This window comes from Mercurialis annua, linkage group LG5 (assembly GCF_937616625.2).
Source record: "Mercurialis annua linkage group LG5, ddMerAnnu1.2, whole genome shotgun sequence".
Lineage (NCBI taxonomy): Eukaryota > Viridiplantae > Streptophyta > Magnoliopsida > Malpighiales > Euphorbiaceae > Mercurialis > Mercurialis annua.
In genome coordinates, this window is record NC_065574.1 from 7999624 (window position 1) to 8258964 (window position 259341).

A 259341-nucleotide genomic window follows, 5' to 3' on the forward strand; every position below is an offset into this window, starting at 1 on the left:
TTAAGTATAGCCATGTAAGGTACTTATTTAAAGAAGCCATAATAAAATAAGATGGAAATGATTCAGTTTTGATTTTGATTGAAATACGAAAATAACAATAAATAATTGCTAAACATAATATGTTACAAAATAATTAAAATGTTAGTTTATATACATACAAATTAAGTGTCAAATGCATTGTATAATTTGACACATTATAGGTTAAATGTCAAATATAAATGTGTCAAAAATGGAAGTATTTTTAACAAATTATGCATTAAGTTTCATGCAATTAAACTACAAGTTGACATATATTTATAGTCCAATTAAATTAATATAAATTAATATTATATGAATTAATTTTATCCATTGATCTAGTTATGTGATAAACATATCGGATTGAATATATATATATATATATATATATATATATATATATATATATATATATATATATATATTGTCCTCCCAAGTAAATACATATTCTAAATTCGTCTAAAGAAAGTGATTAAGAAATTAAGAATTAAGGAAAAAAATAATTTTTTTCATCAATGGCTTCAAGAGGTAATTCTCTTAAAAATTCAAATAAAATTTCTATCAATATTTATTTATTTTATCATGAAATTCTTTAATTTTAAAGATCTTTAAAATTTATGATAATGATATCTTGTTAATGTAAACTAATAAAAGTATTAGAGCATGATCGATTGTCTTCACATAAAAAAATGTTAATTGATAGTTTTATGTTTTAAACGTTAATTAATAAGCTTATATTTTTATTCATATATAAAACATAAAGTTAATTAATTAATTAATTAATTTAACTATTAGTTTAAGATGAACGATAATATTATGATTTACATGTGTTTTATATTTTATATAAACATTTAAAATTTATTTTTACTAAACGAATAAAAAAAATAAACAAAATCGGTGTGTTGAGTCTGTTGTCCGTGTGGGATTGATATTTGGTCTTCCAAATTATATTACTTATGTGATACCGTCACTTTTGGTTTTTGCTAACATGAATCTTTTTTTTAAATTCTTTGTTCATAAAGGTCCCATTTACCATTATCATTTCTTCCAAAAAATAGTTTGACGTTACGATTCGTGAAAAACAAAAATTTGGCAATTGATTTTACCAACTTTAAATTTATTATAGTAATTACAGAATACGCTAAAATTATTTTTATTTTTTGCATGTACCTCTTATTATTATTATTATTATTATTATTATTATATATCTAGAGAAGACAAAGCATATACCGATAAGATTATCTATATTGGTGATAAAAGAAATAGAATTGAATTAAGTGGGTTGTTAAGCAAGATTAACGTATAAAATTGAGAATTATACGCACTATTTTGACATGAATTATGCGATCTAGCTAGTCTAATATGCAATCATACTGTCCTCCACACATCCTCATATGATTGAGTGTCCCCTTCGCATCTTTCTTGCTTTCAAGGAATCCAATTACCCACTGCTCACATCTATACGTACACTTTTATTAGTTTCATCCATAAATTTGTATAACTTAGTCAAATAGATCCAATTTCATAATTAAGATCAAATTAAAAAAAGTTTGATCTAAAATTGTAATTTAAAGTTATTTTTTTTTATAATTAGGGAGGGGAGCGCTTGTGGGAAAAGTGAACCTACAACCTGATAGTGTGATGTCCAACGTTTATACCATTTAAAGTATAGCTCGTACTTTTATTTAAATTTATTGATTGAAAGGATACGTCTCAAGTATACTTTCTTTGACTTGTTTTTATAGAGGAATATATATTATATATGTGGATTGTTTTCTTTCCATGGCGTAGCAATGAACATTTGCCGGAGGAAGTGAAACGAATCAAAATAACATCGTTTTACTCTTTTGAAAAATCAGTTATTTTTTTCTTGAGAATTCTAGTACGAATACATGAATTCTAATACTATTAAATTTTAATGTATATTCTCTAATCGACGATCTCTTCATATCAATCTATCTATAATCTATAACTATACTATATGTGTGAAGAGGGGGGGGGGGGACAGGCAAAATTACAATAATAGACTTCATTAAAGTTATAATAATATGTATTCATAAAATTAAACGAAATTGAATAGGAGTTTGATTACTACCAAAACACAAATTTAATAGTAGTGAATTAGTTAAAGTTTACCTCATACAGTATATATTAAAAAGGCAAATCAAACGAAATTGAATAAGCAAACACATAACAGAAATCGGCTTCTTCTAAATATGGTCATTGATTTGCTTTCTTAGTGCTTTTTATTTTTTTCAAGCTGCACATTTGAAGTTTGATCAAAGTTGGTGGCTAATTAGCTTTTGAAATATTAAAATTAGTTTATAGAATCAGATTCGGATAACGTAGCTTATGTTATATTATGTGATGAGATCTTCATAATAGCCAGAAAATTTACTATAGTAAATCACCATTAGATCAGCTGGAAAAATTGACGGCTCTAAGAAAAGGTGTGTATTTAATTTGATTTTCTTGCATTTTTAATTTTTAATTTAAAATTGATCAATTTTTTAGATGGTGATAATTTTAATCTTTCATATGTATCGTGAATAAGTATTTAAAAATTCATTTATTTAACATTTTTTTAGAATTATCAATTTTGATTACATTGTGAGCATTATAATATAAAAAACCGGGTCATATAAATAAAAAAAAATATAATAATTAATTAAAAATATTTATTATATTTAATAAATTTATATACGTAACGGGTCATATGAATATCGCTCAATATAAAAAAACGGGTCATATAAATAAAAAATAATATATAATAATCAATTAAAAATATTTATTATATTTAATAAATTTATATATATAACGGGTCATATTAATATCGCTCACGTGCGTAGCACGTGGCGAAAAACTAGTACTATATATAAAAGCACGGATGGGGGGGGGGACAGGCAAATTTACTGAATAATCCTTTTCAGTTTATTATTAAATAAAGGTTTTATAGTCATTAACTAATTAGTTATTTAATTAATCACTATTGTAATTAAAATTCTAGCTAAATTATCTCCGATAAAAGCAAATTAACGTACAATTACCCTATATTATAGTAACAATAGTTTAAGTAGGAATTAGCTAAATTAGACAATATAGCTATTTGTAATTTATCATAAAACTATATTATAGTGATCAAGATATACGTGTAGAGCCGACTAAATTTGAAGCAAGGTATTAGACTTAGATATTGATTCTTTTTGTTGAATTTATGTTTTTAATCATTAAGTAAAAATTGAAAAACAAAATTGTTAGTGTTACTTTTGATTTTAAATTTATTAAACGTAAAAACAAATCAACCTATAATTACCCTATATTATAGTAATAGTAGTTTAAGTAGGAGTTATCTAAATTAGACAATACAGCTATTTTTAATTTATCATAAAATTATATTATAGTAGTAGTTAATAACCGAATATATTATATTTATTTTTATAAAAATTTTTAACTAATCTAATATTAATCATAAATAAAAAATTAATATAATTATAATAAATTTACTAATATGTACATTGACGAGTTACGTTACGAGCCACGTGCATAGCACGTAATGCGAAACTAGTTAATGAAAAAATTAGAACCGAGATCGACTTCCACTCTGAAGAAAATTGTGCCTTCGACCTAGACGAAAGCCGGCCCGGCTCCCGGTGACTGTAGATTGCCACTGTTTTTAGTTTTTCTCATTTTTTTGATCCATAATTTGGCATTGGTCGGTCGTCAACAATATCAATATATCTTGCTAGCTAGGTTGACTATCTTAATTGTTTGTGGAATGTGAAGAGTGACGATAATGCTATCTGGCTTATTTCATTAATTTACGCTGTGAAATTTTACTGAATTAAGTACATAATTAGCTATCTTCAAAATGTTTCATTGACTTAATCAGTAAAATTTTACTAAGTACATCTATGTAATTTTTGAAGATTAAGTATATGCTAGTATTAGTTTACACTTATAAAATGACATTTAAAATTCAAATTTCTTCTTATTATAACCCAATAATAAAAACATTGAATATAAATAATCTTTTTAGAATTATCTTTTCATAATACTCCCTCCGTCCCGATAGAGTTGTCCATTTTGCTTTTATCACACAGTTTAAGAAAATCAATTATTGTTCATGGGTTTTATAAAAATTTCCTTACTTTTCTTTTCATACCCCCATTTAATATAGGGTCCACTTTCAATTTACTTATTAGTGGATTTTAAATAGGGGTGATATAGAAAAATTAAATGTAAAAGTTAGTTACTTTTTAAAAATGGACAAGTATTTTGGGACAATTTTTTTTCTTAAAGTGGACAACTCTATTGGGACGGAGGGAGTATAAATTTTGAGTTACTTTACCGACTAATTGAAATTGAGCCGGATAGGATCTATTTGGACAATAAATCTTTTCCGGAGTTTGAAACTAAAATGTATAATAAAGAGTGATATTATAATATGCTGGAATATGCCTAGAATTCTAAATTCTATTTGTATTAGGACTCTATTAATGAAGTGTTTGGGAGAAGGATAAATTTGTTATCATTGGCTAACTAGGAAGTATAAATCCAATTAGGATTAATATTCCTAATGCCATATAGATTATTACTCACTATATATAGCCTACCTTATTCACCTTTTAGAAAACACCAAAAACCGAACATACAATGTAGACATTGATGTGAATAAGGGGAAAAAGGGGTGTGTGTGATGTGAGGAATATAAGTTAATTCTTACCCTTTTAGGTACTTCTTGTAGAGAGAGAAACACTTTGTGGGTTTTTCTAAGGGCATATTTACTAGAGATGTTCTCTATTTGGTGATTCTCCACCAATTTTGTACTCCTTTTGATGATTAGTGGATGGCTCAAATCTTTCGCCCGTGGATGTACGCTTTAATGCAGAACCACGTAAATCTCTTGTGTTATTTATTATTTTGTTATATTATTGTTTGTTGATCAAATCCATAATTAAATACCTACCAATGGTTTCGATTCCGCTGCGCATACCAATCCGGTCACGACAATTGGTACCAAAGATTCAACATCGGTATCAATGTTTCAACAATTGGTATCAGAGCCAATTTGGTTTTTCAGATTTAATTTTGGATTATGATTATTATGGCAAAGTATTATTTGAAGGATTTTGCTAGGCGGAATTACTTGACACAAAGAAGATTATTTGGAGATAGAGAAGCCACCAAATTTGGAAGTGCCGAAAGTCGTCAATTGAAGACAGACTTGGGTATTAAAATTCTTAAGGAGATGTTTGTGATGGAGATCAATATGCTACTTTAAACTACAAAGAAAAAAAAAGTATGACTTTTCTAAACACACAACTATTTGGGGATTTTATAGAGCCTTTGTAAGATGAATGATTGGGGTAATCTCTTTATACTCTCATAAAATTCTATTAGTAATATAAAAATTGCTTTTAAGAGTTTGTTGAATGAAGAGTTCGTTTGGGCATAATCAGATTTTGATAAAATCATGATATTGCAAAAGAGATTTTGTTTTGAATAAGTAGTAATTTTAGACACAAGATGGATTACAACGTTTGTAATTTGGAATGGCGTCACTATTGGATCACTCATAAGTCAATTTGTTTGGAGATAGGCAGAATATTTTTTATCCAAAATTTATGCATATTCAGGTTGTTCATATCACATATGTGCCAATTTCGATTGGTTTTCCGTCTACAACTGAGTTGATAGTGGAGTGTAGTTATGAGTAACAGTCAATACATGCAGAATTTTGGGATATTGGTTCAGTCAAGGGCAAGATGCATAATGAGACGGTTAGAGAAATAATGAATGTTCAACATGATTTCCATATGCACATGTCTGGTATCTCAATATATAAAACTACGAGTTTTATGGGTTATTTGGCGATGAAGTGAGATTGGATGCAGCACTTGTGAAGTATGCTCATTGGGTTGGTCGACTTATGAAGATTAAGGGATATGCTACGACCTCAACATTTGTTTTTTGATTTTAATCATTATAGGCTACTAATGACGTTTGTTTCTGGTATCAATTTTAAGACCAACAAAATTCGAAGCTTCGTGAAATTTTGATTGATACACCCGAAGATAGTAAATCTTCAAGTCATTTTGGTTTCAGCAAGTTCAAGACGTTCTTGAACCTTGTATGGTCCTCCTCAAAGAACCTCTTTTGGAATAAGTTCAGTTTGGACTTAAATGGAGAAGGTGGAGCACAACAGTAATCACAGTTTATTGGAGAATTCAAGTCAAGGTGGAGATTGTTGGAATATGCCTAGAATTCTAATTTCTATTTGTATTAGGACTCTATTAATGAAGTGTTTGGGAGAAGGATAAATTTGTTATCATTGGCTAACTAGGAAGTATAAATCCAATTAGGATTAATATTCCTAATGCCATATAGATTATTACTCACTATATATAGCCTACCTTATTCACCTTTTAGAAAACACCAAAAACCGAACACACAATGTAGACATTGATGTGAATAAGGGAAAAAGGAAAAGGGGGTGTGTGTGATGTGAGGAATATAAGTTAATTCTTACCATTTTGGGTACTTCTTGTAGAGAGAGAAACACTTTGTGGGTTTTTCTTCTAAGGGCATATTTACTAGAAATGTTCTCTATTTGGTGATTTTCCACCAATTTTGTACTCCTTTTGATGATTAGTGGATGACTCAAATCTTTCGCCCGTGGATGTACGCTTTAATGCAGAACCACGTAAATCTCTTGTGTTATTTATTATTTTGTTATATTATTGTTTGTTGATCAAATCCATAATTAAATACCTACCAATGGTTTCGATTCCGCTGCGCATACCAATCCGGTCACGACAATTGGTACCAAAGATTCAACATCGGTATCAATGTTTCAACAATTGGTATCAGAGCCAATTTGGTTTTTCAGATTTAATTTTGGATTATGATTATTATGGCAAAGTATTATTTGAAGGATTTTGCTAGGCGGAATTACTTGACACAAAGAAGATTATTTGAAGATAGAGAAGCCACCAAATTTGGAAGTGCCGAAAGTCGTCAATTGAAGACAGACTTGGGTATTAAAATTCTTAAGGAGATGTTTGTGATGGAGATCAATATGCTACTTTAAACTACAAAGAAAAAAAAAGTGTGACTTTTCTAAACACACAACTATTTGAGGATTTTATAGAGCCTTTGTAAGATGAATGATTGGGGTAATCTCTTTATACTCTCATAAAATTCTATTAGTAATATAAAAATTGCTTTTAAGAGTTTGTTGAATGAAGAGTTCGTTTGGGCATAATCAGATTTTGATAAAATCATGATATTGCAAAAGAGATTTTGTTTTGAATAAGTAGTAATTTTAGACACAAGATGGATTACAATGTTTGTAATTTGGAATGACGTCACTATTGGATCACTCATAAGTCAATTTGTTTGGAGATGGGCAAAATATTTTTTATCCAAAATTTATGCATATTCAGGTTGTTCATATCACATATGTGCCAATTTCGATTGGTTTTCCGTCTACAACTGAGTTGATAGTGGAGAGTAGTTATGAGTAACGGTCAATACATGCAGAATTTTTTTAACCATTTTCACCCTCTTCCTCATTTAAATATTAATAATTAAATAATATTTAAAATTGAAATATTTTTTAAAACAATCTAAACTCAATTAAACAATTCGAAACCTAATTAAATACTTCGACATCCAATTAAACAAATTGAAATTCAATTAAACCAATCGAAATTCAATTTAAATCTAAAAAAATATATTAGATTGTCAAAAGGCTTACTTTATCTTCTGAGGTCAGACCAATTATTAAAAAAAAAATTAAGTTGTCAAAATTGAAAATGTGTTAAAATTACCAAACATGCTAAAATTTGTGATTTTAAAGCGATTTAACTTAAATTTAATAATAAAAGAGAGTAAAACAAAAAAAAATCTAATTAAAAATAAGTATAAGTGAGAATTGTCAATTAGAATGAAGCATCTAAAAAATGAAAATTTAGAGAATTAAAATATGACGAAGAGAGTAGAGTATTTATTATTTTTATTTTAACGTGTTTATTTTTCAATGCTACAACATACTAGTACTATTCCATGTAATGCAAGCAGAATGAGTGTTATCCCACACAACGGATGAGTCACGTCATTTTTACAACAAGCCAATAATCATTTGCACATGACTACCGCCTTATTAGTTTGTTATATGAATGATGTGGCGCAACCGTTGCGTTGTATAATTATTCAAGCAGAACAGTGAAGAGGAAAGGAAGGAAAACAAAATAAAATAAAACGATCCAAGCAAAGCAAAGAAATAGATTAGATTTGATGAATAAAGGAGAGGAGTAAAGCAAAGAAACGACACAGAGCCAACAAAAAAAGTGCACTCTAATTGTCAAATTTGGAGACTCGTTCACGCAAAGGAAGGAAAAAAAAGCAAGAAAAAGGTAAGAAAATTGAGCAAAATACAAAAACAGGAAAAAAATGAAGATAACAGATTCTTCACAAGGCATGGCAGAGCGTCAGAACAATGGTGGTGGTGGCTGCTAGCTGCCCACTGTTACTGCTATACTGCTGCTGCATGCTCTGCATGTCAACTGTAAAGTCTTCTCGTTTCTTGTTTCTATGCCACAGCCCGCATTCATTGCCACCTCATTTTTCATATTTTATCCGAAAATTTATAGAAAAATTGATTTTGAATTTGTATATTATTATATCCCGTGTTTTAAATGAGCGAATCGCCACGTATCGAATGTACCAATTTTATCAACTAATATTAGTGTGAATGTTAAAACAGTGTACGTTTCGATGCTCAAGTCTGTATTGATAATTTGTCTTTGACGGTAGTATCAAAATTTAAAGTTTATACTATAATAATAAATCATACTATTAAGTTTGTGATTTTGAATAAGAATAATTGAGGGCTTATTTATCCTCCGACATAAAAATTCAAAGAATTCTTGATGCAATTATTGCTTTACTCATAGCTTGTCAATTACTACTTCCACACCAATTTTGGCCTGTGTTCTGATGAATTGCTTTTGTCCGGGTCCTTATTATTATTGCACCACATAGTCAACTTCTATGATTTCCTTTCTATTTTTCTTGCTTTCTTTAGTGCCGTGTTTGGACTTTGAAAATCTGGCTTATAAATGCATCAACACCATTTCTCCTTCTTTTTCAAATTCACACTATTAAAAAGTAGTCTTCTAACAAAATAAACAATTTAGTTAACACCATTTTTAATTAAGACGTAGCTAGATACATAACTTCTAAGCCACTTAATATTCAACTTTCTCATGTATATATCCGTTAAAATTTAGGATTAGAGTAGTGATAAAATCAATAACAAATGGAGCCGTAATGCATTTCAATTTTAAACTCCGTTTAATTAGTATGGAAAAAATCATTGATTATATATAGTTTCTTTTTTTTTTATTTGCTTCCCCATTAAATTTTGACTGACACTAGATTAAAATTTACCTCTCACAAAAGATTTATCCTGTTCAAATTAATTTAAATGTAAAATACTTAAAGATATCATCTAACAATCTTATTTTCCATGTAATAAAAGAAAAAAAAAATATTTGCATATAAATTTTTAAGTTTTTGCATTTCTAGCGATGTAGCATAACACTTAAAACTTGTCAAATATAAAGTCAAACCTTTTATTTTTTTTGACATTTTATAATTCAAAGTCATTATCGATATCGTTTTAGTCTTTAAAACTATCAAAATGACATCGTCGGTGAAGAAAAAAAATGCTTTGAAGTTAGATTACGTCAAAAAATAGAAAAATTAGACTTTATTTACCAAATTTTAAAAATTATATTTAAATCGCTATAAATACAAATAATTAAAATTTTATATGTAAATAACCCAAATAAAATACTAGTCAAGTTTCTTGTACTTCATTACCAAGTTAAAATTATAAGCATAACAATGATTGATCAATTAGATTTTTGCTTAGAATACTTGACCTTAGTTAGTAGTGGGACCACTCCATATCTAAAGCAAAGCGTGTACTCAAATCACTATAACAGAAAAACTTAATTTCAAACAAGAAATCAAAATTAAAATCCATAATTCTCCATATAAAACCAACACTACTAATAGCAAAACTATAGTGGAAACATAACAAAGCTTTTCTCATTTCCAAACTATATTTTCTAGTAGTATATATATATACGATCCATCAATCCATCTTCTTCCGTCAATTTAACCCCCACACTCACAAATTGACATAATAAAATCTCAGAATTCCAAATCAAGAAAAACTCCATTTTTTCATGCTTATACCACACTCTCATGGCTTCTGCTTCTCATAACCAATATGGATCTGACCCAACTTCACCGAACACCACCTTTGTTCAGGCAGACCCTTCAACGTTCCGAACCATAGTTCAGAAACTAACCGGAGCACCCGACGACTCATCAACTCAGAAGCTTCCGTTAACTCACCCGAACCGACCAACCGCCATTCCTGGTCCGAAAAGACCGGCATTTAAGCTTCAAGAAAGAAGACAAAGCGCCAAGAATCTCCAAATAAACCTCAACAACAACACTAACTACACCTTCGAGCAGCATCATAATCTTGTCCAGTTCAGACAGCCGCAGCAACGAGGTTTCTTAGTTTCGCCTGTGTCCACGTTGGATTTCTTTGGTTCTCGGGTGAGCCCTAGATCTCCATGTGAAGAGTATTTTGGAGCTGAAGATGAAGAAAAATGTATTGCTGAGAAAGGGTTTTATTTGCATCCGAGTCCTTTGAATACTCCGAGAGGAGCCGAGCCTCCTGAATTGTTGCCTTTGTTTCCGTTGTGTTCTCCCCGTGAGGTTAAAGTTGAGCGTGATGATCATGAAGATTATAATGATTGTAATTCTTGTTCTTGAATTAGGGTTTTTATTTTATTAATTAATTTTGGTTAGGAGGCTAATTTTAATTCTAATTTGTCATAATGTTGCTTGTTAATCATCTTATTAATGGTAATTAACTGTTTATTAATTTATAGTATTGTTTCAGGGGATAGTGAAACTGTTTGGTTGGTGGAAATGGAATGAATGTGTACTTTACTTGTTTCTATATCTCTCTCTTCATTACTTGTTTTAATAATTTTATTCTTTTTGTTTAAACTAGATTGATATTAATTTAATGTATGGTTAGCTTTACTTTACTAAGAAGAGTTAATTTCCTTTGTGATAAAATGTCAAATTTTTAAATTTTTAATTTTAATTCTAACTTTTTATTTAAATTAGAAAAAAGCTTTATTATTTCTCGTAAAATCCAAGTTTATATGAGTTTGGATTTTGTTGCTTACTTTTATTTTTAAAATCAAAAAAAATAAAATCACCATATAAAATTTAGATTGATTGCAAAATTGGATCAAATCGGAACTAAATCTTAAAATTACTGCACAAGTTCAACCTAAAGTGAACATAACAAATGAGTAATCAACGTAATGAACTGATTTATTGAAAAATTATTTTGTATTTATCTGATTTTTAGAACCTATTCCGAAAACCGTCGGCCTTTTTGTGGTTTATTAATAAATTTATATATTGAGTTTATTTTTTGAATTTTATTCTAATAAATAAATTTGTGATTGTACGTTGAGGCATTAAAGGGGCGCGTATAAATTAGAGATTCAAAAGCAGAGATTGGTACTCCGTGTAGAAGGAAACGGCGCCTTTATCTGACGAAGCAACGGCTAGGATTGGTGTATTTATTGTGAAAATTGTTCATTGGACAGCACTGACTGTTAACATAAATGCCAATCACTGCTACATTTCTTACACTTCCACAGTTGACACTACTCCCTGCATGCATGTAACCTTCTTTTATTTTATTTTTCTTTATTTTACTAAAATAAAAGGTACAAAAAAAACTCTCGTAATTTTCATAAAAGTACAAATCAGTCCTTTAACTTTTTTTGAGATATAATTAAATTCTCTTTGTTTTCAAATAGAACAAATAACCTTTTTCATCAAACATCATTAGAAACACTCGTTAACGGCTGACATGTCTCTCATAATCATATAGAAAAAAAGTTCAAAAAAAAAAATTTAATATGTAAAATATTTACCAAAAATTTAAGAGTATAAGTGTCCCAAAAGTAAAGTAAAAGGGTTTATTTGTTCGATTTTAAAATAATAAGGGTTTAACTGTTCAATTTTAAAAATATGGAAGCTTAACTGTACCCAGATAAAGTAAAATAGTTGATCTATATTTTTGAAAAAAACTCGAAGGCTTTTTATACCTTCTGCCAAAAAAAAAGAGATCGATCTCATCCCTACATAATTATAAGACATAAGGTACCAAAAAACCCTCGAGGTTTTTTTAAAAATACAGTTCAACCCTTTTTGATTTCTTGGACACAATTCCGCCCTTACCGGTTTTTTATCGAACAAAAAAACCCTTCCGTTCATATTGCTGTTAACTGATGATGTGGCCTTAGAAAAAAAAGTTTGAAAAGATGTTGAATGTTTTAAAATATTTACCAACTTTATATTTATAAAATAAATTAACATATTTTCACCCATTCTTTTTAATTAACACTAATTAATTAACATTCTTATTGAAATCAATTAAAATATAATTAAATCAATCTAAACCCAATTAAACCATATAAAATACAATTAAATCTAATTAAATCAATCTAAATCCAATTAATAAAAACTGAATTACACTATAATCAAGATGCGATTAAACCAATAACCTATTAAACCAAATAAATCAAATTTAATTAGAACCTATTCTGAAAACCGTCGGCCTTTTTCAAAAATTACTGTCAATCCCAAAACCACCACAGCCTCGAAATCATCCCCGATCCAAAAACTACCGCCGCCACACGCCGTCACGGGCAGTGTTTTAAAAACCGGACCGGACCGACCGGTTCGACCGGTTCAACCGGGAACCGGCCACCAGTCCGGTTTTTTACATCCACAGAACCGGAAATTCCGGTCCAACCGTTTTGGACCGGACAAAACCGGCTGAACCGGACAAAATCATTGAACCGGAACCGGATAAAACCGGCCGGTTCAACCATCAATATATATTTAATACATATTTTTAAAAAATATCTAAATTAATTTTTAATATTCTTACTTTTTTTAATTATTTGTTTCTTTATTTAATGTTTCCATACCAAAATTAATAAAATCAATTAAATAATCTATTACTTATTTGAATCATTCCACATTTGGTAAAAAAATATGATTGATGATTTTAATTATTAATTGAATTAAAAATGGAAATTTTGCAATAATTAAACCAAATCAATTGTTTGTTTTCATGTTAATTAGATTTATATTTAAGTCATATATAAGTTGGAGTAATGTAGTTTTGGAAATAAGTTGACTATAATTATATTCAATTCATAATTTCATATATCATAGATTGAGCAATATAATTTTAGAAAGATAATATATTTGGTAGTTTTTCATTAACTAATAGTAGCAAGTTGCCTTTTATGATTTTAATTTACAATTAATGGCCAATACATTTGTTTATTAAGAAAATCATATATTCCATTTACTAATTTAGCCAATCAAATTAAGAATACTTTTAAAATAAAACAATATTAGATTCGTTGGAAATAAAATATAACATGGGGTTTTTTTATAATTTAATAAATTAAAATATTAAATATTCCTTAGTATTTATAATTAAATCATAATAAATAATATTAATGGCTAATTGAGATTAAAGGAGTAAATTTTTAATATCTATATTTAATAGGTTGTGTGTTTCCATGTTTGTTAGAATCAAATAATTAAAATTTTATTTAAGAAATGAAATTATATGAGGATTTTAAAATGGTAAGTTAAAAACTTGAATAGCATACCTAAATAAAATTTTACTAATTAAATAATTCTAACACAAAACTTTTTTATTCTAATTTAGTATTATTTTTAAATAAATATTAATTTTTATACAAAATCATGTTTACCGGTTCGACCGGTGGTTGAACCGGTCGAACCGGTTGAACCGTTAACCGGTGGCCACACCGGTTCGGCCACCGGTTCGGTTTTTAAAACACTGGTCACGGGTCTGTTCTCAGGTGAGAACAAACGGCTGTTCTCATCCCTGGAGAACAGATGGGTCTGTTCTCAGGTCTGAGAACTATCATTCAAGTCTTTAATTTTTTTTCAATATAAGTCCTTTGAAGAATTAAATTGAAATATATTATAAATATTAAGGATATTTTTGAATCTTTTCCTTAAAGACATTTAACACCGTTAAATTCCATTTTTAACGGAAGGGTTTATTTGTTCAAAAAAATTAATATTTTTTTTGTTCGATAAAAAAACGGTAAGGGCTGAATTATACCCAAGAAATAAAGGCTGAACTGTACTTTTAAAAAAACCTTGATGTTTTTTTTACCTTATGCCTAATTATAAGGAAAGATTTGAACCTATGGTGTTTGTACTTCGTACTTTTCTAACTTTAATTATCCATTTACATATTACAAAAGAGGATTTAGTGGTTGGGACTTGGGGTAAATTGATCAGAACTCGACTCAAGATTATTCTTAGTCCAAATGAATTGAACTCGAAATTGATGTTGATCAACTAACGAGCTAAGTCGTTCATATTAATGTTTTTTTGGTGACGAGGACTCATTTTGATGAGTAGAAACTCAATATCACTAGTCATAAGACTGCACATTTATGTAGAAATAAATTAAAAATTAATCTATAATGTTTAAATAATACCTCCTCCGTCCATTTTTAGTTGTCGCTTTAGGCTAAATTGCTAAAATTAAGAAAATACTTCTTTTGTTTTAAATTATAAACATAAAAACTATTATAACCCTATTTATAAACTCCACTATTGAAAAATTTAATTTTGAAAATAGAGTTACTAATCCATTATTGGATGATTTATTTTTGAAAATTGAACTACCATTAATATTCCAGCAATAAATTTAGTATTCCAGCAGTAAATTTTCCAGCAATAAATTTTTAAAGTATTGGTTTTGTCATACATTTTTTACATTATTTTTATTTATTTCTTGTATCAAAGTTTAGTCTTTTCCTGTTATGGAATTCTCTAATAAAATGTGAATTGGGTATTATGATTTTTATTTTATTATCTTCATCAAATATGTTTGTGTGATATCGCTTTTATAGTTGTTAATAAAATTGACATATTTTTTTATTATAAAATATATGCTCAATAACTATGCATACAAAATTGCATATTTATTTATATCTATGAGCTATTTTTTCTAGTATCACATTATGTTGAGTTTTTTTAATATTACATTTCAATTTATAAAGAAATTCCAAATATAAATAAATAGTTTATTATGCCATGGTACATGCATTATAATTTTTATGTAAATTTATTTTAGAGTTGAAGATGTTTCTCAATTTTAATACTTTATTTTAAAAGAAAAATAATATTTTAATTTTTCAAAATCTAATAAATTTTAATAGCTAATTTAACTTTGTATGTTTACGAAAAATTATTTTTATTGATATCATTGCAAATTTTTCATAAATTAATAATATATATATATATATATTTAAATTTAATATGAAAATATACAAATAATTAATGAAAAACATATAAAATATTGATTGAAAGCAAAGCAGAATGTAGAATCAAAATATTTCATAAATAAATAATATATATTAAAATTTAATATAAAAATATAAAAATAATTAATGAAAAACAAATAGTAAGACTTAGTGGATGATCATTAAGAAGCTCAATTGTAATTTTTTAAAAAGTACCCAACTTTAATATGTTGCAACTTTAAATGAAACAAAAAATCCTAGCAAGTTTCTAATAGCATGTACGTGCTGTAGTTTAGCTTGCATAATTATAATCACAAAAACCTAACTAGAAAACAGGAATCCTTGGCAATTGCTTTTGGAGAAATTAACTAAAAGAAATTACAATTTAGTAGCACCCGAAATCTGAGATAAGAAGTTAACAATATTGTTTTATATTATCGCATGTTTCCATAAATTATATTGGATAGTGGAAATAAATAAAAACAATTCATTTAAATTGATTATAAATCAATATTGATATGGATAAAAAGAGTCCATTTTATATGAATTACCAAATCCATGTATGATATATATTAAAAGCTGTAAAGTGTAGAAATTGAAAGTTAATATAAATTAAATCACTATAATATGTAGAGATTGGAAGTTAATATAGATAAAATAAATATAATTTAAAAAAAGTGGGAACTAATGAAAATGCTCTATTTTGTGAGAATTAATGAGAAAATTCTATTTGATGAGAATTAATGAGAAAATTTTATCTGGTGAGAATCAATGAGAGATTTTCGTTGGTCCTCTCAATTTTATAAGTATATAAATTGTCAAATTCGGGATGTGGACCGTCCGCAAGTCCACATGCCAGGTTTCATATTAAGAAAGGGCGTAGCCGGGATTCGAACCTACAATTTTTGACGTCCAGATGGTTGAGTTTTAGATCATTAGACTAAATCTGTGCGGGCCGTTCATATTAATGTTGATTATGAGTTCGCGAGTTGATTCTTATATAAATTCAATTATTAGTTCATGAGTTTAGATTTTTTACTAAAATATTTTAATTTAATGTAAAAAAACTATTTGAAAAATCCTAATTATTTATGTAATAGAAAAGATAAATCATTTAATAAAGTTTGATATGAAATAGATTTGAACGTTTCAAAAAGTTTTAGAAAAATACTTATCTCTTCTAGTGTAAAATAAGAATAAAATAATTTGGTCCCTAAATTTATAGAAGTGGACCAAATAATCAAAATTTTATTAACTAAACTTAAAAAAAATCAACAATCAAAAAAATAAAATAAAAATAAAAAATAATGTAAAATTATAGTATTCACAATGACAGGACCAAGGTAGGGCCAGATAGTGTCTGGGCTCTACCTCATTTTTTTAAATTATCTATAAAATAATTAATTAATAAATAAATCATATAAATATGCCCTACCAATAATTATATTTCAAAAAAAATTCACTAAATTATGTCATACCTGAAATTATAGTATGACTTCGTCATTGAGTATTCACATAATAAAAATTAAAAGTAAAATTATGTTTTTATATAATTTAATTGAATACATAAATTTGAGACATTTGATTATCCTATATTTAAAAAATAAATTAATAAGTATGCAAATAATTATTTTGATTTAATAATAAAAAACAATATAATTTTTATAAAATATTTCACATATGTGAAATTGGTAAAAATGGTGATAAAAAATTATAAAATTTCATAAATTTGTGAATTGATTATTGATTTTTTTAAAATAGCTAGTTGACATCCAAGCTAATTAATATCAACTATTTTTTCTTTACTTTATTCGCATTTGTATGTCCTCATAATCATTATTAAAAAAATCAGACCAGTTTGACGAATTGATTAATCATATTTTTCATATTTGTATTTGTTTCTTCGTAAAAATTTAACCTAATTTTATTTATGTAAGTACTAGTTTATATACTTAATTAATAAATATAAGAAAAAACTTAATTTTTTAATAATATTAAAAAAATAAAATCAAAAATAATAATATAGCTAATCTTGTTTTTAATATCTTTTATATACAATCAGTTGGTCAATTTATTAAATCCCATACATCTTTATTCTCATCTTTATTAATTTCACGTACTTTGAATTTTTAAAAGTAATCATATTGATTTTTTTCATAGCTATATAACAATAGTCATATGTATATTTGTTGAATTATTTTTTTATATATGTATGATAAAAATCCAATGCCTCAAACTTTCTTTTGTTGATAAGTAAGTACCCAATGCCTCATACTTGTGTATTTAGCTTAATTATAAAATGAAAATATAAAAAAACATATATTATTTTAGATTTTTTCAAAAATATGTAATAAATTTTTAAGTCATTGAATTTTAAAATAAAGAAATTGGATTAATTTATTAAAATAATAAAAAGGTTAAATTATTTATTCAACTTTTATATATTCAAAAAACAATTTGGTCCTTCTTTTACTTATATATTTAACACATTAATGATGGAGCATTTGTTTTGAGTTTTTTTGAAAGGTTAAAATTTATTTTGTACCAAACTTTACCATAGGATTTAACTTGTCTAAAATATAAGATTGGGTTTTTAGTAGTTTCCTCTAATATAAATTATTTATTAAACATTTTCAATTATGTAAATTTTGTGAATAATATTTAATTAATTTAATTGAAATTAAATATTTTTTTAAAATAAAAAATTAATAATTAATAATTATATTTATTTTTAATTTTAATTTAATTTAAATTATTTATATAATTAACTTTATTAAATTTTTTTAGTAGGCTTAGATAATTTTGACTAAAACTTACCTCTTTTAAATAATTCCAATTATGTAGTTTTGACCGAAATTATTGAAATTCGGATTTCCATGCAATACAATTACACAACATAGCATCTAAAGACTTACCTACACCAACTGAACATCCGGCACTATTTTTGTAAGAATATTAATGTTCTCTTAATTTTCATTTTATATCATTACTTAATCTTAATGATTTTTTTTATAGAGATGCAATGCAATCGTAGAGTATTTATCCCATGAAACCACAAATCAATGAGTATTTACGATAATAATTTTTTATTATATATTGCTTTTTTTAACCATTAAATATTAGCACGTAGCTAACGTCTCATAAGTTGATGTGGCAATAACGTTGTGTTGTATAATTATATGTAATCGTAAATACATTATTTGGTGTGGGCAAAAGGTACCAAAAAAACTATTGAACTTTTTTGAATGGTACATATACCACTCTAAATAAAGAATTGGACAACTATCACCTTATGGTCACAATCACAAATTCTAGGACATTTAAACCCAATCATTTAACTCTGTTAACATTTCTGTTAAAAATAGAATGCATCCATTCGCAAATGAATAATAAAATGACTTCTAGCATTATATTAGTAAATAGTAATAGCGTAATAAATTACATAAAAGACACTAAGTAGAATTAGTCAAATCATACTACATTAATACTCAAAATTCACTAAGTTTTTATAATAAATGATTGAATTTATATACTAATTTCATTATTAGAAAAAAAAAGATTTTAAAATTTAACATCTATATTTAATAAAATAATATTAAAATCTAATTTTAAATTCTCTATGTTTAACGGCTTAAAAAAATAAAGTTACAAGTAATCAGTCAAATAATGCAAATAGGTATTTGATTGAAAGGAAAAAAAATTGTAACTAGATGGTCATATTAGAATGGATTAATGTCACAAAAATTCAACAATTTTACACGTTTTTCCATTTTAAACACGCCGTTTAAAAATTGTCATTTTCATGTACCAACTGCCAATTTTTCCCAAATCTATACACTGTTCAAAAATTTAGTGAAAATTCTTGAGTTGACAACCGGAAAGTGACATGCCATAACGAACCAAATAGTGACACGTCAGCAATTTTCATCAGATTTTTGAACGGTGTATGGTTTTGGGAAAAATTATTAGTTGGTGTATAAAAATGACAATTTTTATGTGATTAAAATAAAAAAACGTGTAAAGTTGATGAGTTTTATGACATTACCCCAATTAGAATAGTATTTTAAAGTTATTTGATTTAAATTGCAAACAAATGTAAAAGCATAGATTTCTTTTTCACAACTAAACCTATTAGTTATATATAAACTTAAACCTAATTAATATAGCTAATTAAAAATTAATAAATAATACAATGTGTAGTATATTGAAAGAAAGAAAAAAAAATCGTATCTACTCCTTGCATCAACATGGCTTCTAGATCGTTGATCCTGGCTCAACCACAAAACTAACATAAAAGTAGGTTATTCGTGATCGGTATATAATTTACTCGTTGGTCAAATTAATCACCGGGGCAGTTGAGTTGATTAAATCACATAACGCGTACTTAGCTTAAACTAATGTCAATCTTTAGAAATTACTAAATTCCTATTTGTGACTTATGTATATATTTTAATTCAGAATTAGATAATGCATTCCTCATGCTACGTACTTCTATCTCAAGTACATTATGTGATGGCCAATCGTCCTTAGTTTGAATTAGGTTCCATTCTCATCTACTCATAATTTATTACCTTAATTTTTTTAAGAGTTAATTACAAATTAAATTACGAACTTTAACGATGTTTGTAATTGCAACACGAATTTTAAAATTTGACAATATTAGTAACTAACTTTCATTTTTTTAGCAAATTAGTACACCGACCATCATGCAACAACACGTGGTTGTATATTACAATGTTCATTTTAATTTTTTTTTTTAACTCGGTGTACCAATTTACCAAAAAATGAAAGTAGATTATTGTCGTTGCAAATTGTAAAAGTCGTGTTGTAATTGCAAATCAGGATAAAATTCGTAATTTAATTACAATTAACCTTTTTTCTAATCACCCTTTATCTGATATATAAACCGGATATATTATATAGATGATAAATGTTTAGGTTATTTGTGTGCAAAATTTATTGACTTTTTGGGTTTGTAGCGATTTAAGTATAATATTTAAAGTTATCATTTAAAAGCTTAACTTTTTATTTTATTTTTATATTTTATAATACCAAGGTTTTTTTTATCAAACAATGTTGTTTTGACGGTTTTTAAGACTTAAACAACACCGTATATTGACTTTGGGCTGTTAACTGGTTAAAAATGAAAGGTTTGATTTTTTTTTAAGTTTAATTTTAGACATTGCGTTTAAGTCGTCACAAACGCAAAAGATTAAATATGCAAATAATTTAAAAAAATTCCCTATCATGTTTTAATTAATATAGTTTTTTTAGGCTTTGATGACTCAAGGTTCATATTAGAGAAAGGAGAATGAGGAGAAGACGAGGCAGTTTTCGGTCCGTTCTTCCAATTCGCTGACTTATAAATCGAATTAAAAATTTATATTTTTATTAATTGATCTGCGTGTACAGCAGTCTTATTAATTATAGTTTTGTAACAAGTAGTAGATTATAAGAGCCAGTAGATTATATAGTAGTGATAATTTAATCTTGAATATTCGAAAAAAAAACAATAGATCTCATGAGCTAAATATTCTTCCTAATCCTATTGCAGTTTTCAACGACATAATGAATATAAAAAAAAATCAAATTACATTATTTATGCTCACAGACTATAAAATTGGAAGTATTAATAAGTAGTCAACTGTCTGTTTATTGATTAAAGGCCAAATGCACATTTGTACCCCTGAACTTTAATCAGTTAGTCGCTTAAACACCCATATAAAGGTGATAATCATTTTCACACCTAAACTAACCTTTTCCTTTACTTTTAGGAAAATTATATACCGAGACCCTTGTACTTTACCAATTTTATTCAGAAAGCTCTTACTGCAAATTTATTCACGTTCAGGTCCCTCTATTTGTCCAATTTCGATTTGCACACCTTTTTTATTTGGGACTAGAAAAAAAAATTATAAGTACATGGACTGGAAGAAAATAAAAAAGAGCACTAAAATAAAAAATTAGATAAATAGATGGACTGAAAAAAAATATTTGTATTGTAAGAACTTACTAAACAAAAGTGGTAAATTGGGATGAGTTTAGCCTCAATTTTACACACTTAGAACATAAGAGAATGTGCGATATACAGTAAATGATAGAGTGTTTATTACATACAACGATTGTTTTACGTCATTTTGCAACAAGTCAATAAGTGTTTACAGTATTGAAATTCATGTTTTTTTTTTATCATGAATTTAAGTATATTAAACTACCATGAGAAGTGACCAAAACGACATGAAACTGCAGCAGTTGTAACTTGCAGAATTCATTCTGCCGTAACCTCCGTCTCTATCTCCAATCGAGAAGTTTTACTTGACAGGCTGAAACTTACTTCTGATTTGAAAGACTGAATAGTCTCGGATATACTTGCAAATAACATGACATAACGGTTGCGTTATATAATTATTTTAAATGGTGGCAAAAAGAAAAGAAGAATCTTTTTTTTCGGAAATTATTCAGTTCTGTATACATTTTCAGCTGACTAGGATAGAAATTGTGTAAAACTAAAGGAATATATAAGTTCAGGTATGAAAATGTTTCTCACTTTAGTAAGGGTGTGTAAGTGACTAAAGGCTCAAAGTTCAGGTGCATAAATATGCATTTAGCCTTGATTAAACTAAATTATTTTCATATACATATAGCTATCCACCAACTCATATTGCATCCTTCATATCTATTTGGTACTTCCGTACTATTTTTCTCTACAAGCATAATAATTTTCTTGTGCCTCTGTAGTTAATACAAAATGAAGTGTAATAATTCTGTTTCTCTTGTCCTAATTCTCCTTTGCTCTGTCGGCTTACAGTGTCTGAAAGTTGATGTTGTGTCGGAAAATGACAACACAGATAGACTTGCTTTGCTGAAGTTCAAAGAAGGAATCTCCGGTGATCCGAATCAAGTCTTGAATTCATGGAATGATTCTCTTCCTTTTTGCAGTTGGTTCGGAATCGCCTGCAGTTTCCGGCATCAGAGAGTCGTATCCTTGGTTTTAGAAGGCCAGAATTTAGTCGGATCAATTTCGCCATACACTGGAAATTTAAGTTTTCTCAGGGTCATTAACCTCCAGAACAATAGTTTACAAGGTGAAGTTCCGCAAGAAGTTGGCAGGTTATTTCGACTCGAGGAGTTTCTTCTCAATAATAACATCTTACAAGGTGAAATTCCGATCAACCTGACAGGTTGCTCTCGTCTCAGGATGATTGGTTTACAAGGCAATAATCTATCAGGAAAAATTCCAGCGCAACTTGGTTCTTTGTTTAAGCTTGAGGTGCTTTCGCTTAGCAGCAATCATCTGAGAGGAGAAATCCCAGCTGCGTTGGGAAATCTTTCGTTCCTGAAAACATTTCGCGTAACATACAATCGTCTTGTTGGAATTATTCCTGATGATATCGGAAGAAGATTAACAAAATTGGAGATTTTCCATGTTGGAGCCAATCAGCTATCTGGTATAATCCCTCCAACTATTTTTAATATTTCATCTCTGAATGTGCTAGTCTTTACGCAGAATCGGTTCAACGGGAGTCTGCCAGAGAGTATAGACCTTCCGAATCTGACTTTCTTTGGAATTGGTGATAACTATTTATCCGGGCCAATTCCAAATTCATTATTCAATTGCTCTAAGCTGGAAATAATCGATCTTGGTTGGAATTACTTTGCAGGACAAGTTCCAACAATTGTAGGAAATTTGAAGAACTTGTGGAGAATTAGGCTTCATGGAAATGATCTAGGTAGTAATTCAAGTAATGACCTAGCTTTTGTTACCTCTCTGAATAACTGTACCAAGCTGAAGATTTTGGATTTTGGTAGAAATAATTTTGGTGGTGTTTTACCCAATTCTGTTGCTAATTTGTCGACTGAACTAACTCTGTTTTATTTTGGGGGCAACGAAATCGGCGGTGTAATTCCTGACGGGTTAGAAAATCTAATCAACTTGGTAGGACTTGTGATGAACTATAACCTGATCACAGGTATTGTTCCTTCATATTTTGGCAAGTTTCAGAAATTACAGATTTTAGATTTCTTCGGAAATAGATTGTCGGGTCAGATTCCAACCTCCTTGTCGAACCTAACAAGATTAACTATGCTCTACTTATCAAGAAACCTATTTGAAGGAACCATCCCTTCCGGTATCGGAAATTTGGAAAACCTAATTGTTTTAGCTATTGCCCACAATAACCTTATTGGAACCATACCCCATGAAATCCTAGGCCTTACTTCTTTATCACAGGCAATAGATTTATCTCACAACTCGTTAACAGGCAACCTACCACCGGAGATAGGAAAGCTAATTAGCCTGACAGCATTTTTTGTCTCTGGAAACAATCTTTCAGGTGAAATTCCTAGAGAGATTGGAAATTGCTTGAGCCTGGAATTTCTTGAAATGCAAGATAATGCATTCCAAGGAACCCTTCCGTCCTCATTGACGTCCTTGAAAAGTCTTCAATATCTAGATCTTTCAGGAAATAACTTGACTGGACGAATCCCTGAAGGTCTGCAGGACATGGAATACTTAATTCATCTGAATCTTTCTTACAATAATCTCGAGGGCGAACTACCAACCGAAGGAATCTTCAGAAATGCGAGTGCGATATTGTTAACTGGAAACAATAAACTCTGTGGTGGTATTCCAGAGCTCAACTTGTCAAAATGTCCGAAAAAGGTGTTGAAAAAAGGGAAGTCTCTCAATCTTAAGCTAGCAATCATAATTCCATGTGTATCTATATGTGTAATTTTTATCTTAGCCTTTTTTCTTATGCACCGTAAAAGAAAATTCGATAAGGATTCATCTTCTTCATCCTTAATGATGAATCACATTCTTCCAAAGATATCTTACAGAGACCTGTATAAGGCCACAAATGGGTTCTCCTCTGATAATTTAATTGGGTCTGGCGGTTTCGGCTATGTGTACAAAGGATTGCTAGATGAAGTTGAAGGACCAGTTGCTGTTAAAGTCCTTAAGCTTGAACAAAAGGGTGCTTCCAAGAGCTTTATTGCTGAATGCAAAGTGTTGTTAAATATCAGGCACAGGAATCTTGTCAAAATGTTGACATTTTGCTCTAGCATCGACGAAAAACTTAACGAATTCAAAGCCTTAGTATTTGAATTCATGGTAAATGGGAGCTTAGAGATGTGGTTGCATTCTGACAGCAGCAGAGGTAATCAAGCAAGCTTTCTTCAGAGACTAGATATTGCAATTGATATTGCATCTGCATTGCACTATCTTCATGACCTTTGCGAAAGACCAATCATTCATTGTGACTTGAAGCCGAGCAATGTTCTTCTAGATGATCATATGGTTGCTCATGTATGCGATTTCGGTCAAGCAACGTTTCTATCACCTTCCAACGAATCATCTCAAAGTCGATCCGTGACAACTGGAATCAAAGGAACAGTCGGTTATGCTGCGCCAGGTATCAATTTATTCCTTTTTGTCTATTAGGCCATTCTATCTATATTGATCGGATACTCGTCAAAGTCTTAAATTTTAGCTTTTTATTTCCGTATCTGAAAATACTTTTGAGATTTAAAACTTTATATTGATAAGGTTTTTTATCCATCAACACGGTCCGATTGGCTTGGAATCAGGGGTGGACCGGTTCTGGGCCAGTTCCACATTTTCTAAAACCGCAAACTGCAGATTCCAAACTGGGCAGTTTTAAAAAACTAAATAGTATGCTTATCACAATCGGATATTTGTAAAACTAAAATGTATAAGCATCATTTCGAACCGGCTATAACCAGAATAGTGAACTAAAACCGGCACGAAACTGTCCCCTTCCACTTATGTTGGAACTGTGAACCGGTGGTTCCCAAACATAACCACCAGTTCACGAAACGTGGCAAGGGCTAACCTAATTCTTGTAAAGAAAATGTATATCAGTTGTTTCCCATTTCCCAATTAGTGTTTCTGTTTCAGGGCAACATAAATTGCTGTTATTGATCTAACACAATGATATGTTCATTTATATAAATTGCAGAGTATGGAATGGGATGTCCAGCGTCCAAAGAAGGGGATGTATATAGCTATGGAATTCTCCTTCTAGAGTTGTTTTCCAGAAGAAGACCAACCGATGAAATGTTCGAAGATGGTTTCGACTTGAGAGAATTCGTGAAGGCGGCATTGCCTCAACAACTAATGCAAAATGTAGATCATAGACTACTTGCATTAGAAATGGATCAAAGTAATGCAGTAACATCAACTGATCAGAATATAATTGGGGAATGTGAATATACAAAAATAGAAAATTTTGTACTTTCAATTCTCGTAATTGGTCTTAACTGTTCATCAAGATCACCCAGAGACAGAATGAGCGCAAAAGATGTCATTGGACAATTACATTTGATCAAGAATGCTTTTCTTGATGGAAGTCCAGCATAAATGAGCCGTAATTGGTGAACTGTTGAGGAAAATATTTGGTGTTAATTTTGGAAATTGCCAATTAGCTTTTTATTAATCAAACAAAATCTCTAAACAAGAGAAAATTGAGATTTTTACAGCGATTATTAGATTGTAGCAAGTTGCACCTTAAACGAATAAAATAATTACAGATTATGATCAGAACTACACATCTTCCCATCATTTCTGTTCTGTTAAACTTACAAGGTGACATGAAGAGCTTTCGTCAGACTTGCAAAATAACTGCGTAATAATGACTGCTCCTTTCCGATGATTCTGTTTTCGGTCTCTGATATTCTCTGTTCTTAGCTAACTGAAGCACATATTGACTGTTGATTGTACAGCTTACTTACCCCATTCGAGAACTGCTTGTTTCTTCTCCGCCTTGTCACAACAGTAAATCCTTCACCATCACCGTTATTCTTGCTATTTACATCTAATGTTTTTGATTCTTCATCACCATCAACCTGAGTAGCAGGGTTTGTTTTTCCTTCATTCCCATAGAGGATTTTAATAATCGCACTGTCATTTGCAATTGCATCTGAAGAACTTCCGGAACTGACACGCTTCTTCTCATTGGGTACAGGCTCACTTCCAGCATCAACATTATTCTTAACTGAGTTCACAATGAAGCTCAGAAGTATCTGCCTAGCAAGTTCTGCCTTCTCCGACTCGGAGCTCGTCTTTCTCGAGCTACTGACTTTGACTTCGTGGTTATTTTCCTTATCCAATTTCTCCTCTTCTGACTTGCTTGCTTCCGACGAATCGTTTGATTCATAAGAAATATCTGTACCTCTACTTCCAAAATTTGCTTGCCAAGCTTTCCGAGGTACAAATTCTGGTGCGTGTGGATTCATGCTTCTAGGAGGCATTGTCATGGGAGTTGTGTACTTGAGCAAACCTTGTTTCATGCGGTATGATCTTGTTGTTCTATAATACAGTGGAGATCTTGGTCCACAAGGAACTCTAGCGGCAAGCGGAGGTGCCACTGTCTCTGAAAGCATACCTTGACTAGCTCTAACATCATAAATGCTCATGGCAGCTGAATTTACTGGGCGAACCAAGGATAGTGCTCCTGGATTGAATGGTTCAGCTGAAGCAGAGAGCTTGCTGCCATTTTTTTCACTGAAGTTTTCCTGATGAGAAGAACTAGAAGTCTCATCAATTTCAGAGCTTGAATTCTCTGATTGCGTCCCACCATCATAATTTCCATCTGTGTCGGCATCATCCTGTATGTTATCAATAACTGAAATTATTTTGGTTTCCTCTTCATTCACCATCTCATGCTGGATGCTGCATGTCTGGGCTTCGGGTTTTTTCTGGTTTGACTCATCTACCATGTCCAATAATGGTTTCAAAATGGTACCTGGTGGCGCCACAGCTACTTCTTTATAAGATATTGATTTAGAAGCCATAGCAGTGAGATTTGCTGGAGAAGATGACGGTTTAGGCACACAAGCTTTCTGCTGTAACTTATTTGAATCCTCCCCGACGCTTGGACCATGTGTTTTCGGTTGCTTTGATGGTATCAACTGGGTAGTAGAGGTTCTGGGAATTGCTTTTTTTGCTGATGAAATGATTTCCCTTCTATAGTTGCTTTCTCTGGAATTTGAGTACTCAGATCGATTTACATTTAACTTCTCAAGAGCTGGTCGCCTACGACCAGATTTCCTGCCGCCAGTGTTCCCCAATCGCCCTCTTGGATTTGCTTCTTGCCATCCTTCTTCTGTTGTTGATTCTTCAACTACTTCACTAGTAACTTTAGCACTGTATGCAGGAACATTAACTTTTTTCTCTGATTCTTCAAGTTGAACTACATCCAAGACCTTTTTCTCTGATTCTTCAAGTTGAACTGTATCTAACTTTGCTTCTTCAGCATTGCCTCCGGCCAAAGACATTGCATTTTCTGACCCATTGAGGACCGTGGTATCTTCCACTATTTCATCCTGATGCCCTTTTTCACTATTTTGCAGCACCTGTCAAAATATTAAAGATGGTAAGTGGCTGTTTGCTTTCTTCAAGGAGATATATTAAATCAATGTCAGCAAGAAGAGAATGCTAATTCAGTGGATAGACTGTTTAAACAACAAAATTCTGGACTTATCCAAGATGCATTTCTAATATTCAAAAAAGCACAAAGTTCATGACTTCCAGTTCCAGAAAATAAACTGATTAATGGAACTGTAATCGAATGACAAATAAAAAATGCCAATCTGATTATTTTCCCTCCTTTTTTCCTTCATAGGCAAAGCAAGATGAAGCTGATGTTACTAGGAAATACCTTGTATAGAAAGCTAATTGCAAACAAGTCTTGATGAAAAAGCTGAACTTAACTAGCCCATCATGAATTAGCAGGATAAAAGATTAGAAACAATCCCCAGATATTGACCTTAAATTCCAAGCTAGCCTTAGCTAGCAAAAATTTATGTCTTGGACAGTTAGACTGATGTATCACAGGCAATAAAGGCTACCTTCGCACGCCGCTGTTTCCTTTGTGCATCACTTCCTCTTGAATCTTGATCAGGATTAATGTAATCCAATAGATCGGACACACTGCAACAAAGGGTCAATGATTTTGATCATCCAAGCTATAGTTGTAGGTCTAAGGAAAAGTAATGTGAGAATACCATATCAATACCTAAGGTGGCCTTTGCTTGCTATGGATGCATCTGGCTTTGGAGTTCCATTTCTCGCTGCTTCTTGCTGCTCCAGGGCTTTTGATTCAAAATATTCAAGCCAAGCAGCAGCATCCTGCGTTATAAATTGAAACACCTCAATCAGTAGTAAATACCAATTTCTTCAACGCATAGACAGCCTACAATCTCAAGTAGACATTACTGCCTTACAGTCACACAAAAAAGGTCAGACATACCATCAACTGTGATTTTTTGGGAAAAGATAAAAGTAGAGATGCTGGACGTTCCAACATGATGGTGAATCTCATGAAGTTTAAGACTCTTTTAAACATGAAAAGCAATGGCCAACAAATCAAAATCATATATTTTCTGGTTACCTGCGTACGAAGATCTTCTGGTCCAAGCTTCACTTGGAGTATTTTGAGAGTAGTTTGCTCATGTTGAACACTAAGGGAATACGCTTCCATCAGTGACAGAGCAATAGCTATTGCGTGATAACTTGCAGCTGTCTGTCAGACAAAAAAAATTATTCAGCATGCCTACCTGATTTAAGAGCGAGCTAGAACTAAAATGCAACTTTTTGGGAAGAGGCGAGAGAAAAGTGACCTGTATGTGATCAACTCCTAATAATCTCTGGTTGCATTTCAGAGCTTCATGCAGATATCTGAGAGCAATGTGAACATTTCCCATACCCTCTTCCATCATAGCCACGTTGATGTATGTTGCAGCCGTATTAGGATGAAACAGTCCACAGGTGAAATGAAGGAGGAATAGAGCACGGTTTACATATCTACAAGTAAAGTGCAAAGAACAAACAACACAAATTTACAAGAAGAAAATGAAAATTATTAAATATAAACACATTGAGAGAGAACCAATTAAATTAAAAACTTAGCATTTATTAGTTCAGTTTCCGAGTAAATGCTTAATAACAACAATGTGGTGAAGGAAAAGATCTGGTATACTACGTATAAACAAAACAAATGTGAATAGAGAATTGTCAAATGGACCAAAAATATGTTTTTTTATTTACCTCAAAGCCAACTCAATGTGTTGAAGACGATAATAAAACACTGAAAGATCTCCATAGCTTTTCATTGTATCCGGATGGTCAAGCCCAAGTTCCCTCTCATTAATATCTAGAGCCTTTTGTTGATAGATAGTTGCCTGGTAAGAAATAGAAACAAAATAAGATAATCCCACTAAAATTTATATCGTCAATTGGTAGATAGATAATACCTAATTTTGGAATTTAAGTGCACATAAACATGCTCTCAATATCTTGTTCTTTTGCATCACTGCTTTAACTGATATGTATTTTTGTTTTTTTGAATTGAGAACTGATAGGCATTAAGAGATAACATACTCCAATAACTTTTTAAATAAATTTTTGATTCTTGAACTCATTTACTAAATGAAGCTAAGAGCTTCAAAAATATATTTTATGTACTATTCCCCCCACTGTCGCCATACCCTTGCAATATCCAAGAGCACTTTGCGCAAAAAGTGATTCCTTTTCATACAATCCTAGCACTTTACTGCACCATCTTATCCTTAGCTTTTAAAGATTGTTCTAGTCTAATGATAAAGACTAGTTCCTGGGGTTATATAGAACCTAAAATCAAAAAAAAAAAACAAATTTCTAAAATCATAGCTAGTATTGAAGATAAGGTACCATTACCTGATTAAAATCTCCAGTGTGGTAAAGAACTACAGCAAGAAGGCTGTAAGCACTTGCAGTCGTTCGATGATAGGGACCGCATACAGCTATCATCTTTGCTAGCGCCTTCAACGCAAATACATCAAATTATGAGACTAATGAACAACTAAACAGATAAAGGAACTAATGCAGTTTTCATTTATATTTAGTGAACGAGTTTACACCTTTGTTCCATAATTAACAGCATCCTCTAGCTTTCCTTTATCAAGAGCAATCTTGGATGACTCTAGTAAAGTCCGTCCATCTGCTGAAGAGCATCCAACATGCTGTGCAGCATAGCACAAACATCTATTATATTGAGTTAATATTAACTACACTAAAATTCAGATCAACAGAAGACAGGCTCCAACCTTACACACAGGAAAAATGCTGATAATGTCAGACTTTCTAAATGGATTTGGGCATTCCATATCATAATCTCTTGAAACCAACTCCAGTCCAACCTAGTACAAAATTATTCATAAGAACCATGCTTCAAATATGTCTTAGCAGCCAAAATACATTTTAAAGGAGGTTACCTTATGACAAAGTCCTCTAAGGATTGAAAACTTTCTCAATTGCAGAAACTCGTCTTTTAATGTCCAATTATATCTTCTGGAAAGAAATGCTTGCAACCAATGCGATTTTAGAATATGATCATCCTTCATATTTCGGTCATCATCCTCCATGCCATATGTTCCAAGTAAGAAGTTCAGAGAAGAAGCTATGGCTGCCGATATGTCTGCTACATTGTCCACAGATGCAATAACTGCTTTGACTATGTGCTTGAAAGCTCTAGTAATCATCTCATGGATGCAAAGTGATTGTATGTGAGGAAGTTTTTCTGCCAGTTCAACCTGATTCCAGAAAGACCAGGACAAAATAAATGGAATAGTATTATTATTAAAACATAAGAAGTCTAGAATTTTTAAATGACAAGTTTTCACCAGAGTAGTTTTACATTTTTGTTACAGAACAAGGATTTTATAACTACAAACAGATGGATTCAAAAGATGCAAGATTTACAAGTATCACGAGTTTCATCCACCAATATGCTTAAAGAAGAAGAAAATTTTATAACTTGTACATATAGATGGACAGGCAGCCAGAAAACCACGCAGAATGACACATACCACTTTACCCAAAGAGCGAATCTGCAGTCCCCTTAAATGCATGAAGTCAGTCAGTGTACGGCCATCCACAGGGGAAAGTTCAAGCGAGCCAAAGTCCGTTACCTGATGAAACATGAAATCTATAAAATATAAACAAAACCAAGTCAAATTTCCTTGTCTAGCACGATCTATTATAGAAAAAGAGTATACCAGCTTTGGCAAAGCAATTTCATCATAGTATTTGTATGCCATTTCGATAAGCTCATCTCCTGACTGTTGCAATAGGGAAACTAATAACAGTTAGCCCAAAAGACAAGCAGATAAAGCAACACTTCTACATAAAGAACTACAGTACAACCTTTAAATGAAGGCCAGTTCCCGTTTCTTTCAAATGCAAGAATGCTTCTTCAGATATCATTTCCTTCAGTTCATTCTCACAATTGGGCTCCCCATTGCTATGTTGTCCCACATCAGTTCCTACATTCAGTCTGCAAGGGCCAGTGTCATTTTCTTCCTTCTCAAGGCTACTATCTTCACCAGTTATTTTTCCCCTCTTCTTCAAAAATTTAAATTCCTTTCCTAGACCTTTCACAGCGTGTTCAGTCTTAATCTGCTGCACCTCAGAGTGTTTAGAATCAGTATCGGTTAGACTTTCCTGCTTTTGCAGATGTTGCAACCAACATGAACCCAGTTCCCATCTAATGGGTCTTTCAGATGCAATTGGTGTCGTGTCCAGTTTGGTCAAACTTTCTTTAACTATTTGCCGAACAAGAGATCTAGGTGCTTCTATATCATCAAAGATGGAGTGAGATGGCTGACCTCCAGATGTTTCCAGAAAGCAAGAATTATGCAGCAGAACCCTTAAGCTGCAAAAGATTTTGTGACCTATGAGTTCAGACATTTATCAAAGCGCATACATTCATCAATAATATATTTCCCTGGTAAGAATTGTTATACTCTCAATAAACACTTAAAAAGATTGACCTGTCCCAGATAATTGCACCATAATAACCTTGTGTTTCCGATCTTAACTTTTTCTAATGGAAACAAAATGTTTCGATTGGGTTTAATCATCAGCTGGGAACAAAAAATACAATCCAAGGATGCTTCTCAGTAATACTTCCCTTATGGTTCATAAAGTTTCAAATAGCATTCCATCACATTATTGTATAAGGTTCTCAAAAATTATGCAATCAGAATGAGATTCTCCTTTCAGTAAGGATCCCAACACAAGCTCATGAATGTCTTTCTCCAAAAGAATTGACAGAAACTGTACTAAATCATTACTTCACATATGATGTACACAAACAAGTCTCATACAAGAGCCACAAGCTAATATCTACTTGAAATACTCTTGTTTGTGATTGGTATGGGAAGTATCCCCAAAAACATTCTATCAACATACCAGCTGAACCATGGGTATCACTTACCATTGATTTCTGTCTGCAACATATTCTAGCATAAATACTATATCAACTTATTTTGGCAGGTCAGAAAATACTTCTGATGAAAACAGAACTGGATCGAAGTTCAGACCTGTTAATGTTAAGAGAATTAGACCCTCCATCTGGTTGATCAGGTATTTCAATATCTTGAGCCTTGCCGTTTCTCTTCTTTACTTCACCGACAACTCTTACTGTGGCAGTGTATCCACAGTGTCTCACAATGACCATACCCAGTGAAGAAGTATCCTATAAAAAATGATGATGTCATTTCAGCATTTGTGGCTCATAAGAAATATTTGAAAGTCTAATCATCCACATAAGCTTAGCATTCTACCATTTAAATGATCTTCACATTCAACAAGTTGAGAGGGTTTGGCCATGCAACGTATATTAATAAAAGGCTGCACGAGAGAGGGGTTTAAAAGTTTCAATGTGAAGAGGCTATGAGGAGAAGACCAAAGAATATAGGGATGTTAGCAGTAAGAATGATACTACCACAATTCTACAGAGAACGAGGTCTTGACAAGTAGCCTGGAAAAATGAGATTGACAAAGTTAATGCGGAAGAAGTTAAGAATTAAGTCAAATCCCCTTTCTTTTCTTTTGTTTTGTTATTGTTTATCTTTTTCTTCAGAGGGAAGAACTAACTGGATTTAGATAGGTTTATTCCTTAAGATTGTTAATATGTGTTTCATATTAGCTCCTGCAACACACAAAATAAAGACTTAAATACAATGTATGCAGTGGATGAGGGGATGTGTGTGTTTGTATGAATGACCAAATGAGTGAGCAGGAAAAGGAAAGCTGTTGGAGGTACGAAAGAAGATAGGATGAGGTAATAAAGGCCATAGCTGGAGAGACATAAGATAAGAAACTTAATGGAACACATTAACAAATACAATTTTAAATGATCTATATAATCTTACTCAAACCATGGGCATACATACTTCATGTGTGCAAGCTAGTGTCTACCTTATTTAAAAAGAGGATGATGTACTTACATGAACAACTACACTTTCATCTGCAGTAACCCCTTTAAGCAAGTTCCTTTGAGCAACTTCCCTAGCAGAGGTACCGGAAAATTGATTGCCATCAACTTTTTCACTAGAGTTCATGCTTGCATCTGCCGCATCACGTTTTACAACAATGGACAAGTCTCCAACACGCTCTTCAAAAGAAGTTGAACCCGAGTGAAAATTTACTTCTCTTGCATGCGAGCTGTGATTGAGGAGTTGGCTTATTACTCCAACAGCTTTGAAAATTGCAACATCAACAAATTGGCTGTGAAGCAAAAAGGCCTTCCTGTCTCGTATCACTCTTTCCTCCTCAGTCTTGCATGGTAGGCCAGCCAATATTGCAAAATCCGTAGCCCATGGTCGAAGATCATATTCACCATTTCTACCCTGCCCTCCACCATTGCCACCCCAACTTTCATCTTCTGTAGGTTGCGGTGGGAAGTTTGATGGTGACTCTGCAACAAGTGGGGGAACTAGCCATGTATTTGCACGAAATCCATAAGGAAGATTTCCAAACTGCAAAGAGAAGGTGCATGAGAATTACTACCACATCACAACTACAAAGAAATTAGTCAAATCTGTAGCAAGCAACATCAAGTGAGTGAGTGTAGAAACATCACCTTATTATGCTCTATAAAAGCTTTCATAAGGGAATCATACGCCTGCAGTAACACAACACCGTATCTCTAAATTAAGAACCAAACCAATAAAAATTTGATTCAAATCAAAACTAATAAAATATCTAAAGTACCAACATTAGCAAAAGCTCGGCTGAGATTTTGTAAGAGATCCACAAGGGAGTGGCTTTGAGAAAACTTCTTTCCCAAAGTATAGAACCCCTTTGCTGATGCCACAACATGTATAAGCTTCCCATTACAGATTTTAATCTGCATACAAATGCATACATAGTCAAATTGCAGCTTCAAGACTGTTATTTGCTAACTTTGTACTTCACTCTTAAATTCATCTCATATAACCAAGGCAGCATGAAACTAGAATTAGTCAAATATTCTCCTACCATTGACTAAAAATAAAAATAAAACAAAATAAAATAGCCTGAATTTCAAAATTCAACATGAAAATAAATTGACTGTATAAATTAAACTGAATACAATTCAATTTTAGCATTATTAAATATACCTGAATTTCAAAATAATCGCCGTCGCGCCTCTGTTCTGAATCCTTACTGTTACACCTCTTCAAATCTGCAATAACACAATGTTTTACACAATTAATAACAACAATAATAATGATATTAATAGCTAAAACTGAAAAAAAAAATGACGCTTACTGAGGATTGGAGGAGAGAGGTGAGAGAATGAGAAGAATTCATAAAAATCTGACAGTTTCGGCGTCGGATGAATCGCCGCCATGTCCATATTCTCCGGCGCAGCCAATGTTGTCGATGCGAGGGTTCCATTGGCATCGGATGGTGCACTAGGTCCAGTGGTGAGTGTAGTGTTAGATTTTCTTAGCTTGGATTCTGTTGACGGCGGCGTGGACGGTGATGGCGGTGGTCGCTTCGGCTTGGAGAATCTTGTGGTGCAAGCTACGATGTCTAGGAACCTCCTAACGTGAGCTACAGCTTGTGCTTCCTCTGTGTAGTCCTCTGTTTGCAAATGCAAGAGACAGTGGCACTTTTGTGAATAACTCCGAAATGTTGGGTAAAGTTAGAAAATTGCACACGTGTTTGTTTTGGTAGATTAAAATGCAATAATGTTTCAAGTTTCAACAAAAGAGATTTTTGAATATTTAATTTAATGTTGCTATCGTAAGATTTTATTCATCTTTGGGTTGTTAAATAAGTATTATTTTCTCACAATTAGTCCCACTAAAAAAATAAAAAAATAAATTTACTCTGAATTTATTTATATTGTACAGTTTTATTTTTAATTAATTTAATTATTTTTAAAATGACTAAAAATGAATTATCTATTTTTCAGTTATAAATTTAAAAATTACATTGACTATTTGTTCAAAGTTCAAACTTATTTTAAAAAGAATAAGAATTAACTAAAAGTAGAGGACTCAATCTTGAAAAATACACAATAATAATAATAATAATAATAATAATAATAATAATTTTGACGAAATAGTAATTATAATTTAAAAGGTATCTATGTGTTCAAATGCAGAATGCAATAACGACACCCAGGAAAAGATGACTAACTTTTACTATTAAAATTTAGGCGACACTATATAAAATTAAAGTGTCAGTAAAAGTAATAATAAAAAATAAAAATGATTTAGCCTTGGAAAAAAAAAGTTGACATAGATTTTGGCAGAAATTTTGTCAGCACTCTTTGCATGGGGTCCTCACTCTCCGCCTCACATCACGTGTCATGCACGCATATCCTGAGGCGGCGGAGCAACTTCAGTCTTGGCTGGCTGCTCTTGACCATTAATTAATGACACTTTGCCGTTCAAGTTAAATTTACATTACTTTTTATATGTGACGTAATAGTTTGTTATTATTATTAAAATTAATTTAAATTATAAACAGAGAAGAGAATATTCATCATGAAATATAAAGATCCAATGTGAGAGTCAGACCAAATGTTTATAAATTAAGCTTGTGATTGCAAAGATTTATTAATATTTAAATCTAGATTTTTAAAATCATTCCAACAAGAATGTCAAATTAATATTTAATTCATGTAGATCCTACTATATAGTCATGATGCTTGTAACAATTTTCTAATATGTTAATTCCTTAAATAACAAAATGTCAATCTTTAAAATTGTTTTCTTGGGAATCTTTGGCAAAAAAGAATTTTTTTTAAATTCTGGTAATTTCAGCCACCAACTTTTAGAAGAACAAGAGTTAAACTTGTCTCCATGTAATAATTAATTAAAAAATTTACCCTTAAATAAATATAAATTGCAAAACAGGCCCTAATATAAAAATAAATATCATATAGTAAAAACAAAAAATTAGAGCCACACATAAGTTGTTGAAATGCTGAATTTCTGGTAAAATTGGCTTCACCTACCTTCAACCATTTTAAGCACACAAGGCTTTAAGGTAACAATCTCCACTTTATCATTCAATCTCTGACCCTTAACCTGATAAAACATTAAAAACAATTATTGAAAAGTTTATAATTTATGTAAAAAAATTCAGTTGAATATTAAAATTATATGTATAATATTAGTAAAATAATTAAAATGGTGCAGACCTCATGAGAAAAAGAACAGTTGGTAAGATGACAAGTTTGTACATTGACAGCCAATAATTTCTTCACATCCAGTATCTTGTCAGTAGAGATACCCTTCAAGAAAATCAAAATAATAAATTAATTATTATCCAACTAATTGCCATTCATTAACATTATTAATCAAAATATAGTAATGCTTAATTTAAACAAATAATAAGTTAATATACCTTGAGGACAACATGAGTATCATATGGGGTAATGACAGTGATATCAACAAGACTAGGCACCACAACTGCAAAAAAAAAATATACAAGAAAAACATCAAAGGCTAATTTCACTCCTTCAAATTAGCAACAAATATAAAAATGGTCCAAATTAATACTTTTTGATTAAAAAATCACATTTTGTCAATTTTGGAGTGGCGAAAATAACCCAAAATTGATAAAGAATGGAACTTTTTGCGATGAAATTACCTCTATCTTCTTTCCTTTTCTTATCAGACTTGGCTTTATTGGACTTGCCTCTGCCTGATCTTGGAGCCATTTTGTGAACTTAAAAAAGCTCAAAAATATGAAAGTTTTATATGTTTGTATATATTAAAAATAGAAGAAAAAGAAAGAGTTTCAAAAACCCATTTCGATGAAATCAAGAATTAAATAAATTAAAGTGAAAAAAAAGGTAATGAAAAAAGAGAATGAGAGGAGAAAGAAGAGGAAAAAGAGTGAGGTAGGAGTGAAATAGATGGAGGATTAGGGATAGGATAAGGGTTTTGGTTGGGTTTTGAGGATAGATATGTGAGAAATGGTAGCCTCTCCTTCTTGCTAAAACTTTGATTGCCCCTACCCCCTTTCTCTCTCTATCTCTATCCCAAATCATGCATATATAGTTAGTGAATTAGTGTATTATTATGTATTCATAATTTATTCTCAATTTTAGGCAAAATTGCACTATTGGTGTCTCAACTTTTCAGTTTTCTTAAGGCCAAGAAAAAACTACTAAACCGTATCTTTAGCTTTTTCGTAATATATTATTTTAGATTTTAAATTTTAATTCTTTTAAATTAGTAGTTCATTTTTTAAAAGTATATTAGATGAGAATTTTAGTTTTTTTATCGCTGAATTGCAGAAAGACTAATAACATTTTTCAAATTTATTGCTATGGTTCATCGTTTTAATTTCAAATATATAAGTGTATTAATTATAAATAAAAATAAGTGTATTTATTATATAATGATATAAACGTTTGATAGCAGTTTATCAGGTTGTGTGTTCGATTTTTTTTTCAAGAATTCCCTCTTTAATTATCAAAAAACGAGACTTATATTTATTTTTTAGCATATCAGTGATGAAAATAGATTAAATATTTATTTGTTATATTTTAGAAATTTTAAAATGCTAACATAAAAGATAAAAAATTATATATTGAAAACTTTCAAATAGTTTTTCTTTATTTGATAATTAAAAAAAATGTTTATATAAAAATTTAAATTTAATAATTTATTATTCAATGTTTATAATATTTGAACTATAATTTATTTGTTCGAAAGTTCACACATCTATTGATGTCATATTTCCTAAATTCTATATATGCAATAGAGACCAAGAACAACCCACGCAATCTTTTTAGGACAAAAACAAAACGTACGTGGACCCACGAAAGATGACCGTTGAGATTTCGACACGTGTCCAATGCTGGTGGGTTATAAGTGGTGAGATAATAAAACACATATATTAGCCGAGATGTTTTGTTTTATTTAATGTTCTGGCCTTCGGTTTTGCCTACCAAAAACTGTATAAATAGTGATTTTATCAAAAAAATTAAATTCCAATTAGGAATGCTAATTTGGCTGCATAAGAAATAGGTTAGGTTTCATTCCTTGAGAGAATCTGCCGGGTAGGAATAAAACTCGAATTTTTATTTATTAATTTTGCTAGCCGTTCATAGCTAATTAGCAATGTATTCATCGATCAGTTTAGCTACCATCTTTTTATTTACTAATTAATCAGCTGTTTACAGAGTATATGTTAGATAATCTAGCTAGTTAAAATAGATTAACTATAGAAGAAAATATATAATTAAACATGGGGAAATAGCTATTGTCAAGTTTGATGTAGATTAAGTATATAAAGGTTCAATGGTTTATGAATAAATGTTCATTTTGTCCTTTAAAATTAAAATAAAAAAATTAAATTAAAATAAACAGTATCTTTATATAAAAAAACATCATCAAAATAGACAATTTCGATAATAAAAAAACACATAGTTAAAATGAACATTTTGTCTAGATTTACCCTTTCAGTTTTAAATTGTCATATAATTCCAGCAGCTCTAATTTATATATAATGCTCCAATAATTTTCTGTCACGTCAACTGAAGTAAAATGAGTCAAATTAACTATTTACGAGTGTTTTTTTTCAAAATAATAAATTTATCCTTATTGATAGTATGTACTCCCTCCGGTCCATAATATTTGTCGCATTTAAGAATTTCTTTTGGTCCATAATATTTGTCACATTAGAGTTTCAAAAAAGCATTAATTACTATTTTTTCAAAATTATCCCTAGCAATAAATACTTTATAAGGTTAAAAGAATTAGTCAAATATAAAACAAGTGGTAATTAATATGGACAATTTAGTAAAACTATACACAAATCAAGACATATTTATTATTTTCTTAATCTATATGAAATGGTCAAATGCGACAAATATTATGTACCGGAGGGAGTACTAAATGAAGAAGATAAAATGAAATTTTATTGAATAATATATTCAGAAAATTAATGCATAAAATTAGTGTGGAAATTATCATTTTACAATATAAAACTTGGCGGTCCAAGGCCAATACTAACATAAAAATAATCAGTCCTTTTACATTCACATATTTAGTGTGCTTGCTCTCCTATCCTACGTGTGAAATTCAAATGATGCATGAGTCGTCATTAAAATTACACTCAAAATATATTCAGTTAACCTTGTACTAAAAAACAATTTGCCCTGTCAAAGCACCACTAAAATAAACGAAGTTAACAAAGGGCCTATTAATTTAATCAGTGAAATGAAATTTGACTTTTAAAAATAATTCTTTGAATTTAAGTCCTATAATAAATGAAATAGTACATGTTGAAAATATTTTGTTCTTATTATAGGTTCAATAAACTTGACTTGATTCTATATTAGTGGATTTTATTAGTAGAGGAAGGGGGCGGCTTCTGTAAATTAATTCTTACAAAATAAAAAAAATTAAACTTTAGCTTAAAAAAAATGTCAAAAACTTTCTAAATTTTTAAAAATAATAATAATAATAATAATAATATGTTAATGTAAAATTCATGGTTCAATGAAGACGGCATGTTTTATAATGCTAAGCAGTCCAAATCATAAAATTTTCAGTCAATTAATTACTACTATACTCCCGTGACTTAGGAAATACAGTTTTGAATGGCTTGAATAAATTGTCCCATTTGCTTAAAGCCAACATAATAATACTCCTTCACATTGAATTTAGATACCATCAACTTCTCTCTAAAACAAACTCTTCCTCCACTCTTACTCCTTATAAAAACAAACACATATTTTATAAATTAGAGGCATAAATTTGATCCTTTTTAGCTGAAAATTACCTATATATATGATATCTAATTATTAATTAACAAATATTTAAATTATCAGAGTTTCTTCTTTTTTTTTATCTATTTATTGGTGTATATAGAAAATTTGTGAGTCGATCGAAAAAAATTATACAACGCAACAGTTGCGTCACATTATTCGTGCAACAAACTAATGAGGCGTTTGCCAAGTGTGAACATTTAATGATAAAAAAATAAACAATAAATAAAGATTTTCTATCGCAAATGTTTATTGACTTGTTGTAAAAATGAGATGGCACATCCGTTGTGTGGGATAAACACTCCTCGATCGAAGTCTGTTGAATTTGCATATGAATGATTCTATGGCTTGATCAAGTTCTTTCTCAAGAATTTTCGGAATCAAAATATTTTTGATTTGACCAAGACTATCAAATTAATCGACAGATAAATATTATTTTGATATTTAAATAAAAGTATCGTTGTTATTTTGTTTCTGAAAATTTACTAATGATTTATTCAGGTAAATATGAAGGTACAATGAATCAAGTTTGTCATAAATATTCTAACTTTTGCGTTTTTTATTTAAGCACAATTTAAAGAACATGTCACCATATATCCCGACCTTTCATTTTGGATATATAGTTTAAGAGTCTTATACGATATTGTTTTGATCATTCAAACAGACAACGAAAAATAACACATAAAACGGCAACTGAACTATAAGATGAAAAGTTTAAAAAGGTTAGAATCCAAAGTGCAACATCAATGGCGTAGCCACACTGTGAATTAAAGGAGCATTTGCCCCTTTTTTTTTGAAAGTATAAATTTTCTAAGTAATTTTTTAAAATTTATCATGTTATTTAGACAATTACCATATCTTGACCCCCTTCATTTTTATAAATTTTATATTTTATATATTGTATGAAAAAAGTCTATTTTATTTCCATTAATTTCAATTTCTGACTATGCATCTTAACAATAGCTTCATATAAAATTATATTTAATTTAAAATAAATAAATAATCATGAAAGTTATTTTTAATTTTTACAATATGACATGGTTTGTAGCGACGAATGTCTTATTTTTTTGTTTTTTCAGAAATGAAAAGAGTCAGTATTATTCCTGACTTTAATCTTGTAAATGCGAGCTTTTTTGTATGTATAATTAAATGTGAGGGAGAAAAACACCAAAAGAAATAACTGTCATTTGCCATTAGTTGTTAGCATATCTAGGAACCACTCGTATTTCTCTAAAACAATGAGGCGTTACTTTGTACAAATGTAACCCAACATGTGGCATGTGCTATACAACTATGCTAAACAAGCTTCCATTTGTAAACTTCATAAAAAATATATTTAAATGTAAATATAAAAATTAAAATGTAACATATGATCTTTCAAACTGGTATAATTTAATAAAACATTATAAAACTACATAATAATAATAATAATAATGGAAGTAATTGGAACGGAAAAAAACAAATTGTGAATTTTCACTATAGTCTTATTTTCGGATTACAATTAAAATTTTAAATACGGAAATTTTGATCATAACTTCTTTTGATTAGATTGTGAAAACACTTGATTCATAATAGTTTTATATTCATAGGCTAGTAATCTATAAATGAAATATCCATATGATTGAAACTTTATCAAGAAATCAGAATTAATATTGTTAAATTGACTAAATAGACAAAATAAATTGTATGATGATATATTCACCAACATAAACATAAAAACCTTAAAATTTAAAAGAAAAGAATATATATATATAAGAATTCATTTGAGACATTAATTATATAAATAAGAAATTTCCCTGAAACTATTCGGAAAACAAATTAGAAAAGTATTGAAAAAAATCGAAGTATTGGACAAATTTTTTATAAAAATATCTGTAGAAATACACCAAAAAATATTAAAACATATATATAAAATAAATATAAAAAATAACACAAAGATAGCCATTTAAACACTAAAACATAAAAATACATTAAAAACACGGAAATATAAAAAATCATTTATAAAAAACTAGTCAACAGTTGATAATTTAAAAAAGACTCATTTATAAAAAAATCAACAAAAATCAACATACACTAGTCAACAGTTGATATCATCATACATTATTAATCATGTGTTGAATGCACCGTTCACCGGAAATATTTCCGGCCAAATTAAAAAACTGCAATAATGCAAAAGTGAAACAACCACTGAACAAATTGACAGGCGCATTAACAAGACCCGAGGATCTTAGGTAGCTAGCAACTTCAACTGGAGACACGTTTTTCATATAATATAGTAATATGAAGACAAACAAGTCAAAATGTTGTTTGTTTAATTCAAATTATTTGATGACATTTCTCTTCTATTTATTCATTAATTTTCTTCCACTCTGCACAACGTAACTCACAACTTTGTTGGTTTGTAATGACCTTGCATAGATAACAACAAAGGGTTTTATGAACGTTATCATATTATTTAACTCTACGTCCATCAATTTATATGCATCTCACCACCAAAATATTCACCAATCCCACTCCATATGTAACATCCTTAATATATTTATCTCATATACTGTTTTAAATTTAATTGTTTCATATTAATAAAAAAATTATAATAAACCAGTTGAAATGGTATTAAACTTTATTGTTCATTATATTTAAAATAATTTTAATTTTAACATTTTAAAAAATTAGTAAAAAGTATAGATACGTCTCTCAATTTTTATGAAAACATATTTTAAATGTTTAAATTTTAACTAGGTGTAAATCAACTCTTTAGGCTAATTGTGTTTATTTTTTCATCCAAGATATCTGTTTACACTGATTTATAAATTAAAAGATCGAGTTACACCGAATTAAAATTTAAGAGTATAAATATTTTTTCATAAAAGATTTAAAGGTTTGTTTGCATATTTTTACTAAAATAAAAACTTTTCAAATTAATCTTTATTGGGGACATAAAGGTTTCTAATTCAAAGAATTCAAAATTTTAACTCATAAAATAAGGGAGGCAATGATTAGGGATATACAAAATCGAAACTAATTCAATCAACTTAATAAATTCACTTAATACATATTGATTTTCATTTATAAAAAGAATTTAAATTTTCAGTTTGATCATGACAATAAAGCAATGTCATTTTATTTTTTAATGCATACGAACAGAAAAACCAACTAAAATTGAAAAATCAAATAAATCTAACCTGTTTATTTTAAAAAAAATATATTATTTAATCCACTATTTTGTATCACATTTTTTAACCCATTTTACGTGGCAATATTTAATTCGTCCAATTTCTCTTCAAAAATATATATCTCAAAAAACAACTTTAAATGCACCCACTATTTAATTGCCACGTCAGGTGGGTTAAGTAAGGTAGATTAAAAAGGAGGATTATGCAGCATTTTATTTTAATTTGATTTAACCCTAGCTGAGACCCCTCTCGTTTTCTTAGCTCCCTCTTACTACTTGAGTTAGACTTGAAGTGTTAGTATAAAATGTTATTTTTGTTATTATTTTTTGGCTTAATCATCAAAAAAAATTGTCACATTTTAGCATTTTTTTTAGTCTCATTCCGATGTAATTTTGTCCAATTCTCCCATATTCGCATCTTTAGATTTCAATTCCATCCTCAAGTATTAAATTGAATCTCTTCTCCATTCGATAAAAAGTTCAAATTAGTCATTTATTTTTAACTTTTTTATGTGGAAAAGAGTTCAAATGAGTATTTTATAAGGATTTTAATGAATTTTTTTCGAATGAAAAAAAATCCTATTTAATTTTGAGGATGGAATTGGAAACCAAAGGTGCGAATTTGAGTGAATTGGACAAAATTACAACGTCGAGAAGCAGTTGAAAAGGAGCCGAAAGGTGGAGGATTTGTTGGTAATTAAACCTTATTTTTTAAAAGAAAAAGTATGCACTCTTCACTTTTCCTTCCAATAACATAAGCAAAATAAATTGATTGTGGCAACATTAATTTAGAGATTTATGTGGAAGTCTCTTTCTTGGTCAATTTGTGGTTATCCATAATTGTGTCCCCATGATCTCGGCCATTTTTGGTATGGAGCTCTCTAGCTATATATGCCTAATTATATAAAGTAGGATGCTACACATATCCGAAGTCCATTCGTACTAGAGACTAGAAAGCTTTTCACTTATGTACATTTAGCAAAATTGCCAAATGTAATAGAAAAGTTTTTCCATTTCTAGTTCTTTCTGCCATGTTTAAGGTTATAAATGAAAGTTTGTTAGGATTATGGTTAAATTTTTTAACAGACTGAATTTAGTTGAATTTTCATCACCAGCAATACAACGCGTATTTGATCAAAACTACGATGAACTAGAAGACCACCATGGCCGTGGTGGAAGCAGCGCTGAACCGTGGCCGTGGTGGAAACTGTAGTAATTAAATAGAAGAAAACTATGAGAAGCATCAGGACCTTGGTGCAATCCAGGATGATGCATGACATATATAATTGTATCTTTGAGAGTCTGAGACTAATTTGATTTCTATGAATATTCATACTTAGATATGTAGAAACTTGTTTTTGGCATTAAAAAATGCAGATAACTAAAATAATGTAAAGTTCAATAATAATTTTAGATAAATATATGAACTAAATTGACTCTCTGAAACAAAATATATGAACTAAATTGACAAGATAATTAGTCGATCATTTGAAAAAATATATGAACTAAATTGAAATTCTAAAATAAACTTGCAGATTGAATCTCAATCATCACAAAAAGAACTTATAGAATTTCAAAAAATATGAGTCGAAATTCAAATAATTGAACTTATCTTAAGAGTTTAAAAGTTTAGGGTTAATTGCAAATTAAATCACGAACTTTACCCTAATTTACTATTATAACACGAACTTTGTTACTGGGAATGTCAGTAACCAACTTTCATTTTTTGACAAATTGATACACCGACTAATCATGCAACGACACGTGGCGGTACATTACAATGTCCACGTCAGTGTTTTTTTAGATCGTTGTACTTGCCAAAAAATGCAAAATTGGTTACTAACATTGTCAAATTTTAAAGTTCATGTTGTAATTGCAAATTAGGATAAAGTTTGTGATTTAATTTGCAATTGACCTAAAAGTTTATGAGTAAATTAGCTGCATAATTTAAAAAGATTGAATGTAAAAAGCTTCATTGAATGAATTTGATGACTAAATCTCCATTTAACATATCCAACGACTATAAAGTCATTTAACTATCTAATCCGCTCATGCACTTAACATGTATAATTAAAAAATCAATTAAATAAAAATAATCTAATTATTGATAAAGGAGAAGGACAATTTTTAATTTGGAGGAATGTGCTGGAGTTTGTCTTAGAGTATTTTTTCCACACAACAGATGTGTCACGTCATTTTTACAACAAGTCAATAAAACACAAGAGAGATAAAAATTAATTTTAAAAAAATTACAAAAATAATGTAAATTGTAAACAAACAAAGACACAAAATTTCAACACCTTTAAGAATACATATCAAACCAAAAAAACACTCAAAAATCGAGCAAAGCCATTGAATTTGCAAGTTCATCGCATAAACTTAATCACGAATTGGAATCTTCATCCGGTTCAACATCAAAAGAATCAAGGCAACCAAACGTTGCTTCAAAGGACTATAAACAATATTTGCGTAAAACACATACGCTGTCAATTTTATTTTGAATAAAGGATCAATTCACCCCCTCAACTTGGCACGAAATATCAAATGAGTCATTTTGGACGTTTTTATTTCAAACAGACCCGCAACTTGCGTTTTTCGCTCAAATCAGCCCCTCTGACACAAAAACACCCTAAAAAGAGAGTGAGATTGCTAATTAAGCTAATTAAGCTAATTAATTCTAATTAATCACAATTATAACCTTAATTAAACACAATTAAATTCCTAATTAAACCTAATTAGTCTAATTATTTTATTTAACCACCTAGATCTAAACCATCGGAAAAAGCCGCCGGAAACCACCCGACCCACTCCGTCACAGCCTGTCCCCCTCCGTCGCAAACCGACCCCTTCCATCAAAAACCGCTCCTCAGGCGAGGAGCCGCTACTCCTCGTCTTTGAGGAGCAGCGAGGAGCAGAGCTCCTCGCCTGAGACGAACGCTCGTCTCAGGCGAGGAGCTCTGCTCCTCGCATAAACGCAGATCTGCTCTTACGAGCAAATCTGCTGCTCCTCAGGCGAGGAGCAGCAGCTCCTCTCCTGAGGAGATGGTGGGGACTGAGGTAGTGGGGCACGGAGGCGACGGCGACGGACGGCGGCGGTCGGAATAAAGAGAAAGAAGAAGAAGGAAAGAAGAAGAAGAAGAAGAAAGGTGGGAGAAGAAGAAGAAGGGAAAAAATACAAAAAAATTCTTTATTTTTGATTAAGAATTAAATTAGTTATTGAATTTTTAACTATTAAAAGTTGTAATTGAAAATTAAAATTATTAAGTATTAATTTAAGAGATAACTAAAATATTGAGGGTTTTTTTTAAACTTTTTCATTTTTTTCGGGAGAGTGTAACACACTTGCTTAGCTGAGAGTGGGGGGGGGGGGAGGGTTTTTTGACCGAAAAACGCAAGTTGCGGGTTTGTTTGATCCAAAAATGTCCAAAATGAATTTTTTGATATTTCGTGCCAAATTGAGGGGGTGAATTGATCCTTTATTCATTTTATTTTTATTATTTTAACTCAGTTTATTTTAATTATTTATGTGTTTTTATACGTAATCACCTAGATTGCATGCTAAGCTTTTATGGATTAAAATACTATTATGATATTTATTTTAATATTTCACAACTTTGATTTGTAAGGTTTGCCAAATTCAGCTCCACTTTTTTTCACTATAGTTTTCTATTTCTATAGTTGGAAGATATGAAACTTCATTAAAAGGATAACTTCTTATAAAAATCTCGATTTCAGCCACATCATTTGTTTATAATTTTCTATATAGTCCATAAGACTCTACAATATTTATACATTAAACTGATTATTAAATTGGAAACTTCTTATAAATGTTTTTGCGAGCAAACCGTGAATGAAATTTGTAAGTCTCTCATGTGCATGTAGTGACTAAAGTAATTAGTTTTTAACTTCATTAATGGGTTACTTGAAAAGATTAAAATAACAAATCATCATAGGCAGTAAAATATGTTTTATTCAAGACTGAAAGTACATATAATTTTTTCTTTCTGTTATAGAAAAATAATATAAAGATAAAAAGACTGAGAGGCTTGTCCATTTTCATGCATTCCCCCAATCAATATTACAGTGTGTAATATAAAGTAATTAGAATGATAGACTAATGTTACAAAAATTCACAAACTTTACACGTTTTTTTAATTTAATCACGTTTTTTAAAATTTCTCATAAAAATACATCAACTTTCATTTTTTTTTCCAAATTCATACACGGTGCTGACGTGACACACATTCATTGGTGCAATTTGTTGAGGTGTAAGTCATTGTTAACCAATGAATGAGTGACATGTCAGCACCGTGTATGAATTTGAAAAAAAAAAAGTTGGCATATTTTTATGAAAAGTTTTTAAAAACGCGATTAAATTGAGAAAACATGTAAAATTGACGAATTTTTATGACATTAACCTTAAAATGATTTATCACTAAAAAGTCGAGAGATGGTAAAATTGGACATGCTACACTACTTTTAATAGCTAAGACCCCTGATTGAAAGAAAACAAACTTAATATAGCACATTATGAAAAATAGATAACTTCAGAAGCTATTTATGTACTTTTCCTTAATATGATACTTCCGACTTCTGAGTCAGAGAGTCGTTGCACTCTCCAAACCCACACACCTGCGATTTCCCATTCTAAAACCTCGCGCCAAAAAAAACCCACCGCCGATAACACTCACCGGCGACGAAAATGCCGGAGTTACCGGAGGTAGAGGCGGCGAGAAAAGCAATAGAAGAGAATTGCTTAGGAAAGAAGATCATAAAGGCCGTTATAGCGAATGACACCAAAGTCATAGACGGCGTTTCTCCGTCTGATTTCGAGGCGGCTCTTCTAGGCAAAACCCTGATTTCCGCTCATCGTAAAGGGAAGAATCTCTGGATCCAGCTCGATTCCCCTCCTTTTCCTTCATTTCAGTTTGGTACTTATTTCAATTTTTCCATGCAAATCATTATTTTTAGGATCGGCATTTTGGAGATTTTGACGGCTTTTTCTGTTAGGGTTTCAGGAATGGCTGGTGCTGTGTATATTAAGGGAGTTGCTGTTACTAAATATAAAAGGTGAGATTTTTTATTGTCTTTGTTAATTAAGTTTCATATTTGGTTACTGCTAATTTAATGAAAGAATATTGCAATTATTTTAATTTTTTTATGAAAACTGACAGTTTATGCATAAAATTTAGGTAACACTTTTTCTTGTGTTGATTTATCATACTGATATTTATATAAAATTTATTAGCAATTTCATAGTCGTATTAGATAGTGTAATAGAGTATTTCTTACAGGTCTGCGGTGAACGACAATGATGAATGGCCATCCAAATATTCAAAGCTGTTTGTGGAAGTAAGAATAAGCTCAATTTTATGAGTTTGAATATTTTGCATTTTGGGTACACATGCGTTGGTTGGATATAAGTAGTATTTTTTTTATATACTTATATCAAACTGCGAATTCTATGCTTAAGGTAGTGAACGTTTTTGGTCCAATGGTGCATATTATGGTTTGATGTAAAATAATTCAACGGGGTTTTCTTTGATATGGGACAGGGTGTATTATGATCATGTGCTTCGCATTTTGTTATAGTACAAGTATATTCACTCTACACTTATGCGTTTTCTTCTGTCTTTAAGGTATATTAGATTATTTAGAGTGTTTTGGAGATAACAGAATAAAGCCTTACTTTTTTGGGTTGGCTTAAAAAAAGTATGCCTTAAACAACCTATATAGATAGATTAAATGAGGTCTATGTGATGTTCTTTAGTATGAAATGCTGAAAATTGTTACTTATACTTGATGTTAACTTTTATGGATGCATGTAAACATGAGTTATGGTCCTAGACATGGTGAGGAAGCATGCATCTATCATCTTTTAGTATTTAACCCTCAATTTACCAGCAAAGTATGTGATACAGCTAGATGATGGTCTGGAGCTGTCTTTCACGGATAAAAGGCGATTTGCAAAAGTTCGCTTGCTCAAAGATGTAATTATCTTTATTTTTCTATTTAAATTATCTGTGATTGTCCAACTTCTTTGACATAATTTAACTTTTTTTTACTAATTTCTTTGTTATCTTGTGTATTTTCTTGGTGTAGCCTGCGTCTGCGCCTCCAATATCCGAGCTTGGCCCTGATGCTCTACTGGACTTAATGACAATTGATGAATTTCACGAATCCTTGCGCAAGAAGAAAATGCCTATCAAGGCTCTGTTACTTAATCAGGTTGGGAAATTTTGTTTATTCTGTCTACATATTTCCAAGACAAAACAGACTTTGGAGAAATTTGTTTATTCGTGCAGCTATTATAGAATTTTGTTTATTCTGTCTACATATTTCCAAGACAATACAGGCTTTGGAGAAATTTGTTTATTTGTGCAGCTATTATAGTATTATTGCAAGTATACTTTAGAGTACTGACTCTAGCCTATGCATGTCACTGCAGAGTTTTATATCTGGTATTGGCAACTGGATTGCAGATGAAGTGCTATACCAAGTAAGACCACTTCCACACTGATGCTAAGTTGGTTTTTCTAATAAAATTGGAACTCCAGATATGCTCAATGTTTCCACCTATACTATGGCTGGCAGTTTGAAGCTCATATATGTTTCTTTCAATTATTTTTGGCTAAACGTAGGCTTAAGAACTCATTCTCCTGCTCTTCTAGCTTTACTTCTGAAATATTCAGAACAACGTGAAATGATTATTCTCTTGTGTGAAACTTAGGAATTTCTAATTGACATATATATCTCAGAAATCTCAGGAGTTTAAGGGAAAACTTGTTTGCATAAGTTTATGCAACTTAATGGAGTCATTGGAATGGATAAATAACAAATTCCTGTGCCAGCAACTTAAATTAAATCCTTTAAAATTTGGAAGAGTTAGAAATGCATTCAAATATAGGGAGAAATGAGTAAATTTTATCCAGACATTATTCATGATTACAAAAGACAAAGATTATTGGAACACAAGCAATTAGCAAGGAGTTTTTGGTCAGTCTTTATATGAAGGCTGAAACAGTGGGGGAGAAGGAATATTGTTGGTATAATGCAATAAATACCACAACTTTATGGGGTTTGAGTTTTATGGTTCTCATCTCATTCCTCTTGCCTTAAGTCGGAGTTCACTGATTATGTTTTTACGCTGTATCAGGCCAGAATTCATCCAGAGCAAAGTGCTTCCAGCTTTTCCAGGGAAAATTGTGCAACTTTACTCGAGTGCATCAAGGAGGTAGGAGAGATCATGCTGCTTTACAGTAGGAGTCTTATTGTTCATTCTATTTGTAAAACATGCATTTTTCATGGAAAAGTAGAAGATAATATATGTAGGTTATTCAATATGCGGTTCAAGTTGATGCTGCATCCAGTCGCTTTCCTCTTGATTGGTTATTTCATTTTCGATGGGGCAAAAAGCCTGGAAATGTTAACGGTAAGTTACCTTTGACGAAATAATTATTTTACAGGTAATTGAAAAAGCAGTAGAAGTTGGGGCAGATAGTAGCGAATTTCCCCATAACTGGATTTTTCATTCCCGAGAAAAGAAGCCTGGGAAAGCATTTGTTGATGGTTTGGCTGCTGAACTACCTGATATATCACATTATTTTCCATTTAACCCATTGTTTACCTTCCTATCAATACTGGTTTCTCTTTTTCTCTTCATACGTTTATTCCCATTTTAAGAGTTGAAAGAACGTTTTCTATTAATTTGATATTGTGGTTTGATTCGACTCGCCAGTATCTGTTTGTTCATTTATCAAGATTGGATCACATGCTAGTATTTATCAAATTTTTGGTTATGGCAGGGAAGAAAATCAATTTTATTACCTCCGGTGGTAGGGTAAGTAGTTGATTTTTTGGTCTGACCATATCTACCTAACTGGCAAACAACATGGTTCATATTTGACTTCTATTTCTGGTTTCAGACAACAGCCTATGTACCAGAATTACAAAAGCTGAGTGGAGACCAAACTAAAAAAAGAAAAAAGGGCGAGAAGGATGATGAAGAAGTTGAAGGCGAGGATGTCGATGATAATAACGCTTCAAGCTTGGAACCTGAAGCTCCTAAAACAGCTAAATCAAAGAGAGAATTGAAGCCTAGAGGTCGTGGTAAGAGGCTTTCAGCAAAGCAAAAGTCTAAGGGAAGTGATGATGAGGAAGATAACAACGGTGCTACTAATAATGCTAATGATGAGGATGATGAAGACGAAGAAAGTCAGAAGAAGAAACCAGAGAGCATCAGCACTGATGAATACGCCAACGCGAAGACCGTATCCAACGAGACCGCAACCAATGGCAACATTAAGAAGCTAAAGAAGAAAGCCAAGTAGAGTATTTTGAAGACATCAGAAATTGCTGTGCCATGGAAAGGTGAGCAGTTTTTGCAAGTTTTGATGGACAGTTTTTGGGATGGCTTATGCAAAGATTGTCCGTTTAGTGATACTTTTGGATGAACACTCGATGAGGTCATGTAAATTTACAAATTTGATCTCATTGTGCTTTTTAAAATTAATTGCAGCTAGTTTTGTGGTCAAGTGATCATATTTTTGGCCTAAAAACAAGTGAAACTTTCTATTTAAGTCAACTCTTTTGGTAAATTTGCAAAGAATAGTTTGCGTTTATGGTATCATAGAGACAGGCAATAGCCAGTTTTTTTCTTCCGCAAACGATTTGACATAGGTAATTTATATAATCCACTAAGCATTGAAATAAGGGAACATTGACATTCATCAAACTAGTAAGAAATATTTCTAAAACGATCAGTCTATTTCTATTATTAATTTAAACTTGGAACAAAAAGAGACCAATTTTTTTACATATGTATTTGAAATAATGCAACATAAAATAATCTTGTCCAAGGCTGGAAGTAGAATGCACTCCATACTTGATTACTAACTGCATTTGGATTTGCTATTTTTCGGAGTCCGGTATGGTCATCAAGAGTACGGAGGGTTGTGCGTTACAATTTGTTGACAGAGTCCGTACATCAATCCTTCATAGCCGTTACAGTACCTTTTGACATAGCCGCTGTAATAAAAGCTATTGAACCCGATGGCATAGACATCCATCAATGTCATGAAACATTGTAGAGTTAACAAGCTGTCAGATCCTGCTTGATGGCTCTTCCCAACAACTCGACAAACATTCAGTAAATTTGCAATCTTTTCTAATCCACCGTATAATCCGTTGAAATAGCTCATGAGTTTCAAATCATAAATCCTATATCCCAAATAATATCTTACTAACCCTAAAAACGACCCTATGTCATCAGGCAACTTTTTCTTACTTAAAAGTTTGACTAAAAACCCCAAATCATAACAGCCGTGAAAAGTGATCCAAATCAAGTTCGAATATCTGTTCATAACCAATCCAGTACTTACTAGTAACCTTATGAATTCTGAAGAATGAATGCCCTTTTCTCTAAGCATTTTAAAATCCATTCCTTGTTTCTCAAGGAACTTAATAGATTCCTCATCGTTTAAATCACGCTCAAGATCGAAATCACTAAAGTTGAATTGCCACATATAGTAAAATCCCGTACCGAAGCTTGGTAGAGTTCCATTAGCATCACTAAGAGTCAATCCAAACTGAAGAACTTTTAGTTCATCGACGTTCCTTTTCATTATAGAATAAATATCCTGAGGTGAGGCTTGTGACAAAAACTCCTTTTTAATGGTGGACTTGTAAACTGATCCGGGATATTCCGTGTCTAGCGAAACGACGCAGAAATAGGGCAAGCAACTCTTTATGAGTGAGAACTCATACTTTAAATTATTCTTCCAAACTTGTCGGAGAAGGACAGATTTTTGCAGCATTGTATCTAACTGAGGTTTTTCTTAAAATCTGATAATATTGGGCAGAGGTTTTTGAAAGCAAAGAAATTAAACTGAACATGAAGTAGAAAAAAGTTAGAATGTGTGGTATTTATAGGGAAACTTTTGAGCCTGGAATGGATTTCCATATCCGATCAGAATCAGGAGATTAGTAGTGTTCATAATCCTCTTACGAAGAGGAAAAAGCTAGCAAAGTTTGATCCGAATATAAATGTAATTTGGAAAGCCATCTACAAGAAAATTTCATCTCCAAATCGGAAAATCTAAGAATTTCTCAATAAAATAATATATAACTTATCGTTGGTGTTATTAATTGTAATAAAAATATGCATTATGTCACTTTCGGCTAATTCCATTGGATGGATTAATTATTGAGAGATTTAAGAATTTACCTAAAAATAAAAATAATAGAATTTTATACCTCAATAAGAAAAAGTTAGTATAAATACCTCACTGTTTTAACATTTTTATGATTTTACTCTCCTTATTTGATTGTTTATAATTTTACTCTGACACATATCACACATTGCACATGCTCTCTATCTCTCTCCACGTGGTCCCCTTTTCTTTCTTTTTCTTTTTCTCTCTCCACGTGGTCCCCTTTCTCTTTTTTTTCTTTTTTTCTCTCTCCACGTGGTCACCCCTCCTCTCTCTCTCTCTCTCTCTTTTTCTCTCTCGTATGACGTGACATACCTTATTTATACCCATTACAAATTATTCACAGGTTTAAACTTCCTTTTGTTTATTTCTTTTTTGTGATTCATTTCTTTTTCTTTTTTCTTTTTTCTTCATTGATTAAATTAATAAAATTGCAGATTACACATTATTAAATAAATTAAAAAAAAAATTTCATTTATTTCAGTATCAAATATTTTCTAATTTAAAAATATATGCTAATATTTAAATATTTTATTATATTAATAGCATATTCAAAAACTATATGAACTAAATAAAAAATCACAGTATCACATTATCATATGATTATCACAGCTTCATCTTAGCATGTAATTATCAGTTTGTGATATTGCATTGTCATCTTATTATCATGTCATTATTCAAAATTGTATATAACTGATCATTATATGATAATGTGATGATACTGCTGCATAATGTAAGACAAAATCACATTATCACTTTATCATATGATTATCACTGTATCACATTATCATATGATTATCACATTTTCATCTTAGCATGTAATTATCAGTCTATCATATTGCATTGCATCTTATTATCATGTCATTATCAGTACAATATGTAGCAGATTATTATATGATAATGTGATGAAACTGCTGGATAATATTAGACAAAATCAGAGTATCATATTATCATATGATTATCAAAGTATTACATTATCATATGAGTATCACTGTATTATCATGTTGTTATCATAACACTGTATAAAGAAAGATTTTCAAAAAAAAATTGATTATCATGTTGTTATCACTGTATAATCATGTTGTTATCATAATATAATCATATGATACCGAGATGATAATGTATTATTGTACCTAAATAATAATGTTATGACAACGACATAATAATAAAATTATGATAACAGTATGATAATATGATACCTATATGAAAATAATTACATAAAAATTATGATAACGAGATGATAATGTGAAGAAAATAGTATGGTAATGAAGTATAATAAGGTCATATTATCATACTATAATCTTCACTTTATCATCTTATTATCATAATTTTTTTGTAATTGTTTTTTTCATGCATGTATCATATAATTATACTATTATCTTCACATTATCATCTCGTTATCGTAATTTTTTTGTAATTTTTTTTTTCATACAGGTATCATTTATCTTTACATTATCATCTCATTATCATAATTTTCTATAAATTTTTTTACATATTATCATAATTTTATTATTTTATTATCATCTGGTTATGATACTGGTGTCATGAATCTTTTTGTAATTCTATTTTCACGTACGTTATCATCCAGTTATCATAACATTATCATAATTCATTATCATACTCCAGTGTTATGATAACGACATGATAATCAGACACTATTTTATCATACATTATCATATATATCATCATATATGTACCATAAATATTATCATCTCGTTATCATATGACACTATTTCTGTAAAATATTTTTCATGTAAATATCATATTATCATACTGTTATAAGCTTATAATTATATTATCATAAAAACATTATCATACTATTATCATTATCGTACATTTGTATTATCATAATCTTATCATAATCATATAATTAATGTCATGCGACATGATAATAACATGATAATCATACGCTGTTTTTTAATAAAAAAATTGATTTTTTCTGCAGTGTTATGATACTTGCATGATAATGCAGTGATGATACTCATATGATAATCAGAAGCAGTTTTTTTCCAGAAAATCATTTTTTGTGTATAAAAACGTCTTTAATGCAGATTTTTAGATCTAAAATTGAAAAAATTCAAGATTAATTATTTAGATCTGAAAGTTAAACAAATCGTATTATTCACCACGAGTCAAGAAAAAATGCTAAAATTGAATATGAAAAACGGCTTAGCAGCGGCAGAATGATGGCGGAGCGACGACGGAATGATGATGAAGAAGAAACAAAAATGAAGAAGGAATGAAGAAGAAGAAGAAAATGAAGAAAAACAATGGCGGAAAAAAGAACAGAGAAGGACAACAAAATGAATGGAGAAGAAAGAGAAAAGGAGAGAGAAAAAAAAAATGAATGACAATTGTCAAATATGGTTAGAGTAAAATAATAATAAAAGGTAGGTATAATTATAATATAAATAGGTGTTAGAGTAAAAAAATAAAAACATTAAAATGGTGAGGTATTTTCTCTATCCTTTTTTTGTTGAGGTAGGAAATCATATTATTTTCAAAAAGAGAGTATTTTTTTCTAATTTTCTCTTAATTATTTAATTGATTAATAAGTTAAAAAAACAATTGATTAATAAAGTTCTTTTTCTTCTGATAGAACATATTCGATTATCAAATAGACTAACCGTTAATTTGGATTTAAAAAATTCATTTCATTTAAATTTGAAAAATATTATATGAGACATTACTATAAGTTTTCATCTTATTAATAATATGGATTATTTTGCTACATGTCATTTAGAAAAGAAATTTATATAAAATTTGAAAAAAAAGGTAAATAAATTTTACATAATCTATAAAACCTAATTAAAAAAAGGGGTAATGTCATAAAAATTCACGAACTTTACACGTTTTCTCATTCTAATCATGTACTTTAAATTTTCTTACTTTCATGCACGAACTATCACTTTTTCTCAAATTCATGCACGGTGCTGAGGTATCACGGCTCCAATGGAGTAATTAGCTGAGGTGGATGTCATTTTACACCAATGAATGAGTGCCACCTCATCACGGTGTATGAATTTGGGAAAAAGTGGTAGTTCGTGTATGAAAATGAGAAAATTTAAACTTCGTGATTAAAATGAGAAAACGTATAAAGTTCGTGATTTTTTTTAACATTAACCCTTAAAAAAATTATTCTATTTGATTTTGACTTGAATTAATTTTAAGAATTCATATTTTTTTAAAAATAATATTAATGTCTTCAATCTAATATTGAATAACTGCAATATATTTTTTGCAGTTTACTCTTTTAGAAATTTCTTATGTTAAATTTTTGGATTTATCTTTTCAATGATCTTTTTATATTTCCTCGCAAATTTGCTTCTAAATTTATCTTGTTATAAGTGTGGATCAAGTACCATGGTTGTCACTTGTCAATACTTTACGATATTAGTCAACTTTTCAAGTTTCAACCGAGGATTGGATAAAATTATTGATATTCTTAAACGAAGGATCAGATTACCGAAATTATTTATTTGAATAATATAAAAGAAATAATGAAAAGAGCCAAAAATATCCTAAACTACAATATCCATGGGTTCAATTCATCTTACGAGAACTCCTCCTTCCCCATTTATATATAAAAAAAGTACTTAGTTAAACGTATAAATACTTTAATGAAAAAAAGTACTACAATATCCGTGGGTTCAATTCATCTTACGAGAACTCGTGATTTTTTTAGGAATTAACCCTATTTTTAATGACGTATTGTAATGTGTTTTTTTTTCTATGGATGAAGTGATCTAAAAATTTCTGGTTCATCATACATGTTTGGCATGAGTAGGCTAAGAAGTTTTCAGTTTGAGCATGTATTGAATAAATAAAAGGATGAATATGCATAATCATAAGCTTAAATGCCTTCCCTGATTTACATATAATTAAGAAAGAAAATTCTGATGTGATGGTACAATGTACATTCTCTTTTGTTTTCTACTTTTCATGTCTTCTCTGCTCTGCTCAAAATCTGCAGGACATATGGAGAGTGCAATTGAACATCTTGGAGTTATTAGCTCATGTGGTACTATATGGTTGCCTCTAGCATCAATTTGATAGCGCCGGAACTTCAATTATATTAAAGTGATACCGTAAATTTAATTTACATTTCAAGCGAGGGTCCTTGAACAAATTCCGGGAAATGTAAGCTGGCGCTATAAGTTGAATTCAGAAGAACACTCTCAAGGCATCCACAACTTTCTCAGGCCTGTCAGAATCAGGTAAAAGTTCGGTATGATGATGGGAAAAAAGGTACTAGAACAGAATATGTTTGTATAGAGATTTAGGCAGCAGATTTTACCAGTCCTCTTGTGGCATATGGCCAGCTCCTTCTATCAACTTGAGCTTTACATTATCAGGATTTGCTTTCTGAAATTCTTCTGCAATGGATTGAGGCAAATATTTATCCGACATTCCCCATGCAAGAAGTACAGGTTTATCCCATCTGAAGAATTTTATGATGCACAAACACAAAAGTGAGGAAGTGTGATCAAAGTTTTCGACATTTTAAGACTCGGAAAAAGCAGTATGAAACCATTATTACCTTCCTGAGGCAAAGCCATCAGCTATTTGGCTTAGAATATCTCTAAATTTAATCTTCTTTGCAGCCTCAAGAAGAGCTTAATCAGCAAAAGTAAAAACATATGAATAGATTAGTTCCTTAGCTAATGGATATGTAGCATGGACACAGATACGAGAAAACTGGACTGTTGGACACAAACACCTCGAAACGGTGTTATTTTAAGATTTCCAATGTTAAAAATGAAGTTCCACATCTGAAACGCCATGTTTCCAACACGTTTGTGAAACAGAAAACATTGATTGAATAAAGTGTCTGTGCTACTTGCATAGACATGATAAAATTTTGCAATGCATAGCGATGAACACTTTTCTTTCAGCTGCCAATGAAACTATAATGTAGTGTCAAATCTTACTAAATGCATAAAGAATAAGAAAAGAATTACACACCAAATCCTGGTCCGCTGCTGGACAAATAAGGTAATCGATAAACATCAGCCTTTTCCAGCTTCAGGACATATCTGCAGAAATGATTCTGGGTTTGTATGAGGACAATATCTATTACAGGTAGGTAGTAATAACATCAGCTACTTAGACAATGAAAATTAATCATTTTATCCTGCAACAACAAATTCTGACTTCAAAATATCAACCGAGTTTCATATTCATGTCGCTGCCCCATGTTACACGGAAACAGAAATGATGAAACAAAAAAAAACAGAAATGATGCAATGTTTTGGAATTTTAGAAGCATTTTCGGAAATGAAAACTAAAATCTGAAATGTAGGACTCGATAAGTTTCCGTGCAACATAACTGCTGCCTCATAGCATTGTTCACTTGTTTTTGGGAACTATGCAAGGAAACTACAGAGGCTGAAAGAAGCCATAGGAAACTGTATCCACTTATAAAGTAATCAAGTTACTGAGAGCTCTATTGAAATGCAGGATGTTCAATTTGAAGTTGGAAGATTTCAGAATTGAGTTATTATTTGGATACATACGGGCTACCTCCTTCGATAAAGCGTTCAGCCTCAATAGCATTTTGACATGTAAATTCACCCAAGAGGGGAATCCTGGACGGTTGGGCAAAACAAATAGTTAGACATTAAAATACAACAGAAAATGTTATTATGCTTGAATAAGTATGAAAGAGTAAGATATAAAATACGATAAGATGTTCATACGATCAAGTAATCTTGAGAATGATAGAATACCTTAGCTTTTGTAATAGTCCAGGAACAGGAGATGAAACTGTTACTGGACTATTTAGAATGGCAATCTTTGATATCTTACTGTTGTTTTTCAGTGCCCAAGTCAATCCATATGAACCTACAAGAAACCCCTTTTGGGGAGAATATCATAAGCACAAATTAGGCACATAGTTCTGCTTGAGCTTAGCATTGAAAATTTCATGATGACTTATGGAAAAACAGATGGTCAGTACCTGAACAACAAGAAAGAAAGGAGATTGAATTTCCAGCACTTCTAACAATTTGTCCAATGCTTCATGATACTCTTCCTCTGCGCACCACGATTATGCAAATGTGAGGTGCAACATACAAGAATGATGCTACCGTGTTATAAAACAATGTTGCACGGAAACTTCTCCAGGGTTACGTTTTGGCGTTTCGTTTACATTTCTGAAAACGCTTTTTGAAACTCCGTAATTGGGTTATCACAGTCTCTAAACTCGTTAATTAACTTAACTATAGGGAGTATTTATTCATATTCAATTAAGATGACTAAGTATAAGTTAATTGATACTAACGCACAAGATCAAAGACCGGGATGTCTTCACCCTTTGCTCATAAAGTAAAGGACTCGAGTGCTTAACACAAAAGCAAAACCTGTGTAATTGAAACCATATCCTGGCTGAGGCTTGTCGCTAAAACCAAAACCAATCCAGTCAGGTGCAAAGCAGTGAAACCCAGCATCGGACATCTATGCAACAAAGCAGAAAAACACCAAAAATAGTTGAAGAAAATGAACAGATAAGCTTGAATCGAATAAGAAAAGCAACTCCATTTCACCTATTCAAATATCTATATCACAGCTATTCAAAGGAAGTACAAAAACTAACCTGAGACATCACAACCCGGTAGCTAAAAGATTGAGTAGGAGCACCATGAAGGAACACAATCGTTCCTCGACGGCTCATAGACGATCCTGCATAAGCCAACAAACCATTTTTCTAAAACTATAAAATGAAAGAATCAAATTAAAAAACGTTTCCAAAACAAGAAGATATACCAGTTTCTCTAACAAACCAGGTAAACTTTCCGGATTTAACGTAAGAACCATACTCCTTGCCCTTGTCTTCTATCCTCTACAATCAAAAAGTATTATTCCATGTTCAAAACAAATCTTTTACTTGAAGTTATGTATGTGCAAGTAAAAACAGGAGCTTACATAAAGCATTTGACCAACATTGCCATCCTCGGCCGGGGATTCAGGGAGCTGGATGGCGCTACGGCTAGATGGATTATCAGTCACAAACCCGAAAGGATTAAAGGCTTGCGGATCATCTGACTCTTTGTTTTTGCTGCTTTCATTGTTGGAGGCATTTACAGTCACTCTTCTTTTAATGGCCAATGTGTTTCTGTGGGTTTTGATGTTTAAGACAGAAGTGTTGATGGATATAGAAGGTGGTAATGGAGAGAGCAGAGTCCTGGTCATTTGGTCTGTTGCTCTGCTTGTGTTTCTGTACAGCCTAGAGGAACACCTCTTGATTTTTTCTAACCAACAAATGTACACCACTCTTTGGACTGTCTAGTTTCTGTGGCTGCATATGTTTGCTGACTTGTAAATTGTAATATATGCTGACTTGGATTTTCATAGCCTCACGAGTTTTCTTATTGGATCAAATTGATTCTGCACAGATTTTAAATTTAAATTTTATGTTCATTTTATTAAACGAACGGAGCGTAAATATAATGTTGGTCGGCTATTTACGTTCACCATCATCTTAAATATGGACTCGTGTAATAGTCCGTGAATAATCTTTTAATAGTCTATTACGAACTTGTTTATGTTCATGAACTCCTTTAATAGTCTATGAACAGACTTGTTTATAAAGTCCATTAATAATTTGTGGACAGATTCATTAGAAGCTCAATTAAGAATTTGGTGAACTAACTCATAAAAATTCAATAAAGGTTTCGCAAACTAATTCCTATCTGAGCTCGGTTATACATTCACAAATTATGAACTCGTATATAAGCTCTTAGCATCTAAATGAACAAAACATAAAATGAATAAGCATTATATAAAACCGAACATGGACACCTCTATCAACTTCTAACCTAATGCCAAACTGCTTAAAAGAGAAAACTCAAGCACTTAATACTTTGTGGTTTCAGTTAAAAAAAAAAAATTGACTATATACCACCCAGCAGTTAGTCGAACATAAAATTCTTTTAGGAAATATGCATCAAAGATACAGTCGTTTCCTTGTTTTCTAACTAATCAGCAACTTCCCACATTACTAGAAACAGAAACAGAAACATCACCATTCATCAACGCTAGCATATCAACAGATAACTCCATAGAGATCAAGCATAGACCGACGGCTCAAAAGAAAATAGTGCAAGTCAAGCAAACTTTATTACATTGCAAATGCCCGCATAACGGGGACTCCAAAAGTTCTGAAAAACATAACAGAAATAGCAAATTTGAAAGAGTTTGAAACTTATTAACATCAATAAAAGACAGCATTAAGGACCGACAATCAGTGAACACTTAAGATAATTCAGAAGCCACCACGAAGGCGGAGGACGAGGTGCAGGGTAGACTCCTTCTGGATGTTGTAATCAGCAAGGGTCCTCCCATCCTCGAGCTGCTTCCCAGCAAAAATCAACCTCTGCTGGTCCGGTGGGATACCTTCCTTGTCCTGGATTTTAGCTTTCACATTGTCAATTGTGTCTGAACTCTCCACCTCCAAGGTAATGGTCTTCCCTGTAAGAGTCTTCACAAAAATCTGCATGCCACCACGTAGGCGGAGAACCAAATGAAGTGTGGACTCCTTCTGAATGTTGTAGTCAGCAAGGGTGCGACCATCCTCGAGCTGCTTCCCTGCAAAAATTAACCTCTGCTGGTCTGGTGGGATTCCCTCCTTATCCTGAATCTTGGCCTTCACATTGTCAATAGTGTCAGAACTCTCGACTTCCAAGGTTATTGTCTTGCCAGTAAGGGTCTTCACAAAGATCTGCATGCCACCACGAAGACGAAGCACCAAATGCAGTGTGGATTCCTTCTGGATATTGTAGTCTGCAAGGGTGCGGCCATCCTCAAGCTGCTTTCCTGCAAAGATCAGCCTCTGCTGGTCTGGAGGGATCCCTTCCTTGTCCTGAATCTTAGTCTTGACGTTGTCAATGGTATCTGAGCTCTCAACCTCAAGGGTGATTGTTTTGCCAGTAAGAGTTTTCACAAAAATTTGCATGCCACCACGGAGACGAAGCACCAAATGTAGGGTGGACTCCTTTTGAATGTTGTAATCAGCGAGGGTGCGACCATCCTCCAGTTGCTTACCAGCAAAAATCAGCCTCTGCTGGTCTGGTGGGATCCCTTCCTTATCCTGGATCTTTGCCTTGACGTTGTCAATGGTATCAGAGCTCTCAACTTCCAATGTGATAGTCTTGCCAGTGAGGGTTTTTACAAAGATTTGCATGCCACCACGAAGGCGAAGAACCAAGTGAAGGGTGGACTCCTTCTGAATATTGTAGTCAGCAAGTGTGCGACCATCCTCCAGCTGCTTACCAGCGAAAATCAGCCTCTGTTGGTCTGGTGGGATTCCTTCTTTGTCCTGAATCTTAGCCTTAACATTGTCAATGGTGTCTGAGCTCTCAACCTCCAGAGTGATGGTTTTTCCAGTGAGAGTTTTCACAAAAATTTGCATTCCACCACGAAGACGGAGCACCAAGTGAAGGGTGGACTCCTTCTGAATATTGTAATCAGCAAGCGTGCGGCCATCTTCTAGCTGCTTGCCAGCAAAGATCAGCCTTTGTTGGTCTGGAGGAATACCCTCTTTGTCTTGGATCTTAGCCTTGACATTGTCAATGGTATCCGAGCTTTCCACCTCAAGGGTGATTGTCTTGCCAGTCAGAGTTTTCACAAAAATCTGCATCTGAAAGATATAAATTATTAGCCTCAGCCATCAATTAACATTAAACAACTAAAGTTCCACTGGTACAGCAAAGTGTACTCAAACAACCAAATAACCACTTATTATACAAATTTAAAAACCAAATAGATTCTCTAATTTCTCAAAAATAATAATAATTAGATTCTTTAAAAAGCACCGACTTATCATTAAATCATATCCAGTTCAATATGATTCAAAACAACAAACTTGATAAAAAAACATTGGCAAAGATTGTTTTTCCGAACAAAAATCATATTATACAGGAACATAAAACAAAATAGATTCTCTAAAAAGCACCCTGACGTATCATTAAATTATATGTGCTTCAATATGCATCACAATAACAAATTGCATCAGATTTTATGCTCCCTCAACCCAATCATATAAGTTTTTAAATATTTTTGATCCAATACATAAGAACTTAAAAACAGCAAATTGAAAATAATTATACACAAAAAATCAGGTTAATTTACACACCACAACCAAAGAAGCCTAACAATCCGAGATCAATAACCGTTCAAGATCAAACCCTAATTATTTTAAAATAACACCTAATTCAATCAAACTCTATAAACCAGAAATACATCAATCCAAATCACGCGTAGCAAATTACATAGACAGCTCTAGCAAAAAATAGAACCCAAATTAACAGAAGACGCATAAATTTATGAGATCTAAACATAAAATCAAAATCAAAAGCTTCAAAATCATCAATACATAAAATCCAAAATCATCCAGATAATATTAATTAACTAACTGAAAACGTAAAATAAAAAATAAAAATAAAAAATAAGGCAATTAAGAAGAGGAACTTACTTTGTTGGAGTCTTGAAATTGATGTTTACGTTTAACTTTTTTTCGATTTCTTTTGGTGTGAAAAATTTGGGGAAGGAGGAGCTGAATTTATAGGAGGAATTGCCTTTACTAAATGACCAAACTGTCCTTAGTCAATTATTGGAGGAGTCTGAGGTGGCTTCCCTTCGTCCACACGTCACTGTTCAGAATTAGGATTGGAGATTACTTGGCTAAATCTTTTTTTAGTTTCGTTAGTTTCCTTTAAATTTCTACTAATCTTATCAATTAATCTATTTTAGGAAAATATGGTGAGATATGGTTCCTGGTATGTATCGGTTAGTTCGTCATTAAAATTGATTTTTTTTTCTATTATATAATTGAAATTTATGCAATTAAATTGAAACCAAATCTTTTTTTTTTTATTTTGTGCCATAAGATTTAATCTAGATCAGTTGTTTGTGGAGTTTTTTTAATTAACTACTGTTTATATCATTATTAGTGTTTATTTTATTTTTTAAAATAAGGCGAAACTACAGCCTATGAAATATCGAAATTGAACTCTCGATTTCATGTATACAAATTGACTTAGTCATTAGATTAAGCCCTCAAATACAAATTGCAACCAAATCAAAATAGCTTTTTCATTCAAACTATTAATTTTATTAATTAAATAATTAAATTTTATTAGTGTAAACTATTTAAAAATTAAAATTTAAAGTTAATCTCTTGTTCTTTTTTTAACCGGAAAAGTTACTTGCTCATCACATATGAGACAAATAACATCTAAATCATATAAATAATTATAAAAAAAATTTGTAATTCTGGAAAATTATAAATTAACATGTATAGTTGTTTTTTTTATACCATTTGATATAATTATATATTGCAAGTGAGTTGTGGCCTAGTTGGCACACTCATGTTTACACTTTGCATAAGGATAGAGGTTCGACCCTCCCTTTGCCAGCCAGTGGGCTGAAAAATAAATTTTTAAGATTAACACTAAAAAAAATGATATAGTTATATATTTTTATATGAATGTTTTTAAAAATGGTTTTTTTTATCTTTCGTACCAAGTTGAAGGCTGGATCGATCCTTTAAGCCATGTAAAAATTATAAAATAAATAATTATTTTGGGAATTAAAATAATGTAGTACTATACAATAATGCGAGTGAGAGGTAAATTGAGATGGATAGAAACGAGGTAAATTGGGATAAACTTAAAGTTGGTATAATTTCTGTAACTTCACCTCTCAATCACAACCAATAATTAAATTTCATTCACGGCGGCGGATTCCGGTAATTAAAATGGGATACCTCAGGAAGCTCTAATTAAACGGGAAGATAGCGGTGGAGGATGGCGATGATCGAGGTCTGTATTGTCAATTATACTCCTTTATTTGCTCTCTTCTTAATGATTCTGCAAGTGGGTTTCAAATTTTGCTTTTAAAGCTAAGCTTTGCTCTTTAGTTCGTCCAGTGGATCTCAAATTTTAGTGTGCTAACAGAGATTTTGGTGGCTAATTGAGTTAAAATTAGTGCATTAGAGTAAGTTATTTTGGTGGTTAATTGAGTTAATAATAGTGCATTAGGGTGAGAGATTTGAGTTATTTCTGTTTAACTTGGAAATCAAGAACATTTTTTCTAGCATTGTTCTTGATTTTGAAACAGAAGCTTTAAAACACCATTTGGTTTAAATGAATTCTATCAAATTTTGTGAAATTCATGACTTCAGTTCTAGGAATTTAACATAGTTCTAGGAATTTAACATGACTAACTCAAAACTCAATCAAAATTGATAGAATTTGCAAATGAATTCCACAAAAGCTATGTAAGCAAAATTTATTGATCAAACTACTCTTATTAAAAACTTATTTGCTGTCTTCTCTTTTCCTTTGCCATTATTTTCTTCTCCTTTCCACCATTTCTTCTTTTCTCGTCTTCTCATTTCGTACTTTCACCTATTCCTCAACAATCAAGGCACTCATTTATCATATTTGTTACTAATCTCACATCTTAAGAAGGTTAGTTTTCTTTAATTAAAAAGTGTATCTTGTTTTGATATTAGAATACAAAATGGAATGAATAAAGTGAAAAGAAATTTGCAAGTTATTATTTGGTCTTCCTTGCTAACTTCATTTATGTTGTCTCTTTTGTGCAATTCAGATGGAAGAAGGTTCACAAAACAGTGAGCAATTGCTTGAGGATGAAGGTGATGATCTTGAATTTGATAGTAACAGTCTAGAGATCGAGGGAAATGGTATTGAGATTGACAAAAATGGCCTTGAGAATGAGGGGAATGGCTTTGACATTGAAGATAACGACCTTGGCATTGACAGCCAGGATCTTGAAACTGAGGGCAATGAGGTTGAGAGTAATTGTGGCCATATGCCTGATATTGAAAACCATGTTCAGGATAACAATCTGGATGATACCGTTTTTGTAGATGTTCGAAATGGTGAATCTCAAAGAAACGAGTATCCTCCACCTGTAGTAGGAATGGAGTTTGAATCATATGATGATGCTTACAATTATTATAATTGTTATGCGAAGGAGTTGGGATTTGCCGTGAGGGTGAAATCTTCATGGACAAAACGTAACAGCAAGGAGAAACGTGGGGCAGTGCTTTGTTGCAACTGCGAGGGTTTTAAAACAATGAAAGAAGCAAATAGTCGGAGAAAGGAAACAAGAACCGGTTGTCTAGCAATGGTAAGGTTGAGGTTGGTGGAATCTAATAGATGGAGGGTTGATGAAGTTAAGCTTGAGCACAATCACTCATTTGATCCTGAAAGAGCACAAAATTCCAAGTCACACAAGAAAATGGATTATGGGTCTAAAAGAAAAGTAGAACCAGCAGTTGATGTTGAGGTACGGACAATCAAGTTATATCGGACAGCTGCTGCTGATCCACTTGGCTATGGAAGCTCAAACTCAAATGAAGGGGAGAGCAGCCACCGTGTTGAAAGGTCCAAGCGTTTGAAGCTTAAAAAAGGAGATGCACAGATTATTTATGATTATTTTTCTCGTGTTCAGCTAACAAATCCAAACTTTTTCTACTTGATGGATCTTACTGATGAGGGCTTTCTGAAAAATGTTTTCTGGATTGATTCTAGGTCAAGGGCTGCATATGCTCACTTTGGAGATGTGGTTATATTTGACACAACATGTTTATCAAACAAATATGAAATTCCGCTTTTTGCATTTGTTGGAATAAATCACCATTGTCAGCTTGTTCTTCTTGGCTGTGGTTTGCTTGCAGATGAGTCCTTTGAGACATATACCTGGTTATTCAGGGCGTGGCTTACCTGCATGTTAGGTCGTCCTCCACAAACTATCATTACCGACCAATGCAAGCTCATGCAAAGTGCAATTGCGGAGGTGTTTCCAAGGTCTAATCATCGTCTTTGTTTGTCACGTGTTGTACAAAGGATTCTTGAGAATTCGGGAGCATCGCGGGACTATGAAGCCTTTCAGACAGCGCTGAATACGATAGTCTACGACTCCCTAAAGGTGGATGAATTTGAAATGGCTTGGGAAAGCATGATCCAGCGTTTTGGAATTGCAGATGATGAGCTGCTTCCAGCTTTTTATGAAGATCGCGAACGGTGGGCACCAGCTTACTCCAGGGACATTTTTTTTGCTGGCATGTCCAGTTTCCAAAGAGGTGAGGTTATGGTCCCATTTTTCGATGGTTATGTGCATCATCAAACTTCTTTGAGAGAGTTTTTTGACATATACGAATCAGTATTACAAAAGAAACATCAGAAGGAAGCCCTCGACGACGTTGAATCGAGAGATTCAAGTCCAGAATTGAGAACAAGCAGTTTTTATGAGTTACAGCTCTCTAAACTATACACAAATGAAATTCTTAGGAAATTTCAAGATGAGGCGGTGCTGATGTCCGCTTGTTGTGGCATCACACAGGTTCCGTCCACCGCGTCAGTAGTTACTTATATGATCAAAGAAGGTCATGGTGAAGAAAATACAAACGATAATCGGAATTTCGAAGTGCAGTACGACAAGGCAGGAGGAGAAGTTCGGTGCATTTGTGGTTGTTTCAACTTTAAAGGTTATCTGTGCCGACACGCACTATGTATTCTGCACTACAACGGGGTGGAGGAAATTCCTTACCAGTATATTCTGGCACGGTGGAGGAAGGATTTTAAACGTTTTTATATACCGGATCTCGGATCTAACAATGTTGACATTGCGAACCCGGTTCAGTGGTTTGATCATTTATACAAACGAGCAATGCAAGTTGTTGAGGAAGGGATGATCTCTCAAGATCATTATATGGTTGCTTGGCAAGCTTTTAAAGAATCTTTAAATAAGGTTCGTCTTGTTGCAGACAAGCATGTATAGATTTTAGGCCTAATGTCTTAAAAAACCCCGACCTTTTAGCCCCTTTTCAATCATACCCTGACGTTGCAAATTTGTCAATTTTACCCTATTTTGCATTTTTGTGTTTCAATTGTACCCTGAAAAATTAAATTAACGTATTTTGCGTTTGGAAATTTGATTAAAACATTCTACATGTCTCGCATATATTAATTGTATATTTTTAAAATTTATTTAAATTTAGTTAAATTAATTAAAAATTTAAATTAGTGTTAATTTGATTATGGTTTTTAGTTAGTTTTTAAAAATAAAGGACTTATTTGTACTTTTTTGAATAAAAAAGAATTTAATTTCATGTTTAGACTTAATTAATTGAATGATTTCATCATTTAAGTAAAAAAATTAACAAAAATTAAAATATTGGGGTACAATTGAAAACGGAAAATTCAAAAGTGGGTAAAATTGACAAATTTTCAACGTCGGGGTAGAATTGAAAAAAAGTTTAAAGGTGAGGGGTTTTTGAGTGATTAGGCCTAGATTTTATTATAAATTGTGCAGCAAATTAAATAATTAATCATTCTTTTTAGTATGAATGTATTCTTTTGCTGCTTTCTGTGGGTGTCTCTCATTTCATAAATTTGTTCATATAGGAATTAAATTTTCTAGTTTCTGAAAATGTGTTATCAATATATATCATAGTTGGATCTTTGATTGATATTTTTATGCGTATTTTATAATTAATTAACGAAAGACTAAAAATGTCCCATAACTTCAAAAAAATTAAAATTTGTTGTGTTGAGGGGGGTATAGTATTCGGTTAAAACCAAATTGACCAATTGAATTAAAATAGAATAAATCAAAATTGGCGTCTTTTTTAATAAAATCAATTTGTTATGTTTAATTTGGAAATATTTTTTTTTTCAAATTATAAATCGGTTTTGAAATGCGTCGTCAAACTCTCACCGGAGATAACTAAATTTACCTTTATTACAAAAAAACATTAAGGATGAGCAAGAAATTGAGTCATTTAAAAAGACTAGTTCTACTTTACGTGCTTTGCATGTAGCCTGTAAGGTGACATGTTAACAATTGTGTAATTTAATTAATAATTAAATTAAAAACATCAAATAATAATAGTTTTTAAGAATATTTATATTTATATTATTGTATACATTTAAAGTAATACGTTTATAGTGTAATGTTTAATTAATAATCAAATTAAAGAAACATTAAACACATTAAAGTAGTAGTAATAGTTTATTTTTCTTATTTAATATTTGTAGTCTAATTTTAACGATATAATAATGTTAGAATATAATTTATAATTAGCTAAAATTATAATTTTATTTAGTAGTAGTTTACATAAAACATAATCACAAATTAAGAAGAAATAAACTTATCAAGATTTTAAAATCCAAAAAAATGTATGCATTAATTCATATATTTATAACCAACGAGCTGTAGCTCAAATGGTATAAGTTCTGGGCAGCAAATGCTAAGGTCGTGGGTTCAAATCCTTCCACAAGCGCTCCCCCTCCCCAATTTATCAAAAAAAAAATTCATATATTTATAAATAATAAGAATACAAATTCTTAAAATTATACCAGTCGAATATGATCGGCACAAAAGCAATACTACTCTAGTCCTCATGAGAAAGGCTAAAGAGTGAGGGTAATAGCATAAGTAAGATGTTTTTTTCTTTAGAGGACTTTTTTTTAATATTGAAGCATAAACCTTCTTTTTTAGAAATAAAATTTATTTTATATTATTTATTTGATATTATAAAAAGATAAATTGATATCAACTCTTGTTATGTTAAATTATATTTTTAGAAACTATAGAAATCATATTTAAATTTGTGTGAATATGTTTTTCCTTGATTTGTGATTCTTAATCGATTCAATTTTTTTCTCTAAACAGTATTGATGGATACCGAATCCTACTGTAAGTATAATGGAGCCGAGTTGCAGGAGATCCACTCTCAGGCGACACCGGACTCCCCCTGAAGACGGAAAGATATGAAGGAGATACCGAATCTCTAAGATTCGGTAATACACTAATAAAGACCGAATCCCACATGATCCGCCAAGAGCGCGTCAGGTCCGGGATTCGGATAAACGACTAAATATGGAAACCTTGTCCTATTTGGACACAAACACTACATATGGAAGGATAAGCTCTACTTTAGGAAGATAAGACTATTTAGGAAGACGTTCCTAAATAGGACTCTTATCAGATTAAGGTAGATCTCGACAAATCAGGAGAATCCTTAAGATACGGCCGAATCCCTACAAAGTAGGATTCACCTACCTAATACAACTCTACTAGGTATATTCGACTACTATAAAAGGAGCACGAGGTATGCCTAGAATCACAATTACATTCATATACTCAAAACGCTGCTCAAAGCTCTAAACTGACTTTAGCATCGGAGAGTTAATCGGACAACCACCGTCCGGTTAGCTTCTACCCTGTTTTGCAGGTTCGCTCACCGGTTCAGAAGGCAGACTCCATCAATTGGCGCCGTCTGTGGGAAAAGCTTAACTAAACTTCAAAAGAAGGAGCTTTTCTGAACTCAAAAACAAATCTCATTGAAGAAGATGACTTCTGAAAGAGTAAACCTGAAGGACAAGCAACCAATGGACCCAAAAAGCACTCCGGAGATAATCAACGTGACGGAAGACGGGCTTCTCAACTCCGGGGAAAAAAGCAACACCGGAGGGCTCTCTTTCTCAACACCCCAGTACCAAACTAATCCAATAAGAGGAAGCATCCCAATTGCTTTCAACCTAAGCACTGAAGAACAAGCACCGAATGCAGCGGCACAAGATCCACACAGCGAAATGCTGAAAAAGATACTAGAATCTGTACAGGCAAATCTTGACAGATTGGCCAATGAGGCCAAAAGAACAAACGACAGGCACGAAGAAACTATGAAAATGCTTAGGGAAAACTTCAGCCCTACAGCTCCCAGAAGAAGAGAAAGAACAGAAAAAGCAAACCCAGGCCGACGAGAGACAAGGGCAGAAAACAACAAAAGCAAAGAACCTCGGACCAGAGGAAACGAAGAAAGGAACGAAGCAAGAAACCAGCGAGAAAAGGAAACCAGCGACGAGGAAAGTCCTGACAGAGAAAAATCTAACGAGGAATCACCGGAGGCACCCAGAAATGAGCACAACCAGGAGGACGCCCGAAGCGGTCTGAATACGAAAAGAGACGAACGAAGGGAGAAGGAAAAAGAAGACGCCCCACCAAGGAGTAAGCGACAAGAAAGGGATGCAGGGAAAGAACAAAATAAGAAAAAACACCAAGAAGGAGAGGGCGAATCGTCAGAGACACCCCAAAAAAGCAAAGCCACATATGTGGTGGAAGAAGATTTAGAAGAGAAGATCGCCAAAGCGCTCAAGAAACTAAAATCTGAAGAATTAGACATAGAGGACCTCAGGTTGAAAGGATCACCCCTCTCGCCCGAGATCATGGAGGAAACCATCCCGTACAGCATGAAGCTGCCGACCTTGCCAATTTTCAATGGGGAGGGAGACCCCCGAGACCATACCTCTAGGTTCACAGCGACCATGGGGCTACTCAGCGTATCAGACGCCATCCTCTGCAGGGTTTTCCCTACCACGCTCACGGGCACAGCCCAGAGATGGTATAACAAATTAAAACCAGGCTCGATCAAAAGCTTCGCTTCGCTTTCAACAGAATTCCTCAACAGATACCTCACAAACATCCCAGCTAAAACCACTACCAGTATCCTAAGAGCCTGTATCCAAGAAGAAGGAGAAACCCTGCGAAGCTACATCGAACGATTCAACAAGCAAGCTATGAAGATAGACAACCTGAACGTCGACATGGCGACAGAAGCATTGCGAGACGGGACGCGATTCGGAAAGCTGGTGGACAAGCTGCTAGTCAATAAACCCACAACTTTCTCGAACTTAATGGGCATAGCTCAGAAATACTTCGAGTTAGACGAAGGGCGAAGGGCGATTCGCGGAAAGGAAGCAAAAGGAAAAGAATCAAAAGAGAGATCCAGAGAAAAAACCAAGTCCAAACCTGATGACAGGAGAGGAAGACCCGAAGAAAGCAGACGATTCGCCCCCCAGACAAGATATGAATCGAGATACGATCCCAGAGATGATGAGAATAACTTCACTCCACTAAACACCAGCCGAACTAATGTCCTCATGTGGATCAAAGAAAACATCAAAAACGTGGTATGGCCACCCAAAATGAAAGCAGAAGCAAGAGACACCAGAAAGTACTGCAAATTTCACGACGATTACGGACACGAAACGGATAGCTGCAGAGACTTAAAGGTCGAGATCGAAAGAATGATCGACACAGGCGAACTGAGGAAATTTGTGGCCCGAAAGGAGAAGAGCAATGACAAGGGAGAAAAAAGAAACAGAGAAGACAAGCCAAAAGAAAAGGAAGACGAGCGCCCATCCAAAATTCTGGGAACCATACACATGATTAATGGTGGAGGGCATAGTAGCTCCACGATCAGGAGGAAGCAGAGGAAGGAAGTAATGAACATACGAGAAACTCACATGCCGCCAGTGATCTTCGATGTAGAAGACTATGAACACGTCAAAGCACCTCACAACGATGCTTTGGTAGTGACTACTATCATTGAAAATTGGAACATGGAGCGGATCCTTATCGACGAAGGAAGTGCAGTAAACCTCATGACGAATGCAGCATACAAAATGTTGGGAGGAACAGCGTCAAGGTTACGCCGAGTCCCAATTCCGCTATCAGGACTCGGTGGACCCTCCATCACCCCGCTGGGAGCAGTCACCTTGGAAGTAATAATCGGCCCAGAAAGAGGAATGAACAAGAAAATCATGTCACTATTTAACATAGTGGACATGGAATTGACATATAATGCCATCCTAGGAAGACCTTTCCTCCATGACTCGGCAGCGGTAACCAGCATCAGAGCACTGGCAATGAAGGTACCGACTGAAAAGGGAGTAGTGACGCTGAGAGGAGACCAAGGAATAGCCAAGAAGTGCTATGATGAGTCAGTGGTGGATCTCCAAGAAAACAAGACCGAAAAGAAGGAAGAATAGGAATGAAAAACGACCCATCATCGGTAACGACTCTCCGTCTTACCAGATGGCGTCAAATCTATCTTTAATGCTTTGTATGCCATCTTTTTATCAATAAAAATTCAATTTCGCTACCATCTGATTAGCCAGACGAACCAATAAAGAAATAAAAATCAAGAACAGCCACGAATGATTAAATCAAAGACGAAGGAAGAAAAAATAAATTAAAGATCAAACTCAAGAAAAGCTAAGAGCCAAGAAAATGAGTTTAAATTAACTCAAAGCAAAATAGCCGAACCAGGCAGATCGCCACGAAAGGCTAAAAATGAGTTTAGATTAACTCAGAAAAGGCGAATCGCCAAAAAAGAGTTTAGATTAACTCGAAACAAAAACAAAAATAAAAAGAGTTTAGATTAACTCTACAAAAAACAACGCCAAGAACAGGGTTTAGAATAACCCTCGAGGCAAGACAAGTACATAAAGATAAAGCAAAAGCACATTTCGAAGAAAAACGAAGAAAATATATTCATAAATTGCGAATTACAAAAAGCAAAATTAATACATCAGCAAATACAATCAAAAGAAAACTACTAAACACGGTCTTTAGAAATCTTGACGAGGAGATCACGGGCGATGGCCTGGGGATCCAACCCGTTGACCCCAGAAAGATCAATATTGGGATTCTGCTCCAGAAGCTTCTTCCCAATCGCAAGGCGATACTCGCTTATCAGGGCAGAGTAAAAAGCCTTCGTATCTAGCAGACGGATGTGAAGACCTTCAACCTCCGATCTAAGACTATCCCTCTCCCCACCAACAAGGGAATTGATCCGAATGAGCTCCTCGATCTCTTGAGTCAAGTCATCGGTCTTTTTCTCAATCACTTTCACTTGGCGATCATTAATCGCATCCTGCGCCTTGAGCTGCGCCAGAAGGGAATCATGCTCTTCCAAAGAGGCCTTCAATTTCGCCCTTTCAGACTCGGAAGTCGCCAAAAGAGCAGACAGACGCTCGACCTCCTCCTCGGCACACTGTCGGCGGTCGTTCAATACCAGAACAGATTGAAGGGCCTACACACCAGAAATAAACAAATAAGAAAGCAACTGAATACAAAAAACATATTATACTCAAGAAAGAAAGCACTTACAGAGAAACCATGAAAACAAGCCAGATCGGAAAGCTCCTGACCCGGCCTACCACAGAACCACGTGACATCATCAGGAATCGCCAAAGTCCGGATATATTCCGCTAGCACTCTCGGATTCAGCAAACTGGCAGGATCCTGACCTTCGACCCATTGAACCAAGTCTGGAGCAGAAGAAGAGCTTCCAGGAAAACTCTCCCTCGTAGGAGAATCATCGACAACTCGACGTCTTTTTCTAGACGGAGAATCCGGGTCTCGACCTAGAGAAATCTCCCCCGAATCAGCAACAACAGGCCCCTCTAAGGCCACACCCCCAACTCCCCCCGAAACGATAGATGATGCTAGAGGGGGAAGTAGTGACGGAATCGCCTCGTCGCCGACCGGAACAGCCAAGTCATCACCATCATCATCATTTATAACAATAACCTCAGGCAACGCTACCTCGGCGGAAGCTAGGGGGATATCAACAGGAGCTCCATCCACGACAATGTCGCCAGGAATAACGTTGGCGACAGGAACGTCAGGACCACCCATCGGAACGTCCAAATCTACTTGAAATCCGGAAAGGAAATCGTCAGAAGAAGAAGACATCCTACAAAAGAAACATTAAAAAGAACTTAAGCAAATTAATATACCTTGAACAAAAGAGTAGCAAAGATCCGCCAAGCCTCGAGGAGGATCCTCCAAAGGAAACCATCGACTCCGAAGATGACTATTAACCAAGACATCTAAAATGGGACGAGACACAATACTACAAGAAGATATGTCAAAAGCAAGTTTTGACTCGGATAAACTTAAAGAAGAAGAACAGCTCCGAACTGGATGAGAAGAAAAACCATCCGAAAAATGAAGAAAAGCAAATTTATGATAGACAATAAAGAAACGCCTTCGCCAGCGACTGGTTAGGCAAGGAAGATAAATACGAGATCGCCCTTCTCTACCAAGGGCGAAAACGAAGCAGCCATCACACTTCCTAAAATCTACAAAATGATATAACACTTTGAGAGAAGGGGCACAGCCCCGGAGCCTACATGCCTCCGAAAAGGCGAGCACTACTCTAATCGCACCAGGGTAAAGTTGCCCTAGAGCAACCTTTAAATCCCTACACACTTCTACTAAAAATGGATCCAAAGGAAACCTAAGACCAGCAGCAAATTGCTCTTCAAAAAGAACCGCCCTACAAGAAGATCCGGGAGAATCAGACGCAGCCATATCGGCACCGGGTAATATTACCCTATAATCAAAAGGAAAACTATACTTAAAATAGATATCTAAGACTTCATCCCTACGAAGCTTCGATCGGGTAAAAGCCATAGCAGCGCAAGCATCTTCTACTCGACTAAGAGGCATCCTAGAACAGGAAATCACAAACATAAACACAAAATAAGGATCAAACAAAAAATATATTGAAGAACACGTTGAAGAACACATCAAAGAACAACAAGTACAGAAGAAATTTCCAGAATATAAAGCGTGGAGAATATACAAAGAAGAAAGCCATATTAACATCCAAACGACGAAAGAAAACATACCTGAAAAATCTGGAGAAAACAAGTCACGAAGAATCAAATAATCAAACGAAGAACGAAAAGGAAATAGCTACAAGAAATGAGAGTAAATTCGAAAAGCAAAGTAAGAGGGAAAAGAAGAAATGCGAAGAGATTAAATACAAAACGCTTTTGAATCATTAACCGTTTAAATCATTAAAAGCCGACACGTGGCAACACAGAATCTTACTAAAGAGGAAACGTCACCCACAAACATATGAAACGACTCGCCCGGAATACAAAGCGACTCGCCCGTATAAGAGAACTCAGCTCCAAAAGAGCTAAAATCCACTAAGGCATAAATGCCAAACTACTTCAGCTCACTTGCGGGGGGGCTAATGATGGATACCGAATCCTACTGTAAGTATAATGGAGCCGAGTTGCAGGAGATCCACTCTCAGGCGACACCGGACTCCCCCTGAAGACGGAAAGATATGAAGGAGATACCGAATCTCTAAGATTCGGTAATACACTAATAAAGACCGAATCCCACATGATCCGCCAAGAGCGCGTCAGGTCCGGGATTCGGATAAACGACTAAATATGGAAACCTTGTCCTATTTGGACACAAACACTACATATGGAAGGATAAGCTCTACTTTAGGAAGATAAGACTATTTAGGAAGACGTTCCTAAATAGGACTCTTATCAGATTAAGGTAGATCTCGACAAATCAGGAGAATCCTTAAGATACGGCCGAATCCCTACAAAGTAGGATTCACCTACCTAATACAACTCTACTAGGTATATTCGACTACTATAAAAGGAGCACGAGGTATGCCTAGAATCACAATTACATTCATATACTCAAAACGCTGCTCAAAGCTCTAAACTGACTTTAGCATCGGAGAGTTAATCGGACAACCACCGTCCGGTTAGCTTCTACCCTGTTTTGCAGGTTCGCTCACCGGTTCAGAAGGCAGACTCCATCAATTGGCGCCGTCTGTGGGAAAAGCTTAACTAAACTTCAAAAGAAGGAGCTTTTCTGAACTCAAAAACAAATCTCATTGAAGAAGATGACTTCTGAAAGAGTAAACCTGAAGGACAAGCAACCAATGGACCCAAAAAGCACTCCGGAGATAATCAACGTGACGGAAGACGGGCTTCTCAACTCCGGGGAAAAAAGCAACACCGGAGGGCTCTCTTTCTCAACACCCCAGTACCAAACTAATCCAATAAGAGGAAGCATCCCAATTGCTTTCAACCTAAGCACTGAAGAACAAGCACCGAATGCAGCGGCACAAGATCCACACAGCGAAATGCTGAAAAAGATACTAGAATCTGTACAGGCAAATCTTGACAGATTGGCCAATGAGGCCAAAAGAACAAACGACAGGCACGAAGAAACTATGAAAATGCTTAGGGAAAACTTCAGCCCTACAGCTCCCAGAAGAAGAGAAAGAACAGAAAAAGCAAACCCAGGCCGACGAGAGACAAGGGCAGAAAACAACAAAAGCAAAGAACCTCGGACCAGAGGAAACGAAGAAAGGAACGAAGCAAGAAACCAGCGAGAAAAGGAAACCAGCGACGAGGAAAGTCCTGACAGAGAAAAATCTAACGAGGAATCACCGGAGGCACCCAGAAATGAGCACAACCAGGAGGACGCCCGAAGCGGTCTGAATACGAAAAGAGACGAACGAAGGGAGAAGGAAAAAGAAGACGCCCCACCAAGGAGTAAGCGACAAGAAAGGGATGCAGGGAAAGAACAAAATAAGAAAAAACACCAAGAAGGAGAGGGCGAATCGTCAGAGACACCCCAAAAAAGCAAAGCCACATATGTGGTGGAAGAAGATTTAGAAGAGAAGATCGCCAAAGCGCTCAAGAAACTAAAATCTGAAGAATTAGACATAGAGGACCTCAGGTTGAAAGGATCACCCCTCTCGCCCGAGATCATGGAGGAAACCATCCCGTACAGCATGAAGCTGCCGACCTTGCCAATTTTCAATGGGGAGGGAGACCCCCGAGACCATACCTCTAGGTTCACAGCGACCATGGGGCTACTCAGCGTATCAGACGCCATCCTCTGCAGGGTTTTCCCTACCACGCTCACGGGCACAGCCCAGAGATGGTATAACAAATTAAAACCAGGCTCGATCAAAAGCTTCGCTTCGCTTTCAACAGAATTCCTCAACAGATACCTCACAAACATCCCAGCTAAAACCACTACCAGTATCCTAAGAGCCTGTATCCAAGAAGAAGGAGAAACCCTGCGAAGCTACATCGAACGATTCAACAAGCAAGCTATGAAGATAGACAACCTGAACGTCGACATGGCGACAGAAGCATTGCGAGACGGGACGCGATTCGGAAAGCTGGTGGACAAGCTGCTAGTCAATAAACCCACAACTTTCTCGAACTTAATGGGCATAGCTCAGAAATACTTCGAGTTAGACGAAGGGCGAAGGGCGATTCGCGGAAAGGAAGCAAAAGGAAAAGAATCAAAAGAGAGATCCAGAGAAAAAACCAAGTCCAAACCTGATGACAGGAGAGGAAGACCCGAAGAAAGCAGACGATTCGCCCCCCAGACAAGATATGAATCGAGATACGATCCCAGAGATGATGAGAATAACTTCACTCCACTAAACACCAGCCGAACTAATGTCCTCATGTGGATCAAAGAAAACATCAAAAACGTGGTATGGCCACCCAAAATGAAAGCAGAAGCAAGAGACACCAGAAAGTACTGCAAATTTCACGACGATTACGGACACGAAACGGATAGCTGCAGAGACTTAAAGGTCGAGATCGAAAGAATGATCGACACAGGCGAACTGAGGAAATTTGTGGCCCGAAAGGAGAAGAGCAATGACAAGGGAGAAAAAAGAAACAGAGAAGACAAGCCAAAAGAAAAGGAAGACGAGCGCCCATCCAAAATTCTGGGAACCATACACATGATTAATGGTGGAGGGCATAGTAGCTCCACGATCAGGAGGAAGCAGAGGAAGGAAGTAATGAACATACGAGAAACTCACATGCCGCCAGTGATCTTCGATGTAGAAGACTATGAACACGTCAAAGCACCTCACAACGATGCTTTGGTAGTGACTACTATCATTGAAAATTGGAACATGGAGCGGATCCTTATCGACGAAGGAAGTGCAGTAAACCTCATGACGAATGCAGCATACAAAATGTTGGGAGGAACAGCGTCAAGGTTACGCCGAGTCCCAATTCCGCTATCAGGACTCGGTGGACCCTCCATCACCCCGCTGGGAGCAGTCACCTTGGAAGTAATAATCGGCCCAGAAAGAGGAATGAACAAGAAAATCATGTCACTATTTAACATAGTGGACATGGAATTGACATATAATGCCATCCTAGGAAGACCTTTCCTCCATGACTCGGCAGCGGTAACCAGCATCAGAGCACTGGCAATGAAGGTACCGACTGAAAAGGGAGTAGTGACGCTGAGAGGAGACCAAGGAATAGCCAAGAAGTGCTATGATGAGTCAGTGGTGGATCTCCAAGAAAACAAGACCGAAAAGAAGGAAGAATAGGAATGAAAAACGACCCATCATCGGTAACGACTCTCCGTCTTACCAGATGGCGTCAAATCTATCTTTAATGCTTTGTATGCCATCTTTTTATCAATAAAAATTCAATTTCGCTACCATCTGATTAGCCAGACGAACCAATAAAGAAATAAAAATCAAGAACAGCCACGAATGATTAAATCAAAGACGAAGGAAGAAAAAATAAATTAAAGATCAAACTCAAGAAAAGCTAAGAGCTAAGAAAATGAGTTTAAATTAACTCAAAGCAAAATAGCCGAACCAGGCAGATCGCCACGAAAGGCTAAAAATGAGTTTAGATTAACTCAGAAAAGGCGAATCGCCAAAAAAGAGTTTAGATTAACTCGAAACAAAAACAAAAATAAAAAGAGTTTAGATTAACTCTACAAAAAACAACGCCAAGAACAGGGTTTAGAATAACCCTCGAGGCAAGACAAGTACATAAAGATAAAGCAAAAGCACATTTCGAAGAAAAACGAAGAAAATATATTCATAAATTGCGAATTACAAAAAGCAAAATTAATACATCAGCAAATACAATCAAAAGAAAACTACTAAACACGGTCTTTAGAAATCTTGACGAGGAGATCACGGGCGATGGCCTGGGGATCCAACCCGTTGACCCCAGAAAGATCAATATTGGGATTCTGCTCCAGAAGCTTCTTCCCAATCGCAAGGCGATACTCGCTTATCAGGGCAGAGTAAAAAGCCTTCGTATCTAGCAGACGGATGTGAAGACCTTCAACCTCCGATCTAAGACTATCCCTCTCCCCACCAACAAGGGAATTGATCCGAATGAGCTCCTCGATCTCTTGAGTCAAGTCATCGGTCTTTTTCTCAATCACTTTCACTTGGCGATCATTAATCGCATCCTGCGCCTTGAGCTGCGCCAGAAGGGAATCATGCTCTTCCAAAGAGGCCTTCAATTTCGCCCTTTCAGACTCGGAAGTCGCCAAAAGAGCAGACAGACGCTCGACCTCCTCCTCGGCACACTGTCGGCGGTCGTTCAATACCAGAACAGATTGAAGGGCCTACACACCAGAAATAAACAAATAAGAAAGCAACTGAATACAAAAAACATATTATACTCAAGAAAGAAAGCACTTACAGAGAAACCATGAAAACAAGCCAGATCGGAAAGCTCCTGACCCGGCCTACCACAGAACCACGTGACATCATCAGGAATCGCCAAAGTCCGGATATATTCCGCTAGCACTCTCGGATTCAGCAAACTGGCAGGATCCTGACCTTCGACCCATTGAACCAAGTCTGGAGCAGAAGAAGAGCTTCCAGGAAAACTCTCCCTCGTAGGAGAATCATCGACAACTCGACGTCTTTTTCTAGACGGAGAATCCGGGTCTCGACCTAGAGAAATCTCCCCCGAATCAGCAACAACAGGCCCCTCTAAGGCCACACCCCCAACTCCCCCCGAAACGATAGATGATGCTAGAGGGGGAAGTAGTGACGGAATCGCCTCGTCGCCGACCGGAACAGCCAAGTCATCACCATCATCATCATTTATAACAATAACCTCAGGCAACGCTACCTCGGCGGAAGCTAGGGGGATATCAACAGGAGCTCCATCCACGACAATGTCGCCAGGAATAACGTTGGCGACAGGAACGTCAGGACCACCCATCGGAACGTCCAAATCTACTTCAAATCCGGAAAGGAAATCGTCAGAAGAAGAAGACATCCTACAAAAGAAACATTAAAAAGAACTTAAGCAAATTAATATACCTTGAACAAAAGAGTAGCAAAGATCCGCCAAGCCTCGAGGAGGATCCTCCAAAGGAAACCATCGACTCCGAAGATGACTATTAACCAAGACATCTAAAATGGGACGAGACACAATACTACAAGAAGATATGTCAAAAGCAAGTTTTGACTCGGATAAACTTAAAGAAGAAGAACAGCTCCGAACTGGATGAGAAGAAAAACCATCCGAAAAATGAAGAAAAGCAAATTTATGATAGACAATAAAGAAACGCCTTCGCCAGCGACTGGTTAGGCAAGGAAGATAAATACGAGATCGCCCTTCTCTACCAAGGGCGAAAACGAAGCAGCCATCACACTTCCTAAAATCTACAAAATGATATAACACTTTGAGAGAAGGGGCACAGCCCCGGAGCCTACATGCCTCCGAAAAGGCGAGCACTACTCTAATCGCACCAGGGTAAAGTTGCCCTAGAGCAACCTTTAAATCCCTACACACTTCTACTAAAAATGGATCCAAAGGAAACCTAAGACCAGCAGCAAATTGCTCTTCAAAAAGAACCGCCCTACAAGAAGATCCGGGAGAATCAGACGCAGCCATATCGGCACCGGGTAATATTACCCTATAATCAAAAGGAAAACTATACTTAAAATAGATATCTAAGACTTCATCCCTACGAAGCTTCGATCGGGTAAAAGCCATAGCAGCGCAAGCATCTTCTACTCGACTAAGAGGCATCCTAGAACAGGAAATCACAAACATAAACACAAAATAAGGATCAAACAAAAAATATATTGAAGAACACGTTGAAGAACACATCAAAGAACAACAAGTACAGAAGAAATTTCCAGAATATAAAGCGTGGAGAATATACAAAGAAGAAAGCCATATTAACATCCAAACGACGAAAGAAAACATACCTGAAAAATCTGGAGAAAACAAGTCACGAAGAATCAAATAATCAAACGAAGAACGAAAAGGAAATAGCTACAAGAAATGAGAGTAAATTCGAAAAGCAAAGTAAGAGGGAAAAGAAGAAATGCGAAGAGATTAAATACAAAACGCTTTTGAATCATTAACCGTTTAAATCATTAAAAGCCGACACGTGGCAACACAGAATCTTACTAAAGAGGAAACGTCACCCACAAACATATGAAACGACTCGCCCGGAATACAAAGCGACTCGCCCGTATAAGAGAACTCAGCTCCAAAAGAGCTAAAATCCACTAAGGCCTAAATGCCAAACTACTTCAGCTCACTTGCGGGGGGGCTAATGATGGATACCGAATCCTACTGTAAGTATAATGGAGCCGAGTTGCAGGAGATCCACTCTCAGGCGACACCGGACTCCCCCTGAAGACGGAAAGATATGAAGGAGATACCGAATCTCTAAGATTCGGTAATACACTAATAAAGACCGAATCCCACATGATCCGCCAAGAGCGCGTCAGGTCCGGGATTCGGATAAACGACTAAATATGGAAAACAGGGTAGAATATCCAGAGAAAAAACCAAGTCCAAACCTGATGACAGGAGAGGAAGACCCGAAGAAAGCAGACGATTCGCCCCCCAGACAAGATATGAATCGAGATACGATCCCAGAGATGATGAGAATAACTTCACTCCACTAAACACCAGCCGAACTAATGTCCTCATGTGGATCAAAGAAAACATCAAAAACGTGGTATGGCCACCCAAAATGAAAGCAGAAGCAAGAGACACCAGAAAGTACTGCAAATTTCACGACGATTACGGACACGAAACGGATAGCTGCAGAGACTTAAAGGTCGAGATCGAAAGAATGATCGACACAGGCGAACTGAGGAAATTTGTGGCCCGAAAGGAGAAGAGCAATGACAAGGGAGAAAAAAGAAACAGAGAAGACAAGCCAAAAGAAAAGGAAGACGAGCGCCCATCCAAAATTCTGGGAACCATACACATGATTAATGGTGGAGGGCATAGTAGCTCCACGATCAGGAGGAAGCAGAGGAAGGAAGTAATGAACATACGAGAAACTCACATGCCGCCAGTGATCTTCGATGTAGAAGACTATGAACACGTCAAAGCACCTCACAACGATGCTTTGGTAGTGACTACTATCGTGGAGCTTCTACATCGAAGGAAAACTTCTCCTTTCGGGCGAATGCCAAATCGTGTTGAAGATAATGTTTTGCAGGTTCGCTCACCGGTTAGCTTCTACCCTGTTTCATATCGTGTTGAAATTATATTAATGATTATAATTATTATTATTATTATTATTATTATTTTCATTTCAAAAAATATAGTAATTTATCTAATTTAGATTATTTTAATTTGATGTATAAATCATTACTACAGTTTAGGGGTTGAATCATCTCAAATTAGACAAACCATGGATTTAATTGTCAGAATACATTTAAAATAATTGTTTTGTGCTTTTCATCTAAGTTGAAGGATGAATTAATATGTTTTCCTTATCACAGCCAAGGAAACACTAACCTCACCCGTCGAGCTCTCTCGCTTTAAACAAAGCAAATTACGTCAAGGTAAAAAAAAAGATCGCCGTCGAAATACTATCCGGTAGCCAGATCCTCGCCGCCGGTTGCAGGTGCCCAGAAACAGAAATAACCTGAAGTACGCATCTTTACGCTTTACTTATCTTTTTTCATTTGTTTTAGTCTCAATTTCGGAAATCAATTTTTTTTTCTTTTAGCTTATGATTTTGATGAATTTTGTTGCATATTATTATGTTTAATAATGCTAATTTTTTTAGGCTCTGGTTGATTGCAATTCAATTTTAACCAAAAGATAGAAATTAAAGGTAGCTGATGTTGTTTTTTAGTGTATCTTGTGATTGAGTCTTGATTAAATTATTAGTAGTTTAGATGTTAGATTATTTTTTTATATTTTATGTGTGATCACAAGTGGTATTTCAATTAAAGTTTTGATACAATGCTAAAAAAATTTGATTCCCATTGTACAGGTTAATTTTTTTGTCTCTATGAGTGGATTGGAAGCAAGTTATTTTTTCAATTGATAGCTCCGGGATTCGGATAAGTTGAAGAACTATTTCATGATTTAGACCTTACCTTCAGCATCCCTTGCGATTGAGCGCTTGTGAGTTTCGGAGATAGGTTAGTTGGATAATATTTCGTTTCTTTTTAATAATTCCTAAATTTTCACTTTGTGTGTACCTGTTTTTAGGGGTTGTAATCGTGTTGAAATTTTCATTTCGATCTTTTCAGTTTGATCTTAATTGAGTATTTGGAACTTGAGGAAATTGAAAATATTGTATGTATGGTTGTTGATTGTGATTGATGTAGAGAATTAGAGATTTCGAATATCAGTGACGGTTTTCCTCTAGGCCTTAAACGATCATCATCATCTTTATTTGTATGGGAGACAGTCGTTAGGAGCTAGTTAGTGACATTCATAGACCATTTGATTTCGTGCTAGATTTGCAACATTCATGGCGTTTTTTTATATTTTTAAATGTTTCATCTCTTGATTTATTTGATATTTTGACCTTGTAGGCCACCATACTTATAGGGGGGATTGATGTTGTTTGACAGATGACGGAAGCCCCCTGCAGCAGTGAGCAACTACCCGATGGCGATATGAACGATAGCAGGGAAGAAAAGGATGGTGATAGAGCAGAGTTGCATTTTGAAAATGGTGTGCCCGAGGGAAGGAAGGAATTTGTTCCGCCTGCTGTTGGAATGGAGTTTGAGTCTTATGATGACGCTTACAATTATTACAATTGCTATGCTAAAGAAGTTGGTTTTCGTGTTAGAGTCAAGAATTCATGGTTCAAGCGAAACAGTCGAGAGAAGTACGGTGCAGTACTTTGTTGTAGTAGCCAGGGTTTTAAGAGAGTTAAGGATGTAAATCGCTTAAGAAAAGAAACGAGAACTGGTTGTCCTGCCATGATAAGGATGAGGTTGGTGGACTCTAAGAGATGGAGGGTGCTAGAAATCGCACTTGAACATAACCACCTATTAGGTGCTAAGGTATACAAATCCATTAAGAAGATGGGAACAGGAATCAAAAGGAAGTCAGTTTCAAGTTCAGATGCTGAAGTACGAACCATCAAATTGTACCGAGCACTTGTCATCGATACAGGGGGTAATGAGCACTCGAGTGCAAATGGTAGAGAACTTAGGACTTATTCTGAAGCTCCTAATCAACTGAATCTTAAAAAGGGTGATGCCCAAGCTATCTACCATTATCTTTGCCGTATGCAGTTGACGAACCCAAATTTCTTTTATTTGATGGATCTCAACGATGAAGGGCATTTGAAAAATGTGTTCTGGATTGATGCTAGGTCACGAGCAGCATGCGGTTACTTTGGTGATGTCGTCTATATTGACAACACATATTTGTCGGGAAAATATGAGATACCACTTGTGGCATTTGTTGGGATAAACCATCATGGCCAGTCTGTTTTATTAGGTTGTGGCTTGCTTGCAGGTGAGACAGTAGAGTCTTATAGCTGGTTGTGTAAAACATGGCTAACATGTCTGTCGGGAATCATGCCACAAACAGTCATTACGGACAGGTGTAAGTCTTTGCAGAGTGCAATTGCGCAGGCGTTTCCAAGATCTCATCATCGATTTGGTTTGTCACTCATCATGAAAAGAGTTCCAGAAAAACTGGGAGGATTAAGCAACTATGATGCAATAAGAAAGGCTTTAAATAAAGTAGTTTATGAAACTTTAAAAGTCAATGAATTTGAAGCAGCATGGGGATTCATGGTCAATCGATTTGGCGTTGTTGATCATGAGTGGCTTCGATTACTATACGAAGATCGATTACAATGGGCTCCGGTTTACTTAAAAGAGACACTTTTTGTTGGAATTTCTGCTGCTCGGCCAGGTGAGGCATTAAGTCCATTTTTCGATAGATACATTCACAAACAAACACCATTGAAGGAATTTCTCGACAAGTATGAACTAGCCCTACAAAAGAAACACAAGGAAGAAACACTAGCCGATATTGAATCCAGAAGCTCCAGCCCCATGTTAAAAACTCGATGTTCATTTGAGTTGCAGCTATCAAAATTGTACACTAGGGAAATATTGAAGAAGTTCCAATTCGAGGTGGAAGAAATGTATTCTTGCTTTAGCACGACTCAGATACACATCGACGGGCCAATTATAATATTTTTGGTCAAGGAGCGTGTTATGAGCGAAGGGAATAGGAGGGAAATTCGAGATTACGAAGTTTTGTATAATAGAAGTGCAGGAGAAGTTCGATGCATTTGCAGCTGCTTCAACTTCTATGGGTACCTATGCCGACACGCGCTATGTGTACTCAACTTTAACGGTGTAGAAGAAATCCCTTCGAAATACATTTTACTGCGGTGGAAAAAGGATTACAAACGCTTGTATATTCCAGATCACGGCTTGAACCAAACCGACGGTAGTGATCGTGTACAATGGTTCAGTCAGCTATATAGAAGTGCATTACAAGTTGTGGAGGAAGGGGTGATTTCGTTAGACCATTACAGTGTTGCATTACAAGCATTCGAAGAGTCTTTGAATAGGATTCATGAGGTAGAAGAAAAGCAAGCATAGATGATAGATCTCATTATAAATTATTAATGTAAAGATGCTAGATTTTTTGTAAATATGATTGCAGTTTGGTCCATTTTAAAAGCCAAAAAATGGAATTTACAGTGTCAAAGAATATTGTTAGATTACAGTGTTTGTACTATTTGTGAATTGTGTATTAGATAAATATTTTTTTGAAGGGCATTTTTATTTCCCCAGATATTATGGAGAGGATACCGTCTTACTTTGTCATCTTTAAGTGTAAATTATTATCAATTTGCATATTTGATATTTCTGATAGTAATAAACAAATTTTTAATCAATTTTTAAATCCATTCCGAAATTCCTATATTTTACCATTTTTGTTCAAAAAGTTTTTATAGGAGAATTGTTTTTTGTTTTCTAGCCTCTTTATCTACCTAATTTTTAATTTTCACACTCTTTATTTAGATTGAAAGAAACTATTTCTATAAATAGAAGGACTAGAAGAAAATAAATAAGGGTATGAAAATCAAAAATTAAGTAAATAGAGAGATTGAAAAAAAATTACAGTAGGATCTTTCTAAATAAAAGTTACTTCCTCCGTCCCGTTTAAGAAGTCCCATATTCCATTTTGAGATGTCCCATTTAAAATGTCCCATTACTATTTTTAGAATGTTTTTTCAATGAATACCCTATTTTACCCTTCTTTTAGTTATCTTAAAAGAGCTCTATGGGAAATTCAACTATCATTAATAGGGGCAAAACATGAAAAAACATAAAAAGACAAGGATAATTAATGTTTTCTTAATCTGTGTGTAAAGTCAAATGGGACTTCTAAAATGGGACTGAGGGAGTATAAAATATATGGACTATGAAATAGATTTTGCCATCAATTTATTCATAAAATGAAATAAATCTGATTTTTTGTGGAAACATATTTCATAAAATGGGGAAAAGTGTCATTTATGCTTATAAAGTTTGATTTTGGGATCAAGTAAGTTTTCAACTTCCGAAAAAATTCACTTATACCCCTAACGTCTTAAAAAATGAACAATTAAATTCCAATTAAGGGCCCCTTATAAATATGAGTTTTATTGGCCTAAGCCTAAGACCGGGTCTGACAGTAGTAATCGGCTTAGGTCCTCATAACAAACATATTTTTAAATGAGTCTTCTCAATCATGAGTAGTTGTTCACTTTTTAATACTTTAAGAGTGTATTTTAATTTTTATGGACGTCGGAGGCTTACTTGATCATGGAGCTAAATCTTAGGGGGTATAAATGATCTTTTTTCCTATAAAATGAGGTTATTTATCCTAAAAATATGCAGAAGGGTGCCAATGTAAAATTTACTAAAACAACTGGAGCTAATTTCAAAACCAAGGAGATGTTCAATCCCAAATTAAAGACAGTCTCAACAAAGCCCAGATTCAGTCACTGTCTGTTCTTTTACCAAGAACATCAGTAATGTCCTTCTCTTGATTCAACTGATTTCTTATTATCAATAATAACTAGTTCAAGGTAAGTTAGTTTGCTCCACCGTTAGAAACCCACTAAAACTCTCACTTACATATTCTTTTTCTTCTCTGCAATTATCTAGTTTGATTTGATTGTAATGTTTAAATTTCAGTCTTTAGATTTTTAAGCGATGAATTATCTTTTATTTTCGAAAGGGTATTTTTCAATGGCTCGGTTTTTTTTTTTTACTGATTTTGGATAATTTAGAACACCAATTTCTAGTTGTAGCTTACCCAAAAATGCTAGCTTTTTTGTTCTTGAAGCTGTGATGAATTGATTTATCTTTTGGGTTGGTTTGAAAATTGATATTGTTGATTAAAGCTTGCAACTTTGGCATTGATGCCAATGGTACCATTGATGCTCTTGAATATCTAGTCTCTTTACATAGGTAGACGTAGAGGTAGGTAGGACGGATACTTCATTCAATCAACATGTTCCTTTTTGGAAACGTTTCAGATATTTGACGTTTTAGATACAAAACTTCATTTTTTACATAGGAAACCTTAAAATAACACCATTTCGCCGTGTCCCTATCCAAGTGTCCCGTTTTTCTGTAAATGCTACCTAGGTGAACATTAAAAATTAGGTTTTCCCATTGAAGTGGCATTTTTCTCTAAGCAACACGACCGGTCTTAGTGATTTTGTTAAATTCAGTTTATCTTGTGCAATTTTAGATGGATGAAGCGTCTCTCAATACTGAGCCGATAGGAGATGATGATGCCGATGGATTCGAGATTGAAGGAGATTGTTCGATGGCGGATGATGCTGGTTCAATCCAGGGAGAAAATCCTTTGCCTCCTGCTGTAGGTATGGAGTTTGAGTCCTACGAGGACGTGTATTACTTTTATAATTGCCATGCCAAGGATCAGGGATTTGGGGTTAGAGTAAGTAATACTTGGTATCGAAAGAGTAAAGAAAGATATAGAGGAAAACTTAGCTGTAGTAGTGCAGGTTTCAAGAAGAGAAGCGAGGCAAACCGGCCTAGACCTGAAACTAGAACGGGTTGCCCTGCAATGATAAAGTTCAGGTTGATGGAAAACAAAAGGTGGCGAATTATAGAAGTTGAGCTTGAGCATAATCACTTAATTAGCTCGGGTAGTGGAAAGTTCTATAAATCGCATAAGCTCGTAGGTTGTGGAACTAAAAGGACATTACAATTAGATAACCCTGATGAAGTTCAGAAAGTTAGGCTCTATCGTACTGTGATTGTAGACTCTGAGGGTAATGGAGGTGTAGACAACGATGATAATGAAGGAAGATTCACGAATCTTCTTCACTCTAATCAGTTGAAGCTTAAAGAAGGAGATGCGCAAGCTGTTCAAAATTTCTTTTGCCGCGTGCAATTGATGGATTCTGATTTCTTTTATGTGCTTGATCTCAATGAGAAAGGATTTATGAGGAATTTGTTCTGGGCTGATTCTAGGTCTAGGGTTGCATATAGTTATTTTGGTGATGTCCTTGCAATCGACACTACATGCTTGAGAGACAAATTTGAAGTACCATTAGTTTCATTTACTGGTGTAAATCACCATGGACAATCCATATTATTAGGCTGTGGTTTACTTGCGTGTGAAGCTACGGAGTCGTACATCTGGTTATTAAGAGCATGGCTGACATGTATGTTAGGACGCCCTCCTCAAGCTATCATTACCGATCCATGCACAGATTTGCAAACTGCTGTCAGTGATGTCTTCCCGAGAGCTTCACACTGTCTTGATTTGTCGCGTATCTTGCAAAGTGTTCCGGAGAATTTGGAGGAAATCAAAGTAGCTTTGAGCAGAACAGTTTGCTGCTCTCTACGGCCTGAGGATTTTGAATCAGCTTGGGATGAGATGGTTCATCAACATGGAATCAAGGATAATAAATGGATACAGAGTTTATATGAAGACAGGAAAAAATGGATTCCAGCATATGTGAAAGAAACGTTTTTAGCAGGATTGTTTCCATTTCCTCAAAATGAGATTGTAACTTTAGTTTTTGAAGGATACCTAAATAAACATACTTCTCTGAAAGATTTTTTCGACAACTATGATCAAGCTTTACAGAGAAATCATCAGCTTGAAGCCTTAGCGGATATGGATTCAAAGAATTCAATTTCCGAACTAAATTCTAGTAGCTATTTTGAGCTGCAACTCTCAAAACTGTATTCGAACGAAATAGTACGGAGATTCAAAAAGGAAATGGAGGGCATGTACGGATGTTTCAGCACGAGACAGGTCAGTCTCGAGGGACCAGTAGTAACATTCATAGTCAAAGAACAAATTGAAAGTGAGCTGAGAGATTTTGAAGTTATGTTCAATAAAACCGACATGGAAATTCTGTGTGTGTGTGGTTTGTTTAGCTTTAGAGGACACTTATGCAGGCATGCGTTAAGTGTACTGAACCAAAACGGCGTGAAGGAGATACCACCTCAGTACATTCTTACCCGGTGGAGAAAAGACGTAAAACGATCATATGTTATTGATCACAGTTCAAGTGGTATCGATGTAAATAACCCAGTTCATAGATATGATCATTTGTACAGAAGTATCGTGCGAGTTGTAGAAGAAGGAAGGAAATCGGAAGATCGGTATGAGGTTACTCTGCAATCTCTGGAAGAGATACTGAATAAACTTCATCTTGTACAAGACTAGGTAGCCATCTAATTGAATATACAAGTCTGTAAATTGTGCTGTTGTTATGGATGTGCCATTTTTGTGTCTTAAAAAGCTAGCAAAAAAGGCTTTAATAGGCAGATTTTAAAACTCCATAATAGTTTGTGTATTGTGCTAAAGGATATAATGCACACAAAACATTTATAATTGCAGCATATATTTTTCTTTCTTTGTTAGAGGAAGTTTACACATAACTTTGATCTTGAATTACCACAAAGGTTATCAAAATATATAAAAGTAAGAAAAAAAACTCTATAATTTCTATAAATTAACAACATTAATCTTACTATTTAAAGATTAAATTGTTTAAAATATCTCCAATTTATACAACACTTGATCCCTTAAAATTCACATCATTAATACTTAAGTCCTTCAACTTTAATTGTAAAGAATGTTAAATTTCTTAATTGACTATTAAAAACATGTTATTCAAAGCTTAATTATCAAAAGATACCTCACCTTTTTGAATTTTTTTTTCGTTTATAGCCCCACCTTTCAAGATCCTCAATTTCAGCCCAATTTTCAATTTGAAATTTCAATTATAGCCATTTTTTTAAATTGGAGTGAAGAGAAGTTCAAATATAGCCTTCATATTATTTCATGTTTGAAATGTTTTATGATAAAAGCGCAAATTGTAACAGTATGAAAAAAAAAAGACATGTTTGAACTTTTTTCCATTTCAGTTTAACAGATAGATCTAATTGGCTAAAATTGAAGATTTAAAACACAAATGCTCACAAGTGTCTCAGAGAACAAATTTCAGGGACCTTATTGCAATTACTCTTATTTTTCACACAATATTTTCCTTGCAATTTCTCCATTTTCCCTCTCTTTTTTCCACAGCTCAGTGGCGCCATCTTTCAAAATCCTAAATCACCCAATTTTTCCGTTTGTTTCTCGAGAGAGCGAGAGAAAAAGAAGGAAAATACTGTATGATCTGAATCTAACGAATATATATACCTGGTGATTTTGTAAGTAATTGCATTTTACTTGAATCTAATGTGTATTTATTATTTCTTCCATCAAAATATGTGATTTCTGTTTTTTAATTGTGTCTTGGTGTGGTGGATTAACTAGAAATTTGTGATATGAAAATAAATATCTTGCTTCATTCGAACTGTTTCAGTATTTAGATAGAAAATGAAATTAGGGATTAAATTTTGCTATTTAATGGTGTAAAAACCCTAGGCTACGCAGCTATAATTATTAATTTTTGATTCTGTAGTTTCCTAGCTCTATAAAACTCCAGATTTTAATGCACTTTATGATAAGTTTTTTAGGCAGCAAAACCCGATTTTCACATGTATTTTTAAGCAAAAACCGATTGTCACGTATGCATTTTTGGCCTGAAAATCTTCCGCTGAAATGAAATTAATGTTTGATAACCAAAATGAAACAAATCAAAATTTGGTTTTAACCGAAATGAAATAAGGCGATAGTTTAGTAACTTTGAAATCATTGATCCACTGTAACAATAATGAACTAGGGAAAGAAAATTTATGTTAATGAAGTTGAATCACATAAGGTTTATAAAGAAAGAAGCTGGCTTTGTAACATCTTTGAGATTTGTCTATTCTTCATTTTGCTTTCTTCACATTTAATAATTGTGATGTTGCAACTTATCAAACTATCGGCTTTCGTTTCATCCTGCAGATTTCTGTCTCGCAGATGTGTAGGTGAAGTATCTTTTGCTGTTTCTAGAATATTTATAACAACTAGAGAGGTGAGAGGATGAAGTTCAAGGCATTTCTCACGGAGAATGGTGTTACTTTGTTAGAAAAGAGGTTCCTACCCGCCTTAGATAAAATGGGGAAGGTATGCCACCTTTTTCTTACAAGGGACCACGTTATCTTCCTTCACAACCTTCTCTGCGGAGATGGAGTTCAATCCATTGCTCAGTTTCGCAAAGAGGCTCTCTTTGATGATTATCGCATTTCTAGCCAGAATGAGGACCGAATTGCCTTTTCCATCGATATTTCTCTTCTCCAACGTGCTGTTCGAAGCAGTGTAAGTATTTGCAGTGAACTTGGAGCTGGTGGACCTACTGCAAATCGTCTCCAGATTAAATTGGTTAAGAAGCTGCCACCTAATTGTACTCAGCCAACGCCTTTTCTTACCTTTGAAACTAAGGGTTATAAATCTGCAGTTATTCAGGATGTGCCAATATCCAAACCATTATCTAGAGCTCACGTCCTGGAACTTCAAACTGCACTTGATGGTGCGCAGGATCTGCCTCAGACTTTGGTACAAGTTCCGGACTTCAATCAGCTGCTGAACTATGTGGACAGGATGAAACACATTGGTGATTTGCTAAATGTCTTCATAAGCAAATATGGGGATCTCCACATGCAAATTTCAACTACCTTAATTACACTTGGGGCCGAATTCTGCAAATTGTTGGTGATCGGAGACAAAGCACAAGCTCCACCTGAGGATCAAGATGAAAGTGCTAAGACAAGGTCAGAGAGGGCAGTCTTGAGGGGTGATGCGCAGTCTGTGCAAGTGAGTGTTAAGCACTTCTCTAAGAGTCTTCAATGTCATCTTGCCAAACCAGACTGTGCTTTTTATGGTATTGTCGGTCAGGGTGCTTGCTTGACAGTGATTTTTCAGTTCTTCATTCCTGGAACGCGTCAAATGGATAAATCAATCAGTCTTCATTGCAGGCTCCCTGTGCTTGACCCAGGATCGAACTGAAGGAAGGTTTGATTAACCGCATAGGAATTTAGTATGCATAATATATAGTACTCCCTCCATTTCATATTAGATGACGTTTTAGGGGTGATTTCTTGTTTGGAAATACTTGACGTTTTATGCTTTCAATGCATTTTTAGACTTTACATTCCATGTTTGCCCTGAAACAACAATCTAATCTAAGGGTCCATACGCCTAGTCCACTATAATATACTGTCATTATGATTTAGAGATTGTTAGCATATGGGTCAAATTAGTCATTTGGATATGCATTTAAGAGATATTAACTGATTTCTTAATATGTGAGCCAACTCCAAACACGTCAACTAATACCAAATGGAGGGAGTATATACTATTACATTTCAAAAAATTGTTTCTAGAATATTTAGTTCTTCAAATATGATATTACTTCTTCCTTGCGATGCTGAAGCAAAGAAGGGTTGATCACAAAATGACTATTTGGAAAAGATCTCATGTTTATATTAAAGTATCTGATTTCAGAAAAATGCTATGTTTCTCATCAGGCAAATTGAGGACAAGATGTATGAGATCATTTTAGCTATAATAAATTGGTCAAAATTGAGTACAAGATGTTCTACAAATTTCAATCCTACTCGCTGAACCTGCAAAACTTAAATTCAAAACCTAATCTAATTTCTGACATCAGATACTCTGAAGAATTATTTGATTCATAAGTTACAATCTTCCGTCTAATTTAACTCACCAATAATCTTTACACGAACATGAACCGTTCCTGAAATGATGGAAACGAGTTCGATCTCTTACGATAACTTCTCTATCATACACTTTTGACACCAACTTTGCCGTTCTGTGACAATCTACGCACATTCTAAGGTTCTTCACGATTCTAATCGTCGTCTGAGGTTCTGAAGCGATGAGCCCAAATGCCATAGCTAACTTCTCACTGTGCTGGAAAACTGCACTTTCTTTATCTTCTTCCCCTATATCAAGAAACACCTCAGAAATATCAGGAGAGTACCCTGCAAGTTTCAAATCACTTGTCATTTCTTTCAACTTCAGATATATATCTTCAGTTTGCCGATGAGATTGGTCTCCAGCAACAAATTCATGAACAACTCCATTCATTTCGATCAGACTGCAACCGGGTATTTTCTTAATTCCTTTATCCATCATTTCCTTTCTCAACTCACGCAACTTGTCCCATTTATTACAAGCTGCATATATATTGCATAGGATAACATAAACTGCCCCATTATCTGGCTCTATCTCGAGCATTCGTTTAACAGCAAATTCGGCCATTTCTGCGTCTTTATGAATTCTACAACCACCAAGAAGAGCTCCCCAAATTATGGAGTTTGGTTTCATTGGCATATTCTTTATTAGTTCATGAGCTTCTTTTAGATGCCCAAATCGTCCGAGAAGATCTACCATGCATCCATAATGAGTCACATTTGGCTCAATTCCGTGTTTGATGGTCATGGTAGCAAAAAACCTTCTTCCTTCATTTACCATGCCAGTGTGAGTACAAGCACTAAGAACACCAATGTAAGTTACCTCATCCGGAGTAACTGAAGAATTCAGCATACGGTGGAACATATCAAGAGCCTCTTCACCAAATCCATTAATGGCAAGGCCCACAATCATTGCAGTCCATGTAAATTTGTCTCGCTGAGGCATACCGTTAAATATGCTTTTCGCTTTTTCAACATGCCCACATTTGAAATACATGTCTATCAAAGCATTCCCCACATATGCATCATTCTTGACTTTGTTTTTGTCAATGTAAGTCCTTACCCATTCTCCTAGCTCTAGTGCCCCAAGTTGTGCACAAGCAGTAAGTACGCTAACCATTGTGAACTCATCTGGTTTTACATTCAATGTTTGCATCTCGCGGAAGAGAATCAAAGCCTCTTTGAAACAATTCACTCGGAGATATCCATTGAGCATTGCAGTCCATGAGACATAGTCTCTTTCGGGCATCTCATCAAAATACTTTCTAGCAATATCAAGTTGTCCGACATTTGCATATCCCGCTACAATTCCAGTCCAAGAAATTACATCTCTACTCTTCATATTCTCAAAAATACCAAGTGCAACACCAATTTCACCACAGGCAGCATACATATCAATCAGAGCATTTTCTACAATCAAATTAGACTCGACAACACCGTCACAAACATACTTATGAATTCTACGGCCGCACTCCAAATCCTTCAACTTAGAGCAAGCCGATAATACCGAAACAAGAGTAATCGAAGAAGGCAGCACTCTTTTTGTCTCCATCTCGAGAAAAAGCTTCTTACTTTCATCATATCGCTTCATTCTATTATAACCCGAAATCATAGCATTCCAAGTGACAGCATCAGTTTGACAACTCATATCGAAAACCCCACGAGCCATATCAACTAAACCACACGAAGCATACATATTTATCAACGCATTCTGAGCAAACACGTTACAGTCCAATCCATATTTCACCACATGGCAATGCAACTTTTTCCCATACTCAACCGCAACATCTTTCTTAAAACCCTTGATCAAGAAAGGAAAAGTGTAACAATCAGGCAAAACACCACACTTCAACATGGCTAAGTACATAGAAACTCCAAGTCTAGGACAATCAATCCTCGAATACCCTTTCAACATTGTGTTCCAATGAAAAACTGTTGGTTCAGGCATTCTGTCGAACAGCTTCCGTGCATAATCCATTTCTCCAAATTCTTCAGTACAACACAAGGAAAGGATCTTGTTTTGGACAACGGGTTTGATTATGGTGCCTGTTTTGATGGTTTGGGAGTGGATTTGCTTGAGTTGGTCCATTGATTTACAGTTTTGGAAGAGGGAAAAAGATGGGGTTTCATGGGAGGGATCATGAGTTGGTGTGAATAAGTGGGGAGTTGAGATTGATGTCATGGCAATCATTTTCTTGAAAATTAAGGATTGAAGGTTTGTAATGGAGGGGAAGTGGGTTTGATAATGTAATGAAATTGGCAGCATAAAATACTCTGCTATACTAAAGTTTTGCCTGAGCTAGCTGGTAAGATTGCCATTGTAAAGACACTAATTTCAAACTGTTTTTGATAACAAAGTAAGTTGCATTTCATAAAATAATTGAAGCTACATGACAATATTTAAGACCCATAGGAACTAAAAATTAGGGTTGTATTTTGGTTATTAAAATATAATTTGTTTCATTTGATTTCTAAATATTAATTTTATATTAAATGAGATTTTTCCGGCTAAGTGTATGTATAGCAGCCGGATTTTCATACGCAACAATTACATTTACTAATTTTATTTTGAAAATTTTATGTGTTTTTTTATATATGCCTCTATGAAGTTATGTTTGAATTTAGTGGCTGTCTACGTCCCAATAGAATTGTCCAAATTCATGATTAAATTAGATGAAGTTTAAAGTTAAAACTCAAAGGAGAAAGTAAGGCTCATAAAACTACATTAAAAGAGCGTATTAAGCTCAGAAAAAAAATTGCGGTTAAGAAAAGAAACATGCTGGAATTTCATGCAGCCAAGAGGAATAACATATGCACATGTAGGAAACATGGACATCAGCTTGATGTCTGTAAGAAACTGCTTGAGGTTTGTCTAGACAACAAGAGCGCCAATAATACCATAAATACTCAAGCTTACTCCATTTTTTATAATTTTTTTGTTATTTGTAATTGTAATTTGTAAAGACATGTACAAAAGTTGACTTCAATTTCTTTTTATATTTTTGGTAAAATATTGAAGTATTCATAGTGAGATTAACTAAATTTACAATCAGACATGCCTTAGTGAAATGGAGAAAAAACAGTAAGAGTAATTCCAAAATTAACATTGAGCAAATTTCTAAGTCTCTATCATAGGCCAAGGACAAGCCACTTGAGTTCACCAATTGGGACTCCATAAGAGACTTGGAGTAAAATCTATGTCGAGCTAAATAAGAAGAGGAAATGTATTGAGCACATAAATTTCGACAGGACTGGCTTCGAAGTGGAGACAAAAACACAAAGTTTTTTCATGCAAAAACAAAGCAGAGACAAAGGAGAAATACTATTCATGACATTAGAGACACTGATGGGAATCGGTGCTCTAAGAAGGAGGAGATTAATACAATCATTTGCTCTTACTTCAGGGACTTGTTTTCAACTAGCCACCCTAGTGGGATTGAGGACTGCTTCAAGACTTTGATAAAAAAGTATCTGACCACATGAACTCAGAGCTAACATGCAACATCAGGCTTGATGAAGTTCGTAGTGCAGTTTTTTATATCCATCCATCAAAAGCACCAGGCCTAGATGGATTCACAGGGGTTTTTTTATCACCATTATTGGCATATTATAGGGGAAGAGATCACAGAATCTATTATTGCGTTCTTTAATGGGGGTTGTTTCTTGAAGACCCTTAATCATATGATCATATTCCTCATCTCCAAAGAACAAGTTCCAACTACTGTGAAGGATTTCAGACCGATTAGTTTGTGTTCGGTGTACAACAAGATTATCTTAAAAATCCTAACGCCAGACTACAAAAAAGTGCTACCAAAGATCATAGATGGGTCTCAAAATGCATTCGTCAAAGGAAGAGCCATACCAGATAATATCCTAATTGCACATGAGGTTCCGCACTACCTCAAAACCAAAACAGCAGAGAAAACAAACTACCTTGCGATTAAATTGGACATAAACAAAACTTATGACTGTGTGGAATGGCATTATCTAAGACATATTTTAACAGCTTAGGGATTTGCTGAGCAATTTATAGATTTGATAATGGAATGTGTTACCTCCGTCTCATATTATGTCCTCATCAATGGAGAACACAAAGATTTCTTCAAACCAGTAAGAGGATTACGTTAAGGTGATCCACTTTCACCTATGCTTTTTGTTCTCTGTGCTGAGGGATTCTCACATTTAATAAAGAAAGAAATAGCAAGAAGCCAGCTAACTGGAATCAGACTTAATCACCATTGCCCGGTCATAAGCCACCTCTTTTTTGCGGATGATTCTCTGATCTTCGCCTAAATAACTAACACAACCTCTGCAGCCATAAGAAGAATTATAAGCATGTATGGAAATGCAAGTGGACAGATTATAAATTTATCCAAGTCTTCAGTGTACTTCAGCCGAAATACAAATGAGGCAGTGAGTCAACATATGATGTCCACCCTTAACATCTCTCTGATGCAAGCAGAGGATAAATATTTGGGACTTCTTGCACAGTTCTATCGATAAAAAAACATTACTTTTGCAGGGCTTCTAAGGACTCTCCAGAATAAACTCAGTGGATGGAAAGAAAAATTCTTGTCCCAAGAAGGCAAGGAAATTCTCATCAAATCAGTTCTTATGGCAATTCCGATATACGCCATGATGTGCTTCATGCTTCCTAAGTCCCTATGCTCCCGTATCAACAGCCTCATTTCCCAGTTTTGGTGGGGCAATAAGGGAGATGAAAGACGAATGGAATGTGTGGCTTGGGACAAAATGAGGAAAAGCAAATGGGAATTCCAAAATCTTTGAAGCAAGGAATTTCATCACGATTAAAAAGCAAGGAATTCCAAAATCTTTCAAGCTCTCCCATGAACTATTGAAGAGACCGTCTTGCATGCAGCCCAATTCAGGAAAAAATTTAAAGATGCTCAGGCTGTGGAGCTAGTCAAGGTCAAGAATATAGAGCAAAAAAGAATCACTAGAATAGAATTTGCCTTTCTCAAGTCCCTAATTGTTTATTTTTTTGTTCATTAGGTCTTTAAATGGATCTTCATTTAAGGACCTGATGAACCAAAAAACAAAAATTTAAGAACCTAAAAAAGTTAAATGGAAGTTGAGGAACCTGATGAACCAAAAAATAAAAGTTTAAAGATTTGAGAAAGCCAAATAAAAGTTGAAGGACTTGATGAATCAAAAAAGAAAAGTTTAAGGATCTTATAATAGGTTTAGCCTAAATTTTTTATGATAAAATAAATTTATCATAGTTGTCTAATTATAATTAATTAATTTTAATATAAATATTATAGTGACACAAAGAATTATATCACGATTAAATTTGTGAGAAATAGTTTTCGTCAAAAAAATAATAAATTTTGTCACTAAAAAATAAGTATATATTGTGACAAATTAACATCAATTATGAACCAACGAGCTGTAGCTCAAATGGTATAAGCATTGGGCAGCAAATGCCAAGATTGTGGGTTCAAATCCTCCCACAAGCGCTCCCCCCCCCCAATTATCAAAAAAAAAACATCAATTATGAAAAACAATTATTAATTGTGATTTAATTAATTGTCATAATACATATTTATAGTGACAAATAATTTTGTCATAATGATAAAATTTATGATGACAAATTAGTATTTTGTCATAATAACATTATTGAGATAAAATTATTTTGATAAGTTTATTGATAAAAAAAATTGTCATTATAAAATAATTGCGGTAAATTTGAGGTCTATGTGATGAAATTTTTTCATCACAATAGGTTAAATTTTAATAATATAATTAAATTATTTTTAAAATTTTAATTATACGAATTCGTTCATAAATGATGGAGTCTGCCTTCTGAACCGGTGAGTAAGACCTGCAAAACAGGGTAGAAGCTAACCGGACGGTGGTTGTCCGATTAACTCTCCGATGCTAAAGTCAGTTTAGAGCTTTGAGAAGCGTTTTGAGTATATGAATGTAATTCTGATTCTAGGCATACCTCGTGCTCCTTTTATAGTAGTCGAATATACCTAGTAGAGTTGTATTAGGCAGGTGAATCCTACTTTATATGGATTCGACAATATCGTAGAGATTCCCCTGATTTGTCGGGATCTACCTTAATATGATAAGAGTCCTATTTAGGAACGTCTTCCTAAATAGTCTTATCTTCCTAAAGTAGAGCTTATCCTTCCATATGTAGTGTTTGTGTCCGAATAGGACAATATTTCCATACTTAGTTGATTACCCGAATCCCGGACCCGACGCGCTGTCGGCGGATCATGTGGGATTCGGTCTTTATGTCGCCGGATCTTAAGAGATTCGGCGTCTTCTTCATATCTTCGGATCTTCAGGGGGAGTCCGGTATCACCTGAGAGTGGATCTCCTACAACTCGGCTCCATTATACTTGCAATAGGATTCGGTATCCATCATTAGCCCCCCCGCAAGTGAGCTGAAGTAGTTTGGCATTTATGCCTTAGTGGATTTTAGCTCTTTTGGAGCTGAGTTCTCTTATACGGGCGAGTCGTTTTATATTCCGGGCGAGTCGTTTCATATGTTTGTGGGCGACGTTTCATCTTTAGTAAGATTCTGCGTTGCCACGTGTTGTCTATCAGTAGAGGGTTATGACTGGATGAAGGACAAGTGTCTTCGTGCGCTATTAGTTGGTCCTTATTTGTAATTATGGGATTTCGTCTTTTCAGTTTCTTTGGTTCAGGCTATATAATTGTTCATTTTTTTTCATTTTCCTTCTTCTTCAACCTTTGCTTTCTCTGCAACTGCTAAATTTTCGATTTCTTCAAGCTTTCTGTGGGTTTCTTTCTTCTGCTGTCAAGATTCCTCGTTTTCAAGTTGCTCCTTATCTTTCTTTCGATCCTGCGTATTTGCTTGCGAGGTATTTTACCTTTTCGCTAATTTAATTTCTTGGTAGTTTTCAGTTTTGATTTTATTCCTCTTGTTCTTCTTGTTCTTCGTCTTTTCCTTTCTTTTGATCTTTTAGAATTTTAATTTCATCATCACTCCGTGTTTCCCCCCCCATTTTAAATTTTTTTAAAATGTCAGAAGTAACTGAGGGGGCGAAGGGTGCTCGTGACGAGCTAGAATATACCCGGAGCTCCTTGTCGAGAGAGCAGATACTTGGTTATGCCGAGGAATTTAACTTTCCTGAGTCGTATGTTATTCTGAGACCGGCAAAGTTATATCGGGCGAATCATAGCACCGATTCGCCTTCTAAGATAGTAATTTTTCATGAACAGCTTTTAGCGGGTCTTAGGTTTCCCTTAAAGTCTTTAATTGTAGAGGTCTGTCATAATTTAGGTGTTCCTTTGGGTCAACTGCATCCGAACGCGATTCGCCTTCTTTGTTCTTTTATGGAATCGTGTAGGGTTCGGATGCAGGAGCCTTCGCTTGCTCTTTTTAATTATTTTTATGTTTTCTCCTGCCGAAAGGGTGAGGAATTTATTTTTGCTGGTGGTCGACCGAACCGATCTCTTTTTAGTCTTCCGTCTTCTTTGAAGGGTTGGACCCCTAAGTTTTTCTTGGTTCAGCATTCTTCTTTTTCCTCTTTTTCGCGGAGTTTTACTTCTAGTAAGGTTTCGCTTACTGATGTACCTGATCTGGCTGATGGGGAGAAGGACTTCGCCTTGTCTTTGTTGTCGGATTGTCGTTTTGATAGGCCCAAGTACAGCGTTCTTTTAGAACAATATTTGAGTCGCCGTGAAATACTTTTTGCGGGTCTTCCTTTAGAAGGTATTTTTCTAATCTTTTGTTGTTATGTTTTTGTTTTGTAGGATGTCGACTTCTCTTGAACATTTGCTTGACAATTTTCATGTCGATATGACTGTAGATATGGGCGAGGTCACTAGTGGCGTTCCTAATCCATCTACGATCGCCGTGCCGAATCCGACGCCTGATTCGGTGGATCTTGATCCTGCTTCTGGCGATCAAGTTCCTGCTGCGACTTCTGAGTCGCCTTTGCTTCCTTCGAAGGAATCAGTTCCTTCTCTGAAGGGGTTGCCTACCGCCGGCCAGAAGCGTCCTGCTGAGGACCAGGCTGGAGCTTCTGCCAAGCGTCCCAAGAAGAAGAAATCTTCTGGGGTGTCTATCGAGGAGGCACCTCGGTTTGCAGCTTGGGCGGACGCACAGAATCCGCCTCGACTTTCAAACGTCGCCATTCTTCATGCTTGCATGGAGAATATTATGATAAAAGAGGACATCGAGTCCATTGATCGCGAGCATGGCGATAGTTTGGCCGAGTTCGCCTGTCTCGGCGGTTTTTCGGTATGTCTGTCTTCTTTTGCTTTATATTATGATTTGTTTTTATATTTTTCTTATTTGTTGCTTTCTTTTGTAGGTGGTCCAGTCCATCGCTGTTTTGGAGCGCCGCCGAAGGGATGCGGTGGATCAGCTGAAGAAGCTTCAGGAGGATTCGGAGTCTTGGCTCTCCGAAAAACAAAAAATGGAGGATGAAGCTGGCGAGGCGACTGGTCTGATCCAACAGCTGAGGTCCTCCGTATCTGCCAAGACTCGGGAGATTTCCGCCTTAGAGGCTCGGGTTCAAACTTTGTCCGATGAAGTCGAGTCTCTAAAGTCTTCTTCAGATGCTCTCACTAAAGAGAGGGATGATCTGAAGAAAGAAGAGGGGCGTCTCCGCCGGCGTTTGGGTGACTCTGGGAGTTTTTATTCCCAAGTCATGACTCAATACCGGTTGGCGATCGGGGCAAAGCTGCGGGAGCAGAATCCTGGCGTCGATCTTTCTGGAGTCAATCAGCTGGATCCTGCTTCTTTGGCGAAGGAGGTGAAGGCGAAGCTTGATAAGCAGAAGCAAGATGCTCTGAAGAAGGCTTAATTTTTATTTTCTTCTTTTTGTATTTTTTGCTTTTTTGTATTTTTTGCTTTTGTTTATTTTTTGCTTTCGCCTTATTTTTGTATTGGATCGTAGGCGGATCCTTTGTAATTTTGCTTCTGTGAATATAATGATCTTTTGACCATTACTTTTCTTTAGTTGTAGAGTTAATCTAAACTCGTTTGTTATTTTGAGAAGTTAATCTAAACTTCTGCTGGTGTAATTTATTTGTAGGTCCGAACGGATCCTTTTATTTATTTGACTCCGACGAGTCTAAATTATTTTTTAACTAAGATTCAAACGACTCTTGTTAAATTGTATGTATTAGGTCTCGAGCGAGCCTATAAGATTTGCTTCTTGTCGCCAAATCGCCTTTTTATTTCAAAAATGGAAATAAGTACATGTCATGAATTAATCTATTGATAATACTTTCTCAGGTGCTCTATATTCCAATATCTGGGTACCATGGACCCAGTTATTGTCTTTAGTTTATATGCGCCTTTGCCAGTAGTTTCCTCTATAATGAAGGGGCCTTCCCAATTAGCCTGCATTTTCTTTACTCCTGCGTTTCCTCTGCCAACTTCCGCGTTTCGTAAGACCAGATCGCCTCTTTGGAATTCTCTAAAATTCATTCTTTTGTTATGGTATCTTGCAGCTTGCTTCTTGTATGTAGCGGCTCGGGCTGCCGCTTCATCCCTTCTTTCCTCTAGTAGGTCTAGACATAGCCTTGTTCTAGCCTCGTTAGTTCCTTCTTCTAGATAGTTTACCCTGATACTGGGTATGCCAATTTCTACTGGAATTACTGCTTCTGTGCCATAGGCGAGCCTGAAAGGTGTTTCGCCAGTTCCTTTTCGAGGAGTTGTTCTGTATGCCCATAGAACGCTGTATAATTCTTCTGCCCAGTTCTCCTTATACTGAGAAAGCCTCTTTTTTATTCCTTGTGCTATGGTTCGGTTGGTGACTTCTGTCATTCCGTTCGTCTGAGGGTGCGCCACCGAAGTAAATTTCAAATTGATCATCAGTCCTTTGCAAAATGCCTTGAACCGCTTGCAATTGAATTGTTTGCCGTTGTCTGCTATTACAGTGTGGGGTATGCCGAATCGGCATATTACTTCGTTCTTGAAGAATTCCTCTACTTTGGCTGCAGTGATGGTTGCGACAAGCGCTACCTCTACCCATTTTGTGAAGTGCTCTATTGCGACGATTAGGAATTTCACTTGATGTTTTCCCGTTTCAAACGGTCCAACTATGTCAATCCCCCATGTGGCGAACGGCCACGGGCTCTCCATTGATCCTTGAGGTACTGCTGGTACACGACTGATGTTGTCGTGTCTTTGGCATTTATCACATTTCTTGACTAATGTTTTCGCGTCTTCTTTGATGGTCGGTCAGTAGTATCCTTGGAGTATTGTTTTTCTTGCTATGGTGACTGCTCCTTCGTGCGCGCCGCATATTCCTTCGTGGATTTCCCTTAAGATGGATTCTCCTGTCTGAGGCGAGACGCACCTAGACCATGGATGAGTCAAGGAGGTTCGGTAGAGAACTCCGTTGTGAAAAGAGTAGTTGGCAGATTTTCTGATGGTGCGAATGGCTTCGACTTTGTCTGTTGGTAACTCGCCGCGGTCTAGATATTTGATCAATGGAGTCATCCAGGAGTCGGTCTCCTCGATTGCCATGACTTCTGTTTTTCTGGTGCTTGGTGATTCGAGAATTTCCTTTAACTGCATTTTAGCGAATAGATCTCCGAGTTCTGATGCTGATTTGGCGATGGCGTCGGCTTCGGTGTTTTCCTCTCTCGGGATTTGAATGATTTCCATTGTCCTCCTTGTGCTTCCAGCTGTTGGAGCTGTGTTTTGACTTGTCCCAGGTATTCGATCATCCCTGTTTCTTTGGCTTGATATTCTCCCTTGACCTGATTTACCACCAGTTGGGAGTCGCTATAGATCTTTAGGACTTCCGTTCTTATTTCTAATGCGAGGCCGAGGCCTGTGATTAGGGCTTCGTACTCAGCTACATTGTTGCTGGCGGTGAATTGGATGTTCACTCCATATTCGATTCTGATTTTTTCGGGTCCTCTGAGGATTGCTCCTGCTCCAGCTCCTTTTTCGTTCGACGCTCCATCTGGAGTTCCCATACCAAGGCTGGTTTGGGTTGACCAGTCTCGGTTGGAGTTATTTCTGCTACAAAGTCCGCCAAAGCTTGTGCTTTTAGAGTTGGACGAGGTTCGTATCTTATGTCGTGTTCGCTGAGTTGGATGGACCAGTGGACTAATCTTCCGGAAGTTTCTGGTCGTTGGATCGCCTTTCGCAATGGTTGATTTGTTCTTACCACAACGTTGTGACTTTGGAAGTAGTATCTCAGTTTTTTAGCTGTGGTTAATACGGCCAGTGCCATTTTTTCGATCTCGGGGTATCGCGTCTCCGCGCCTTTCAGGACTCGACTAATGTAGTAGATTGGCTTCATCTCGTTATCTTCTTCCCTTACCAGCACTGTCCCGATAGTCTCGTGTGTGGTGCTGATGTATAGATATAGCGTCTCCCCTTTCAGCGGTCTGCTGAGCAATGGAGGGGTGACGAGGAACTTCTTTATTTCTTCGAAAGCGTTCTCGCAGTCTTCATTCCATTCAAATTTTTGTGTTCCTTTGAGGGCTTTGAAGAAAGGCAAGCATCTTTTTGCTGAGCAGGACATGAATCTACCGAGTGCTGTGATTCGCCCGTTGAGTTTTTGAACTTCATTTATGTTTCTTGGTGCCTTCATGTTCATAATTGCTTTGATCTTCTCGGGGTTCGCCTCTATTCCTCTTTGAGATATCATAAATCCCAGGAATTTCCCGCCTTGTACACCGAACGTGCATTTGTCAGGGTTCAGCTTCATTCCAAACTTATTTAGTATGTTGAATGTTTCTTCAAGATCTTTTGCATGGGTTTCTTCTTTCTCGCTCTTGATGATTAGGTCGTCTACATACACCTGGACTCGTTTTCCTATCTCGTCTTTGAACATGAAATTCATAAGCCTTTGGTATGTCGCTCCAGCGTTTTTCAAACCGAAAGGCATTGCCGTGTAGCAGTAAGTTCCTCCCTCCGTGATGAATGAAGTTTTTTCCTGGTCTTGCTCCTTCATCTGAATTTGGTGGTAGCCTTGAGCTGCGTCGGCTAGGCTATACATTGCGTGTCCAGCAGTAGAGTCCACGAGTTGATCGATGTCTGGGAGAGGGTAGCTATCTTTAGGACACGCTTTGTTTAGATCGGTGTAATCTACACACATTCTATTTTTTCCGTTGGCTTTCTTTACGATAACTACGTTAGCTACCCACTCGGGGTAGTGGACTTCTCGTATGAATCCTGCTTTCTCCAGTTTTTCTACTTCTTCAGCGATTATTTTCTGTTTTTCTTCCGAGAACTTCCTTTTCTTTTGCTTCACCGGGTTCGCCGCTTCTGCTACATTTAGATCATGAGTAATGACTTGGGGGTCTATTCCGACTATTTCTGACGCGTTAGCAGCGAAGGTTTTGACGTTGTTTTTCAGCATGGCCGTGATTTCGCTTTCGATCTTTGGGTTCATGTTTGCGCCGAGATTTACTCTTTTCTCCTTGTCGAGTTGGAGTTTCTTTGTTTCGCCTTCGGGTGCTGTTTCTTTTTCTTCGATGTCGTGATTAAGGATTTCTTCTATTGCCATTGTTTCGCCTGATTCTTTTATTGCTTGTTCGTAGCACTTTTTCGCCTCGGCTCGGTTTCCTTGTATCGTGATAATTCCTTGTTTCGTCGGTATCTTCATGGTTAGTGCCTTTATGCTCGTCACGGCGGCTGAGTCGTGGAGGAAGGGTCTCCCCAGTATCGCGTTGTATGGTAGGTCGATTTCTACGACACTAAACCGTGTAGGTAATTCCTCGCTTTTCCTTGTCCTTCCTAGCTTGACATCGAGTGTAATTGTTCCGTTGGGCTTAATTGGCAAGCCCCCAAATCCTACCATAGGCGTGGCATTTCTTTTTAGTTCCGCTAGGTCTCTTCCTAGGCTTTCGTAGGCCTTTTTTGTTATTAGGTTTATTGCGCTTCCTTCATCGATCAGGATTCTCTCAACGTTCCAGTGTTCGATGATCATGGCCACCACCAGAGCTTCGTTGTGCTCTTCAGCTATTCTCCCGAAGTCTTCCCCATCAAAAGTTACTGGAGGAGGAGTTGAGAGTTCTGTTGCTTTTCGTTTTCTCTGTGACGTTTGATTCTTCAGGTTTACTCTTTCAGAAGTCATCTTCTTCAATGAGATTTGTTTTTGAGTTCAGAAAAGCTCCTTCTTTTGAAGTTTAGTTAAGCTTTTTCCACAGACGGCGCCAATTGATGGAGTCTGCCTTCTGAACCGGTGAGTAAGACCTGCAAAACAGGGTAGAAGCTAACCGGACGGTGGTTGTCCGATTAACTCTCCGATGCTAAAGTCAGTTTAGAGCTTTGAGCAGCGTTTTGAGTATATGAATGTAATTCTGATTCTAGGCATACCTCGTGCTCCTTTTATAGTAGTCGAATATACCTAGTAGAGTTGTATTAGGCAGGTGAATCCTACTTTATATGGATTCGGCAATATCGTAGAGATTCCCCTGATTTGTCGGGATCTACCTTAATATGATAAGAGTCCTATTTAGGAACGTCTTCCTAAATAGTCTTATCTTCCTAAAGTAGAGCTTATCCTTCCATATGTAGTGTTTGTGTCCGAATAGGACAATATTTCCATACTTAGTTGATTACCCGAATCCCGGACCCGACGCGCTGTCGGCGGATCATGTGGGATTCGGTCTTTATGTCGCCGGATCTTAAGAGATTCGGCGTCTTCTTCATATCTTCGGATCTTCAGGGGGAGTCCGGTATCACCTGAGAGTGGATCTCCTGCAACTCGGCTCCATTATACTTGCAATAGGATTCGGTATCCATCAATAAACAATTAAACGAACTTATCAATGAGTTGTTCATCTATACTATATATAAAAACACGGATGGGGGGGGGACAGGCAAATTTACTGAATAATCCTTTTCAATTCGCTACTAAATAAAAGTTTTATAGTCATTAACTAATTAGTTATTTAATTAATCACTATTGTAATTAAAGTCCTAATTAGAATCAGTAGCTAAATTATCTCCAATTTAGTTTTTAGTATGTAAACTAAATTGTCTCCAAATTAGTAGGATACCTATCTTTTAGTTTGATTGGACTACAAAATTAAAATATTGTATTTCGTCAATATATTATCATTTAAATTTCTATCTTATTATTTTTAAAGATATTATTAATAAAATTAAGTTAATTATTTAATTATGGTTATTATAAAACCAAACGAAGAATAAATTCAGTATGAAAAAATTTTAATAACCGAATATATTATATTTACTTTTATAAAAATTCTTAACTAATTAAATATTAATTATAAATAAAAAATTGATATAATTATAATAAATTTATTAATATGTTCATTGACAAGTTACGTTACGAGCCACGTGCATAGCACGTAATCGAAACTAGTAAACATAAATGAGCCGAACAATTTTATGCTCACATTCAACACATTTAAATAAATAAATATTAAATCAAACTCTCAAAATCGATTTGTTTAGCTTACAAACGAATATGAACTGAATTCTTCTCGAGTCGAATACCGAACTGTTTAGTTCCGTTACAACCCTATCAACATCCAACTGGCAGTGGGAAGGCTCAAACGCTATGGTCCATGGATTATGGCCGTTAGCATAGAATACGCAATTCGCACCTTATGGATTTATTCTTTCTAAGTTCACAACACTAACTTCTCTTTTTCTTTTATAATGGACTACCCTCAACCACCGAAATGAGAAATACTATTCCCTCCATTTCAATAGGTTGTCCACTTTAAAAAAAAAAATTGTCCCAAATTTTTTATCTATTTTCAAAAAATAATAATTTTTACAATCAATTTTTCTATATTACTCATATTTAAAATCTACTAATGTGTAAATTGCAAGTGAACGCTATATTAAATAAAGACATTGACAAAAAAAGTGAAGAAAAAATTACAAAATCTATAAACAATGATTGTTTTTCTTAAACTGTGTGATAAAGACAAATTGGACAACTCTTTGTGACGGAGAGTAGTATTTTTTATAAAATATAATTTTAAAATCTTAAAAATATTCCTAAGAATATAAATGAAATGCAGAAATGAAATATTTGGAAGGTCTGAGTTATTAATAAATTTCGAAGAAATAATTAAGATTTTTATATTTTTAAAAGAATCAATTTTTTGTTGTGTTTGATCAAATTTACTTCTACTTTCATTTGCCATTTGTTCAAAATCTAATTTGATATTCTAATATATTTTTCTTTAATGAAAGTGTTTAATTAAAACTATAAAAACTAAAAAAAATTGTAGTTTATTTACGATGTGATTATTTTATTGTATCGGAAAATTCTTTAATTATAAGATAATTATTATCATTATTATTAAAGAAGTTTAATAATACTATTTTCTTAATGTATAATAAAAAATCAATGTAAACCAATGATCTATAATTTAAATGATATAATTGTTGGGTAATAATTATCCAATGTCGTGGATTTTATTCCTCCTACAGCTCACTCTTTTCAATTATGAAAAAATATAAAAATATAAATAAATAAATGTATTATTATAATTAAAAATATATGATTAATATAATTAATTATTTAATAAATATTTATAACCTATTCTCAAAATGTATTTAAATTTTGTAATTTTTTAAATTCATTGAAAGAAAAATAAATTCTAAAATCAGAGCAAACTTTTTTTGTTTGTAATGAAATGACATAGTGAACTGACATATTTTTTCTATTCAATTTTATAATTTTTTTTGTTTTTTTTAGTTAAGAAGAATTTAATTATATTAACCAAATTTTTGTGCTTTTTTTAATAATTAACCCCAGTATCTTTACCAATCCACATGCATATTTTTGTTAACGCTTTTTAACTAAACCTCAGCATGGAATAATTTGTTTTTGCCGTCCTATAATTCATACTTTTAATCTCCTTTTCCTTTTCTTTGAACAAATTCTATTTGGTAAAATTATCATTAATTCCCCACACGTATACGATTCTCATATCAAAAGAAAGCTAGTAAAGTTGCATTTGACAAATTTCTAATTCTGACGATTTTATCGCCTTTTTTGTTCATGACGGTGTCACCTACTAATTATTCTGTTTCTTTGTCGATTATTTATAATATTATTTAATGCTAAAAATAGTTTCCTATCGTTTTATTATCAAATGTTTTCCGAATTATGTACATAATTTAAAAATAATAATACACAAAGAATTTCAAAGTAATAAGCATGTCTTATTGATAATTTAGACTTTTTTTATTTTTTAGGCGCGCGGTAATTTTTTTATAGAAAATAAATAAAATGAGAAAATAAATTCTTCTATCTGAAACGCATTGAACAGAAATAGATCAAGACTTTATAAAAAAGATAAACCCAATGTCAACAAGTCAAACATTTTAATTATTTATAAATGTATCTATAAGTTTGAAAATTTGCAAATCTATCTCAATTTGATATTTTTTTTTAAGAATTTATTAAAAAATTTCAATTAATTTAATTATGTCAGACTGTTAATCTTTCATTTTAGTACAATATTTATTTGCCTTTTATTTATTTGAAGCTTTAAATTTGTTATTTTTTATTTCAACCATTAAAAGCTAGAAAATTTGGTTTTACTATTATTAAATAAAATTGAATTAAGATCTAAATTTTATAATTCTAGCTAAATAAGAAATTAGTTTAGAAATTCAATTGAATTTTCAATAACTAAATTGATTGGAAAAAATTAGATAGATTTACGATAAATTTTTTAAATTGAAATAGACTTACAAATTTTAAAAGTTTTGAATATACTTATAAAGAGATGAAAACAATTTAGCATTTGTTAACCATTAAATCGAAAAATAAAATATTTTATTTTGAGTGAGCAATATATAAATTATTTTTGTTTATTACTTTTGGATATATTTCTCAAAATAATAATTTACTAGTGAAGTGATCAAAGTAATTATCTTATTTTCATTATCATTATTTTTTTTAAAAGTGATTAAATAAGACAAATATTATTACCTATACTTTATAAAGAAAAATTGCATATCATTCGTGCAACAAACTAATGATGCGTTAGCCGTGTGGAAAAATGATAATAAAAAAATTAAGTAACAGTAAAAAAATTCTTTATCGCAACTGCTTATTAACTTGTTGTAAATATAACATGACACAACCAATACATGAGATAAACACTCCTTTATAAAACAAATTCTTGATCCACCATACATTTTACAGGGTTTTTGATATTTGAGGACCCAAATTTCCAGTTCTGTGCCTCTTCTGGAATTAATTTCAAAAGAGTGCCTGGGACCACCAGTTCCGCATTCTAGGAATGCGGAACAGGAGGTGTTCCGCATTCCTAGAATGCGGAACACCTTAAGCAGCTGATTAATTGTTAATCAGCTGCGTTCCGCATTCAAGGAATGCGGAACGTGCTTCCCCAATGATTGGGAAGACAGTTTTGTCTCCCCAATCATTGGGGCAGCAATGATTGGGCACTAAAATGCCCAATCATTGCTGATTGTTAATTTTTTAAAAACAAAAAATTATTTAAATAATTATAAACTAAAAATAATATAAAATAATTTTATTAAACGATATATTAAAAAACGATTTAAATATTTTTTTAACTACTGAATTTAACAAACGCTTATAAATAAACGACAAAATTTAACAGACGATATAAATATTTATTTTATTTAACTAATAATTTTAACAGACACTGATAAAAAAATTACAATTATAACACACGAATATAATATACATAATATAGTAAACATACAACATATACTAAAATACAAAAATTGATAAATAAAGAAAAATATGAAATCTAATCCTCATATCTACGAGTCCTCGGTCTCTGTATCCTCAAACCGTGAGTCTCTCGTCGGTGCCGCGAGCTGTCTGTGATCGAGTGAAACTGTCTGGGTACCGGAGGGCTCTCGCCGCTGTCGTGGGCGTCCTTGTCCTGAGCTGAATGCTGAACGTCTGCTGTTGGTGGTGCAGTACCGGTCTCCTCCTGTGTGGGCGGTAGGAGTCTAAAAGATGGAGGTGTGAGATCCGGTCGTGATAAAAGCTCCTCGTACGCCTCTGAACCGATCTCCGGACCGAATAACCATGACTCTGACAGTGTAAAATGTAGCTGTGATGGATCCTGGGCCTGGTGAGAAGAAGATGGCCGCGAATGTGACGTCGACGGCTGATCATCTGAAGGCATCGTGGGACGGTAACACTGATCGAAAGACGTGAACGGTTGAGCATCTGTATATGGCGCTGGACGGTAATACTGATCTTATGCAGCAAACGGCGGTGGTGTGGTCTGCTGAAACGAAGACGCCGGTGGTGTGGCCTGCCGGAACTGAGACGTCGGTGATGTGGCCTGCTGGAACTGAGACGCCGGTGGTGTGCCCTGGTGGAACTGAGACGGCGGCGTGACCAAAGGAGTAGGTGAATAATTTTTGTGTAGGTGAATAATTTTTGGTTTCTTGAAAAAAATGGATTTTCAACCCATTTTATAGGCAACGTTGGGAGACCAGCTCCCAACGGTCATTAAATGCGTTCAGCATTTGAGAAATGCGGAACGCATTTAATTTACCGTTGGGAGCTGGTCTCCCAACGGTAATATGTCAGTGTTCCGCATTCTAGGAATGCGGAACACTGCTAATCAGATTAATTAATCTGATTAGCATGTTCCGCATTCCTTGAATGCGGAACTCCACATGTTTCGCATTCCTAGAATGCGGAACATGTGGGTCCTGGCACTCTTCTGGAATTAATTCCAGAAAAGGCACAGAACTGGATTTTTGGGTACTTTTGAGGCACCCAAATATCAAAAACCCCATTTTACACTCAAATGTTAGCCGAGTGACACACACTAATAAAAAGTAGCCATTTAGCGACGAATTTTTCCGTTGCTATATATTTGGTCGCAAACAAAATTTGAGACGGATTTTAAAAAAATTTAGTGCCAGATTTAGCGACGGATTTAAATCCGTCACTAATTTTTAAAAACAAAATTTTTTAAATTAAAATCGTAAAATGAAATATTATTTAAATGGTCACCTACCGTCAGTAACCCACCCGCGATAGACCACACACTGTCACCCACTCGCAATTTTTACAAACTTTCCAACTTCCCAGTAAGTCACTCATCCTCCCATTACTCCACCCATATCTCTTTAATCATATAGTTCCCCCGCGCGAAGCTCCATTTTACCCAACTCATATTTTTGTTACATATCTATGTGTTTTATATTTGAATATAACTAAAAAGAAAAAATATTTACTCCCACACTTTATTCCCGCATTCTAAATTGATTATTTTTCATAATAATTATTTTTATATAAAAATTATTACAACATAATAAGTAATTTATTTTTTAATAATTTTTTATATAAAAATTATTAATAATTATTTTTTAAATAAATAAATAATAAATAATTTTTTTAGTAAATAAATAATAAATAATTTTTTTAGTATATAAATAATAAATAATTTTTTTAAAAAAATAACCATGTTTTTAAATATTTTTTTAATAATATTTTTTAATTAATTAAAGTTTAGCAACTGATTATGAAATCCGTCGCTAAACTCGTCTTTAAAATTGACGAGAATTATTTCGTCAATTTTAGTGATGGAATCAAAATCCGTCGCTAAATTTAGTGACAGATTTTAAATTTGTCACTAAAATTGTCGGGAAAATTCCACCAATTTTAACGACGGAAAAGCCGTCGCTAAAGTTGGTGTGATAACTCCCGCCAATAATTTGTTGAATCCATAGCTAAATTTAGCGACGGATTTTGAATCCGTCCCTAAATCCGTCGCTAAAGCTTAATATCTAGTAGTGACATAGTAAGTGTTTTAAATTTATCATTTTGATAGAGAACTAATAAACATTCTATGCATAAATCCAATAATTTACTAAATATTGTTGTGTACGGAACGTGAAATAGTTAGATATAAAACATTCAAATTAGGCAAACATTTCCCGAAAAAGCATGCATTAAATTATTCCTCTTGTTGATGTCAATTTAGTGTATAAATCAAGTCTTTATATTCTTTTCAGAGATTGACACTATTCCAACTATACCAAATGCATGCATACATGTGCATTTACACTAATATTATGGAGGCCAAATCTTTTTTATAATGGTAGTAGGCCATGACGACCTTAATTTATTATGTGATCAATGAACAATAACAAAAGTTTCCAACTTTTAAACCTACCAATTAATATGAACCATGCATGCAAAAGTGACTAATCGAAAAGAAAGGCATCTCCATAAATCTAGATGAATTATTATTTTCTTTACAATGTAAACACACCAAAAAAATATTTATTCAAAACAAAAACCGAAAATGATTCATATACAAAAATGTTAATTGATGTCAGAATGAAAGTCATTATATACAAAAGAAAATTATAGTAAATAAATATAAATGATAAAATACATATTACCTTATTACTTATACTAAATAAAAGGCCTAATTACTTAAAAACCACCCACCTTATAATTTTTTTTCATTTATACCATGACCTAGAAAATGTTCAATTGTACTCTATTTTTAATTTTTATGTTTCATTTGTATCCCATAATTAAAAAATTTGATAATTTAATTAAATTAAGGATGAAAATTTTAAAAACAAGATACATAAATGATTAACATTAACGTTTTATCAGAATATAGATTAAAAATGAAGAACTAATTTAAACTCTTTTTAAAAAGAAAATAGGTCAATTCAACTCATGAGGATAGAGATGAAACATAAAAATCGAAAATACAATACAATTGAAAATTTTCATAGGTCATGGTATAAATAAAAAAAATTGCAAGATGAGTGGTTTTTAAGTAATTAGGTCCCTAAATAAAATATGTTAATTATATTATAATTCTTCAAAACAAATGTCTCAAGTTCGTTTAGTTCATTAGTGAGTTGACAAATCACATTAAAAAATGACTAATCACATTAGTTCACAAATTTATTTAGCCATTTTCAAAACCACATATTTATTAAGAAAACAAAACAAGCAAAAAGGGACAAAAGCAAATAATGTGAATACAATAATAGGGTTTTAGGGTTTAGGGCTCTTTTTAAGATAGGTAGGGTTTCTTTTGCCAATAGATGAATCTTATTGATGAGAAAATGACTAGAATTTCAATGTCGATGGATGATATTTGAACTATAAATTATAACAAATCTTATGTAAAAACGGAGTTTTTGGCTATCGAGAGCCGCTCAACAAATAATTTTATACATTAAATCTATAAATACTAAAAAAAATATAGTTTAATATTCCAAAAACACCTCGACCTTTTAACCTCTCTTCAATTTCACCGCGATGTAGTAAAATCGTCAATTGTACCAAAATTTACACTTTTGAGTTTCAATTGCACCATGAAGCATCAAATTGACCTTTTTTTCATTCAGAAAAAATTTAAATCAATACTTCATATCTTAATATATGTTTTAAATAGCTCTTGATGGTATAATCAAAACAAAAAACTCTTCTTCTCCATAATTTAAAAAATGAATAATACATTTTTATTTAATATAAATAAATTTTATTTTATTTTATTATATTAAATTTTAATTTTAATTATTTTTTTAAATTATTATAAATATTTTAAATTTTATTAAAAAAGGTTAAAACCGATTTAATTTAAATATATATTTTATAAATACATTTATAACACTCTGATCCTACTGCCTTCATCCGATACTCCTACTGCCTTCATCCGACACTCCGATTACTTAAATTTAAATATATTTTTTATAAATATATTTATAACATTTTTTAAAAAGTATGTTGTTTCTTCCGGCCAACAGCCTTGGACTGTCCGTTTTGAGAATATCGAACTAAATCTAGTTCGTCAAAAAATCGTTGGTATATAATAGTTATAAGGAAGAAACATCCGTTATTTATACTTTCTCCTGTTCATAATATTTATCGCATTTGTTTTTGACATAGAAATTTAAGAAAATTTTTATATCCTAATTTATAAATACTTTTTTTAAGTTAACTCTATTTTAAAACTTGTTGACATTTATGATTTTTTTTAATTGTGTTATTATATTTTTTTTAATAATTTACTAGGCGGATATATTTGAAATAATAATAATAATGCTTTTTTGATATTTTAAGTTGACGGCTATTAGGAAATAAAAAAATTAGCAGAAGCAATAAATATTATACAGCGGGAAAAGTAATTACACATTTTCAAAAAAAAGTATTATACATCCAACAAATTGAAAATATTAAAGAATTGAATTGATGATAAATTAAAAACTAATATAGTAGTATATTTTTTGAGATAAAAAAAGTAGTGTTATTTTGCATTTGAACAATAAAAGTGTTGAGAAATTATTGTCATCATTTCATAATAATTACATCAAAGGATTTTTAGAGACAAGAAGATAACAACTCTTCTACTTTCCCCCAAAGATAACACTTACATGACCCACCCAAACTCATAAAAAAAAGTCAAATTTAAAAAAATTCTTTATCATGAACCCAAATGTCAAGTAAATCGCCGCCACTCATCACGCACCACCCCCCCGTTATTCCTCTGCGGCGGGGTACACCTGAGTCTGTTCTTCAGCATCATCCGCACCGTTGATCTGATCAAGAATGAGAACTAATCCCATGGCAAAAGCACCATCAAACCCTGGCTTTAAGCAAAGGGTGAAAACGTCCTTACCAAGCACAACGTTTGTAGAAGCATCTACTTTGCGTCTGATCTCAGCCATTGATTCTTTAATTGCATTGGTAATTGTGCAAGATCTATTTGCATATGATCCTTCTATTTGGTACTCTTCCCCTGGATTCCCGTACACTTCCACCGCCACGCTGCACCGTCCGATTATTGATGATCTTCTCACGTTGAAGATGGGTTTCTGTCCCTCCAATCTTTCTCCTATATAACCTTCCCACCTGTGGTGTAGACTCGGCCTCTGTTGCACCAATAATACCGAGTTAGCTCAGTTTTTTTATATTTATGTTTATATTTCAAGAAAATGCATTTCAAATTAGATATTATACTGTAGTTTTTGATATCAAAAATCAATTTAGTTGTGGTGTGATCTATTTATTTTAACTTTTTATAAATAAATCAACAAGTCAGACAACAAATGTTATCGCAAATTATCTATTTCATATCAGATTTTATTTTTTAATAATTATTTTATAAACTATAATTATTTCGGATTTGATTTAATAAGTTTAATGAATTAAAAAATATGCATTTCAATTTCTTTCCATTTTTGTTTCTCTCAATGGCTGAGTTGACTCGCGAGTTGTGAGTTTCATGTACATGATACATCAAACCCAAATCTAATGGCAACCCACGAATTGAAATCAAAAATGATTTGAACCCATGAATCTAAAATTCAATATGAAAACGTGTGAAACTGATAGCTAACTCTAAAAAAAACCAATAACTCAACGAGTTAACTCAGGATCCGCAGATGAAACAAGTATTTGCACCCTGAGCTAGCTAAAAAGAAATCAAACCAACAAAACCCCATGACCCACAAATCCAAATGAAACAAAAACCCATTCTCGATGGATTAAAAACATGTTTTCACTCTATAACAAAGTGAGTCAACTCGTTTGAGAATTTAATAATACCTTTTTTCTGACAGTGAGAAGACAGCGACCATGAGCGTCCATAAGAACAACTTCAGTATTGTCACGATTATCAGGACCGCCATAAGAGTCGACTCGGAATACTAACTCACCTTTGCAATCATACACAGTGAAGCCATCATTAGCAAAGAACAGAGAGGTTTTAAGCACAGTGAGATGCTTCTCTTCTTGGTAAATATAACCACTGTCAACCACCAATCCTGTCTTCATTGTTCTTGATCTGTTTCTTCCTTAATTTCTTCGGGTTTTAGATTTTAATCTTTGGAGTTGGGTGGGCTGTTTTTGTTGGCTTGAGAAGAGAGAAATGAAGTAATTTGTGTAAGTGAATTGAACCGTTGAGGGAAGGATTTATAGTGGCTCAAAGAAAGAGAAGATGAGCAATTTCATTGACTGATTATGTAATTATTTGTGTAGTTTTGTACTAGTAATTGATTTATGTTAGTTAAACTAATTGAAAACCTAAAAATAATGTAGAGTACTAATGTGCACGTGGGGTAGACTAGTGTGGCTCACCGAATTAACCAAACGAGCTAAATTTAAATTTGGCCAAAAAATTAAAAAAAAAAGCCAAATTTTTTTAAAAAGATTTAAAAAGATTTAATTTTTTTAATTTTACTCAATTTATCATGAAATATATAACTTTATGTCAATTTTTTCCACCCTGCAATTGGCACATGCTTGTGCTTATCTGACGCTGAGGTGATATGCCACCATAGCAATTAGTAGATTAAAAATACATTTACATTTTTAAATATAAAAAAAATTACATCCTTGAACTTTAAATCATTTCAACTTAATTTTTTTTAAATTTAAAAAAATATTATAAATAATCAATGTTATAATTATAATTAATTTTTATATATAAACTAATGTTTATTTTTCTTAAACTAATTAAAATCTGTGTTTTTTCCGGAACGAAGAGGAGGAGATCTGCTCCTCAGAAGAAGAGGATCATCCTCCTCGAAAAAAAATTATTTTTTCTAAATTTGTCGGAAAAAATTTCATATGCGACGAGGATGGGATGATAATAAAATAAATGAAATGAGGGTGAATTTTTTTTTAAAAAATAATAAATATAAAATTGGTAAATATTTTAAAAGTTAAATTGAAACGATTTAAAGTATGAGGGTGTAAATGTTTTTAAAATAATCTAAAAATTTATTTAGATCTTTTTACCTTGTATTCGCCAAGATGGCATATGTGTGGCATGGCTCGTCAGCGCCACATAGACGACACATATGCAAAATCAATTGAAAATTGAGATTTGGTCAAAATTAAAACGAAATCATGCGTTTTAAGACAAATTGGATGAAATTAAAAATTTTGGACTTTTGTGAAACTTTCTTCAAAGGTTTGGCCTTTTTTGATTATTTGGCCTTAAAATTTTGATTTATCGCTTTTTATTGGCTTATATTTGCTCTTTTTTTAAAAAATAATTTGTCTATTTTGATGATAAATTTAACAATATTTTTATTGTTATTTTTTATTTTAATCCGTGGAATAGAGAGGGTATTCATTAATAAGTCACCACCTTCATATCTGTTTTTATTTTAATGACGACTTTTAAAAATTCTCATATAAACTTATATTACCATTTCAAAAAAAATCAAATGTATTGACGGTTTAAATTTTGGCGAATGTTTTTGACTATGCTAATGAAAAATAACGTGGCGGAAAATAATTGTAAGAATTAATTACATAATAAATCACCATATTTATGTTGTTTTTCAATTCTATCACGGCCTTTTAAAAGAAATTTTAAATCTATTACACATATTTTTATCTGAAATTTTCCGAATTTAAAACTGTGATAAATTTAAATTTTTTGAAAGATGATGATTTTATATGCTAACTTATAAAGGTGATGATTAAAATAAAATTTAAAATGAAATTAATCCCTTAATTTATGTATAATACATATAAAATAAATACTGAATAGAAGTATTTTAATATGTCCAACATATAAATTAATTTATTTATATTGTATAATGTTTTATTAATTTGGCCCGGTTTTAGTTTTGAATTTTTTGAAATAGTAGAACTGACCGAACTGATCAAATTACAAAGATATATTATGTTATTTTTGTTACTTTTTAAAAATTCTTAGGGTATTTTTGTAATTTTTAAGAACTTGGATACAATTTGTCCCTAAATTTGTATGTAATTACAAATTAATATCAGAATTAATATATTTTATTTTATTTTCATATCTACAAAATTATGCTTAGTTTACTCCATCTATTACAACATTATTATCCTATTCAGATAAGGAAATAAAATCAATTATTTGGGATTAAAAAAGAAACTACAAGTTAAATCAACCAAAATAAATATCAAAAGGATTGATTTCGTTCCCTAAAATATTAATAGGGGTTAAATTAAAATTTAATGAGAGATCAAGATATCTTTGCTCACTGATGTTAAACCTAAGTAGCACGGAAACGGAAACGGGAAACGGAAACGATACAAAACGGACACGGGGAAACGAAAGTTTTTCAAAATGAAGGACACGAAACGTGGGGAAAACGTGTAAATAACAAAAATTTAGGGATATATTTATAAAAATATTATTTAAATATTTATGATAATTAACAAACTAAATACGAGATTTAAAGAAAAAACGAGAAGGTAGGGAGGTGATTTTGAACTAAATAATGGCCAAAATTACCTTCCTCTTGTTGCGGATAGGGTTTCTGAAAAGAAAGAGAGAATTTAGAGAGATGAGAGAGGAAGTCACTCCAACAAAGTCTAAAGATCGATTTGGTCAGATTTTTGCGTATATCTAGATGGACGGATTGTTTTAGTAGACTAAAATATTAATAAGAGCTAGATTGAAATTTAATGAGAAATGAAAATATCTATAGTCGCTGTTGCTAAACAGTGAGAAAAGGAAAACTGATCAATTGTCAATTCATCATCTGGAGAAATAGGACATCAATGGACCGATCCTACGAATGAACGGAATATTGGTGGCGCCACAGCCGCACATACATACACCAACTATGGTTTGTGACTCGATTCTATATTAAAAATTTAATATTTTCAAAAAAGAATTGACAATTTAAGCACAATATTTAGAAATTAAAAAACTGTAGATACGAACTGGCAAATAATGTAACATTAAAAATATTTATATTTTGTTCTAGAAGCGATTGAAATCATATTTTGGATCATACTAGTTGTAGGTTGATATGAGATTAATGTGTCATTTTAATCTTTGTCTAATAATCTTTTTCTAATAATTAAGTAATAATAATATTAGAAGTTCAATTTTATTTTTAATTTTTTTGATTAAAAAAGTTACAGAAGTTCAAATTTATGCAATGCAAAAAGTATTAAAGTTTTATTTTAACTACTTAATCTAAATCTATTTTTCTCTAATTTGATTTCACTTAATTGATGAATTATAAAAGCTATGAAAAATGCTTTTAAACAACATTTATTTTCTTGCAGAATTCGACATGAACAATCAATCTTTAGATAGTTGAACCAACAAAAAGAAAAATCAAAAGCTTAATTAATACGAAAAGTAAATTTTCAACACAGATGTTTTCCTCCTGTCATTAATTTGATAATCCAATACTTTATTTAAACAAATATAAAAATTAAAAAAATATGTAGTTAAATTAATTTAAAAATATATTTTTTAAAATATATATAAATAGCATACAACCAATTCCTTTATTAATTACATTTAATATCAAATAAGCTATACTTCAAATGATATAAGCACTCGCAGCAAACTGTTGGGTCGTGTTTATATTTAATTTTGGTACAAATTAAACATAAAAATTGGACTAAACAGAAAAATCAATTAAACTTTATTGGTTATGTTCGATTTGATTTCATATATTTTATTATTTTATAAAAAAAATCCATTTTGATTACAAAAAATGTGAAAAAAAATTAGTTTCTGGTTTAAAAAAATACACACACTCAAAACCAATTTATACCGGTATCATATTTGATTATATGAACTTTTGAAATATCAAACGCAAGCCCTATTTTTTTTTCTTCCTCCCATTAATTTGATTACATAAACTTCAGTAGGAACTATTAGTCTTCTTAGCTTAGACTCCTTATTTAATTTGGATCAAATTAAATAGGAATAACACTGAACTACTTTGTCAAGTTGACTACTTTTTTTTTTTATGAATAAGTTGACTACTTTTAAAATGCTAATTTGGATCAAGCAAATCTCGTTTATGTATTTTCTACTAATTAAGTATGATTATTGAAGATGTGTAAGGTTTATATTTTATTTTTTTAATCATGCAAAACGTGAGATTCTCCTTCTAATATATGTATATCTATGCTCCAGTCTTCAGTGCTTTATAAAAAATGTCAAGTATTAGAAAGAAAATAAATAATATCTGCATCTAAATCTTTATTAATTTATAGTATAAATGCTACTCACTCATTCAACATTTGTGATCTTATGCTATATTCTTCTCCCATTTGTATTTAAAAATTCATAGATCGGGGTTTACAGTAATTAAAATGTGTGTATAAACTTCGAATAATTACTATGTTTCTAACCATCTGGATTCAGAATCACTATCTGATTTATCAAATAGAAATATTATATATTAATCTCACGTTTTGTTCATTCGCGATATGAAGATTTGAATTTGTCCAAATGTTATAATTAAACTGTTCCATTCGTAATTATTTATCCTTGATAATTTTCACTCAAATCATAAGTAATTAGCTTTTTGTAGTAACTTAAGTAATTAGCTTAAAAGCAATGTTAACAATATTTAAATGGACAATAATATTAAATTTGTAAACTGAAACTTTATTGATGGAAAAATGTAGGAGGAAACTACTCCTATTTATAGAAAATGACATACTAGTAAGTAGTAACTGTCATCCTGTTACAAGCAACTAACTCACACTACTACAGATGTGCACAATGCACACGTGATTGATATAAAAACAACACAAGGTGTGTGTGTCAAATTCCAGCTGCAGATGAACTGTAAATAAGTTGACTTCTCACACAAGCAATGCATGTTGATCCAATAGCCATGCTGATCTGAAGCCGAACTCATGCTGATTTGAAGTTGGAATCAATATGCTGCAATACCCTCCCTTAAGCTGGAGTGTACAAATCTTGTAACTTCAGCTAGTCAATTGCAGAATTAAAACCATGAGAAGAAAGAGGCTTAGTAAAGCAAGTTGCTACTTGATTTGTTGTATCAACACGAAGAAGATGCAGCAATCCAGAAAGTAACTTTTCCCTGATAATATGGAAATCAATCTCAATATGTTTGGAGCGCTCATGATATATTGGATTATGAGCCAGTTGAATAACAGAACTATTGTCACAATAAACCTGACTAGGAAGCTTTACTGGTTGAACCAAATCATGAAAAAGATAAGCTAACCATTGTATTTCACAAGTCAAACTGGCCAAAGCTCGATTTTCTTCTTCTGAACTAGATCGAGAGACAGTGGTCTGATTAGTAGATTTCTATGAAATCAAAGAATGACCAAGGAAAACACAGTATCTAGAGACTGATCTCATGGTATCTGGATAGGAAGCCCAATCAGAGTCTGAAAAAGTTTGCAAAGTCAAAACTGGCTGTGAGCTAAAAAAGAGTCTTTTGCCAGGAGAACTCTTTAAATATTTCATGACTCTAGTGATAGCTTGCAAATGAGCATTTGTTGGACAATCTAAAAACTGGCTCAATTGTTGAATTGCAAATGAGATATCATGTCTGGTATGACAGAGATACAAAAGCTTACCAACCAATCTTCTATAAGAGGTATTATCTGCCAAGAGATCATTGGAATCCTTGATGAGCTTCTTAGAAGTCAGCATTGCTGCATTGGTGTTGGAGCTGGTTTGTAGTTTGTCAAATGATTATCAGCAAGTAAATCCAAAACATACTTCCTTTGAGAGAGGTTGATTCCAGAATCTGATCTAGCAACTTCAAGCCCCAAAAAAATTTTCGGAGGTCCAAGATCTTTGATACTAAATAGATCATGTAAGAAGGACTTGATATTCTGGATAGCAGTCATTGGAGAAAAAGCAATTATAACATCATCTACATAGATCAATAATGTTTTAAAAACATCAAATGTTTTCCTAATGAAAAGAGAAGGATTTGTCGTGGATGTCTGAAAACCATGTGTATGTAATGTATTGGTCAACTTAGCATGCCATTGTCTGCTTGCTTGCTTTAATCCATAAAGGGATTTTTGCAGTTTGTAGACTTTGTTAGCAGAAGATGAAGTGTTAAACCTAGGAGGAAGCTTCATATATACCTCTTCATCTAGATCACCATGCAAAAAGTCATTGTTTATGTCTAATTTATAAAGGGGCCACTTGTTGATTGCTGATAATGATATCAAAACCCTTATGGTGGTCAACTTTGCCACTGGTGAAAAGGTTTCTATGTAATCAAGACCTTCTTGTTGAGTATAACCCTTAGCAACCAACCTTGTTTTGCATCTTTCTACTTCTCCATTGGATTTATATCTATATTATTCTATAATCTTGAGCTCCACAAAATCTTTTAACCTGGTTGTGCCACGTGGCTCTTTTAAATAATGACACGTAGACTCTCAGCCCATTAACTCTGCCACAAACAAAAGCCTTGCAGAAGTGAAACTATACACAACCGTTCGGCGTCTTTCCGCCTTCTTCAGCAACTTCCATCGCCCATTACAACCTCCATTGCCCTTTACACCGTTACACCCATTAGCTATTCAGCTTCCATCGCCCTTTACACTGCCCTTTACAACGTTACGTGACAGTGCAGACGGAAGGACTTAAATGGACTCCAGACTCATATATGCGGCCCCATATATATTCGAAAAAGACAGCAACAATCGTCTTCATCACCCAGAAAAGCACAACGTTTACAATCGTCTTCGTCACCCAGGAAAGCAAAACATGGGAACCCAACAATCTCGGCAACCCAGGTAATGTTAAATTTAGAAGTTTCCAATTGCTTTGTTTTACTGTTGGTCCGCACATAAACTGCTTGATAAAATGGGTTTAGCTGTTACATCCGTTCTTTGTATATTTATATCGATTATATTGAGCAGCTGTTTAGAATACATAGTCATTTTAACTTACTGCGTGCCGTAAGTCTAATACGAGATCATTTTTCCCCGGATTAAAGCTCCCAGTTCATTTTACTAGGTTAATCAGTTAGTTGACGAAAAAACAAACTTCATTAGCTAGATAAATGCAATTGAAATCGGCAGAAACAGGTTTGTACACTCTTGACCTACTCGGTACTATGGCCGTTTCCCTATTACTTTTGAGGTTAATTGGTTGTCTAAAATTGTTGTTACAGTAAATTAGTTCCTTTCTTTTTGGCATATTGTATGGTCATTTTGCTGGAACAAATTTTGTTGAAAGATTTAGAATTTAGTGGATTAGCTTGCCACTTCTACCATCTCATGTTCACCAATTAGATAACTCTATTTGAATAACTGCAAAAACAGTGCAAGAATTTGATTTAGTACAGTTCTAAATCTAGGCCATGTTATTTCTATGTTTTTTAAAAGAGAGGAAGTATGCATTAAGGTATATTATTTTGGAAAGAATTTCAGTCATTTGTTTTGAATGTTTAAATGCAAAAATTAGTTTCATTGTTTAAACTTCCATTTGTCATAGCATATGTAGCTAAGTTAATTGTTGATGCATATGCTAATAGACAGAGACCTTCATGTGGTTTCATGACAATTTTGCATGCACTTTGTAGCAGATTTTTATGTCTATTTGCTACAATCTTTATTCATTTATGTTACACAATGGACTTGATAGTTATTTTTCCATTGCAGTATAATAATGGAGTAGATACTCTACATTTATGTTGTTCCTGTTACTAAGATATAATAATCATCTTTTGAAGCACCTAGAACTTAATTTTTATAATCATGTTTGTTGGCTTTTCATGAAAATTCAGGTAGTAAATCATATTATTGGATTTATATAGTATGTGCCTTCACTTCAGTATATATAAGGATTTAGTTTGCGCTCCACAAAAGAAGAGGTCAGCTCTTGTAATATTTTTTTATTTTGAACTTACATTTATTATTTTTAAGTTTGAATGAATTGATGATGAAATTCATAGGTCTGTCGAGATTGTGGGGTAATGAGTTTCCTCTGTGAAGGTAAAAGAAACACAATGCTTGTTTTATTTTTATGAGATTACTTGTGCTATGAAAATTAAATCAATACATGCTTTGGGGATGTATTTCTCTATAAATTGTAAACTCGGCAAGTTTTGTAGTGACAATAACATAAATGGAACCGAAGCTTTCTCCACTAGATGAGCATGAAACAGATTCTCAATGAGGAAAATAAAAACGCTATTCCAACTTCAGAGGAGTATTGTTTATACACAATTGGAATTAGAAGCTCATTTCATAATACACAAGAGTTTTTGTGCTCTTTTTTATACTTCATTATTAGAAAGTTTTGATAATTTATTTTTTGTCTAAATATGATTATGAATACAATAATTTTCATTTATTGCTCAAAGATATATCGTCTTATACCATATTTAATATTTGTATTTCATTTCTTTATATTTATTAATTTATATTTAAATTGTGAACACTCATACATCACGTATATTAATTAATTCAACTATTACATTAAATAATTTTTTATTAAAAATATATTATTATTATTAGTTATTAATGTTTTTTTAAAATTTAAATTAGAAAAATTAATTATAAAAAAACTTGAAAGCAGTTAAATAACCCGCGCAACGCGCGGGCATCGACCTAGTTTTACTTTATAAACCCATTTGCATCCAATAGCCTACTTATCAGAAGGTAAATTTGTAACAATCCATGTGTTGTTATTTTGTAAAGCACTGATTTCCTGTGACATTGCCACTTGCCAGCAAGGGAGTTTTAAAGCTTCATTGTAAGATTTAGGCTCAGAAATTGAAGAAGTACTTAAACAAAATTGCTTATGAGCAGCAGATAGTTTGTCATAAGTAATTACAGAAGATAGAGAATGAGGAGAGGATGTGTGAGGTAAAGCAAAGAGTAATCTTTTAAATGATATGGAAGACTAGTTAGTTTTTGAGACCTTCTCAAGACTGGAAAATCAGTTTCTTGAAAAACAGAAGGAACAGAAAAAGAAGTTGAAGGAGGAACTGGTCCAAGGATTAAAAGATAAAACATGAGTAAGTGGTAAAATGTTAGGAGTTGGATCTTGTGAATTTAGAGGCAAGACAAGAAAATTCGAATCAAGTATGGGATCTGAATTTGAGGGTTTTTTAAAGAATTGAAGCTGAAAATGGAAAAATTTTGTTCATAGAAGACCACATCCCTTGAAAAGAATACCTTCTGTGTATTGACATCAAACATGACAAATCCTTTTGTGTTAGAAGGATAACCAAGAAAAACACATTTCACAGCCCTGACATCAAACTTCATATTATGAGAATTAATTACTGTAGCAAAGGCAAGACAGCCAAATACCTTCATTGAAGTATAATCTGGATGCTTATCATACAACAACGGATATGGTGTGTTGTTTTTATTAACAGGAGAAAGAATCCTGCTTATCAAATAGACAGCATGAATAACACAATAAGACCAGAATCTTATAGGTAAGTTTGATTGAAATCTAAAGGCTCTAACAACATTAAGAATATGTTGGTGCTTTCTTTCAACCATATTATTTTGCTGTGGCGTATGCACACAGCTAGTCTGATGCACAGTACCGTATCTGGTATAGAATTCTGGATAAGAAAATTCTATTCCATTATCAGTTCTAATAATCTTAATGGTTTTGTCAAACTGAGTTTGAACATGAACCATATAATTTTGAAGAATACCTCTTGTGTCAGACTTATGCTTCATTAAAAAACGCCAAGTGAATCTTGAATGACCATCAACAGCAGTAAGAAAATATCTATATCCTTGTATTGAATTTACAAATACTTGACCTTTAAATATCCACATGAAGTAAATTACTTACAGAAGTGTTGATGGGGAAAGGCATTCTCTTTTGCTTAACTAGATTACATACATCACAAGCATGCAAATTTGAATCAACAAGCTTTATTAATTGCAACCTAACATGAGATAGATGGCCAAGTCTATAGTACCAAAGGTCTGAAATTGAGTCAATTGCCTTATTTCTAGCTATACTATTACATTTAGAATCTAATATGTGATTCTGCAGCAAAATGTAAAGTCTCTCCTGCTTTTTAGCTAAGCCAATCATTGTCCATGAAATCAATTCCTGGATAAAACAAGAGTTTTGATGAAGGATCAATGTAACTTGTGGATCATTTGTCAATTTACTTGCAGATATCAAGTTAAAACTGAAATCAGGAACATGTAGTACATTGTATAATATCAATTTCTCAGATAAATGCATTGTCCTTATGTTGGCAACTAAAATCAACTGACCAGTAGGTAGCTTCACATGCACATTCTTCACATTAAAATAAGATTAAAAAAGAAAGAATTACAGACTATATGGCATGTAGCTCCAGTGTCTAAAATCCACTTATTTTTATATGACACTGAAGTAAAAAGGCAGTGTAGCATACCTTCAAAAGTATCAACAGAAGGCTTAAAGTTAGCAGATAATGCACAAGACTACAAATTAGTGGGTAAAGCGTTGACATGTGAAGGACTGGAAGTAGATCCATATGCATCATGTTGATCAACTTCATTAGTTTTTGACATTGCTCAGCTGAAAAAGGAAATACTCTTCCTGGTTAAGAAAAGTAAACAACATTATCATTGGTTGGTTCATTAGGATTAGATCCTGAAAATTCCACTGCATTAGAAAATGAACCATCAGTCTTGAACTTTGGTTGATAACTTGGAGGATAGCCATGCTTCCTATAATAGATGTCAATTGTATGCTCTGTATTTCCACAATAAATGCACCACTTAGGTTTCATCCCTGGAACAAAGAAGTTATTAAACTTCATATTATTAGTACAGTTTCCTCTGAAAAAAATCCCCTTCCTCTTGCATAACAAACACTTGGCTCATGATTAAAGTCAATTTGTTCTTCTGTCTCCTCAAAACTACCGTTATTCTGCTGTGTTTGACCTTTTGAGAATATGACATTTGAATCCATCACATTTCTCATGTTAGAATTGCCAGCATTCTATCTTTCACTTTGAATCACTAACTGAAAAACTTAATTAATAGGGGAAAATGTTCAGTCATTAAGATCTGCTGCCTAACATTGCAAAATTGATCATTTTAGTCCCTTCAAGAACTTTATTACTCTATCATTAGAGTGATTCTTCTTCATTAATGGCAAGGAATTACATGTACACTTAGGGATACACATACAGACTGGAAATGGCCTCAAATTTACCAATTCATACACCATAATGACTTCAAATGAGTAAACTACTCAGTGACAGACATAGAACTCTGCTATGAACTATAAATATCCTCTTAAATATCACTAATTCTATATGCATCACCTTGTGAAAACCTATCTTTCAAATCTGTCCAAATCTCGTATGCATAATCCATATTAGCAACACTATCAGCTATAGTAAAGGTCACTGATCTATATAACCATGACATAACCATATTATTATACCTCTTCCAAGAAAGATACAGAGGACCATCAACATCAGGAGCAAAGATTGAATTATCAACAAACTTGAACTTATTTTTAGAAATTAAAGCCACTCTCATTGAATTATACCAGAAATAATAATTTTCATCATTCAAAAGATTTGAAGCAAGAACTAACAAAAGATTCTCATTAGCATGTAAAAATAAAGGATTAGAAAGCATCTCTTCAGGTCTGATATTGTTTGCCATTGCAATAAGCTAAAAACTTGAAATATTACTTACAAAATTTGTTTGGAAGAGGAGAAAATCCTTTGAATTTGCAGAGAAAATGGAAAGCTCTATGGCTCTGATACCATGTTTAATTTGTAAACTGAAACTTTATTGATGGAAAAATCAGATTACAAATATAGGAGGAGACTACTCCTATTTATCGAGAATGACATATTAGTAATTGTCATTCTGTTACAAGCAGCTAACTCACACTAGCTGGAAATGAGCTGGAAATCAGTTGACTTCTCACACAAGCAATGCATGCTGATCCAATAGCCATGCTGATCTGAAGCTGAACTCATGCTGATATGAAGTTGGAATCAATATGCTACAATAAATAATGATCATAATTGGAATTAAAGGGTAGGATGGACAACTACCTTCCTTAACTATTAACTATCGTTTTTTTTATAAAAAACTATTAATTATCGTTAATTCTTCTCTTTTTGTAATATTATTATTTGGATTGTTTGTTCTGTTTTTCTCTTTAGTTATGAACCTAATTTTTCTTTTTTCGATTGTGCCGCTCATAATGAATATAACAACATTTAAACATATGTTTAAAAGAAGGCGTAATGTCTTAAAAAAAAACTCTAATCTTATATTCCCTTTTCGATCCTCCCAGACGTTGCAAAATTTGTCAAATTTTTTTATCCTATTTCGTATTTTATCGTTTCAATTGTACCCCAATTTTTAATTTTTGTCAAATTTTTACTTAAATGGTGAACTCATTCAATTAACTATGTTTGAAGATAAATTAAATTCATTTCTATTCAAAAAGTACAAATAAGTCCTTTATTTTTTAAAAAGTAACTAAAAACCATAATCAAATTAAAATTAATTTAAACTTTTAATTAAAAAAACTAAAATCTAAATAAATTTTAAACATGTACAATTAATATATGCTATATATATGGAGAACGTTTTTGAATTTTTTTCAAATGAAAAAGACGTCAATTTAATATATCACGGTACAATTAAAACGATAAAATGCGAAATAAGATAAAATTGATAAGTTTTCAACGCCATAGTAAGATCGAAAAAGGGGTTATAAGGTTGAGATTTTTTTAAGGTATTGGACCTTAAAAGGAACAACATTTAAACATATCTTTAAAAGAAGGAGCATTTAAACATAAAAGTTGTAGCTAGCACTATATTTTGGGTTAATGACTATTGTATATTTCATTTGCTAATTATTTCTCAAATTACCCCCAAATAATAATAAATTCTCATTTAGTACCTTTCAGACCGCGGAACTGTTCCGCGGTTTGTGTAAACCGCGAAACTGTTCTGCGGTCTGGCTTACGTGGCTCCTCGCTGGCCAGTCAGGGAGGAGCCACATGGGCAAAGCAAACCGCGGAAGTGTTCCACGGTTTACTCCACCTGCGTCCAGGTGGAGCCACGTGTGCAGACCGCGGAACACTTCCGCGGTTTACCCCAAACCGCTTAAGTGTTCTGCGGTCTGCATGGCACAAATGAAAAAAAAAGCTTAATCAGGGACTAATTTAAGAAATTTTTTTAATTTTATAAATAAATATGTCATTAACCCCTATATTCTGAAACATGTTTTATAAAGTAAATGTACCGTTTGGTGAAATATCCGATTCACTATAAATTTCAAAATATTATTTTTCTTTTTCACTTAAAATACTCATGTGGTGAACCTATAAATATAAAATATGTGTATATAATATGCATGTGTATTTAATTTTTCTAAGTATATATATATATATAAAAAAAATGTGCATAACATTATTATGTTTCTCATTGGTGGAACCATCCTATGGGAAGGTGGGTTCGAGTCCTAGCTGGATCCGGATTTCTTTAAAAAGTATGGATATTCTTTTTAAATAGTAGTGAAAATATATAAAAAAATTATATTAGATGGAAGGTGAAACCAGACAATTGAAAAATTACAAGTAAAATAGAAAGTAAGTCAAGTAGGTGGTGTGATTTAGTGGTAAAACTCTCTCTTATGAGTTGGAGGTTTGGGTCTTCATACTCACACCTTAAGTGATTAAATCTCTTAAAAGACACACGTAAGACTCGAATAACAATCTGACGATATTAAGTTCTAACTACTGACACCTGAGAATCTAACAGTCGATTTATATTTATGGCAAAAAAGATAAGTCGGGCTTGAAAATAAATTATAATTCCGCCACTGATATTTCTACATAACATGTTTGAACAACTACTTATTATATAACTGAAACATATATGGTATATTTAATGTTTTCTTTAATAATTAGGGAGGGGGAAGTGAGATTCGAACCCGAGACCTTTTACCAAGATGCTTATGGTTATTACTACTGTGTTACAAGAGCACTGACTGATATATTTAATGTTATTTAGTTTAGTATTTTGTATTATAATATTATATATTATTAATATAATTTATTATGATCATATATTTAATAAATAAAATAATTAAACATCGGTTGGGATAAGGTAGTAATAAAAAAATTATTGAGTTTCATAATATTATTCTTATGAAAATATATATCACATAATAATATATCTGGCTTGCACGTTTTATTTATTATTCGTCATGAATTGTCAATAAAAAAAACGGTCCATATATTTGTCCCTTCACTTTAAGGGCTCCTTAAGCTGATAAGGATAAAGTTATATAATAAAGGCTCTAATGTTTTGTCAAGAATAAGATCAATTATTTAGATCATATTCCAACTTAATTAGACAGGGTAAAGAAATGATGGGGACTAATTTTTTTTTTGATTTCTTAATTTTGTAATAGAAAATGTGTTATGGTTTTGCACTAAATTTCTTTAATTTAAGGTAGAAATTTACAAGAAGCATCCTCTACCAGCCATTAAACCAGAAACATCATCCACAACTTCCTGTTCCACCAATAATGAAGGTAGTAGCTGTTTTGGTAATCCGGTGGTGTGCTCCAGCATTCGGAGCTCTCTCTGATGGAGCGGAAGTTTTGAATTCGAACTTTCACACTCACATTTTAAAAAATTGATATTTTAATAAATACGTATGGAGCTTCACTTAAAACATCTCCTACTTTTGTCACTTAATTAAATTAAATGACCATTCTTAATTAGGTGATGGATGGAAATTTTCCTTCTCTCGTCAAAATAGGTGACTCCCTATATTGAGGCACGGGCACCTATTTATTATTTAATATTTTAATTATTTGACTTAAGTACAATTAATATTTGTAGTTTTTTTTATTAATTAACACATTTATAATTAAAAACTTAAATATATATAAATATTATTTTACTTATAATATTGTAAAATAATTTTACACATGAAGATGTTAAAATATTATAATCATTTATTTTTGGCTTAATACACCTTGTACTTTTTTTTCGTTCATACCCTGATTTTGTAAAAACACCTTTTGTACCCATTTTGGGTTTTTAAGTTTCATCCCTATCCAAAAACATTAAATTGTACTTTTGTCATTTAAAAAAGAGTTTAAAACAATCCTTCATTTTAACTTATATATTAATTAGATATTAATATTATTAATAGTACAAAAATATCATTTTTTTTAAAAAAATAAAAATAATAATAATTTTTTTAAAAAAAAAAAATTCAGAACCACCGCTGCCGCTCCTTTTCATCGGAGAAGGAGCCGCTGCTCTTTCTCCACTTTTGGAGAAGGAGCAGCAGCTCCTTATCCGATTTGGAGGAGCGGCCGCCGCTCCTTCTCCGATTTGGAGGAGCGGCCGCCGCTCCTTCTCCGATTTGGAGGAGCGGCCGCCGCTCCTTCTCCGATTTGGAGGAGCGGCCGCCGCTCCTCGTTGGTTCCAGATTTGTTTTTAATTTTTTTTATTATTTTATAAAATTAATTAATTATTAGGATGTATTTGAATATTTTTAAGTTGAAGGACTCATTTGTATTTTTTAAAATATAAAAAAGTATGATATAAACTCTTTTTCAAATGAAAAGCGTACAATTTAATGCGTTTGAATAGTGATGAAACTTAAAAACTCAAAATTGGGTACAAATGGTGTTTTTACAAGGCCAGTATATAAACGAAAAAAAAGTGCAAGGTGAGGGTGTTTTAAAGAATTAAGCCTATTTTTTTTATAAATTATAGAAATTAACAAGAATATGATAGAAAAATGCTAATATCAAACTTCGTGATACCTTAAAAGAGAATTTGTGGAGTCGACATTGTAATTGTGATAATTGAATTATGTATTCGCTTATTTTAGTTATTTAATTTTATAGTTTGAATAAATTAATATAATTTTTTTATTGTAATTTTAATGAAATTCAAGTTTTAAATAATATAAATTATTTAATATAAATTATTTAATAATTTTAATTTTATAAAATATAGTTAGTTTTATATATATTAACTGAATTAACATGTAACAAAAATAAGTTTGTGGGTGTAACTGATAAAAGTGTATAAATATTAAAATAAAAAAAATATTAAAATATTAAAAATAAAAATAAAATATTCTTTTTGATGTAAGAAAAAGAAAATGTAGTTGGAGTGAATTTGATGATAAATCACCTAAATAATATTTGATGATGAAAACTTAATTGATATTTGATGATATAAATTAGGTGATTGTAGTTGAAGATGGCCTAATAATATGAGGTGTTAAACATTTAACTACTAAAATTCAAATTTTAAAAGTATCTTCAAAGAACTCGCAAAAATTGTCAAACTCTTTAATTTGAAGAGTTTGACTATAAATCGAGAGTTTAATGGACTCTCTATTCTTTAAATTTAAAACAGAGGGTGAAAATGGCTTTTCACATGTAGAGACCCATTTTCACTCCATACTTTATATTTTCAGAGATAAGATTTTAAATTTCGAATAGTAAGTTGGTTTTTTTTAAATATTATATTTTTAGTATAACAACTCAATAAATTAATTAATTAAAAATAAAAATAATTTTATATTATTAGTATTTAATATTTATATTATTGTTTATAAAAATAAATAAAAATAAAAATTTATTATTCAAGAGTCTATTAAATTAATATAATTAATATTTTTATTATTTTTTATAAAATAAAATAAAATAAAAATTTCATATTAGAAAGGTCATTGTAGTAAGATTATAAATAACACTATTTATCGTAAGAGTGTTCTTTATTTTATAAAAAATGTTCTTTAAAATAACTTGAAGATGCTATAAGAGCATCTCCAAAGGCCTCTTTATAATTGTCAAACTCTTTATTTTAAAGAGTTTGACAATAAAATAGAAGTCCAATGGACTCACTCTTTAAATTTAAAGTAGAGAGTGAAAATGCCTCTCCACATGTAGAGAGCCATTTTCACTCTCTACTCTATTAGTTAAATTTATTTGTATCATCAAATAAATTTAGAGTAGAGAGTCAAAAAATTAGTTAGTTATTTTTATTTCAAAATATAATACTTTTTATTTATATTATTAATAAACATAAATTGCAATATTAGTTAAAAATATATATTATTAATAAAAATAAATTTATATCATTAATATTTTATTATGATTTATAAAAATAAAATAGAACAAACAAATGAATTTAGAGAGTGTTAAATTAATATTATTAATATTTAATATTTTTATTTTTATTTTATTTAAAAAATAAAATAAATTGAAAAGTAATATTAGAGAGTCTGTTGGAGTAAAATTAAAAATTTGACTCTTTATTTTTAAGATACTCTTTATTTTATAGAAGATGCTCTTTAAAATAAAGAGCACAATTGGAGATGCTCTAATAGTCTATTACTATTTTCTAAAAGAAAAAAAAGTAGTTATATTATTGGTTATTTGTTTTAGGGTATTTTTATTAGGCAAATTTATAGTAAGACACTTGTACTTTTTTGTTTATCTAGTTTTTTTTAAAAAAATTATCTTATCTAGTTTACGTACTTAATTTATTTGGAATTTTAAATTATTTTTTGAATGAAAAAAAAGCATGTACTACACTTGCCATTAAAACACGCGTGAGTCTAAATTTTAAGAAAAACAGATAAAAAAATTGAAAGTATAAAGACCAAATAAATAAAAATTTAAAAATATAAGGATGCATCGAATAAAAAAAATTAATCATTAATTCAAATTCACTTTATCATTTTCACGTGATAATGTTAACAACAACCGAATACACATGTACAAATTTCGTCAAAACAAGGACCTATTAAATCAAAACACTTCTCTCTAAACTACAGCTCAATACTCATAGCTTTGAGAGGATTTTTGGCCGGAAAACCACCTCCTCTTCCATTTTTTTTCTTCATTTTTAGTTTTAGTTGTAATTTATCTCCAATAATTACTCCTTAGATGGAGTTTTTTTGTGTTTTTGTTGGTTCGTTTTTTGAAAGTTTATTAAAAATTCTTGTCTTTTCAAGATTTTTTAATTTGCATGTTATAGATTTATGATCTAACCAAGATTTTTTTGAAGCTTTTTAGCTTTACATGTCAAAGATTTTTTATTTAGATGATGATTCATGAACCTTAAAATATCGAAGGGTTTCTTCAATGTTATATTTTATTTGGTTGTTTTTAATTAATATTTTTTTTGTAGTTAGTGATTTTCTATCTATTTGATTCAACATGTTTAAAAAATTTGAAACTTTAAAAAATTCAAGCGGTTTATTGTTATAGTCGAACGAGATTCAAGCTAAGGGCCCCGTACCAACGGGACTTTGTTCATCGTTGTGCGCTAAGATGGCATTTTAGCGGAATTTAGGCTCAATATTTTTTTCGATTATTATTTTTTACTTGTATTTTTTATTGTTTGATTAAAATTTTTGAAAGACCATATATTTCCTTGTTGTTATATGGTTTTTATGTTGTATTTTGACCTTTTTTCTATGAATCTATCTCGTTTAAAAACAAATCAAATTCGTAAAACATAAATATCCAATTAGTCAAAATTTTTAAAAAAAGATCAGATAAATAAACAGTAATAATACAGGGGCCTTAAGATATATTGTCTTTCTATTAAATTACATACCTGTGGATATTTGGCAATCTCTATTTTATTCAGTACATCGAAACAAAGCAGAAAAGTTGTCTTATTGCAGCAGTGTTATCGCTCGTACCTCCTGCTTGGTAGCCAAAACTGTTGCTCTTGTTATACTTTTTATTTGCTTCGATTTTCTCCGCACATGTGTCGTCCTCGTAAAGACGAGTAAAAATCGGAGGACTAGTGATAACGTAATAGTATAATTAGTAGGGACGAAGCAACCTCATCAAGAACAGATATCGCTAAGTCAAACATTTTTACCGAGCTTCCACTTTTAATGTTTTCATATGTGAGAAAATTAAATTAAATTAAGGTCTAAAATTTAATTACTTAGTACTTCTAATTTCTAACTTATTATAATTAAGATATAAAGTTTTATAGAATTTCAACTAGTGGTATATTGAAGTGTATTTATACAATTTCAACCAATGTTTTGAAAATCGGAGCGAACCGGCCGGTCAGACAAAGTTAAGCGGGAAGTGGCTAGGTTTTCGGTCCGATTATACAGAAAAATTCAATAGTTAAAAAACCGGTCAAAAACCGGGTTGAAATGGTAAAACCTGGTTTTTGACCAAAACCGGATGAATTCGGTTTTTTTAGAAAGATAGGTCAAAATATATATTTTTAGTTCAAAATAAATTTATGTGGTTTCCTACAAATGTGTTAACCTCTCACAGCACATTTTTTCTCTCACTTATATACAACATATTTTCTTTCTTTCGCAGATACACATTAATTATTCTACATATTTCTAAAATATTTATTATTATTAATATAATTCACAAAATATAATTTAATACATATTTTTTTTGACAATACATATTTTTTAATTAAGCATATTATAACATTTTTTTTATTTATTAAATCTGACTACTGAATTTAATAATTACTATTTTTTATTTTTTTATATATAATATAATTATTTTTTATACACTTAAATATTGATCAATTACAATCACACTTCACAAATTTAATTATTTATCTTATTAAATGTAGCATCATAATTTTTATTTATAAACTTTGAAATTATTTAATTTAATAATTATTGTTATTAAAAAAATTCATAAAAAATAATTATTCTATATACTTTTAAAAATTGATCATTTATAATAAAATTATATATAATAAAATTTTGAAAATAAGTTTGTATAAATATGTAATCAGATTTTTTATTATAAAATTAAGAATTTTTAATTGAAATAATTTACATTTATTATAATTAAAAAAATCCAATCTAACCCGGTTAAACCGATCTAACCATGAACCCCCAGTGATACCGTTTCGTTTTCTGGTCCGGTTTTAAAAATATTGGTTTCAACTAATATTAATTTTAATATATATAAGATGACCAGTATACATTACTAGTAGTTTATAAAATATATATGTTTTTGTTGTTAATTGATACTAAAATAATTTTAAATTTTACTTGGACATTCTCCAAGTGAAGGTAATAAACATACTAATGTTCTTTTTTAGAATCAGCAACTTCATTAATAAATCGAGAAAGTTATACGAGTAAGAATTCAAAAAAAAAATTGAAAACCAATTCCAATGACTAGACAAAAGACAGGCATGATACACTAACAAGTGGATAGTGGGACATGATTTGCAGATCGACTTACAAAGACAAAAGATAAATTAGAGAATTGTTTCGCTAACATAATGCAATCATCAAACGTCACCTTCAACCACTCCCACATTTTTAATATGCAAAATAACATCCAGAGCATCTGATTCGACTACTAATTTATCTCAACCCTTCAGCCAGCTTAGGGCTTCTCAAACACCAAAGGCTTCCGCATCTCCAGCAGAGAACAACCCCAAAAGATTCATAGCTTGCAACACCACGCCTTCATCATTCCGGACCACAAAACCAACCACAATCCGACCATCTTCCTCGAACATCGCAACATTGACATCAACTTTCGACCAACCAGCTTTTGGGCAACACCACACCACTGCACCATCATGCTTGTTCACCTGCAATTCAATCTCTCCTATCTCCTGACCCCTAGCAGAATTCCAAGCTAACAGCTGCTGACTTGCTTGCCCGGTACTAAGCTGTTCTTGTGCTGCCAAACAATGCTATTTCGGTTCTGCCAGAGTCCCCAACAGACCATAGCTATCAGCTCGCAATCCTCTAAGCTTCGATCTCCTCAGCGATTTGCAGCACCAATCAAATACGTCAGAGTTGCCTGCAGAATCAACATCCAGGTTTGCTGCTTTGCAGCAATTAACGGCAAACTCACAATCACAAACCAAATGAACAGCTGTTTCTACCCACCCATTGCACACCTGACATACAGAGTTAATGAACACATGTTTAGTTGCCCGAGCCGCCGGGCTGGGAAGGAAACCAGAACATAACCTCCATAAGAAGTTCCGGACATGGAGTGGACGCTCAAATTCAAGATTTAGTTCCAACATGCCGAGTGCTGGCTCAGAGAACCTCCATCAACCTCACCTTGCAAGCAACGAATATACACTTGACAGAAAATTTATTCTTGATGTCAAGGGACCAAACCCAGCTGTCTTTTAAGTTCCTAATGCTCAGAGGGACAGAAAAAATCCTGCCATGGTCTGCAAAACGTATATTAATGTTTTAAAAAATTTAAAATCATGTTTAGTTTCATTTAACCAATGATAAAATTAATTTGATGATTATTATTACAAAGTTCTTGATGAGTTTAAAATTTGATGAATATTGCCATCATAAGAAAAAGAAAACAATACCTACAAAACATATAGATATTCAACTTCATGCAGTGCCGAAACAAAAATGGCTATTCCTTCTAATCTAACAAATAGCTCAATTGCTTAACAAACTCTAACTATCATAAAATAATACACAAGTAACACAACAATTGCTACGTTTACAGGATTTGTCAAGTTAGAAATCAAAACCTAAACATTCAAACTACATAAATTGCATAGAAAGTGATCATCATTTCACATGAACATTCTTCTGGAAACAAAAGAAGATTATTTCTTGAACTTCGCGGCAGAGCACGGCTCCAATAACTCAGTCCTTTGTTGTTGTTACTGTTGTTGTTTGCATACAAATGCAACAGCAGTAGACCTTGCTGAAGTAGGCAACCATAAAGCATGCTAATGTATAACAACTAACAAACAAAATTTGTTCCAAGTAACAAAACAATACATTATCATGACTATCATACTGATGTTGAAGTTAAAACTAATTATAGATGAAAGACATGGATAAAGAACTTGCCTTCTGATGGATGTTCAAATCCAGAATCTATAATGGCCTGTCAAAGCTCTGGCTTAAACAAAAAGTGTCCGAATCTTGAACTGTGAATCCCAACATAGTCCCTGCATTATAATTTATAGCAAGTGGACCAAAATGAATATATCAGTTACTCATTCCAAAAGTATCATAAATACAATAAACTAATAGTTAAAACTTAAAAACTTAAAATGCTAATTATGAACCTCTCACTCAAACACAAATGCGACTTGTCGTATGAAAATACTACAAACAGGTATATCCACCAGAATCCCACTCCTTTTACAAATTATATTGATGAAGAACCAATATTTCATAATACATCCAAATGAAGAAATTTGAATGCATCAAAATCAGAACTTCTCCAAACATGATATTATAAGTTTTAAACAAAATATGTCTACATCCAAATGAAGAAACTTGATTGCATCGAGTTTTGACACCTCTTTGAATCGAAAAGAACATCTCCGAACATAATATTTAAAGTTTTAAACAAAAAATGGCTACAACCATTGAAGACATTTGCTTTTTTATTTGAGATGAGATTAAACAAATAATTAACATTCATATTTTTCTTTCAGGCAAATGATCAAATATCTCATGCTTAAAATTTCCCAACGACAAAATTGGTAACCATTTTACAGTTTAACTGTGCAATTAAATCGAAAAAATTAATGATATTAAAAAAAAGAGCTTCCTAAAATCTTCTGTGTCTTAAAGGGTTCGACAAAAATTCTAACTAATCATACAGTAAACTATTCAACAGTAACAAACGAAATTAACTGCAATTATAATCGGAGATAAAAAAAATGAGGAAAGAAGGAACAAACCAGTCCACATTCAGAGGAAGAAGAAACGCTATTCAGTGGCGTAGTCTTTGCTTAGCGAATCTGGAAAATCAAATATAAAATTAACAAACAAAATTACGAGAGTTTGCAAACTGAGACAAGTATACATTAATATATATATATATACGCCACTTTTTTGCAGAAATTATAATTCCACACAAATCTCATCCTGAATTACAGTTAAGAAGACTGTAATTTAGCAGTAGTGGGGAGAGGAGCATGCATTGACTTGTTTGAAAATGGATCCGTACAAGAACAATAGTTGACAGTTTTATTCCAACGTGGAATGGACAGTACAATTTTTCGCAATTAAAATTCAATAAATTTGTCTACAAAACATTACATCACATGATAAATTTCAAACAATGCAACAATTTGATATTCATAGCTGCTGGGCACTTGACAAGCACCAAAAGCATATGATTTCTTAGTCAAAATTTTGGATCTCTATAAAACCTGGTAATAGTTCTGCCTTATCAGCAGAAAGATCAGTATTCTCCGGGATATACTCTTTCGATGCCTTGGCAATAGCTTCAATTGACCCAATAGCTTGATTCAACTGAAACAAGGGAGCAAAGTAATAAAATGATCATAAAACTATCATTCTTTCAAATTGCAATCACTTTCATTTACATCTGCTAATCAAGAAGAACAAGATTGCACTAAGACAGATCCAATTACCGAATTTGCATCGTGAACTATCTCGCGATACAAACTCGCGAAATTCCTGAGCGATCAAGCAAACTATAGCCTGGTTCCTTGCTAATCCTCTTCTCTCGCATCGATTTTCTAATCTCAGCCTTCTCATTATATCTACCAACTTCACCGTAAGCATTCGATAGAAGCACATAGTCACCATCATGATAAGGGTCTAGCTCATTGATCTTCTCCTTTATTTTCTCTGCCAATACAAGATGGTTATGGTTTACACAAGCACCAAGCAGAGTCCTCCAAATAACTGCATTTGGTTTACAAGGCATGCTTTCTACAAATTCGAAAGCCTCGAAAACATTGCCTGCACGGCCTAAAAGATCAACCATACACCCATAATGCTCAACCGTAGGTTCAATACGGTATTCATTCTTAATGGTGTTAAAAATTTCCCGGCCATCGTCGACAAGACCCGCATAACTACAAGCAACTAAAACACCAGTAAAGGTAATATGATCAGGCTGCAGATTATACCTTTTCATCTCATAATATAGCCGGAGTGCCTCCTTACCTCTTCCATGTACTGCGAGCCCATTAATCAAAGCAGTCCAAGTCAACACATTTCTGTCAGGCATTTTATCAAACACTTTAATAGAATCATCAACACAACCACATTTAGAATACATATCAATCAAAGCAGTACCCAGCGATGTAGTAAGCTCCAAACTATCACTTCTACTAACATACCCGCCAACCCATTTACCCAATTCTAAATCTCCCAAGTTCGAAACAGAGGAGACAACGCTAAGCATAGTAACCTCATCAGGTTTCACATTCCCATCAATTTGCATCTGTTGGAACAAAGCTAAAGCTTGCAGCGAAAATCCATTGCTGTTCAAACAAGAAATCATAGAAGACCATGAAACCAAGTCTCTGTGAGGCATTTCGTCGAACAGTTTGCAGGCAAGAGAGAGTAGCGAAGAAGAGCCGTAAGAATGAATCAAAGAGTTGTTGACATAGATATTAGAATGGAAACCCAGCTTTAGAATAAGCGTATGTAAGGTTTGATGACCCGTTTGGAGGCGAGAATATGCTTTGAGTACAAAGGGGAAAGTGAAGTGATCAGGTGAGACGCCGGTCCGGTGCATGTTGGTGAAGAGGGAAAAGGCGAGGGAAGGAGAAGTGGAAGCATGGGCTCTGATGAGGGTATTGTATGCGAACGTTATTTTTGGGCCAAATAATTTGTGTGCATACATCTTAAAACGACGTCATTTTCATAAGGCCTGGTTTCTGTTTGCGCATGAGAATGACCAATTATTTTGGCCTTTGCAACTTCTTCATGACAGGGAAAGCGGCAAAGATGCAGTTTTGAACGACAATGGCATATTTTTTTAGAAAAGAATTAAATTTAAGTATTTCTATAGTAAAAACAAAATTCATTACAAAATAAAGTTTTTTATTTAAATATTAAAATTATACTCCATTAAAAAATTAATTAAAATTGCAACCAAAATAACATAAAATAAAATATTAAACTAACTGTTTATACTTAGAGTTTTTACCTGAAAAATAGAAAATGTTTATAAAAGTGCTATCTCAAAATTCTCTTTACAAATAATACTATCTTTTTTATACAAAATACAATTTTATATATATTAGGTACAAATTTCGTATACATTCAATACATTCGCATAGAAATCAGATAATATATACTCCCTCCATTCTGAAATAGTTGTCGCTTTAGCCATTTTCACACAAATTAAAAAATCAATAAATATGTCTAAAATTATAAGTATCTTTACTAAATTAGCCTTTCTTGAAACTTGTTAACATTAATTAGTATGACTGTTTATTTGTATCTTTATATTCTTTCAATGAATTGATGAGGGATATATGTGGAAAAATAGCAATAAATGCTTTCTTGGTATTCTAAAGTGACAAGTATTATGGAACAAAAAAATCTCCCTAAAGCGACAACTATTTCAGAATGGAGGGAGTATATAATTTTATTGTATATAATTTATATATATATATATACGAATTGTATACATTTTTTAAAAAAATCTAAATATGAGAATATCATATTTCATATCTGACAAGCAATGGCGTTGTGGAGGCCGGCGAACGGCATTGGAAAAAATGGCGAGTGGCGGCAGCGTTGTGGAGGAGTAGTGGGCGGCGGCGGCATGGAGAAGCTGACGAGCGGCGGTGGCATGGATGAGCTGATGAGCGGCAGGACAGCAAACACATGAAAAAGAGCGGCAACAAGTGGTGGAGAAAGAAAAAAAATTAGGATTTGAAGAAACTAAGGAACGAAGAAGAATAGATATTAGAAATATTGGTGTGAGTAATTAATTATTAATTGGTGAGAATGTGACAATCCACCCAAATGCTTATGAGAGTGTTTATGTTCAACCATGACCTAATAACTAGAACTAGTTAATAGGTGGTTGAACTTTTACACTTATAAATTCATTTATATTTGTTCTGCTAAACAATGTGTGATTATCTTTAACATTTCCCCTCAAGTGCAACCGGGACTGGATATCCGGGTGTCACTTGAAATTGACTCCTCCTGAAACTGAAACTTTTTGATTTAACAAGTAGCGGCAACACCAGACCAGGCCGATGGGAATGAACATCCAAACAGACAACCGGCAAATTAAGAATCCAGTTCTAGTTATTAGGTCATGGTTGAATCTAAACACTCTCATAAGTATGTGGGGTTATCATATTCTCATCAATTAATAATTAATTACTCCCACCAATATTTCTAATAATAGATAGTGTTTTTATGAATATTTTTGAAAAATAGTATTGTTTGTAAAAAAAATGAAATATTAATGTTGTAAACATTTTAGCTTTTTATGGTATGTGGTGTAAATTTTGTTGTATACTTTTATACCTAAATTAAAATAATTCAAAACTCAAAATTCAAAAGAATTAAAAAGATCTTAAATTTCAAGTACGTAAGCTTTCCAACCAAAATCTCAAATATTAGCATGTTACTAGAGGACAATTTTTAAAGGTAAAAAATGTGCAAGTTATAGAACGTGAAAATTTAAAAAGAAACGGTTTTTTAAAGAGAAAGTTTAAAAAGAAAAAGATACAACAATCATAATATCAACAAATCAAATCAAAAACTCAATAATTCAAAGAAAGAGAAGAAAAATGCAAATTTCATAGTTCTAATAACTCATATCTACTGTAATTCGTGTTATTTCAATTTTTTTATAACTCGAATGGTATAAACGCTAAGCAGTAAACTGCTAGGTCGTGGTTTCGATTTCTCCCACAAGCGCTCTCCCATCCTCAATTATTAAAAAAAATTAATTTCAATTTCAGTATCAATTACATTAACAATTACACTAACCATCTTTTATTTTTAAATTTTATCCGTAGTTTGTTTAAAAACTCAATCGTTTTCAGGTTCTATTAAAATTAACAACAATCACTTGATTTTTCACTCAGAATTCCAATTTGAGGTATTACCTTTTGTCATGCTCACACACACAACCGTTTTCTAAAAAAAAAAAAAACACTAACATAAGATAATTACACATTAAACACATAAAAAAACAGATTAGATCAAATTATACTCTTTTATTATCAATTTTTGAATTCCATATATCATATTCAATTTTCAACAAGTGACATTTTTAACAAATAATTACTTTATTACTACTTTTGGTTTTAGGTTCGGATTTTCAAAAATTAAAATCGAACCGAAACAAACAAAAATAATAACTGAACCGAATCTATATCTTGGTTTGGGTCGATTCAAAATAGTAAGTTTGGTCGATCCGTTCGATCGGTTCGGTTTTGATTTTTTTTCATCTTATCCGGTTGATTCTGTTTATACTATTTGGTCGAACGGTCAATTCGGTTAAGGACGTGTCGGTTTGGTTTTGACCGAACCAACCAAATGCTCACCCTAGCCACTGGCTAGACTTTCTGCTGCATATTTGGAACATGTTGGTTTGGCTGAATTAAATTAAATCAAGATACACTAAAAAAGAAAAATTAAAATATCAAATTATACCGATCTAATTAGTTGGATAATTCAGTTTAACCGATAAAAATATAAATACTAACAAAAATATTTGATTTATCAAATTTGTAAAGTTTTTAACCGTAATCGATCAAACCAAATGTTATATTAAATAATCTGACCGAACTAACCATCTTAACCAAAACTTTTAACCAAATTTAACTTAAATAGATTGGTTAATTCAGTTTATATCAATAAAGAGAGAAACATGTACTTTCGATAAAGCCCTAAAAGCTGATCTTGCTGGATATTACTAAAACATGTCAAGTAAACATACAAAATAAAAAGAATTAATAGTATCAGATTCAACTGCTAGAAGAACACATCCATTTTCTCATTAGAACTGAAAACCAGACAAAATTTAACAAACAAAAAGACAAATTTTTAAAGTAAAAAAAGAAAAAAATAACTCTACATTAAAGACAACAACAAACAGCAGCTTTTTTATTCCTCCAATTCTTGCTGGTGACATAGCTTTCCTGCAGGTATGTTATAGCTTGGTTTTTAGCAAATTGCACCCAAAAATGAACCCTAAGTTCAGTTGTGCATTGGGTATCTAACTCCACCTCCCAACACTCTCTGTTGCTCTACCTGTCAACATTAAAGTTGTTATACTTTTGTTTCAGAAATACCAAACAAGAAAGCAAATTCAAGAACCCTAAAAAGTTCAAGAATGGTACCTGAAACAGCTCGTGCAACTTATTCTTCAGGTAGCAGTACTCATGCTCCAGTACTTCCAATCCTCTCAAACACCTGAGATTACAACATTTATGGACTCTTACATTTTCTGCTTCTAGCACTTCATTTTTTAAAATATTTATAACCTATACTTTTTTAAAAACAAATTATATATGTACCCTGCACGATTATTCTGCTCGGAAGCTGCGCGAAATGCAACACAGACATTTCTGACTCTTTTGGCGCCTATGCTGGAACTACTTCCCATAAATTGATTCAAATGGATTCCCATTTTCTTGTAGTCCGAGCATTCTCTATCCATCCTGTCCCATCAAAATTCCCATCAAATTTTATACTATGAACACAACTTTTTTTTATATAAATTTAGAGTTTTTTTTTATGAATATATAAATTTAGAGATAATTTGTATACTATTGAAGAAAATTGAAATGAAAAGCTAAAATGTAAAAATTAGCAGATTTTGAACCAGAAAAGAGAAGAAAATGTGGATGGAGGTCAAAAAATGCATATAAATTCGAATTAATTTAACTCTAAAGATTAAATTTAAGCTCACGGATTACTATAGGAATATTAGTGATGGACAAAAAGTCAAAATGTGGGCTTGTAGGCGTGCGAAAATGAAGATATCCCCAAGAAAAAAGGAAAGGCAAAAATGAAAGAAACCATTGCCAAAACTTGAGAAGGATAGAAATAAATAAGCTACTTTTTCACTGCGCATGTGTATTTTTTTGCATGTGAAAAGAAGAGAAAGAAAAGGTGACAATAATGATGAGATTAAAAAAAAAGATTGAGATGGTAAAAAATTAAAAATAAATACGTACAGTAATGTTCTAAGATTTCTCAAAAGCTTCTCTGATTCATGGAAGTAAATATTAACAACTTCTGATACGAAATTTGGAGAAGTTTCATCTTGAAGCTGTTGTAGCTGCAAGAATTGCTCATCAAGCACTCCCTGGTGGAAGAGAAGTGCTAGTAAACGGTTCATATCGGCTCGTAACCGATCGGCACCGAACCCGAGCATCCACACAGGAAGACCCGTTTTGGCTAAGATGAAGACTAATGTTAGTGAGTTTGATGAAGAATCTGAAAGTTGTTTGAATTTAGTGTCTATGAGTTTCAGGTGTTTTAGGGTTTAGGATTTTATGTTAAAAGTGGTTAATGATTTTGGTATAAGTATCTATTTAAAGGGTGCCATTTACTCTTGTTTTATGTGGGATTTTTTGTGTAATATACTCGCATAATTTATTAGTATTATTATAGAATAATTGCATTGAAATTCGTCTTACTGATAAGTAGTTAAATCGAGGTGATTGTTGGGGTACCAACCGGACCAAACTATAGTATGGGCAAAGGTGACCTGTTATCCAATTTACCGGTTACCCCGCGTGCTGCATTAGCAGGCTGGTGCGGCGTTAATCCTCACTCTCCCCCGACAACTGCCTGCAGCCGGTTACTTGTCAGTCACCTCACCCCTCCTTAAATAAAAAAATTAAGGAAAAAGGTGCAAATATGACCCAAATATTGCACCCAATATCAAAAATAACTCTAATGATTTGAAAGCGAAAAAGTGATCCTTATGACTCTCAATTATTTCATTTCTCATCATCCTCCTAACACTTTCAGTATGACCTTTGCTTAAGCTGCTCTTCTTGCCTACGTTCGTCCCGACAACCCTTTTACGGCACAACACCGGTATTTTTTCGAGCTGAAGATCTCATATTTTCAGGTTATTAATTTATGTTATATAATCTTATTTTGAGTTTTATATTTAAAAGGGATGTATGGCGAACTAAATAAATCGATTTATTATAAATTTTAATATTTAGTTTGGATGGTTTTGATATTAAAAATAGACTATTTGTATTTTAAAAAAATCCGGTCGCTAAACATGTGATCTGAATCCAAATTAAAGATAAAATTATCAAATTTTAAAATTGAGGTAAAATTTAAATCTTTTTTTATAACAAAAAATCCCTCGTAGTTTTCACAAAAGTACAAATCAGCCCTTTTATTTTTTTGGGTATAATTAAATTCTTTTTGTTTTCAAATAGAATAAATAACCCCCTTCATCCAGCATCATTAGAAACACTCGTTAATGGCTGAAATAATAAGAGTTCAAAAATAATTTAGGTTAGAATAATTTTAAAAGTTCAAAAATAATTTTAATATTTAAAATATCTATCAAAAATTTGAGAGGGTAAGTGTTTTAAAAGTAAACTAAAAAGGTTTATTTATTCGATTTTAAAACAATAAGAGTTTAATTGTTCAATTTTAAAAACACGAAAGCTTAATTGTGCCCAAAAAAATAAAAGGGCTGATCTGTACTTTTGAAAAAAAAATCGAGAATTTTTTTGTACCTTCTGCCTAAATTTTGATATTTAGTTTGGATGGTTTTGATATTAAAAATAGATTATTTGTATTATAATTTTTAGATCCGGTCGCTAAACATGTGATCCAAATCCAAATTAAAGATAAAATTATCAAATTTTGATATTGAGGTAAAATTTAAATTCTTAATTGATTCTAAAATAAAAAATAATATCCTTAACATGAAGGTCGTTTTTACGCCTCGATGTTATAAGAAATGATTTTCGATACACATCAACAAAAAGCCAAAAAATGACTCTAATATTATTACCGAGGCGTAAAAATGACCTTAATAATTATCGAAGAGAAATAATTTTCAGTTTAACAGTGTAATATAACTTTGTCCAACAAAGGGGACTAAATTTTAATTTTTTGAAGTGTTAGTCATTTGGCATCTTGATGTTTTTGTGCCTAAAAAATTATTAAGGTCCATTGTGTGAGCTTGGATGACAATATTAGTATTGTTTTATACCTTTTTGCAAAAAATAGTCTCCTTAAACCGATATTTTCCCAATTTGTATAGTGGCGTTTTCAAAATTTAAATTCCTTAACTTTTAATCTGACTTTCTGTCTCTTTCTCGAGAAAAAATGTTGTGGGTTATGGGGTGAAATAGACTCCAGTAAATAAGGCTTGGCAGTGACAGGTGGTAAATAGTGAGGTGATGACGAGCTGTAAAAAGTAGTCCTTATTGACTCTATTTTATAATGAACCAATGATTACTTTATCTCCCGAACTTGGCACAAAATATTTAAAACGTTTAAATTAATAAAATCAAATCAGTTTTATTCTGAATTTGGCAAAAATGGCTTAAAAATATTTTTTTTAATTTATGTTTATTGACCATGAATATACCATAAAATACATTATTAATACACTATGAATATGCAGTAAAAACACCAACAACAAAAAACTAGAAAGGATACTTTTAAAATTAGAAGGACAATTTGAAAAATAAAAAGGCCATGAAATATGGGAAGTTCTTACCTAGACCCGGTCTATAAAAAATTCATGGACCCATCCAATGAGGTGTTAGAGAAATGAGAAGAAAGAGAAAATAATGAGAAGAGAAAGAAAATTGTGTTTGATTTCCTAACACCTCATTGGGTAGGTGCATGGAAAATTCATAGACCAGGTCTAGGTAATAATTTCCCATGAAATATTTACAAAAAATGAGTACCGTTATAATTATTTTTCAAAAATAATGTATTTTGAGAATTATCCCTTTTATAATCTTAACTTATATTTAATTATTTTTATATATCCGTCCAACATAAAAACAACAACTATTTTTTATAAATAATAAAGATAAATATACTTTATTGTATAACTATATAAAAAATAACTAAATCATTGTTGTTGTTTTTTTAATTTAAAATATTATTATTATTTATAGTAGAAAATTTATCGTTTTGTCTTATTTATTGAAATGATGTTGTTTGTTGATATTCAGTGTTATGAATTTAAAATATATGCAGATTTTTATTTTTTTATTAATTATTTAATTTATTTTAATTCATATATAAAAATATAATAATAAAAATATAGAATTATGGAATTATAATATTAGAATATTAGAATATACTGTTTTATTATAGGACGTAAATGTATTTATTACTGTTTTATCATGGGACGTAAATGTATTTATTAATATTAATGAATTAAATAAATAAATTGTAAAACTCTACATGTGGCGTAAACTAAAATTGTAAACTAAAATAAGTTTATACATTCGTGCTGGAGTTGATGATTTACTCTATATGTCTAACTATTATTATTGCATAAGGGGTCACTAAGTTTTCACAAATTATAAAAAGATTACAAAATTTATCTGTAATTTTAAAAAAGCCATATGCCATTAATATATATGGTGAACACATTCTCCCTATAAAACCAGGAGTACTATTAATCCTAATTTATAGTATTATCCTTTTTAATTTGCAGCAACAACAAAAATATTCCTTATCTCAAATATTTACAAATATAGTTTTAATTCAAATAGAAATTTAGGCATTACTCTCAACATATAATATTACTTGGCCTAGTTTTAACAAACTCTAACTAACTCTTATAAGCTCCATACTTTGTACTAGCTAATCAATTATCACTTACTTAATAGAATGAAATTTAGAAATTTAGGCTCTCAATAGCTCCTTTCTCGATGAGCATGATCAACGGGACTAAAAAGGTTAAAAAATGGGAAACTAAATATTCCAAATGAAGTCTATAGAGTTTTTATTTATTCATAAAAAGGGTAAATTCCTTAAAAGGTATAGAATTTTCATGAAAAGGCGTTGGTTAACGTTCAATGTAAAAACAAATATATGTACTATAAATTATACTAAATGAATAAGAAAATAAATAATAGAAACCACTAAGGTTTCTTATGTTCGAGCCACGCATGGTTTGGCTAGAGAGCTTCTGCTTTCAAACAGTACAACATAAAGCCTGCAAAAGTTAGCGTAAAAACAAAAGATTGAGTAACTAATAATTAATCTAGCTATAATAGATGATGGAGCTTAACATTATTTAATTGCAACTTATAGTATATAGTTTGTGTATGTGATGCATGTTAATTAATTTTTGTTTTTCTAATCCTCGACATACTCACTTGCAAAAGCATGCTTTCTATATGACGTAAGCAATATGTGTGCCTAATGGGTAACTTATATAAAAAAAATTCTAACCTACATATAATATATAGTGTAACTCTCTTATAAATGATTTTCATAATTGGAAAAGTGTACAAAAATGGCCCTAATATTTACCTCAAATTTCACTTGACTCTTTTATGTTTTTAGAATTTCAATTATGACCTTTATAATTTTTCTAGTAACAAAAAAAGCACACGGTTAACAGAAACATCCATTCCCACTAAGTAATCTTACGTGATATTCCTTTTCTGCCACAAGATTCCAATGTGGCAATGACTAGTATAAAAAGGTATAGTTACTCTAATGTTTACTCCGATTCTCACTTAAACACTTAATATTTTTTAAATTTCGGTTATGACCTTAATGTTTTTCGAACTAGATGTCACTATTAACAAATATGATGTGGCATCAATTGACGTACTCATGACCATGCAAAATCATAACTTAGTAAAAATTAATAGTATAAAAAATTATTGGATTAATATCAAAAAAAATCACAAACTTTACACGTTTTCTCATTTTAATCACGTAGTTTAAATTTTCTCATTTTCATGCACGAACTACCACTTCTTCTCAAATTCATGCACGGTGCTGAGGTGACACTCATTTATTGGTGTAAACTGACCTCCACCTCAGCAAATTACACCAATGGAGCCGTGACACCTCAGCACCGTGCATGAATTTGAGAAAAAGTGGTAGTACGTAAATGAAAATGAGAAAATTTAAACTGCGTGATTAATAAAATGAGAAAACATGTAAAGTTGGTGAATTTTTATGACATTAACCCAAAATTATTTTGTACTTTTATTTTATATATTACTAATCTTTATCTAGGTTATATATATATATATATATATATATATATATATATATATATATATATATATATATATTGTTTTATCCGAGTATTATATATATTATTAATTTTTAAATATTAGTAATATGAAAAAAATCATGATTTAGTAAAAGTTAGTAGTATAAAAAATTCACTATCTATTCTTTTATTTTACTAATTTTAATTGAATTGAGATTTTGCATATGCCCCTAAATTTTTAAATTGATGTCACTGTCATATATGTTAACACACTCGAGTGACAACAGAGTATTGAATGAGCATCTAGATAAAGATGTAATCTTAAACACAGTGGTAGATAAGGTCTTTTGCACAGCAACGTCACTTCTGCTCTGGATATAAAACAATTATTTTATATTGAAAATTCTGATTTAGTAAAAATTAGTAGTATAAAAAATTTACCATCTATTATTTTTATATTACTTTTTTTTTACCAAATCAGAATTTTACATTGTTCATAAGTCTTTAAATTGACGTCACATAATATTTTTTAATGGACATTCAATTCAAAAAATATTAACATCATAATTAAGATTTGAAAAATATTAAGTGGCTAAGTGAGAATTATAAATATTATGATTATTTCTATACTTTTTTGTTAAAAGACACACAACGTTAGAGTCTTGTGGCAATCATGTCAGATTATCTTATAGAAATGATGTTCCCTTTAAATTTTGTATTTTCTTATGAACAGAAGAAATATAAGCATCGTAATTGAGATCCGAAAAACACAAAAGAGTCAAGTAAAATTTAAAATAAACATTAATTAGGGTGTTTTTTGTACCCTTTCTCTTCACATTTTAATGTAATCAATGTTAAGTAAGGACCTAATTAAATATATTTTTTAATTTACATGTTTTTTTGTTTGTTTTAATATTATATCATCAAAATCCAATTGTTTGCAAAAAAAATTTATTTCTAATGAAAATGGATAAATATTACAATCAATCATAAATGTGTATTTTATATTTGTACTTTAGTATTTAAAATATAAATATGAATGTGCTAAATTTAAGTTATTAAAATAATTAAAAAGAGTAGAAAGCATGATGACTTGGTAGATGTAAGCACATATTATTGAGTAATGAAGCAGAAAATGGGGTTATTAATTAGTTGATGAGAACAAACTTTTTGAGATGATTATGGAAAAGTAGTTTAATTAGTTAATTAAAATATGGACTTGATAACCATGATTTGTGTGAATCCGTGCTCCCGTGCTTATATACTGTAGTCACTATGTATATCAAGTTATCAAATCAACCAACCTATTATTCTCTTTTTCTTTTGTCTTACGTTTACATGATTTTAAATTTTACTTCATCCGTCTTAGGATAATAGGCTATTTAAACAAACATAAAAATTCAAAAAAATACGGTAGTTGAATTAGTTAAAATTAATTTTTAAAATATTTATAAATTTTAATTTCAAAATTGTAATTTAAAAATTATAGACATGCATCTTATAATTTATTTATGTTACTCTTATACTTTGGTTTCTTACTCCAAATTATATTTCAACGTTTTTTTTAAACAGTTTCGAACAATTTCTAAAAGCACATTTTGTATTTATTTCAAGAAAATGTTTTTTAAAATAATTTATAAAAGATTTCAAATAGTTTTTAAAAATGCAGTTTGTATTCGTTCTTTTTTTTAAAAGAATTTCTAACAGTTTCAAGTTTCAAAAACATAAATTATACCGACTATAAATTTAGAGTACGGACAAAAATATTAAAATTAAAGAAACAAAATAAAGTTTCAAAATCGGAATATATTTTACAAATAAAGTAGAATTTGTTTTTACTTTATTTTCTAAATTTATCCCTTATAAATTGTCTAGATTTATTAATAGCATATTAATGACTAATATTTTTATTATTGCATTTTGTATAATTAAGTATACTAGTACATTTTATTTTACATAGGTATAAAAAATGGCATTGCAGTATGAAGTAATTAAATTATTTGAGATAACTGTACATGTTATTTTTTTGGGTAAATATGATTTTTATACTTTTAATTGTTTGAAAAAAATTAGAAGAGGATTTATAATTTGAAAAGCTAAAAGCAACAAGCGTTGGACACAAAGTATTAAAGTCGTGAGTGCATTTCCTCCCACAAGGCTCTCCCCCTCCAATTATCACATATATATATAGTGACAGAGTCAGAATTTTTTTTGTCAGAGTTTCGACAGCTCGGGCTTTACTTGTATTTAATCCTGAATTTACTATAAATTTATCTATATTTCTAAAATATTTTATGTCTATATTTAAAACATAATCTGTCTCAGCCAGGGTCAAAGCATACTCTTGCTTTAAGATATATTTATGTTTGTACATGTAGACACACACATATATAGTCATTTCATTGAAAATCTCTTTTATTTTGTTTGATGATATGCAAATAATTTATGGTAATTTGTATAACTACTTTTTAAAAAAAAAATATGTGACTAAGTTAGATAAAATAATTTAAAAAATGATTAATATGAAATTTGATGACTTAATAACCTCAATACTCATTAACATTTTAATTTTATAAATTATTTTAATTGGAAAAGTAAATGAAATAAGAAAATCTAAAAAATCTAAAAAAGAAAAATAGATAGAATTAAATTTATTAAACCATTAAATTTTATAAAAATATATTTTTTTTATATTTTTTTCAAAAATAAATTTAAAAATTAAATTAAATTGATTTCTTTTCAGTTAAATTTAACACAGTTAACTAATACTAAAAATAAATAAAATAACTGAAATATTAAAAAAAAAAAACCATGTAAATTAATTTCTATATAAAAAATAACAAAAATGTAAAATATGGCATATATGAGAGACCTAAGAATAATTTTCTCTTTTTTTTAACAATTTAATAAATTAAATTTAAAATCTGTAACTAGTATTAATAAATTTTAAAAAAAAAACAAGACTTATTCATTTAACTATATTTAAATCTTTCAGCTATATAATGGTCCGAATTTTCAAAATTGGGATGCTTCTTATCATATATTCAATTGTTGAATGTCATTCTTTGCTTTTGTGCATCATTTGGCAGCTTCACATCACTTGCTAATCCTAAGGCTTGCAAAAACTTGACAACATACCAAGTCAAGTCAATTTGCCACCATTCTAACCCATGCCTAGCTGAGTATTCAAATGCATGGTGATTGTTGTGCCAACCTTCTCCAAATGCTAGCAATGCTACCCACCTATATAAACCAAAAATTACCAATTACAACCCTAAACTTAATCATTTGTATCAATAAATTCAAAGTTTAATTCAATTAAGCTGATTTGATGGAAAATGAGGATGTTAAAATACCAGTTGTTCCTTGATAGATCACCAGTATTCCATGCTTGTTTTCCCCATACATGACAGGCTGAGTTTACTAGCCAAGTGATGTGGAATACCCAAACTATCCTCACTCCCTGAAAAACACAAAGAAGTAGTATGAGGGCATAATAGGAACTTCATAAAGATAAGCCTTTTCAACTATATTTATGGTTCTCCACTGAACATGACAAACTACTAACTGCACAAAGGAAATGAGGCCATAAATTTAATGGTAGAAGATTACAAGTACAATTACTTAAGGCCCACAAACAAAGCAATGGCCTCAAGTTTGAAAAATCTCAAAATAGTGATTATCTTAGTATTATATATCCAAAATAACTAGTGGTTGTTCACACTTGCAGAACCTCATATTCATATCAGTGGTCTAATCGAGTCGAGCCACCTCACGAACCAACTCATGAATTGCTCAATATTATTTCGAAAAATATTCAAACATTAAATTGAGTTCGAATTCAAGCAACTCGACTAAATGTCAAGTTGAACTTAAATATTAAGATATTCAGCTCGACTAGTTAACAATAATAATTGAATTTCTTTTATATAAATATACATATTTATAATAATATCTTAAATTATACATACATATATATATATATATATATATATAATAGGTATACTAAATTAATTTTTTTTAACTTTTATAAAAGTTAAAATAATTTAACCGGGTTGAATTCAATTGAGTTGAATTCAATTCTCTAACTATTTTACAAACTGAACCTCAAACTCTTAAAATGAAACATGACCTGACTCGAATTAAATTCTAAATTATAGAATTAAGTCAAACTCGACATGACAATGTTCCGACTCGATTCCACTTGATTAAAAGCCGAATCCTAGTCAAAAGAATTATACGAGAGAATCATATTTTATAAAGAAATATATCTCAGTTAGTTGAAATGAAAAAAATAGAGAAAGAAAATGAAAAATAATCCTCACCATTCCCCACACCAAGAAGGGTACCCCTCCTAATGCAAACAGCAGAACAGCAAGGGCAATTGGATGCATAATGTATGTTTGCTTGATGAACTTATAAAATGATTGCTTCTCTAAATCCCCAACATTGTTTGGCCCTCCGCACTGCTCATTAACAAAATAATCAAAAATAAGCAACATAATTTCTTTGAGCAAAGGGTCAATTCAGTCTCGGGGTCAAATAATCCACTCTCAGACATTTTAATCGATTAAATACATTACTCTCTATTTATAAGGTCAATCAATGACATAATTATAAAATACACTTAATTAGCCTAAAACTTTAGAATATATTTTCAATTGATCAAAATGACTGAAAGCGATTTATTTTACTTCGAACAACAATTTAAGGGACTGGAATTAGCCTTTACTCTAATTTTTTCTTTAGATAAAAAAGAAACAGAGCAAAAGATGAAATTAGCAATAATAAGTACCCTTTGATTAACAGAATTGGTATCAAATAGCCAACTCATATGACTATACCAAAACCCTTCAGTAGGGCTATGAGGGTCTCTCTCAGAATCACAAAACTGATGATGGTATCTATGTGTGCTAACCCAATCAATCGGATTCCCCTGAAAATGAATTCACCAAATTACCAAATCATCAAAAACTACAAACAAAAAACTACTAATCATGCACTAAACAAAAGAAAATTCATTAATTAACCTGAAGAGCTTGAACTCCACAATAAGCAAAAACATACTCAAGCCATTTTGGTAACTTGAAACTCCTATGAGAAAGGTTCCTATGATAAGAGAGAGTAATACCAAAAAGACCAGTAATTACATAAAGCCCAACACCAACCCAAAAAGCACTCCAAGTGAAGTAAAATGGAGCAAATAAACTAATTAAATGCATGGCTAAAACAACACCAGCAGTTGCTATATCCAATGAACTCCATTTCCTTCCTAAAAATACATTATTTTCCCTCTTCACCACCACATCTGATAGCAAAATTCTCCTCCCAATACCACCATCAGAAGATACATTGGGGCGGTTATTGTTTGCATAAGAAAAAATATTTGAAGTTTTTTGTTTGGAGTTGATTTTGAGCTGAATGGTTTTTGGGCTCTTGTGATTAGATGACTTTAGGAGTAAAGATGGTATGTTTAATGGCTTCGAGAAATGAATTGGTGAGAAAGGGTGAGGTCTGGTTTTGGTTAATGGAGAGGTGGCTAGAGCTGCCATTGAAGAGAATTAATGTTTGATTTTGTTGTCATGCAATTGGATTTTTCATGAGGTTTTTGTGTTGAAGGGTTACTTGGGGTTGAAGGGTTTGTTGGTGTAGGCAAATATATATTGCGGTGTGGCTTGTATTTGTGCCAAATTTGGTTAAATTTGTAAGTTTTTAAGAAAAATATAGACAAAAGTGGAGAGAGAAAGGGAGATAAGGCGGTTGTGGACTTGTGGAGTTGTCTTATGATTTCTGGTAGGGTCATTCCGGCGGAGGCACCGATGTGTGAGAAATGGTACCGAATTCAATAAGAAAAATGTTTTATAACCCAACACTTTGTAACAACTTTTTTAACCCATTTTACGTGACATAGTTTCATTCGTATAATCTCCACCCAAAAGTGTATATCTCAAAAAACAGAATTTAATCAATGCACTCTTTAATTGGCACGTCAGGCGGTACAAAAAAGTGGGTTAAAAATATTGGGTTATATAACATTACTCAATCAATAAATCATAGTAAAATTTATGGCAATATCTCAAAAATCATCATATTTTTATAGCATTCTGATTTTATAAAATTGTCAATTTTATTCTATTTATATTTTTAATTTCATTAAGATTATTATTTTTTTATTCTTATAAAATTCAAATAAGTCTTTTATTAAGTATTTATTTTAAATAGTGTTTAATATTATAAATGGAGTAAATTTTTTTTTCTCCAAATAATAATTATTTGTTTAATATAAATAATTTGTATCAAATTTTTTTATATTTAATTTGACATTGAAATGTCACCAACCGCGGTGCTTCTCCAACCTCTGCGCCGCCAAACCAAATTTGGTTAGTCTATCATGGAGATATGATGGAAGACGAACCTCATATTCCATGGAGGAAGATGGGTATTCTAGTCGTCTTCCTCCATGGAAGACGAGGTTCATCTTTCATGAAGAAAGATCGATCTGTCTTTCTCTTTGAAAAATATACTACATCCGATTTGGTGGGTCTGAGGGCAGCAGATGGGACATGAGATGGCAGCGGACGGAATTGAGAGACATTGATGATTGTCAGTTATATATATTATTTAATTTAAATATCTAATAAATTTTTCATCCATAATTTATTTGATCTTTTTTGAAGATAAATGATTAATTTTGATTTTTCCAAGTGAAAAAGAATACAATATTATTTTTTTATTTAGTTGTTTTGAATGGAATCATCATAGAATAACAAAATCGTCCAAAATTGAAAATGTAGGGTACAAATAAATGTTAAAAATGTGAAATAGAATAACATTGACGATTTTATAAGGCTTGGTGCCATTGAAAAAAATATAAAGGTCGATGGATTTTTGAGATATTTTGTCTAAATTTAATTAGATTTGGTTAATTTTACACAAAACTTAACTTTCAATATAATTTTTTTATTTAATTTCAGAAAAAAAAAATTGCATTAGTTATTTTGGTAATTATTTCATACTTTGTTTATTATATTAATGATTTATCTAATTGTGATAGTTTTATTAGATTTAATATAAAAATGTGTACTTTTTAAAAATAATAATAGTATCTTAGTTAATTATAATTATAATTGAATAGCATACCTAAAAATAAGTGGGGATAAATGTCGCCTTAAAATCTCATATAAATATTTTAAATTTTAAATTTCTTTCGTTTCAGATTAACACATCATTTTATTTTTTTGACGCATTAAATTATAGATTATTTTTATTTTTAATAAATAGTACATTAAAAACTAAATTATTATTAACAATTACCTCGTCCGTTCAATAAATATAAAAACGTTTGACACCTTTTGAGTTACACATGGATTAAAATATATCATTAGTGTTTCATAGTTTTTTTAATAAAATTCCTAAAATAATCTAAAGGTTTATTAGTAAATATTAATTGGAAAAATTAAAGTATTTTTAAAATTAATTCATAATTAGTAACGCCCATAAAAACAGATATGGTTATTTTGCCAAATTTTTTTAAATAATAGTACTTAAAATAAAAAAATATCAAAAACAAGTCAAAATTATAATATTTTAAACACATATGAGACGCGAAAGGTGCAGTCGATGGACAGTTGGTGAATGTTCTTATACTATTTTTTGTTGGAATTGAGGGATGGAGCAGGCAAAATTAGCTGCAAGATAGTTATCGGTTCAAGAATTGTCTGTAAAGTTATTTTCAAATGAATTAATTGTATCATATTTTAATATAGAATAAGGTCTTTTTATGCTAATACAAAATAAATAAAATCAATCAACTTATTTACTGTAAAATACGCCAATAAAATTAATTATTAAAAATATCTTTATACATTTAAAAAATTATAAAAAAATTGATAAAAATTAATTTCAACTAACTTAATTATATATATATATATATTTTATTTTTTGTATTTTTTCATAAGGTCCATCATTTTAAAATGAAAAAAAATATTAAATAATAAAAAACTTAAAGAAAATTAGAATTAATATTTGTCATTTTGTTGTGTGTAGATATTTTGAGTAAATATGTGTTTCTGGTTGAATGCTCTGTGATTATTTTGAGTAAATATGTGTTTCTGGTTGAATGCTCTGTGATTTTATCTCATCTCTAAGTAAACTCTAATAAAACTCTTGCCCTCTTCAACTATTAAAAGCATTTTAATCAAGTTTTTGTATCCTTTAAACGCGTGTTTGTGACGGTGGGTCGTTAAAGAAACACCAAAAGCGTGAGTAATGGCAGCAGCAGCATCAACGAGTGCGTCGCTTTTCAAATTGGCAACTCACCCAACAAACTCGTCCACTCGCTCAATCTCTGTAAACCCACCTGTCTCCATCTCTTTTGGTGAGTTTCTGCTTCCCATGCATAATTCTATGAGAATTGAAATATCATTTAATTAATTTTTCACTCTGTTTTTATATTTTGTTTTAGTACTAAAAATTTGCAATTGAAAGAGATTGAGTTGGACAATGAACTTCTAATTTGATAGTTAAATTATAATTGGGTGAATTTAAACTGAAACAAATTCACAAGATCAGAAATTTAATTGAACCATTAGTGTTTCTCTTTGCTGTGTGTTGTTTCCGTGTACGGAGCTTGTTAGTGCATACACAATAGAACTTCAAATTATCCATTTTAGCGTTGGTGCTATACTCCCAACTCCATTTCCAACTGCAAAATTAATTTACGGCCATGTTTGGTTCATGGAATAGGTGCGGAATGGAATAGCTATTCCGCATAGAATGACAATTCTTTGCTTTGCTTCATGGAATAAATATTCCAAAGAATTGCTATTCCATAATTTTGTGGAATAAACACTACCCTCAGAAACTAAAGAATGGCTATTCCATTATTCTATTTTATGCTATTCTATTCCATGAACCAAACATGACCTACATTGTATTGGTTTGAATACGTTAATGTAATTTTATTTTATATATTTTAGATATAAATTTCATTTTTAAAAGTATTTTATTGAATTTTACTTTAAAGAATTTTTAAAAGTTTTAATTTTATATTATTTTATTCTATAAATATGAATATCATTATATATGGATGTTTATATAATAAAAATAGATATGTGGCTATATTTGTAAATTCCATAGAAAATGTTATAATCAAATTATATATTTTTTCTGATATTAAATATAATACCGTACGTAAATTAAAAATCGGTTATGTAAGTAATTTATAAAGTCAAACGACTTATTATAGAGATATGAAGTTGAGAGTTTAAAACTGTAAAATAAAATAAATTTGTAGAGTTTGGTTGAATTCGGTTTAGTCTATGATTTTATTATAGAGTTGAGTTGGAGATGGTGAAAGTTCGTTAATAAATCAGGCTGTAAACATATATCACAGAATATCTTTGAAAATGCAGGCACTACTTTTGTTGGCGCTTCATTGCCAATAAGCTCCCCAAGGAAGAACAGAGACATCAAGTTTTGTAGGCAGGTGACTACTGCAGCTGCTGTAGCCACCACAACACCATCACAAGAAATTGTAGAGTATGAATTTCCACTTGGTTTTACAAACTTTTTTAAGAGGTTATTTTGAGTTTTTAAGAAGTTATTTTGTTCTTTTTCTAGGTATGCACTTCCTTCTTGGGCTTCGTTTGAACTTGGAAGGGCTCCTGTCTTCTGGAAAACCATGAACGGTCTTCCTCCATCTTCCGTAAGTTCAATGCAACTATTTTCTTCTTATTGATGATATCTCAGGACTCTTGTAATGATCATGCATTTGAAATCCCACAGGGTGAGAAGCTAAAACTTTTCTACAATCCGGCTGCAACCAAACTTGAACCAAATAAAGATTTTGGGATTGCATTCAATGGTAATCGCTCATTAGTTATTTGATCAGATGCCCTTTTGTATGACATATTGAAATAACTACTGCTAACACGGAAAAACTGTGTTATTTTACGGTTTTTTGTGTTAAAAATGAAATTTTATTGATTGAATGAAGTGTCCGTACTACTTAGCAGCTCTGCATTCAAACTGCTTGCTATATACAGAACAGAAATGACATGTGTTGCTGAAATTCATTGGTTTCTTATTGCTATGCACTATGTTGAACGGAAACTTATCGATTCCTACATATCTACGTTTCAGTCCTGTTTTATATTTATCGTTTCGGTTTTTTCCGTTTTAAAGTTTTTTGTTTTCGCAACATGTGTGGTGCATTATGGGGTGAAGGTCCGAATTGATTTGGACTTGTTTTATGGTAGCACTCAACTGATATTCAATTCTATGCAGGAGGTTTCAATCAGCCTATTATGTGTGGTGGTGAGCCAAGGGAGATGCTAAAAAAAACTCGAGGCAAAGCTGATCCCCCAATATACACCATTCAGATCTGCATTCCAAAGCATGGTTAGTACCTAAAAAGTAATAACCCCATTCCTCCTCTTCAAGAACTAGTAAAGTAAGTGTGGTCATCCTTTTTTGCAGCTGTGAACTTGATTTTCTCATTCACAAATGGAGTTGAATGGGATGGCCCTTACAGACTGCAGTTTCAAGTTCCTAGGAGTTGGCAAAACAAACCAATTGAATTCTTCAATGAGGTAATAAGACTCAACATATGTTAGATGCACTACAACACATTGTTGATTAACTTGATGTAGTTCTTGGATGGAAACAATTTTAAACTTGTATCCATATGGTAGGGATTGGCAAACGAGTTGAGTAAAGAAGGTGCATGTGACAGAGCAATCTTTCCGGACACGAACATCGTGATTGATCGATGTGCTATAATCGGGAACTTGTCCACTGAAGGGGTTAGTGGATTCCTTGCCATTTTTCAATTCCATTTACTATATTTAGTCAATGTTGCACAAAACCTTAGCAAAGCCTATGTTTCAGTATTTCTTTTTTGTCGTCAAAAATGCTTCTGAAACTATGAAATTCTATATTTGTGACCAAATGTCGTTTCCATTTCCGCACTCAAATTGATGTCGATGGGGATATATTTCAGGGTGATCGCTGCAATCTTGATCTAGTTCCAGGATGCATGGATACTACTTCACACTTGTATAACCCACTCGCAAATTTAGACGACGGATCTTGCGCTATTGACGTAGAGGATTAGCCTCATCAAGGTCTTACCACTTTCATTTTCCTTTCGGTACATATTAGTTATACTGTAATACCCTATACATTTATAGCATACTATTGGCATGTCCATGTAAAATATACAAGGGCTGTTTCTCTGCACTGTGAATGTTGATAGTAACATAATCCATATAAAAAAATTGTAAGTTAAAGCTTATGCGTTTACTAAATTATATGTCTTTTACAGAACAGTTATTGCCGTATCATTTGTTGTATTTTGGTACAAATTATTTATGCGGCATCAGATGCGTTGGCTAACCAGTATCAAATAAAATTATAGTAACCGTTTTACAAAAAGTCTATAGTTCAAAATCCCAAAAAGTTTTAGCCGTAACAAATACAATAATATTCTATTTTCATTAGACCTTGGCAAATCCTTGTATTGACCTACTTTCATGACAAGATTAACTTAAACATGACACGACTCATCGTTTCCGATATATGATGCTTAGACACAACATGTTTATAACACTAGTTATACAACACAGCACGTATAACACGCTTAATTAAATGTTACTTATATTAAGTTGTTTAACATGATACATTGAATTCATAAAGAAAAACATGACACGCTGAAACTCAAATGAATTCGGCATTTTAGTTATCCTTTTGGACACGAAATTAATCATGTCGGAAATAAGTTGATCCGTTTACAAAACAAAACCTATTTACCCAAACTCAATTGAAACTCAAATGAATTTGGCATTTTAGTTATCTTTTTGGACATGAAATTAATCGTGTCGGAAATAAGTTGATCCGTTTACGCAACAAACCTATTTACCCAAAATGAATTAACTGTGTGCCTGTCTTGTTCAAAATTGAGGTGGTCTAATTTTCATGAAAAAAAGCTAGTTCACCATTTTTTTTGACATTTTAAGAGTATGGTTTTAGGCTGTAATTGCCCACATTTTCTTTCTTTTCCATACACTATGTCACATGCCGTATAATTCTTCGCACGTGATGGAGGTTATGACCCGAATATTTCCAAAACACTCTCGGATCTCATGTTCCGGAATACTCTAAAATCCTTTAGAACATTCTAGAATTCTCCGGAATACTCTAGAATCCTTTAGAACATTCTAGAATCCCCCGGAATACTCTAGAATCCTCCGGAACACCCTAGAATTTTCCGGAACATTCTAGAAGCTTTTTTACGAGACTATTCCAGAATTATCTAGAATTCTCTAGACTAATCTGGAATACTCTAGAACTCTCTAGAAGGTAATAGATGTATATAGTAGCTTCTTACATTGTGTAGAATAGTAAAGATAGTTCTAGAAGATAGAATAAGAACCATTGGATCAAATAGATCCTAGCCATCCATTTAGGAGGTGGAGGACTATATATAGCCTCAAAACCTCATTTGTAAAGTATCCTAGAAATCCTTGTGAATTCAAGAGTTGTGTAATCAAGCTTTCATAAAGTAATACAAGCTTACATACGTTCTAGCCATCTTACGATCTTTACTTCCGCTTAAGTGTGTTTAAACACTTCGAGAGAGGCTGACTAGTAACTTGTTCGAGAAAAGTTCACTAGTGCCGCACGGATCTTTGGTTAGAAAATCCAAGCCCGTGACAGTTGGTATCGGAGCCGAAGTTAATATTATTTTGCTCTTGAAAGATGGCAAGTTCGGGAAGTGAGAATATTCACATGGAGGATCCAACGACACACTCGAAAAGGGGGAGGTCCAAGTCGAGGGATGTTATGGCAGACATGAATTCGAGGCTCGCAAAAGTAGAACTTGCGGTGGCCGATGGGCAAGAAAGGTTCGAGGAGGCGGACCAACGCATCGAGGAGCTCGAGAAGGGAAGAGAAGAGCTTGGAGAAGCGATGCAAGGTGCCGTGAACCAAGCCGTGTCGAAATGTTTAGGCCAAATCAAGACTTTGGAAGAAAACCTCCAAGCCGAGATTGTTTCGTTGAAGGAAGAGCTCGAGAGGGTCGTCAACGAGTTGAAGGAGACGAAGGATGAGCTCAAGATATGCAAGAAGGCAGTCGCTCAAGGGGAAAGCGTTGCCTTGCCGGCCGTAGTTTCCACTCCGTCGAGGATGGACATTCCAAGACCAAAGGCGTATAAGGGCACGAGGAATGCGAAGGAAGTGGACAACTTTATATGGAGCTTGGAGCAATACTTCAAGGCTCTCGGTGTTGGAGAAGACACCAAGAAGATCGATAGCGCTACACTCTACCTTGAAGATACCGCGATGGTATGGTGGAGACGGAGATATGGCGATATCGAGAGAGGGACTTGTACCATCAACACATGGAACGAGTTCAAGAAGGAGCTAAAAAGGCAATTCTATCCGGAGAATGCCGAAGAGGAGGCGAGAGCAAAGTTAAGGCGTCTCCAACAAAAGGGAAGCATTCACGACTATGTGAAAGAATTTTCGGAGGTGCTATTAGAGATCCCCGACTACCCGGATAAAGAAGCGTTGTTTGCCTTCAAGGATGGTCTTCAAAATTGGGTGAAGATGGAGCTTCAACGACATGGAGTCCAAGATCTTGCTACCGCAATTTCCGTTGCCGAGTCGCTAATTGAGTTCACAAGACTGGAGAAACACAAGTCTTATAAGGACAAGGAAGGCAACGAGGATGGAGAAGGATTCATCCAAGGTAAGCAAAGTTATCACAAGTTCAATAAGTTTGATAAGGGGAATAGCACGAGGGATGGTAAGAATGGAGAGAGACCAACCCTTAAATGCTTCTTTTGCGATGGGCCGCATAAGGCAAGAGATTGTCCAAAGAAGGCGAAGCTCTCGGCCTTAATTGAACAAAGTGAAGAGGACGAGGATCGGCAACGAGAGGAGACCAAGATGGGGTCTTTGCAAATTCTTAATGCCATTAAAGCCAAGGTAGAAGAACCCAAGACCGATAGAAAGGGTCGATTGTTCTTGGAAGCAAGGGTCGGTGGCCAATTTGTGAAAGCATTGGTAGACACCGGAGCTTCGAACAACTTCCTTCGAGTCGAGGAAGCGAAGGCGTTGGGAATCACTTATAATGGCGAGGGAGGATGGATTAAGGCAGTCAACTCAGAGCCGAAACCAATTTATGGCGTTGCTCGTGACGTGAAGGTGTGCCTAGGTGAGTGGTCGGGCCATGTTGATTTTTCAGTAGTACCTATGGATGATTATCCAATCGTACTTGGAATCGAGTTCATGGATCGTGTAAAAGCCATGCCCGTTCCTTTTGCCAACACCATGTGGATTTTGGATGAAGGCAAGACATGTGTGATACCACTATCGAGAGAAAGGAGTGCTAAAGCCAAGAAGCTCTCGACCATGAAACTCATCGAAGGAGTAGAGGAGGCCGAACCATCATTCTTGGCGGCACTCAAGGAAGAGAGAGGACATTCCTTGCCAAAAGAGCAACAACCTATGGAAGTTTCTCATGTCCTCGAAGAGTTAAAGGACGTGAGGCCACTTGGGTTACCAAAGGAGCTTCCACCCAAGAGAGAGGTGGACAATGGAGTAGAAGTGGTGAAAGATGTGGTGCCTTCCGGACGGGAAGATGTGAAGAGGCAACATAATAAGTTAGACTTTGTGATGCAATGCAAGTCGGGCAAGGCGAATCGAGGGATCGACGTGCTTAGTGAAGAAGCAAAGCAAACTATCATCACAATTCCGAGCTTTCCAATGGTGGACCGAGTCGAGAAGGGGCTCAAGCATGATCCAAAGGCCAAGAGTTTGAGGAAATTGGCAAGACAAGAGACGACGCGTCAATTCTGGCGTAGAGATGGAATGCTATCCACCAAAGGAGGTCGAGTGTATGTGCAGAAGCGGCAAGACTCGAAGAATGAAATCATCAAGGAGTGTTGCGACGCAACGAGAGCGAGTCCATTCAAGATCACAACGGGACGACAACCAAAGACTTCACACACTCCTTCGATGGAGCGAGAGGGGTCAAGCTCTATCGTGTCCAAGGTTGCTAAAGGATTGCACGAGAGTCCCGACAAAAAGCGGACAAATGGAACAAAGGCCGTAAAGGAGAAGAAACGGTTCGATGCTCAAATTGCAGGAAGGCAATTGGACTAATCGAAGCATGCTAGGAGGATGCGACGAGGACGTCTGCAAATTGAGTGGGGGAGAATGTCACATGCCGTATAATTCTTCGCACGTGATGGAGGTTATGACCCGAATATTTCCAAAACACTCTCGGATCTCATGTTCCGGAATACTCTAAAATCCTTTAGAACATTCTAGAATTCTCCGGAATACTCTAGAATCCTTTAGAACATTCTAGAATCCCCCGGAATACTCTAGAATCCTCCGGAACACCCTAGAATTTTCCGGAACATTCTAGAAGCTTTTTTACGAGACTATTCCAGAATTATCTAGAATTCTCTAGACTAATCTGGAATACTCTAGAACTCTCTAGAAGGTAATAGATGTATATAGTAGCTTCTTACATTGTGTAGAATAGTAAAGATAGTTCTAGAAGATAGAATAAGAACCATTGGATCAAATAGATCCTAGCCATCCATTTAGGAGGTGGAGGACTATATATAGCCTCAAAACCTCATTTGTAAAGTATCCTAGAAATCCTTGTGAATTCAAGAGTTGTGTAATCAAGCTTTCATAAAGTAATACAAGCTTACATACGTTCTAGCCATCTTACGATCTTTACTTCCGCTTAAGTGTGTTTAAACACTTCGAGAGAGGCTGACTAGTAACTTGTTCGAGAAAAGTTCACTAGTGCCGCACGGATCTTTGGTTAGAAAATCCAAGCCCGTGACAACATTGTTCTTCAACTAAACAAAGAAGCTTCTTTAGCAAGAAGGGCCTGTTTTCTCTTGCTCTCTTCATATTTTCCGGCTAGTGAATCAAACAGAATGCCAGCACCAATACCAGTAGCTAAATCAATCGTATAGTGACCTCTCGATCCGAGTAGCCTCACAGTTTGTAAGATATTAAGCGCATCAAATGCCCATGCCATTCCCCATCTCTGCATTCTTCTCATATCAAGAGATGCTATCACTGATCCCGCTACATGGCCAGAGAAAAACAGGAAGAATGACACGTTTCCTACCGGAAAATCTGCTCCTGACCCCAGAAACTCCTGATAGGAATTGAATACAAAACAGCTCTTATCACATAAACACTTCCATTTTTCTATGCAAAACAAGAAAAAAAAATGGCATGAACATGTCAAACTAGTAATTTTCTTAATTAAAGTGCAATTGAGTCCTAATTCAAGTTAATTTTCTTCAAAAGTTGATTATTATGTTGCACACAAATAAAATGCTAATATACTAGTACTTTTAAGTTTTAATTTTTTTTTTAAAATATGAATTTCAGTGTGTTTTATAATTTTAGCATAAACTTTTAATTTTGACAATTTCAAGCAGAAAATGTATAGTTTTTGCAATTCAAACACCAAGCAATTTAAAACACCAAGCAATTTTTCATTAAAAGTGTTAATGTAAATGCCAAAATATACACTATTATAGTATTCATATCAGCAATTTTAAAACAGAAAATTGTTCAGTATTTCAAATTGCAAAAATCAAAAGTTGATGTCCAACATTGCTAAAATTAAAAATTCGTGGTAAAAATGTAAAACACACTACATTTCGTAATTTTTACAGTAATTAAACCTTTTCTTACAATTATTGATTATAAATATAAAATTCCTCAAACTATTGAACTCCATAAGTTTCCGCAATGTAATAAATAAAGATTAGAAAAATGAACCTGAGGTAGTGGAAGCTGAGTGGAGTAGCCAAGTATGCCACGGCAAGTGAACATGAACAAAGCCGAGATTGTCGCTCTTGGTCTGCCCTCTACTAGCCATGTCCACAATATATAAGTGGTTTGCATCAAAACAAACACCTAACCATAAATTCCGCCAATCCATTCACAAACTTATCAGATTAACTAATCAAAAATCAAAATTCAAACCAAATTTTTAAAAAATATTTTAAAAATATGGACACTTATCTTTTCAAGAAAATTCATTGCCACAAGCAAAACAAAGCAAAAACTCCAATCAAAATTCAAGAATCACTCATACCGTATTAAGAAAAGCCAATAAAGTATTGAGCTCCGGCCACGAAGAAAGCAAGAGATGAAGGCGGCGCGTGACAATGAAACCCAAATCAAAAGGCGGAGCAGAAGCCGGCACCATGAAAAGTGTATACTCAACACCCATAAAAAACAACAGCCCAAGTGCAAAAAAACACGGTAGCCAATGAATCTTAACCACATTGACCACATCATTAACACCCCATTTCAAGAACGAAGCATCAAATCCATAAACAGTACGGTCCCCACCACTACCATTAGTGAGCTTCTTGGCCATGTCGAGAGAGGAGGAGTTAGTGTTCTTGTGGCGCTTGTACAGAGTTGTGGTGGCGGTGGCGGCGGAAACAGTTGAAGTCATGGCGGAGAAATGCAGAGTGGGGAGAAGGGATGGGGAGGGCATAGTTTGTGTATATATATAGAAAGTTGTGGCGGAGCTAACAAGGAGAAATGGGTGGGTGAGAAAAGTGAATAAAATTTGAGGAATTTTGTAATCTTATTGGGTATGTGTTTTGTAATAGAGTTGTGTGCGTTTCTTTTTATTTTGACAATAAATGTGAACTGCAATGGCTGCTTTCTTTGTGAGTCTTAGACCTTACTTGGTTAGAGGTAAGCTAACTAATAAAAAATAATTATTTGGTTCATTTTATTAGGGGTGAGCACGGTTCGGGGGAGTCCGGGAATTGACAAATCTCCGGAACCAAACCAAAAGTCGGGGATGTCAAAAATTGGATTTCCGGATCCGTACCAATAATCGGTTCAGTTCGGTTCGGAGATTTTATTTTTCGGTACGGTTCGGTACGGGGATTCGGTTCTAATGGTTCGGTACGGATATCACTAAAACCACGGATATTATGTTATATGTCATATTATTTGGGCTAATAATCATCCATGACCCCTGATTTTAAGGATATCATACGATAAATTTTTTGATAAAAAAAAACGATCAGTAAACCCCTTAATCTTTGTGACGGCGCTCGCTAAATCCCTTTTGAACGAAAATATCCGTGACGCCGTCTTTTTTATTCAACTGACATTAAAAAAAATCTGACGGCGCCACGTGTCAGTTGACACGTCATCAAAAGACAAAAAAATTCAAAATACCCAAAACACCCTAAATTACCCACAACCCAAACCGGCCAACCCAATCTAATCTAAACCACTCGATTAACCCAACAACCGACCGCCACCCAACCACCGCCGCCACCCAACTACCGCCAGAAAATTTTCGGTCATCTTCTCCGAGATGATCGGAAAATTTTTCGGTCATCCCCAATGTCAAGAAACAGATATGTTCCTCAAGAACAGATCTGTTCTTGAGGAACGATCTACAGATCGTTCCTCGAGAACTTATGGATCTGTTCCTCAAGAACAGATTCAGCGTGAATCTGTTCCTCAAGAACAGATTCAGCGTGAATCTGTTCCTCAAGAACAGATTCAGCGTGAATCTGTTCCTCAGGAACGCGCTGTTCCTTGTTGAAGAACAGCGCCCATGGCTGTTCTTCAACGAGGAACAGCCACGGATCTGTTCTGCAACGAAGAACAGACCCAGATGTATTTTCGTCATATTTGGGGTTTAGGGGGTTTAGGTGGCGCCGCTACAAAGATCAGGGAGTTTACTGATCGTTTTTTTTATCAGGGAGTTTGTCGTAAGATACCCCTAAAGTCAGGGGCTATGGTGATTATTAGCCTATTTTTTGAAAAGTTGATAGTCAAACTTTTTCTTAATTAGAGAAGTAATTTTTTTGTAAAATTTAAATAAGTTGTACTTTCCTTTTGACAAAAAAAAATTATACTTCCCTAAATAAGTAGATATAAATACAATAATATTTTTATGTTTAATTGTTTTAACTATTTATTATAGTATTTAATATTTAATGTATAAAAATAAAAACGAACTTCCCTGTAAATTTTAAAAACAAACCAAGTAGAGTATTTCTTACTTTCCTAATAATTAAGTTTCTGAATAATTAACTTTCTGGAAAGTTATTTTCTGAAAAGCGTATAGTTGCGAACCAAACGAGACCTTAAAAAATTTATGATTATATTTGAACACAAAAATTAATTTATTTTGGAAATATAACAAATTCAACCTTATTAATTTCAAAAAAAAATCCTAAATGAGAGTATTTATCCCATTCAGGTTGTTCCATGTCATATTTATAACAAAATCAATGAACATTTACGATAATTTTTTTTTTGATTATTACTTGTTTTTTTCAATCATTAAAAATTACATATGACTAACGCTCTACTATTTGTTGCACGAATGACATGACGTTAAACAATTTTCTATAAATCAATACTAAACTTTAAAAACATTTTATAATAAACCTCACGTCCATCTTTATTCAATTTTATAACGAACAAGTGACGTGAAGAATAACGGTTTATTTTCATCTATTATCTCTGACATTTGGGTTTTTTATTATTATAATCTCTAAATTTCACTTTCGGTTTGTAAACCTCCCGAATTTCGACCTCACGACCAGTAAACTCCTTCCATCCAATTTTTCGCCGCCGTCAATTTCAATGACATGGCACTTAAAAAAATTAAAAATTAAAATACATCAAATACCATTTGACACATCACCATAACACCTAAAATTCCTAAAATGCTCATAAACCTCTAAAATTAAAAAGCCAGACCCCACTCCCACCGCTGGCAGCCTCAATCCCCCTTCCAGCCATCTTCTCAAACGAACCATATGTTCGTCTGAGGAGACGAACTGGTCCTTGTCTCAGCCAAGACGAATACCTAATGATGTTCTCTAATCTGAAACTCAAACCAGATAACACAAATATGTTCGTCTCTCAAAACAGATATGTTCTCCAATAATATTCTCTTTAATAAAAAAATATTTTTAATAAAATAGAGAGCATTTTAAAAATAAAAAGTAAATTTTTTAATTTTACTTCAATAAACTTCATTTAAAACTTTTTATTTTTGTAATATTAGATTATTTAGTTATTTTTTAAAATTTATTTTCTATTGATTTTTATGTTCGAAGAGGGATAGCATTATATTTTAAAAAAATTGTTAAAATTATTTTAAAATTTAAAATTTATAAATAAAATATAAAATAAAAAGTAAGTTTGATTCTCTATTTAAGAAAAGTGGTAGTTACCTCACTTTTTTTTTTGGATTTAAATTATAGATCATAAACTTAATCTGTTCAAAAACTCTATAAATAAAAAGTTGGGCTCTTTATGCCAAATACGACATTTGACAAATTCTTTACATTTATACAGTTCATCTCATTTTTTTACTTTCCCTACCATCTTATTTTATAAATATAACCTAACATCTTAAAATTATTTTTTTATACAATTTTCCTTTCTGCTCTCAACTTAACAGTTATTTTTTTAATATTCTTCTGTCCCCTACTCTTTATTCTTTTTTCATGGTCGCCGCCCTTCATTAAGTCTCAGTGCCGCTTCGCTGCCGCTTTTATCCTTGTTACCCCGCCGCCGTTCTCCTGTTTCCGTGGGTTTTTCCTATATATGACTGAGAGTTTATTATCAGAATGAAGAATAGATATCAAAAAAAATTAACGATTTTAAAAAGTTTCTTAAAGGTATATGATCAGATTTCGAGACAAAAAAATACATCATTCTTCTTCTTCTTTTTTATTTTAAGATCTAGAAATTTTGTTGTTAACTGTTTTTAAGTAACAGTGATTATTTACCATTAAACATGTGTAAAGATTATTTTTAAGGAATGTAATACTAAAATAATTTTATGATTTTATGAACAAAAATCTGTTATTTCTGTAGTTTATTGTGTTTGGTTGTATTTATATGTTCTTTTATTCTGCATTACGATTTGTTGATGATGGTTGATTGATGAATTATTGTAATATTTCAGTATTGTTGATTTTATGTTGATATTTTATGAGTTTAACATTGACAAATAAAATAATGATGTCCGTAAAATAAACTAAAAAATAAAAATTTACCTGAGACTAGATAATGATATGTTAGCATTGAAAAGGAAGACAAATAAAGATGTTAAATTATTATAATGTTACAGTGTTGATATTGTGTTAATTTTTGTTTGATATTTTGTTGATTTTAGCATTAGAAAAAAAAGACAATAATTATGTTAAATTATTACAATGTTTTTCTTGTGTTGATATTATGTTGATATTATGTTAATATTTAGTTGATTTTAACATTAACAAAAAATATCAACATTATAATAATTAAGCAATCAATTATAAATCAAGGTATCATTTTTTTTTGTTTCAATTTATTTTTTATTTTTTTAGTTTATTTCATATACAATATCGTTTTTTTCGCCAATGTCAAAATAAACTAGATATCTACACAAAATAAATATAATACCAACATAAAATCGACACTATAATATTATAACAATTCACCATCATTATTTATATTTTTCACCAATGCTAAAATCTACAATGTAATATTATAATAATTATTTATAGTTTTCAATTTAATTTTTATTTTTTTAATTTATTTCACAGACAATATTACCTTATTTGCTAATGTTAAAATCAAGAAAAAATTCAATTGATTATCAGCACAATATCACCATATAATCAACATTACCGTAACATTACAATAACTCAGCAATCAACCATCATCAACAAATCGTACTGCAAAATACAAAAAACGCGGAAATGCAACCAAATACGAAAAAAATGCAAAAATAACCGAATTTTATTTCATAAAATCACAAAATTATTTTATATAACATGAAAACATAATCTTTATACATGTTTAATGTTGGTAAATTACTGCTCTATAAAAACAGTAAATAAAAAAAAGAAGTATAAATCTAAAAAAAAGAAGAATTAGAAGAACAGTGAATTTTAGATCTGAAAAAATTAAAATAGAAACACGATTACTAGAAGCAACGCAAGAACAACAATTTTGATATATTTTTTTCCTCAAAAAAAAAAATATCAAAAATAATATTTTTTCTCGCTGAAATTTTATGCGGATTTTCAGCTCCAACACTGACGAAGCTTGTAGCGATGTTGGACGGCAACGTTGAAAAAGATGAATTAGGACGATGGATTTAAAAGAGTTGGAGGAGTTTGTGAGATCTAAGAGAGACTAGAAAAATAAATTGAATGAGAAAAATTGATGATAATGAGAGAAAAATAATTTTATTTATGAGGATTGGTTTGAGAGGAGAAACATATATATATCCGTATAAAAGTTATAATTTACAGCGTGTATGGTAGTTTTAATAATCGAAATATTTATCTGTATAAAAATAATAATATGTTAAATATTGGTTGTTTATGAAAAACTTTAAAAAGTTTAATATATTTAGAAAGTCCATTGAAAATGCTCCAACCCTTAAAATTTATATATTTAATTCAGCAGATCCTTAAAATCAAAAGTAATGTACACTACCCAAAATAAGTAAGTGACTGGGCGATGACATGGCCACGTTTTAGAATCTTGGATTTGAGCAGATCCTCATTAATGTATATACAAATATTATTCTTCCTTAAGTGCAACTAGTTTAGCCAATCGTATTATTTATATTGAGAAATTCTAAAATGAGTTTAGTTGACCCACTAATATTTCTCATACATACCAGTCCAAATAAACCAAGCCGAGCCAAATTTTAGAGTGTTTATGTTTGGCTCATTTAGCGAACAAAATATTCATGTTCGGTTTATATTCATTTAAGTTTTGAACGAAATGTTCATGTTCGGTTCGTTTAAATTTTATAATATTAATATTCGGTTCGTGTTCAACTCGTGTTCTAAACGAACAAGTTCGCGAACAAGCTCGATAAGTACTAAACGAGTTCGTTTGCGAAGCCGCTCGTTTAATGAACAAACGAACGAACGCGAGCTATTAAACGAACAGACACGAATATAAGCTGAATAAATTAAAAACACTAATTGAGCTCGTTCACGAATATGAGCTGAATTAATTAGAAACATAATTATATAAATTAATTTAAATATGAATTAGTTCAAAAATACCTAATCGAGTTTATAAACGAGCTTGTTCGTTCACGAACTTGTTCACGGCCTCTTAATCGAGCTCGTTCACGAACTTGTTTACGGCCTCTTAATCGAGCTCGTTCACGAACTCTTGTTCGAGCTATTCGTGAATGTAAACGAGCCGAACGCCACTATGTTCATGTTCGGCTCGTTTATAATAACGAACATAAAAAACTTTTAGCAAGCCGAACACCGAGCTGCTTGCAAACAGCTCCATTCGTTTACACCCCTACTCATACATACCTGTGAGTATGAAACTGGGATATTATTTCATGAACCTAGTTTGCCACTGTAAAATCATAAATCATTCACCGCATATCAATAATAAATAGGGTTAATAGTATTAAAAACTACCATTTTTTTATTTTTTTTATATTTTTTCAATTGCACCTTAAATTATAAATTGGTCAATTACATTGGTCAATTACATTCCAATGTTGCTTAATTGTTTTCAATTACATTCTAAAACATTAATTGAATTTTTTTAATTTAAATAAAATTCAAAATAAACTCTTCATAATTATCAAATGTTTTTAATATTTAGTGTTATAAATTGCATAAAACAACCATCTTCTCCACGAAATCAAAAAAATCATATTAAAAAAATAACTTAAATTGTTTTATATATTCATCAAAAATATTGTTTTATATAAATTAATTAAACAAAACTCTTCTGATTCAGCCACTGCCGAAAGACGAACTGCTCGTGGGCAACGGTGTGTCCAAGAGCATGCAATTGCAAATTCGTAGTCGGAAATTGACACATATCAGTTTTCAAATTTATTCTAAAAATTAATTAATTATGATTAAATAGTTACTTAGAACACAAGGCTTGTTTGGATTTGTCCAAATATAAAAAAGATGATAGGCCCTTAATTTTAGTTGCTTTGAATTTTTTCATCCTAATAATAATAGGATCATCTAATTTTTATAATTTTGGATGCTAGAGCATGAAATTGGTCATTTTACGACGTCGGGTACAATTGAAGAAAAAAATCAATAGTTTTTAAGACTATTAGCCTGATAAATAGAATAACCAACTACTGGCAATAAGATCATATGTAATTAAGATAAATATTGTACTCATTTATTAATTATCAAATTTATTATTATCTTGCGTGGGAAAATAGGTTTTCTCGACCAAACCCTTCTTGCTCAGGAAGGGTTGTCGGAATTTTTTCCCCAATTCGCTACAATAAGGCTCCAACAATTAAAAATTAACCTTAGTTCATAGTCCGACATCATGAAATAGATTTAATTTACTCACTCGTATTTCTCATTTAAAAGAAAAGAAAATCGATAAATGTAACTTTGCACTCTGTAAGACATGATTTTCTTTTTTAGTTTGATGTTCTTTGCAACAAAATCATACCCTTCACTCAATTCTATCTCGCTATTCAATAAGAAAAGTAAATATTATCTATGGCAAGTGCATCTCTCTTGAACTAGAGAAGTTATTGTCTATTAACATTTAACACATGCCAAAAACTGTTAACAAAGGCGCCGAAACACTCAACCTAAGATCATTCATAGGAATTAGATAGCAGTGATGCCCTTACCACTTTGATAATATCAGTAAGAGAAACGAGTCCGTCAAGAAAACCCTGCTGATCCACAGCCCAAACTCGGTGAACATGCTTCACAACTGCCTTGTCGATCACCTCAGCAAGTGGAGACACGAGATGGCAAGTCACAAGTTCCTTTGGCAAAACAATTGATGTATTCGGAGATGCAAATATTGGAGAACTTGCAACTAACTCTGTGAATTCAAGTGCAGTTAGGGGCAGCCAAGTCTGTAGTGCACTCAAATGGCAGCCCCTCAAATCGGTTGCCGAGAATGTTCCGATAAGCTTCCTTCGTTTTCCCTGCATATATAGTAAGAACATACTTATCGTTTCGAAACAAAAGTCCAGTAGTAAAACTGAATCGATAATTGTGGTTCGATTCAGTTTGAAATTGTAAATTTTTTACAATTTGGTTTAATTTAAAGAACAAAAAGAAACTGAATTCACTTTTAGTATAAATCAAACTGAACGAATGGGGAAAATCTTACAAAATCGGATCGATTAGGTTTCGAGAAAAATCAAAATTTTAGTTCGATAACCGAATGCATTCCTCAACTATAAGCGGTCAGAAGTAGAGATGATTACATTTATAAGCTTCTTAGAATCATCTTCAAGGGAATCTGAGGCCACGACTATAGGAACAGCATTGAGCATAGCAGCCCTCATACATTTTATGGCATCAATAACTTTGGTGTGACTACTTATCGCATACACATTCTCATTTACAGCTCCCATTTCACCCACAGGACGCGATAGAATGCCCTCTGTTTCAGAGGCATGCTCCTTCAAGAACTTGAGCAAGTCCATTTGAGTAAGCATGTGATAGCTTGACGCAGATTCAACTAGTTCTACCCCTGATACGTTCTCCGTGTGGCCGTCAAGCGGTACTAATGCACGGTGGATCCCTTTGCTGAATACCTCCATACAGTCTAGGATGCTACAAGTATATTTGCAGACCAATGTAATCCAAAATCTCATAGAAATTTTAGTAGAATTATCTTATTTCCGAAGTGTGATGATAATAAATTTTATAGCTCTTTTGTAAAAGTCTACCTTAAAATATCATTAAGCTTAATCTCAACACCTAGTATTTTTATCAGTAAAATTATATATCCTTGCCTGAAACTTCTCATCTCGACTGAATTTTCGTAGTAAAATTATACATACTTTTCTGAAGTTTCTTAATTCGACTTCGTAAATCCCTCTAAAAACACCTCTACTGCCCCTTCAATTATAGGGTTCACTCATCAACATTATCATCATCAAATCGGCCTAATTAAGCAAGAATTTCTAATACTAAAGTTGATTAAAAATCTTACTATATAAAAACAGAGCTTAAAAGTTTTTCTACTGCTACATATTAAAGCTTCATCTTTATATATGATCCATACAAACAACTTATAATGTTACTGAAATTAAAGACTGACACAAAAGAAATAAATATATATAAAAATCAAGAACTTACCTAGTGCTTGGATTTAGAGTCCACAAACTAAGCCCCTCAAGACAATGCCCTATAATAGAAGAAACAGGTACAGACATCTTCTTATCAAGATCAGAAGCACCGTCATCTCCACCGTTCATTTGATCATCACCAGCAATATGCGCCAATATATCAAGCATAGTAACCATTCCTATGTAATGTTTCCTTACAGCCCCCGTCTGCTTATCAGACTCCAAAATCATTGAGCCACCAGCTCCAATCCAGTGGCCCGGCGGTGCAGCCACCGGAACCGCCACCACTTGGTTAGCAACCAAGGTGTTCATAGTGTGGGCTAAGGAGGCAGTGTAAGGCACCTCCACCAGTCTTCTTTTATCCACCATTAAGTCTCTCACTTTCTTCTCTCGTAGCCTTTCATTTCCATCTGATTTCTGTTCTTGCATGTTTCTTGGAGTTCTTGTTTCGCCGGAGAATAGAGAGTGAAGGGTTTCTTGGGTTGAAGATCGGATATATATTTTTTGCTATAGAAATATGTAAGTACGTGGCAATGTGTGAAGTGTTTCATGGCGGTGTTGACAAGTGGTGTAATTGCATGTTTCAGGATAGAGATAGAGGTGGCAGGTTGACATTAGTTGTGGCATTTTTTGATACACAACGGTGAGAGTGCATGTCTATCGTTCTTGATAGCTTTGGTTTCAAACCAAAAATAATCTGGAATCAGAATTGGTTTGATCAACTTTGAAACAAAATCGGAATCATAGTTTGCACAAGGTTTTGAAAAACAAATAACATAGTTGAATATTAATTTAAATAAAATTATCTGAATTGAAAATTGAATCAACTTTGAAACAAAATTCTTTGAATAGAAAAATATTGCGATTTTGAAATTTATTTTTGATAAATTGTATGATAAAAATTGACGGGCTAATCACTCAAAACTCTTCCATCTTAAGCCCTTTTCGTAATTGTACTCTTATATAAGAATTTTTTTTATTTTACTCCAATTTATTCTTAATTTTGTGTTTCAATTGTATTAAAACATTAAATTAACTTCTTTTAAATTAAAATAAAATAAAATAATTTTATATTTTTAGCATATATTTAATTAGATGCTAATATTATTGATATAATATAAAAAATCTTCTTCACTATTAAAGTCAACATATAATAATTTTATTATTTAATTTATATAAATTATCAATAACTTTTTAAAGTAAAAAAATATCATTTACACAAAATAAAATGAAATCGATTTATAAAAAAAATTAAAAACGTCACCGAAAGAAAAAAAAAACAACCTTCCATCAACTCGCTGGAATTTTTTCTCTAATGGAGAAGGAGTAGCAACTCCTTCTCATCGGAGAAGGAGCTTCTTTTGCTCTTTAACTTTTTCTTGTTTTTTTAAATGGAATATTATTATAAATTAAAATAGAATTTATTTATTTTATATTTTATTTTAATGATTTTTCATCGAATGACCACTAAAATCAAAATAATATGCATTTTGTATTGAAAAATTAAAAATTGACCTGACTTTTGATAGTCCTATAGGATAAGGAGAAAGAGTAGTTCCTTCACTCCATTGAAAAGGAGAAACAGCTCCTTCAGATGGAGAAGGAGGAGGAGCAGTTCTTTCTCCAGATCGGAGAAGGAGGAGCATCAACTTCTTTTCCATCGTATAATTAGCTAAAATTTATAAATGATACTTATCGAAAAGTATATTTTAACGTTAATCAATTGATTAATGAATGGTCTAACTAAAATATTACAGCGTTTTATTAAACCGAACACCTTTTACTTTACGTAAACATTTTAACCTTTTAAACGCTCTAGTTCAAGTTTCAATGTCCATAAGAATATAAAATTGAATGTACTACTCGAAACGGGACAAAAACATCCAACTGCCATCGGCATCGATGTGCTTTCGCAGCCACGGGATGGCTATCCCGGACTTTTCGACATGCTTCCGACCTAATTTTTCACTCCGAACATTAATACAAAATGCAAACAATCCTAATCCATCATCGAAACGTGAAATCGATTCGAATTCGATCGATTCGATAACCGTTTAAAACTCAATCTGATTGGCTAAAGTTACGGATGATTGGCTAAAACTAAGTATACTTGTCAAAAAGTGACTAAAATTAGTGTTTCTAACAAATTTTTTAAAATTGACATCAGTTTAAAAAATTTAAGACATTGAACTATTGCTAGAACATAAATTTTCTCCTTTTCTTCTCATCTTTAATCGGAAGTGAGATTTAATTATTTATATTCGTGGAACCTAAACCTAGCTAGAAGAGCTAATTTCACTTCAATTGAAAACTATAACGAACAATTGGACAAAAATGAATATGATTTTAATAGGTAATGAAAAATCCCGTGAAAGACATAAATGCTCAAAGAAAATCAAATTTATTTCACTTCCTCCCTATTCTCGTGAATCCATAAATGCACCAACTTGCCCTTCTTTCATTATTAACTCATCTTCCTATTTAAATCCCATTCCCCAAAATCTCTAACTCTAAACTTCAATTCCCTCAAAAATGTCAAACTTTTTCTATACACGATCACTTCTACTACAACTAGTTCTCATTTCTTTCTTATTGCCACTTACTAAATCTTTTGTTGTCATTGTTTCTGATTCAAGCAACCAATCTGCCTTAGTGGATGGTCTTCGGAATGGGTTTTCAACCGGGGCTCGAACGGACGCCCACGAGCAAGCGGCGGTTTACGACATAATGAAGGCTACGGGGAACGACTGGGCCACCGATATACCGGACGTTTGCCGCGGCCGGTGGCACGGCATAGAATGTATGTTAGATAAAGACAATGTGTACCATGTTGTTTCATTGTCATTTGGTGCATTGTCTGATGATACAGCCTTTCCTACATGTGACCCTATAAAGTCCTATATTTCATATTCTATTACTAAGCTTCCTCATATTAGGACTTTGTTTTTTTACCGTTGTCTTAGGTATAACCCACAGCCTATCCCTTCGTTTTTAGGGCAATTGGGCCCAACTTTGCAGAGCTTAGTGCTTAGAGAAAATGGGCATTTGGGTACTATCCCTGATGAATTGGGCAATCTTACCCGTTTGAAGGTTCTTGATCTTCATAGAAATAATCTCAACGGTTCGATTCCGGTCTCGTTGGGTCGGCTGGCTGGTTTACGGTCGTTAGATTTGAGTGGAAACAAATTAACTGGTTCAATTCCGAGTTTGAATTTTCCGGTTTTAAACGTTATGGACTTGAACCGAAATTATCTAACAGGATCAATCCCGTTTAGTCTCGGTTCATGTCATTCTTTGATCAAAATGGATATTAGCCATAACCGTCTAACCGGTTCGATTCCCGATTCATTTAGCGGCTTGAAAGAGCTTACGCTAATGGATTTAAGCTATAATCGGTTATCGAAACCGCTTCCTATCTCGATTAAAAGCTTAAATTCTCTCCAGGCGTTCATTCTTGAAGGAAATCCAATGTCTATTACACTTGCTAGTGATGAATTTGATGGCATGAAGGGGTTGATGATTTTAATTCTCTCCCATATGAATTTACAAGGTCCGATTCCTGACTCATTGGGCCGGCTAATAAATTTAAGAGTCATTCATCTGAATGGAAATCGGTTCAACGGTTCGATTCCTACAAACTTTAGAAACTTGAAAAACCTTAGTGAGTTGAAATTAAATGACAATCAATTATCCGGTTCGGTTCCATTTGGAAGAGAAATGGTTTGGAAGATGAGAAGGAAGCTTAAATTGCAGAATAATATAGGATTATGTTATGATGCTAACAATGGGTTTGAAGATGGTTTTGATACAGCTTCCGGTTCGGGTATCGGTTTATGTCGTATACCTAAACCCGGTTCATCAAGGACGGTCCAGCATTTATCTGCTATGGATAGGGAAATGCCAAGTATAGTTAGTAAATCCTCCGGTGAAGTTTCAAGTATTATTAGATTGCTTCATCAAAGCATAGCTGTGGTTCTGTTTTTGTTGTTATTGTAAGATGAGAAATAAAAAAAAAAAATATTAAAATAGAGAGGGTAAATGAACCCAACGAAAAATTCTCACTTCAATTTATTCTTAAAAAAAAATTGGATTCAATTTTTAATCTTAGAAAACTAAAAAAATTGAAAAAATTAGACTATCTATCTAAAATATAATTTTCTAAAAATATTAAATTTGTATGTATTTAAATCGTTAAAAGATATAATACTATATTCTTATTTCATCTAGATATGATTTCTTAAAATTCCTTATTTAATATTATATTTTGATAAAATTAAATAAAATCCGATGGAACTGAAGTTTTCGTGTAACATAGTTTACCATCTATAAAACTGAAAAGTCAACTATATCAAATCATATCACAAATTCCATGTATGCAGCAACTCCTTGACATTACTTAAACAAAAGAGTGTTTATCCCATGCAACCGTTGCGCCACGTAATTTTTACATCAAGCCAATGAGCATTTGCGATAGGGAATCTTTTAATTAATATTTATTTTTTTTATCATTCAATTTTCCACATGGCTAACGCACAATTGGTTTGTTGCACGAATGACATGGCGCAACGGTTGTGTGCAATAATTTTTCTAAACAAAATCATAACTTGCTCACTGGCCTTAAACATAATTTGTATTATCTAATTAAATTATTAGAGACATTAAGTCATAAACTACTAGAAACTAAATTACACTATCACAGTACAAAGAGTAGCAAATTCCCTGAGTATATACAGAACATTTGTTTATGATTCAAGTAGTAAAAGCTTATACTTGCTGGAAGACAAAGCAAGGGTGAAACAGTTTTTCAAGAACTAATGTAGAAGCACAAAATAGATAGCATACCTGAGCATGAAGAGACGTGCATTTAAGAGTTCATTAAATATGCAAAAACAAGTGATACAATCTTATAGTAAACAGCAAGTATCAAAAATGTAAACAAATATCCCAAGAAATCTTCACGGTTTCCTGCACTTCCATTTTCACTTTGATTCAGTGTAGCTACCAAATGCTTATAGCAAGGAAGGGGCTATTTACGGTTCAGTTTTTCTTTAGGTACTATTACGGGATTTCCAGATAATGGTTGTGGGCTGAACCCCATGTTGGAACATATTTGCTACAAACAATTAAATACAAAACATTTTTTTTTGATATTATTTTTTTCATTTTAATTACGCCGTTAAAAAATTGTCAATTTAATACACGAACTATCAATTTTTCTCAAATTCATACACCGTTCAAAAATCAGGTGAAAATTGTTGAGTTGGCAACCGGATAGTAACATGCCATAACGAAACAAATAGTGACACGTCAGCAATTTTTGCCGGATTTTTGAACGGTGTATGAATTTGGGAAAAATTGGTAGTTGTTGTTCGAAAATGACGATTTTTAAACGGCGTGATTAAAATGAAAAAACGTATAAAGTTTATAAATTTTTATGATATCGCCCCTTTTTTATATAAATCTATCTGTTTATAATTTATCTAAGAGCATCTCCAAAAAATTCTCTAAAATTTGAAAATTTTATTTTAAATAGTTTGACAGCAAATTTGGAGTTTAAAGGACTCTCTATTATTCAAATTTAGAGTAGATAATGAAAATGGCTCTCCACATATAGAAAGCCATTTTCACTATCTACTCTATTATTTAACGAATAAGATTTTAAATTTCAAAAATTAGTTAGTATTTCTTGTTTTAAAATATAATGTTTTTTATTTATGTTATTAACAAAAAGAATTATATTATTAATTAAATAAATAATATTATTAATAAAAATAAAAATAAATTTGTGTTATTAATTTTATATTTTATTGTTATTTATACAAACAAAAAATAAATTTAGATAATATTAAATTAATATTATTAATATTTCATATTTTTATTTTTATTTATAAAGGTAAAATAAATTAAAATATTAATATTAGATTAAAATTAGTAGAATTGCCCTCACAGATTTGGTCTATTGTTCTAAGTCTCAGCCGTCTGGGCGCCAAAGGTCGCGGGTTCGAACCTCGTCCTTTCTTAATATGGAGTTGTTAAGATTGGGTTACTGGCATTTATAGCCCGGAATTACCAGACATGTAGGTTTACGGGCGTTCCACATCCCGGGATTTGACAATGATATTGAGTTTCGGCTCAATAGAGTGAGTCCTCGTAAAAAAATTAGTAGAATTCGTAATTTAAGGAGACGAGAATATTAAGTTCAAAGAAATTGAAATTCAGAAGCACGGAAACTTCAATGAAGTTATGTGTCCCGTTTTGGAAACGCTTCGAAAACCGAAAACTCATAAGGAAACATATCGGGCCGTTTCGTAAATAAAAAAAATCATATAGTTATAGAAAAATCTAAAAATTCTCTACAAATAATTTTTTTGAATCAATTACCTGAATGTTTTATTGTTTATTTTATCTACAATAAAAATTATTTTTTTATTTTTATTGAATTTAATTATATGCTATTTATTTTATTAATTGGCATAAATGTATAAATAAAATTTAATATATATATAACATTTTATAATTTTTAATATTATAAATATATCTCTATATTTTTATTATTTACACGTATACCCCACGTATTGTGTCCTTTATTTTAAAAATATGTCGTTTTTCCGTATCCGTTTCGTGTCATTTCCGTTTCGTTGCTAGTATATTTAATACTATTAAAGTACTAAGGTTTTGCCTTCAAAAAAAAGTATTAAGGTTTTCTTGGGAGTATTAGTTAGTAAATAAATGGAATTGTTCTCTCAATTAACAAGTTTTAAGTAACGTTACTAACATATGTCTAGAATAGGTTTAGATTAGTTGGGCTCTTGAATATATTAAATATTAATTAAATGATCAAATAAATTTAAATGAGGAATGCAAATTTATATTGGACTCTAATTTAAAATTTTAGATTTAATAAGAAAAATTAGCTCTAATTAAAATAAGAAATACAAACTTTCTTTGACGAGGATGATAGAGGTAAGACAAAAAAAATATGATGGCTAAGTCATTAAAATAAGAGAGATCTTTGGATCATTCTATTAGATTGAAAGCACTTTTTCATCAAATTTTTGAATAAAGAAAATACGCACTAAAAAATAAAGAGAAATTTTTGATTGAAGGATTTGATGCTTAGGTTTTTGATGGATAACTTTCCGTTGTAACCTTTTTAATAAGTTGGATAACATTTTGTAACAAAAAGAAAATTATGGTTTCCATTTTATAATAAACTCATAGTTCAATAACCCCACAGGTCTAACATCTGTATACTATTTATTTTTTTGATAAATAAAAGTAATATTTGTATATTGTGATTAAGATTTTTCTTCATGCCTATAAACAACAGAATGGCTATCCATGCACCTTCAAATTCCTTATTTAAAAATTGTTCCTCTATGATAGAAGAATCATTTGATTCTTAGCAAGAAGCAGTTAATGGCGGTTGCAGTGACAAATAACAAGCTATGTCTTTCTTTCTTTTTAACAAAAACTAAAATTTCTATTAATAATAACAAAAATTACATGAACGGTTTCTCAACATACTGAGTCAACTATCTAGAAAAGATGATGAGAGTTGTAAAAATACAGTCATCAACTAGGACTAAACTAACTACCAAGGGTCACTCAAATTTGTAGACTAAAACTAGATCTGATAATAAAATCTAGATTTATTGAACGATCTAAGGAAGTCTAACTTCGAATGCACGGCTGATCACATCTTCTGTGATACATCTATTCTTTTGAAGATTAAAAACAACATCGATATTGACGCAAAGCATACCTGTACTTGATGAAATCCGTCGGAATATGCTGCCTATAATTGTTTCAGAGATTCAAGTCGTTCGCACCGCAAAAAACAATTTCATCTCGAAAGATGAAAAAACTACTCTTAATTTCGATTAGATTAGACCTAATCTCAATTAAAACACTATGATAGAAAATAATTTCTAGATCTAGACTAAAATTGGTCAAAAAATAAACTTTATTCAAAAACTAAAGATAAAAAGTATGAAAAAACTAAATTTGAGACATGTACAATAATATCTTGCTAATTTGCCCTAAAAATTAACATGTAAATGACATTGATAACAAAAAAGATAAGTAACTATTCATGATTCTATATTAAAAAACTAAATTGATAAAAAATCAAAACAAGAAGTTAATTTTAGTAAATTACCTATGAAATAACACAACTAAGTACTTCCTTAATATTTAATTTATGTACCAACCATACCATGGATGGTGCATCACATTTCCTTTAAGCAAATTGATTAAGATGCTCTCCTCTAGGCTCTATTATCACTAACAAAAATACAAATTACAGGTAGCCCATAACATGGTATAGACAAAATCAGGCCATATTTATGTGTTAAAGAAAACATATTCTCTTTCTCACTCCAAAATCAAATTTACTAACAAATGGGAATATTTTAGTTGCATCTAGTCATAAAATGGGTCCCATAAAAAGGAGTGTGATTTGAAAAACAGCTAATTCAAATATATTCGAATAAAAAGCCAATTCAGTCCTTCAATTTATAACTCTAAGTTAAAATAGTTTATTTTCAACTATTTTGATCAATTAGATACAATATTTTATATTTTTAGGTCAATTAAAAACAACAATGTCAATTTCTTAGTCAATGGAGGTCAAAATTAAATTATTCCGGTCATAAAACTTATTCATATTGTATAAATTTTATTCTTAATTGACTTAAAAATAAAAAATATTATAGCTAAAAATGAGTTATTTGACCATAAATCTTAAGTTCAGGAACCGAATTAACTCTTTATTCAAATACACTCTCTCCTCTCTCAATAAAAAAATAAAAATAAAAATAAAAATCACCTCAATTTGAAATTGAAGTAGATGAAGAAGAACAAGTCTCAACTCACACTCTTTCTTTTTTTTTCACTTTAGAATTCAAGAAATCAAATTTAAGAATCAAAACATAGGCTTAACACAAGCATAGCATTAAAAATGCCAGCTTTTTCACTAAAGGCGTTATTTTTCACTCTCAGTCGACACCATTTACAGAGCTAAAAGAAACTGAAAGAAAACTTCAGAGAGAAAATTTGTAGCTACCCACCTAGAAAGTAAACTGATTTGACAGTGAAATAAAGAAAAAACAACTGGGCTTTTCAGGGTTTTTAAATTTATTCAAGAAAATAGAAATTTGACATGGCTTTTGCTTCTATGCTTTGCTGCGGAAAGGGCTCCGATCGGTAAGTTTGTTTGAATTTTGAATGATCATATGGGTTTTGAATTTATGTGTTTATTTTGCTAGCAATTGAGATTGTTTTCTTGATGTTAGAAATGATTTTGTTTTATGATTTTAAACTGTGGGGCAAGAAAAATAACTAATATTTTAATCTTTAGAATTAGTATTTTGTTTCCATAAAGAGGACTTCATCATATAGACTTTGAAATTTGGGGTTTGGTTTAGATTTTGTCAATGATCATATTTGTACTTGTTTAGAGACTTTTAGTAGAGTGACTGAATTTGAATGGAGTAAATTGTGGAATTATATAGAGATGATAAAGTGAATGGACTTCTCAATATTTGTGTGAAATTTTATGTTGTTGGTTGGTGTTTGGTGTATGGATGAACAGGAAAGGACGAAAGAAACAGCCGACTTGGAGGATCTTTTCGTTGAAGGAACTACACGCGGCTACAAACAATTTTAATTATGATAACAAACTCGGAGAAGGAGGATTTGGCAGCGTTTATTGGGGTCAGCTTTGGGATGGATCACAGGTAACGTCTACGTTTTCAGCTTCCGCGTCTTTTTAAATCAATATTTTGTTGATCATTTTAGTAATTTACCATTGTATAGTTAATTGATAATACAAATAAATCACATTTGCAAAGATGAAAATGCAAGTTTTCTTGTTGATTTTAATTTAAAGAGGGAAAACAAAATTGCAGCCTTTGTAATCCTTTAGAATTCATACTTGAACTCAATGCCTTTCATCTAGGTCTATTAGGTCCATACGGAAATTTGGAATCTGAATGGATGGCTTCAATTAGAGGTTAAGACTAGAGTTGGTGCAAGCACAAACCACCATGATTACAATGAAGCAAATAATTCTCTTTCATGGGAAAAGAAATAAGCCATGAGAGCTTCTAGCGGTACTGCCTGATGACTTCTATCAAGCGTGCACATATGGCAAGTCATAAAAGATGTTTTTGTTTTCCCTGCCTAATGCATTTATCTGGTGTGTAAATATGGAAACTTGTTCCTGACTTTGGAAAAGCTTCAGAACTTCTAAATTATTAGTACAATTATACTTAATACGGGGAAAAGGTAATTTGTATCTTCAGGATCCTATGTATATTGCCCAGGGTTAGCTAAGTATATTGCTGCTTAGCTAATCCTGATAATAATTTCCCCAAGTTTTGTTCTCCTTCCAGTTATTTGCCTAACATCTTTCAAGATCCATGTCAAAATCCTCGGATATACAAGTTGCTGCTAGAGTCCTGCTAGAATAAAAATGGTGAAAGCTTTGTGACTATTTACGGTTAATGCCAATGTTGGATTACAGTTAAGCAGCTGTCATGCGTCCCTTAATTATCCAGTTATTAATCATATAAATGTGACATGCGTTTGGTGCCTAATCAAATAGCTGACTGAAAGTGAACTGATGAAAAGTTGGGTTGGAGAAAATACATTGGTGCTTCTATACAATTGTTTAAACGATATCGTCACATAAAAAACAGTTTTTACCGAGTAAAGCAGCGATTTGAAATAGTTATATGAACTTGGTCCATGTTTATGTAGAACTGTATTTGGTGTGTGTGTTTTCCATAGGAATGCGCTAGAAAAGCAAAGATGAAGCAATGTCATGAGCTTCATTTGTTTCATCGTTGCCAAAGGTCTTATAACTTTTATCATTGCTAGCAGTTCTAGAGAGAACAAAGAATCATTATTCTTTGGTAGTGTGTGATTCATAGGCCCTATGCTGGACACTATTTGAGCTTGTAAACATAAGCAAATCCTCGAAGCTTGATGCCATCTTATGCTGTAATGCTGAAGATAACGGTCTTCACCAAATTCGTGTTTTTCCTTTTCATCCTGATATAATTTGCTTAGGTTACTCAAATATGCGCGTTGTTAGAATATTCTGTTTTCTACTCATAATTTATCCATCTTCTCACCTTCCCATAAACTAAATCTCAAATCTGGAAGACACCTTTTGCAGATTGCAGTTAAAAGGTTGAAGGTCTGGAGCAATAAAGCAGATATGGAATTTGCTGTCGAGGTTGAGATCCTAGCACGTGTTCGGCACAAAAATTTGCTGTCTCTGCGTGGATATTGTGCTGAAGGACAAGAGCGTCTCATTGTGTATGACTACATGCCAAATCTGAGCTTGCTGTCTCATCTACATGGACAACACGCTGCAGAATGTCTTCTTGACTGGAAAAGGCGTATGAATATTGCAATAGGTTCTGCAGAGGGAATTGCGTAAGTATCAAAGCCTGTCTCCCTTTCTATGTTGTCCTTCAGCCTCATAATGCTGACATCATAAATTAACAAATGCAGCTACCTGCACCACCATGCAACCCCACATATCATCCATAGAGACGTAAAAGCTAGTAATGTCCTGCTGGATTCAGATTTTCAGGCTCAGGTTGCGGATTTTGGATTTGCAAAGCTAATTCCTGATGGTGCAACACATGTAACCACAAGAGTTAAAGGTACGCTTGGCTACCTTGCCCCTGAATACGCTATGCTAGGAAAAGCATCGGAAAGCTGTGATGTATACAGCTTTGGCATTCTCTTGCTCGAACTAGCCAGCGGCAAGAAACCCCTTGAGAAGTTGAATGCAACAGTGAAACGCACAATCACTGATTGGGCTCTACCATTAGCATGCGAAAGGAAGTTCAGTGAGCTGGCAGATCCGAAACTAAATGGCAAGTTTGAGGAACAAGAGTTGAAAAGAGTTGTTCTTGTAGCTATCATGTGCGCCCACAATCGGCCCGAAAAAAGACCGACGATGCTTGACATAGTAGAACTGCTGAAAGGAGAATCAAAGGACAAGTTTGCTGAACTGGAAAATGACGAATTGTTCAAAATCCCCCAGCCTGCTGATTATGATAATGTGGTATCCGCTGCTGAAGACAATTCAGACATCATCTCAGAAGACAAGGAACCACCACAAGAGTTGAAAGAAATCAGTTAATAGAATACTGAAAATAGCTTTAAAAACTACTTGTTTTATGATTAGTAGAGGTCAAATTTGGTTTGCGAGTACTGGGTTTTTTTTTATGCAGAGTAGCTCTGGCAATCCATTTATTAGAGTTGTCAGGGTTAATGGTCTGCCTATGATTGTGAAAGCATGTCTACAGGTGCTGCAAGAATGTTGTGAATGAATTAGTTTCTGTAGTTTTGGTGTTTCAGTTGTTATCTGTCCATGAAGTATTTCAGCTTTCATGGACACTTGTGTATTGTTATATATTGATCACTGTGTATTCTCAATATGATTTTGGTGACAGAAATCTGAAAAGTGATGATATAGTCCAATGGATAGAATTGTAAGGTTTATGTGTTACTCTTTTGGCACATTTCTTGTGTCTTTTCCTAGAGAAAAGGTTAGTTAACTCTTCATATTTCATCCATTCCATCGGTATGCTTTCGGCTACATATAGTTATGATCCATTTGCTAAAACCGAGAGGTCTTCTATGGAAACCTCCACGAACGATCGTCCTTTTTTTGATGTTTTTTCACTTATCACAGTTGCACCTCCGAATAGTTTGTGCTAAATCGGGACATCTTTGTAGCATCAATAGTATAAGTTTTTATAGAGGATTGGACGAGTGTAATAAGGGAGAGCTGCTAGATCAATTACTAAAACAAAATAAAAGACAACTTTTAAAATATGTGGTGCCCACATTTTAAAGGTTACATTATTTTTAAAATTTGATGCTTATGTCATAATCTTATATATAATTAACCTTTTCTAATATTACACAAAAGTAATCTCGTATAAATGTATAATTGATTTGATTTAAAAGATGTTACCCCCGTTTATTCTTTTGAAGTCAAGAAGAAATTCATTAAAAAAAAAATCAGAAGCATCTATATAAGGGACACTCATTTAACAAAGCTATGATTTTATCTTCTACCAAGAGTAATTCAAATTTTATGGAACTGACTTGAAACAAAACATCAACAAAGTTAATCCTGAAGCTGACTCCAAAAAAGTCGTCTGACAATCAGAATTTAAGTTGCTAGGCTTGAACTTCCATTGCTACAAAACATATATTTACAGCTCATCAAGAATACACTACGGCGGCTGATATACAAAAGTAATCTGGATATGTAGTGTACAAGCACTACTACAACACTGTATTTTTCTCCCACGGATATGATAGATCAAAACTACCAACTAAAAGTTGCAATCAGTTAGAACTCGAGGCATAAAATTAGAACTTCGATTCACTTCTTTCAAGTGAATGTATCTTCACGGTCGCCCTCAGCAATATCACCTTCCTCCAAGTTGCTGAACTCCAAATAATGAGTTGGTCTATGGTCCTCGTGATAGTACTCCCGAGGTGGGCCCAGCTTGATTCCGTACTTCATGCTTGTTTGATGCTTTACTCCCATGAAGTTATAGTTCCATGGGCCATTATCCGCAACCTAATTTACAAAAGAGTTGACTATATTATCAACAAAACACCCAATTCCTAAACCTGCTGTAAACAGTATTACTTCTACAAAGTTATAACTATTATGGTTTTAACTATCAATTTTCCGTCTGAACATGCATGTAATAGGCAATTAACAATAAAACAAACTTTTTATCAATTAATCTAATTAATTGTCAATATTTATCAATTGGACCAAATGAATCAATTTTGAAAGCATTTAAAAGAGGCTAATTGAACAAAAAGTTTGAATTAAGTGATCAAATTGTAAACTAATTGATAATTATTTACAAGTTTATGGGATCACTTGATGAAAATAATAATTTAAATGTTAATTGTTCATCACGTGCAGATTAAGGAGGAGAATTGGAATGTAAGTCGCCCAATTTCTATATGGTTATAGGAAGATAGCAGTAATATTGTACTCACCATGTAGAAACCAAGGAAGCGGTCACTCAACAGCATCTGGACCTTCTCATAATGAGTTGGTAAGTAACCATGAGGATTGCTTCCAGTGTCCTTGTTGACACGTCCCCATTCATATCCACTTGGGGTAAGCTTATATGCAGTTAGCGAGCATGATCCAGGAGTGAAACTGCAGGTCAAGATGATACACTTCTCACCATCCCACTGCTTGTTGTTCTCCAAAATCCGAGCATGAGAAGTAAGATCCTGCAAACAAAAAAATAATCTCCAAGTCAAGCAACAATGAAAATGGGAATAGGGATGAAAATACTGCAAGGCCACAATAAACTAAAAAGAGGATGGTATGCGGTACGTGTAGATCATATCAGGAATCAATGAAAATGGGCAAACCTGTGGGGACAACTGAGGAAGCTCATTTGGTTGGGTATGCATCCATCCCAGAGGCTCCAAATCACCAAGGAAATCATGTTCCGGCAAGGCTGATGGAAGATTAACTTGTTGATGTGTCCCCCACTGTGGCGGCATGACAATACAGCGGATTTCCTTAACCTGAGGGTTATCTGGGGGACTTATACCATACAAGTACCCAGCAATTTGTGTTCGTAAATCTGCTATGCAGATAAATTTCTTCAAGATGTTTTTGGGCATGATATATGTATATCCAGTTTCCTGTAAAATTATGTACAAAAAACATGAGCAAATTGCCAAGAAACTGAATCTTCCAACAAAGCTAAAATAAGACGGCGGATATACATACTTTGATATCCTCTGAATTGACATATATATGATTAACCCTAAGGTACAGATTTGTGGCTGAGATTGCTCTCACACGCCAATCCGTTTTAGAGCCAAAGGCAGCCTGTTCATAGGGACTTGTAGTTGTCACAATCAGTTCATCACCATGCACATTCGTAGTTCTTGTCGTGACAGCTGTCAGTTGATTTGATTCTTTAGCCTGAAAAATTATCAAGATGTTCGTTAGACCGCTTAATAACTAACAGGGATGGACCAAGGATTACAACATAAATGAAGCCAGAAGACATCATACCTGCTTCTCAATTTCTGCTATCTGTTGCCTTTGTTGAGATGGAGGCGTGATCTCAGCTCCAAGAATAATATCACGAATTTCAGATTGTGTCAGGGCTGATGTATTGACATTGTTCTTCTTGGCATAATCAGAAAGAATGAGATCTCTTAAAGCAACCTCAACCTTCATCCATTGATCATCATTCAGAGAAGGCCAGATGTGGTGTTGCTCAGTGATTATGGTTTTGTCAGGCTTTAAAAGCATTTTTGCCTTCTCATTGTTCACATGAAGGGCACGGAGAATCAAAATGAGTCGAGAAAATGCAGTGTATGATGAGATACTCTTCAGCCAGTCATCATAAATGTTGAACAACACCATTTGTGGCTCTGTTGCCTTCAATATCAAATCACCAAATTTCTCTATCTTCAAGCACGCCTGGAATGGCAACTGCAACTCACTTCCTTTAATAACTATATTTGGGAAATCAAGTAAGTGAACCTCCAACGGATCAAGCATTCCTTTACGAGTCACGATAATCTGTTTCGGTTGCTCTTCAACAGGTAGAGAACGCACAAGAGCAGCAACTTCTTCCGCAGTCTTCCACTTAGCTAGTTGACCAAGACGCTTCTGTCCTGCCCATACACTAGTGTGGATGACCTGCAAAAGCATCAGAAACAAATCCGAAAATCAGAATATACACCATGTAACAGACAAAACCTTATATAAAGGTTCAGACAAAAAAATTACCTTCAGAAACAGCTGACCAGTCCTAGGATTAAAAATAAAAATTGCACCATTGATAGGTTTTGTGGTAAGGTTTCCCTCGAATGTCTTGTGAATCGTGACACGATACACATTGGTGTCGTCAACAAACCAAATGATCTGATTGCTAAAGATCTCGCCATAGTTCTGAGATGACAAATATGGTTCTGTAGGCTCAGAAGAATACAACTGCAAACCTTTCCTTATCCTCTCCCTCAAAACATATAAAGCTGGGTTCGACTGCATCAGAACAAACAGCCAAAATTGATGTTCATAGGATTTCACAAATTCATCATCTAATAAACACACAATACTTAAAGGTCAAAACAAACACAATCCCATTTCAGGAAACTGTACCTTCATTATCTTATTCATTGCCTGAGCTAGCAGTGGCTTTGATCCAGGGAACCAGTTGCCAAATGCAGAGTGCAAATTGTATGCCAGATCAAGACCAATCATCACCCCTACAGAGAACATGTAAAAATAAATTTAAACCAAAGGTAGGAAACTTCAATTTAGATTGGCAAAAGGCAGTAAATGGATATTACCTGTAGGAGATGGATAAATAGACATGTTATCTGTTGTGTAATCCATAAACTTGGCACGGGTATAACGCTCAATATCGTGAGAGTCGTAGTCACCCCATCGAAGTTGTACATCTATCCAGTATTTATTGCTGGCCTTCTGATCAAACAAATCTTTTGACTCGGCTACGAGACTGGGCTTTGACATAGGCCACCTATGAGCAGCAAACAAGAGAACGTCTGCGCAGGAGCTGTTCATCTTGTAACTCTTCCTTGGATGGATTGTTTCTTTCTGCACAGTTTCAATTTCCAGAGCATCCAGCTCCTGATCTAAGACTTGACACAAATCCATAACAACACTCTCATGAATCTTCTGCCACAAGTGGGCTCGGAATATCTGAATCAATGAGATCTTTAAGGTTGGAATCTTTCCATGCATAAAGATACCAGTTAAGTCCAACTGCACCTGGAAACCCACATAAACATTTGCACGATTTATCGTGGGTGACCACCAAAGAGTAAACCTTCTATTGGGAATTTGATTCAGACCAGATCTCTGTGCATTGGTAAGCTTCTTGTACTTCATTGACTCTTCAAAACCAGATGCCTTCTCCCAAAACAGACCTTCCCAGGTAGGAAAACTAAAATTGCAAAGAGATTAGAAAGAGTTTTATTGACCAAAGTAAGAGTATCAAGTGTCTACAATTGCAGTCACATAATTCACATGGAATTGAAATGAGTAAATGCATTTTACACACTCAATAGGCATCAGTGTCATCACCTAGTTAAAGAAAACATCCATTTGCACAATATATTATGTTCTCTGATAAGACTCCCAATTAGAACAATAATGATATAGAGCAGGAAATACTTACTATGTTCCTTTAAACAGCGTATGCTCAAGAATTCCCTCAACACCACCAAGAGCTTGGATAACATCTGTACGGTAATTGTTCAAGTTCCAAAGTTTCCCATCATGCCTCTGGTGTGTCCACCAGAAAGGATTTTGTTTTAGAACCTGATATTGCTTGAAATCTGTACGCACTCTCCATCCTTTGTCATATGCTAGAGTGTGACGATCCTTCTGAAATAAAGTATTAATGCGTGGAATCCCCCTATCCCATGAATCCTGTCAAAGTAATTTGATGAAGGATTAAACTCACTTAAGTTCAACTAAGCTTCAGCCACAAGCTAATTGGAATCAACTCTAAGAGTTCTGCTTCTCCATTTCAATAGTTGGATATGGGATTAACAGCAAAAATTGTTAATAAAAGCCTCAAACTGAAAATAATTTACGCCAATGGATCGCAAAAGCATCTCAAATTATTTACCAACAACATAAGTCGCTGAACTATTAGTGCAGAACCAAAAAAGAACATAAATAAGTATTAGAGAATCAAAATGCAAAAGAAGAAAGATTTACTTCCAAATCTTCAAGTGTTAAACGCCTGTTTTGCGCCTGTGCTTCCTGCCGCTTAAGAGCATACTCTGCCCAGACACGCTGTGAATCTATGAACTCACTCTCCCAGGGCTGTTCAGAAATCAATAACGTATATATGAAAACATAGGACACCACAACAGAGATTAACAAGCAGTTACATATGGGGAGGGGAAAAGAGAAAATGGAGCCTGTAACACTCCACCTGAATGTAGCGATAAAGATTTGGAATCAGCTGGTCCTCCTCATGACTCATTCCACTCCTGAAATGGGTTACACCAACATCCGTTTGCTGGCTGTATCGTAGGTCACTTTGTGGGATCAATATGTGACCCATTGAAAGCATTCCAAGTCCTCCTATTTCTTTGGGAGTATAGAATATAACAGGAGGAAATCTGAAAAAGAAGCCAATTTAGACCAATGTCACAATCAAAACTTAAACTAAATAAAAGCAACCCTGTGAATAAAGACTTACCGGCTAGGCATTTTTGAGTTCAAACCAATCTTGATACGAGTTTGAATTTTGTTTTCACATTTAACAAGCAAATCTAACAGCTCTTGTGTATGCACAGTCGCTTCACGGAAATAAGTCATTAGACCTACAGATAAAAGAGAAGACAGAAAATATGGCATTCAGCAAGTAGACTATTGCAAAAGGAGGGACCAAATTAAAATAAGACACTACATCACCTATCAGGGCTGTATTCCATTTGTTCACAATTTTTGTGAACGTAGTTGATCCTGAAGACATAAGAATCTGCCTCACACGGTTTTCAAACACCTTCATGTGTTCATCGTCAACCCGTAGGAAAGCAACTGCAGTCCGTTCCTTTGTCTGCTCATTCTGCAAATTCCATACTCCATCCTTTGTATTGCTAAATGCTTCCTGAGTCATCCTTATTTTAGGAAGTATTCGAACTTCAAAGCCACACCTACAATGCAAGCATAAACAATTTAATACTGGAAAAAAGGAACCAAACTCAGACCAGTCTTACAAATAGACTAAAAATATGTGAACATAAACCTAAGGATCACATGAGGAATGAAGCCGGTGAACTGAAATTATGTATATCTTTTTGGCATTGACAAGATAGAGCAAAATGTGTTAATAGGGAAAAAAGCTAAGTGGTGATTTCACTGAAAATAAGTACGCAAATGAACAGAGGCAGTTCTACATTTACTTAGCAAGCATCGTGTGAACACATGCACTATTGTGCAAGCAAACATAAGAGCTTTAGAATTCAAATAGAAATTCAATTGACATAAACTGTCATGCTCTTGCTTTACATTCTAGACTGAAAGGTGTTGAGAAAAAACAAAAGCAAGTTCCAGTGAGATTCCAAAATCAAATATTGAAATCAAAGGGAGAGTTAATAGGTTTGAAGACCTTATGCTGATTGCAAATTGAGAGTGGAAAATGTGAATCAGAGAAAAAAGGAAGCAAAACTTACATGCTGAAAAGCAAGTTTGGATTGTCCTTGCTGTAAGCAGAAACAAAGCTGTTATCCCAATCCAATGTAGTTATGCTTCGGGGAAGACGATTCCTCATATCCCAGAATACACTTCTCCCAAGATTAACTGAAGAGGCAAACAAGAAGGATATTAATCTCAATAAATAAAATAAACTCAATAAAACTAGAGTTGCAGTGGATGAAGAAAGAAAAGAATGAAGATAAGAAAAGATACAGACCATCATGTTTCATGAGTCTCATTCTTGCATCTCTTGGCCAGCATTTCTTGTTCTGGTATCCAACCATATTTTCATTGTTGGGATCAGGATGCTCAGTAAGATACCGCTGAATGAGATCTCGGGCCTCTTCATGAGTGAAACGGAACAATATATGCACCCTGTCAATGTACCTAGAATATAGCCTTATAGGGTGTCTTGTCTCAACTTTCGTATCCCAATATGTGATGAATTCGTTTGGTTGATTTGGTGGACCAGCAATCTCGCTGGCCCGGGTCAATCCAAGAAGCAAGAGATCAAGCACAAGTCCGTAATACTGTACAACAAACGATGCAAACTGTAGACCACGTATCAAACCATATGAGTTTGTGTGACTCATATCTTTGTAGGACAACACAACATTGTTCTTTGCAGTGACATAATCAGCAATGTTGTGATCAAGAACCAAACGAAGAAGCCTGTCAAAACACAACTCTATCAAATAAAATCATAGAACTGGTGAAATAATTTCTAATATGATTAACATAATATCTGAAGGATGCCTACCTGTTAAGCATTGTCAAGTCAATCTTTTCAAAGAACTTCTCAAACTTTGTTTGAAGCATAACCACACATTGTCCATCACTTGTGTCCCAAATACCCTGCAAATTGTTTATACCTTGACACCATTTATATACAAGCAGTGGTGGCGGCTCAGAATCTGCAGGCTTAATCCAGTTTGGAAAGAGATGGCGCTTGTCACCTTCATACCATAGATATTGGTCGAGGTAAGCATCTGTTATTTTTTCAAGAGGTTCTATTTCATATACTGGAATCAAAGAACTATATAAATCCATGAACTCTATGCCGACCTGCATAAAAAAAATATAGTTTATCGTATTGGTGCAGGTCCTCTGCGAGGTAGTGAAATTGAATTCAACTGATTCTCGAATTATATTAACTCACTTCTTTAAATGCACGTTGCGTAAGCAGATGACGCTTAATCCTGGATAGAGCCTCATGTGGATTATCATAAGCTTGTTCAATAAGGCCTAGCTCTTCCCTCTGTAGTTGGTTTAATCTCACAGCTACACTATATGATTCTTTCAATCTTTCCAAAGCAAGTATGAGTAGCTTGGTGTCATGCTTGTATGATAACGGAGGAAATGGAATAGGAGAGAACTTTCTGGATTCCAGCCAATGCACTGTTGTGGTGTAAATGGCAACTGCTTCCTCCGGGGTAACATATGGACCATCTTTCAAGTAATTGTGCTGACGTTCCTACAAGAGATAAAAAAAAATAAAGAATTAGCGAAAGGGAATAGTAAGTATAAGGACATTACAAGCAAGAATACATAAATATTAGAAGAAATATGATTTTCCTAAAAAAAAGTAAAACTTTTACCTGTTCTGCCTTTAGCCAAAGGCGAGTCAACCTTCCTAGATTCTTCCTACAAACTGTCTTATCAACCGTCGCACCTCTTCTTATACGCTCACGATTATAGTGAGCAACATTTGTCCACCAATCTGCTTTAGATTTCACATAACGAAGAATCATGTTTTCAATAGGAACTGGCAATCCAGGCACTTTCCATGGAATGTTCGCCTTCCAACAACGCCAAGCCTCACTAAGATGCTGCAATATGGTTCTAGCTTTATTCTGTTTGATGCCCTCTGAAATTTTATTACTACACGTTAAGTACAGATATAAAACACAACAAACATCAAAGTAAAGAATCAAATGTAAAAAGTTATCACCTGGCATGGCATCAAGAACATCGTGCATGACAGCAGCACGAAGCTCCAAGTCAAAATGACTTTCCACACGTTGCTTTGTCACTGTCTTAGCAGTTCCTTTTGAGTGACGCCCTTCAAACTGGCGAGCAAGAAGATTCCCTAACCACCGTTCTAGAAGAGGCACAATCCCACGGAGGAAAAATAGCCACACCCTCCACATTGGTGCCCAGAATCCACAGCCAGGTCCTTTTCCCACTGGACCAGTATTGAAGCGGTAATATATCAAATGCTTCAGATCCTTGCACATTCTAATCTGTCGCATCAGCCTATATTTGTAACGGTACATGCCAGTCAACTGGCCAACATGAGAGAAAATATATTGCAGACCATCAGCAAGTTGGAAGGCATCAACATTACCCAATCGGAACTGAATATTGGCATCAACTACAAGCTTCGTCAAACGCAAGATCTCACGGCATAGATGAAAAGCATTGCCAAATCGTGACTTCTTGCGTTCCTTTGTAGTTAAGGTTTTAACAGGCTTCAAGTTGAAATTATAATCAAGATGAAGGTAATTCAAATTTTTCCTATGTATCAACAGATTCAGCATGTTATAACCCTGCTTACAAACTTGCAATCCTGCTTCAGCCCAATCAAGTTCTGTGGTCTGGAAGAACTTGGTTGCACCTAGAGAGCGAAACAGGTGCTTTTTCTTTTGCGCTTTAGGTGGTCGATGATGCAGCTCATTCAAAACAAAACATTTCAGCAGTTTTTGATAGCTGACTCTAACTTTTACTGGATATGACGGTGGACTGAAAAAGAAATTAATTATAGCTATCAGTTTCAGCACATAACAAAAGTAGGTTATATATGTCAATAGATCACGTGAAATGAGAGTCTTACCAATGCTCCTTATACCACTCCGATACAAGGGGTATATCTTCTGCGCGTCGCATCCGACCAGATCTCATGTTAAAAGGCCGTGGTGCAAGTAACAATGAAATGCCAGCAGCTGTGGTATCTGTATAAAGCTGAGTATCTTGCAAAAAAGGTTCCACTCCTTCAGGTAAAAGGAAATCTTCATCGTCATCGTCATCATGAACCTTCTTTTCACGACGTTCCTTGTTCGTGGAGGTTATAGGATGTATCAGTGGATCATAATAGAAAGCGGGTAAATCCGGATCCTCAGCTTTAATGTACATGATCATGGGTGTGTGATACACACAAAGTTTCACTTTCCTGGGCCTGTTGTTATATAGATGAGGAAATGCAATTCTATACTCTGTCCTAAGAGGTGACCGAATGATGAGTTTGTTTATATCATTAAACTCATTCCAATCTTCATCCCCCTTCTCCATATCACGATATAAAGGTTCAAACTTGGGCCCACCTGCACAAAAATAAATTAATGCTCAGGTCAGGAAACAATCATGCAGCAGCAGGGAGGGGGAGTAAGCAATCCCAGACCCTCATCAGTCTGAGAATTCTAACATGATAATGACAACATATCAAAGCAACAGCCAGAACAGGTTCCACAACGTTAAACTTTGACACCATAGTGGACAACTAAATTTAAGAACAAACATTTTTTATTTGAAGTGATGCTGAACTGAAATAAACAGAAAAAAGCAAAAAGTCATATAGAACACATACCAGGAATACACATGTTCAAAGCTTTTGCTGTGAAGAAGGACTCCATGTCAAATAGGTAAAAATAATTGCGGTCAATTAGATCAGAGAGGAGCTGCCCTGCCAACCGGTGAAGAGTTGCCATAATGGGAAGAGAGAGATGCCATTTCCTGTAGCTTGGACCATTAATAAGCTTTGTTTTCACAAGGGGCTTGTGATCATAAAACCAGGTGTACACTGCAGAATCTTCTTCTTCATCCAACTCTAGTTGAATAGGCTCTAAAGGATCAACGTCTAACAAATTGTCCGCATAGTCCAATGGAGGTTCCTCATCATCAAATGGTGGAAACCTCATCCTCTTAAAATGCCGTCGATCCCTCTTCTCTCTTCGCATCATGATCCACATTGAACCCCACTACACCAACATTTAAAATACAATCAGCCATGAAGATGATAAATAAAAAGCACCAACAACTAATATCCACAAAGAAAAACAGAGAGAGAGAAAGAGAGAGACAAGACACCACACCTGAGCTAAGTAAATAGGCTCAACAACCCATGGAATTTCATTTACAAAAGTGATAGCTCCAGTTATATGATACAGAACCTTCACATCACGAACCTGCTCCCATGGCATAGGCATATTTTCAAGAAGCTTATAAACAGCATGAGGAATGAATTTAAGGGCCCCGAGATACACACGTTTATCATGACGATATTTCTTAGAGGACATGTCCCCATGATCTCTGTCAAAAACATCACACCACAACCAAATTTAATTAAAATCATATTCTTCATCTTCAAAGAATTCAATCTACAAACAAATACATATACATACATATATTACTTAAAACAGGCTAAGTATACACTCAATCACAAACATAGTCAGCAATATCACACTTCAGTATAAATCATGTAAAAAATACAATTTATATAGAAAAGATTAAAAAAACGCCACACAAGTATTGCCCCATGAAACTAGATTAAGTTGATTAAGAGACAAAGACTCATAAAATTTCAAATGTTAAACAGAATAAATTATATAAGAAAGCCTACTCTGAAAGGCATTCAAAGCTCCTGGAAATCTAGTGAAACACTGACTACATCGAAACATATATAAAACAATAAAAGCAAAAGAAAAGACTCACCAATTAGTCAATTGAGAGATTAAAAACCACCTCCAAATAAACACAAAGTGCTTTTACTAAACCAAAAACGCAACTACTAGTCAGATACCAGCAACAAACTACTTAAAGAAACATACAAAACCCTAAAAATTCACTCACCTTATGATCTTCCTGGCATGTTCGGGCGGCATATCCTCCTTCTGAGTCTCAACGAATCCAAACTTCCTCTTATCACTATACCTCTTCGTATTAAGCTGCTGCCATTTCCTTGCCTTCTCTTCTAACCTCGCCTCCGCATCTGCCGGCGTCTGAGGCGGTGGCGCTTGTCCTTGCGGCGCAAGGACTGTGTAAGAAGGTTGCGCCGGCATCTGAGGCGGTGGTATGGAAGGACCGCCGGTTCCCGGCGGCATTATCGGCGGTTCTCCAGCGTTGCTGTTCCACATGGTTTAAGAAGTGATTATGAGAACAGAGAGAGCAGCAGATCTGTGCATATAGCTTCGGATTTAATGTTTGATTTCGCAAAAATGTTTGTTTTGTGGTTTTAGGGTTTTAGAGTTAAAAAGACAGTGTGTCTAGCTCTGCCTACTAGCGAGCGCTGTAGAAGAGAACCAGAAAATTCGAAGCGAAGGCGAGTGTGAAAATTATTTATCTTTGATTGGAGATACGTGTGGCGGTGGCAGGCGCGTGAGCGGGTTTAAGCGAAGGAATCGAACCTTTTTGTGAACCGGGCTAAGATTTTAGGGCTTTTTACACAAACAACCTATTTTGCCAAATTCTTATCTTTTATACGGGTCCAAATTTGTCTTTTCTAAACTACCATGTGCGGCCTATTTTATTACTTTTATACGGACTCTATATATTAAACCCTAATAGCATACAAATCATAATTTCATTTATTTTCTCTCTCCTCATCATTCAATTCTCTCTTCCTCTCAGTTCATCTTCCTTTTTTTTTTACCGTTCACCGTCTTCTGCTGAGCCGTCCTCTGTTCCTCCGCTCCTCCGCCATCGTTCTCATCATCATCTTCGTTGTCATCTTTGTTAACGTCATCATCTCCTCTGCTCATCGTCGTCATCTATTTGATTTCAGATCTATAATTTATTCATTGTTCTTCTTCTTCTTCTTTTTTATTTTCAGATCTACAATTTTTTATTGTTATTTCACCATTAAACATGTATAAAGATTATATTTTAAGAATATAATGCTAATTTCATGTTATGTAATGTAAATTTATGGTTATATGGAATAAATTTTTGTTATTTATGCACTTTTTGTGTTTGGTTGTATTTCTGTGTTTTTTTTATTCTGCAATTCGATTTATTGATGATGGTTGATTGCTGAAATATTATAATATTACAGTGTTGTTGATTTTATGTTGATTTTGTGTTGATAATCAGTTGGTATTTCTTTAATTTTAACATTGAAAAAATTTATTCTAAAAAAAACATTAGCAAATTAGATAATTTTGTGCGTGATATAAACTAAAAAAACAAAATTTAAATGATATTAGATAAGGATATGTTAGCATTATCATGTTGACATGTTGTTGATTTCTTGTTGATATTTTATAGATTGTCACAATTTTTCAAAAAATTATGTTTTATTTTATTTCTTATGTTGATTCGTTGTTGATTTATTGTTGACATTATGTTGATATGTATTTCAACTTTTTTTGATTTTCAATTTTATGTTGACATGTTGTTGATATAGTGTTGATAACATGTTGATTTTTCAATCATTGAAAAAAAAAATATAGTTAGTATTAAATTGATGTATTAATGAACTATTGATATGTTTTTAATAATATGTTGATTGTTTTTGACTTAAATCAATCAATATTTTCATTTTACAAACATCTTGACTAAATTAGCATTAATTGTTGATTCGTTGTTGATTAATTGTTGACATTATGTTGATAAGTATTTCTACTTTTTTTGATTTTTAATTTTATGTTGACATGTTTTTGATATACTGTTGATAACATGTTGATTTTTCAATCATTAAAAGAAAAGTAAAGTTAGTGTTAAATTGCTGTACTGATGACCTATTGACATGTTTTTGATAATATGTTGATTGTTTTTTGCTTAAATCAATCGATGTACTCATTTTACAATTAAATTAGCATTAATTGTTGATATCATGTTGACATTATGTTGATAATTTGTTAATATGATAGTAGTAATTCTACTAAAGAATAATAAAGGTACAAAATGTTTAAAATAAATGAATCAGATAAAGATATTAGCATAGTAAGTAATCAAAACAATATGAAAAAACAACAACAATAATTCAAATGAAAAAATAAAATTATTCTTACATATAAAAATAAAAATATATTAAATATACACCAACACAACAGTTCACAAATTAAAGAAATTTATTTCAAAATATTTTTTTTCCTCAATTCTCTTTGCAGCTGTACATTTTCTTCCAAATCACTTGTATAACTATTTTGCGTTCCACCTCTCATCCCTAACTAAATTTTGACAAAGACGGTTATGATACAATTTCATTTCATCTAACGAAAGTTTATTTCACAGACAATATTATCTTATTTGTCAATGTTAAAAGAAAAAGAATCAGTAGATATCAACATAATATCAACATAAAGTCAACATAAAATCAACAACACTGTAACATTACAATAATTCAACAATCAATCATCATCAACAAATCATCCTGCAGAATAAAAAAAACGCAGAAATACAACAAAACACAAAAAAATGCAGAAATAACAGAATTTTATTATATAAAATCACAAAATTATTCTATATAACATGAAATAAGTATTAGATTCTTTAAAGATACTCTTTATACATGTTTAATGGTGAATCAACAGTAAAAGATAAACATATTTCAGATCTGAAAATAAAAAAAAAATAAAAAAATTCAGATTTAAAATTAAAAAGATAAAAGAAAGATGACGCGGCGAGACAAAAGCGGAACGATGGAGGCGAAACGGCGGAGGCGGAACGGCGAAGGCAGAACGGCGAAGGCAGAACGGCGGAACGGAGGAGGCGGAACGGCGAAGGCAGAACGGCGGAACGGAAGAGGCGGAACGGCGGAAGCGAAGGAGCAGAAATCGTGAAAATTTTCTTTCACAGCTCAAAAGAAATCGTGGAGAAGAAGAATGATTGAGAGAAATAAGAAAAATCGTATAAAAGAAAGAAATTTGAAGTATAAGTTATCAAAGTAAGAAAATGAGGTAGGTAAAGTAAAGATTTAACTTGTCCTGTATAAAAGTAAATGGGCTGGCAAAATCAGTATTTTATATAAAAAGCCCAAGATTTTAGGCGGTTCCTAAAGCCCACCAAACACAATCCAGTCTGCACTCGAAAATCACCTGTTAAACTGGTCGTAAACTCGCGCATTCCCACGGAATCAAGTCGATATTTAAGTTAAATAATAATATAAAAAATGTCAAAAAATTAAACTAATAAAATCTATTACAATATTCCGGCAATAAATTATTTTAATGCATAATATAATATAATATATATATAAAAATTTGATTTGAAAAATTAACAAAAATTACATGTTAATAATAACTTTTAGAAATTAATTAAGTGTTTTATTTAAATTTGAAACTCGTGAAAATACTCATTTAGTGTAAGTATTTTATTCAAATTGAAAAAATAATTACTACTATCTTTTAATAACAACTTTAAAAAATTTAAAAATGAGTGTTTTATCTAAGTTGGAAATTCATGAAAATGTTCTTTTGATCCTCTCAATTATATAAGTATATAGATTTTTTTTCGGTCGATCAACAAAACAGGAGCAATTTTATTACTAGACTATAGACGGCTATCTAAGTAATAGATTATAATAGAAAAACAGAGGGGACAAGTAGTAAAAACTAATTACGGTTTCTACTTTTAATCCAAATTGCTTCTTTAATCTTTAAGAAGAATTTTTTAATATTCATAGGATTGTTGTCTAATATATAATTTTTCCTAACGCCTCATATGTGATACCTCATAGCATAAAAGAATGATTTTCCGTTTTTGATTTGCAATATTTTCTTTTGGTTAATATGCATAATCTATTAATTTTTATACACCATCTCGAATTAGCATTCACCATCAACAGACTGACATCCCGAACACCACTATAATGAGCCTAATATGTTGGGATCGAGTTGTTCCTAATGTGGTTCTAGTCAGCTTGAGCACTACCATCAATTAGATCTGAAAAATTCCATCGACTACCAAACCAAAATGAGAAGTCATTTTCATTTTTCAATTTATAAGCAAATAAATGTCCAACCATTCCTCTAACTTTAAGTAACTTCCACCAACTCCAAAAACAGTCAAAGAAATTGGTTAGACTCCAAAAATTCAACCTTTTAAGATTGTTCTAGATAGCTCAATTAACCCACAGTGAAGGCTGAAAGGTAACTAAACTCTATCGCTTGCAAATGACAGCAATGTTCTAATTCAAAATGGATTGATCTCTAACCAGCCAGCTCTTTTTACTAGAACATACTTGATCCCAACATATTAGGCCCCTTGTTTTTTTAACTTCATTATCGACCCAAAGCAAAATAATTTCCTATACACATTCTCCGCACCTTTGATTATAGCCTTAAGGAGAATAAAGATGGTACGCCAGTAAATATGCGTGCTCATCGAGATCGAATGGATGAGCCTTAATCATCCAACATAAGACAAACACTTGGAAGACCAATAAGACACTATGACTGTAATTTTTTTGATGAGCTTTATTGCAGTGACTCTTTAACATATTAGAGGAGATGAGAGGAATACCTAGTAATTAATGGGAGCTCTCCTTCTTGAAACCCCATGATCTCAATAATACCATCTCTAATGGTATGAGGAATACCACTAAAAAGGCTGAATATATAGTTTGACCCCCGAACTTGTACCCTTTTACCCATCTAACATTTAAACTTAACATCTCACCTATCGAATCCCTGAACTTGTTAAATAACCCGATTTGACCCCTAAACTTGATAAATACGTAAACATTGAACCCCTCCGTACACAATTTCTTCTAGAATGTTTCAAGTGACAGGTGGACATTAAGGGGTTCAATATTTATATATTTATTAAATTCAGGGGTCAAATCGGATTATTTAACAAGTTCAGAGGTTTGATAGGTAAGACGTTAAATTTAGGAGTTAAATGGGTAAAAGGGTACAAGTTCAGGGGTCAAACTATGTATTAAGCCCCACTAAAAATGTAACATCATGCACAGTCGTGATATAAGTTTCTGATGCGTGGTCCATCAAAATCATGACGTGACACTTGTCATATTTGTGGTAGTTTACTTTTGGACTTGTTATCAATACTTAAATTGGAGTAATGAGAATATAAATTTAGAAACTACACTAGAATTCAAAGTTTATATAATAATTGAGATATTGTGGTTACTAGTAATTACGATTCTTTAAATAGATTGGCTGTTAATCGGAATTGATATCCGTATAATTCTTGTATATAAGTAGAAGTGATTTGAGGAATTTATAAAATATAGTTTAATAAGTATTTAAATTAGGGTTTAATCGATAAGATTTTGATTCGATTTCGGATATTATTCGGAATAGCATTCGGGTGTTTTTCGAAAATGGCACGGTTTAGTAAAACATTGAAATTTCATAATTAAACCGTTGGACTGGGCTAAAAGGGCTTCTTAAGTGGTTTAACTAAACTTTGACCATTTGAGTCTTAAAAAGGAGTCTCAGAAGGTTGTCTCATATAGGCGATAATCCTTTCCCCTTACAGGCCCATAAATAAGCCCATTTATCAAACAAAATTTAATTTTCTTCTCTTATTCCGTTTTCTTTTTATATATTTCAGCTCATTCCTCGCTCTAAATACCATACCTTTGATCTTTCATGGTATTTTTAGATTTTGTGATCAAACGTCTTCATTTACATTAAAGAATAAAAAATAAAATTAAAACTACATGCATTGAGTTTGTTCCAAATTCCAGAGGTGGCTTTCAAGACTTATTGGTGATTTTTCTTATCTTCTTTCTCAAACTTTTTATTTATGTAATGATCATCTTCAAGGTTAGTGTAATACCTGCACCGTCATAATGTATGTTTCCGATGTGTGACGTGTGAGTCGTCAAAATGTCAATGCGACACATATCATATTTGAAACAATGTTAGTTGAAATTAAAAATGATTAATGATTAAAAAAAACAAATTAAGAATTTGTATCGAAATTGAAAGATTTTACGATAATTGAGGTATTAAGATGGAATGTGCTTACATTTCGTATAACGATCAGGACATTGCTCAAGATTCAATTTCGTATATATTTTTAGGTTAAATGGATAATATATGAAGTATATATGATATGGTATGGTAAGTGTAACAATTGAAATTATAATTGAATTTAAAATTAAATATTTATATTTATATTTTTTTTATTTTATGAAGAATATGATGTTTATGTATAATTTAAAATATTATAGAATAGTTAGAACTTATGATATATATGAATGGTTTTTTTTGAATAGTAACCAAATGAAAAAAATTCAATTTGATATTTTAGGGTGCTATTGAAACCGAAAAATACGAAATAAGGTGCTATTAAAAAAATTATAAGGTCAAAATGTTATTAAAAAAAATCAGCTTTTTTTACCAAATGTTTATAATAGAGTAATGCGAATTGACATCTCTGTGGGTGATAAATAGAACAAAGGATCAATTCACCCCCTCAACTTGGCACGAAATATCAAATGAGTCATTCTCGTCGTTTTTGGTACAAACAGACCCAAAAGTTGCGTTTTCGTATCAAAAAAGCCCCCGAGAGAGTGAGCTTCTTAATTTTCTTTAATTAACTTAATTAATCATATTTTAATTAATTAAAACTATAATTATACCTTAATTAAACTAATAAAACACATTTAACTCTAATTAATTATATTTTAATAAAATTCATCAAAAAAATTATATTTTATTTAATCAAAACTCTTAATTATACCCTAATTTATTCTAATAAAACACAATTAACTTTAATTCATCCCTCTTTTTTCGCCGGAATTTAATTTTCAGTCGATTTTTTTTACGGTTCTCGCATAATCGCATTGCAGACCCATCGGGTCTGCTCTTTGCCGGAGCAGACCCAGATGGGTCTGCTTCGCCAGAGCAGACCCATCTGGGTCTGCTCCTCCACGACGGAGGAGCAGACCCAGATGGGTCTGCTCCACGGTGAGGAGCAGACCCGATCTGGGTCTGCTCCTCCACGACGGAGGAGCAGACCCAGATCGGGTCTGCTCCTACACGGTGAGGAGCAGACCCGATCTGGGTCTGCTCCTCAGTGGAGGAGTGCCATACTCCTCCGGCAGCCGGAGGAGTGCTCCTCCTCTACAATTTTTTTTTAAAAAATTAGATTTTTTTAACTTAGGTATTAATTCAGTAATTTTTTAAAATAATGAGGACTATTCTAGATTTTTAACCAGGAGAGTGTGTTTCAAACGCGGGTTGAGAGTGGGCAAGAATGAGAGAGGGGCTGATTTGATACGAAAACGCAACTTTTGGGTCTGTTTGTACTAAAATCGTCCAAAATGACTCATTTGATATTTCGTGCCAAGTTGAGGGGGTGAATTGATCCTTTGTTCGTGATAAATAAAACCCGACCTCACCCTCAACTGCCCTCGCACAAATCGGTACACTGGCCCACTTGTCCACATGGCAATACAAGCTCTCTGACGAAAATGAGCTCGCCTTCCCAAACCCAAAAATCCCACGCCAAGAGTAACGGTCTCCTCCCCTTCCAAAAACCAACCAACAAACCTCCCTCATTTTCTCACTCACCACACTCTCCACAACAACAACCTAACCCTGCACTACAAACTTCACCTCCATTTCTTTACCATGCTCAAACTGCGAAGCATTTTCAGTCGACAACACAGAAAAAACAACGACGCCAATAATAATAACAACAACGGTAATACGAAGGTTCTACCGGAGAGACGCTGCTTCTCTACATTGTCACTAAACGAAGACGAAGAAGGTGATTCCGACGTCGTTAATGAGAATAGCAGGCTTGTTGTACGGAAGTATTCTTACTTTAAACTGCCGCAGCAGCTCTTTAAGCTCAATGTCCTCAAGCTCGATGGCTCTTCCTTCGGTAAATCAATTTAACTTGAGTTAATCAGTGTCTGTATATGATTTTGATTTTAATTAGAATTCTGTATTTGATTAGATGTTAATATTGGGAGAAATGCGACGGTGGCAGAGTTAAAACTAGCAGTAGAGAAAACTTTTAGTTCTTCACCTGAAGAAGGATGTCAAGACAAGATTTCATGGTAATTTTTTTTAAAAAAAAGTTACGAACCCTATGGCTATTTTTTTTTTAATATTGGAATTTTTTGATTGATTATTTTGAAGTGTTGAATGTTTGGTTGTTGATTTTGCATACAGGGTTCATGTATGGGGCCATTTTTGTTTGAGCTATCAAAATCAGAAGCTACTTAATGACAAAGCTTGCATTCGAGATTTTGGGATCAAGGATGGCGATCAGGTTCTAACAATTTTTTTTTGGGTTATTTTGTTTAGGCTATATTTGGTGATAGATAAAGTGCATGTTTTGTATTTTTAGCTAGTAAGTTCACTTTTAGCTAGCCACTTTATGCAACACTCTGTAATTTGCAAGAATTTAGGATTAGACATTGGGTTGAGATTTTCTCTGGGAACGAAAAAACTTATACATTGGTTATAATTGATTGGCACTTGATTTTTCTTCAGAGATTAGTATAGTATTATTAGACCTGAACTTGACCGTCTATTAGCTTAATCATTAGCTCAATCTTCTTTGCATACATTTGTATATGTGTGCGTGTGTGTATATATATTATATATATACTAAATTATTATTCATGTTAATACATACTGAATTTGCGCGTTCGAACATCTAACAAATAGATAACCATCGCTAACCAATTCGTATGAATTCATACATTTTGACTCGCAATCATCCCTAATGAATTCCAGTTTCCCTCTCATTTTAGAGCCTTCAACTAGATCTATGTTTCTTCTCGAGATAGTACTGAAATAGAAGATAATAATTGGGTACTGAGGGGTCAAATTTCGTGCTTCTTTGATGTTGTTTCAATTGATGCAGACCTCAAGAGAATATCTAGAACAAAATTTAAGGTGGGAACAATGTGTATGTCAATTTGATGTCAACTTTCAACTGCTACAGTTTTTTTTAGCCCATTACATATTTATGAGAGAGAAACGAAACAGGATAATAGAAAATAAGATGAAATGTAAATCCCGTTTTGTGTCTCAATCTCTGAATTGCAGGCTTCTCATCCTTGCCACAGCTTCCTGAAAATGATAAATAGCAGTTACTAACGTATTTACATTAGCTGTTGCGCTACTTAATCTTTTGTAGCTCTCTCATTGGCTGCTCTAATATTCCTTCCAAAATTCTTTTTGTTTGTGTTTAAGAAGCTTTCTGTTGGTATTTGTGCAGCTTCAATTTGTTAGGCATATGTCCATCAGGTATCCAAAGTCAAGACAACCTCAGAATCAAAATGTTGTTCGGAAACTATTGTGAGTATCTACTACTTCTTCTTCTTATGATTGTTACACATGATTGCTGCATAAAAATGGAATGGTTGAAGCTACTGCTTAGACATGCTGACAATCAGGCTAAAGATGACATTTTTCCCTAATATCTCGCGTGGCGGTATAATTTCTTATTAGTGACTCAATTGCTTGAACCGTAAACACCTAACAGTCACCTAATACATATTCCTTATATCTGGTCTGTCATGATCAGAAATAAGGAATTTCTGACTAACAAACCTTATGGGTTGAGGCACTGGAGGAAGCATAAACAGAAACAAAGTTTTATAATGTGCTTCTGCTGCAAATTGTGGCATTGAGCACTTACAGCAGTTTGTCCTTGTGAGTTTAAATTGCTCCTTAGATTCTGTGCTTCAGCATATTTTGGAAATTTAGGTACTACCCGTCCCTCTCCGTCCCTCTCTGACCCTCTTTCGTATAGTCTGCTAAGAGCTATCATTGAGATCAAGATTGAGCATCAACTTTGAAGTTAGGGACTACAAAGTCATGCCACTAAATGCTCTCATCGTCACTGTTCATTAGGAGTGTGCAAAAACCAAACAAAACTGAATAACCTAACCTAACTGACAAATTCGGTTAAGTTCCCTTCGACATTATTGAAAAAATATTTTTTAGTTTGGTTTTGATTTTGAAAATAAAAGATGTCAGTTCAGTTTTGGTACAAATCAGACAGAAAAAACCGAACCAACGCAACTGGTTTGATTTGGTCTGGTTTGAAATAGTTTAAATTCTTATAAATTTGGCTTGGTTTAAAAAAATTTAAATGTTGGTCTTGTTTGGTTCGGTTCTGTTCAGTTTGAACCGAATGCACACCCCTACTAATTCAAATGCTTGTATGAAATTTTCAACTAGCTCTATCTCCATTGAATGTAAGCTGCAGAATTTGGCAAAGCTATCATTTATCTGATTCTCTACATTCGCATATCTTATAAAGTTGCTGCTCATATTCATTTCCTGTTTCCTATTTCAATCCCACACTTGCTATTTTGAAGTTCCACTGTTAAATGCATTGCTTCATCGTACTGATAGCTCATATATATTATAAGGCTGCCTTCTGGAGATACTCAGAAAAAGAAAGAACAGCAGACTAATGTCGATCACTCCAACCCGAAAGAGAATGAAGATGACAACTCCATCTATAGCTTGGAAGATGAGGAGGAAATACCAATGCCAGAGTTCAAGTTAGCTCACTTCTTAAAAGGATGGTTATCATACTCTAAATTATGGGGAACTAGTACTACTGGTTCAAGAAGAGGATCACATAATCAAAATCGGCCTTCGAGATTCTCGTTACAGTGCTTAGGAGGCAGACCAAAGATGATAAAACTTCAAAGCTAACAGCAATAAAGATAGGATCTGTGTAAGTATAAATGGTTGGTTTTACTTTGGTGTTAGGTTTTATTCAGTTTAAAATGCGTAATTATGGAGAAGAGTGAGTCTCAAGTTTTAGCAACTTAGCCATACTCTATTAGGCACCGCAAGTTGTGTCATGGTTTGCAGACAATAGAGGCGTGCAAGCAAGCAATTTGGAGGATAGTTTTTTTACATTATTTAGGACGAATGATTCAATTGAATATATTGGATAGTAGTGTAGAGTGGGATGTATATGCCTTATTCTTACGTAGACAACAAGCTTCCTTAATATCTTTGAAACGTTATTAGAATTTGTATCCACTAAAATTACATCATTTTCTTATCTCTAGACAGTAGACTTTTGATGGAACATTGGAAGGAATAATGAAACAGAAAATATATAAACAAACAAAAATAAAATCTATAATTTTAGACATGAGAAGTTTTTTTTACAATATAGATATTTTTTTATCTAGATTTGGTAATATGAGAGATACATGGACTTAACGAATTAAATATATAAAAAAATCTCTAACATATTTATCGCCCACTTCTTATTTTACTAACATTCTATACCTTATGTCCATACATCTTTGATAAACCGGGTCTAGTTTAAAATCTCTCGATAAGCAATAATATGATCATGGTTAAAATGCATTCTTCAAATGTTGAAATTAAAGTTTCACTAAAATATGTGATTTCCATTTTTTATTAATCTCATAAAGAAAATTATGAAACAGTGAAAATTTAATTTGGTCAATTACAATAAAATGAATTTAGTACCGAAGTAAAGAGTGGAACTAAAGTTTTCCTTTTAAATTCGAAAGGAATTGAAGTTAATGAATCCATTTTTTTTTTGTGCAAATAAAATTCAATGAAACGAAAAAAATAATCCAAAACTGTATATGTGACGTGGCAAAAGAATGACAGCGGCAGCAGTAAACAATCTATCTCACCCACCGTCACTTTAGATCATTTAAACAACTGATATTTAATTAAAGATTTTTAATGGCATCCAAAAATTCGAATTCTAGATAGACTGTCGTCGAGATTACAGAAAGATTCTCTTCGCTCACCGGTAAGTTCATACTTCTCCAAGTCTGTTTGGTTCCCGAGAAAATGAAAGTGAATTTTTGATAGCGTGATTATTCTTTCTTTAACACCAGCAGGAAAAAATGGCTGAAAAGATTAAACTCCCTGAGCCAGTTACTTCCTTCGAGTACATGCTTTTCGAAGGAGATCCCGACCACTTAACACCAGTCGTTGCTACACCTACGCAGATCTCACCGTGGATTGAACCTTCCGATTTGAAACTAAAGCACAGAATCGGACGTGGCGTTTTCGGCGATGTTTGGTTAGCTACTCATCATCAGTCTGCTCGTGATTTTGAGGAGCATCATGAAGTTGCTGTTAAACTGTTGCATCCATTAAAAGAGGAGCTAACGCAAATATTTGTAGATAAGTTTGAGAAGTTATTTTTTAAGTTGAGAGAATGTTTAGGTGTTGGTTGGTTGTATGGTGTTTCGATTATTAATGGACAGATATGTATTGCTATGAAATTTTATGAGGGTTCAGTTGCTGATAGAATAGGTTTAGTGAAAGGAGGCAAGCTTCAATTATCAGATGTTTTGAGGTGAGTTTCATTCTTCTGATTAGATTAATGATTTTTTTAGGGGTTTTATTTGATTCTCAGAGTAGTTAATCCTATGAATCACTTAATTTTCATTTTTTTATTTCAGTTATCAAATTTAATTTTTTCTTTTTGGTTTCTGTACTTAAATTTCAATTTTAATTTGTTTTTCTGGAAAAAAATGTTTAGGTAGCAGTCGGATTTTGATATGCGGCAGCCGGATTTAGCTAGTTTTATCTTGAAAATTTATCACACATACATAAGAAGGGAGTGTTTAGGTTAAATTATGCATACATGACAAGTTTTTAGTGTCTTGAAAAACCAAAATGAAAATAATAATTATTAAAGTTCAGTAATGGAAATGAAAAAAAATGAAAGTTTAGTTATCCTAAGGATCAGTTACTCTAATTCTCATTTTGAGTTGATTGTGTTTACAGGTATGGGATAGATTTGGCAAAAGGAATACAAGAGCTGCACTCAATTGGCTTGCTGGTGTTAAACATTAAACCTTCCAACTTTCTTCTTAATGAGCAGGATCATGCAGTTCTTGGAGATTTTGGTATGCCTTTTCTGCTACACAGGATTCCCTTGCGGAATTCGGAGATGGCTTTAAGACTTGGCACGCCAAATTACATGGCTCCGGAACAGTGGGAACCGGAAGTACGTGGTCCTATATCGGTTGAGACAGATTCTTGGGGATTTGGATGTAGCATAGTGGAGATGTTGACTGGTGTCCAGCCTTTTTTTGGGAAATCCATTCAAGAAATATATCAGTCAGTTGTGATCAAGCAAGAAAAACCGCATATTCCGAATGGCCTTCCTCCTGCAGTTGAAAATGTCATTCATGGATGCTTCCAGTATGATCTCCGAAACCGTCCTGTCATGGAAGATATTTTGTTAGCATTTCAAAGGTATTTCCTTTTATTAGCTTTATTTACAGTTAATTTAAAAAGTTGAGTGCTTGATCTTGTTATAATTGGATTATATGAATTTATTATTAATGTCTTTCTTTGTTTTGTGCACCATGCGACTTATTGTGGCACATTATTGTACTGTTTAGAAACGTTTTTTGATTGCCACTTATTCCGTTCATAAGAAGAAAGGACTGCCTTATTCTGAGCTAATTAGTACTCCCTCCGTCACAAATTGATAGGCACTATTTTAAGTTTCTTTGTCCCAAATTATAGGCAGTCATTTATTGCTAAAATGATAAAATGGTATGAAAACCCTCATTAACTATATTATATTACATTAAAAAAAGAGCAAATACCACTAAAAGACAAAGTCAACACTGCATTAAATAAGGGTAAGTGTGGTGTGTTTTTATGAAATTACTCATTTTACATAGATTTGCTAAATTCCTTAATATTTGTGTTTGTCCTAAACTGCCTATCAATTTGGGACGAAGGGAGTAATTATTAAGAAAGTATTGTGAATATGATATCTGGATGTTCCCTTTGTTTTTTGCCCTCTTTTCCAGTTAGTAGTTTCTCTTATTTGTGTCTTTTCTCCAATGATGCTATAAACAAAATTAACTTGGCCTGATGCTGTATGTGGTCTCAGAAATATGTTACTTTTGTTTGACTTATTGAAGTTTGCTATTGTTTTTCCTTTTTCTAGGCAACTTCTCTTCTTCCACGTCCCTATGTTTTATTTATTTAGTGCAGTAAAGGAAGAAGATCTAACAAGAAACTTGCCTGTTGCACTTCAGAGGGAATGAACTGCTTTATGTTCACATTTGATTTTTTAAACCCTTCATAAGATATCATGGTGCTGTGCAGCTTTATACATGAATTTGAAGCCATTTGAACATAAAATCCAGATATTTTAAAGATTTTAAAGATCTTCTGTATAAACCTTCCATAGACAGAAATTGAATCTGAAATAATGAAAATAATATTTGTAAGATTCTAATTATGATCTGCACTTGTTAACTACAGTACTTTTTTGCTGCACTATTATCACCTTAAATTCCGATAGAAGTTCTGTTGATTGTATCAGCAGGCATATTCTATTCGACTCTAAAGCTGTTCAATTGTGGTTTGAATTAGAATTATATTTTGTTGGAGCTGGTTTCATTTAAGATTCAAGAAAATGTTTTTTTTTCCTGCCACTGCACTGGTAGGTTTCCATTGCAACTAGCAGCAAAGAAAATAAAGGATGCGTCATGCTAGGAAAAGGGCTTACTGAAACAATTCATTCTTTTTTCATTGTGTTTTTTTCATGCACTTACTTTCATCTTATTTTTATTCCTTAGATTGCATTTTGATGAATTACTTTGCACTTGCAGCTCACTGAACGCTCTTTCTAGCGATGGAGGATGGGATGATCTGGAAAGCAGAGGCCTTGCTGGAAAATCAATTGGTGGCTATACTGCTTGGTACCTCTCGAAGGACCATCTCCAAGTGGGCGACACCATTCGTTCTAGAAAATCTCTGAAAGCAAGTAAACATCAAAACATAAATGTTCCTAAAGGAATTGTAGTTGGTCCAGAAAATGATACTGATAAAAGTGGTTATGTGCTCGTGAACGTTTCTGGAATGCAGAATTCTTTGAGAGTACAAGAGTCAACACTAGAAAGGGTAACATTTGGTTTTGCAGCAGGAGATTGGGTGCGCCTCAAGGAAGAACAAAGCGGACATTCTCTTGTGGGAATTCTACACTCAGTGCAGCGTGATGGAAGTGTTTCAGTCGGATTTGTAGGGTTAGAGACTCTGTGGATGGGCAGCTATTCTGATATTCAAAAGGTTAAAGGTTATCGTGTGGGACAATTCGTAAGGCTGAAGACCAATGTTGTTACTCCCCGATTTGAATGGCCTCGTAAAAGAGGAGGATGGGCTACTGGGAGGATTTCACAGGTTCTGCCAAACGGTTGTCTTCTTGTGGGTTTCCCTGGGAGGTTTGTGTTTGGCGATGAATCCAACAGCTTCCTAGCAGATCCAGCTGAAGCGGAACTAGTTTCTTTTGATACTTGTCCTGGAGTCGTGGACAAATATCATCTCATCGAGGATTTTCACTGGGCCGTAAGGCCCCTCACAATTGCATTGGGTTTATTTACTGCCACGAAGCTTACTCTATCTGTCGGACGAACAGTAAGCACGAAACTGAGGAAGTGCCGAAAATCAGGTGACGGCAATAATCAGGACCGCCGGAGTGGTGATGCAAATTGGATACCACCACCAGTAGCAAACATCCTTTTTAAAGAAGGTGCAGCCGCAGTCTCTGCCAGGTAACGTGTCAGCCATGGATAAGTTTCATAGCCTGTGAACCGGAGAAGATTAGTGTATATCTTTGTATAGAATGATGTTTATACGGATGCATTGGTTCCAGTGCCAATACTGTATAGCTTGGAAATAAATGTATTAATCATGTATAGATATAAACTTTGATGTATATATATGCAGCATATACTTAATGATTTCCATGATCACTGATTGCCAACTGTTATATTGCACAAAAATATTTGAAAACAGCAAAACAAAATATGGAAATATATCCTTTTATAAGAGTAAGTTATAAATATAAGATTAGTTTCGGCGTGTTTTCGGAAGTGGAAATGAAATAGCGGAAATAGCACAAGACTCAAAATATAGAGCTCAGATAAATTTTCATTAAATTGTGTTGGCTATGGAATGGGTAGTCCTATAACTCCTGTGACTGTACACCTTTTCTTAAACTTTCTTGCAGCTATCAGGTGTCTCAGGATTGCTTACCGAAAATCAACTGCTTCTGTTATAAAGCAGCTCAATCTTTAGTGAACATCACATAAATGGGCCTAAGCCCATTTGGGTATTACCAACAGGCCCAGCCCATATAAGCACACACTAATTTTTCTCATAAATTGACCAAACTTGTCCTGACTTCCGTTCTCCCTATTAATTTCCAGTTTCCAACTTCCAATACATGCAAAGCAGAGAGTAAAAAAAGAAAAGAAAAATCAAGAAAACGCACTGAACGACAATGGCAGGAGAAGTACCACAACTCCTCATGTAAGTTCCTTTTACTCAATCTCTGCGCGTTATATTTAAAGAGGTTTCACTTTTACATTTATGTTTTCTTGGCGAGAAAAAATGCGGGAAAGGAAAAGAAAATCAGAGTTTTAATGGAAACTAAAAAAGTTCATTTCTTGAACTTATATATGAGAAAGACGAGTTAATTGTGGGCAAGAACGTTATGTATATCAAGAAATGGTTATATAGTTACTCTTTTCTTGTTAAAGAATCATTTTCTAATATTGGTTAAATTGAATTATTAGAGCAATTGATTTATATGGTTATGTTTTTGTAAAGGAATTTGTACGAAGAGAGTGAATTTGATGGAGAAGATGAAGAATCAGAGAGTGTAAATCATGAAATGGAGGCTACAACTGAGAATGTACAGTGCATGATTCTCCACAGGGCTGAAACAAGTAAGAAAGGTACAATCTCCCTAAACCTTATCTCTTTATTCACTCCAATATTATTATACTAGGGTAGATAGAGGTTAAAATACATGGGCATCTTTGTTCAATATCCTTGCTTTAGGAATTTTGATGATTCTTCTGTTTTTTCATCATGTTTGGTCTGGAAGGGATGAAACTTTCTATTTTGGTCCAAAACTGAAAACCCTTTTTTTTCCCCTTTCTATCTATCACTTTGTGCTTTTTTATGGTAATATGCAAAATAGAAATGTTGTTGTGCTTCATGCCTGTCTAAGTATTTTCTAGACACTAGGTAAGATGATATTTGATAGTTGATACATAATTACACTAATATCGAATTGACTTCCGGATTTCTTACTGTAAGCTATGAGGAACTACACTTGACGTGCTTCATGCCTGTTCTTTGAGCTAATTAGATCAAATTTACAAAGTATCATCCTTCTTTATTAGGTGACAAGTAATGGCTTCATTTATGCCAATGTCCACTGAATGTCATCTACGAGAATTTCTGTGCGTGCATATGTAACACTTACCTGGTTAAGCTTTCATGTGTTTTTATGCATTTGTTTTACGCAAATGAAATTAAGTATTGTAGTGAGCTGTCAGTTAACATGGTAATTAGGTGAAGAGCTCTCCTTAGCAAAGTATGGTGTGTGGAGACAAGATCAGAAGAGTAGAGCAGCTAGGCTGCAGAAACAACTAAAGGCGAGGTGGGAGCTTGAGCAGCTAATTCAGGAGCAATTGAGTAGATTCAACGCCCATTATAACTGTACTATGGTTCCAACCAGGCTCAAGGAGGTTGCAGAGTTTCTTATGCCTAAATGGGCTCCACCTCATGAACTAGCTGCAGTCACCTGGCTTGGTGAATGGCGACCCTCTGCGATCCTGGACCTCCTCCGTGGCCTGACAAACACCTCATCAACTTCATGGACTTCATCACTAAGAGACTCAAATGGCATCGACAGGCTGCTCTCGCAGGTTATCAACGAGATACGCATTGAGGAGGCAATAATTGAAGCAGAGATGGCTGAAATTCAAGCCACATGTGTCCTTTACCTTCCTTTTTCGCCTCTCAACAATCATCGACCACGTAATGATGCATTAAGTTGCATTCAAGCTGAGTTCAACAAGATTCAAAGAGTTATCACTAAGGCCCAACAACTCAGGTCCACTTTCTTTCCTTCCAATAAATAACCAGAAATTGAATTGCATGAAATATATCTTTTATATCGTATTCCTTTGTTACTTTTCTGGTTTCTATTCCTCCTCATCGGAATTGGCGAGGTTTACGAACTGGCAATTTGGATATGTGTTGCAGGTATAAGGCATTGGAGTTAGTGGTGAAGAAGGTGTTAGTTCAAACTGATGCAGCACAGTTCTTAGTGGCATTTGTGGAAATTCAAGATTTAATACATAAGTTTGCAGAAAGACAGAAGTTACCAAAGCTTCCAGCCAATGTCCCTGTCAAGTCCTTGTCTCATATCTCGAAGGAAAGCAAGATCAATAGATTTTAGAGCTTAGCAGACATTTTTAACTCTCTGTTATTACTTGTAGTATGTAGTTAAAACATCTCGAAATGTAGGAAATATGCACATGTGTTGGAGAATAACACCTTGTTATTCAATCTGTAAGTGAAAGGAACTAACATCAGAACTATATTTTAACAATATATGTTGATTCTTTTTCATCCTTACTGATACTTCAATTTTATGGAATAAATTCTCTGAACTTCTTAAGTAAAATTTAAAATATGTGATGATGGATCAAGTACATAGTTGTTTCTTTTCTTTTTGGCTTGGCAAGTGCACCCTTGAGCTTTGATATCATAGCCTATAAAGTCATGTTTTGGCAAAAAGCACTTCTAAAGAGAGAAATTGCAGTCAACCAGGTTCATCATCAACCCTATTGAGAAGTAAAGGTGGCAAATGGGTGTTTTTGGGCGGACTTATTTATGTTTGGACAGTTTTGAGTTGGGTACTTTGGGTTCGGGGGGGTCATCAAAAACCCAAAACCTAAAATTTAATTTGAAATTAGAAATCTAAAACCTAAAATACAAACTTCAAAATCCAAAATAGAAACACAAAAGTAAAAAAGTTGAAATCTGTAATTTGATATTTAAAATCTAAAATCAAAAATTCAAATATAAAATATATTTTTTGAAAAAAGAAAATTCTTTAGTTTGATTCGGTTTGATTTGATATTATAAGAAAAATTTAGTTTTTCGGTTTTATTCAATTTAAAAATATTCAATTAAATTTGGTTTGGTTTGATTTAGATCGGCTTCGAAAAAAAATGGAAATTTTTGGTTTCGATTCGGTTTTGGAGAAAATGAAAAATTGGTTTGGTTCCAATCGACTTGCAAATATAAAATTAATTTTTGATTTGTTTAGGTTAAAAAGAAAAATAATTGGTTTGGGTTGGGTTGATTTAGTTTAGTCCGATTTTGAAAAATAAATTTTTTAGTTTCAGTTCAGTTTGGTTCGATTCAGTAAAAAATGAAAATTTTGGTTTGATACAGTAAAAAACGAAAAATGTTGGTTCGACTCAGTTGACTTTGATTCAATTTTAATTAGGTTCAGTTCTATTCAGTTTGGTTCGGTACGGTTCAACTTTGAAAAAATATTTTCTTTTACTCGCTTCGGTTCGCGTTGACTTAAAATTATAAAATATCATTTTCAGTTCGTTTAGGTTAAGTTTTTTAAATATAAATTTTTTTATAAATTTGGTTTGGTTCAATTTTAAAAGAATATTTTTTTATCGATTTGATTAAATTTGACTTGAATTTATATAAAAAAAAATCTCATCTTCATCTTCATCTTCATCAAACATTAATAAACAAGATATCCATTTTGCCAATTAAAAATATATTAAACTAAATTAGTTATAATACCACCAAACTTTATTAATTACTATTTGTAGAAAACGGTTAAGTATCCACATGACGCCAATTTAGGGATAGTTACATTAGTTAGCTCATTGAATAGGACAAAAACTATTACAAACATAATATACTACTATAGTATACCGATTCATAAAAATTAATCAATTTTATATATTTTATTATTTTAATTATAAATCATCACTTTCATATAACAACTATTTATTTTTTAAATTAATACACCAAATAAAAATTCGATAAAAATTGCCGAGTTAGCAACCAAACGGTGATGTGTCAAAACAAACCGGATAATAACACATCAGCAATTTTCACCAAATTTTTATCAGGCGTATCGATTTAAAAATAATAATAATTAATGTATGAAAATAATAATTTTTAAACGGCATGATCAAATGATAAAACATGTAAATTTTTATGACTTACTTCTATAACAAAAGGGTATAATTATATAATAGAACAAAAAATTAGGGGTGTTATAATGCATTTACAAAAATCAAGGGATGAGTTATTTTTTTAATATACCTCATAGGGGCTTTAGTTATTTACCCAAATTTTCAATTATTTTATTTAGGCAAAAAGTACAAGAAAAACCCTCGACTTTTCCTTAAACATACAGATCAACCCTTTTACTTTTTTTGGGCACAATTAAGCCCTCGTGCTTTTATAATTGAACAATTAAACTCCCGTTGTTTTAAAATCGAACAAATAAATCCCTTTAACTTATTTTTTGACACTTACCCTCTCACATTTCGGTATTTTAAATAATAAAATTATTTTTGAACTTTTTTTCTATATGATATGAGAGACATGTCAGCCATTAACGAACGTTTCTAATGATGTTGGATGAAATAAGTTATTTGTTCTATTTGAAAATAAAAAAAGTTTAATTGTACCTAAAAAAAAAAAGACTAATCCGTATTTTTATAAAAATTATGAGGATTTATTTATACCTTTTGCCTTTAATTTACACATACCAAACTTTTGATATTTATGTTAGAACAAATGATATATATCAATCCTATCGATTAGTTGATCTAAATACAAGATCGGAAAACAAGATTAATGTTTAGCTAATATAGACCCCACATTCGTAAATTAAAAATACATATAAGATTTGAGAATAACTTCATAGAATTTAAGATAGTTTCCTATATTAATCACCAAATGCCAAAGCAATAGACAATTGGTTGCTCTAAATTTACAAGCACTTTAAGTTAGGGTTATTTGAATAAAAAAGGCCCCACTTTATACATTTACAGCAATTCAAACTCATCTTTTAAAATTTGATACAAAAATGCATACAACAAACTTTCATTTTTTGACATTTTACAAATTATTCGATGTCGTTTCATTCAATAAGTTCTAAAAAACGTCATTTGGTGAAGTGAAAATGTATTTGTGCTAAAAATGCCAAAAAATAAATTAAAAATTTGAGTCTTTTTGTACTAGCTTTAAAAATTATACTTAAATCGCTATAAAATGAAAATTTTGATATTTATTTTATAAATACCCCTTTAAATTAACACGGCAAGGAGAAAATTGGGGGTTTCTTTATAAAATCTTCTTAGAAACATACAAATAATAGACTCACTAACAAAATCATTAAAATGCAAATCTCTTGGATACTTGAGAAACAATATATCTTATATGCAAATTGTCTTGTAGCTTGATTTGCTTAAAAAACAACAGAGAATGACTACTGTGGATGTGAACATACTTGAGAAACCTCTTGGATAGTTTGGACCTACCAAAATCTTTAGGGATTTCATGTTTATTATTGTCCCTTTTATTAAATTTAAACTTTATGAACTCACTGTTAAAGTGGAAAATAATACTACTTTCTCTCCTTAATCTGGACCACTCTATATACTAGTATTTAAGTAGAGAATATTTTTATCTAGATAAAATTATTTATAAACACCTAGAATAAAAGTTCTAGTATTCTTCATTATGTAGTTTTTTTTTGGTCAAATGGTAAAAAAAACAAACCTTTACGACTTGTTACAATTATATCCAAATTTTTTAATTTTTACAATAATATCCAAATTGCATTTTTTTGTTGCAATAATATCCAAATTGCATTTTTTTGTAGCAATAATAGTCAAATTGATTGCTAAACTTGTCGTTTTCAATTAAGATATTAGGCTATTATTATGTTTTGATGTATAATAATATAGTAAAAGTCCCAAAAAAATGGCAAAAAACTCAAAAAAATTCACATAAAAAGTGCAATTTGGATATTATTGCAACAAAATAATGCAATTTGGATATTATTGCAAAAATTAAAAGGTTTGGATATAATTGCAACAAGTCGTAAAGGTTTGGTTTTTTTGCCATTAAGCCTTTTTTTTAATTCATCACATTTCATTAAGTCGAATATAAAACAATTACATTTTATAAGAAATTCGAGAAAACTTGAAAACTAAAATATTGTCTGATTTCGCAAATCTAAAAATAAAAATTAAACTATTAAACTGTTTCGCCAATAAAATGCAGTTTTTGATTAAACTTTTACATCACCGTAAATTGATTTCTAAAATTAGAAACTACAGTCATGATATCATATACAATCACCACTAAAAAAACCTCCATAAAAAAAACAATAAACCTTTCTTAAAAAGTGACAACAAATCTTTCACATAGAAATATAAAATATTTTTTTTAAAACAATGACAAACAATATTAAAAAAAAAAACTATCACAATCTATAAACAATTTCATCTTTATTGTTGAAACATCGCCAATCTATCTTCAGTTCTTAATTTAAAAAAAAAAATGAACTTATGATTCGTCGATAAATACCAAACCACTAAAAAAAAAGTTAGCTACTTATTATAATTTATAAAATTAAAATAATATAAAAAAAAGAGATGGCTACCGTCAATAGTAAAACTAAACTATTGACGACAGACGAATAATTTTTTTTTAAAAAAGTAATGGACGACTATTTTTTTTTGAAAATTAATGTTCATTTGCCAAAAAAATATTAAATTTTGTAACTACATTGAGTTATATATAAACTTCACTATCACTTGATGAGTTCTTTTAACCAAAGTCACACTCTTAACTTTCATGAAGAGAATAAATAAATAAATAAAATTTGTTTTAAAAGATCAAATAAAAAAATTCAGATATTTAATTAATAATATTAAAAAAAACAAAAATATTGTATTATGGATGCTATTCACGAAAAACTAATTTAGCAATAAATGTGTGTAGTGAATGTCTAATTCTCATTGATTTCTACCGATCAGTGGCGGAACCAGAAATTCTTTTCAGCCCGGGCTAAACTAGAGGTGTAACTTAGTCAATCTTAATTTTAGTGATATTCGACTCGAAAACCCGCGAATAAACTCGTTTATATATTTATATGGTCTGTTTGATATATTATTTTTTAATTTTAAACCTTAAATATTTAATATATTTTATTAAAAATAAATATAAAACATATAATTTAAATTTGTTTATATATAAAAAGGAATATAGTATTTAAATGTTATTAAATTATTAAATAATTTAATTTTGATTTAAATTTTATTAAATAAAAATGAAACTCGATTAAACTCGTTAAACTCGAGAAATATTCGATACATAAACTAAAAACCGACTCGAAAATAACCAAGTCAATCTCAGTCTTCTCAATACTCGACTCGTTTACACACCAGACTAAACCACATATAAATGATAAATATAAAATATCATTTTGCAAAAAAATTATATTAATAAAAGAAAATAGTAAATATTACAATATCCTTCCAAACTAATTTGAATAGTTTCATTAAGACATTTTTAAAATATTCATGAAACATCCATTAACGAAATTCATCAATTAATAAAATAAAATAAATTATAGAAAAGATAAAAAAAAAATCACTTGTTGTATTCTAATTAATTTTTTTCACTTTTCATGACTAAATTAATTTACATAAATAAACACAAATAAAAATAAACTTATTCAAAATTGAAAGTAGATTAATTTTAGAAAGAAAATGATCAGAGGATTATTAGAATTAGCAATTTTTTATTGCATTTATTAGAGATATTTAGGTTAAAGAATTTAAAATTAGATTAAAAAATTACAAAAAATTGTAAAAAAGTTAAAAATATTTATAATTTAATCGAGACTTGATGATTTGAAAATTGATGGGTTAATTTGAGAATTGCTGAGTTGGTTTGAAATTGAAAAATTAATTCTCCTTTTATATATGGTATTGGAGGAAAATGAATTTGCATAAGTTATATATTTGTATGGCTGTTTTTTAAAATATAAGGGTCAAATAGAACTACGTTACAAAAAAATAAAGGCCATATTACGAATTCTTTTATTTTTATCCACATATAACGGATATTCTTACTATTCTTTAAGATAAAAGGCCAAATATGACTACTTTACAAGAAAAAAAAGGCCATGTAGCCCATCTCCATATTATTCTTAAGATAGAAAAGGGCCAAAATGTCCGATAATTAAAAGAGAAAATTAGGAAATTACATAAATAAGTAAAATAATAGCAAATACCTACCGCAATTTGTGGACTTAACTTTCATACCTAACCGCTTCAACCAATTACTTTTATACCCTGATTTATTTGTTTTTATACCTAAATAATACTCCACGTGTTTTCATTGTAACAAACTTCTTCTTCCTCCTCAAAACTTTCAGCTCATCTTTTCTTCTCTTTTCCAGATCTCAAAATCACGAATTCTCTCTTCAATATTCTGTCAGATTTACTCGATATACTGCTACATTATTCAAATTCATTCATTACGATCATCAATAACTGCGAATTCAGCAAAAAACGGTAAAAATTTGTTCAATCGAATTGTTTTACAGTTTTAGTATGTTTAATTAGGTTTCAGAGATTTTTCGAACATTTTATCTAATTTAAAACGTAATAAAATTTATATTACAGTTGCAAACTGTTTCATTCGTTTATTTTTTTTATCGTTTTTTATATTATCGTATTCATATAATTTCTATTTTAGTTTATATGTTTTTACAACAGTTGATAACAGCTTCAATGATATGTTTCATTAAAACTGATCTAAATTAAAAACGTATAGATCTGTTGCAAACGGTAAAAACTAAACAAAACAGTTTATTATTATATAAAATAAAGTATAGTACAGTTTCTAATAGTATCAAATGAATTATAACAGTTTCAATGTGTATAAACCTAATTTTTGAATAAAATTTAATTTTATATCAAATATTTTTAATTATTTTAAAGTTTAAAGCAGTTGCATATGTCATTTACATTTGTTGACAACAGTTGACATTAGTTTAAATCTTATTTTACATGAAAATATATCTATTGTAGGTTTAAATGTTGAAATTAGTTTAAATGTTGATTGACATTAGTTTAAATGTTAGTTGATATATTGTTTAACATTAGTTTAAATGTAAGTTTACATGTGTTTACAATAGTTGACATTAGTTTTAATCAGTATAATTTAGATTTTCTAATTATTTAGATTTTTTTATGTTATCAGATTCATACATTTTTTTATGTTATCAGATTCATACAATAGTTGATAACAGGTGCAATAATCTAATAATTAAATAAAACAGTTTATAATTATATAAAATAAAGTATAGTACAGTTTCTAAGAGTATCAAATAAATTATAACAGTTTCAATGTGTATAAACCTAATTTCTAAATAAAATTTATTTTTATATCAAATATTTTTCTATATTTTAAAGTTTAAAGCAGTTGCATATGTCATTTACATGTGTTTACAATAGTTGACATCAGTTTAAATCTTATTTTACATGAAAATATATCTATTGTAGGTTTAAATGTTGACATTAGTTTAAATGTTGATTGACATTAGTTTAAATGTTAGTTGATATATTGTTTAACATTAGTTTAAATGTAAGTTTACAGGTGTTTACAATAGTTGACATTAGTTTTAATCAGTATAATTTTGATTTTCTAATTATTTTAATTTTTTTATATTATCAGATTCATACATTTTCTGTTTTATTTTAATTTGTGTTTACAATAGTTGATAACAGTTGCAATAATTTAAAAACTAAACAAAACAGTTTATAATTATATAAAATAAAGTATAGTACAGTTTATAACAGTATCTAAATTATTTACTACTTTAATTTTTACTTCAGGAATGGAAGATTTACAGATTTTATTACAATATGATGGCTCATGGGAAGATAATTCATCTTATTCAAATTATAGAGTATCTGGAATCATATTACCAAAGAATTGTAACTTCACAAATCTTGTTGATATAATCTCTACTGAAATGAAGATTCAGCTTAAACAAAATAAATTAGTTATTAAGTACAAAATCAGTGATGATTGTCCTCCAATAAGTATTGAAGATGATGCAGGTCTTACATTCTACAAAGAGCTTAAGAGAAAAGATAATGACATTACAAAATATAGAATATGTGTAACATTAGAGAAAAAGAGGAAAAGAGTCTATTCTAGTGAGACATCAAATGCAACTGTAAACCAAGATAACATGGAATTGGTTTTACAAAATAACATGTTGTCTATGGAAGGAGAATCTTCAGCATTAAGAGAGACATCAGAGAATAGCATGAATATGATTGAATATGCAAATCTTTTATCTGATATTGGAGAGACATATCTTGAGGAAGACTTCCAAGAATTTGTTCAAGGTTCAAGGGATATAGAAATTGGGAAAAAGTACAGGGATAAAAATTCATTGAAGAGTGAAATAAGCCTCTATGCACTATCAAAATATTTTCAATTCAAGGTACATATAATTTATTAGATTACTTTTTATTACTACTGTTTCTTTAACAGTTTACAACAGTTTCTAACAGTTTATAAATCAATATCCTTTTTAGTTTATAACCGTGTAGTACATTTTCAAATATAGTTTCGAAGTGTTTATATAACAGTTTCAATTGTTTTGTACTTCCTAAACTGTATTCAACCGTTTACAACACATGCATACAGTTTAAAAGTTCGTTTCATATACAGTTTCTAATGGTGTACAACATGGTTTATAACAGGTAATCAGATCATGCACAAGGCAATACAGGTTAAAATGTGTTGATGAAGAATGTCAATGGAATCTATACGCTTCAAAGATTGGTTACACAAAAGCATTTGTGATCCGCAAATTTGTTGATATTCATACTTGCCGTTTGTGTCACGACCCAAATTCGTGGATCACGACCGGCGCTAGGGAATGGGAGTGGTTGCTCCGAAACCCGTAGTAAGCCTAAAATCCTTTATAAATTTTTTGCGTTTTAAAACATAAAAAGGTTTGCAACCTCGTTGCAGAAATACTTTAACACCTTTATCAAAAACGCGATCGCAATTCAAGATCATATATCACATATGATCTGTTTTCAGAAAGTATCGTTAAAACCTTTCTCTTGTTTAATGTAAACACATTTCTGAAAACTGAGTCTTAAGACCCTGATTGTATTTAAAGAAATCAGAGCGCAAACATCAATCTCAGTTGACGCACCTGCTCTATTTCCAATACAATCTTAAAATGCTAAACACATGAAACCAGTGTGTCACTCAAACACCTGGTCCTAGCATTTTAGAAAACACGCAGCTTTTCAATCATATACATATACAGTAGTTCAAATCAGAGTATATTAAAATAAGTTTGAACTGCTGTAAATAAAAAGACAGACTTCCCAGTACCCGACTACTTGCAGCTCTAGAGGTATGGCTGACATTGACTTCCAGAATTATTGTGGAAGTCCGACCTCGTACTTGATTACCTGAAAGGTAAACATTGGGGAGGGTCAGAAATATAAATATTTCTGAGTGAGTTCACATATTTACAATTGAATATTTAAATCGCATATATGTAAAACATTTATACATATCAAAAATATTACCAATTAGTCGATCCAGATGAAACCCTACAAGACAGACTATTGTATGGGTCTCAACCTACACAATATAGGCCTTAGGCCGTGAACTGAATCACTGCCGTCTAAGCCGGGTGTCTGGACCGTAACCGTGAAACTGCCGTCACAGTACTGCCTGTGACCGTAACCGTTACTGCCGTCTCAGACTGTTAAGTCAGGGTCGCTAGCACTTCCAACGCCCAATGACATTAACTGACCTCTATGTCAGACACAGGCTCGTATCTAGCGTACTACTGGTGATCACACAGTCCTATTGAAAACCAATAGGAAGTTTGTTCCAATGGATCTTTCATGGTTAATTATACTAGTGCGATTTGTTATTTAAAAACAGTTTAAATATAAATATTCAAAAGTAAAAACCACAAAGTAAAACTCACAGTACTGTCGTCCCCATTTTTAAAAACGTAAGCTCCAAGCAAGCTTGTCAGTCAAACACGTTGGTGTTTGGCTCACTAAATCGACCACTCGTCGGATCTAATTAAAATTCAAATGTCAAAACTCATTGGACATTGAATTTATAACTCTAGTCCTATCGTATAAACGATAGACTCAAATACCATTTCTGTTTATAGACAACTCCATAAACAAACACATAAACTAATCTCAATATTGAACTTCTCGTTCAATATATAATACCACTCTTGGTATAGACTTATATCATTTTAATATGTTCACCTTTAAACATTTACTAACTGACGGTAAACGCACCGTCCTACTAGACGAAGTCCCCTCGGATTCGCCGCATGAAAAGACCCCGTCGGAGTCGGACTACACGTCCGTGTAGGGCCTGTGCACGTTCGTGCACTGTCTGTGCACGTTCGTGCACAACCCTTGGCCAATGCACGTTCGTGCACATGGTACACGTTCGTGCACATGGTACACGTTCGTGCACCTTGTGCACGTTCGTGCACTTTTGTGTACGTTCGTGTACACCGTTAGGTCATCCTCGGAACTTTGTTCCCGGGCCGATTCCCGACGTGATTCCTATGTTTATAATATTTTAATTTATTTTCTATTTAATCGATTACTAATTATCGATTATTACCTCATACTACCGGACTACCGAAGAAATCGAAGTCGGAATCGCGAAATCGGATCGCGCTGCGCCTGCACAGTCTCACCTCTGCTTGCTAAGCCTAGCAAGCAGGTCCCTCCTTCCCTGCACAAGGAAGTGAGGCTGCCCCTCTTCTCTATTTATAGAGAAATGATTTGGCTAAAGTACCATTAGGTATTAGCTCAATCATGCACTTTAACTCTGATTTTAATTAGTCGACCGTAGTCCAAACGGAGACTAATTCCAAATTTTACAAAACTTTACCCAAAAATTCAATAAAATATAAAACGAATAAAAATATAATTTTTATTCGCATCCGACTTATATTTTAGTTTTTAAATAAATCTCCAAAGATTTATTAGGTCTAAATCAGTCCCACTTAAATAAAATTACTACGTCCAAATTTAATGAAAATTGAACCGTAGCTTCTTCGAATTATTTCGTGAATAATGACACCAAAATTATTCGCTCGGGACTTATATATGATTTTATATTTAATTTAGACCAACTAATAACATTTAATTAGTTTATAACTGAAACTAATTAAAGTTAAAAGTTCAGGGATCAAAGTGGACATTTTTCCAACTTTGCGCCCACTTCTCCACCGCCTCATTCTTTTTATTTTCTTTTTCTTTTATTTTTTTAATATATATATTTATATATATATCTTAACTTATATTCGTACATAACTCGTCGAGCTTTCCGAGTTTCGACATTTTAATTTCGGGGTTTTGTCCGAAATCTTAAACTCTCCATTTAGAGTGGTACATTGATATTTTAATTATCAATATATCAATTTATACGACGCTAAAGAGTATTTTCAAATTTATTATTCCCGTTCACACTCGTTTATTAAAATTTAAATTCCCGATTTAAATTTTAAACTCATATTATTACGATACTCTTTTACGGATTCGTATAAATTAAATTTACGTTTAAATTTAATTTACGTATTCCGAATCTATTAAATCACTTCCCGTGATTTAATAATCTTAAATAGTCAAACCTACTATTATCTTTTGACTATTAAATTTAGTCTTTCCGAATATTTTTCTTAATATTCGAACCCACAAAATATTATTTTTAATATTTTGATTACTCCAATTTGACCTCGTGGCATATTCTAATTACTTAAAATTACGGGGTATTACATTCTCCCCTCCTTATAAAAATTCGTCCTCGGATTTAAAATCTTAGCCACATAATTTTATTAACCCTTAAAATCTTTCATACCTCGATCCTTATGCTTTATGTAGCATAAGTTTATTTCTACTAGAGGTAGATTCTAAAATCCATCCTTACACTATTCGTGTACGATACACGAAATACTTATCACGACGCTAGCTCGTCGGTTGCATTTTTATGCAATTTCCTTATATGTCACGATTCATCGTGACTTGGAGTTAACACTTCACATTTCGTTATAACCTAGGTTATATTCTTTATCGTATTCCTCTCAACTTCTCAATTACGTTTCATCATCGGATCAGTGTCTTTCACTGAATGTTCTTCGTCTGTCAATAAAGCGTAAATTCTTACACTGTTCAATCGTATATACTTACACGATCTCTCTCTCTTTCCACTTTCCTTTGCCTCACTTTTCTTAACACAAAGAAGATATATTTCTTTGATTGCCTAATGCTTCTTATAGCATTAGTTAGTATTTAAACGATTCTCTTAATCGTATATACTATTTCAATTCCACAATTAGCATACACTTAGGGTTGTGTATAATCTTACTACTGGGTTTACCCCTTTAAGTCGTTTGTTACTTATGGGCAACAAACGATACTACTGTCTGTTGACTGATCTAAAACTTGTCACAAGTTTTAGTCGTCCATAGACTTCACCTTTATCGTTTTAACTCTCATCAACTTGCTGCTATTTGCAAAGTTTTGAGAGTATGAAACGCATGATCTTCATCATACTGTTCACCACCATTTACATTGAGTCAAAACTTTCCTAATACTTAGGTATTTTGACTATAAATCCTTCGACATCTCTTCTCATTTCCATTTTAATTCTGGCAATAGTTGCCAAATTCAGTATAGTCACTGGCATTCCAATTTGACTTACTAGTCCTTTAGACATTTACAACTATCCTTGTCATAGCCTTACTCATATTGTTCCAACGACACACTTCTATGACTTCGTAGTACCTCTTCGTGGTACTTTGACAAAACACTTTATGTGATACTCAGACTATACATGTCTAGTTCACACAATCTATCGTCTTGTTTCAGTATTTTGTCAATAATACTGAAATCGCAAACTTCTCTTTGCTGATCTACATCTAGCACATACTCCATCATATATTATATCAGACATTCCATCATATACTCAACTGGAGTGTTTCCACTTTATCTTATACTTGGTTATGTCAATAGACTTCCAACACTTGACTATTCAAAATTTGAATGTCTTACTTAATGGTCGCTAGCACAGTATTGTAGTATGCATATAATTTCTACAAACCTCCACACTTCCACTACGCTACTCTGATATACAACTCACTAACTTTCTCTTTACAGTTAGGTTGTAAGATCTCTATATGATATTCTTCTTATATCATAATCTTTTGGTTTTTACTTACCAAGCATCTTTTCCTGTCTAAAAATCAACATCCATTGACCTTTAGTTCGTAGGTAATGTCCACATTATCCTACACGAAGTGTCTCTCGACTTCTATCACAATATCTTTTATTATCTTAAATAGTTTGCACTTTATGTCACACTACTAGTGTCTTTCGACTTTCAGTGTGACCATAACTTTTGTCAATTCCAACTCCTACATCGACAATTTACCTCGCGCTTTTTCAGCCATCGAGGAACATTTTCTATAACTCGATTATGTTATATATTATAACATATCTTTACTTGATTCTTTCATCATCTTATGAATAGTGCTAATACTTGCACTATATATAGTCAATCATTCCTTATAAATCTCCACATCCTATCTCATGTTGATTTGCCTAATCAAATTTCGCACTTTCTTGTTGGAATTCCATTACTGATGCAAAGAATTATGAAAACTCTTGCAAGCAGTGTTCGCAGTCCTCTGCGAAACTTAAGAAATTACTAATTTCATTAACCATACTGGTTACTTCCACTTATTAATCACATTGATCTTTCTGAGATTAACTAGAAGTCATCTAAGACTTTTAGTGTTTCCAAAATGTCACTCACTTTTGGAAATCTTAACTTAATTCTGACGTTCTCTCAGAATTTATAACACTGGTCGCACACATTGTGCGTATCCTTCCTCTATTAGTCACACAGACTCATTGTCCATTAACACCACTTCCAGAAATAATCCAGAAGTAGCTTGACTCCTTGTTCTTATATATCTCATAAGGACAGTTGAAGTGTTCGCTCACTCCATGTCCACATCAGAACTAGTAGTACTCATACTACGTTCTGCAAATCCACTTATCGAATTTAACTTATACTACCTTCATGGTAGGCTTTAGTTTAACTTCTTTTGTTTCCACGTTTAACAAACGTGCGAGGCGTATTTCTATTATACTTCTCTATCTCTCTTCGTGCAATACTCTTTTGCACTCCTATAATTATGTCTACTACTGACACCTTCACTGTCAGTGTATCTTATTTCAATCTCAATTGATCTTAAATTAGTGACTTTACTTACATCATAGTTCGGTAAAGTCAAATTAATAATCATACATATCGATAAAACATTTCCACGTTACTCACAATATCGATACATATCAGTCACAACTTATGTTCTCTCTTCTTATTATGCATTTATAGCTTATATAATTCTTTAATATAAGCTCTTAGACTTTGTACTTCTTTTCTATGTACATCCTCTCTTAATGTAATAAGCGATTTACCTTTCACTCGTACGCCTATTTCATCGTAACTCGTTTCAATACGACGTTACTTTCTATATCACTTTCTTATCTCCTCATATATCTTTACTATATGATGTGTCCCTTCACGGGTCAACAGTCTTTTTCCTTTTATTATCGCGGAACTCTTATCTTAATATCCGGATATTTCTACTCTTAACATGTTATTTACCTCAAACTATGGCTTACTCAGAATCTTTCATTCATTCTGATGCATAAAATTCTCAGATCTTACATCTTTGATCTAGCTATCGCTAAGTATTACCTCTTAGCTTTCTATCTATAGTCTTCTCGCTCACAGCTAAGAGTCATTCTCAATGCTCTATAGCCACTTGTATATTTATTTAACTGATTATCAACTTCTAGCTCCATTTTCAAAACATTCATATTAAAAATAAAACATATGTTTCACACTTTCCACTTTTGGTCGGCCATACTTTAAATATTTCAGGCCCGACATTCAGAATATATGTACTCTATATGTATATTCCGCATCAGCCAGCCAAGACTTCACAGTCACTAGGCCCGGTTATCGGAATTTTCACAATTTGAAACCACTAACAGTTTTCAAATTCATTTACATATTTATGGAGCTTACATTGATAATCCTAAGTTAATTAAACTCTATAATTCATAATTTCATCACTTGCACTTTTGGCTCACTGCCAAAATTCACGCAAGTTTCCTATCGTTACTTTCAAAAACAACTATCGTCTACCTCTCCGTTCGACGATCGCAACGGTTAATCTCTAGGTAACCGTTTTAGGAACACCATATTCCAAAATTAAACCGATCCAATGGTTCAATTAAAAGTTATCAGGGTTTTACTACACCCTGTCGATTTTCAGACATCATCTGAAACTCGCTTCACCAATACGCTATCTCTATCTACTACACCTTGATTCGTGTGTCTTCCACTTATCCTTAAGTCTTCCTAAACTCAAGTTATACTAATCACTAGTGAGAAATCACGTATCTCTAACGTCTTAATCACTGCTCGATCAGTAGGTTATATCTCTCCTTTCTTACTTCTAGTGTCTCAGGGTACAATTCCCTAAACACCTTGTTTAAGGATATTCTTATCCTTAACTTGTCATAGCTCGGATATGCATTGATATTCGGATACCTGTTGTAGTTCATTTAACTACAAATAGCTGTGTACTTCCCAGTCACAACTTTATTCTCCAACTTCCACTCTTGTATGCTTCTGTTGCCCCCTCGAGAATCGCTTACTACTTGATCTCGAGTATTTACTTTTGTTACAGAGTTCTGGTCTAGGTATACTTACAAGAAAAACAAATCTGTTTGAAATATTTCAATCATCTTTGGGCCCTTTCAAAACAATTTGTTCAAAAATTCACTTTTTAAAACATCTGCATAATTGTGCACTAAGGTGATGACGTCTCATCTTTAGGCATAATTATGCTTTTAAAATCATTTAAATGAATAACCATAGCAGGTTATATCATTTGGTTTTTGTAAGTTTCCTCCTGACCCTAAACTCTGTAACCAGTAAGATTTCTCCACAACTACTCCACTTTTCTGAATTCGTACTTCCTTTGTCAATCGTCTCCTTGTACAACTATCAAATGACTTCGACAGTGTCTTCACGTTATTTCCATGCTTGATATTCAAGCATCGTTATCGAATTATCTAGACGACTCGCAAGCGTATATCGCAGTCTTATATCCCAAAAGGGAAGGCTGAGAACCTATGAAACATAAGAATATATGTAGGAGACATGACTCGAATCCTATGTGCTGCAGTAGTTCCTATGAGTACCTATGACATCTACCCCATACTTTATTTCCATGTATCAGCAATGTTTTTAAATTCTCAAGTCCGAGAACCATTGCATACACGACTTACTTGACACGTATCAGCAATGTTTTTAAATTCTCAAGTCCGAGAACCATTGCATACACGACTTACTTGACACGTGTCAGCAATGTTTTTAAATTCTCAAGTCCGAGAACCATTGCTCTGATACCAACTTTGTCACGACCCAAATTCGTGGATCACGACCGGCGCTAGGGAATGGGAGTGGTTGCTCCGAAACCCGTAGTAAGCCTAAAATCCTTTATAAATTTTTTGCGTTTTAAAACATAAAAAGGTTTGCAACCTCGTTGCAGAAATACTTTAACACCTTTATCAAAAACGCGATCGCAATTCAAGATCATATATCACATATGATCTGTTTTCAGAAAGTATCGTTAAAACCTTTCTCTTGTTTAATGTAAACACATTTCTGAAAACTGAGTCTTAAGACCCTGATTGTATTTAAAGAAATCAGAGCGCAAACATCAATCTCAGTTGACGCACCTGCTCTATTTCCAATACAATCTTAAAATGCTAAACACATGAAACCAGTGTGTCACTCAAACACCTGGTCCTAGCATTTTAGAAAACACGCAGCTTTTCAATCATATACATATACAGTAGTTCAAATCAGAGTATATTAAAATAAGTTTGAACTGCTGTAAATAAAAAGACAGACTTCCCAGTACCCGACTACTTGCAGCTCTAGAGGTATGGCTGACATTGACTTCCAGAATTATTGTGGAAGTCCGACCTCGTACTTGATTACCTGAAAGGTAAACATTGGGGAGGGTCAGAAATATAAATATTTCTGAGTGAGTTCACATATTTACAATTGAATATTTAAATCGCATATATGTAAAACATTTATACATATCAAAAATATTACCAATTAGTCGATCCAGATGAAACCCTACAAGACAGACTATTGTATGGGTCTCAACCTACACAATATAGGCCTTAGACCGTGAACTGAATCACTGCCGTCTAAGCCGGGTGTCTGGACCGTAACCGTGAAACTGCCGTCACAGTACTGCCTGTGACCGTAACCGTTGCTGCCGTCTCAGACTGTTAAGTCAGGGTCGCTAGCACTTCCAACGCCCAATGACATTAACTGACCTCTATGTCAGACACAGGCTCGTATCTAGCGTACTACTGGTGATCACACAGTCATATTGAAAACCAATAGGAAGTTTGTTCCAATGGATCTTTCATGGTTAATTATACTAGTGCGATTTGTTATTTAAAAACAGTTTAAATATAAATATTCAAAAGTAAAAACCACAAAGTAAAACTCACAGTACTGTCGTCCTCATTTTTAAAAACGTAAGCTCCAAGCAAGCTTGTCAGTCAAACACGTTGGTGTTTGGCTCACTAAATCGACCACTCGTCGGATCTAATTAAAATTCAAATGTCAAAACTCATTGGACATTGAATTTATAACTCTAGTCCTATCGTATAAACGATAGACTCAAATACCATTTCTGTTTATAGACAACTCCATAAACAAACACATAAACTAATCTCAATATTGAACTTCTCGTTCAATATATAATACCACTCTTGGTATAGACTTATATCATTTTAATATGTTCACCTTTAAACATTTACTAACTGACGGTAAACGCACCGTCCTACTAGACGAAGTCCCCTCGGATTCGCCGCATGAAAAGACCCCGTCGGAGTCGGACTACACGTCCGTGTAGGGCCTGTGCACGTTCGTGCACTGTCTGTGCACGTTCGTGCACAACCCTTGGCCAATGCACGTTCGTGCACCTTGTGCACGTTCGTGCACTTTTGTGTACGTTCGTGTACACCGTTAGGTCATCCTCGGAACTTTGTTCCCGGGCCGATTCCCGACGTGATTCCTATGTTTATAATATTTTAATTTATTTTCTATTTAATCGATTACTAATTATCGATTATTACCTCATACTACCGGACTACCGAAGAAATCGAAGTCGGAATCGCGAAATCGGATCGCGCTGCGCCTGCACAGTCTCACCTCTGCTTGCTAAGCCTAGCAAGCAGGTCCCTCCTTCCCTGCACAAGGAAGTGAGGCTGCCCCTCTTCTCTATTTATAGAGAAATGATTTGGCTAAAGTACCATTAGGTATTAGCTCAATCATGCACTTTAACTCTGATTTTAATTAGTCGACCGTAGTCCAAACGGAGACTAATTCCAAATTTTACAAAACTTTACCCAAAAATTTAATAAAATATAAAACGAATAAAAATATAATTTTTATTCGCATCCGACTTATATTTTATTTTTTAAATAAATCTCCAAAGATTTATTAGGTCTAAATCAGTCCCACTTAAATAAAATTACTACGTCCAAATTTAATGAAAATTGAACCGTAGCTTCTTCGAATTATTTCGTGAATAATGACACCAAAATTATTCGCTCGGGACTTATATATGATTTTATATTTAATTTAGACCAACTAATAACATTTAATTAGTTTATAACTGAAACTAATTAAAGTTAAAAGTTCAGGGATCAAAGTGGACATTTTTCGAACTTGGCGCCCACTTCTCCACCGCCTCATTCTTTTTATTTTCTTTTTCTTTTATTTTTTTAATATATATATTTATATATATATCTTAACTTATATTCGTACATAACTCGTCGAGCTTTCCGAGTTTCGACATTTTAATTTCGGGGTTTTGTCCGAAATCTTAAACTCTCCATTTAGAGTGGTACATTGATATTTTAATTATCAATATATCAATTTATACGACGCTAAAGAGTATTTTCAAATTTATTATTCCCGTTCACACTCGTTTATTAAAATTTAAATTCCCGATTTAAATTTTAAACTCATATTATTACGATACTCTTTTACGGATTCGTATAAATTAAATTTACGTTTAAATTTAATTTACGTATTCCGAATCTATTAAATCACTTCCCGTGATTTAATAATCTTAAATAGTCAAACCTACTATTATCTTTTGACTATTAAATTTAGTCTTTCCGAATATTTTTCTTAATATTCGAACCCACAAAATATTATTTTTAATATTTTGATTACTCCAATTTGACCTCGTGGCATATTCTAATTACTTAAAATTACGGGGTATTACATTCTCCCCTCCTTATAAAAATTCGTCCTCGGATTTAAAATCTTAGCCACATAATTTTATTAACCCTTAAAATCTTTCATACCTCGATCCTTATGCTTTATGTAGCATAAGTTTATTTCTACTAGAGGTAGATTCTAAAATCCATCCTTACACTATTCGTGTACGATACACGAAATACTTATCACGACGCTAGCTCGTCGGTTGCATTTTTATGCAATTTCCTTATATGTCACGATTCATCGTGACTTGGAGTTAACACTTCACATTTCGTTATAACCTAGGTTATATTCTTTATCGTATTCCTCTCAACTTCTCAATTACGTTTCATCATCGGATCAGTGTCTTTCACTGAATGTTCTTCGTCTGTCAATAAAGCGTAAATTCTTACACTGTTCAATCGTATATACTTACACGATCTCTCTCTCTTTCCACTTTCCTTTGCCTCACTTTTCTTAACACAAAGAAGATATATTTCTTTGATTGCCTAATGCTTCTTATAGCATTAGTTAGTATTTAAACGATTCTCTTAATCGTATATACTATTTCAATTCCACAATTAGCATACACTTAGGGTTGTGTATAATCTTACTACTGGGTTTACCCCTTTAAGTCGTTTGTTACTTATGGGCAACAAACGATACTACTGTCTGTTGACTGATCTAAAACTTGTCACAAGTTTTAGTCGTCCATAGACTTCACCTTTATCGTTTTAACTCTCATCAACTTGCTGCTATTTGCAAAGTTTTGAGAGTATGAAACGCATGATCTTCATCATACTGTTCACCACCATTTACATTGAGTCAAAACTTTCCTAATACTTAGGTATTTTGACTATAAATCCTTCGACATCTCTTCTCATTTCCATTTTAATTCTGGCAATAGTTGCCAAATTCAGTATAGTCACTGGCATTCCAATTTGACTTACTAGTCCTTTAGACATTTACAACTATCCTTGTCATAGCCTTACTCATATTGTTCCAACGACACACTTCTATGACTTCGTAGTACCTCTTCGTGGTACTTTGACAAAACACTTTATGTGATACTCAGACTATACATGTCTAGTTCACACAATCTATCGTCTTGTTTCAGTATTTTGTCAATAATACTGAAATCGCAAACTTCTCTTTGCTGATCTACATCTAGCACATACTCCATCATATATTATATCAGACATTCCATCATATACTCAACTGGAGTGTTTCCACTTTATCTTATACTTGGTTATGTCAATAGACTTCCAACACTTGACTATTCAAAATTTGAATGTCTTACTTAATGGTCGCTAGCACAGTATTGTAGTATGCATATAATTTCTACAAACCTCCACACTTCCACTACGCTACTCTGATATACAACTCACTAACTTTCTCTTTACAGTTAGGTTGTAAGATCTCTATATGATATTCTTCTTATATCATAATCTTTTGGTTTTTACTTACCAAGCATCTTTTCCTGTCTAAAAATCAACATCCATTGACCTTTAGTTCGTAGGTAATGTCCACATTATCCTACACGAAGTGTCTCTCGACTTCTATCACAATATCTTTTATTATCTTAAATAGTTTGCACTTTATGTCACACTACTAGTGTCTTTCGACTTTCAGTGTGACCATAACTTTTGTCAATTCCAACTCCTACATCGACAATTTACCTCGCGCTTTTTCAGCCATCGAGGAACATTTTCTATAACTCGATTATGTTATATATTATAACATATCTTTACTTGATTCTTTCATCATCTTATGAATAGTGCTAATACTTGCACTATATATAGTCAATCATTCCTTATAAATCTCCACATCCTATCTCATGTTGATTTGCCTAATCAAATTTCGCACTTTCTTGTTGGAATTCCATTACTGATGCAAAGAATTATGAAAACTCTTGCAAGCAGTGTTCGCAGTCCTCTGCGAAACTTAAGAAATTACTAATTTCATTAACCATACTGGTTACTTCCACTTATTAATCACATTGATCTTTCTGAGATTAACTAGAAGTCATCTAAGACTTTTAGTGTTTCCAAAATGTCACTCACTTTTGGAAATCTTAACTTAATTCTGACGTTCTCTCAGAATTTATAACACTGGTCGCACACATTGTGCGTATCCTTCCTCTATTAGTCACACAGACTCATTGTCCATTAACACCACTTCCAGAAATAATCTAGAAGTAGCTTGACTCCTTGTTCTTATATATCTCATAAGGACAGTTGAAGTGTTCGCTCACTCCATGTCCACATCAGAACTAGTAGTACTCATACTACGTTCTGCAAATCCACTTATCGAATTTAACTTATACTACCTTCATGGTAGGCTTTAGTTTAACTTCTTTTGTTTCCACGTTTAACAAACGTGCGAGGCGTATTTCTATTATACTTCTCTATCTCTCTTCGTGCAATACTCTTTTGCACTCCTATAATTATGTCTACTACTGACACCTTCACTGTCAGTGTATCTTATTTCAATCTCAATTGATCTTAAATTAGTGACTTTACTTACATCATAGTTCGGTAAAGTCAAATTAATAATCATACATATCGATAAAACATTTCCACGTTACTCACAATATCGATACATATCAGTCACAACTTATGTTCTCTCTTCTTATTATGCATTTATAGCTTATATAATTCTTTAATATAAGCTCTTAGACTTTGTACTTCTTTTCTATGTACATCCTCTCTTAATGTAATAAGCGATTTACCTTTCACTCGTACGCCTATTTCATCGTAACTCGTTTCAATACGACGTTACTTTCTATATCACTTTCTTATCTCCTCATATATCTTTACTATATGATGTGTCCCTTCACGGGTCAACAGTCTTTTTCCTTTTATTATCGCGGAACTCTTATCTTAATATCCGGATATTTCTACTCTTAACATGTTATTTACCTCAAACTATGGCTTACTCAGAATCTTTCATTCATTCTGATGCATAAAATTCTCAGATCTTACATCTTTGATCTAGCTATCGCTAAGTATTACCTCTTAGCTTTCTATCTATAGTCTTCTCGCTCACAGCTAAGAGTCATTCTCAATGCTCTATAGCCACTTGTATATTTATTTAACTGATTATCAACTTCTAGCTCCATTTTCAAAACATTCATATTAAAAATAAAACATATGTTTCACACTTTCCACTTTTGGTCGGCCATACTTTAAATATTTCAGGCCCGACATTCAGAATATATGTACTCTATATGTATATTCCGCATCAGCCAGCCAAGACTTCACAGTCACTAGGCCCGGTTATCGGAATTTTCACAATTTGAAACCACTAACAGTTTTCAAATTCATTTACATATTTATGGAGCTTACATTGATAATCCTAAGTTAATTAAACTCTATAATTCATAATTTCATCACTTGCACTTTTGGCTCACTGCCAAAATTCACGCAAGTTTCCTATCGTTACTTTCAAAAACAACTATCGTCTACCTCTCCGTTCGACGATCGCAACGGTTAATCTCTAGGTAACCGTTTTAGGAACACCATATTCCAAAATTAAACCGATCCAATGGTTCAATTAAAAGTTATCAGGGTTTTACTACACCCTGTCGATTTTCAGACATCATCTGAAACTCGCTTCACCAATACGCTATCTCTATCTACTACACCTTGATTCGTGTGTCTTCCACTTATCCTTAAGTCTTCCTAAACTCAAGTTATACTAATCACTAGTGAGAAATCACGTATCTCTAACGTCTTAATCACTGCTCGATCAGTAGGTTATATCTCTCCTTTCTTACTTCTAGTGTCTCAGGGTACAATTCCCTAAATACCTTGTTTAAGGATATTCTTATCCTTAACTTGTCATAGCTCGGATATGCATTGATATTCGGATACCTGTTGTAGTTCATTTAACTACAAATAGCTGTGTACTTCCCAGTCACAACTTTATTCTCCAACTTCCACTCTTGTATGCTTCTGTTGCCCCCTCGAGAATCGCTTACTACTTGATCTCGAGTATTTACTTTTGTTACAGAGTTCTGGTCTAGGTATACTTACAAGAAAAACAAATCTGTTTGAAATATTTCAATCATCTTTGGGCCCTTTCAAAACAATTTGTTCAAAAATTCACTTTTTAAAACATCTGCATAATTGTGCACTAAGGTGATGACGTCTCATCTTTAGGCATAATTATGCTTTTAAAATCATTTAAATGAATAACCATAGCAGGTTATATCATTTGGTTTTTGTAAGTTTCCTCCTGACCCTAAACTCTGTAACCAGTAAGATTTCTCCACAACTACTCCACTTTTCTGAATTCGTACTTCCTTTGTCAATCGTCTCCTTGTACAACTATCAAATGACTTCGACAGTGTCTTCACGTTATTTCCATGCTTGATATTCAAGCATCGTTATCGAATTATCTAGACGACTCGCAAGCGTATATCGCAGTCTTATATCCCAAAAGGGAAGGCTGAGAACCTATGAAACATAAGAATATATGTAGGAGACATGACTCGAATCCTATGTGCTGCAGTAGTTCCTATGAGTACCTATGACATCTACCCCATACTTTATTTCCATGTATCAGCAATGTTTTTAAATTCTCAAGTCCGAGAACCATTGCATACACGACTTACTTGACACGTATCAGCAATGTTTTTAAATTCTCAAGTCCGAGAACCATTGCATACACGACTTACTTGACACGTATCAGCAATGTTTTTAAATTCTCAAGTCCGAGAACCATTGCTCTGATACCAACTTTGTCACGACCCAAATTCGTGGATCACGACCGGCGCTAGGGAATGGGAGTGGTTGCTCCGAAACCCGTAGTAAGCCTAAAATCCTTTATAAATTTTTTGCGTTTTAAAACATAAAAAGGTTTGCAACCTCGTTGCAGAAATACTTTAACACCTTTATCAAAAACGCGATCGCAATTCAAGATCATATATCACATATGATCTGTTTTCAGAAAGTATCGTTAAAACCTTTCTCTTGTTTAATGTAAACACATTTCTGAAAACTGAGTCTTAAGACCCTGATTGTATTTAAAGAAATCAGAGCGCAAACATCAATATCAGTTGACGCACCTGCTCTATTTCCAATACAATCTTAAAATGCTAAACACATGAAACCAGTGTGTCACTCAAACACCTGGTCCTAGCATTTTAGAAAACACGCAGCTTTTCAATCATATACATATACAGTAGTTCAAATCAGAGTATATTAAAATAAGTTTGAACTGCTGTAAATAAAAAGACAGACTTCCCAGTACCCGACTACTTGCAGCTCTAGAGGTATGGCTGACATTGACTTCCAGAATTATTGTGGAAGTCCGACCTCGTACTTGATTACCTGAAAGGTAAACATTGGGGAGGGTCAGAAATATAAATATTTCTGAGTGAGTTCACATATTTACAATTGAATATTTAAATCGCATATATGTAAAACATTTATACATATCAAAAATATTACCAATTAGTCGATCCAGATGAAACCCTACAAGACAGACTATTGTATGGGTCTCAACCTACACAATATAGGCCTTAGACCGTGAACTGAATCACTGCCGTCTAAGCCGGGTGTCTGGACCGTAACCGTGAAACTGCCGTCACAGTACTGCCTGTGACCGTAACCGTTACTGCCGTCTCAGACTGTTAAGTCAGGGTCGCTAGCACTTCCAACGCCCAATGACATTAACTGACCTCTATGTCAGACACAGGCTCGTATCTAGCGTACTACTGGTGATCACACAGTCCTATTGAAAACCAATAGGAAGTTTGTTCCAATGGATCTTTCATGGTTAATTATACTAGTGCGATTTGTTATTTAAAAACAGTTTAAATATAAATATTCAAAAGTAAAAACCACAAAGTAAAACTCACAGTACTGTCGTCCTCATTTTTAAAAACGTAAGCTCCAAGCAAGCTTGTCAGTCAAACACGTTGGTGTTTGGCTCACTAAATCGACCACTCGTCGGATCTAATTAAAATTCAAATGTCAAAACTCATTGGACATTGAATTTATAACTCTAGTCCTATCGTATAAACGATAGACTCAAATACCATTTCTGTTTATAGACAACTCCATAAACAAACACATAAACTAATCTCAATATTGAACTTCTCGTTCAATATATAATACCACTCTTGGTATAGACTTATATCATTTTAATATGTTCACCTTTAAACATTTACTAACTGACGGTAAACGCACCGTCCTACTAGACGAAGTCCCCTCGGATTCGCCGCATGAAAAGACCCCGTCGGAGTCGGACTACACGTCCGTGTAGGGCCTGTGCACGTTCGTGCACTGTCTGTGCACGTTCGTGCACAACCCTTGGCCAATGCACGTTCGTGCACATGGTACACGTTCGTGCACCTTGTGCACGTTCGTGCACTTTTGTGTACGTTCGTGTACACCGTTAGGTCATCCTCGGAACTTTGTTCCCGGGCCGATTCCCGACGTGATTCCTATGTTTATAATATTTTAATTTATTTTCTATTTAATCGATTACTAATTATCGATTATTACCTCATACTACCGGACTACCAAAGAAATCGAAGTCGGAATCGCGAAATCGGATCGCGCTGCGCCTGCACAGTCTCACCTCTGCTTGCTAAGCCTAGCAAGCAGGTCCCTCCTTCCCTGCACAAGGAAGTGAGGCTGCCCCTCTTCTCTATTTATAGAGAAATGATTTGGCTAAAGTACCATTAGGTATTAGCTCAATCATGCACTTTAACTCTGATTTTAATTAGTCGACCGTAGTCCAAACGGAGACTAATTCCAAATTTTACAAAACTTTACCCAAAAATTCAATAAAATATAAAACGAATAAAAATATAATTTTTATTCGCATCCGACTTATATTTTAGTTTTTAAATAAATCTCCAAAGATTTATTAGGTCTAAATCAGTCCCACTTAAATAAAATTACTACGTCCAAATTTAATGAAAATTGAACCGTAGCTTCTTCGAATTATTTCGCGAATAATGACACCAAAATTATTCGCTCGGGACTTATATATGATTTTATATTTAATTTAGACCAACTAATAACATTTAATTAGTTTATAACTGAAACTAATTAAAGTTAAAAGTTCAGGGATCAAAGTGGACATTTTTCCAACTTGGCGCCCACTTCTCCACCGCCTCATTCTTTTTATTTTCTTTTTCTTTTATTTTTTTAATATATATATTTATATATATATCTTAACTTATATCCGTCCATAACTCGTCGAGCTTTCCGAGTTTCGACATTTTAATTTCGGGGTTTTGTCCGAAATCTTAAACTCTCCATTTAGAGTGGTACATTGATATTTTAATTATCAATATATCAATTTATACGACGCTAAAGAGTATTTTCAAATTTATTATTCCCGTTCACACTCGTTTATTAAAATTTAAATTCCCGATTTAAATTTTAAACTCATATTATTACGATACTCTTTTACGGATTCGTATAAATTAAATTTACGTTTAAATTTAATTTACGTATTCCGAATCTATTAAATCACTTCCCGTGATTTAATAATCTTAAATAGTCAAACCTACTATTATCTTTTGACTATTAAATTTAGTCTTTCCGAATATTTTTCTTAATATTCGAACCCACAAAATATTATTTTTAATATTTTGATTACTCCAATTTGACCTCGTGGCATATTCTAATTACTTAAAATTACGGGGTATTACAGTTTGGAAAAGAGAATGGGCAGTCAATGTCAAGCTAGTTCAACCGTCATTGCAAATATTATAAAACATAAGTTCATTGATGTGAAGACGATTTATACACCAAATGACATTAGGCGAGACATGAAAAATGACTACAGTGTTGATATGGACTATTGGAGAGCTTGGAGATGTAGAGGAAAAGCTATTGATCTAATAAGAGGAACACCAAAAGAATCATTTGCGCAACTTCCAAGTTATTTACACATGGTAAAAACAACAAACCCCGGATCCTATGTAAAATTAGAAACTGATGAAGATTCTGCTTTTCTATATGCATTCATGGCACTCAATGCATCAATAAAAGGATGGAAACATTGCATGCCTATTGTTGTAGTGGATGGAACATTCTTAAAAGGTCCATATGGTGGAACACTACTTGCGGCTTCGACCCATGATTCAGTTGGTAAGATTTTAAATTTTTTGATTATGAAACATTCATAAATACAGTTTACAACAGTTGCAGATAAAGTAAAAAACTATTGCAAACCGTTTCATATAAGTTTTTTTTATTTTTAATAGTCTTTAATACAGTTTACAACTGTATCACCTATAGTATAAAACCGTTGCAAACCGTTTCAATTATATATTCTTTCAACATATTTATGATTATTTTGTATTTTATAAAGTTAATATATTAATTAATTTTATATTGTATACAGGAAAAATTTTCCCTCTTGCCTATGCAGTGACAGACTCTGAGAATAACAATTCATGGAATTGGTTTTTTGAAAGTATGATGGAAGTTTACGGTGTGAGAGAAGGAATGTGCATAATTTCAGACCGACATGAAAGCATAAAAAATGCAATAACAGATGTGTATGGTGAAGAAGTTAAACATGGGGTATGTATTTTCCATTTGCTTAACAATTTGAAGGTAAAATTTAGAAGAAAGCAAAAGGAAATAAAGGACATATTTCTAGCTGCTGCTAAGGCCTACACAGAAACAGAATTTAACTACCAAATTGCAGAAATGGATGCTTTGGACAGCCGAGTAAAACCATATCTTGAAGATGTGGGATATGAAAAATGGGCATTATCAAAATCAGTCCATAATAGATTCAATATCATGACATCAAACACAGCTGAATCATTGAATGCCGCCATCAACAAAGCAAGAGAGCTACCTGCCTCAATGTTATTTGAATACTTGAGAAGCTTAACTCAGAGATGGAGTTATAAAAACAGACATTTGGCAAGATGTACAATTACAACACTGATGCCTAAACATGAAGAAAGTTTGAGGGAGAGCTTCATAAACTGCATTAAACTAGAGGTTAGTTATTACCAGTTATAAACGTTGCAAACAGTTTCTAACCTTATCAAACGGATTTTATAACAATTTCTATTACAGTTTCAAACAGTGTAAATTATAATTTTTTTACTTTTCTTTGTAGGTGGAGCAAACAAGTGATGAAATATTCAAAGTTAGTAATGGTGACAAAACAAACACAGTCAATATTATGGAAAGAACTTGTACATGCAAAAGGTTTCAATTGGATATGATACCGTGCATACATGCTTTAGCTGTTTTTAATGACAGGCATCAGGATCCTTATGAATACTGCTCAAAGTATTACACAAAGAACGAAATGCTAACTGCTTATGAAGACATAGTCTATCCAATTGCAAACGAAGAATCATGGGATATTCCAATAGAAATAAAAAATCAAGTTGTTCTAACACCAAAGGGAAAGGTTAAAGCAGGTAGACCAAGAAAACAAAGGATCAAAGGACCAAATGAAAAGTCAAACAAAAACAGATGTGGAAGATGTGAAAAATATGGTCATAATAAGAAGACATGTAGAAATCCTCCAAAAAATTGATACAATTCTTGTTTGTATTTTTTAATATTTTTGAACAGTTTTAAATAATTTTTTTCTTATTGAATTCATTGTAAGACAATTTACATAATAGCATTGAAAAAAGTTACAATCCGTCTCTTTATATAAAATAATTTTTAGATCAGTTGCAAACTGTATATAACAGTATATAAAACAATTTCAAATCATTTCAAAAACATATAAGACTTTATGGAACAAATCAAAATGAAAAATCTTTATAAACTATTATATACAGTTTGCAATAGTATATAAGTCAGTTTAAAATGAAATATAAATGTTTATATAACAGTTGCATACGGTTTACAAAAAACAACTTCCACTAGAATAGTCAAATGTAATAACAGATAGAAAGATACAAAGTCAAACAATACAAAAATATGAAAATTACATATTGTCATATAAAACTAAAAACAATAGTTCAACAAACAAAACAATAGCAACCAGAGTATTCTAAAATGAACTACTCAGACACATAACCACTAAAATTCTTCCACAAACCATACATGTATAAATTTGTAGCATATCTTCTCCGGTAAATATCAATATTTTCAATCTTCACAAAATCAGCACTAATATCTCGTCCTTCGATAAGATATTCAGCAAAAGTTGTGATGAAAACTCCACAATCTCTAAAAAATGAAAAAATAAAAAAAAATAAGAAAACATAATTGTTAAATAATGAAAATGAAAACAGTTAAGAAACATACCCTTTACTTTGTTGAGGCATGTTCACAACAAGAGCAACACGAAAAGGTTCAGTACGCCCCTTACCGACATAAGCTTCAGAATTAAAATCAATATCATTCCGTTCATAAAATCCAACCTCGTCTAGGAAAAAAGGCAAAACTGTTGCATAACCGCGCACCACTGACATAGCAATACAATTGTAGAAATCAGAGGATAAAAAATTGTAGACGTAGAAGCAACGGTGGTCAAAGTCCATTCTCGCCAGAATAAAATGATCTTGCTCCTTTCCATCAACCTTTAAATGAATAGCAAAAATAACGTTCTTCTTATCACACCAAGCGATTGGATAATATCCTTCCTCTCCTAGAATTATATTAAACATAGTGTCATGGTACATCCAATCCCCTATTTCCTTGCCCTCCAACAAAGATTTATATGTTGCTTGAACAAATGCGTCAAAGGCGATGCCAAGGACAGTATAGCCATTCCGTAATATAGAACATTTCTTCCGCAAATATCCAAAGAGAATATCAATATGCTATGAAAAAAACAAACAGAAAATTAATAGCATAAAAAATGTCTAAAATAGTTATAACAGTTTATAAGATAATCTATTAGAGAATATAACAGTTTATAATAGTATATAAAAATAAAATACAGTTTCAAATTAATTAAAAATACTTACATCAGACTCCAAATAGCAACCACTTTCAGAGAGTTTGTAAAAGAAATCCTTCTTTGAAACGCATTCGCCACCAAGAGACATAGTTGGAACCAACTTTCTTGATTTCAATTTATACAATTCATTGCTGTAAACATAATAATAAATATTAAAAATTGTTAAATAAAATAAAATTAAAAATATAATAGTAATAATAGTAGATTACCTTTTCTTTTTTCCCTTTACGTTCTTAGTCGGCAAATCAACGATGTCAATCTCTACCCAATTGTAAAACTCCGCCTCCCAATCAAGATTATGCTTCTCTCCAACATTTTCAACAGTTAGTGGACAATGATCTCTAAATACATTGCCCATATTCTTAATTTTTTCAGGTGTATCAAAACATTTGAATGGAGATTTCAGCACACTTGAAGGATTAACCTTTCTCTTGCGTTGATATTTTGTAACCTGCAAAATTTAAACAAAATAATAAGTTAATAAAATAAATATTGGCATATTCAAAGAAAAAGTTAAAGAACATACCTTTGTAGGTACATATGTTGCTGTATCAACTAAATTTTGTAATTCAGCTGCAGTTACAATAGCATCAATGTACTTTCCATCAAGATTTTCCAAAAAAGAAGATGTAGCGGGAAGAGGTTTTTCCGACGCATTATCGCCCTTAGAATAGAACAAACAAAATAAAATAGTTTATAAGAGTATATAACAGTAGATATAATAAATTATAACTGTTTAAAAAAAGTTAAGAATAACTATTGTACCTCTAGAACATTCACTTTTTCTATAGCCACATCAACAGTACTCTCATTAACAACACCAAGAGAATCAGTTTGAACATTCTCTTTTTCTAGAGCCTCATCAATAGTACTCTCATTTTCAACACCGATAACATCAGTTTGATCATTAACTTTTTCTAGAACAACAGCAACCGTACTCTCATTTACATCACCAACACCTTCACTTTGATCATTAATCTTGCATAAATCAAAAATAAAAATAAAAAAGTTTAAAACATTTTTTTAAAACAATAATAAAATGCACCGACAAGGTATATAAATTCTTACCATCTCATGAGTAATAGAATCAATTTGTTTCTCGTAAGTACTAGGGAAATTAAGATCACTAGCATCATGAGTAGTTTCATCATTGTCATGCTAAAAACAAAAAAAGAAATAGTTTAAAACAGTTTATATAAATGAATACAAATGCGAATACAACAGTTTATAAAAGTATTAAATATAAAATTTACCTTCTCATTGCTCATATCAGCTAAACCATCACGAGAGTTCTTCTCGATTTTTACATCATCTTGAATATCAGCTTCCTTATTAAATTCAGTAACTTCAACATGCTCTTTTGTATCATTTTTCTTTAAAAAATAAATAAATAAATGAAAAAAAAATCAGTAAAAAAATCAATATTCATAAAAAAATAAAATGAAAATATAACTAAAAGTATAAAATATACCTTTTTCAACACAAAATCGTATCATCATCAGATTCAGTCTTCTCATCATCCTCCGTTTGAAACTTTAAATTTTCAATTAAATCAACTCTTTTCTCAAGCGATGAAATATCTTTCTTTAAAACTTCAAATTTACTGTCCACATACGCCTTCAAATCGCGAACAATATCAGCTTTAAAGTCCTTAAAAAACTTTGAACATAATGACTGCACAAGATTATGAACAGGAACACCACCACCCCCATCGACATTCTCCTCACCAATAACATTTTCGGCAGCAACTGAGTCGTTAAAACCTAATTCATTCTCATCAGGTTGAGGACCTAACCCACCAAAATCTAAACCCGATACTTCATCTTCAGTAGCTTCTATGTTCTTCATTGAAACCTAAAATAACAAACAACCAATTATAAAAAATAGAAGTTTAAATCAGATAAATACAAAATGAAACAGTTTACAACCCTTTGCAACTATTACTGCAACCCTTTGCAACTGTTATTGCAACTACTAATTAAAAGCTTTATAAAGTATACAAAGACCACATATATTTAAAATAAAATGAATATGATATCAGAATAATTACCTTCATCATGCTATCTTTGAAAAGTTTGTAGTCCACATCCTTTAAGTCCGATACGTCATTTGGTTTCCAACGTAGCATACGAGGAGACGCTTCAGATTTGGCTAACTTGACAAGAAAGTCGGGTACACGAACCAAGCACTCATAAAACCATATCTGAATAATATACGGAAATCCGCTTAATCTGTAAAAATAACCGTTGTTTTGGTAATCCTCTGAACTCACACCAACTAGCTTATGCTTTAAAGCACCTACTGTTTTTTCAAAGATATATCTGCCCCAAGGAAATTCATCAAATCTCTCACAGTCAATCAAATGTACAAGCTTCATCTCAACTCTAGTTTCAGAATGAGTAGATAATAGAAGACACTGAATCAAATATATCTTAGCAAACTTCACAGCGTCCTCATTATCATTTTCCCAACAACGAGACATAAAATTTTTCTCAATAACTTTTCTACTAACCTTAGATTCATCTTTGAAATATTTATCACAAAAACTACTAGAATGGCAGAATTCAGAATAATCAGATTCATCCCTGAAACAACGCAATCCAGTAAGAATAACAAACTCATACATACTAAATCTCATTTTCCTACTACAAATATCAAACCACAACTCTTTATCATCTGAAAAATAAACCTCCCTTAACATCAAAGAATGTATCAACTGATGTTGCATAAGAGCGCTATCAAAATCAAAAAAAATACCAAAGCAACTATCCTTAAGCTTGACAAACTGATCCTTCGATAGAATTCTCCTAATATTTGCACAAACAGAAAATGAATATGGAACATTGACTTTTCCAAAAAAGTGCTTCCTTGGATCAACCACAAAGTCAAAATTCTGAAAATTAACAACAAAGCATAATTAAAAAACAATATACATTATAATAAATAACAATACATAAATAGCAATTATATCATTTAAGGTTGATAAAACAGTTTCAATTACAAATTAAAACAGTTTCAAACAGTTGCTAAATCAGATTAATACAGTTGCAAACAGTTTCAAATAATTGCTGATACATGTTATCCTGTTTTTAGGACAATTTCAAACAGTTGCTAAATCAGATTAATACAGTTGCAAACAGTTTCATATAGTTGCAAACATATTCATATAATATCAAACAGTTTTAAAATCACCTAATTATAATTTAAAACCATAATATCAACATAGAAAAATAAGAAATATCATAATAAAAACAGTTAGTTACCTTATTATTACTTGAAGGAACATCTTTATGAGCAAATAAGCGTCTTCGATTTGGTCTTCTATGACGAACATTTTTTTCAGTATCTGAATAAGGTTCATTATCAGATTCTTCAGAAACAACCTTAACATTCTTCTTACCAGTAACATTCTTAACCTTCTTCACTGAAGCAGAAGCAGATTGAACATTAATTTTCTGTTTTTTCTTTACAGGAGACTTAACACCAGCTTTCTTACAAGGAGATTTCAGAGTTCGTTTTTGTTTTTCCTTGCTAACAGGCTTAACAACAGGAGTTTGAGGCTTCTTCGCATGAGCCGCAATCTCATTTAAGCTCTTATCAATATCATCATCAGACCTTGTATTAACCATTTTTCAAAATCTAATAATAAAAAACAGAATAGAAAACATGCAAACTCCAATTAGAAAAATCAGAAAATACCTAGAATTAAGAACATAATACATAAAACAATATAAAATCAAAATCAAAAACAAGAATACATGAAACCGAAATAGAATACACAACATGCAAACAAAAATAGAAAAAATAAGAAAATACCTAGAATTAATGGCAGTAGCAATGGATGATTGAAATAACGAGCACTTTATAGGAACGATCGCAGAAAACCGTCAAGGAATGGATAGGGAAGAAGAAACCGTCACGGAGTGGGAGAAAGCAACTGTGAGAGAGTGGGAGAAAGGAAACCGTCGCGAATATTTTCAAATTGGAGAAGAAACCGCAAGAGAGAGAAAGAAATCAGAAAAGGAAAGAGAGAAAAAAGAGGGAAAGAGAGAAAGTGTGCCAAATATTTCAAATTGGAGTATTTTCACAAATAAAAAAAAGCCTTAATTGAGGTAGGCACAAAAACAATACAGAATAGGGGTAAAAACATAAAGATTCAAAATTGAGGTATTTCAAACAAATAAATATATAAAGGGAGTATTTTGTGCAAATTCCTCTAATTAAAAATTAAATGGAACGACAACGTTTCTTTTTAACCTAAAAACAAGTCAGCTTTTTTTTCCCTTCCTTCTTCTTTCTTCCTCTAACAAGTAGCCGCAGCCATGGCTGAAAAAGTAAGGAGCCTGAAATTTCACCACGCGACGCCTTCTTCCCTTCAAGCCTCTGATCTTCAAATTTCTGACGGCAGCCCGGGCTTAAACCTACCCTAGCCTTAACATAGTTCCGCATCTGCTACCGATAAATTATAACTTAAATGATATCAATACTAAATATATAATAAAAAAACACTAATTGATTTCTTACTATAAGATGTAAATATTTATTTGTTAAATATTGAATTATTAATTTATTAGCTAATCTGTAACAAGATTTACGTCTTCTCCATAGTTCAATAGCTTGTGTAATAACGATACAATCTTCTGCATAGTCAATTTATGTTGTATTCCTCATGAATTCTAATTTTTTTCCCTTTTCAATTTAAATGGAGATTCGAATTTTTTATAAAAGATACAGACTGCCTCTTGTGGTCGGGGTCTAAGAATATTTAGGCTTCTATGGTTGATTGCATCTCATTTTAACTCATATAGTTAATGATCAGACCATTAACTCTGTTAAAATTCTAATTTTTGAAAATAAAAAATATAGATAAACTCTTGTGGCCAAAAGATTTACATCTAACCCTTTATAGTATGAAACAAGCACAACTTTCTTTATTAGAATAAAAAAACTATTTTGCTTATCATAAAATGAATATAAGTTAATGATTATTATTTTTAATTTATTTTATTATTAAAAATTATTTATATTTATTTAATATATTTGTTATTTATAAAATTAAAAAGCTTATTACAATTATTTAGCATAATTTTTTGTTAATTATATTAAGCATAAAATTTATTATGATTACTTAATATAATTTATTATTTAAATATACCATGTTAAAAATTTATTATTATATTCTTTTTAAATTTTTGTTTAATTACACTAAGTCATTATAATAAATTTTATATGTGTAGTAAATAAAAAATCAAACTGAGTAATTATAATGAATTTTAAATTTAGTACAATTAAAGATTTAAAATAGTATAATTTTTATTTAATTACATTGATAAATTTTTTACTTAGTATAATTAAATTATAATTTCTATTAAGTAATTAAAAATACTTTTTTACTTAGTATAATTAAATAATAATTTTTTGAGTAGTTACAATTAATTTTTTACTTAATTTAATTAAATAAAAAATATGCTAAATAATTATAATAAATATTATTTTTTTGTAAATAAAAAATTATACTAAGTAATTATATGTAATTTTTTATCAATAAAATAAACTAAAAATAATTCAAACAAATAAAATTCAACATAAAATTTATGAACATAATTATTGTTTTGACTATTAATAATACATAAAAATTTATAAATCTCTAAAAAAACAGCTATTAATCAATTAAACTGAAAAAAGAAACAATTATTAATTTAAAATAATTTTATAATAATCATAGTCAATTAAAACAATTATTTTGTTTTTTAAAAAAATTACTCATTTTAAACTATAAATAGTTAAATGTTCTGATATTTAAACAAGAGGATTTATCTGTACTTTTCATTTTAAGCAAACAATTTTTTTTAATAAAGTTAACAGTGGGATTTTTTTTGTATTTTTTTTTATGATCATAGGGTCTAAGTGAGATTCAATCCACTGGACTAGAGGAGTCTAAATATTTTGAGCTCATATGAGGGTTAATCAATACTTTTTTGTCTTGAACTTTTTTCCTTATAAAGCAAATGTGGAAAGTAAAATAATCCTTAAAGTTACTTAGTCTTGTCAAAAATGAAAAAACAATTAAGAAATTCTCAAAACTAAAAATACAAAAAATGGCAATAATCATTAAATAAATTGAAAATTTTGTGTGTGATTAAAAGTGTGTGGGCGTGAGAGTAGTGATGGTAACTATCAATTGGTTCGATAAAAATTGAGGCGTGCCTATATATGCTTAAATTCTTGAGCATTGTCTCAACTTGTATTGGGTTATGAGGTGTAGCAATAAGAATGTGGTGAACCATTTTTAGGTTTGCCATGTATTTGTATTACTTATCACGTTTTTTTTTATATATATATAGCATAAGATTGTATTCATATTGATATATTTAAATTTTCATATGCCCTTCCCACAATGATCATGTATTCAAAAAATTTAATCAAAAGAGTAAACTGTAAGAAAAAAATTCTAAACAATAAATTCTTTATACCAACTAACGTGAAGTTCAAAATCAAAACTTACACTCAACATCAGAGTGCAATTAAAAAGAGGCTGAAATCGATGTGCTGACCGGATGGCTAGTCTGGGTTTTTCTCAAGATATAGGGTTAATCATTTATGAAGGAATGCATGTCGGTATTTCTGATCTTATCAGGGATGATAATGTTGGTGTTTCGTTTCCTAGAATGTGTAGATCTTAGTCTCGTTGGCCTTGGCCTCTCTTTGTAACAAAAAAAAAGAGGCTGAAAGGTGGATGTTTTTTTTAGTGATTAAACTTACATTTAATGAGATCTGTATTAATTATTAATAAAGCCACATAGAAAATATGGTGGTCAATTGACCACCTTTAAAAATTGAAAATTATATTTATTTATAAATTAATAATTAACTTATACAAATTATTTATGTTAAGGTACCGTTTGAATTGAAAATCTTTAAATTAGATGAATTTTAATAGGGTGGGGATTTTTGCACTCCACTATTTTATAATAGCACTCCACTTTCATTTTTATTTATTATATATGACAACTTTGCCCTCTGTTAAAAGTCATTTAATTTTTCACCATTTAATGCTCTATAATTTATCCTTTTAAGCAGTTTATAATTTTGTGCAGATAATTTTTTGTGCATATAATTTTTTTTCTTTTTTTTCCTTTTAATCTTATCTACTTATTTATCAAAAAATATATTATTTTAAAATGACAATTCAGTAAAACTGATTTTGTAAAAGTATTAATTATTTCTTCTAGCTCAATGATTCAAAAAAATCCAAACACGTTATTTTTATCAATTGTAACCAATTTTTTTATCGATTAAAGTTTGATTTTAAAACTTTTTATTTAATTATAGCAAAGTTTTCTCGTTGAATAAATGAATTAAAATTTTGCTCACTTGGTACTAATTTAATGGTATCCAATTAAAAGAAAATTCACTCAATTGAATAAAAAGAAAAACGCGAAAAAATAAAATTGTTTAATGATTTTTATATGAATAAAATTTAACGTTGTTGATTCAATTGAGAGGATTTGAGTTTTGACAGTAATTGATTTTTTTTTAAAAATTATACTATAATTGAAAAAAATTTAAAAATTAATTAGAATTAATAAAAATGTCAATATTTGGATTTTTTTAGGTCATGTGTTCTCTTTTAGGGTGTATCATATTATAATTCTATTAATTTATTCAAACATTGTAAAAAAAATTGAAATTGAAATTAATTTATTTTATTGTATTTAATTTTGAAATAATATAACTGTAATTTTTATTTTGAAATAAATGTATCAATAACAAAGCATCCTATAAAATTAAGACGTTTTGGATAAGAAGAAAAAAATAAGAGTAAAGTTAGGATAATGGCTAGGTAAATATATAATTGTGAAAACTTATAGAAATAAACATTTTTAATGAGGGATAATAAAGTCCTTTAACATGAAAGTGGAGTGCTATTATAAAATAGTGGAGTGCAAAAATCTCCACCCATTTTAATAAATTTAAAGATTTAAAATCCATGAAAAATAGAATTGCCAAATTTATAAATTGCCATGTTTGGATTAAATATAAATGGAAAATAAAATTGCCATAGAAGGTTATATTTTTTTTTTCAAAAGATGGTAATTTCATTAAGAAAAAAACGACTACAAGAGTCTGGATTCTAGCCACATTATTTGTGCTAGATAGTTACATCGGAACAAATCGTCACTAAGAGACTTCTCGGCTAAAGAATGAGCCAACCGGTTTTTGTCACGCTTAATAAAACTAAAAGAAACTAAG

General features: G+C 32.8%; 28 protein-coding genes across 35 annotated transcripts; 13 read left to right on the forward strand and 15 right to left on the reverse strand.

The window, feature by feature from the left end:
- Positions 1-10104: 10104 nt before the first annotated feature.
- LOC126680187 (VQ motif-containing protein 11) lies at positions 10105-10987 on the forward strand. The gene has a single exon (XM_050375245.2). It carries the CDS (start codon positions 10294-10296, stop codon positions 10873-10875), a length of 582 nt encoding a protein of 193 aa, XP_050231202.1. The 5' UTR covers positions 10105-10293; the 3' UTR covers positions 10876-10987.
- Positions 10988-22194: 11207 nt separating this feature from the next.
- Positions 22195-26001, forward strand: LOC126682163 (probable LRR receptor-like serine/threonine-protein kinase At3g47570). Its single transcript, XM_050377749.2, has 2 exons — positions 22195-24919; positions 25487-26001. The coding sequence occupies exons 1-2, from the start codon at positions 22255-22257 to the stop codon at positions 25885-25887; spliced, it is 3066 nt and encodes a 1021-aa protein (XP_050233706.1). The 5' UTR covers positions 22195-22254; the 3' UTR covers positions 25888-26001.
- Positions 25933-37829, reverse strand: LOC126682162 (protein REDUCED CHLOROPLAST COVERAGE 3). Its single transcript, XM_050377748.2, has 23 exons — positions 37444-37829; positions 37198-37262; positions 36992-37084; positions 36806-36878; positions 35104-35421; positions 34953-35017; positions 34568-34699; positions 34433-34474; positions 33798-34328; positions 32889-33043; positions 31711-32218; positions 31563-31625; positions 31374-31475; positions 30780-31097; positions 30612-30704; positions 30426-30527; positions 30223-30327; positions 29575-29708; positions 29148-29331; positions 28919-29050; positions 28544-28656; positions 28377-28458; positions 25933-27881 (listed from the first exon to the last, which is right to left on the reverse strand). The coding sequence occupies exons 1-23, from the start codon at positions 37511-37513 to the stop codon at positions 26211-26213; spliced, it is 5151 nt and encodes a 1716-aa protein (XP_050233705.1). The 5' UTR covers positions 37514-37829; the 3' UTR covers positions 25933-26210.
- Positions 37830-48348: 10519 nt separating this feature from the next.
- On the forward strand, positions 48349-52345 carry LOC126682733 (formamidopyrimidine-DNA glycosylase). 2 transcript variants are annotated; one of them, XM_050378484.2, is made up of 10 exons: positions 48349-48679; positions 48767-48818; positions 49043-49100; positions 49670-49738; positions 49851-49976; positions 50197-50247; positions 50905-50982; positions 51081-51180; positions 51554-51588; positions 51674-52345. In XM_050378484.2, the coding sequence occupies exons 1-10, from the start codon at positions 48451-48453 to the stop codon at positions 52076-52078; spliced, it is 1203 nt and encodes a 400-aa protein (XP_050234441.1). In that variant the 5' UTR covers positions 48349-48450; the 3' UTR covers positions 52079-52345. The 2 variants fall into 2 exon arrangements, with proteins under 2 accessions (XP_050234441.1, XP_050234440.1); XM_050378483.2 differs by lacking the exon at positions 51081-51180 and adding an exon at positions 51215-51317 and having other exon boundaries at positions 48350-48679.
- A 68-nt stretch (positions 52346-52413) lies between these two features.
- LOC126682735 (probable CCR4-associated factor 1 homolog 11) lies at positions 52414-53604 on the reverse strand. Its single transcript, XM_050378486.2, has one exon. It carries the CDS (start codon positions 53561-53563, stop codon positions 52685-52687), a length of 879 nt encoding a protein of 292 aa, XP_050234443.1. The 5' UTR covers positions 53564-53604; the 3' UTR covers positions 52414-52684.
- Positions 53605-57755: 4151 nt separating this feature from the next.
- On the reverse strand, positions 57756-61237 carry LOC126682734 (uncharacterized). The gene is made up of 12 exons (XM_056105798.1): positions 60884-61237; positions 60725-60800; positions 60555-60640; positions 60322-60415; positions 59919-59995; positions 59689-59816; positions 59476-59547; positions 58925-58995; positions 58500-58575; positions 58257-58400; positions 58121-58163; positions 57756-58086 (listed from the first exon to the last, which is right to left on the reverse strand). The coding sequence occupies exons 1-11, from the start codon at positions 61148-61150 to the stop codon at positions 58124-58126; spliced, it is 1131 nt and encodes a 376-aa protein (XP_055961773.1). The 5' UTR covers positions 61151-61237; the 3' UTR covers positions 57756-58086; positions 58121-58123.
- Positions 61238-62055: 818 nt separating this feature from the next.
- LOC126682732 (polyubiquitin) lies at positions 62056-64541 on the reverse strand. Its single transcript, XM_050378482.2, has 2 exons — positions 64431-64541; positions 62056-63596 (listed from the first exon to the last, which is right to left on the reverse strand). Exon 2 carries the CDS (start codon positions 63594-63596, stop codon positions 62223-62225), a length of 1374 nt encoding a protein of 457 aa, XP_050234439.1. The 5' UTR covers positions 64431-64541; the 3' UTR covers positions 62056-62222.
- A 1014-nt stretch (positions 64542-65555) lies between these two features.
- LOC126682538 (protein FAR1-RELATED SEQUENCE 8-like) lies at positions 65556-68939 on the forward strand. Its single transcript, XM_050378257.2, has 2 exons — positions 65556-65778; positions 66572-68939. The coding sequence occupies exons 1-2, from the start codon at positions 65764-65766 to the stop codon at positions 68765-68767; spliced, it is 2211 nt and encodes a 736-aa protein (XP_050234214.1). The 5' UTR covers positions 65556-65763; the 3' UTR covers positions 68768-68939.
- Positions 68940-74302: 5363 nt separating this feature from the next.
- LOC126681387 (uncharacterized) lies at positions 74303-75478 on the reverse strand. The gene is made up of 2 exons (XM_050376928.1): positions 74948-75478; positions 74303-74870 (listed from the first exon to the last, which is right to left on the reverse strand). Exons 1-2 carry the CDS (start codon positions 75476-75478, stop codon positions 74394-74396), a joined length of 1008 nt encoding a protein of 335 aa, XP_050232885.1. The 3' UTR covers positions 74303-74393.
- A 4988-nt stretch (positions 75479-80466) lies between these two features.
- LOC126681388 (uncharacterized) lies at positions 80467-81642 on the reverse strand. The gene is made up of 2 exons (XM_050376929.2): positions 81112-81642; positions 80467-81034 (listed from the first exon to the last, which is right to left on the reverse strand). Exons 1-2 carry the CDS (start codon positions 81640-81642, stop codon positions 80558-80560), a joined length of 1008 nt encoding a protein of 335 aa, XP_050232886.2. The 3' UTR covers positions 80467-80557.
- Positions 81643-84206: 2564 nt separating this feature from the next.
- Positions 84207-91598, forward strand: LOC126681389 (uncharacterized). Its single transcript, XM_056105841.1, has 5 exons — positions 84207-84333; positions 84683-84833; positions 85233-87272; positions 88604-88696; positions 89425-91598. The coding sequence occupies exons 3-5, from the start codon at positions 85272-85274 to the stop codon at positions 91381-91383; spliced, it is 4053 nt and encodes a 1350-aa protein (XP_055961816.1). The 5' UTR covers positions 84207-84333; positions 84683-84833; positions 85233-85271; the 3' UTR covers positions 91384-91598.
- A 564-nt stretch (positions 91599-92162) lies between these two features.
- On the forward strand, positions 92163-94562 carry LOC126682456 (uncharacterized). 2 transcript variants are annotated; one of them, XM_050378157.1, is made up of 2 exons: positions 92163-92375; positions 93058-94562. In XM_050378157.1, exon 2 carries the CDS (start codon positions 93136-93138, stop codon positions 94096-94098), a length of 963 nt encoding a protein of 320 aa, XP_050234114.1. In that variant the 5' UTR covers positions 92163-92375; positions 93058-93135; the 3' UTR covers positions 94099-94562. The 2 variants fall into 2 exon arrangements, with proteins under 2 accessions (XP_050234114.1, XP_050234115.1); XM_050378158.1 differs by having other exon boundaries at positions 93073-94562.
- Positions 94563-94688: 126 nt separating this feature from the next.
- LOC126682454 (putative pentatricopeptide repeat-containing protein At3g15930) lies at positions 94689-97324 on the reverse strand. The gene has a single exon (XM_050378156.2). It carries the CDS (start codon positions 97072-97074, stop codon positions 94816-94818), a length of 2259 nt encoding a protein of 752 aa, XP_050234113.1. The 5' UTR covers positions 97075-97324; the 3' UTR covers positions 94689-94815.
- A 19730-nt stretch (positions 97325-117054) lies between these two features.
- On the reverse strand, positions 117055-118727 carry LOC126683381 (protein LURP-one-related 5-like). The gene is made up of 2 exons (XM_050379253.2): positions 118331-118727; positions 117055-117654 (listed from the first exon to the last, which is right to left on the reverse strand). The coding sequence occupies exons 1-2, from the start codon at positions 118556-118558 to the stop codon at positions 117262-117264; spliced, it is 621 nt and encodes a 206-aa protein (XP_050235210.1). The 5' UTR covers positions 118559-118727; the 3' UTR covers positions 117055-117261.
- A 21210-nt stretch (positions 118728-139937) lies between these two features.
- Positions 139938-143241, reverse strand: LOC126679760 (pentatricopeptide repeat-containing protein At4g21065-like). 2 transcript variants are annotated; one of them, XR_007640977.2, is made up of 4 exons: positions 141901-143241; positions 141676-141778; positions 141202-141261; positions 139938-140457 (listed from the first exon to the last, which is right to left on the reverse strand). XR_007640977.2 is itself a non-coding variant. In XM_050374736.2 (2 exons), exon 1 carries the CDS (start codon positions 143124-143126, stop codon positions 141918-141920), a length of 1209 nt encoding a protein of 402 aa, XP_050230693.1. In that variant the 5' UTR covers positions 143127-143241; the 3' UTR covers positions 141468-141778; positions 141901-141917. The 2 variants fall into 2 exon arrangements, 1 of the variants encoding a protein (XP_050230693.1); XM_050374736.2 differs by lacking the exons at positions 139938-140457; positions 141202-141261 and having other exon boundaries at positions 141468-141778.
- A 2981-nt stretch (positions 143242-146222) lies between these two features.
- On the reverse strand, positions 146223-148000 carry LOC126682709 (pseudo histidine-containing phosphotransfer protein 6). The gene is made up of 4 exons (XM_050378456.2): positions 147442-148000; positions 146779-146922; positions 146602-146674; positions 146223-146512 (listed from the first exon to the last, which is right to left on the reverse strand). Exons 1-4 carry the CDS (start codon positions 147639-147641, stop codon positions 146459-146461), a joined length of 471 nt encoding a protein of 156 aa, XP_050234413.1. The 5' UTR covers positions 147642-148000; the 3' UTR covers positions 146223-146458.
- Positions 148001-155465: 7465 nt separating this feature from the next.
- Positions 155466-158152, reverse strand: LOC126679951 (palmitoyl-monogalactosyldiacylglycerol delta-7 desaturase, chloroplastic-like). Its single transcript, XM_050374975.2, has 5 exons — positions 157484-158152; positions 157249-157389; positions 156779-156919; positions 155810-155916; positions 155466-155696 (listed from the first exon to the last, which is right to left on the reverse strand). The coding sequence occupies exons 1-5, from the start codon at positions 158003-158005 to the stop codon at positions 155498-155500; spliced, it is 1110 nt and encodes a 369-aa protein (XP_050230932.1). The 5' UTR covers positions 158006-158152; the 3' UTR covers positions 155466-155497.
- Positions 158153-160602: 2450 nt separating this feature from the next.
- On the forward strand, positions 160603-163762 carry LOC126683111 (protein POST-ILLUMINATION CHLOROPHYLL FLUORESCENCE INCREASE, chloroplastic). Its single transcript, XM_050378943.2, has 8 exons — positions 160603-160830; positions 161867-161993; positions 162075-162159; positions 162240-162318; positions 162741-162854; positions 162933-163045; positions 163148-163258; positions 163456-163762. Exons 1-8 carry the CDS (start codon positions 160722-160724, stop codon positions 163567-163569), a joined length of 852 nt encoding a protein of 283 aa, XP_050234900.1. The 5' UTR covers positions 160603-160721; the 3' UTR covers positions 163570-163762.
- Positions 163763-164400: 638 nt separating this feature from the next.
- Positions 164401-170151, reverse strand: LOC126682958 (phosphatidylcholine:diacylglycerol cholinephosphotransferase 1-like). The gene is made up of 4 exons (XM_050378752.2): positions 169600-170151; positions 169281-169418; positions 168323-168645; positions 164401-164521 (listed from the first exon to the last, which is right to left on the reverse strand). Exons 1-3 carry the CDS (start codon positions 170008-170010, stop codon positions 168334-168336), a joined length of 861 nt encoding a protein of 286 aa, XP_050234709.1. The 5' UTR covers positions 170011-170151; the 3' UTR covers positions 164401-164521; positions 168323-168333.
- Positions 170152-176873: 6722 nt separating this feature from the next.
- On the reverse strand, positions 176874-179335 carry LOC126679751 (SNF1-related protein kinase regulatory subunit gamma-like PV42a). The gene is made up of 3 exons (XM_050374724.2): positions 178634-179335; positions 177754-178105; positions 176874-177468 (listed from the first exon to the last, which is right to left on the reverse strand). Exons 1-3 carry the CDS (start codon positions 179050-179052, stop codon positions 177127-177129), a joined length of 1113 nt encoding a protein of 370 aa, XP_050230681.1. The 5' UTR covers positions 179053-179335; the 3' UTR covers positions 176874-177126.
- Positions 179336-181121: 1786 nt separating this feature from the next.
- LOC126679750 (protein TOO MANY MOUTHS) lies at positions 181122-182725 on the forward strand. Its single transcript, XM_050374723.2, has one exon. It carries the CDS (start codon positions 181156-181158, stop codon positions 182617-182619), a length of 1464 nt encoding a protein of 487 aa, XP_050230680.1. The 5' UTR covers positions 181122-181155; the 3' UTR covers positions 182620-182725.
- A 4727-nt stretch (positions 182726-187452) lies between these two features.
- LOC126682546 (PTI1-like tyrosine-protein kinase At3g15890) lies at positions 187453-191130 on the forward strand. Its single transcript, XM_050378265.2, has 4 exons — positions 187453-187830; positions 188219-188363; positions 189809-190071; positions 190150-191130. Exons 1-4 carry the CDS (start codon positions 187787-187789, stop codon positions 190787-190789), a joined length of 1092 nt encoding a protein of 363 aa, XP_050234222.1. The 5' UTR covers positions 187453-187786; the 3' UTR covers positions 190790-191130.
- Positions 191131-191829: 699 nt separating this feature from the next.
- LOC126681283 (pre-mRNA-processing-splicing factor 8A) lies at positions 191830-203227 on the reverse strand. 2 transcript variants are annotated; one of them, XM_050376798.2, is made up of 23 exons: positions 202751-203227; positions 201994-202210; positions 201489-201879; positions 200739-201225; positions 199857-200647; positions 199504-199772; positions 199065-199379; positions 198666-198970; positions 198123-198577; positions 197884-198010; positions 197123-197364; positions 196908-197031; positions 196638-196827; positions 196418-196525; positions 195870-196123; positions 195019-195635; positions 194828-194934; positions 194456-194710; positions 193730-194365; positions 193439-193636; positions 193072-193350; positions 192685-192927; positions 191830-192247 (listed from the first exon to the last, which is right to left on the reverse strand). In XM_050376798.2, exons 1-23 carry the CDS (start codon positions 203032-203034, stop codon positions 192056-192058), a joined length of 7086 nt encoding a protein of 2361 aa, XP_050232755.1. In that variant the 5' UTR covers positions 203035-203227; the 3' UTR covers positions 191830-192055. The 2 variants fall into 2 exon arrangements, with proteins under 2 accessions (XP_050232755.1, XP_050232754.1); XM_050376797.2 differs by having other exon boundaries at positions 199504-200647.
- A 6975-nt stretch (positions 203228-210202) lies between these two features.
- Positions 210203-213854, forward strand: LOC126680089 (uncharacterized). Its single transcript, XM_050375137.2, has 5 exons — positions 210203-210700; positions 210776-210878; positions 210994-211093; positions 212051-212130; positions 213213-213854. Exons 1-5 carry the CDS (start codon positions 210445-210447, stop codon positions 213502-213504), a joined length of 831 nt encoding a protein of 276 aa, XP_050231094.1. The 5' UTR covers positions 210203-210444; the 3' UTR covers positions 213505-213854.
- Positions 213855-214488: 634 nt separating this feature from the next.
- LOC126682430 (E3 ubiquitin-protein ligase KEG-like) lies at positions 214489-218567 on the forward strand. Of its 3 annotated transcripts, none has more exons than XM_050378117.2 (4): positions 214489-214597; positions 214686-215152; positions 215587-216060; positions 217440-218567. In XM_050378117.2, exons 2-4 carry the CDS (start codon positions 214695-214697, stop codon positions 218380-218382), a joined length of 1875 nt encoding a protein of 624 aa, XP_050234074.1. In that variant the 5' UTR covers positions 214489-214597; positions 214686-214694; the 3' UTR covers positions 218383-218567. The 3 variants fall into 3 exon arrangements, with proteins under 3 accessions (XP_050234074.1, XP_050234075.1, XP_055961855.1); XM_050378118.2 differs by having other exon boundaries at positions 214493-214597; positions 214689-215152; XM_056105880.1 differs by lacking the exon at positions 214489-214597 and having other exon boundaries at positions 214604-215152.
- A 444-nt stretch (positions 218568-219011) lies between these two features.
- On the forward strand, positions 219012-221256 carry LOC126680144 (uncharacterized). Of its 2 annotated transcripts, none has more exons than XM_050375201.1 (4): positions 219012-219138; positions 219439-219566; positions 220192-220735; positions 220888-221256. In XM_050375201.1, the coding sequence occupies exons 1-4, from the start codon at positions 219110-219112 to the stop codon at positions 221081-221083; spliced, it is 897 nt and encodes a 298-aa protein (XP_050231158.1). In that variant the 5' UTR covers positions 219012-219109; the 3' UTR covers positions 221084-221256. The 2 variants fall into 2 exon arrangements, with proteins under 2 accessions (XP_050231158.1, XP_055962053.1); XM_056106078.1 differs by lacking the exon at positions 219012-219138 and adding an exon at positions 219220-219339.
- A 26602-nt stretch (positions 221257-247858) lies between these two features.
- Positions 247859-249705, forward strand: LOC126681391 (uncharacterized). The gene is made up of 3 exons (XM_050376932.1): positions 247859-248285; positions 248542-249155; positions 249277-249705. Exons 1-3 carry the CDS (start codon positions 247859-247861, stop codon positions 249703-249705), a joined length of 1470 nt encoding a protein of 489 aa, XP_050232889.1.
- Positions 249706-250183: 478 nt separating this feature from the next.
- Positions 250184-254717, reverse strand: LOC126681392 (uncharacterized). The gene is made up of 11 exons (XM_056105842.1): positions 254352-254717; positions 253139-253981; positions 252570-252942; positions 252342-252433; positions 252157-252246; positions 251854-252066; positions 251615-251752; positions 251298-251539; positions 251096-251219; positions 250431-250948; positions 250184-250352 (listed from the first exon to the last, which is right to left on the reverse strand). Exons 1-11 carry the CDS (start codon positions 254715-254717, stop codon positions 250184-250186), a joined length of 3168 nt encoding a protein of 1055 aa, XP_055961817.1.
- Positions 254718-259341: the final 4624 nt, after the last annotated feature.

Excerpts from the sequence above, each read along its gene's own strand:
- LOC126680187 (XM_050375245.2), top strand. The coding sequence starts at position 10,294 with ATGGCTTCTGCTTCTCATAACCAATATGGATCTGACCCAACTTCACCG.
- LOC126682163 (XM_050377749.2), top strand. The coding sequence starts at position 22,255 with ATGAAGTGTAATAATTCTGTTTCTCTTGTCCTAATTCTCCTTTGCTCT. Across the intron at positions 24,920-25,486 it reads AGTCGGTTATGCTGCGCCAG|AGTATGGAATGGGATGTCCA; the intron begins GTATCAATTTAT and ends TATAAATTGCAG.
- LOC126682162 (XM_050377748.2), bottom strand. The coding sequence starts at position 37,513 with ATGGCTCCAAGATCAGGCAGAGGCAAGTCCAATAAAGCCAAGTCTGAT. Across the intron at positions 37,085-37,197 it reads ATACTCATGTTGTCCTCAAG|GGTATCTCTACTGACAAGAT; the intron begins GTATATTAACTT and ends ATTTTCTTGAAG. Across the intron at positions 32,219-32,888 it reads AATTCTCTTAACATTAACAG|CTTAAGGGTTCTGCTGCATA; the intron begins GTCTGAACTTCG and ends AATCTTTTGCAG.
- LOC126682733 (XM_050378483.2), top strand. The coding sequence starts at position 48,451 with ATGCCGGAGTTACCGGAGGTAGAGGCGGCGAGAAAAGCAATAGAAGAG. Across the intron at positions 50,983-51,214 it reads TACTCGAGTGCATCAAGGAG|GTAATTGAAAAAGCAGTAGA; the intron begins GTAGGAGAGATC and ends ATTATTTTACAG. Across the intron at positions 51,318-51,553 it reads TGGGAAAGCATTTGTTGATG|GGAAGAAAATCAATTTTATT; the intron begins GTTTGGCTGCTG and ends TGGTTATGGCAG.
- LOC126682735 (XM_050378486.2), bottom strand. The coding sequence starts at position 53,563 with ATGCTGCAAAAATCTGTCCTTCTCCGACAAGTTTGGAAGAATAATTTA.
- LOC126682734 (XM_056105798.1), bottom strand. The coding sequence starts at position 61,150 with ATGACCAGGACTCTGCTCTCTCCATTACCACCTTCTATATCCATCAAC. Across the intron at positions 58,996-59,475 it reads TTTATCGAAGGAGGTAGCCC|ATATGTCCTGAAGCTGGAAA; the intron begins GTATGTATCCAA and ends TCATTTCTGCAG. Across the intron at positions 58,401-58,499 it reads GATGGCTTTGCCTCAGGAAG|ATGGGATAAACCTGTACTTC; the intron begins GTAATAATGGTT and ends AAAATTCTTCAG.
- LOC126682732 (XM_050378482.2), bottom strand. The coding sequence starts at position 63,596 with ATGCAGATTTTTGTGAAAACTCTGACTGGCAAGACAATCACCCTTGAG.
- LOC126681387 (XM_050376928.1), bottom strand. The coding sequence starts at position 75,478 with ATGGGTGGTCCTGACGTTCCTGTCGCCAACGTTATTCCTGGCGACATT. Across the intron at positions 74,871-74,947 it reads CTTGTTTTCATGGTTTCTCT|GCCCTTCAATCTGTTCTGGT; the intron begins GTAAGTGCTTTC and ends TCTGGTGTGTAG.
- LOC126681388 (XM_050376929.2), bottom strand. The coding sequence starts at position 81,642 with ATGGGTGGTCCTGACGTTCCTGTCGCCAACGTTATTCCTGGCGACATT. Across the intron at positions 81,035-81,111 it reads CTTGTTTTCATGGTTTCTCT|GCCCTTCAATCTGTTCTGGT; the intron begins GTAAGTGCTTTC and ends TCTGGTGTGTAG.
- LOC126681389 (XM_056105841.1), top strand. The coding sequence starts at position 85,272 with ATGACGGAAGCCCCCTGCAGCAGTGAGCAACTACCCGATGGCGATATG. Across the intron at positions 87,273-88,603 it reads AGGTAGAAGAAAAGCAAGCA|TTTCAAAACCAAGGAGATGT; the intron begins TAGATGATAGAT and ends AACTGGAGCTAA. Across the intron at positions 88,697-89,424 it reads TTCTTTTACCAAGAACATCA|ATGGATGAAGCGTCTCTCAA; the intron begins GTAATGTCCTTC and ends GTGCAATTTTAG.
- LOC126682456 (XM_050378157.1), top strand. The coding sequence starts at position 93,136 with ATGAAGTTCAAGGCATTTCTCACGGAGAATGGTGTTACTTTGTTAGAA.
- LOC126682454 (XM_050378156.2), bottom strand. The coding sequence starts at position 97,074 with ATGCTGCCAATTTCATTACATTATCAAACCCACTTCCCCTCCATTACA.
- LOC126683381 (XM_050379253.2), bottom strand. The coding sequence starts at position 118,558 with ATGAAGACAGGATTGGTGGTTGACAGTGGTTATATTTACCAAGAAGAG. Across the intron at positions 117,655-118,330 it reads TTCTCACTGTCAGAAAAAAG|AGGCCGAGTCTACACCACAG; the intron begins GTATTATTAAAT and ends TTGGTGCAACAG.
- LOC126679760 (XM_050374736.2), bottom strand. The coding sequence starts at position 143,126 with ATGTATGCACACAAATTATTTGGCCCAAAAATAACGTTCGCATACAAT.
- LOC126682709 (XM_050378456.2), bottom strand. The coding sequence starts at position 147,641 with ATGCTCGGGTTCGGTGCCGATCGGTTACGAGCCGATATGAACCGTTTA. Across the intron at positions 146,675-146,778 it reads GAGCAGAATAATCGTGCAGG|GTGTTTGAGAGGATTGGAAG; the intron begins GTACATATATAA and ends TTGTAATCTCAG. Across the intron at positions 146,513-146,601 it reads AGTTGCACGAGCTGTTTCAG|GTAGAGCAACAGAGAGTGTT; the intron begins GTACCATTCTTG and ends TAATGTTGACAG.
- LOC126679951 (XM_050374975.2), bottom strand. The coding sequence starts at position 158,005 with ATGGCAGCTCTAGCCACCTCTCCATTAACCAAAACCAGACCTCACCCT. Across the intron at positions 155,917-156,778 it reads CCTTCTTGGTGTGGGGAATG|GGAGTGAGGATAGTTTGGGT; the intron begins GTGAGGATTATT and ends TGTGTTTTTCAG. Across the intron at positions 155,697-155,809 it reads GATCTATCAAGGAACAACTG|GTGGGTAGCATTGCTAGCAT; the intron begins GTATTTTAACAT and ends TGGTTTATATAG.
- LOC126683111 (XM_050378943.2), top strand. The coding sequence starts at position 160,722 with ATGGCAGCAGCAGCATCAACGAGTGCGTCGCTTTTCAAATTGGCAACT. Across the intron at positions 163,046-163,147 it reads CAATTGAATTCTTCAATGAG|GGATTGGCAAACGAGTTGAG; the intron begins GTAATAAGACTC and ends TCCATATGGTAG. Across the intron at positions 163,259-163,455 it reads GGAACTTGTCCACTGAAGGG|GGTGATCGCTGCAATCTTGA; the intron begins GTTAGTGGATTC and ends GATATATTTCAG.
- LOC126682958 (XM_050378752.2), bottom strand. The coding sequence starts at position 170,010 with ATGCCCTCCCCATCCCTTCTCCCCACTCTGCATTTCTCCGCCATGACT. Across the intron at positions 169,419-169,599 it reads TATTGGCTTTTCTTAATACG|GTGTTTGTTTTGATGCAAAC; the intron begins GTATGAGTGATT and ends ATTTATGGTTAG. Across the intron at positions 168,646-169,280 it reads CTCAGCTTCCACTACCTCAG|GAGTTTCTGGGGTCAGGAGC; the intron begins GTTCATTTTTCT and ends AATTCCTATCAG.
- LOC126679751 (XM_050374724.2), bottom strand. The coding sequence starts at position 179,052 with ATGCAAGAACAGAAATCAGATGGAAATGAAAGGCTACGAGAGAAGAAA. Across the intron at positions 178,106-178,633 it reads ACTCTAAATCCAAGCACTAG|CATCCTAGACTGTATGGAGG; the intron begins GTAAGTTCTTGA and ends ATATACTTGTAG. Across the intron at positions 177,469-177,753 it reads ATTCTAAGAAGCTTATAAAT|GGAAAACGAAGGAAGCTTAT; the intron begins GTAATCATCTCT and ends CTATATATGCAG.
- LOC126679750 (XM_050374723.2), top strand. The coding sequence starts at position 181,156 with ATGTCAAACTTTTTCTATACACGATCACTTCTACTACAACTAGTTCTC.
- LOC126682546 (XM_050378265.2), top strand. The coding sequence starts at position 187,787 with ATGGCTTTTGCTTCTATGCTTTGCTGCGGAAAGGGCTCCGATCG. Across the intron at positions 187,831-188,218 it reads TGCGGAAAGGGCTCCGATCG|GAAAGGACGAAAGAAACAGC; the intron begins GTAAGTTTGTTT and ends ATGGATGAACAG. Across the intron at positions 190,072-190,149 it reads GGTTCTGCAGAGGGAATTGC|CTACCTGCACCACCATGCAA; the intron begins GTAAGTATCAAA and ends TAACAAATGCAG.
- LOC126681283 (XM_050376797.2), bottom strand. The coding sequence starts at position 203,034 with ATGTGGAACAGCAACGCTGGAGAACCGCCGATAATGCCGCCGGGAACC. Across the intron at positions 197,365-197,883 it reads CCAAACTTGCTTTTCAGCAT|GTGTGGCTTTGAAGTTCGAA; the intron begins GTAAGTTTTGCT and ends CTTGCATTGTAG. Across the intron at positions 196,526-196,637 it reads ATCTTTATCGCTACATTCAG|CCCTGGGAGAGTGAGTTCAT; the intron begins GTGGAGTGTTAC and ends ATTTCTGAACAG.
- LOC126680089 (XM_050375137.2), top strand. The coding sequence starts at position 210,445 with ATGCTCAAACTGCGAAGCATTTTCAGTCGACAACACAGAAAAAACAAC. Across the intron at positions 210,879-210,993 it reads TGTCAAGACAAGATTTCATG|GGTTCATGTATGGGGCCATT; the intron begins GTAATTTTTTTT and ends TTTTGCATACAG. Across the intron at positions 211,094-212,050 it reads GGATCAAGGATGGCGATCAG|CTTCAATTTGTTAGGCATAT; the intron begins GTTCTAACAATT and ends GTATTTGTGCAG.
- LOC126682430 (XM_050378117.2), top strand. The coding sequence starts at position 214,695 with ATGGCTGAAAAGATTAAACTCCCTGAGCCAGTTACTTCCTTCGAGTAC. Across the intron at positions 215,153-215,586 it reads CAATTATCAGATGTTTTGAG|GTATGGGATAGATTTGGCAA; the intron begins GTGAGTTTCATT and ends TTGTGTTTACAG. Across the intron at positions 216,061-217,439 it reads ATTTTGTTAGCATTTCAAAG|CTCACTGAACGCTCTTTCTA; the intron begins GTATTTCCTTTT and ends TTGCACTTGCAG.
- LOC126680144 (XM_050375201.1), top strand. The coding sequence starts at position 219,110 with ATGGCAGGAGAAGTACCACAACTCCTCAT. Across the intron at positions 219,139-219,438 it reads GAAGTACCACAACTCCTCAT|GAATTTGTACGAAGAGAGTG; the intron begins GTAAGTTCCTTT and ends GTTTTTGTAAAG. Across the intron at positions 220,736-220,887 it reads ACTAAGGCCCAACAACTCAG|GTATAAGGCATTGGAGTTAG; the intron begins GTCCACTTTCTT and ends TATGTGTTGCAG.
- LOC126681391 (XM_050376932.1), top strand. The coding sequence starts at position 247,859 with ATGGGCAGTCAATGTCAAGCTAGTTCAACCGTCATTGCAAATATTATA. Across the intron at positions 248,286-248,541 it reads TTCGACCCATGATTCAGTTG|GAAAAATTTTCCCTCTTGCC; the intron begins GTAAGATTTTAA and ends TATTGTATACAG. Across the intron at positions 249,156-249,276 it reads TAAACTGCATTAAACTAGAG|GTGGAGCAAACAAGTGATGA; the intron begins GTTAGTTATTAC and ends TTTTCTTTGTAG.
- LOC126681392 (XM_056105842.1), bottom strand. The coding sequence starts at position 254,717 with ATGGTTAATACAAGGTCTGATGATGATATTGATAAGAGCTTAAATGAG. Across the intron at positions 252,067-252,156 it reads ATTCTATTACTCATGAGATG|ATTAATGATCAAAGTGAAGG; the intron begins GTAAGAATTTAT and ends GATTTATGCAAG. Across the intron at positions 251,220-251,297 it reads GTAAAGGGAAAAAAGAAAAG|CAATGAATTGTATAAATTGA; the intron begins GTAATCTACTAT and ends TTATGTTTACAG.